The sequence below is a fragment of the Pseudonaja textilis genome, chromosome 1 (assembly GCF_049901715.1).
Source record: "Pseudonaja textilis isolate UNSWEBS1 chromosome 1, rPseTex1.2, whole genome shotgun sequence".
Lineage (NCBI taxonomy): Eukaryota > Metazoa > Chordata > Lepidosauria > Squamata > Elapidae > Pseudonaja > Pseudonaja textilis.
The window spans coordinates 190,748,605-191,036,962 of NC_141990.1; the positions used below are offsets into that span (position 1 = coordinate 190,748,605).

At 38.1% G+C, this 288,358-nt stretch overlaps 4 protein-coding genes across 13 annotated transcripts; 3 read left to right on the plus strand and 1 right to left on the minus strand.

The window, feature by feature from the left end:
- The first annotated feature begins 24,899 nt into the window (after positions 1 to 24,899).
- On the plus strand, positions 24,900 to 122,768 carry LOC113434109 (sodium channel protein type 1 subunit alpha). Of its 5 annotated transcripts, XM_026697114.2 has the most exons (27): positions 24,900 to 25,407; positions 57,163 to 57,478; positions 63,738 to 63,856; positions 67,564 to 67,653; positions 68,399 to 68,527; positions 69,831 to 69,922; positions 70,940 to 71,200; positions 72,871 to 72,934; positions 74,143 to 74,284; positions 74,428 to 74,634; positions 77,366 to 77,665; positions 78,852 to 79,232; positions 80,603 to 80,735; positions 82,074 to 82,312; positions 85,974 to 86,147; positions 86,918 to 87,274; positions 88,289 to 88,771; positions 92,290 to 92,407; positions 92,940 to 93,094; positions 93,535 to 93,708; positions 94,848 to 94,970; positions 106,908 to 107,189; positions 109,146 to 109,199; positions 109,449 to 109,586; positions 115,942 to 116,046; positions 116,661 to 116,931; positions 119,532 to 122,768. In XM_026697114.2, exons 2-27 carry the CDS (start codon positions 57,215 to 57,217, stop codon positions 120,704 to 120,706), a joined length of 6,030 nt encoding a protein of 2,009 aa, XP_026552899.2. In that variant the 5' UTR covers positions 24,900 to 25,407; positions 57,163 to 57,214; the 3' UTR covers positions 120,707 to 122,768. The 5 variants fall into 5 exon arrangements, with proteins under 5 accessions (XP_026552899.2, XP_087776146.1, XP_087776149.1 ...); XM_087920020.1 differs by lacking the exons at positions 24,900 to 25,407; positions 57,163 to 57,478; positions 63,738 to 63,856; positions 69,831 to 69,922 and adding an exon at positions 69,640 to 69,731 and having other exon boundaries at positions 67,569 to 67,653; XM_087920023.1 differs by lacking the exons at positions 24,900 to 25,407; positions 57,163 to 57,478; positions 63,738 to 63,856; positions 69,831 to 69,922 and adding an exon at positions 69,640 to 69,731 and having other exon boundaries at positions 67,569 to 67,653; positions 78,852 to 79,199.
- Positions 122,769 to 129,138: 6,370 nt separating this feature from the next.
- TTC21B (tetratricopeptide repeat domain 21B) lies at positions 129,139 to 170,455 on the plus strand. Of its 3 annotated transcripts, XM_026697116.2 has the most exons (29): positions 129,150 to 129,308; positions 131,386 to 131,515; positions 133,343 to 133,453; positions 134,996 to 135,162; positions 136,962 to 137,084; positions 138,829 to 138,986; positions 140,385 to 140,469; positions 144,022 to 144,120; positions 145,893 to 146,085; positions 146,657 to 146,754; positions 147,594 to 147,794; positions 148,936 to 149,065; positions 149,686 to 149,843; positions 150,730 to 150,948; positions 151,419 to 151,657; positions 152,910 to 152,982; positions 154,286 to 154,396; positions 155,221 to 155,359; positions 156,085 to 156,191; positions 157,273 to 157,461; positions 157,563 to 157,673; positions 160,543 to 160,624; positions 162,387 to 162,537; positions 163,863 to 164,024; positions 164,774 to 164,969; positions 166,017 to 166,241; positions 166,935 to 167,055; positions 169,695 to 169,762; positions 169,936 to 170,455. In XM_026697116.2, exons 1-29 carry the CDS (start codon positions 129,288 to 129,290, stop codon positions 170,011 to 170,013), a joined length of 3,945 nt encoding a protein of 1,314 aa, XP_026552901.2. In that variant the 5' UTR covers positions 129,150 to 129,287; the 3' UTR covers positions 170,014 to 170,455. The 3 variants fall into 3 exon arrangements, 2 of the variants coding, with proteins under 2 accessions (XP_087776150.1, XP_026552901.2); XM_087920024.1 differs by lacking the exon at positions 169,695 to 169,762 and having other exon boundaries at positions 129,145 to 129,308; XR_015740760.1 differs by lacking the exons at positions 166,017 to 166,241; positions 166,935 to 167,055 and having other exon boundaries at positions 129,139 to 129,308.
- A 7,513-nt stretch (positions 170,456 to 177,968) lies between these two features.
- Positions 177,969 to 212,044, plus strand: GALNT3 (polypeptide N-acetylgalactosaminyltransferase 3). 3 transcript variants are annotated; one of them, XM_026697120.2, is made up of 12 exons: positions 177,969 to 178,189; positions 179,011 to 179,179; positions 186,853 to 187,440; positions 188,356 to 188,528; positions 189,836 to 189,985; positions 192,449 to 192,683; positions 193,687 to 193,804; positions 194,165 to 194,365; positions 204,053 to 204,184; positions 205,467 to 205,568; positions 208,265 to 208,417; positions 210,063 to 212,044. In XM_026697120.2, exons 3-12 carry the CDS (start codon positions 186,926 to 186,928, stop codon positions 210,183 to 210,185), a joined length of 1,902 nt encoding a protein of 633 aa, XP_026552905.1. In that variant the 5' UTR covers positions 177,969 to 178,189; positions 179,011 to 179,179; positions 186,853 to 186,925; the 3' UTR covers positions 210,186 to 212,044. The 3 variants fall into 3 exon arrangements, with proteins under 3 accessions (XP_026552905.1, XP_087776151.1, XP_087776152.1); XM_087920025.1 differs by lacking the exon at positions 179,011 to 179,179 and having other exon boundaries at positions 178,069 to 178,172; XM_087920026.1 differs by lacking the exon at positions 179,011 to 179,179 and having other exon boundaries at positions 178,155 to 178,189.
- Positions 212,045 to 217,070: 5,026 nt separating this feature from the next.
- Positions 217,071 to 269,557, minus strand: CSRNP3 (cysteine and serine rich nuclear protein 3). Of its 2 annotated transcripts, none has more exons than XM_087920027.1 (6): positions 269,334 to 269,557; positions 251,338 to 251,508; positions 233,768 to 234,027; positions 231,507 to 231,803; positions 228,260 to 229,452; positions 217,071 to 219,456 (listed from the first exon to the last, which is right to left on the minus strand). In XM_087920027.1, exons 2-5 carry the CDS (start codon positions 251,483 to 251,485, stop codon positions 228,364 to 228,366), a joined length of 1,794 nt encoding a protein of 597 aa, XP_087776153.1. In that variant the 5' UTR covers positions 251,486 to 251,508; positions 269,334 to 269,557; the 3' UTR covers positions 217,071 to 219,456; positions 228,260 to 228,363. The 2 variants fall into 2 exon arrangements, with proteins under 2 accessions (XP_087776153.1, XP_087776155.1); XM_087920029.1 differs by lacking the exon at positions 269,334 to 269,557 and adding an exon at positions 267,548 to 267,648.
- Between the last annotated feature and the right edge of the window lie 18,801 nt (positions 269,558 to 288,358).

The window sequence follows — 288,358 nt, forward strand, 5'->3', positions numbered from 1 at the left end:
GAGATGATCTATGGGGTCAACAGTACCAGTTTGAAGATAAATAGTATAAGAGCAATGCTGAACTATTGCTCTTATATGAATTCAACTGTGTTTCATGGTTTACTAGGCAATTGTGATAATTTTCATCCTGCTAGTATAAACCTTTTCACTTGTAGTTGTATTAGCATGGAAGAAATAATTACAACTTCTCAAAATATTACCTAGAAACCATCTTAATCCAGAGATTAAGCCAAATTTTAAAGTCAAGGTAACATCAAGTCAAGATAATGTAACTCCAGATCTATTATTCTTTCACTAAGGAGGACCAACCGGCCCCCTCGGTGCTTCATTTCTCATAAGCAATAAATACATCCTTATTTTCTTCCCTTGGAAAGTTTAATTTAGCACTTTCCTAATCTTTTGGTGTTTATTTTTCATACCTTTATATGCTGTATTTGCAATCTTGTAACACCAAGGTGGTCTTTATAAATTATCTAGTATTCCCAGGAAAAATCATCTCTCATCTTTCTCCATTAGTACAGAAGTATGTTTTTTCTGAATTCAGCTATTGTCCTACAGTATTTGTCCTGATATTATTGAATATTTTAACACTGATTTATTATATGAGGTTTTTATCTAGATCTTTTAGAGAGTTACAATCTCATGTATCATCTCTGGAATCTCTGTGCACAATTAATGTTCTTAATTATTGATTTCAAACCCTTCACATTAATTTGCCAGCAAATAATTCATTTAATTTATTTAATTTGCCTGCTTTTCCCTGGATTTGCTAGATAAATCATATTGCGCTATTCCCAATTATGGTCCCATCCTCACTAGCTAATTATGTCTGCTCCACTCATTCTGTGGCAGTCTGCTAATTCATTATCCATGCTCTTGGCTAAGGAAATAAACTTCAATCTATGAGACAGAAGCAAAATAAACTTATATGCAGTGTTTTGGGATAAAATTATGAAGCTTGGCATATTTGGGCACTAAACAATTATAATGGCTCTCAATAACTAAAATGTATTTCAGAAGACAGGAAGTGACAAATGTATCCTACTTTTTAATCCAGTCAAGGAGAATATTCTGGTGAATGTCACAAATAATGGTGAATGTGATTTTCAGCAAGGTCTTTATTCCAAGATGTAAAATAGAATGCAGCCTTACAGCAATCACACAAGTTAACTGTGACTCATGAAAGGTAATTGATTTGATAGCTATACTGCCAGCTCATCAAGCTGAAGATCACTTAAAGAATTTTTATTTAAGGACAACATTTGGAATCCTTTCTCCTTCCTTATATCGCTTGCTTTTTTCTTAATACTCCCCCCTCATCGAGAACATCATTTCATTTTTTAATTGTATTTTTTCCTTTTCATCTTGAAATATGGCACTGTTTCATGTAGATCAACATGTATTCCTGCCCTTCCAAGGCACATCTAAAGGATATGGTCTTTTTTGTCAGCAATCCTCCAAATGGACAGCTGTAGCCATAAAGTTTGTGAGGTGATCAACAGCTATAGCCCTCTTCCAACCTACTTTGTTCCCACATCATAGCCTTTCTTTCAAGTATTCCCTGACTGTAGTTGTGCTTGGCAACCGCATGGGCTCAATCTTTCACTGTAGATTAGATGTCCATTTCCAGATATTTGAAAGGGCCAACTTATTTCAGTCATGTTATGGTACCTGAATGCTTTTCCAGGTAAGCAACTTTTTACTACTCAGTCACAATGTTCACAAGAAATAGTTACTTATCTGTAGCTGCTGTTCTTTGAGTTGTCATCTGTGAATTCACACAATCTGCCCTCCTATCTTGCTTGAAGTCATTTGTTCCTTCAGATCCTTTCTGTCAGGAACTGGAGTTTCTCAATCATCCAATTACAGGGTATATGGAAGAGATGGTGTTTCTGTCAAGTAATTCTTGACTCCTGAGGAAAGTATCATTTCTTTTATGTACCCTGAGAGCATTTGCACCAAGATAAATTCCTTGTATGTCCAATCACACTTGGCCAATAAAGAATTCTATTCTATTCTGTTCTGTTTTGTTCTAAAAAATTGCAAATGAGTCTCTGCCCCTACGTGTGCTTTCAAAGATGATCCCTTCAAGAATTAGTTACAGATAATTATTTTTTTTTAAAAAATGTTAAACAAGCTATAGTCACCTGGTTTATGCAATAAAATTTCATTTTAATGTATGCCAATTCATGTACATTCAAAGTGACAATAAAGTTATTCTATGTTCTATGTTTATGTCCATCTATGTCCATCATTAAATCATAATGGGTTCACAATTTCACTAAATAAACTACATTAAAAATCATCCATCCATAGTTTAAACCCAATTTTTCCATTGCATACCCAATATGCACCTTATGATAATTTTTATACTATTCATATCATGAATCCTATGCACAAAGAATCCTCTAGGAATGCCATGCTGCATCTGCAAAATATTCCAAATCCATATACCATGAACTTCAAATCCCAATATCTGGTTTCATGTAATAAACCCAAACAACTTGCATCATGACTTAGCCTAATGTGGAAAGCCAATCAAAATGATCAGTATAGCATGTTCTCAAACATCATGAAACCACAACACATGAAACCATTCACAGCAAATGAGCATACACTAACAGACTTCAGATATAATCAAAATTTTGCAGGCAGACAGGAGATATTTATTTGTCAATCGCTTACAAGATAATAGGTATAAGTATAAACATAGTTATGAATACATAAAATGGATACATATAAGAAAAAAAGAAACAATAGGACAGGGACGGTAGGCATGTTGGTGCACTTATGCACGCCTCAGCTATATACAGTATATCTCAACCATCACGATAGCAAACAAGTGGGAAGGAATTTGATAAAAGCATGAACATGTTGTATTTGTACTACAATACTATCCTTGACTCTATTGACCTATTGATCCCTTATAAACAAAAAAAATGCCTCTTCTCTTTCATAGAACGAATTTAAGTGTAATAATAAGGATCCTATTGAGACTTCTCTAACAAACAGGTACATGACCATGTTTATATCCCATTAATTTATGTCCCACACAACATTGCACTCGATCAATTCTAATGCTGGTTTTGTACCTTTTATCATTTGTCTCTGTACTTAAATTAGTCCTGTTTATTCACTGTGCTCCTTTCATTAGTAAAATTTTCAGATGATTTGCATTTCAGCTATCAAGAGTATCATCAAGGTAATGCAGGTTACAGATGTTCCTTCTTCCAGCTTTCAAACCATACTTACCTTCTTCTAATCCCATTTCAGTCACCACTGATTCAATAAATAAAAGGAAAGAAAGCCTTCTTATTCCTTTGCCAATATGAAGCCACATTGTTTTGCCGTATTTCTCCTGGTCTGTGCCCTATGTTTCACATAAGAACAATAAGCTATTCTGGGATTCCCAGATATTCCTAAAGGTATTTCATAGCATTACATAGTCAACACAACCAAAAGTAAATCTGATTTCTATGTACTCCATCTGGTCATGTCTATATGGATAACATCACTGTGCTTGTTTCAAGGCAAATAATGGAGAGGCAGAAACTGATAAGCCATTCTTATTTAATTATTTTTATTTATTTATTTTTGTCAATTGCTTACAAGATAATAGGTATAGGTAAAAACAGTTATGAATACATATAAGAAAAATAAAAGAAACAATAGGACAGGGACGGTAAGCATGTTGGTGCACTTATGCATGCCCCCTACAGTCCTCTTAGGAAAGGGGTGAGGTCAATACTAGACAGTCTAAGGTTAAAGTTTTTGGGGGTTTAGGGAAGAAACCAGAGTCTGGTAGAGTATTCCAGACATTGACCACTCTGTTGCTGAAGTCGTATTTCCTGCAATCAAGTTTGGTGTGGTTAACCTTGAGTTTGTATCTATTGTTTGCTCGTGTTGTTATGGTTGAAGCTGAAGCATTCATTGACTGGTAGGACATTGCAATGTATGATTTCATATACTATACTAGATTGGACCTAAGGCGGCATAGTTCTAGGTTTTCTAGGTCTAGAATTTCAAGTGGTATAAGGTATTCTGCAACGAGTAGAGGAGTGGAGAACTCTTCTTGTGAAATATTTCTGGACTTTCTCAACTGTGTTAATATCAGATGCGTAATGTGGGTTCCAGACTGATGAGCTGCATTCAAGTATTGGTCTAGCAAATGTTGTATGCTCTAGTTATTAGTGTAATATTACCAGAGAAAAAGCTACGTAAGATTAGGTTAACAACTCTTAATGCCTTTTTGGCTATGTAGTTACAGTGGGCTCTAGCACTCAGATCATTAGAGATGAGTACTCCAAGATCCTTGACAGAGTTTAGATCATCAACAAGGTCTTGACTATTCAGCCTGTATTTTATTTTCTGATTTTTTTTTGCCAATATGTAGGACAGAACATTCTTCTTCTGCTTCATTGCTGTTTCTTAGGCCATACAGTCCAACTGCATTTCCCACTTTGGCTTTCCATTTTCCATCATAGTCAGCACATCTTGCTTGCCTGTTGTGTTGATTTCAGACTGAAATTGAACATAGTATTTGTTAACCTTTTTCTTCTTCTGCACCAAGGGCTAAAGTGTAAACTTGGATGAGTGTCATATTAAATGGTTGTCCATGAAAACTGGTATTGTTTGTTGATAGACTGCATGGTACCAGGTTCTGTCTCAGCTGTATCTTTCCGACAAAGGCAACATTAGTCCTTCTTTGTTTTTATCCTGGGTAGTAAGCAATACAATCTTTTGAATGAAAGTATCCAATTCTAATCCATTTCAGTTCATTGTTCCCTAAGATGTCAAATTACATCCGATTGTCTTTCAAGGTGTCAATCTTTCCCATACTCATGCTTTTTATGTTTATGTTCTCACTATAATTATGTCAAAGCTTTGGATTCTTCTGTATGGCAACATCAGCAACTGGATGTCCCAAAGATTTCGGCTAGCTGCATCATAAACAGAAATAGTATTTTGAACTACTTTGTTCTTTCTCAGTAGCATGTTGAATGCCTTCCAACTTGAGGGGCCATCGTCCTGCACTATGTAATCAATCACTTTATTTTGTCCAGCCACGATTTTCTGGTAAAATATTGAATTGATTTCTCCTGAGCAGTATGAATTGATGCCTTTGCCATTGTCCCTAAAGTGATCTTCCTCCAGCATCTTCCTGTATTACTCCTGCTCAATATAAATAATTGCTTTAACTGGGCACCTGGGATGACCTTCACAGCTTGTGTGAGCCTGCTGGTACTCTTACGTACTCTTGACATATTCTCCCAGCTTTTGTCACTCATCCCATCCAGCATAATCTCAGCATAGCAGAGATTGAGAGGAGGGGAATGAATCACGTATATGCATATGTGTGATATCAAATATACACACATGCACACGCACAGCTTGTTTTGTTATAAAGGTGTACCAAACTTCAAAGGCGTGTGTAACTCCTATGACTTTTTGAAGCAGCCACGATTTTTGTTGGAGGTCTGCAGAGATGTGTGTGTGTGTGAGTGTATTAGAGACAAAGCGAGATGGTGGGGGGGAAGAAGAAGGAAGGAAGGAAGGAAGGAAGGAAGAGGAAAGGCAGAAAGAGAAGGGAAGGAGAGGAAAAGGAGAAAGAAAAGAAAAAGACTAAATTTGGACTCACAATCAATATTGGAAACATTATTACTGTTCGGACATTAATTTATGCTGTTTATAAAATCTTTTAAAAAGTAAACCTAATTGATTTCAAACATTAGGAGAATTCAATGAACGTTAAATGTTCCCTATTATTCTGTGTACTTAGGAAGTTTCGTATTTTTAGCCCAGGGGCATGATTTGTTCACCAATCTGAACCCTACAACTCTAATAAAATCAGTGTCAACCTTCATTAATCTCTTTTAATGATTCAAATATATTACTTATCCCAGGACGTATAACTATCATTAACTGCACTCTACCAGGGGCAAAACTTGCTGACTGTCTCTTGCTCAACATCCAAATCAGATTTTTTTTCTTCAAACTGCACGTGGTCTTGAAGGAAATCTGCATACAGCATAAGGCGGGGACGAGAGGAATGGCTTGATTTTTTTCAGAGATTCTTGCAAAATTCCTCTTTGGGGGTTTAATTCGAGATTCTTGAACAATTCCTCTTTTTTTTTTTTAAGGGAGCGGGGGTTTCATTCATTTATGCGACTCGCTTCTTTATGTCAGGAAGCGGGTCGCGTAAAGAGCTCTGCGTTTTATTCGCTGGCGTGGAAAGCAACGCGTTGTTGTTTTTTCCCCTCATGCATTCGATGCAAGACCCAACCGCAATGTGCTAAAATGGCAGCGGAAGGGGTGGGGGTGGGGAAGCTTAATATTGCCAGGAGAGGGAAGATAGGCCAGATTAAAAATAGCCGAATACCTCTCTAAAAGCCAACCACCAAGCACCTTAGGCTTGCTTTGTTGGCGGGGCGGGGTGTGTTCTTACAGGATGACTCATTTGCTTTCCCTGGAGAATGAATCCAAAAACGAAGTACCTCAGGAACTCGGGATGGGGAGGGGGCGCGGGAGAAAAAAGAAAGAAAGAAAGAAAATCTCCCCGCAGGAAAGGCTGCCGGGAAGGAAGGCGAGCATGGCTGGAGACTTAGTGCATTACGAGCCACCCTTTTTCCTCAGCGACGCTCTGCTTTCGCCTCGCTCCCGCCTCTTTTCTCCCAGCGCTTCTGAGGAGACGCGGCGCATTGTCTCCCTCCGTCCCACCCGCCCCCGGAGAGCTTGAAGGGAGGGCGGGGGGGTCGATGGAAATAGAGACTGCAGTGCCGCCGAAGCCGAGCCATTTGCGGCACTCTGCCGTCCGGGCGGGGCAGCGCGGGGGTGGGTGGACAAGGTGGCGTGCTACTTCTCGCGTAGTTCCTGCTGCGGGAGCACGAATTGATTCAAGGAGCGGAAAGACGGCCCGTCTGACACGCAATCGGAGCCGCAGAAAGACCGGCTCCTTCCCCACCCCCACCCCCTAAACTCGGTCCTTCACAGTGGGTGGCTGCGAGCTTGATCTGCAGAAATCGAGGAGCGGGTAGTAGAAGAACGCTAGTCTTTTCATTTCCCCTTATGCGGTATATTTGTAGGTCCGGGTCCCGTTTTCCATTTTAATAGCCACACCCTGACTTAAAATAGCCACACCCTGACTTGACGAATATATCTTTTCTTTTATGTCCACTGAGAGCATTTGCGCCAAGACAAATTCCTTGTGTGTCCAACCACACTTGGCCAATAAAGAATTCTATCTATCTTGTAAAAGATAAGCAGTTATTTGGTAGTATTCTGCTATCTGATAGTCCTCAACAGTGTACAGGTAGTCCTCGACTTAGAGCAGTTCGCTTAGTGACGGTCACAAGGGGACTGAAAAGAAAGTGACTATTTTTCACACTCGTGACCCCGTTGTTGCAGCATTCCCAGGATCAAATGTGACTTACATTTGAATGCTTGGCTATTGGTTCATGTTTAGGACCGTTGCAGTGTCCCCGGGGGTCATGCAACCCACATTTGCGACCTGACAAGCCAAGCCCATGGGGATGCCGAATTCGCTTAACAACCATGATACTAACCTGCCAACTGCACTGATGACAAGAAAAATCGTAAAAAGGGGGCAAAACTTGCTTTTAACCAAATGTTTCACTTTGCAACATAAATTTTGGGTTAAATTGTGGGTGTACGTTAAGGATTAACTGTAACAGTCTAAAATGGTTTGGTGTAAATCTTAGAAAAATACGTCTTTTAATTTGAGTATGGGTAAGCTATGTGTGGAAAGTTTTAAGCAGCAACCATAGATATTCCAAATCTGCAAACTCAAATCCTGTCTCAATATTTTGCTTGTATTGATGGCTTTCTGAATGTGCCACAATTATTCCCCCTCAAAGGTAGGCTACAGCAATAAATATTTAACAAGCGCAGAGGTGTTCTGGTTGATCTGCAGCTATTTTGGGATTTTTTTCCAGCCAAGGATTTACCTGGCTCTACATTTCTTAATATATGCTGATGAAGGATCAAGCACCACTGAACACAACTGAATTTGATTCCAAGGGTTTTTATTTATTTAAAATAATTCTGCCTCACCTCCAGGTAAAATTTGAGGCAGATGAGAAGAGGCAATAAAGTCCAATTTTATATATAGAATTAGCTTCTGAAAATAGCAAAACGTCCATATGGGTTTTTTAACTCTGTTTTATTTTAAATGCTTTTTTTTCTTTTGGAGGGATGGAATATGAACATACTAATATCGAAGTATGATGAGAAATTCAAATGTAAGAGATAGGATTAGTTTTTATGTCTCTATCTCTCTGTTTATGTGTTCCTATTCCTAACATTCTCCTTTTGACTCCTGTACCTGGAGTCAAACAATGCAGTTTCCTTGGCAAGGTTTTTCAGAAGTGCTTCTTAGACTGAGAGAGAGGGACTGGCCAAGATCACCTAGGTGGCTTTGTGCCTTAGGTGGGATTAGAACTCATAGTCCCCTGATTTCTAGCATATTATACTAAATCATGGCTCATTTTGACTACGATTTGTTGAATAAATTGCAATGGCTATGCTCACACAGGTTTGAAGTGTATTTCCTTAACTTAATACTTTTTTAATCAATACATCAAACTGGAGTTGGAGTTGAGATTCTAATACCAATGTGTAAAGTTTGTGCAAGCCATGGTTAAGAGGCAATGGTAAACTACAGCTGGCTGTCAGACAGGAATTTATTAGTTCTGACTGGGGAATAGAAATTGCAATGGTGTGGGGTATATTATACCTAAACTGACCCACTGAAACATATGCAAAAGAATAACCACAAATATCGTATTTCTCCAACAATATGGCCTCCCCCAATAGGAAGTCCCAGCATACTTTATAGACATAAAATCAAATTAAGCCCCTCCCCCCAAATTAAGGCCTATATTAAACATGTGAAATGGGGAGGGGAATGGCGGGAGGGCTGGCCGTTAGGAAGTACTTTTGTTGCATACCCGGATATGGTGCTCCTGCATTGATCTCGGTGTTGGTGGGGCACTTCGTATCGGGAGACCTTCCGCCACCATTACTTTCCCTTCTCCCTGTGCTGCCGCAGCATTTAAAGCAATACCGCAGCATTTTGGGCAGCCACACACGGCCAGCCAGGGCTCCTCCCTGCAACCGGAGCCCGGCGGAGACACTCGGCTTCAGGTGCTCCTGTCACTGCCTTCCCTTCGCCTTCGAAGGCAAAGCCAATTCTTTTAAAAACGATGCCCTACTACAGGTATGACAAAGACTCCCCTGCCGGAGACGGCAGCCCAACCCCACGTGGGGAGGCGAATCTCCCGGGGCCACAGCGCAGGATCGGCCCACCCCGGGGGAAGTGCCCAACCGCCATCCCTGCCTGGCACCAGGCAGAGCATGAAGAGCTTTGCCTGGGGCACCCAGCGCAGCTGACAGGCGGGCCCTCCTGCCCAGTGGCGGAGCTCTTGCTAAGGCAGCGAGCGCCTCCCCGCTGGACCCTCTGCTCATCCCGCCAAGGCCGCGCCAGAACAGTGTGGGTTGGGCAGAGCCAGGAAAGCGAGCTGCCGGTGCGCACCCGCCTGCCAACCAAAAGAGCTGTGCTGACCTGAGCTTGGCTTCCTTCCCAAATCCCTCAAAGCCCGAACCCGAAGGGGCCACTGGGAGAGGCTGCCTGAGGCAGTGATAGCGCCCACCCGTCCGCGGACAGGGAGGCAAGGCGACAGCAGTGCTGCTTCCCTGGCTGGCGGGTCCGGCGGAGAGAGCCCAAAGCCACCCGTCCTTTCCACCCCTCGCCCAGCCTGTCCCCATCCCCACACATCTCCAAACGCACTGGCAGCTCCAAACGCTGCAGCGGCATGGGCATCGGGCAGAGGCACTCACTTGTGGGGCTCAGCTCGGAGGAGGACACGGTGCAGGCCGTTGCCTTGCCTCCCTGTCCAAGGATGGGTGGGCAGTATCACTGCCTGTGCTTTGTAAACCACAATTCATGTCTTTGCGTGTGTTTTGAACACAACCATTTGAGCTTTATCCACTTAACCATGCCTAAGCACACTGTGGGCAGCCCGCCGAAGAGCCAGCCATTCCAGCTTTTGTATATCACTTTTGAAGAAAAAAAATCCTCCTAAAAAGTTGATAGGGGTTGCAATATCAGTAAATCAAGAAGAGACGGGCAGTAATAATGCACTGGGAGAAGATTGCTGGGATCCTGAAGAAAGGAACACTGCATCTATCCAGGATTTTGAAGGTAAAAAGATAAGCATGGTAGCTAAGTTGCTGGATTTCTGAAAGCAGATGCGATATATTTGTGTTTGATTATGTACCAAGTTAACCAAAAGCGCAGAAGGCCTCATGTTAAAATTCATATTGATACCTCCAGTTTAAGGACCCAATTATGTGTAATGTTTTAACATACCTTAGAAAACTGGGTATTGTCTTTATCTAAGGGAAAATAAAGGAGCCATCATTTGGGTATGGAAAAAGGAGGCTGACTGTCCTGCCCTACCCTACCCAACCCTATGAAAATCAGTCCTCCCAGGCAGCCTTTTGCTTAGACGAAAATTTCCCTTTACCATCAAAAACTGTTTCTTATGTCAGAAATCTAATTAAGAGACTTTACAATAAACTTGTGCCTGGACAACAACCTGCCTATGATTTAATATATAAAATACATCATAGAATGTTTGGCTCAAAAGGAGGTTGCCTACCAATGATATAATGTGGGGGCTTTCACCAGGAATGGATGAAATCAATGCTTCTGATAGCAAAGATGTTACCTTATTAATCCATTAAGTGTTTACTTCCAGTTTGAGAATTAAAACAATCACTGGCTACTTGCTAAAGTAGGCAAAGAGGTTCTCCATTATCAATTGGATCTTTGCCCTGCTTCCCATAAATGCCAAATAAATTGGAGTGCTTATTGTCACCTCCCTTTCCAATAAATGATGGCAAAATTAAAACAACAATTTGGGGAGATACCAAAACAGGGAAGCTGATGCAGTATAGAAATTCCTGTTGGTCTACTTGCTTTTAAGATAAAGCAAAAGAGAGACTGCCCAACACAATAGTAGAACAAGCTCAAAGGAGCAAATAATTAAATTCATTTCAATATTTGTAATCCTGGGCTCAACTAAATCAAAATCAACTGGAGAGAGTGTAGGTTTTTCTCTCTCTTTTTTTTGGAACATTCTCTTTCAAAGTCATGAAACTCGCTATCTTGCATTTGCTAATAAAGATCTGATTAAATTCTGTAAATTTCAGATGCAAAATACTACATATTACAGGTCAGGTATTGGATAAAATCACCCCTCTGATCTGGCTCAAATTAATTCTTAAAACTTACCAAGTAAGCCACAATTGGTTCAACTCATATTACAATAAATCAACAATAAATAGAAATGGTTTCTATTTATGCTAAACTATATGCCAAGCCATCATCATATACGATGACATAATAGGCAAATTAGTGCAATTTATTCAATGAACCAAAGTTTAAACCAAATATGGCTGTTGCACGTGGTTAAGATCTTACATAATACGAAGCTATAAACATTTAGTGTTCTATATACCATGGACTGAGCTGAAATTAAACACATTTTGACAAAGGAGCTTTAAATTTGCAAAATTCTGTTAATGCGACTTTACAATAAAGCTAGCGCTAGTACTCCTGGGTGTACTTTTTGTCTGGACTTCTTCAGAAGTTTGATATCAATCTTGCAAGTCTGAAAGTACATCTTATCCCCCTCACCTTCACAGTCCCAAAACTAGGAAGAGTCCTCCCTACCTACTGGGAATTCAGCTACCTATCATTTGACTGCCGCTTTGTCTTGTCTGTGGCTCTTCCCCCTATCTCTCATAGTCATTACCACATACCATGACATCTCCACTTACAATACATCTCTTCGATCCAATTTCCCAACCAACAAAAAGTACTGCAACTCTCATCACCATTTATACCACTGCGCCATTGCCATTCCTCTCTCCCAATGGTCCTTGGAGGCTGGAGAGCGGGGTGGAAACCTCAAAAGCAGAAAGGTTGCATCTCTTAAAGGAGAATCCGTGTCTCCTATTGGCATGTAAATCTCAGGACACCTGATCTCCTGAACCAAGCCAGGACTTTAACCAGATTCTGATAACCTTTCCCTCTATGCAAAATCACTCGGGTGCAGAAGATTGACACACAGTACAGGATATTTTGAATGAAAGAGTTATGGTCTCTCACCAATTTGGGCCAATGATTCTGGTGGAGGTACAGCTTTTCAAAGTGGAGTCAAGAGTTGTTCTTTATCTGTGATGATTTGAGATTATTCAGCATCATCATTAAATATACATGAAGCTAAGTGCTAGGAAGTTGCAAATTACAGCATGACACAATGGCTGAAACATTTCCAGGGACACCTCACATTAAAAAAAAAAAATCAAAGCACCAGTAGACTGAACTTCTCTGCATATTTTGATTTTCTGTTTTGCTGACTTTAAATGAAAAAGGCTTAGACTTCGGCCTGTTTTTCAGAATTTCCCACAAATGAATGCTTCCACGTCCTCTGTTACTTTGCATCCAATAAAAGATATTGTTGTGCTGAAGTCTCCCGGTATCTGTAGGATTTGGTATATAGGATATTTCTAAGCCCATGTTTAGCACAGGAAACTGACCACCGCACAAGCCAAGTTCAGAAGTCCTTTTGCACAAAAATTGCCCCCCTGATTCCTCCCAGTTTTCTTTTAGCAGCAACACAGTTTGTGAGAAAGCTTTTGAATTGTTGCCATTCCTAAAAATGTTTATCAAAAGGTGCATCTTATTTTATATTATTTTATACTACCCTTTTCATGGCAAAATTTCAGAATCTTGACTGTGACTGCTCCTTCCTAGGGATGAGAAACAGTGACAGCCCAAGCCCACTCAGCTGACTTTGTGCCCAAGGCAAGACTAGAACTCAAGGTCTCCTGGTTTCTAACCTGATATCTTAAACTCCTAAACCAAACTGGTTCTTTGCATCCTAATTTACTTTCTGCCTATTCCAACTCCACATTGTTACCTCTAGAAAAGAGGAAATTAACTACTTGTTCATTTGCTTGCGTAGCCTTCCTGTTTCTCTTACTGCAAAGGGAGGGAAAATCATTCTGATATTTAGCTTCTTTCCATGTTGCTTCTAAGGAAAAGAGAGAACAGGAAATGCATTTGATCAATAACAGTGTTGTCAGGATGAAAGGAATTTCTTGTTGGATCTGCAACAAGGTGAACAGATGAGCAAGGAAATACTTGACCCTGGCTTCCCCAGCTATCTACCTCTTCTCTGCCCAGTCTGCCTTGATTATGTTTTAATAATGATCTTGTTTAAAATAGAATCAATTGCAAGGCAAGGGGTTTTGTAAAGGACTGGTATAAGAGGTTGATATTTCAGTCTAAAAGAGATGCATAGAAATAATCGGGGAATTAAAGAAGGTGGGGAGGGAAACGGGGCAGCATGCAATCATCAAAAATATATACGATATTTCAATTGTACAATTGTATCTACAGTTACAGTATAGGCCGATGCCCTTGGATTTAAGGAGCGCAAGCATCTTCAAGATCCAAACAAAGCAAATTATCTATTACCAGGCGAACTTGACATTTTCTGATGCAATTAAAATCTTTGAATTAGTTAAATTAAACCAAAACGTTTATTGTAATTTCCAGTGTTTACCACAAGATATTAAGTATATATCATAACACTTGTGGAGATGTGATAATAATAATAATAATAATAATAATAATAATAATAATAATAATAATAATAATAATAATAATAATAAGAGCTGTCCTATAGAAGAAGAGAAGTCAGAGTTGTTCCAGAAGGCAGGCAAGAAACAAGAATTCAGAGTAAAATTTTCACTGGATATCAGGAAAGAATTCCTGTTGGTCAGAGTTGTTCAGCAAAGGCACAGACTGCCTTGGGAGGGGGTGGACTTTCCTTCTCTGGTAGTCAGAAACAAAGGCTGGATGGGGATGTTGTAGTGATGGTTACGTAAACTGGGGAAGAGGCTATATCTAGTGTTCTGTGATTTAGATCAGGTGATTTTTCAAGTTCCCTGTCAATCCCAGCATCCTAGGATGGTATGATTCAATTAACACAAATCTTATCCAACTGACAATATCCCAGATATTGTCAGGGTTCTAAGTAACAGCCCATAGGAAATCAAAACTCCAAGGCAGGGTTCCTTAGAGTATAGATTTAGTAAGCATGTCACATTGGCACAGCTGGTGAAAAGCCGAATGTGAAGCCTCCAGGGTTTTCCCCACCCAGTTCAAATCCAAAGTTCTTCCCCACATTACACACAACCATCACATGCCCTAATCAGGACTCACTCCCCCTCCTGGATGCCTCCCATCCATGCCCCTCCAGGTGCTGGTGAGAGTGTGTCCTTGGCTCACAGAAGAAAGATTGTTATTTTGGCTACATATTTCCCTCAACTATCTCTACTCCCTCTTCCCTTTCCCACAGCTCTAGCCAGCCTCGCTGTGGCAACCCTGAAGATGCTCAAAGATGGCTCCAGGGTTGATAGATATCCTGAGACTTAGCTCCTTAAACCCATGTTCTTTCTACTGAGGCCTTGCCTCAGTTGAGCTACGGATTGGGCTTGGTTCACTTTCTAAGCATAAACAAGTCTAAAGGGACCAAACGTCTGCAAATGAACGCCAGATTTGTCCTAGGCCACTCGTTGGTTTGCTTCCTCTTGTCCTTTGATCTAAAGGTTGGTAAAGACATTCCTGACCTCTGCTAGGCCTCAAAACACAGGATAAAATATTGGCAGCAGCATCCATTATTTAAAAGGTAAAAGGTGCCAACAACAACAAAAGGACTGGAGCATGTATTGCATTTTCCCTACTTTTTCCATTGCCTCAGCATCTTCGGCCTTTCTATATTTTTATTCCTACCCCATAAGGAGAACCCTGGATTGAAACCTTCCTGATTCAATGAGTGTGCCCAGAAGATTATACCTAATGTAATACAATCAGAGATGATGGTGTAAAAGAGCATACACTACTCGTGTTAAAAATCTGGTGATCTTTCTTCTTTTGTCTCAAAAGCTTTGCAGAAAAACAGAACTACCAGCCTATCTATTTGCCAAAATTAGCATCTCTACAAAAACTAGTTTATAGGCCAATGGGTGGAAAAGAGGATGTATAGAGACCATGGGGCCTTTGGAGATGCTTGAAAATCATTGTCTCACGTGGGCTGACACTGCCACGGGAGGAAAAGCCAGAGGTCTGCAGAAGGTCTCTGAAATAGATAGTTGCCTTCAGAAAGGCAGGTAGACTGCAGATTAGCTTCCCTGCCAAGCGTTTGCCAACTGAAGGGAGTGGAGTTCCCATTCTTCTTCTTGTCTTTTTCATCATAACTTGTACTGGGCCTGACAGCTGTTTAGTGCAATCAGAGCCAAGGGCAGCATCTCAAAAGAAAAAATCTAATTGAAGTTAAATTATACAATATTAAATTGAAAGGAAAAGAGGAGGCGTAAAACTTTTAGGTTAGTTTTCGATATGGAATGCAGTCCTGCCTGATTAACTAAGAAGTACAGTTACTGAAATAATTGAAAAGTGAGACAAGAAATCTCTCTCTCTCTCTCTCTCTCTTTTTTTTTTTTTGCAATTTAGTCTTGACCATGAGACAATAAAGTAAACCAAGCGGTCTAAATAGTAACTTCTGTCATAAGCCGTGGTACACGGCTGCTTGACATCATGATAACTTAGGGTGCTCTTACTATTTCCTTCCCCTTGTTTTTCAATCCAGAGTAACATCCACAAATTCCACTAAGCCCCCCTTGGGGTTTGTCTGATTGTGATTTACTGCATTGTGGGAATCCAGCCGCTATAAGTTGCAAACCATGTTTCTCTTCTAAAAGCAATGCACAGATACATCCTCTTAAATTTAAGTGAGTAAACTTTAAATATGTAGTGCAAGGTATGAAAAAGGCAGCCATCTACTCCTTGCCTTACATTTGCAATGGTCTTAAGGGTGAAAAACGGTCATAAGACACTTTTTCCAGGGCCGTTGAATAAATGGTTGTAAGCAGGGGTGGGATTCAAATTTTTTAACAACCGGTTCTGTGCGCGTGGCTTAGTTGGTGGGCATGGCTTGGTGGTCATGTTATTGGCTGGGCGTGGCCAACTCAATATCACTCACATCGAGGAACGCATCTCCTCGCCTGGCCTCTCATGACTGTGGGGATGCTGCAACAGTCATAAGTGTGAAAAACAGTCATAAGTCACTTTTTCCAGTGCCATTGTAACTTTGAATGGTCACTCCACACAAGCAAAGGACCAGCAAAGGAGGGGGAAAAAACTCCAGAGACGTTCCAGAGACAGGAAGTCTAGTCCTGCCAAGAATGTAATAAGGGTTAATGGAGAGGCAGTTTCTGTAAGCAGCACCAGAGTGTTTCCTTCCTGCCTTCCTTACAGGATTAGGCCAGTAATTTCTTCTAACAACCGGTTCTCCAAACTGCTTAGAATGTTAATAACCAATTCTAGCGAATAGTGCGAACTGGTACAATCTCACCCCTGGTTGTAAGTCGAGGATAACCTGTATAAGAAGTCAGGATGGGGATGAGGCAAGGGAGGAAAGCCGAGTCCCTTCCCACACCTACTATTGAACGCTTTCTAAATAGACTCCTGGCAGTTACTATCTGAGCCTCCTCCTGGTGGTGCATATTTTTGGCTTTCAAATTTAGAAGCATTTATGTAGGAAAAGAAAGAATGATCACTTCGCAAAGCCTGCAAGGAAAAGATACTGCACTGATTTTTGGCTGCTACAGCATGTACCTTTTAAAGGTGGCATGGGATCAATAAGTCTAGGAACAATCTTTTAAAGTAATCTTTCTCTCTCTCTCTCTCCCCCTCCCTCTCTCCCTCCCTGTATGTGTGTAAACAATTACTTTAGATCTTGCCAGATAGCCAGGTACCTGGTGATTCCCAAATATGTTTTTATTATATATAATGACAAAATGGTGCTGTTTTTTCTTTACACCAGAACCAGAGAAATTAACAAAATGGATCTTAAGAGACTTTCCACTCGCAGAATGGAAACTAATGCTTTTATCTGTGGGGTACTGGTTCTTGTGTTTTGTTTTATTTTAATGATTGACTTTGGTTCTGTTATCATTATTCCAGTGAGTACTATTAATAGAAATAGCAGTTAGACTTCTATATCTCTCTAAACTGTTTACAGAGTCAGCATATTGCCTCCAACAATCTGGGTCCTCAGAACGATGGAAGGCTGAGCCAATCTTGAGCCTAGTGAGATTTGATCTGCCAAATTGCAGGCAGCCAGCAGGCAGCAGAAGGAGCCTGCAATACTGCACTCTACCCACCGTGCCACTGTGGCTCATTAAGAACTCATCAAAGTAGGGATCGTTCCTCCCTAATTTGGAGGCATCATAAATGCTTACTGATATTTTTTTTTCCTTAAAAAAATAAGTATAATGAAAAAGGATAAAAACCATTTATTTTGTTAAGAGCTGCATAGAGTTTCAAAACACAAAACAGAACGTTGTTGCAGATATTCTTGGATTGAGTTACAGCCATTAACATGAACATTTCAGCAACTTGTTCATATGTTCTTCTATGTGAACAAGTTGCCCTTGCTTTTCAAGTTTTGTCATTCAGTCCCTCTGGTAAAGCAGAAATGGCAATACAGAAACAGTTTGGAAAGGAACCCTGCCTTTACAGCTAAAATTGCACTACAAGCTGGCGGGGGAGTTACTCCAAGCTGGCTGGGGAATTCTGGGAGTTGAAGTCCACATGTCTTAAAGTTGCTAAGTTTATCCTAATCCTAAATTTGCAGAACTGATTCCAGAACCAGCTTCCTTACATTTCATGGCTGAACCCTGGACCAAAACCCATGGAGATCATATGCTTAGTAATACTATCTATTATAGACCATTGCTTAAAGTGAGCGCTAATCTCACTGCGTGCCTGCCCCGCATTTCTTCCAATATTTACTGCCCAGCTGCCCATCCCGTATAACTCATACATTTCAGTCATACAATCCATTCATACATATAGTACATATACCCCAGTATACTCATTTTGTCATGTAACACAAGAAAACAGTTTTAGTTCCTCTGGGTTTTCAGCAAGGGGACGTTGCACCAAGGATTGGTTGACATTCACAAGTAGAAATGCAGCCATGAAATCTGGCATGCGTTCATGTTTTCTAAGTGTACAAGGAGTTTCATATAAATTCTCTTGGCTATTTTTTAGTAATAAACCTAGAAAATAGGCCATTAGTATTCTGCTCTTGTAGCGAATGCAAAATTGAGGCCAAAAACAAATGGATTGACCAACTGGCCAATTAATTCACAGCCCAAGTGACATTTGAAGCAAGTTTTGCTAGTTTCTTTATTAGCTTTAGTCTTTACAATAGTACCCCAAAAATGATCAGATAAATGGTGATGACTTGGAACCAATGTATCTGGCCATTTTTCTTGATTTTACCATTTTTCTCATAATATCTAGAAACAGACCAATATTTATTTTAAATATATAAATGGCACATCAGTGAAAACCCTATCCTCTTCATAAATGAACTACTTTCTATAAAAACTTAAAATCTCTTCCTAATGAAAAATATTTATTTCCAAGGAATGAAACTGAAGAGATTTAATTATCAAGAGGAGTTGTTATTTTACAGGTCTTAAAGAAATCCTCAGGCTTTATAACTGAACAGGTTTCAGCTACCGAGAGTCACTCTATAAACCTGGTTGCTAGAAACTATGATATTCAGATCGGTTTCATTTTAATGGCACTACCAAAGATATACTAGGTGTTTTACAAAGCTGTTTAGTTAATTTAAATTTAATTTACAAGTGGGCCATATAATGGCAACCAGGGCTTTTAATTTATTATTTGAGCCTTCAATTAATTGTAATAATTTTTTTTAAGTTTCAAGAACATACTTAGTTTTTTTTAGCTCCTCGTGTTACATATTCCCACTTGGATTATTTTTTAAATATCTCAATCCATACTTGGTAGAGAATTGCTTTATGGGATGTATTATAGCATCTGTGATATTATTAATGTTTCTAGGAAGAAGCATCAAGTTGTGGTTTAATGATATTTTAATTATTAGCTATTAATTAACACAGTACAAAGTTGAGAGCTGGTTTGGTGTCGTGGTGAAAGCCCCAGACTAGAAACCTAGACACTGTGAGTTCTAGTTCTATTTAGGCTTGAGTGACCTTGAGCCAATCACTCTTTCTCAGCCCAAGGCAAAGACAAACCACTTCCAAAATCTTGCCAAGAAAACCACAGTGACCTTTCCAGGCAATCATCAGGAGTCAACAAGAATTATATTATAGCAATATACCTTATTAGAAATATGATTTCTGTTTTTAAAAATGAGATTTCTTCCCTTGCCCATCTGTGAGGCATATATCAAAGTTCACAAATGAAGTGCCTCATACCATTAAATGCTGATGAAGCATTTTGACTTCAACACGCTATGTGTGTTTTGGAAAGTCTTACCAGTAACACATTTGAAACATTAAAGGAGATCTTTAGAAATGGGGTTAGAAATTAGTAACCACAAAATCTGCTTCTATGGCTGGATAGACTATATTTAAATGAAGTTAATGTGAAATGAAGTCTATTTGTGAAATAAATCTTGTCTGACGCCAAAGTAATGAAATTGGAAATATTGAATCTTTTAAAAATCATGGATTGCAATACAGAGAAGGTTTTTAAAATGGCAACACAAGTGGCAGTCTAAGAGAATGACTAAAAATAAATGACTGTTTACTGGATATACAAAAGAAGCTAGATGAGTTTTTTTAAAGTAAATGATAAACCAAGATTGGACAATGTTTTTAACAGATTTTTAAAAAGAAATTTCTTAAAGCCTTGAAGAAGCCTATGTGATGGCCCAAAGAAGAATTGAAGAGAAATTAAATCATACATTAACATTTGAATGAAAACATTAAAATTCTTAGACATAAAATGCAGGGGTATAAATTTGGTTTATTTGACCAAGGTTAAAATAAGACATGTTTATATGAAATTCAGACAATTCTTATGGATTTTTTTGCTGATACCAGGTTTGATCATTAAAAGTTGATGCCTTAAGAATTCGCTTATAGGATAAGGAAGGGATTATGAGAAGAAGAGATATCTGTAATCTTAAAAAAGGTGAAGAGTTACCAAACTTGTTTATACTTGTGACAAAGATTGGAAGTCACTTCTTTATACATATATTTTCTTTTTCCTTTTCTTTATTTGCCCTTCTCTCTCTCTCTCTCTCTGTGTCCCTCCCTCCCTCTCTCTCTCTCTCTCTCTCTCTCTCTCTCCATTTTTGTAGTTGATTTCCAGGGCTGTGCATGTACTCTAAAGGGACAGTTCAGTGGTTTAAGGACTGCCACTAAAGCTTTGTTCTCTTTTTATAAATGATGTAGCAAGGAAGCATGATTTGAAAAAGACAGCAGTACTGTGACTCCATCCTCATCCCCTTTGATCAAATAACACTTTGTTCTCTGGAACACAAGTCGATAAATCTGTCATTAATAAACCAGTAATATTCTGACTACCCCTTCCCAAATGGACTAGGACAGGAGCATCCTTAATACAAGAAGGGTTCGATTCAGGGACACATTGGTCCCCACGGCCACCAGGACTAACCAGTGCTCAAATAGACCGGCATAGAAGCAATATATCAAGGACAAAGATTCCAAGAAGAGCCTGGATATTTATGATCCTGTCTAGTTTGCCTGAAAGTAGTTCTTCTGAAGAAACGATTTGCCTGGAAGACACCAAGATATCTATCATACAAAGCACATGCTATATAACGCAGCTGCTTCTCAGAATATACAAAACTGCTATTGATTTGCCCATCTAAATTAACAATACCTACTTGGGTGGAAAAGTATAGTTCTCATCATTTGCAGCCTGGATCACTTTTAATTTGGAATAGCAGTAACTAGACTTGGCACATGCAAAGGGAAGGAGGAATTCCATTTTAAAAACTTAACTTGAACAATCCACCCTGCTCATAAATCAAAATCTTATTCAGGAAGATCCTCTTATTCAGCATGCATTCATTGACGTGCAGCTGTACTATATGTTTTCCCATACCTGGAATAACAATAATAGGGTGACTTTCCCAATGGAGCTTCTTCCCCTTTCCATTTTATTAATAATGTTAAATGAGGTGCAGATTCTTAGCTAAAATATCGGTGAGCTAAACTGAACCCCATTTCATTATGGGTATGCTATTCTTGGGATAACCCACTTGTGTGTGAGCATGAATGGATACTTATTGTATTAGAACATTAAAGAACGTTCTGTAGAGTATATTTAAGAAATGGAACGACCCAGGGTCATCATTTTTGCTGTTGTTCCAGGAGAACTTCGTAACTATAAAACCTGCTTAACAGTAAAGGTAGAAGCTCATGAAATAGTATTGGGTGCATGTAAGTAAGTTAAATAAATAGAAGAGAGGGGAAAAAATATATCCCATAGTTTCATCCCCATACTAATTCCCGCAGTAAGTTTGGCATTCCCTCTCTTGGCCTCTGAAACAGAAGTGCTATTGGAAAAAGGAATAGGCTGTCTTTACAAACAAAGAAGCTGGCTTTTCCCCAACTCTTCATTTTTTCCCCTCCCTCTCTTTCCATTCTAAACCCCCATTATGATCTGCACAGCCTAGGGAAGGGAAAAAAAACAAACCTCTCTCACTTGAACATTCATAGTTGCTTGGTTGTCTGGAGGAAAAGCAAATCACAGGTTAAGAATAGTAAGCTACAGGAACCAAAAGCAAATGTTTAGGCAGTCATTGGCAAATCACTCGTTGAAAGCAATTGAAGGTTCAGTCATACAATGTTCTGAGCAGGCATTTTGTCTTCAGCAGAAGTAGAGTTACTTTAGAAGGAGCAGCAATGGGCAAAGAAATCTGGTCTCCGAGATTCCGACATACTTTAAAGTTCTTCACTCATTTAGTAGCAAATTCCTAAAAAGGAATCAAGGAGTATTTAACTAAACGGGCTTACAATGGTCAAAACTGGGGCTTCGAAATGTAGGTGCTTCATAACATGTTCAGCTTTCTATGCCTATAAAAGTTTCTCACGGTTTTTCACTGAACGTGCAAACCTCTCTAAGACTCTTGACAATATTTGAAACGGGATTCATTTTTCACACTTATGTTCCCTTCCTGGTTCAGATCAACTGATATTACAGATAGTCCTCAATTTACAGCCTTGATTGAGTCCAAAATTTCTTTTGCTAAGTGAACACCAAGCAAGACAGTTGTTAAGTGAGCTTTGCCCTATTTCACGACCTGTCTTGCCACAGTTGTTAAGTAAATCCCTGCAGTTGTTAATTAGTAACATGGTGGTTAAGCGAAGCTGCTTTCCCCGCATTGACTTTGTTTGTCAGAAGGTCACAAAAGGTGATCACAGGACCCCGGGACACTGCAACTGTCATAAATACGAATCAGTTACCAACTGCTTCTGAATTTTACTCACAGGGCCATTGGAAATTACGTAATGGTCGTGTGAAAAACAGCCGTAAGTCACATTTTTCAGTGCTAAACGAATGCAAGTCGAGGACTACCTGAATAGGAGTGGCGTTCTCCATTTCACAAAGCTTCAGCAAAGTCCTCAGCTCACCTCCTCAGCTATCCTCCTGTTTCTACACCTGGAAGTTCACCTGTGGAAAGTGGAAGGACTAAAAGAGGTCAGCAGTTTCTATTGTCCTGCTTTTGTACTCTCTGGTCCTTCTCCTGAAACAACAGAAATTACCATGAGTGTTTGCCCCACCAAAAACAATGTGTAGAGGAGAAGCTCAGTTTTTACCAAGAGAGGGGCTTTTGGGCTCGCTTGTGGTCATAAGTCAAGAACAGGTAGGTCTTGACTTACGACCACAATTGAGCCAACTTTTCAATTGCTAAGACCTTTGTTAAGTGAATATTGTCCCATTTTTACGACATTCATTAAGTTAATCATGGCAGTTGTTAATTTGTAACACGGTTGTTAAATGAATCTGGCTTCCCCGTTGGCTTTGCTTGTCAGAAAGTCACAAAAGGTGCTCACATGACCCCGGGACACTGCAAGCCTCATAAATATGAGCCAGTTGCCAAGAGTCCACATTTTGATCACATGACCATGGGGAGGCTGAAATGGTCTTAAGCGTGAAAAACGGTCATTGGTCACTTTTTTCAGTGCCATTGTACCTTTGAAGGATTACTGTTGTATGTCGAAGACTACCTGTATAGGCTATGTAGTCACACACAAAGATAGACTTGTATGGGATTTCGCCACTGATATACTTCCATTTTCACCTCTTGAGCTAGTCCTATGTTATTTACTCTTTAGAAATGCTTCTAAGCAATTGTGTTAAAGAGAGCGACAGAATATCTGGAGGCAGACAGAGAAATCTACACATAATGCAATACAGTTACAGCAACTGAAGCTTCCTTGCATCAGGGCAAAAGAACTTTGCCAAAGTTTTTTCAGAAAAACACACCCCTTAAGGAGGGTTTTGAAGGAATTGAGGTATCTTATTAGATGTGAATATGAAAACAATGAATATGCAGGTGAGGCCTAATTGGCATAATTACACAGAACTTAAGACCATAATAGGAATACAGCTTTACTTGAAATCATCTCTGTGGTAGGCTGCAACAGGCAAAGGGGGAAATTAGCATTTGAAAAAAAACACATTAGCAATAGGATAGGAAGGATACTACACCACCTCCCGCTGCCAAATCATGTAGTCATATAATATTTACGTGGTGCAAGCAGAATTAGAATATCATATAATTCTGATTTCTCCATATCAAAATGAATACCCTTAATTTTGTAAAGCATATGTAAATCATATGTGTGTGTGTGTGTGTGTGTGTGTGTGTGTGAAAGAACTGAAAAAAAAAGAACTGAAAAAAGTTTAGGAGAGGGATGGATAAATGGATTAAGCAGAGAATATTTTTTTGAAGAGAGTGTGAATGGATATACATTGTTCTTTCCATTAATTTTACAAAGTACTATCACAGATCAAACTATCAAAAAGATCAAGTTCTGTTTACCAAAATAAAGTGTTTTTGTCTTCACTCCTATTATTCCTATTTTACAGATAATTGTGGTAGTTAATAGAAAATATATGGTCTGAATGGATTAAATTCTTGATAGAAAGTTCCATTCATTACTGACACTCATTATATTAATTACCACCATGGTTAACTGATTGAGCCTCCTTAAGAAGAAACTTACCTATAGTGATAAAACACAACAACAAGAAGAGGGGAAGATCTGTTTTGAAGTTCCCAGGATAATTCATCTGAATTGTAGATGACTGATTACCTGCCTTATTGTTTGATAGTATTATCAACATCATTTCATATACTGTACAGTCATAATCTATGCAATATTTCAGTGAAGAATTTTAAAATATATTCACCTCATTTGAGAGTTATTTTTTATTCCCCATCATTTTCTAGAAAATAAAAAAGGACTTTGAGGGAGGAGAAAGAAATGGAACAATTATACAGTAATTCACAAAAGATTTAAGATTACCCACTAACAGAATTCTGCACAAGTCTCAATTCAAAACATCCAAACCAAGCATTGGTTGCATGTTTACTTGCATTTCATACCTTTTGTCAGTCAAATAACCATCTAAGGAATTCTGAGATTAAAATCTATAGAAAACAATGAATGAAAATTCTCACTAGGAAAAATGAAAAGAAACTCTAGTCAAGAGTCCAGTTTGCGCATATAAATCGACATTGATCTCCAGACGTAGCAAATACCTTTCGTTGAAAATGGGACACAGTCTTTGAACACCAGAAGCTGACCCAAAGGTTTTTTTTTTTCCTCTAAGCAGCCACACGTTTACCTATGTTCACTGAGTCATTTGCTGACTTAAACATCCTTTTAGGAAATTCATTTTAGAGAATCTGACCTTCAGTTCCTCTTCCTCTGCCTTCCACTCGCCAGCACGAGACAGTGACAGCCAGGCAAAGCATGCCTCTTTCCTCGCTGTTGCTCACACTGGCTGCTGCTATGCAGTCCTGTATAGCACGATAGTAGGAATTGTGTTAGGGTAGCTTTTGCTGACTGCCACGCTTCTCTAATGCTCATCTCTAGGCTGGCTATTCCTGCCAGAGGAAGAAGGACATCGGCTTTTCAGAGCTAGGCTTGCTTTTCCCAGAGCAGTCCAGGACGAAAAGAAAGGGAGAGACTTGGGCATCTTTCTACAAACCAACCCACCTGCTTTGCCTGTGTTTGCTCTTCCTGCCAGGGATGACATTCCAGATTCAGTTCTGACTCCTCATTATGTAAGGCGGTCTAGGTCAAGTGTAGGAGAGAGAGAGAGAGAGAGAGACTCTACCGACCTGAACAAGCTCCGGCTTCAGCCGAATGCTTCATGGGAGCATGGAAGTTGGATTATGACCTTTTGCTGCATCTACTTAGGTAATATTTTTAATTGCATGTTTAATAGTATGCAGAGAGATTTATTTTCTTCCCCCTCCCTACAGTCATGCGGTACAATGAAGAGAGGTGTGTGGGGGGGAATTATTTGGAGAGAAAAATATGTTCTGCTTTCTTGCTTGGATAGCATATTTTTACTAGGTTTTGGCTTTGAAACAGTCTGCAAATGAATCAATAATATATTTGCTTAGCAAACATCTTCTCTGCCTGTGGGGAGAATTGGTGTTGATTAGATGGATTAAGCAATTAAACAAATCCATTTCCTTTATGGTGTGCTGTGAGTGTGGAGAGATATTCATGGAAAGGGCTATTCACTGTGACTTTTTGCATTGCTTGGGATATATACATATGTATATATGTATGTATGTATGTATGTATGTATGTATGTATGTATGTAGAAGCAATTTTTCTTTCACAAGAGACTTGTTATTTGTGCTTCTGTGTTTACTTTTAAAATCCATTGAAGATCTTTGCATATATATATATATATATATATATATATATATATATGAATGATACTGCGGACAAAATTCTAGAGTGACTGCTCTGCAGAGTCTAGACAAAGCACCTTTGGTGATGGTTGCGGTAGATGATTTGTGCAGGTACAGCGGTTTAAGAAATATGCTGAACTCTGTTCAAGCAGCCTGTGGAGGGGAAAATACTGATTCCCTAAGAGGCTCCTATTGTTTCAGTTTACTGCAACATTGAGAGGAAGAGAGGGGTTGAGAACTCTCCGATATGGGCTGCATCAGAATAGGCCTCCAGCAGTCGGCAGAAGAGTTGTGATGCAGCAGCTTGTGAATGGAATTTTCAAGAGCCCAAGAGCTGGGTTTGCACGAGAACTGGTGCTTAATGAGGCGGCATGATTGCTTTGAATGTGCCCTAAAGCTGGGGGGGAATTCTGCAGGACCTTGGACAGCGGCGCGGGACTAGCCTTGAGAGCAACAAAAAGCACAGTTAAGGTTGCTGTTTTAAAAGCTTGCATATACAGATGTGTTTTGAGTGAGAGGGCTTGTGGGTTTGTGCGTGAGAGAGAGAGGGAGAGAGAGAGGGGGGAGAAGGAGAGAGAGAGAATTTAAATTAAAAGCTAGCAGGGTGGGGGTGGGTGGGCAATGTATTCATTCAGTCAGCACACTAGATCATTAAATTGCCAGCTGGTTGTCTGCATTCTGGAACGCAGTATTCACACATGCTGCTTTTTTCTTCTTCTTTCTTTAAGCATCTCTGGCATATAAGAGATAGGAAGGGCTGTCCTTATTTAGCTGCAGGATGTTTCTTGTGCCTTTCATTTCTCTCACTTTGGTCCAAACAAGCAGTGAATATTTTCAGCTCTATTATTCATTGTCATCTAAGGGTAAGTAGCCTGTTTCTCATTGCCTAATTATTATTGGGGTGAACATTATTGGGGACTTTAACAGATGCTGTTAAGTGAGGGGTGGTGAGACATGATAGCTTTTTAATTGCTGCTATTTATATACAGGTTTAATGCACAGGAGGTAGGCTGAACAATGAATTCTAGCCTTAGAGTCTTCTCATTTTTGTTTTAAAGACTTGTGCAAGATGTGATGTTTAAAAGAAATCTATCAGAAAGACCACTGAAAAGTTTTTCTTTAAAAACTTCCATATCTGAAGAGTCTATAAATTTTTGGATAAAAGAGAAGATATTTTGTACTATTATGCAGCTATGTTTTAATCCTCAGGGCAACACATTTTACCATTTAAAGCCTACGTGCAGGTTTATTTAATAGAAATAGATCCCATTTGTTTCAGTGAACTTTGTTTCTGAATATATGATTGTAACCTTAAGGTTTAGATCTACAGCTTTTTTCCCACATTGGGGAGGGGGGTATATATTCTTCTGCAATGGTAACTGAAAAGAACATGTGCATATTACAGAAAATTGTGGGTATTGATTCAATTCCATTAGCCAGTCAAATTGACATATTTCTATTCATTATGAGGCGAATTCACAGATCTGCCTAGAATGTTCTCCTAAATGAGTAAGGATAGGATAGTAGGTGTAAGACAGAATGACAGTGCAATTCTATATTTGTGTAGTTGGAAGCAGGTCTCATAGAGTTTAGCAGGATAAGTGAGTTAAAACTGCCTTCGTTTCTGGACAACTTGGAGAAGGGAATGATGGGTGTTATAGTACAGAAACCTCTAGAGGGCACTAGGCTCAGACAAGTAATACAATCCCCTTTGAACCTTTTTATTAACACTCCACAACTATCATTAATTCAATGTGATTGTGAAGCAGGATTACTGGTTGAGTTCACTTATCATGCTAAGCCAGAATGTCATTTAATTGGCTTTGACTTAAAAGGTTGAACTAATTAATCATAGTTTATGGCTTAAATATCTAAACCAGCCATTCCATATTAGTAAGACATGATTAAAATAAACCATAACTGAGATATATATTAAGCCATGCTATATCACAGTGAAACTTGAATGATTATAAAGAAGTGCTTGGAAAATTTGTGAGACTCGTTGCAAAGTTTAAACAAGGAATGAAAGCAGTTTTGGGAGCACTATCCATAATTTTATTTGGTTGTATTAACATACCACATCATGTTTGAAACATGCTTTTTATTTAGTGCATAATGTGACCTAGCTATTATGGCTTGTGAATAGTATGTTTGATGATTGAGCAGGTTCTTTACTCCCAGATAATTGTTGTTTACAGAGTATGGCTTAGTTTGTCTGAATTAGACTGCTTTTCTTATAGAATTGGGTTAAGTTGCTTTCTTGCCGGTTGCCACTGCATGTTTTTCAGTCCTGACCTTTGTAGCCTCCTAAGCAAACCAAGTTGTAGAATATAATGTTGGTCATGTAAAAGGTTTGCAAATGAAGTAGGAGGGCAGATGCTTACAAAATGCCCCACAGGAAGTTATAAAAAAAACTCAGTATTGCTAAGGCCTGGGAATAGCCTGCATGGATGAGTTTTGTGAAAAGTCTCTGCAGTTCTGGACAAACAACTCAACAGAATTGTGTATATGTGTATTGTTATAATATCTAGAAACATAACATCTCACAGTGAGAAAGCAATACAACAGATAAACTTCACTGTGTTCTCAGCAACCATCTCTCTGTTCCTCCTTTTTATTCCCAGTTCACATTCCCATTATTCTTAAATTTGTTTTCTCTTGCAAATCACTTTCTGACTAAATTAGATACCATCAGAATAAATTGAACCTAAAGAAGTCCTAGCTAACTTTTCCATATTGAATTTACAAAAGACAGCTAACCTGAGATTCACATCTTAACAGCTTTATAAACTCTAAATCCCTGCTCCCCCCACCTCGCCATTTAAAAGTTCAATAACAGAGTTACGCTAGTGAAATTCTGATATTGTTACCAGGATATATAGGTGCAATCGCATTAACCAGTATGTCTCCAAAACCACGGCATTATTTCTATTTTCTTTTAAATCTTAGATCATTGTTATTTTATGATGGATTAAAGACCAGAGATTGTTGGTTGGTTGAATTAGACTAAAGAGATGCATTCTCACTGCTGTTAAATGGACTGCTGGGCTGGGGCAGCCTGCACTTGCTTGGGCTGAGCAGCCTAGCATCATCTTGGTCACTCTCACTTTGTGCTAAATACGAAGGACTTTCTGTGTTACCATACTGCAAAAACTTTACTTGCATAGGATGCCAAATGTGGAAGTTGGAATCCATTATTTGGGGAAAGTTGCACTTGACAGTGAAGCTCTCTTTCTTCCCTCTACCAAATGACATACCTAGGAGGATAATATCAGTCTATCACTATTTGACAACATTACTAAAAGAAAGTGAAATTTAGTTGATTAACCAAGTATTTTGTGAGCAGCCCTCAGTTTGCTGTCTTTATTCTGTACTTTATGAAGATACATATAACCTTTCTCTAGATTCCAAGCTATTTCTACTTGGAAAGGAGCTTGGACATGATCTCATGGGCATATGAGCATATTTGCTGTTACCGAAGACAAACTTCCACAACTGTGTATGATTTGCCATGTTTTCTACATGCTAATTCCTACATGCTAGTAATCAATACAATTCTGGTTATCAGAATCCCCAGAACTGGCTAAAATTTGGTTGTGTAAAAAGCAAGTTGTTGTAATAATATTTTAATTCTGAATGACTCTTACCTCCTCCCAAAGTATTTTATCATAAAATGGACCTCTTATATAGTGCTCCATAGTATTCAGAGTCTGTCGGAGCCTGCTTAAATTTACACTTGAACTTTCACAGCAATACTAGAAGCTAGCCACGGGTCTTTGCGATTTGAGCATTTAAGGGCAGTGATCTTAGAATAATCATTGAGTTATTGCAAGATTGAGCCTGGACATTATGCTGTGCCATAAATGGTTAGTTTATTGTTTTATTTGGGGCTTAGCATGAATGCGGCTATTATGATTTCTAAGCCATAGTTTGTGACTTATTATATTTCTATCCTGCCGATGTAAAAGAATTGCTCTTCTAACTTTTCAGAGTACTTAAATCCCCTTATACAAATGGATGGGGGCATTTTCCCCCTTTCAGAAATGTTTTGGAGTAGCAATAACTTGGATGTGTGAGGTAACAGTGAGTTAAAAGTAGTTAAGCAAAAGTATTTTCCTTCCTGGGGACAATGATCAAGGGCAATTTGGTACCTGTGAAGGGCAATTTTGTCCTACTTTCATTTTTTCCATGGTCACTTGCCTTTTCTGTTATTCAGGAGAGGAGCAGCTCTCTTTTTCAGTACTGTGGGGCAGATCACCCAGGCAAGCAAACTGGCAGAGTAAAAGTACCGGAAGGAGATTCTCACCAGTTACCTCCCTCCAGGCTAACTTCTTCACATAGTACCAAACCAGTCTATGGAATTCAATTCAAACAGCCATAATTGGAAAAAGCATCCTTATCAAAACAGTTGTTCTGATGTAGCCAATTCAGAGGGAAAATGTCCCCTCTCCACCTCCAGCTTTGACAATTGGAGTGTCCTAAAGACACTAAACTGTAAACCAAGAGTCTTTGAGTTTTAGCTTCACTATAGGCATGAAGGTAATTTGGGGCCTCTATTGTATGAGGAGGCCGTGCTTGTCTCCACTGGCATCTTTTGGTAGCATCTTTTCATTTATTATGAAATTTATCTTTTCTGACTAACACATTTTTATTAAAAAAAACATAAGCTCCCTTCATCAGATGCAAGAATGGCTTGAATTGGTGTAGAATTTAAATTAATGTGGGTGGAGAAACTGTTAGGAAAGGAGAGGAAGACCGGGTGATTATTCAGTTACAGATTTCAGGTTACAGTGCGTTATCAACTAACAAATGAAATGTGTTGTAAGAAAAACGCTTGTATTTGTTGAGTTCTTCTGAGATTGCCTGACACTTTTCATATACATAAGTTACAGTTCATAAAACCTTAGGCCTTGCAATAAAGTTTGGTAATTGGAAATGATGCTATCAGGCTCCTTCTCATTTATGGGGCCTCAAGTCACCCTCTGTTCTGAGGAGAAGAGAACTGCAAATCACGTTTGAAAATGTTGCCAAGAAAGTTCAGAGACTAGTCCAAGCAATTGTCATGAGTCAAAACTAACTGGAACACCCATACGTGTGTGTGTGTGTGTGTGTGTGTGTGTGTGTGTGTGTGTGTGTAGAGAGAGAGAGAGAGAGAAAATGAGGGGGGAGAGAATGAGAGAGAGAATGAGAATAGAATAGATAGAATTCTTTATTGGCCAAGTGTGATTGGACACACAAGGAATTTGTCTTCGTGCAAATGCTCTCAGTGCACATAAAAGGAAAGATACATTCATCAAGAGTCAAGAATCATAAGGTTCAACACTTAATAATACTCATAGGGTACAATAAGCAATCAACCATACTAGGAAACAGTCAACATAAATCGTAAGGATACAAATGACAAAGTTACAGTCATACAGTCACAAGTGGGAAGGGATGGGCGATAAGGAGTATTGAGAAGATTAATAGTAATAGTAGTGCAGAGTTCGTAAATAGTTGGACAGTGTTGAGGGAATTATTTGTTTAGCAGAGTGATGGCATTCGGGGGAAAACTGTCCTTGTTTCTAATTGTTCTGGTGTACAGTGCTCACCAGAAAGAGAATGAGAAAGAGAATGAGAATATCCAGGCAAGTATTTTTATTGTACAAACTGTTAACGAGTATGGAAGGATAAACTATCTTGAAATAGAAAATGCAACTTGCCAAGATCATATTTTTTTCTCTCTACAATGATCTGGCAAGTCATCTACCCAGCATGTAAAATTTTGTTGCAAAAACTGTTAACAAGATGACAGTCACAGGAAATGCTCGGCTTTGACTAGATATAACAAGTCCAGTGCCACCTAGTGACAAAATGATGAAATAACACTATCCAAATAAGGGGGTTGATGGGGAGCCTACAGATGCATTGCGGGGGTGGGGGGGGGACTCAGAAAAGATCCTCCCTAACTTCCCAAGCTTTAAAAGAGACAGATTTATGTTATCAGACTTGCAAGACTCTCTCAATACAGCCTCATGAAAAAGTAGAATCTGGTCAGGTTTCCTCTGGTCTACTTGGGAAGGCTGACATATATACAAAGAATATGTAAGTGACTTTTGATCTTTTCAACAGATAATCACAATCTTACTCTTCTTTCTTCTGCTTAGATGTCATACAAGTCTCTTTCAGCAAATATATATATATATATATAGGTTCTATATATATATATATATATATATATATCTTCAGGTTAGCTCTTGCTTCTCATCCATATATATATATATATATATATATATAGTTTCCAATCTCTTCAAAAACATTGTTTTTTCTATGACCAAACATTATGATTTTGCCATTCCTACAAATTCTGACATTTTCACAATCCATTTCTCCATTGTGGGGATTTTATTATTCTTCCATCTTTGTGCATAAAATAATCTTGGTACAATATTCAAAAACAATCTACCATGTGTCTTTTCTCATTCGTTGTCCATAAATCCCAATAAAGCAGTTTGGTTTCTTTGCAGTACTAATATTTTGCATCACAGTGTGAATTTGTGATGCGATGCCAAATTTCTTAGTTTTCCCACAAATCAGCCATGCACGATTAAAAAGATCCCTCATGTTTTCATAGTTCCAACACTGGTTTGAAATATATTTATGCATATTTTGATAATTTCTCTGGTGTAATGTACCAACAATACATCATTTAAGGGGGAAAAATCTCTTAAATTATGACACAATGTAAATTTAATACCAGGTACTCCCATTATATTCCAAGTTTCCATTTATAGGTTATGCCAAAATTAATAGCTCATTTTGTTGGTGCAGCCTTTAATTTGTTCTTCTATTTCAAATCTTAACAAAAATGTATACATTTTTGTTATTAGATATTCATCATGCACACATAATTCAGTTTCAAATTCCTTTTATGTTATTCAGTTACAATTGTCTTTTCAGGTCCAATCCTGTAGTTGATGTCATGCTACTTCCCAAAACTGCTTTGGTTCTCTTCCATTAACTGCACCATCAACTTCATTTCACTGAGATCTTTTATGTCATGAATTTGAAATAATTTTCTGAGGTAGATAAGCAGCTCAATCATTGTGCTGAATCCTGTAGGTAAATAAATAAGGTTTTTTTTTGCACACTTAGTGAATATTTCTTTTCCCTTGCTTACTCAGCATGATCACCCAAAATTGTTGCAAAAATGATCCACCCCTTTGTGGGATATTCTCCCACAAAAAGGGCTAGATTGCATTCAGGGTGCACTTATCTCTTAACAAGCCCAGATAAACACAATTAAACAAGTAAAGCATGTATAGAATTGTTCCTTAACTTCTTTAACTATAGTGGGCTTTCTAAGTGCCTACCTTCCTTGGTCTTTCAAAAAACATTGTTAGAATTATGAAGATATCAATGAATAGTTTATTATGGCCAAAGGCCCAAACCCAAAAATACTACTAAAGTCAGTAAAAGAATATACATATACATATACATATACATATACATACACACCACACACACACACACACACACACACACACACACACACACACATATATATATATATAAGTTTATATATATATATATACATGTATGGTATTCACCTTTGTTCAGGTATTTTGTTCCCACGTCATTATAGTTGTGCTTTTAAAGTTGTAGCAACGTTTCGGCAGAATCTCATCTGCCATCATCAGGTTTCTGTGTTGTGTTCGTCTGTATTGTGTTCGCCCAGATGAACACAATACAGAAGCCTGATGATGGCAGATGAGATTCTGCCGAAACATTGCTACAACTTTAAAAGCACAACTATAATGAACCAAAACTAAGTAATATCATCAGTGTTCTTTCCAAGCTCAGGGAGCACTAAGCTCAGGAATCCTCATTTCAACCCTGAAGCTACAAATATTCCCCTTTATTGGTGCATATGTATTTATTTTACCAGTAGGTGGAGCTGTCCTGTAAAGATAATGGATTCTTTGTTGCTTCCTTTTTAAACTCCCCCGCCCCCTTTTTTTCCCTTCCCTCCTAAGCTACCACAGAACAGGAAACTGAAGCAGAAAAGATACTGCAGAGGTCCCTTCTTCTCTCCCTTTCTCCCCACTCTTCAAATGAAAATGCAGCACTTTTACACACTTGAAAATCTTTTTTTGCAGTGGAGAATCAGAAGAATTAGGTTAGGATAATTGCATGACAACTCTCATTCCTAGATCCCCTTTCCTCTTCTCTTTTTATAGAATACAATATAAAAATGTTGGTTAGTGACAACATTTTGGCACTAACCGGGTGGCAGCCACATCATGTTTTCTCTTTTCCTGTTAAATGTAATCTTGGATTCATGCCCTGGACATAGCCAAAAATGGAATGCATTTGAGAGCTTGTTATCTGATAGAGATGGAAATGAAGTAATTCTTGCATGTTGTTGCAAGCAGAGTTTGCCTTCATTTGGGTACATTTGGGTACCTTCTGCTCTTCACTTGCCTATAGTTGTTGCTCTTGTTTATTTGCTTAACAGACACCAGACTCCAAAGGACTTTGGGTTGTCACAGTCTGCATACTTCTAGCTGTCATATAAGCCCTAAGCTGAGATTGAGTATCAAGGCAATGCAGGGATGAACAACTTTTCCCATCCTACACTAAATAAGGCTATGTTTATGAACCTAAAAGTTTTTTTTTATTTTGAGGACTGTTTAGTATTGCCCCTGTCTCTATTTTCTAGTGGGAATAACTAAAGCATAATGCACAATTGAAGATCCTTTGATAATATAAAGAGTGGAGCACTGTTGGGTCTAAATATTGTACACACCAAGATGCCAAACTTCAGTATCTGATTTTTTTTCTGCATGAGGTCAAGTGACCCTTTCAATATTTTTGCTTCAATGGATTTACTCCATTGCTTCCTGCTAGAGGTCGGTGCATACAACTCAACCCTTTCATTTGTTCTCCCTCTTCCCCCAAGACTTCCATCTTGGCAAGAGGTTTTTGCTTTCCATTGTTAACCTAGAGCAGTGGTCACCAACCAGTGGGCCGGGGACTACTGGTGGTCCGTGAGAAAATTTTGGTAGTTCGCAGAGAAATGTCACCCCCAAAGCACCTACCCCAAAACAATCAATCCAGGCTGCAAGGGAACATAAGGCTGCGCTGCCCACATGGCCCATGGGAACACAAGGCTTGTGTCAGTTGCATTGCAAACAACGCATAGTGAGGGGAGGGGAGAAAGGGCGGAGGGGGGGAACTTGCCCCACATGCCCCACATGCCTGGCCTGGCCACCAGGCTGCTTCTTTCCACTTCTTTCTTCTGCTTTTGGCTGCACTCAAGGAAAGCAGCAAAAGTCTTTCTTTCTCTTCCCCAAACTCCTTCAGAAATGAGACTTTGGGACCCTGCAAGGCATTCTGCTACAAGAGGCTGCACCAGCAAAGACTCCTTTCTGGCGGAGTTTGGGGGAGAGAAAGAAAGGCTTCTGCTGCTTCTGCTTTTTTCCTTGCATGAAGCCAAAAGTCTCTCTCTCTCTCTCTCTCTCTCTCTCTCTCTCCTCCTGAGAATGGAGCTGGAGACAGTATCCTGCGATCCCAAATAAAGAATGATAGATCAGTAGGAAAACAGGGTGGGGAATTTTCCTGAAGACTTTTGGGGGGATTTTCTCAGGGCCTCTGGTCCCTGGGATTTAAAATTATGAGTTTGGTGGTCCCTGAGGTCCAAAGGGTTGGCGACCCCTGACCTAGAACACATCTTAATCTCTTACTTCTACATGATACGACTTTTATCTGGAAATCTCAAGTTCCAGATATGCCTACTGTTACCTCATCTAGAAAACATATGCAGAATATTTGTGAAGATTAGGGTTATTTTTCTCAGATCTTGCCGTCCCTTAGGAAGAAAAATGAAAGGCTTAAAACAAAGCCCTAGCACAAGCTACATTTGTGTCTTTTTACCTGGATTAAGCACTGTAGTTACCTTTTTTGCTCTCTAACATGTCCAGCCATTGTGTTGCCTATAGAATTGTTTATGATTCCCAATAAAGAGAAGGATACATGATACTCATGGCAACAGACATCCATGTGCTGGAACTTCTTTTCCCACTTTTCCATCTTGCTTGCCTTGTGAATATGCTGGCTCCAAGGTGAATTCACCACATCATGCTAAATGCTCATAGGAACATTAACGACAAAGAAACACATTGAACATTATGACATAGTACGTTTCCACTGCCAAATCCCTGGAAAATATTTGAAATCCATTGTGCAGGGGCTTCAGTTTTGTAAAGACCGGTCTTTGAAATATTGAGAATAAGCAAGAACTACTGTGAGCTCAATAGGAAACATTAAAAACAATCATTCAGTCAAGGCCCTGTCCTTTAAGGTTAGAGTAGATTATCTTTGAGACCCAGTTTGCTGTAATGGTTAATGGGGTATTGGCAGCTGAGATACATTTTGCAACTCTCCTGATGGTGTTAGCATTCTGGCCTGATAGCAAGAGACAATTAAGATTGTCCTCAAGGTAGAAGGGACTTCTTTCGCAGATAAAAGTATAAGACTAGATCATAAGTTACCGTAAAAGGGACATTGAAGTAGTGAACTTGTCCTTGTGCTCTAGAAGAATCTGAGACCTTGGCCATGGGCTCCTTCCATGCCTCTTAAAATACAGTAGTTTTTGGCATAATAGAAATACATTTAGAAATATATGCAAATAATACAGTAAGATTTGGATTTGAGATTAAGTCAATTTTAGCTAAGAGAAAAGCAACTTGGCTGGTCAAGGAGGACAGTAATGTGAGAACAAAGCAATGTTGCCTCATGGTGAATAAGCATCTACACCACAGGAAAAGGCCACTTTCTCTAACGCTGAAGTCCAGCTTTGTGGCTCACACTAGGATATCTGACCCTGAAGTATGACTTGATATGTCATATCTGACTTTGTTATAAGTTCCCATGTGGAAGTTTTTTGCCATGGGGTTAGGATCATTGGGAGAGAAAATGCAATATTCTAAATCAGAAAACTCAACCCTTGATCCATGAGTGGTATATCCTTTCCTTATTTAAGTTTTAAGCTAGAGAGGTAGAGCTGTTATCTTCTGTCATACTGGAAGTTCTGTAATTTTACCATTCTGTGGAGGGAACGGGGCAATTTCAGCATATTTTCTGATTTTGTACATTACTAACCACCAGAAAGTAGTATATCATCAGTTTCATCCTTATTGGCTGTCTGAACCTGATGAATCCCAATAAGAACAAAGCATATTGTGTAGTGCCTTTTAATGTTCAGTAATGTGTAAAATTTTTCAATCTAGTCTTCATAAATGATGTCATAAACATGTACCTTTACTTTCTGAGTTACTTCTCACATAAAAATTGTTCTGTCTTTTAAAAAATCATTTCAAAATAGACTTAGAAAAATATAAGCTGTCCATTCTACACTTTAACCAATCTCAACATGCATTTTGTGGGAGAAAGAGCTTCTTCAATCCTGTGGACATTCAAGTACTTTTTCTATAGTTCGATTTTTGAAGAATTCTAGAATCCATAGCTACAATTCTGGTTGATAATAATCTGGTTATTGACCAGCTGGACTTCATCCCATTCTTCCTTTTCAGAAAAGTCCTATCTCTACAAGGTGTCTCTAGACATTTCATTAAGTAATTGTACTGAATCATCACAAGATTTTTTTTCCCTCTTGGTCTTGAAAGTTTGTGTGGTTATCAATTTCCTTACCTCTTGTTTCAAAACCACCATAAAGTTAACCAAAGCAAATACTGAGTTTTGCCTCCAAATCTCTACTAATGTGAGGATTTTTCTTTCCGAGGATTTTTCTCTCTTATCTTCCTACCATCTCTGAATGCACCTTGGGGAAGCAAAGCATTCAAGCAATGAGCTTCTAAGCAAACATGAAGTTCTTCTTGGAATACTCATGTAGAGTGAAAGAATGGCACTGCAATTTTATTCAAGATCATTCCCAACTCTGGAAGACATAGGATTGTGTCGAAATATTTGCAGCTTTATTGAACCTTTCTCTTTTGTTTCAGGGGTCAATTAATGTATTGAAATACTGTCTTTACTTTCATATGGAAAAGTAGTTTAGGTAGTCCTCAACGTACAATCACAATTGAACCCAACATTTATGGTGTTAAGTGGGACATTTGTTAAATGAGTTTTGCCCCATTTTACAACCTTTCTTACAAGAGTTGTTAAGTGAATCATTGCAATTGTTAAGGAACATCCAGTGAAGCTGGCTTACCCATTGACTTTGCTTAACAGAAAGTTGTCAGAAAGTCATAGAAGATGATTTCATGATCTCAGGACATTGCAACTGTCATAAATATGAGTCAGTTCCCAAGCATCTGAATTTTGATCACGTGATGATGGCATGCTGCAATGGTCATGTGAAAAATGGTCATAAGTCACTTTTTTCAGTTATGTTATAACTTTGAAGAGTCCTTAAATGAACTGTTGTAAGTCAAGGACTAGCTGTATAAGTCAAGTTTTATTTTAAACACTGCCTTGATGCATGACAACAGGGGTCTTCAAATTTGACAGCTTTAAGACTTGTGGACTTCAACTCCCAGAATTGCTCCTCCAGTCATGTTAGCTCTGGAATTCTGGGAGTTGAAGTCCACAAGTCTTAAACTTACCAAGTTTGAAGACCCTTGCATTACAACAAAGCATTGCTTCTCCTGTTTCTTCTCCTGCATAATAATTCAGCCTTTTCTTTAGAGTATTTTGGCTTTTATCCATTTTCAACCACTTCAGACTATTTCTTGGCAACACAGATTTGTGTGAACTGAATTGTATCAAATGTTAATTAACTTATCCTAGCTTTTTGTGTCTCACAAGGTTAAAAACCAAGAAAATGATTGTCATCTGGTTAATGTAAAACTGCCTGTAGTTATTCTTTGGCCATTAATTTTAATGAATGGAAAAAGTTATGTTTATGAAAAACTCAGCTAAGCCCTGTGTTTCCAAAAATTCAACATCCACGGATTTGCCCAAAATGCCTTCTCCAGATTTCTTCAATGGCTTTTCATTAATGGAAGCTAGAAGGGGGGGGGGGGTGTTATCAAAATACAGTTTCTTTTTCTATATGTAGTAATTAATAAGACACCTATCTTGGATTAGTCTTCTAAGTAAATAGTTTCAAAACATACTCTTGTTGTTCCATTTTCCAGGATTAAAGATGCTATAGGTCCTAGTACTGCTTATTTTAGCAAAACAAGCATGTGTTTGATCTGAATTGATTTACATCCACATAAATGGTTTTTGGATTGCAACCTCACCCCTGATTTACACTTATCTGGAAATTAACACCACTAAACACTGTAAGGTTTCTGAACATTTATGGTTGAAAGACAAGTCGGTGTAATGGTTAAGGCACCAGGCTAGGAACTGGGAGACTGATGAGTTCTATCTTAGGCACAAGACCAGGTGGGTGACCTTGAACCATTAACCTTCTCCCAGCCCTAAGAAGGAGGCAATGGCAAGCCATTTCCAAAAAAATTGCTTTAAAAACCTGCAAGGCATAGTCCAGGCAGTCACTAAGAGTCAAAATTGATTCAAAGGCACAAAACAAGTATTTCTAAACTCTAAGATTTCCAATCAAATATACATTAAATTTGTAAAAGCAAATCTAATAATTCTAGTGCTACCAAACCAGAAAGGGTAATTCTCCATTTCCCTTAAGCTCCTTGTGCACTTTTTTCTAAATCTGCAGAGGGACAAACAAGAGGAGAAAAATAAAGAATATCTTAACATGAGCAGGCTTCCATTCATGTAATATTCCATCAGACCTCCCACCCTAATACATATAAACACACAAACCTTTTCCACATCATTTGCAGCAGTAAGAATTCCCTTAGTAATCAAGGAAGAAAGGGAAAAGGCATTGGCACATTCAGATTGCAAATGGTAACTCAAGAGTTTCACATAAATAATGCAGTAGGTGAATTTGTTCTAGCATCTCCTTGAATGTATTTAAAAATGCATGGTAGCAGTGAATTCCAAGTCCTCCATCTGCATTCTTGTATATTTTTAACACTTGATAATAGTCAGCCTACTGTTTAATGGCATTTGCCTCTTGGAATTTTTATTTACTTTATCCACAGTCCAGCTTCATAAACCTATATGTGCACATTTTATTTTGAAAGCAGTACTGAAACAACCATACAAAGGAAGATGCTGTGAGTATCTTCCTCTTTCTCTACTGAACTTATGACAGCAAATTATGATGATGATATCTATGCAGTCAAGTCCGAATTGCCAAGATGATATCCATGCAGTCAAGTCCAATCTATCCACATCTTTCAATCTTGCACTATTTGAATTTTTCTATGCTCTGGGTGGAGTCAGCTTTGATGGTGTCCATCTACTGTATTCTTCGAATAGGTTTCATTTACTGCTAACTCTTCCAAGCATAATTGCTTTCTCCAGTGAATCCTCCTGCACAACATGGCCAAAGTGAGGGCAGCAAATAGATGTTAATAAATGATACCAATGTCATGGATCCATAGGGCCTCCGTTTAATAAATGGGGGAAAAAAGCTACAGTCTAGGCTAACATTTATATAAGATCACTCATAATTGTCACTGAAATCATATTAGTAAATTTATCTAATGTTCAGAATTTTGCTTTTCCTTTTAGCACTCAGCTATTTACTGTTTTATTTCATTTTATTTACTATTACTTATTATTACTATTTACATTTTATAATCTATTTCCACTTATCTCACAATCCAAGGTGACTCTGAGGGGCTTATTATTCTATTCCTATTCTCTTTTGGAAGTTTAAATAAAAATAACATAGAAAGTGGCAAACTGACAGTATAAGAAATGAAATAGTAGTTAGCAAAACACAACCCTTGTACTGGTAGTTCTTGAGATACAACCATAATGGAGCCTGTCTATTATGGCCCACTTGTTGCATGTTAGGTGAAATATGTCACCTAATAGCCTCTCCCATCTCTGCCCTCCCCAATGAAATGTTAAACTTACATGCCTGGCATCACCAAACAAGTGTGTGGTGCCTTCTAGATGAGGGAGGCCATGGAAGGCCTAGCCCAGGACCAGGCCTGCCTGCCCTGGCCCTCTCAAGGCCTCCCTCACTCTTGAAATTCCCCATGTTCCACTTCCCGCACCTTGGGTCCCAACAGGCCTTTCCCTGCTCCCACCAGGTCCTCCCAACCCTTGGGACTGATTACAACAGGCCAAACACCCTTCTCCTCACTTAGCTTTTGAAGAACTACAAGGCCTCCTTTGTACGATCGCATGATATGGTTCTGAAAGCAGCACCGTTTTACCTCAGCCGGGGCAAAATCTCAATTGTGGCCACATTTGGGTCACCACTGCATGTCCCAGGGACCAACTACTTTGTTCTGCTCCCTTAACAAACTCTGCACAGAAGTTTTCTGCGGCACCGAGAAACTTCTGCAACACAGGGCATAACTTGGCAGCAAAACTAAGCAGTTTGTCTGGTGGTCGCCATTTTGCCCCCATCCACAAATGGGTGGGACAAAATGGCGGCCTCAGTTTGGGTTGTTGCCACATGGCCCAGGGATAAACGGCTTCATTTTGCTGCCTTATCAAACTCTGCAAAAGTTTTCTGCAGCATTCAGAAACTTCTGCAGCACTGTGCCGACCTTTCTAAGGCAGCAAAATAAAACAATTTTTCTGGCAGCTGCCATTTTGTCTTGCCCACAAACGGGTGAGACAAAATGGTGTCCACATTTTATTTACTGCCACTTGGCATGGGGACACATGGCCTACCCTCCTTCAACAACATGAGATCTGGAGAACTTCTGAAGGTAAGTGTGGGGTGTGATGGCTGTGTGGCGAAGAGGTCCAAGGGTTTTGGTGGTGTGGGAGGGGGGAAAGAGGAGGGGAGCCGTGTAGCGACCCTGTGGTGGGTCATAAGGACGAGCGACTGCAGGCCCACTGCATCTGTTATCTTTTTTAATGGGATCATATATAGCTTTTGGAGGTCAGTCGTAGTGTCAAATGTTTGTTAAATGGCCTGTCGTATCTTTAGGGTTTACCTGTATGTCAAACTGGACATGAATAATTTACTGGTTAATCTCATATTCATTTCAGCAGTTTAAAAGCCACTCAATTCCAAAAAGATTCTAAGCGGTGTACAGATAATACCAAAGTAAAACAGAAAGAATAAAATAAAAACATTACGAAAGCATGATCTCTTAATCCAGTAGTATAATTAATTTTGAAATGTGTTAGGATATTTTCTTACAGTTTACGTCTTGCATCTCACTAGGACCATACACAGTATTTGTCAGTGTAACAATAGAATTTTTTTTCCCTCATATGCAGGATATGATAGTTTGTCTCTGAATAGGTCAAGACAAAAAATTTGAATTCGAACACCGGAATTCTGAGATAATGAGTTTAATCATATATAGTACTTTTGCAGTGAGTAGTTTTTTAAAATGTTGTTGCCCTAATGAAATTATTGAATTTGGATTTTGAAAAGTAATTAGTATGTTCCCAATCTTTTCTGGGATAACAAAAAAGAGACTTTTCCTCCCTCCCAGGTTCTCTTGCGATAGTGCGCTTTAATCTTCTTTGAGTTTCAAAAATAGTTTAGAACTGAGTGCACTAGTGGCTACAAGTCCATCTTCTTCTTACATTTTCCATCTTCTTCTTACATTTTACATGGTCCATCTTCTTCTTACATTTTAATAAACACACAAGCAAATTCACTTTGCAATGGTAGCTCAGACTGTAGAGCAGAAATTATAGAAACTGCTAGATATGGGACTGACACAGATACATACTGCTAACTTGACTTTGTACCCTTTTGCTTCTTAGGCGTGGTTAACCCCAGGGCCAGGCAAATGGTAGTATAAAAGCCTTAAATGTAAGACATTTCACTTTGGTTGAAATTAAAGTGTGCTGTACTTTAATATATATTTATTTTTACTTGTAAGTATGTCAACAAGGATTGAAAATATTTGAGGTAGGCCTCTGGTAGTCTTGCTAGTATTTGCTAGTATAAGGTTGACTCAGCCTTCCACCTTTCCGAGATGGCTAAAATGAGGACCCAGATTGTTGGGGGCAATATGTTGACTCTGTAAACTGCTTAGAGAGAGCTATAAAGCACAGTGAAGCTGTATAAGTCTAAGGGCTATTGCTATAAATATTCAATATAAAAGCATGTAATTCATGATCTGTATGTATAGAACTTACACACATAATTAGCTGTTACAAAGCTACATTTTCAAATTTGACAGGTTGATTGTGAAACTGTGCAGGGTTACGGTATAATTATTTTAAGTTCCTTCAATCATAATGGGCTTATATGCTCAGTTAGACTCTGCCCTTTCTCCTTCATCCTGACAAAAGTCTAGCCCCTTACTTGCTATATCTCTGAAGTTTCTAAGCCTTTTAGTGTTATTAGAGGCCAATTTAGTTTAAGAACTTACTCTTTGACCCATTTCAGGCTTTTGCTTAACTACTAATCCACCTTTACACTATTTTGCTTTTTAAAGTAAGTGTTTTCACACAGAGGAAAAACACTACTAAAGGACTACACTACTGTTAACACCAGTAGTGACTATTTTCTGCTATATTAGGAACCTACTTCAGAGTAAGCTTCCTTTTTTCCCCTAGGGAAGCAGACTCTCCAATTTGGTCCTTTTATCTTATTTGCCTAGCAGATGCAGGGCACATTTTTAATTCAATTCTTTTAACTGATTGGCTCATTGGAAAATTGAAGACGTCCAAATATTCAGAGCATTTCAATGTAAAACTGCTTCTGCAGTTCTGTCTGAAGCAACACCAGCTTTGCTTGGCAGCCAAGAGCTAATTTTATTGCTACTGCAGAAACAAGGAATATGCTGGTTTTCATCTATTAACAAAAATGCATGAAAGGTGTATCACCTGTTCACTGCTTGGATTGAATTGTGTTGATAATCACAATCAAGTATGTTGATTATTCATTAAAAAAGGTGACTTCAACAAGCATCAAAATCCCACTGTCTGTTCACTGTTGGCAACAGTGAATGAAAGAGGGAAGCGCTTTGGGTTAGAATGATTGAAGTGCATGTTTTTCTTGCTGCCCATCTTTTTCAGGGGTGGGATTCTACAAGTTCACACCTATTCGCTAGAACCGGTTTGGAGAACCAGTTGTTAGAAGAAATTACTGGCCTAATCCTGTAAGGAAGGCAGGAAGGAAACATTCTGGTGTTGCTTACAGAAACTGCCTCTCCATTAATCCTTATTACATTCTTGGCAGGACTAGACTTCCTGCCAGGCGAGGAGATGTGTGCCTCAATGTGAGTGATGTTGAGTTGGCTACACCCAGCCAGTCACGAGACATGCCCACCAACTAAGTCACACCCACAGAACCGGTTGTTAAAAAATTTGAACCCACCCCTGATCTTTTTGCTCCTTTGTCTTATTTTATTAGTTTTTCTTTGTTTTTACTTCGTAAACACCCAAATTCTCTGTGAGTTGGGCAGTATACAAATTTAATAAGATTTAAAAGTTGGACTTTCAAATAACTACTATATACTATAGGATAGAAAGCTTTACTTTACATAGCATTGCACAGAAATTATTATATTACAGACTTTGATTTGGGGGACTTATAAACTCTCTCCCCTTTTTATTTTAAATTCACCTTTCCTAAAAATGCATTCTGCTCAATTAGTTAAAAAAATAACTATAGCTATATCCAACAATCTTTATTAGAGTCCTAAGGCCAGAAGTGAAATATAAAGTGAGTATCTGCTGTTTCTACTGTTGCTATTGAGTACAGGTAGTTCTCAACTTATGACAATTGAGCCCAAAATTTATGTTAAGTGAAACATTTATTAAGAGTTTTGCCCCATTATATGACATTTCTTGCTACCGTCGTTAAGTGAATCATGGCAGTTGATAAATTAGTAACAGGGTTGTTAAGTGAATTTGGCTTCCCCATTGACTTTGCTTGTCAGAAGGTTGCAAAAAGTAATCATATCACCTTGGGACACGGTGACTGTCATAAATGAACCAGTTGCCAAGCATCTGAATTTTAATCACATGAGCACGAGGATGCTGCAAAGGTCATAACTCTGAAAAACGGTCATAAGTCTAAATGAACTGTTGTAAGTTGAGGACTACCTGTATTTGGTTCCCAAGATCTAAGTGAGGTCAGCAAGAAGTCCACATGCACTTTGTGACTTAGAATGTTCTCAAAATTTACATTCTATAATACAATGTCATTATTACATTTTCATTTAAATTTTCAGCTTCTAAGTAAGTTCCTAACCTCTATCCACATAGTCTTGTTTTTTGGATTGGTCCTTAAAAAGTGTGACAGATGAAATAATATAAGTGGTTTATCAGTATCTGATTTCATTGTTTTCCTTTTCCCTTCTTATTCTGCTTTCCTTCTTCAACTATCTATGAAGATGATTTCAAGAAAAATCTGTTGGTCTCAAAATTGACCCTTCTGGGGTCTGGGCATCTATGAGGTGGATCAATAACATCAAATAGTTAAGTCTTACCCCTTTTTAAGTATGTTAAAGTCCTTTTTAACATTAGTATCTTCAATTGCTCCTACCATTGCATTGTGCCTGCCAGTTTGGCATAGCTGAGCTACCCACCCATCCTCCTGGAGACCCTGTGTTTGTACTGTATGTCAAATAGGCTCTTTCTTTGCCTTTTGCCGTATTGTGACTTAACTATTGGTTGCAAGCACAAACTGGATAATAACTTTTGGACCAGAAAGTGCACAAATTTACATGTGCATGGTTTGCATTTTCATACTACTTATCATCCTGATTGTTTTCAGGGAAGAAACTTTACACAACCTGGGTTTAGGCCAAGGTTTAGTATTAGCTATCTCTATTTTCAGAAGGAAGTCCCAAGTGGGCAAAGCAAGTTCTAGCAGAAGATTTGAGCCCTCTGGAAAGCTCTCCTGAAAGACTAGCAGTAGCTTTTCTAGGAAGCCTGGATCAGCAAGGGAATCCCCAGGTTAAGGAGTGACCCTGGAGAGTCAAATGGGAAAGCCTTGGTGCAGATCTGCTGCCTTGCTCTATCTGTAATCATGAAGATAAGTCCAGAGATTCTACAAGGAAAATCTGCGTTTGTTATCAATATATGTTGCAACACAATCCATGAGCATGCAGTAAGAAGAAATTAACTATTTCCCAAAAGAATTCTTCACTCATTTATTAAAGACTAGATGGGCTGATACTGATGGGTTTTGTTATGTAGGTCCAGAGGCAAACAATATAATTCAGAGAAGGGTCAATTTTCAAACCTGTCAATCATTGGAACCCAAGGGGAGAAGATGAAGCCCTAAGGGTAGTAAAATATTCATCTGAAGCATCAGAGGCAGGAGATATAACTTCATGAAGATGGAGAACTAGGCTTTTAGAAGGCAAGGCATGGCAAAGCGAAGGTCTTTAGCAAACTTACTTGAGAAGTTGCCCAGACTAGGGAGGAAGTCTTGAGGCATATAAGACATAAATATAAGCAATCCCCAAGGTTTGACCTGACTGATTTGAGGAGCTGCAATTTGTCTATCTTTCTCAGCCAAAGCAATTTCTTTTGCTCAAGAAATAACCTAGTCAGCCTTGAATTTAGGCTAGACTGTTAGAATCCCTTAATATTCATATAGTGTACAGTTTTGGACTTTTTATTGTATGCAGATTTGAATGGAATCAAACAAGTAGGACCAGGACTTCCATGTGTACTGATAGAAGAGAATATTTGTAGCTCAGGGTTGAAATGTGAGGTCCTTGGTTTTTTGTGAGTTTGGATGTTTTCTTAGTTTGGATGTTCTTGCAGACATTTCATTACCAAACTGGATACAGTGCTAGCAAGGAAATAGGGTTTGCTCTCATTTTATAAAGTGGTAGCTCCATATGTGTACATTAGCTAAATGGAAAAGTAGCTAATTGGAAAAGTAGAAATAATATCTAGCTAAGTGGAAAAGTAGAAATAATATCTTAAAAATAGTGATGTGCAGAGATTTATCTTAGCTACATGTTAAAAGCATTGATAAAGTGGTAGCTCCATATGTGTACATTAGCTAAATGGAAAAGTAGCTAATTGGAAAAGTATAAATAATATCTAGCTAAGTGGAAAAGTAGAAATAATATCTTAAAAATAGTGATGTGCAGAGATTTATCTTAGCTACATGTTAAAAACATTGATATGATGGAATTCTTCCTAATGTGGGAGATTTCATAACTATGTCCCTAATTTGAACATGAACATCTATATTCTATTGAACTTGTACTTCCTTACCCAAGTCCCCAGATACAAAAATAGCATTGATGATGGAGTAAGGCTGATTTTCTGTTAATATGATCTAATATTGTAACACTAATTGGCAATTGCTCTTCAGAGGCAGAAGGATATTTCTTGATTTGTTTGGACTGAAGTTGCATTCCAAAAAACTTGTTTTGCATCTTCTCTTTTGTTTAAGATTTAGCATCAAGATTAACATTTAAGATCTTTCCCTGAACCTAGGATATGATGGAAGTCCTTCCTTAAACTAAGCTATTTTTCTGGAATTCTTTGCCACAAGTAACTATGATCTCTTTTAAATGATTGATAAATCTTTGATTGGGAGCTACCTTGCCAGAATTGGTTGATAGATGGGTGGCTACTTAAATATTTTAAATAAATAAAATAAAATAAATGAATACTAGATTTGAATTAGAGTTTGGCAGTTAGAAAGCAGCAAGAATTAAAGCAAAGCCTGTCAAAACAAATGCCGTACCTAGGCTTCTCTTTTAGAAATATGCACTGTCATTGTTACATTCAAAGTACTGGTTCATCCAATATTCTTAATTCATTCTTAGGTCCTAATCCTATCTTTTCCTTTCTTTTCTTTTTCTTTTCTTTTTCTTTTCCTTTTCTTTTCTTTCTTTCTTTCTTTCTTTCTTTCTTTCTTTCTTTCTTTCTTTCTTTCTTTCTTTCTTTCTTTCTTTCTTTCTCTCTCTCTCTCTCTCTCTCTCTCTCTCTCTCTCTCTCTCTCTCTCTTTCTATGCATAGACAGACATATTAGTAAGTGCTGGGTAAAAATGGAGAAATATCCTCTCCCAACATACAACAAGGGTTAGTAAAAGTCTTGTACACAAGGGCCTGACATAAAGCAATCTCTCTGTTTCCCTCCCCCACCCACCCTCTCTCTCTCTCTCTCTCTCCCCTTCCCTTTTCTCTTTTCTCCTTTCCCCCTTTTATCTCTCTCAGTTTAATGGAAGGTGAATTGTACCTACCATTCTGATAGATCCAAAGTAAATGAAGTTCCTGTTTTGCTTTGTGAATGTACAAAAAAAGCAGTGTTGCTACCTTACTTTTTTTTTTCAAGCACAGCCACTTTTCACTGCAGTCATTTAGTGCAGGAGGAGTACTGCAGAAAAATACAGCAGCAGCCATCAGACCTACCCTGGTAAATTCAACAATATTATTGGCATTATATGAACATATGCACTGATCATATAATATTAAAAACACCTAGAAATGATAATATAGTGTATTTCATTGTGTTTGTCTATTTCTATTTTCTAAATTACTGTTTATTACAAAATGTATGACTGCAACAAATGTTGGTTGGGGCAACATCTAGCTGTAGATTTTGAACTAAGAATATTTAGCAACAAAATGATAATAAATCTTGTGCATAAAGTTCATTCTCCTGCTATGTGTTGTCTCCAGCACAAGTGCTTTAATATATATAAAAATATAAAGACTAAGACTCCATCAAGCAAACATTGTGCTATTTTAGAAAATGAAGTATATTTTGAACTTAAATAGTAAATATAGTCTTGGCTTTGAAAACCGTGCTAGTGCACATCAGGCAGAATATAACTGCTAAATTTACTTGGAATAAGAATTACGTACTACAAATCTATCCATATATTCAATCTTTGCCTATAAATTGAATTTGACTGAGATGGGAAAGGCCAATTTAACTTAATCTCATCCAGCAATATATTATTGGAAAGATATTTCTTCCGGTAATAAGATGCAGTTATTTTTGTGCCTTCTTTCCAATATAGTTGGAAAATCAATTGGAAGTCCTGTATGGTTTATTTGTACATTAAACCATCAGTTATTTAGTCTGTTAGAGAACTGACAGTGCAATTTTCTGTCTCAGGTGACTGGGAAAGCACTGAAAGAGTGCCAACTCTGGATTTTTAAAAATCTTACAGTAAAAAGTAGGAAACTCAGAGAAGTAATTACATACTATAATTAAAAAAAAATCTCCAGAATTTTGAACTAGCGAACTACTATCCACAGACCAAGAATTACAGCTATTGTGCTATGAAAGATTTATGAAAAAGAAAAATTTAAAGCAGTGTCCCTCGATCTTAATGGCACCAGGGACCACTTTTGGAAGAAAAAATGTCTTCCATGGACTGGGAGGAGGGGATGGTTTTGTGTGCAACCTAGATTCTGTGCATGTACAGATGAAATTTCACTCATTTTCCCGCCATTTGTACAACCCAGTTCCTAATAGGCCACAGACCTGTATTCTAACATTAGAAGAAACAAGTCAGTAAGAAAGGATTTTTTTTCTTAAAGCTGCTTGTTCCTCTGTGTATGTTTATGCTCTGCCTCGGTGTCTATAAATTAAATTTATCACATAATACTGTGTTGGTGAAGGTTATTCTCCCATACACTTAAAAACTGCATTTATAAACTAATTTATAAGGTACTCTTCAAATATATGTCAACTACTTAAAGTGCCCTTTTAAGAAAATATTCACAGCAAACTGAATTAATCTTGAGCGGCAAGGGGGGAGGAATCAGATGGGACCAGTGGCCCAGTAAGTCAAATAAGTAATATTCATTGCTCATATCTCAAATGATAGTTTACCCAGCATGCTGACTTGGTAGTTGTATTCTACTAATACAGTACTAGTAGTTGTATTCTACTAATACAATAATAAGGACACCCTGATGAGTTTATTAAAAACTTTCCAAAGTCATGTTGTAATATACATTGTGTCTGCCTTACGGAGATGTACATACACATATAAAATGTTTTTGATTACCCAACTTCAGGATGGAAAGCAATTGGCCATTGGTTTCCTGGAACAAAAATGTGGGAGGGTCCAAGAATGGAGAACTGATCAATGCCTGGACAAGACAGTCAATCCAGGCTGAATCCCTTGCAATACGTGGCCAAAGTTGTCTTCATTCAGACAGTGTTTTTACACTGGTATGGAGTCAAGTTGGTGAGACCATACTATGAGTGCAGTCACATGCCTTAGAATCTCCTTCAGGTATCCATACAAAAGAGACACTCTGCTGGAGCAGGGGTCGCCAACCTTTCGGACCTCAGGGACCACTAAATTCATAATTTTAAATCCTGTGGGCCACTAATATGAATTTTTTAAAAAGATAAATACTAGTGCAATATAAAAAATGCAAATAATTTTTTTACAGACCACCAAAATTATCTCGCGGACCACCAGTGGTCCGTGGACCATCAGTTGGCAACCGCTGTGCTGGAGGGACCAAACAATGATCAGAAAATATGGGTATAAGAGAGAGGAAAATGAATCTGAAGACTATCTTGGTAGAGCTTGTAATTTAGTTTCTAATTATTTCTAATTAATGAATAGAAATGCTTATCCCTGTCTAACCGAACTGTTTGGAAAGGCCTTAAAGCTGCATAATAAAGTCATCTGGGAGGTAGAACTAAGCAAATAATTGTCTGTTCCATTTTAAAATCAATCCTTTTTTGGTTACTTCTTCCCACTAAACTCAGGATCAAAAGGCAGGCTTCTAATATTTCTCAATCTTGGCAACTTTAAAATGTGTGGCTATGTGCCTGGTGAATTCTGGGAGTTGAAGTCTACATATCTTCAATTTTCAAAATTGAGAAACACCAATCTAGTTTTGCTAAAAACTGCAAAATGCAGTTTTGAATAGCGTTTCTATTCTAGCTACCTTCTTTCCATCACCTTTTATTTCCCCTTGAATTTGGGGAAACATGAAAGCCTGTGGCTGTTTTGTAAATGTGGCCCTTTTTTCTCTCAGAAAAATATTCATCTTACAGAGTATTGCACCATTTCAAACAATAAAAAGAAGTGTTTCCTTTTGGTCCAGGTGTGTGAGAGGGAGAGAGCGGGGGTGGGGAGAAAGAGGTGGCGAGAGGGAGACTAGCAGAGTTAACTTGGACTTTTTCTCAATTTCTGACATTGAGCCCGAAAGTTTGCCGTCACTGAGTAGATTGATATATAGGTCAGTTATGCTCTTGTAATCTACCACTTAAGTAAATATTAGTATTATTATATTTTATTTAATCTTTTAAAAATACAACTACAGTAACCATACATCCTTTATTATAAATTACAGTTCTTTGTTTCAGAAAGCTGTCATTTAGTTTTATTTATTTTTCTAAAACGGACTTTTACTTCTAAAACTCACTTCACCTTTGAATTACAATTCTTTCCAAATGGTATCTTTCCCTGACATTGAGGGCCTCATGCAAGAGAAGAACAGTGTCCTGAAAATAGTCTTTATTTTTCTGGACATTTCTCCTGCATGGAGGACTGGCTGTGCATTTGTTTTAATATTTTGGGTGGGGGGGGTTTATTTTCAGGGAGGGGGACTTATTGTAGCGCATGCGTTCAAAAACCCGATTGGGCTTATTATCCGGAGAGGTCTTAGTTTGAAGGAAACATGGTAGGTTACAAGGAAAATGCCCTTTGAGAGACCATTGACTTCCATTCAATAAAATTCTTGCTATTGGCCAAATGAGCATCAACATCATTTTTTACAATTAAAGCTAAGCAGCATATGACAAAACAAAAATTCAAAAAGTGAACAAAAGTTATAAAGTCATTTTTAAAATACAAAAGGGAATACAAAGTTATCATGCTAAAAATGCAGCGTGGGGGAACATAAATTTTAAAAGAGAAATTAGCCCCAAATGTATCTATCTCTATCTGCCTGCCTGCCTGATCTATTTGTTTGTCTGTCCGTCCATCCATCCATCATCTGTCTATTTATCTATCTTAGTGTGGCCAACCTACCTAATATTCTTATCATTTTTCCTCAACAAGCAATCAAACATTGAAAAACAATTTAAGAGCCCTTTTCCTGTCTCGCTGTAAGCTTTCTTTGCAGTTAGAGAAGCCCCCTTATTTGCCTAAGTAGACACTATCTTCAGGGGCTTATAGTGCCAATATTTTTTTCCTTTTAGTGAAGCAGCATCAGACTGAAGTCACAACAGCTAGTCCAGTGTGATGCCTATGCACAATACTGTGGCTGTAGTCATCCCCTTAGATGTCTCCTTGGTTCCCTCCCCCATTTCATATTTTTTAAATTTTAAACCAAGAGGGAAAGAGAGTGACAGATTGCTCCTTTTTTATAGCATGCCAATTTCCCATTTAATGGTTTTCTTTTTTAAAAAAATGCATTGCTATAAAGAGGAAGCCTTCAGTCTCATCCTTATTTCCAGGAATATCTCAGATCCACATATAGGACTCAGAAGCTTTATCAAAAAGTAAAAATAATAAATGGCACCAGTCCATTGCTCTGCTTGGAAGTTTTTACTATTTTATTTAAACTTACCTAATTACATAGAGAAAAGAAATAGGTCTCTACTACTGAGGAGTACTTTTTCAAACTTTAAAAATAATCTAAATAACAAATGTAGGAAACCCAAATTAGACTGGAATACAATACTGCTTAGTGTAAGATACCTTTTTCTATTTTTTCTTCTATGAAGAAAAAACACTAAAAGTGCTATTTACCTCTGAAGGACGTTTCTATTTGTTCCAAAGTTTTCCTCCTTGAGTTAAAAGCAATTTTGAGAAAGCCAAGACTTTCATTCAAATGTGGCATTGCAGTGACAAATTGAAAATAAAATAAAATCCTGCATCATGTTTGAAATACCTGCCCCTCAGTTTTTTTCTGAAGAAGTAAAAATTAGACTTAATAAAATATCATCAGAAACTGAACTTTAACAATTATTTGTTGTAAGTAAAGGGGGAAAATAGAGGGAAAAGCCTTGGGGACAGATTTTGAGCCCCATTACTGTGAGTATTATTATATCTATCAGCGCAGCCTAACTCATAAGGTTGTTCTTAAGAGAAAAATAAGATGGGACCACTGTATATGCCATCTAGAATTCCTGTTAGGAAAGATGGATAAATAAATGAACAACATAAATTTGTATACTTATCCTTCATAAAACAAAAGCAAGTTTACTACATTCATCCTAGGATCATTGAAAGGAAAATATAAATATGTATAAATAAACACATAAGAATGAAGGACATCTGGGAATCTTTTTTTTCTCCTTCATGTTCAATTTCCCAGTTATTCATAAGGCTAAATTATGTGCTCTATCCTTACCTATTTCTTCCATGGTTGCTCTCCAGCTTTTCTGTACTTTGTTACAATGAGAGGCAATGCAAAATTGATGGAACTGTTAAAGGATTTGAATAATAAATAGCACCTGTTAACTTTGGGTATTTAAGAAGATGGACAAAAAAATTCAATCACCTTGTGTTTTGGTGAAAGACTTTGGGAATTCTTGCATCCCTGGCCAGAGTTAAGAATTGGTGGGAATTGAAGTCCAACAAATTGGAGAGAACCATAATACAAGTGGCTGGTTTACAGAAGGGTTTACAGCCCTTCTTTTGGTTCCCTCAACATCTAGGGGTTTGGAGGGTGGTAAACTCTGTGTTGGTTTCACTCTTATCCCAGAATTTGATAAGATTACTGTTCTAAGATTTTCAATATTACCATTTCAATTAGAGCCCATTTCCGCCTTGATACTAGGTTGTGTGGACATTAGGACAGGAAAAGAAGAAATAACAGATGAGTTGTAGAGAGCTTGTTTGCAAGAGATAGTTTAGCCCCAATGGGAGAAATCTAGAATAAAGCATTTCAAATTCCAATAAATTTCACAAACTTAATTAACTCATTAAAAATGAGGCTGGGAATTCCTGTCGCAATTTCCAATATTTGATGCTGACCTCAAACAAACAATCAAGAAATCTTCCAGAAGTTTTAGTCTTGCACAGCTGTATGGGGCTGGGCATTTCTACAAGCCTTTCTTTAGTGCCAAGTTAAAAGGACTAATTCTTATTCCAGCAGAAAATTACACTGGCACAAAATTTGCTTTTCCATTGCCAGTCTGTATCCTGCCAGTATTGTCTATCATTTGTTCTGCTACTCAGTGTTTTGATACTCAGTGGTGACATCTTGTTTTTGATTCATGCAGTACATATTCAACAAAGCAAAAGATAAAACCCTCTGGGTACTGCTTTCTTGTTCTCTATCAACGGGCAGGAAATTGTCTGGAAATCAGTGCAATGAGCCTGGAATGGAGCTTGGTGTGTATGTGTGTGTGTGTGTGTGTGAGAGAGAGAGAGAGAGAGAAAGAGAGAGAACAAAGTCTTAACAGGTGACTGGACTACCTCTCTTACTTTACTGCATGAGTCAAAGTGGATCAAACCTGGAATATGTAATTTAAATGACAAAGATGTCAAACTGGCGGCCCGCAGGCCGGATGCCTCACGCGCAGGCCACACCCACCTCAGCTCTATGAATGGGGAAAATGTCACGAAACGTCATGTGACAACGGGATGGCGCGAGTTTGACACCCGTGACTTAAACTGTCTCTCTCAAAAGTATCATCGGGATGCTAAAAAACAAACAAACACGAGATGGCCAAGGTGTGTTCATACTATGATTAAAGGCCCTGATTAATTCCTTTGGAGAATGTGGTCAGGATTAACAGCTGCACAATATTGCTTTATAGTAGCTGACTGTCTGCGACAAACTGCATAGTACTTGGAACAAATAATTCATTTGTCCAGTAAAACCTCCAAATGAGCCTTTCATAAAATAGCAAGAATTAAGAGTTAGGATTTTTCATTAGCTGATAATGAACTGGATTCTGAAATTATTCATAATAATAATAATGATATTAATAATCACAAAATAGTATATTTTAATAATTGAATGTACATTAAGAAATCTAGGGCAACCATTTTATTCTTATCACCAGGGAATGCTTGCAAAATTACAGAATTCTTCTATGGCTGTGATAGCGAACCTATGGCACACGAGCTGTCGCCCCAGCTTAGTTCCACTGTGCATGCACGTGTGCCTCCCACCAGCCAGCTGATTTTGGGGTATTTGCCATGCATGCGTAGGGGTGGGGTGAATGCGGGAGACACATGCGCAGGGTGGCAAGGGGAGCGCAGGGTGGTTGCACGTGCATTGCATTATGGGTTCAGGCACGCATGTGTGCTCTTGCACTCACACACATGCACTTTTAGCACACAACGACAAAAAGGTTAATATCACTGTTCTATGGAATGCCTCTGCTTAGTTGGTTTGATTTGCAAAACAATATTGTGGTTAATTCCAATCTTTGCTGCATTCATAATAGTTATGTCTGCAAATGAAGGCTCTATGTCTGAAGGCTGAAAATGACATTAATTAATAAATGTACAGGTCAGTGCAAAACATCGCCAGTTACACAGCGCTGTCAACCATTAAGGTTCTGTGAGAAAATATAGATGACATTCCAGACCATTGTGATCATATTTAATTCTTAATTGATTCTACCTGGTTCATAGTCATAATATCTGAAAAAATTGAAATTGTGTCTTAAGTGAGATATTCCTTATACTCCTTTAAATGTTGAACTAGAGCTATATTGAAATGCATCCATTTAATAGATGCGGTTAAGGGAGACCTTTGAAACCCAGGCCTTATTTATTTTGCAAGTGCATTAAGGATCCATTAGCTGTTTTTGCAGCATAGGGCTTTTCCCGCTTCCATTAAGTTTTTTTCCCCCCTCTGCCTCCAAACACTGGCAACTGAAAGAGAGATCAGATCAATAAAAGTATTCCTCTTACATAATTGTGAAAGGGGTTTTTTTTACTTTGTTTTCCTTTTCCTCCTCCTCCTCCATCCCCTTCTTCCTTTTCTTGTAATTCTGCTTTGCCTTCTGTTTTGCTTTTTTTAATTTAATTTATTTATTTCTGGGGCTCATGTCCCTCTTTCAGTATCTTTTTTGAACTGGTCTTCCTTCTGACCAGGTTTAATTTTGTGCTTCTCTGCTATTCCTCATCTTTTCCTTTTTCTGGATAAGTGCTCTGGCGCTAATAATCACAGGCCTACTTCAAGGCAGACTGCCAATGATGAGACAGCAGTCACAGAATTTTAATCTCTAGAGATGAGATTTTTTGCTTTCTAGCCACTAGGCCTCTAAAATCTGCAAAACTACAGAAACCGTTCACCAGCATAAAAGATACAGAGCAAACTAGTCCTTCCTATCAGTTATCAGCTTCCCCACATGCCTCATGGCTTTACTGACCTTTGGCCACATGCTCTATTTCTGATAATATGTTATAGTCTTCTTAGGCACATTTCCAAAATATTATGTTAGATCCATTAAAAGAAATAAAACCATCTGCTCGCAGGCTGCTCTTTCCCATATATCAACTTGATCTCTGTGTGTGTGTGTGTGTGTGTGTGTGCTTGTTTTGTTGTTGTTATGGCTGCTGTTGAATATAACATCCGATGGATTTTGTCTCCCCACCCCCAACCCCCACCTCCTTTCTGACCTGATTCTGAAAATCTGAGATGAATCCTGCTCAAAATAAATGCACAGGAAAAATTGCTGAATGAAACCTTTTTGTAATTAACAATTGTGGTTTAATTAACTAGTCCTTTCCTTTGGGCTTCTACATTAGAACAACTTTCTCGTGTTTTATAATTAATAAAATACTATTTGCAGTGAAAGCATTTTTGAATATCTTTAGATAGTACAATCCTTCACGTTGCTTGCACTTCGAAAAATGTTCAGCTTGTAAACTGCCCCATCGATCAAGGCATAGTCAGGAAGCAACTAGGCTCATATCTACTATTCGCTACTATTGGAAAATGACCCCCTTCCTTCCCCTCTGCTGCCTTCTAAAAAGTTTCATGGTCGAGTCCTAGTATTGTTTCCTAGCTCCATGTCAAGCAGATTCAGCAAATAATGTCTTCTTATCCCTGAACCTTCATGCCAACAAAAATGTTTTCTTATCAATTTTGATTGATTAGGTCACCATTAAAACTACAAAAAATTGCCAATAAGGGGCTGCGGGGTTGGGATTTAAAATAGCTAGTAACCTCATCAGCCCATAATAATGTTCCTCAAAAGTAAATAGTTAAATATTGAAAGCCTTCATTTTGTTGCTCTAAAGATGTAATTATTTTCTTGAATATTATGTTAGCTTAATGAAGAAGTGATGGGAATTTTTGTTGTTGATTCACTCCTTGTTTTTTCTCTTTTCTTCAGTACTTCCTTATGCAAGAGAATAACTAGTAATTAAAATGTGCAGGATGACAAGATGGAGCAGCCAGTGCTTGTACCACCAGGTCCGGACAGCTTTCACTACTTCACTAGAGAGTCTCTTGCAGCTATCGAACAACGCATTGCTGCAGAAAAAGCCAAGCAGTCCAAACAAGACCATAAAGACAATGACGAAAATGGGCCAAAACCAAGTAGTGACTTGGAGGCTGGCAAATCACTGCCATTTATTTATGGTGACATCCCTGCTGGAATGGTCGCTACTCCCTTGGAAGACCTGGATCCATTTTACGTTAATACAAAAGTGAGTGTTTCACATTATTGTTGGTATTGCCTCTTTCTCCCCTATTGGGTATTGTCACCCTTTCAGGTTTTCTGACGTCAATATACAATCTACAGTTAATAGAATAGAATAGAATAGAATAGAATAGAATAGAATAGAATAGAATAGAATAGAATTCTTTATTGGCCAAATGTGATTGGACACACAAGGAATTTGTCTTGGTGCAAATGGTTTCAGTGTAGATAAAAGAAAAGATACATTCATCAAGAGTCAAGAATCATCAGGTACCATACTTAATAATAGTCATAGGGTACAATAAGCAATCATATCATACTAGGAAACAGTCAATATAAATCATAAGGATACAAATGACAAAGTACAGTCATACAGTCACAAGTGGGTGGGGATGGGTGATAAGGAGTGATGAGAAGATTAATAGTAATAGTAATGCAGACTTTGTAAATAGTTGGACAATGTTGAGGGAATTATTTGTTTGGCAGAGTGATGGCATTTGGGAAAAAACTCCTTGTGTCTAGCTGTTCTGGTGTTTTGCACAAGGTTCCCTTTGAGAGCTCTACAACTGGTAAAATACATCTGTATTTTTGGACATGAAGAATTGTTATGCTGCATAGCTCTTATTTATTTTATAGAGGAAAGTGTTCCTAACAAATCACAGAAAATGTATATTTCAAAGATGACTAAGAAAGTTCCCCAGCAAAACTAAAAGAAAGATCATAATGTGTGAGAATGCTAGAAGATGAGTCTAAAAAGTATAATCTGTTTTACAGTAAATCATTTATAAGTGAAGTTGGTCCTTTCTGCAAGATGACTATTGTGCTGTTCTGAGATTGGCACAGAAAGTTGCTAGAGTAACAACCTCGCATTTAATAGCAGTCTGTAATAAGGCCTTTTCCACCTGTGATCCACCTAGATGGGAGAGCTAACTAGGTGTGTCTGGGAACTGGCTGTGCATCTGGGGCAGATCCCCTCTCTGAAATGTACTCTACCCTTAGGACAGTGGTAGTAGATAAGCTGTGGTCATTTGGGGAATTCCAAGAGGTGCTGCTCTACAGATAAATAGATAAAAAAATTCTGTTGTTAATTTGGACTGCAGGCAAGAGTGGTGGTACAGCGGTTAGCATGCAGTACTGCTCCCTCCAGGAGTTCGATTCTGAGCAGCTCAGGGTTGACTCAGCTTTCCATCCTTCAGAGGTTGGTAAAATGAGGACCCATTGCTTAGAGGGGGCTGTAAAGTACTGTGATGCAATGTATAAGTCTAAGTGCAATTTCTATTGCTATTAGATGGGATTATTGTTCTTGTACCAGCCTCCCTGATGTGTTGCAGCCTCCCTCCCCTGGCTCATTGACTGGACTGATGGTGCAATTCCCCAGGCTTGTAGTCTAGAGAACTTCAACTTGCTTTCCCTGAGGTTGGAGTCTGAGGTAGCTTGGGAATTCATGTCACTATGATAGCCATACAACTGACCTAGGTCATCCAAAGCCTAAAATATACTGATGATTATTTCCAGATCTGGTTTGTGTGTGCGTGTGTGTGTGTGTGTCACAGCAATGGTGGTGTGATATTGGAGGAGATCACCTTCACACACACACACCCCATCAGAGCATTCTGATTGATTCCTCTATTTGATTGGTTATCCTAGGCAACTAATAGACCTACTGGATTTCAGAGGAGCTTGGGTTCGAAGTCTGGTGCACAGTCCAACTGAAGCCTTAGTTGCTGCTTGGAATGAAAGGGTCTGCTGGGGCTTTGGATCAGAGCTCTCTCCTCTCAAGGATCCCAGAGCCCCCTGGGATGAAGTGTGAGAATATATGCCTAGAGCACCAGAAAACTATTCATTATTCACCACACCTACCTTACGATACTTAGGGCAGCAAAACATCAACATTTCCCCACCCTTATTGAATTTGCAGGTAGCTGTTCATCATTCCTATATAGAGTAATTGAAGTTTTTCTTCAGACCACGATGAGGATATATGAAGCTTCTGTCAAATAAGGTCAGATTTACTCCAGGTTGGACTTCTGCCTTGAGGCAAGTCCTGTAGAGCTAACTAAGATAACTTACCAGTTATCCGGGATGAATTTGAGCCTGTTAGTCCCGATGGTCAAGGTCAAGGTATACTTGGAATTGTTATTAGGGCCACTTATGCACTGAATCCAGGTTCCTCCTGATTAGCTAAAGCTTCCACTTAGACAGTATGCAGTTGCATACCAATGCAACTGATTTCATCCTTGAGAGTGGGTGTGGTCCTGCTGTTACTTAAAGAGGGCAACATCTTATCCTCTTCTAGAGATGCCACTGCTAGATCCAACCCTTTTCAATAACTTTTGATCTGTCTGGATTATCTGAACCCTTTTTCAGTCAGGTTTCAGATCTGGAAATGGGTCTGAAATGGCATCATTCGCTTGGAATGATCTTTTGCGGGAGTAGGATGGGGAGAAGTGTATCCATCCTTACTCTTCTCTCTCAGCAGAGTTTAATATCATTGATCATGGTATCTGTCTGGACTGACTTCAGGGGTTAAGAATGAGTGACACAGTTATACGCTGGTTGTTCTCTGTCATTCATGATTAGTTCAATTGATACTTACAGAGGATGAGAGACCTATTCTCCAGCCTCTTCTCTGTTGGGTAACGTAGGATTTGATGTGCTTCTCTCTCCTGTTTAAGCTCTACATGAAACTACAGCACCTACATCTCTGCCCCAGGCCAACCAAGTGATACAGTGTAGAAGGTTCTCTCTCAGTGTCTGGAGGATGTGTAGGATCTGTCTCAGTGTCTGGAGCTGTGGTGGTGCTGTGGTTAGAATGCAGTGCAGGTTGTCCTCAGCTTACAATAGTTCATGTAGTGACCATTCAAAGTTATGACTCTGAAAAAAGTAACCTATGACCACTTTTCAGACTTATGACCATTGCAGCATCCCCATGGTCGTGTAATCAAAATTCAGATGCTGGACAATTGGTCTCATACTTATGACTGTCCCAGAGTCATGTGATCACCTTTTGCAAACTTCTGACAAGCCAAGTCAATGGAGAAGCTGGATTCACTTAACTTTAACAACTTCAGTGATTCATTTAACAATTGTTTACTCTGGCACACCCTATGACTAGAGGTGAGATTGGCCCCAACTCTGCAGGTCTTTCACAAAGTGTTGGATATCTGTACATGCTCCAGAGCACAGGGGTTGAAAGGGTAGATGGCCTGCTGCAAGATGTGTTTGTTGATTGCTTATTGACTTTGTTTTTAGTTATCATTGTAGGTTTTATCCTCTTGCTATTTTTTTTTCTTATTGTTTTTAATATGTTATTAGCTGCCCAGAGTTGCATTTTCAAGATTGAAAGTCATGTAAATCGATTAAGTAAATAAATAAAGTCATCTTAATTGTTCACACCACCAAGTGGCTTTTGAGAAGCTGAACCACTTGCATATTCCTCCGTAGCCTATTAAAGAGAAAGCTGCAGAAACAGTTTTATAACACCTTGCTTAAAGCCACTGATGGGATTGCCTGCCCCCAGGGATTTCTATCCTAACCAAACCCTCCTGCCACACTTTGAAGCCATCCCATTTCACCCTCCCAGGTCTTCATAACGACAGTGAGAATCAGCATTGCCACTACCTCCATATAGTGGCTGATCAGGAAGGGTAAAACCTTGGACAGGAAGAAAAAGGAAGTAGGAATTGGTTGGTTGATTGTTTGGGGGCTCAAAAGGAGAGCTCATTGGCTCACAGAGAGGAAAAAGAGGATATTTGGTTAAGTAAATAAATACTTGTGAGCAACACAAAAATAGTTGTGGGGATAGTCAAGGGCCATCAGGAAAGGGATATACTTTCACTGGAAGCTCATCTGATCTAGATTTTTCTAATAGAATAGAATAGAATAGAATAGAATAGAATAGAATAGAATAGAATAGAATACTTTATTGGCCAAGTGTGATTGGACACACAAGGAATTTGTCTTGGTGTAAATACTCTCAGTATACATAAAGAAAAGATACATTCGTCAGGAGTTGAGAATCATAAGGTACAACACTTAATATAAATATTAATACTTAATATTAATATTAACTCTACCCATGGTGGCATTTATACAAGTGCCAATTATTTGGAGCTGAATTTGGATTAAAAATGGACTGTTGAGCTAGGTTTATGTAACTGTTTCATTTTAGATGCAATGTGCAGCAGTATCACATACAGCACACTGGATCATATCTTAACTTTCCTCATATTCTTAAAGTATATGTGAGTGGAGGCCATCTCTTGACCCACCTGCCCCCATTTAATTCTATATATTGCTCCTAATGCAGATCATATCACACTTTCAAAATGTCCAATATTTTTATGATTCTTTTGGCCACTTAGCTAAAATATTTACTGATAATAGCTCTTCGCTATAAAGAACATGTCTTTCATAAGTTTTGGTTCTCAGTTTTGGAAGTTCTCCTTGAGCTTATTGTTTAGACACAAATTTTTAGCACCCAGAGATCCAGGGCTTAGTTTACAGAAAACAGACTACCACTGTTCTCTCTCACATTCTGGCAAAAGAGAAGTTCCCTGAGAGCAGACTTCAGCACACGTCTGAAAGCTCAGAAGATTAAACCTCTGGTCCTGGTGACTGATCCAAATTGGCTGTGCCTCATGGATTTTTGATTCTGCGCTATTTTAATGTCATTCCTCATACGATAACTCATGTTTACTACACTAGAGGCAGCTGTTTTTTTACATTTTGAATAATGTAGCCAGGCAAATCTTTAAAAAGTAAAATCTTCACATTAAATCAATTCCTAAAATGGTGAAGCTATTTATATAAAGGTGGAGTTTATATAGTTGTTTACATTTATACCCGTCTAAGAGTCTAATAGCTGTTAAACATAAATTTAAAATATACAAAAATACTTTATCCAGATACAACTTACTTTCCACAAAGACCAAATAAAAGCAAGAGACTGCTAAAATTAAACAAAGAACAAACTGATAATCAATGCAAGAAGCTTAAATGTCTGTCTAAAGAAAGTAGGTTTTGCCTGCTAACTGAAGGCCATCAAAGAAGGAACTAGAGAAGCTGACCCAAAAGTAAATTTGGAACTTTGTGTGGGAATCAATAAAAAAACAAAAATAAAATAAAATACAATCTTGTTAATTTAATGCCTGCATTGAGCAAAATAATAAATTGACATGCAGCCATTCAGAAACAAATGCTACGATTACTAAGAGCCAGTATGGGTTTATCTAGAGTTGTAAGGTCAGTAACTCTACTCCAGTGGAATGACTACTTTGGTAAATAAAAGGAATACTGCATTTTAATTGAAGTGAGTTGGTAGTCATGATATTGTTGTGGATAAAATAAATAAATGTAAGCAAGAGGTTATTGCTATCCAGTGAATTTGCAACTAGTTGAACAACCATTTAAAGGGTTCTTGTAAAAATTCTGCATTGACCTGAAAAGAAAGATTAAGTAGACCTCCATTTTGGCTTTGTACTATTCAATATTTTTGAAATGATTCTGAGGATGAGATGGAAGAGAATGCTGATTTGCAAATCTAGAGGGAATACTAAACATTAAGAAGAGAACTTCATAATTCAAAGTAAACTTTGCAAGCTTAAACAAGATTAGATCAAACTGAATGATATGGGGAGACTTTGTTTTGTGGTAGTACACAGAAAGAGGATTTTAGAATGCTAGTGAACCACTATAGAGTGTGAATATGGGCTAAAATGCTAATGGGTTGGGCTGACGGAAGCATTAAATCCAAATCATGGCAGGTCAGAGTTAGAGAAGCCAAAGAAAGTTCAAGAAAACTTCCAAGATAAGAAAGAATGTGAACATTAAAACTTGAGAAAAGGTTAAAAGTTGTAGTAGAAGACTTTGTGGGAGAAAGGACAGCATTAGGGGGCAATAGCCTATTCTTTGTTGAAAATTAAGCCAGGACAATGGATTGGAATTAAATGAGTGAAGATTGAGTCAGAATATTTCTGCCAGTAGCTGTTTTTAAGCAATGGTTTTCCTAGAATTTTTCAAATGGGAGCAGCAGGTTTGGACTAGATGACTGATAAGATTCCCTTCTAACTCATATATCCTTTGACATTATGTTTCCATGCCATGGCAAATGCTATATTGTTTATACAGTAAATAATAAATCTTTTTACTACAAAAGTTGGTTCAGGGTTGTCTAGATTTTCCTTCTTGGAAAAAACAAACACAGAAAATTTAATTTAACATTGCATATGTTTAAATTGCTTTCACTGTTTCTTTTTTTCTTCCAGACTTTTATAGTATTGAATAGAGGGAAGGCAATTTTCCGTTTCAGTGCCACCCCTGCCCTATACATTTTAACTCCTTTCAACCCTGTTAGAAAAATAGCTATTAAGATTTTGGTACATTCATATCCTTTTCAAGTGGTTGTTAACAAATAGTTTCCTCAAGATAGCAATTTATAACTATAACTTGTTATTTCATTCCTTATTTCTATATTGTTTGTTATGTTGAAAAGAAAATTGTTCCAAACTATTTAACTATAAAATAAAAATATAAAATTCACGGAAATGCTCAGCCAAATCTCCACAGAATACTCAAATAAGCAAATGGCCTCAAGAGCCAGGTGCATTCTGGGAATGAGCACTGGTGGTCCCACCATGGAAAGATATACCTGCTGTCACTTGTCTTTATGCAGTTCCCTGCTATGATGTATTGGCCTGCAGTGTGAAACGTTTTCAAAATTGGGTGTTTTCTTATGCCAGGATCCTTCAAGAATGCTCATCTTGGTATTCTGTTAAGCTCCCCATTCTTTGACGGGCTTCAGGCACAGTCAAGAGTGTTTGAAAAGTTTTCAGTGTTTTATGTTACTACACTCCTTTAAAAGTCCTTGTACAAGTTTACTCTGTAGTAAGTTTAATGGATTCCAAAGATTCCTAGGTAAGTGATTACAGAATCACAGTCTACATTATCTAAATATATTAAGCTCTTAGATCTTAAAAATTGTCCACTATAACTTATCAATGGTAAACTGGAATAGATTGCATCAAACCATTATCATATATACAAGTAGTCCTCAACTTATAACAGTTTGTTTAGTGACTGTTCAAAGTTACAACAGCACTGAAAAAAGTGACTTATGACCATTGCAGACTCCCCAGGGTCTCATGATCAGAATTCAGATGTTTGGCAACTAGTTCATATTTATGACCAATCACAGTGTCCCGGGATCATGTGATCACCTTTTACAACCTTCTGACAAGCAAAGTCAACGGGAAAGCCGGATTCACTTAACAACCTAGTTACTTATTTAACAACTGCAGTGCTTAACTGCAGCAAGAATAGTTGTAAAATGGAGCAAAATTCACTTAATAAATGCCTCATTTAGCAACAGAAATCTTGGGCTCTGTGGTTATAAGTTGATGACTACCTAGATATGCTGTTGTATTTTTTCACTAAATATAAATTGTATTATAAAGTCAGATAATAAATCATTATTTCTGGGGATTCTTGTCTAGAAACTGGATGTTAGACATCTTTACAGGATGGATGTTTGGAAAAAAGCTAATAAAGAAATTATTGAGCTTGATACTTAAATATTCTAGTTCTTTGCATGTGATATAAGTAAGAAATTCCAAAATTGTTCTGTATAATACATTGCAATGTATGTTTTCAATGTCTGAATGGTATGAATGATACTAGCCAGAAACAGATAGTTTGCAGGTTTATTGGACAGATTTGTCATACACAGAGCCTAGTGTTAACATTTATCATCTAGTTGATAAAAATAATAGAATATCATTAGGCAAAACATATTGCATAGAACTGAGTGCAAATAATATTTTTTGCATTATAAAATACACTAAATCCTCACCTACCTGTCCTGCTTACTCCAGGGCAAAAACATCCTGCAACTATTTATTGAAGATCTGTGAAACCAACCTTGCCCAATACAAGGGCAACCTCTGCCCATCTTTGAAATTTTCCACCTTCTGCTGGCATGCACAGTGGTATGACATGTCTCTCTGGCACTTGATTTCATTTCATTGTAGCTGATGAAACTAGGATACATGGGCATTCAGAATTCTGGTAGACTTGTTTTTAGAAATAGCTTAGTTGTAGATTACCCATGCAGGGCATCATTGCATTTCCAACTTGTTACTCAGTCAGTTTGGAAGTTGGTTAAATTCTTTATCCCAGACCCCTAACACACACCATCACTTTTGTACATACCCAAGCCTGTCCCAACAAGGACGTCTTCTAGTGTCAATAACTGGCATCACAGGTAACGTTCTATATTTTCTATATTGCTTCTTATGTGAACAGAATCCGATTGTGTTTTGTTGCTAGGGCAAAACAGAGGTTGGAAAGGCAATTAAGTCTTCTTTAGTTAGTTTACTTCATTGTCATTGCACCTCATACAACAAAATTAAATGCCATCTTCAGTGTACATTATACATAAAAAAATATACTGGATATTAGCATTTAGTGCAAAAACAAAGTTTTTGGTGCTACTATTTAACCAGGATAGTACAGTATAATAAGTAAATGCTTATGATTTAATATTAATTTTATTAGTAATTACATTTTGACATAAACCAGAAATATCTAAATATCAGGACCTTTTTTTTTCTTTTCTGGAGGGCATATTCATTCCTCCTTAGTTGTAAATGTAAGTATTCAGATGCTAAGGCTGTGAATAATGCATAAGAGTAAGTCTGTATGTGTCATAGCTCTTCCTTCAAAATGCATTGCTATTAAAATCATTTGCTGAAAATTAATTGATTATGTGCCATCAGCGTGATGTCGACTCTTGCAGCTGTATATAGTAGATAGAACTTCTCTGGGATGATCTGTCCTCAATTTGGTCATCCAGAGTTCCTAGTGATGCACCAGCTATTGATGTAATTAAATCCATCTCTACCTTGTTGATGGTCATCCTCTTCCTTTCTTCTAATTTTTACAGTATTATGGGCTTCTTAAAGGAGCTGGGTCTTTCCATAATATGTCCAAAGAATGGTTGTAAATTGAGCTTGATCATGTGTGCCTGGAGTGAGAACTCTGAATGATTTGTTCTAGGATCCATTTGTTTGTTTTCTTGGCTATTCTCAGGAATCTTCTCCAGCATCAAACTGCAAAAGCTTCAATACACTTTTTATCTTACTTTTTCAAAGTCCAACCTTTGCTTCAGTAAAGTGTCACAGGGGATAATACCCATCTGCACAATTCTGATTCTCGTATAGACATGACACAATATAAAATATTTTTTCCAAGACCTTCATTGTGTTTCTACACAAACTGTAGCATATTTCTTGAACGTTGGTTCTTTTGTGGTTGATAGATGAGATCTTGTGGGATTCTCATTTTCCTAAGCATATTCCACAACTTGACACAATCAACACAATTGAAGGTCTTTTTTCAATCAGTGAAGCATATACTGGCTTCTTTCTGATATTCTTTGACTTTCTCAATTATCCATTAGGTGTGAGCAATAATTTGTCTTGTTCCTTGGCCTTTTCTAAAATCAGCGTGGACATTTGGCATCCCCCTTTCCATACAGGACTCTATTCTGCATTTGGAAGATATTATTTTCTTAGAAATTTGAAGTAACAGATATCGTACAAATGTTTGCCCTGTTTCTTTGGTATTCATATCCTGTATGGAATGACATTGACCTCTTCCATCTGTTGGCTCTTGTGGCGTCCTCTAGATCTGCTGGTAAAACTCTGTAGAATTTTACGTTCTGTTCATTTTGGAAAGCATTATTACATACCTTTTATATATTGTGATGCTTTTTTGTATCCAGTTACTGGATTCTTTATTCCACCTGCAAGAGTTTATTAATTATATCTTTTGCCCATTTCTGAACATAAAAATCAAAAGGAAATATTCAGAGGTTTGTTGTGGAATAAAATGGAACTTTCTTTCATCTCAATTACTTTTATTTTACTTATATATGATATAGTCCTAGCCCTTTAGAAATTTATATACATTATCCCTTAATTGTAACTATATTATCAGACATATATATTTAATTAAAACAGAACAATCTATTAAGATGTATTTATTTATCATTGTAAAAAAAATTACTATACGTTCCTTAATAATATAACTCACATTATTCAGCATGCTCATTATGTGCACTATTTTGACCAACTGCGTATTTATGACCTTAAGTAACCCCCCTGATTGGACAAAGAATGTAGAGTAAGTGCAATATTATTCTTAACTGCATGTTTGAATGTGTTTTCGTGGGATGCAGAAGACCTAATAGAATAAACTCATATGCATGCTCATATATAACACACCGTACAATAGTGTAGCTGTGATCTAGTGAACTTTAAGAAAGCGAAAATCTGCATGCCTCCAACTGACTGATCATTTTCCATTCCAAAAACCTTCCTGTTAACACTTCACAAACTCTTCCCGCAATGTATTCTTTAGCTTCACAAGATGACGTAGAGTAAGGAGTTCAAGAAATAGCTAGGCTGATTGTTGGAGGACTGGCAATATTTTCATGTTCAAATACAGTACCTTTGTGAGTGTCAGTGAAAAAAAAGGCTACCACCTTTGTACCAGATAGCTTCTCATGTAAAGTTTGAGTAGCCAAGCCTCTTCTTATACTGTAAGCCTCTGCATGCAGGAAAATACAGCAAGTCTTCTTGTGTTCTTGCAGTTGCATGAAATGCACAGGATCATCTCCAGATAGCATGTAATTTGGTTTCTTCCCACATATGCGTTACCTTAATGTCTGGGAAGTAGAGAGTAAAGCATGGCCTTTTTTTTTCCTATGGGTGCTTTTGATTTCTTCAATAATATGGGAAGAGTCCCCATATTACCCACAAAGGGGCGGGGGGGGGGGCTTGCAAGGTCTAGGGTGGCAATTCTGATTTATCTGAGTTTTAAAAAAACATTTGCATTAAGAATGAATACGTTGTTTTGTTTTTACCAGATATACATTCACAGGAATATACACCTTTGAATCCCTTATAAAAATAATTGCAAGAGGCTTTTGTATAGATGATTTCACCTTCCTCCGAGATCCCTGGAACTGGCTTGATTTCACTGTCATTACATTTGCGTAAGTTTTCCATTCCTTTTTCTCCCACCCTCTTTTTATTGACATATATTGATGCATATCAGTGAATGTACTCCAACATGATATATAGGAGCATAAAGACTATTGTAATTAAAATGTGCTTTAATCAATCAAGGATCAAGACCAATACATTTTCAATACTATTAGTAAATCCAATTCTTGAACTAATTTATTTTTGCTGGAGAAAATAAAACAGAGCAGACAATATATTCTTTTGTCATCATTGTTATTTGTAATTACAGTATATACACAATAAATTAAGATAGCCTCATTTGCTATTTTTTTCTTGCTCGGTTGATTTGAGGACAATAATAGTATTCTTCTTTTGTTTGTGAAACCATATAAGTGCATTCATACAGTAAAGCAACTGGTACAGCAGCTAGTAACATAGAACACATACGTACATTAATAGAGTAGTTATCCAAGAAAATCTTTCAGAAACTGTGTATTTCATCTTTCTAACAGAAAAGTAGCATTTTACAAGCACCCAAGATTATGAATTAAGTTTCTTGATGTAAAAATTGTTGATTCCCCCGCTTCTCTGCCAAGGGACACAATCCCTTGCTTTTTCTTAAAATGTTCAAACCTGACATGGATTGAACATAATTGTGATACATTGATTCAGCCTTCCTTCCTTCCGAGGTGGGTAAAATGAGGACACAAATTGTTGGGAGCAATATGCTGACTCTGTAAGCCACTTAGAGAGGGCTGTAAAGTACAGTGATATAAGTGCTACTGCTATTGTTATCATCCTTTCTCATTCATTTTTTAAATATCTGACATAATAAACAATTTTGGAGACTATGATAGCTTGTTCATTTGTTGTGTCCTTTGGGTTGATCAAAATAAAGCCATTTGTTTTTCTAATGGACCAATATAGTTTCTGTTGCTTTTTATGAATGCCATAGATGTTTAAACTGAGGTCTCTGGGTACCTGTTGTCCTGCTGTATAAACTGATCGTTGTTAAAAGCTCTTAATGGAAGATGTTGATATTTACTTTTCCCCTAAAGTTACCAAGGGGTCTTGATGAAGTCCCCAAGTAAGTACCCTGAAGTCTACCTCAATTCTGAATAACTGTGGTTTAATTCTACAGGTATATAACAGAATTTGTAAACCTAGGCAATGTTTCAGCTCTTCGAACTTTCAGAGTATTGAGAGCTTTGAAAACTATTTCTGTAATCCCAGGTAAGATGTAAGTGGTATAAGGTGTTAGGTCCCTTGTACCTGTCCAACTGTTCCTTTTTATCCTGTCATTGTGTTTGTGTGTGAACTCCCCTATTACAGATATGTGACAGAGTTTGTGGACCTGGGTAATGTCTCAGCGTTGAGAACATTCAGAGTTCTCCGGGCATTGAAAACAATATCAGTCATCCCAGGTGAGAGCTAGGTTAAACCCAGAGGCTGACTTTTTGAAACTCCATGGGAATTGAAAATACTTTTTTTTTTCACCATAAGCCTCGTTGCTTGCTCATTCATTTAAAAGAACAAAGAGAAAAAAGCAGGAATCATGTGTTGAAAGAAATTAATCTTGTGATCTTTGCTTTTTGCCATTTGCTTGTTCATTTTTTAAATCAGCCTTTGCGTTTAACACATTGTTGCATGACATGCTGCAGAACACGGCCTGTGTGATTTGCATCACAGAATGTCAAGCTTTGAGGTCAAGCTGTGACAAAAGCATAACCATATAATCTTGGTTTAGCCATCTGTTTTTTTACCTGCAAAATGGAAAACGATGTTTGTCCTTAGTACTTTAACAGAACTCACATCTGAATCATTATTTGGCATCATGAAATATTTGAAATTAGTCAAATATAACAGAGTAAGTTATGTAAGAGAGGAGAGAAACAGAGGGTGTGTATAAGAGACTATTATTTTTCCAATTTCATTTTCTTCAAACCTTAATTTGATTCAAGGGAAGAATAAGGTGTTATAAACCATCAGTTTGGGGCAAGAGAAGTTGGCAGTTAAAAAAAAGCCATTAATCCATTCCAATCCATATGCCTAAACGTGTTTATGCTGGAGCAAGCTGCATTGATAGCCATATTCCTTATTTTGGTGAAACGTGCTTAGGCTTAGTGTGATTGGAAAAATTTCCTCTGTGAGGGAAAAAGCATGATAGCACACGCACTTGTTTTATCATTAAAACAAGTTATTCTTCGTTTAAAAAAGCACAATACATTTTCACCCACAATTTCAAGGAACATAAACTTCTGGGCCTCATCCTCACAAAATACATTGTCACAAGTAACAGAACCATTTAAAATGTTAAGTTCACAAACCAACAGGGGCCATTGATTTGAGCTTCTGCATGAGGGTTTCTTTAACATTACTGGGGGGTCACCTTTTTTCCCATCTGTCTTTTCAGTTGTTCTCAAGATGTTTTCTGCTTCCAGGTCTGAAGACAATTGTGGGAGCTCTCATTCAGTCTGTGAAGAAACTATCCGATGTGATGATTCTGACGGTGTTTTGTCTGAGTGTCTTTGCTCTCATAGGACTCCAGCTGTTCATGGGCAACTTGAGGCACAAATGTTTGTTTTGGAATCCACCAAATTCTACAGATTCTAATGATACTGATATATTTAATGCTACATTTGGAGAAAACAGTACATTGAACATTACCCAATTTGATTGGAATGCATACATACAAGATGAAAGTAAGAATATACTTTTTCTGGGTTTTTTCTTTTCTTCTAATGGCATCCTTGATGGCACAATGGCATAATGATGATTCAGATTTACTGACAGTGTTAAGACACAATGAGATGGAAGCTGCTATACTCTATCAAATTATAGAATGTTGTCCATGACCATCCTCCCAGTCCCAGGCTACTTGGCTTGATTTAGCCAAGCTATGTCCTGTATTGTCTTAAATTTGCCATTTTGAGAATCAGCAAGTGATGTCTCTTTGAACATTATATATTTTAATTTTGAAAGACTTGTCAGTTCTCCTGTCATAAACATTTATGCTAGGGTAGTTTGCCATGCCACTTAAAATCAGAATGAATATATATATATATATGAAATAAAATAATTTAAATAGTGAACTCTCAAAATGAAAGACCACTGCCTCCGTCTCCCTGGGTTTGATTTGGATGATTCATCCAGCTGTTCAGGAAAATAACTTACTTTCCAGGTCTTGGTTAGTTGTAATTCCCTTTTCCCCCATAGGTATACTCTATTTCTAGGAGGGAATCAATATTTTTTAGGCACTTCTTTGATTATGTGCTATCACACGTGTTATTAACTCTTATAGACTAAATAAATAAACATATTTTCTCTCTGACAATCTATTTCTACCTTGGTCTTTCAGTTCTTCCCACAGTGCACCTATTGCCATTGTAAATGAGTTTACCTACCTTCTTTCTGGTTGCCCTCTTTTATTTTATTCTGCCTTCCCCAGCATCACAGCCTTCTCCAGAGAGCTAGGTCTTCAGAAGTAGGTTGACTTGAGCCATTTGTACCTTGATTAAGGCCTCTGGATTGATTTATTCAATAATCCCTTTGGTTTTTTAGGTCTGCATGCTAGCTGCTACCTGCATAAATGGGTTAGGGAAAAAAGTTATTTAAAAAATATTCATTCTTTGGTTCTTGGGACTTTTCATCTGGGTTTTTTTTTTTTTTTTTGCCTCTATATACTACAGTAGGATGAAAAATATCTAACGAAGTTGAAAATAAAATTTCATAAAATAAAAATTAAAAATGGTGGGAGGAGATTGGCCTAGTTCTTTATATTCTCACAACTTGGAGTTAAGTATTTGGGGGATCCTACTACGATTGAGAAGTTAGTAAAAGTATTTTTTTCAGTCAAAAATCAAACTTATTTGCAACTCAAGAACAGTTACATCTTCCAAATGGGTTTACAACAGTTAAGAGGACCAGATCTGCGACATCTGAGAAGTTTTCTTTTGCCTCTTAAGTATCACTGCATTTAAATCAATTTGTCTAGTCTCTGAGTGCTTTGCTTTTCTGTTGGAGAACAAAGTGCAGGTATCCTTGGCTTCTTGCTACTATGAAATTAAGCTTGCAAGACCTCTCTTGAATGGAACATATGCAGGTAGAACCACTTGTAGGCCATAACAACTGTAATGGTCCCCGTGAGTTAGTTTTATATCATGTCCTCATTTAAATCATTCAACCTTATCTAATTTTTGAATTCCTTGTTCAGTCCTTCTGCACAGGCAACTGTTACAATTAGGCATTGTTACTTAACTACTGTTTGCATAGGAACTGCTGGTAGGAATTGCAGGAATGAAGGGTCATTGGGCAAAGTAGATATAGATTAGGTTAGGATTGCTAACTTTTTCATTTTTTTTTATTCACACAGATAATTTTTATTTTTTGGAAGGACAAAATGATGCTTTGCTTTGTGGGAACAGTACTGATGCAGGGTAAGACCTATTATCAAACTTTTAAAACAGCTACAACAGGTTTACAACAGGCCTGTGCATTATAATTGATTTAACATATGTTCTGCCTTATACATTGGGGCTAATTTGCTCAGATACAAGTTTAATGTTTACTAAGGTAAGCTCTATTGTTATTTAATTATGTAGAATTGGAAATAAATAGTTGATTGATTGGTTATGTGCCATCCAGTCATTTTCAATTCCTAGCAACCACATAGATTTTCTCCATGAGTAAATAAATAATAAAGAGACGGGGAAAAAAAGGTAATCGTGTCATGAAAAATCCGGAGTTCCAGTCTGTTCCTGAAGGAGCTATTTCCCATGCAAAATTGCCTCAATAATAAGAAAGAACAAGAAGCGTGTATAGGGAGAAAGATGCTTATTAAATATTTGAATATGAATTTATCTAATTTTATATTTTTAAGTAATTTATGAAATGAAAGTCAGTCACTTTTCTCTGAATTAGGAATGTAGATGGCCAGAAAAATAATTTTTATTGACCAAAACATTGCACAAATAATCAATTTGTGAAAACAATACAGTGCATTATCTGAATTATTTGCAAAAAATATGTGTGTTAAATTTGTAAACCAATATGAATAAATTTGAAAAATAAATATTAAGGCAAACTTTAAAAAAATCTGTCAGACTAATATAGGAATGGGATTAAGTTGAATTTAGGAATGAAAACATAAGAAATTGAAGGAAATTGAAATAGATACATTAACTGATGCAGCAGAGAAAATCAGAGTGGTGCGGTGGCTTAGAGTTGCAGCTCTCACCTCAGAATCAGAAGGCTGTGAGTTCGATCCTAGGCGGAGGCAGATATTTCTCTGGGCACAATGAGATTAAATCTACTGAACAAAACTCCGCATTGGCAACAGGAAGGGCATCCAGCCAGTAAACACTCAGCTCCATTCAGTTGCCCAGACTCCACCAAGGGATTATGGGGTCATTAAAAGAAGATGATAATAACAGATGCATCAGAGAAACATAGAATTAAAGGTTCCAGCTTGTTATGAAAAGGGGCAGAAAGTGAACAGAAAGACGGAATTCTGCCAGCCCTCTGGGAACGAAAAGTGTGTCTAGCTCTTCCCCTTATACTCAGCTGTAGGCAAGCTTGAATTATATGCATGATAGGTATTTCACTAGCATTAATGAATGCACTTGTATTTATTTGTTTATTTCAGTCAATGTCCAGAGGGCTATTTTTGCATAAAAGCTGGAAGGAATCCAAACTACGGTTATACAAGTTTTGATACATTCAGCTGGGCCTTCTTGTCTCTCTTTCGACTGATGACTCAGGATTTCTGGGAAAATCTTTATCAGCTGGTGAGAGAGAATTATTTAGGTAGCAATATGCATACCAGTTTCAAAAGAATGTCAAATGAGTGATTCAAGCGTAAGTTGGCATGTTGCTTGAGAATCGCATTTATATATTTGTTTTAAAGTGTCGACTGTTATTTTTTTCCCAGACTCTACGTGCTGCTGGCAAAACATACATGATCTTTTTTGTCCTGGTGATTTTCTTGGGTTCTTTCTACCTGATCAACTTGATCCTGGCTGTTGTGGCCATGGCCTATGAAGAGCAGAATCAGGCCACCATGGAAGAAGCTGAGCAGAAAGAGGCAGAGTTCCAGCAGATGCTGGAACAGCTGAAAAAACAGCAAGAAGCAGCTCAGGTGTGTGTGTGTCTGTGTGTGTGTGTGTGTGTGTGTGTGTGTGTGTGTGTGTGTGTATGCTACTCTTTAAAACATGGATGAGAAACATGCTTTTCCAGATATTGTTGATCTTCAACTACATTCCTCAGCCCAGCCAGCATGACCAGTGCTGAGAGTCTATGGCAATTACATCCCAACATCTGGAAAGTCATGCAGCCAAATTGTACAGTTCTCATATTTGCCTATAGGGTTAGAGTTATCCAACAATACTTAATGTTATAACTCCAGTTTACTCACAGAGAAAAAGCCCCCAAATAATAATTCAGAAGCTAGAATTAAAAGGTTAAATTGGCCAGAATTAACTCATTTACTGCCTGGAGTCTTCATTAAAAGAAATAAATAGGAGATTTCAACTGAGTTCCAAGTTAATGTTATAACTCACAAAAGAGCTAAAAGAAAGTAATTCTCCTATGTACAACTTGGTGTGCTCATATAAGACTGAAGGTGGCCCTCATTTAGCAAATACAATTACTTCTAGCAAAATGGTCGCTAAGCAAACCACATGACAGAGAGAGAGAGAGATTGCAAAGATTGCTGATTGTTAGTGTCTCATTTAGATAAAGTCTTCTTGTGCAGCAGTGCCAGGGTTATCTCACCCCAACATGTATTATTGTCAACTAAGTGTACACACTGATTAAAAATTGATTTTTAATTGCTATGTACAACCATTGTATTTATGAATAGTCCCTATTCAAGACAGTTACTAAATGAGGATTACCTGTACACATTGTTACAAAGCTTGGGCAAAGAAATAAAGAATATTTGACTTAGGGAGAATTCAGCTATGCAATGGAGGCTGTTTGGGACATTATGCATTTCACCTCTTTCCTGTCTCAGTCCAGCAATTTCTGCTTGGTTGTAAAAGGATCAACCCTTTTTCTAGCCCCAGGAAACAGAGGAGCTGGGATAAAATGAGACTGGTACATGATTCAAAACTCTCCTCTCTCCCTCTGGATTTGTGGATTGAGAGTGTTCTCAGCCTGCTTAAGATGAGATATGTATTCTCTCTCTGTTTGCAGTTTGTGCAAGTTGCAGATACAGCAGTATTTTCCCCTGGAAGCAAATCACCGTTGTTTTAATGAAACTTTTGTTACCTAAGTGTCCATTGGGATTGTAATAGTGCAGCTGGTTTGCATAGCTTTATACGTATATATGCAAAATGATACACTTTATGTACATATACTCAAACCTAAATATATCCTACAGGGAGTTAAAAAGTGCTTGCTTCTTAATATATATGTTTTGGGTTTCAATCCTAATAATTTACTAAGTGCCATTTTTACACAGGCCTATTCATGGGCAACTATTCATCGTTGTTACCAGTGCCAGTTAGCTGGAAGTGGGGAGTAAGTTATCATTTTAAAGTCCAATTGTCCCAGCTCAGGTGTTTGTGACAGGAAGTTAAACAGGCTCTGCTGGTTGATTGGCTTTACTATTGGTTTTTTTTTTTAAATTTATTGTAACCTGGAATTGATTTTTGTGTCCTCGGCCCTTCATGATGTGGTTTGTGGTTCTAATTATTGTTGGTTTTAATTCGTGTATGCAGCCCAGAGCCATTGTTTTGGGATGGGTGGCCATATAAATTGACCAAGCAAATAAGCCTATCAATGCTGGGAGAACTTGAATGCTGTCCTACTTCCTAGGAGAAACTACATGGCTCCTTTTATTACTGAGCATCTTAAATGAGCTCAGTAGCCTGGTACAAGCAGCCACAGAAAATAGTGGTCTCTTAGCCTTGAGGAAAGCACGGCAAGCCTACTGTAGCAAGACAGGATGTTTGGATCCCAGTGCCATTAATTTATTGTTGCTTCAGAATGGCACAGTATGAGGAATGGTGGTAGGGAGTCTAAGATGAGGGTCGCCTTGATTGCTGTATGTAAGGCCATTCATCCTGTGCACCAGTGAGATGGTTCCAGGTGCTTCTTTATGTTGATGCCAGGGAGACGATAGGACACCACTACAAGTAGGACACCAAAATCACTTTGCCCAGAGCCTCCCAAATATGGAATAAACCCTACTGATACTCCATCTTGCTGGGGGTGTGAATCTAAGCAATTTAAACAGACATGCAATTAAAATTCACTGAAAACATTCAAACAGTAAATGAGGAATCTTAAATTTAAAATGTGATTAAAATAAAACCGAACCAGACGAAGAGGGAGAGAGCAAAATGTGCACAGGAAGGAGGTGGGGTGGTTCTCTAATCCATTAGCCATCTCTCTAAAGTGCCACGCCTGCATTGGGGCCCCAGGCTAGTTGACCCAGCCATGCTTTCAGTGGCTTTTGGAAGGCCCAAAGGGTGGGTGCGCATTTTAAGTGACAGAAATCTGGTTCTTCAGATGTATGGAAAGGAGATCATCTAAATATGGATCTAGGGTGGGGATACCTGGCTTAGCCAAGTAGGAACTGGAAGTCTTTGTGTCATAAATGCCTTTTTCATTTCTTGCATTTTTATCATTTTTATTTTTAAAAAAGACCACATAGCATCCATTCCTTAAATTAGACAAATGAATGAAATATGGCAATATTTTAAGTGTAAGTGCAAGACAATAAATATTCTTTTTGTTTTTATCTAAATATTATATTATGCAATGTTTTTTTTTCCTTGCGGATTGTTCATGTTAAAATGAAGAAAGCTGCTCTTTTCATAAGACCAATAAAATATACCAAAGCTACTAATCCTTCCTGGCAGGCAGTGGCGATTGCTGCAGCAACTGCATCCGCAGAATCTAAAGATCCCAGCGCAGGAGGTGGAACAGGGGAACATTCAGAAAGCTCATCTGAAACATCAAAATTGAGTTCCAAGAGCGCCAAAGAGAGAAGAAATCGAAGGAAGAAGAGAAAACAAAAAGAACAATCTGGTGGAGAGGAAAAAGATGAAGATGAATTTCACAGATCTGAATCTGAAGACAGTATCAGGAGAAAAGGTTGCCGATTCTCTATTGAAGGGAATAGGTTAACATTAGAACGGAAGCATTCTTCTCCCCATCAGGTAAACTGTGACAACTATAGAGGTTGAGCATTATTGTCTCTGGAAAAAGTACAGTCTTATTGTTCTATTCTGGAAGGGACTGATCTTTTACAAAACAACACTTTTGTTCATTCATGTTTCCTACTGGGAGGTTGAAAGCTTTTATTCTTAAGTCTAGGGTAAGTGTTTGAGAGCAGTAGTCCCCAACCTTTCTGGCTTGGTGGCCAGGCATGGGGAGGGAAGAGCAGATGGCTTTGTGTGAGTGACAGGAAGTGGAGTTTTACGTGCAACCACAAGCTCCCGTTGCTTGTGTGAGTGGAGCTTCGTGAGCATGTGCATGCTCGCTGCTTGTATGGACTGGTTCCAAATGGGCCGTGACTTGGAAGTGGGCCACAGCCTGGGGGTTGGAGACCCTTGTTTTAGAGAGTTAATTTTTCATGAAATGAAAAGTTTACAGAGTAGTTGAAAACATTATTTGAAATACCGTACTAAGGGTTTACACTAACTCCTAATAATTTTGTCATGTTTCTTATGGTCCAATCATGAAGTCATGAAACTTACAAAGTCTACTTTGGTGATAAATTCAGTGGCAACTGATTATAATCCTTAACATTAGTATCAAAGAGATACATTGTATTACAGGCAAATAATTTTAAATATTGAGAATCAAGATAAGCCAAGGCATTCATAGAGATAGTGGAAGGCAATATTTTAATTTATATCAATGAGCTGGAAACTTCCTCTTCAAAAAGCTTATTTACATTTTTTAAAATCCAACAAGTCTGTAGTACCCTGACTGTTTTCTATTTTTGCAAAAGAGATATTCAGCTCGATATTTAGTTAGAAGAATAATTAAATCACCTTTAATTAAATGGCCTTATTCCCAAGTAAGCATGGATAAAATTTGAGGCCCTAGCACAGATAGTTAACTAATTTTAATCTCAGGTATTTGGGAAGCAGAGTTTTAATACTGAATTGTTGGATATTTGAAGGTTTTTGTCTCAAGTTTCTCTCTTTCAGTAATAGCAACTCAGTGAAATGCAAAGATAGGAACTCTTAGAGCAAAATCTATCGTAAAAAAAAACTGTCTGAGATTATATTTGCATTCTGTATGTACACATGGAGAAGAGAATCCTTTCTTTTTATTGGTGAAGGTCAGGACTTAGATGGTTTTGCTAACTTTCTATCCATTTGTCTTTTCTTACAGTCTTTGTTGAGCATGCGTGGCTCGCTATTTTCCCCAAGGCGCAACAGCAGAACAAGCCTTTTCAGCTTCAGAGGTAGAGCAAAGGATATAGGATCAGAGAATGACTTTGCTGATGATGAACACAGCACTTTTGAAGATAATGATAGCAGAAGAGATTCTCTTTTTGTGCCGCGCAGACATGGGGAACGGCGCAACAGTAACATTAGTCAGGCCAGTAGGTCATCCAGGCTGCTGGCAGTGTTTCCAGTGAATGGGAAGATGCACAGCACTGTGGATTGCAATGGGGTGGTTTCCTTGGTTGGTGGACCATCTGTTCCTACATCGCCTGTTGGACAGCTTCTGCCAGAGGTGATAATAGATAAACCAGCTACTGATGACAATGTAAGGAAGTTTTAAATAGTTCAGGCATGGTGGCCTTGTCTTAATGCACCAGCCAGTGTTTCTACAGAATGGAATCCCTGGGAATGATCCTTGGTTGGTCAAGCTGTGAATGCTCCTGCATCTTGTAATATTTTTTTATCTACTAATAAAATCAGTCTTAAACAATTAATATTTGCAGTACAGTGAAAGAGCAGATGGTTTTGTGTGTTTTATATTCAGAAAAACCTTGCCATATCTTATTTATCTGGCTCTGAATTAATTGTGTCTGGCCAGGAACATCTTTCTCCGTAACCAAAAGGAAGTTAAATCTTTTGATGCCATATGGATTCTGCCTTGTGAACATTTGATTACATTCTGTCTCATGAACGTCATTACAACATACAAACAATATGGCTAAAAGTTCTGGTTCCCCAAACATTGATAAAATCACTCCAAAATTTCACTTTATATATTGAGCATTTTCATGCGTCTTTTAATCTGATGTTTAATCTTTGGCTGATGAAACAAATATATCTAATTGAAATACCATACATACGTACATACATTTCAAGTTACAGTGTGCCAAACATGAGTTTTCCTAGACACACATTTTATCTTTCTATATACAAGAAATCAGATCTTTTATGCCAATTTGGAGAAGCATGACAATGCTGGATATTATTTTTCATTTCCTTTGATTAAGCTTGAATGAAAAGCTTGCTGTCCATCTTAAATACAAAAAATAAGCAAGTGACATGTCATTATTTTCCCACATCATCTAATGTTTATTGATAACCTGGAATTTATGCCATAATCCTTCATATGGGAAATGTTCACAAGTAAATAATTTATAGCTGATGACTGATCAATTGCAATTTATTTCTTCTCCCACAAAGTGTCATGTTTTTTTTTAAAAAAAGGTATGAGGATGTTTACAGAAGATAGCATAAATCTCAACTGTAGTTATATATAGGTGTAAATTTGGCAAGTTTAATATGTTTTCCAAAGCTACAGTCCTACGCAGTGGATGCAAATCTCAATGAAATTCAGGTTGAAATGGATAGGTAAGTGGGATTTTGCAAAACTACCAAGGATAAACAAGACAGGTTGAGAAATAAATTTGAAACAATCATAGAAAGTTTCTTGAGGATCATTTGGGAAGGATAACAATGAAGTTGTCAAAATGAAAACACGTTTCTTACAACTGTCTAAAAATGTACTGAATACCAGGTTAATAATTCAATAAGTAGCAAATGTTTGGCATGAAAAACTAAACATAATTCAAAAGCATGGTGCATGTGGGTCTTCAAAATAAGAGATTCTTTGTATGACTTGTTATCTTGAAGTGCCATTTTCAGGGTGATCTTATATTGTACCCTCTGGTTTTTCAGGCTACAACAACAGAAACAGAATTGAAAAAAAGAAGGTCGAGTTCTTTCCATATTTCTATGGACTTTTTGGAAGACCCCACACTAAGAGAAAGAGCCATGAGTGTGGCTAGTATACTCACAAACACCATGGAAGGTATAGATGTAGTGATGGCAAGAGATTCAGCTAACAAGGGGTTCACTTTTTTTAATCTGGGGTCGGGATCAGGGGTGGGATTAAAATTTTGTAACAACCGGTTCTCTGGGTGTGGCTGGGTGGGCATGCTGGGTGGCTTTTTGCAGCAACCCCCTGGCCCTTTTTGGGGGGCAGCCTCCTGGGGGGTTGTTTTTGCTCCCAGAAGGCTTCCCTGGGGCCCAGGAAGGGAGGGGGTGTCATGCAGCGATTTGCTGGTCTCCAAAATGCATAGAATCATAACAACCGGTTCTATAAAGAACCGGTCTGAACCGTTAGAATTCCACCCGTGGTCGGGATGATCAAACAAATAAGATGCAAAACTGAACACATAGGCCAAAATATAAGGAATAACCATTATTTTTTACAAGTGATTTTATTGGGGAACGGGAATCCTACATTCTGTAATAACAATAGCGAGGTTCAATAATATAAGAACAATTCATGTTTCTGGTTCCAAGCAGTACCAATCTTTAAACAGACCTCCATAGTGATTAACATAGGAGTTGCCTCATCATATATGAATTTCTATAGTATGTGAATGATTTCATTGGAAGACCTCTTCTGGACTATACCAAATTCCAGTATTCTGTGTTTTATAATGATCATCAGTTGTCTTTGGGAAGCGCACAACCAAGTTTTGATTGTAATAGTTCTCCCCATTAATGTTCCCTGGCAGGCCAATGTCATGGTTCTCATGTAAATAGTCATTATGGCTAATACACATAAAGGAGTTTATTTTCCACAAATTTAATTCCTTTTTAAAGCCATCAGAGCTAGAGACCATGTTGATAGCACCAAATTCTGTAGTTGCCTATCCTGAATTTTCTTCTAATCAGTTTTCTCTGGTGATCCTGGGTTTTAATATTGAAGAGAATAATACAATAATAATGTTTACTTGTACTTTTGCATCTATTTTCCTCATAACTTTTTTAAAACTAATCCCGTCCAAAATTGTAGTGTTTCTTAACAAAGAAGTTATCTTGATATTTACATAATTGTTTGATCTTTATTATCTGCTTTCTAATTTTAGAGATTCCTTTTTTTAAATACGGTGATCTGAATTGAAGACATGGCAAATGAGACTCTAGGCCTGCATCTTGAGAATTAACTTTCTTTTAAGTAGAAATAGAGTAGTAAAACTGTTTATATTATATTTCTTACATGTGCAAAACTCACTTCCAATAGAACTGAATCTTCATCTTTTTTCTTTATTTATACTTAAAAGTTGAAAAAATAAAACCAGTAAAAGATAACTTTTTGCTTTGTGTTACAATAACTTTTCATTTTGTTTTTAAACAGAACTTGAAGAGTCACGACAGAAGTGTCCACCTTGCTGGTACAAATTTTCAAACATTTTCTTAATCTGGGACTGCTGCCCGTGTTGGCTGAAAATAAAGCATGTTGTTAACATCATAGTGATGGATCCATTTGTTGACCTTGCTATTACAATTTGCATTGTTTTAAATACGTTGTTCATGGCAATGGAACATTACCCAATGACAGAAAGATTTGCGGAAGTCCTTAATGTTGGAAACTTGGTGAGCTTGAATATTGTACCTTTAATTAATGTTTCTTCTAATGATGTTGCTAATAACAGCACTAGGTGAAGAGTTAAAATCTCTTTTAAAAAAGAAATGAGTGGTCTTAATTCAGTGGTGGGATTCAAATAATTTAACAACTGGTTCTCTGCCCTAATGACCATCTGGGTAGGGATGGCTGGGTGGACACGACCAACTCAGCATCACTCCGGTCGAGGGGCACCTTGCCTCACCAGGTGTCTCCTTGCCACGCCTGGCCATGCCTCACTCTTCCCCTCCCAGCCAGTCCTTGTCACACCCGGCCTTGCCTTTCCTTGACTTACAACTACAATTGAGCCCAAAATTTATGTTGCTAAGTGAGAAATTTATTAAGTGAATGTTCTTGTCATGACTTTTCTTGTCACATTTGTTCAGCGAACCAGTGCATTTGTTAAGTTAGTAACATGGCTGGCAAATCTGGCCTCCCCATTGACTTTGCTTGTCAGAAGGTTGAAAAAGGGGACCACATGGTCCTGGGAGACTACAACCACCATAAATGTGAGACAGTTATCAGCCATCTGAATTTTTATCACGTGGGAATGCTGCAATGGTTGTAAGTGTGAAAAATAGTCATAAGTCACTTTTTAAAGTGCCATTGTCACTAAATGAACTGTTATAAGTCAAGGATTACCTATATAAAAATACAAAAAGCTTCTTTGCTTGCAAAAAGATGCCCTAAATACCAAACATTAGATTAAAAATGGGGGAATATACAGTGAAGATCAATGAGTCACAGCCATCATGGAAACCTAAACCATTCTGTCTGAATACTTTTCTTTTCATTAGCAATACCTGCAACCTGGAGTTACAAATCAGGCTGGTTGTCAGAGCATCTTAAGGAATTAAAGTAGTTAACATGCAATGATAACTATGAGCAAGCCAACTCTTGCTCATAAAACGTAACTCTTTAGCAGGGGCTGCCACAAAGAAGAGGGAGTCAAGCCATTCTCCAAAGCACCTGAGGGCAGGACAAGAAGCAATGGGTGGAAACTAATCAAGGAGAGAAGCAACCCAGAACTAAGGAGGAATTTCCTAGCAGTTAGAACAATTAATCAGTGGAACAACTGGCCTCCAGAAGTTATGGGATTGCCCCCTCCTCTTATGGAAGAGGCAAGGAGTGGCTTCAGCCATATTACCACTTGGGAGGGGATTCAGCCATGTTGGAAATATACCCCAAAAAGATAGTGCCAGGAACCACTAAAGCAGTGTAAGAAGCTTTATAAAACTCCTCCACTTAAAAAAAGTCAAGTCCCTGAATAAAACGGGGAAAAAAACCTCCAGAGAATCCGCTCAGGCGACAGTCAAGTTCCATTAAGAAATGTTACAATGTAAAAGTTGTAACTGCAGAGGCAGTTTCTGAAAATATTTAAGCAATAAAGATAAGCAGGATTAGACTAGAAACAACGCACAGAGGCAGACTAGAATGTCTCCTTTTTGCCTTCCTGACAGGATTAACCGTTTAAGGTGGGAAAAACAAAAGGCTGTTGGAAGATTTCTTCCAACAGGCAGTTTTCCAAACTGCTCAGAAAATTAACAACCAGTTCTCCTGAACCTGTGAGAACCAGCTGAATCCCACCACTGTCTTAATTATGGATAGATATGGCTGGCAATATACAGGTGAAACTCAAAAAATTAGAATATCATGCAAAAGTTCATTTATTTCAGTAATGCAACTTAAAAGGTGAAACTAATATATGAGATAGACTCATTACATGCAAAGCAACATAGTTCTAGCCGTGATGTGTCATAATTGAGATGAGTATGGCTTATAGCTCATGAAAACCCCAAATCCACAGTCTCAGAAAATTAGAATATTGTGAAAAGGTTCAATATTCTAGGCTCAAAGTGTCCCACTCTATTCAGCTAATTAAACCATAACACCTGCAAAGGGTTCCTGAGCCTTTAAATGGTCTCTCAGTCTGGTTCAGTAGGAAGCACAATCATGGGAAAGACTGCTGACCTGACAGTTGTGCAGAAAACCATCATTGACATCCTCCACAAGGAGGGAAAGCCTCAAAAGGTAATTGTAAAAGAAATTGGATGTTCCCAAAGTGCTGTATCAAAGCTCATTAATAGAAAGTTATGTGGAAGGGAAAAATGTGGAAAAAAAAGATGCCCAAGCAGCAGGGATGACCGCAGCCTGGAGAGGATTGTCAGGAAAAGGCCATTCAAAAGTGTTGGGGACTTTCACAAGGAGTGGGCTGAGGCTGGAGTCAGTGCATCAAGAGCCACCACACACAGACGGGTCCTGGACATGGGCTTCAAATGTCGTATTCCTCTTGTTAAGCCACTCCTGGACAACAAACAACATCAGAAGCGTCTTACCTGGGCTACAGAAAAACAGAACTGGTCTGTTGCTCAGTGGTCCAAAGTCCTCTTTTCTGATGAGAGCAACTTTTGCATCTCATTTGGAAACCAAGGACCCAGAGTCTGGAGAAAGAATGGAGAGGCACACACTGCAAGATGCTTGAAGTCCAGTGAAGTTTCCACAGTCTGTGTTGATTTGGGGAGCCATGTCATCTGCTGGTATTGGTCCATTGTGCTTCATTAAGTCCAGGGTCAACGAAGCCATCTATCAGGAGATTTTGGAGCACTTCATGCTTCCTTCTGCAGACAAGCTTTATGGAGATGCTGACTTCATTTTCCAGCAGGACTGGGCACTTGCCCACACTGCCAAATCACCAAAACCTGGTTCAATGACCATGGGATTACTGTGCTTGATTGGCCAGCAAACTCACCTGACCTGAATCCCATAGAGAATCTATGGGGCATTGCCAAGAGAAAGATGAGAGACATGAGACCGAACAATGCAGAAGAGCTGAAGGCCACTATTGAAGTATCCAGGTCTTCCATAACACCACAGCAGTGCCACAGGCTGATAGTTTCCATGCCACGCCGCATTGAGGCAGTAATTGCTGCAGAAGGGGCCCAAACCAAGTACTGAGTACATATGCATGCTTATACTTTTCAGAGGTCCGATATTGTTCTATGTACAATCCTTGTTTTATTGATTGCATGTAATATTCTAATTTTCTGAGATTGTGAATTTGGGGTTTTCATGAGCTGTAAGCCTTCATCATCACAATTATGACAAATCATGGCTTGAACTATCTTGCTTTGCATGTAATGAGTCTATCTCATATATTAGTTTCACCTTTTAAGTTGCATTACTGAAATAAATGAACTTTTGCACGATATTCTAATTTTTCGAGTTTCACCTGTACATTGAGTACTGTTTAAAAAAAACAGTATACAGTAATTTTGTGTCCATATATATCAAAATAAGATAATTTATTTTGTGGTTTGATTTCAGTGTCATAACAAAGGAAGTGAAATAATGTTTTTAAAGAATTTTTAAAATGTAAAATATCATAATTATGAAAAGTTGTTTTGGATAGTTAGATAAATCATTGTTCTCTTGTTCAAAACCTCAACAAATTAGTAGCAGAAAAAACCTCATGCAAGTTTCCCGTATCATTCCTTCAATTCCTGGGTTCTGTTTTAAAATGAGATTAAAGAACATAACATGCTTGAAGAAATAATGAATAAGAAAATCAGAATAAATGTATCAAATACATTTGTAAGCTTTTGGAAATTGATAAATCTGCCTGTCACATTTTAGGTTTTCACTGGAATCTTCACAGGAGAAATGGTTCTTAAACTGGTAGCCAAGGATCCATATTATTATTTCCAAGAAGGTTGGAATATTTTTGATGGTTTTATTGTCACCCTTAGTTTGGTCGAACTTGGCCTAGCAAATGTGGAAGGACTCTCAGTTCTCCGATCATTCAGACTGGTAAATTGTTTCATTTAACAAATACAAGTACATGTACATCATCTTTACCCATTCAGGATGCTAAAATTAATTGATTTTGATATTGAACCACAGTTTCGAAACCAAATAGTCTTCTTAATGCTCAACATTCTGAGGCTTGTATCTGATGGCAATCTTTTGTAGAGTCAAATGTCTGGAAGATAGCCATTGCAAATCCTTCAGATCTGCTCCAGAAGGATTGGGACAGTAGTATGGAAAAAAAGGAAATGATATAAAAAATTGTTGAAGAATGGGAAGGTAGCTTGAATTAGTCCAAATATTTTCCATTAATGTAAATCTTTGCTAGAAAAAAGATCATTTAGCAAAAATCTTGATTTTCATCTTCTGATTTTCTGTTGTTTCTCTCAATGGTGGGACTCACTGGATACATATAAAACTAAGATTCTTAGCTTTTTTATTGAAATACATTGAATGACATATATGAGCTATGTAGTTCAGTAAAAGTTGGTTCACTTTGAAACTAATTATTTGACTTGTATCAGTAAAATCTGTTCATAAAGTTAGTCTTAAATATAAATGGGATTTCAGCTTTAAACTCTTAAATTGTAATGGGGTCTCACTGGAAGAAAATGTATTAAATAGTCTTCATTTTTAAATAATGACGGTTGTATTTCAGTGTTGTAATATGTAAATACCAATTTATTTCAGTGTAACTTGGCTCCATCTGGTTATTTTTAACTAATTTGTCATGCTACTTACTAAACTTTTTTGGCCACTTATTTGTTTTTCAGTTGCGAGTTTTCAAATTGGCTAAATCTTGGCCAACACTAAATATGCTGATCAAAATTATTGGCAATTCTGTTGGTGCTTTGGGAAATCTGACTTTGGTCCTGGCCATCATTGTCTTCATTTTTGCTGTGGTTGGTATGCAGCTCTTTGGTAAAAGCTACAAGGAATGTGTGTGCAAGATCGCAAGCGATTGTGAACTCCCTCGCTGGCACATGAATGACTTTTTCCACTCATTCTTGATTGTGTTCCGAGTTCTTTGTGGAGAATGGATAGAAACCATGTGGGACTGTATGGAGGTTGCAGGTCAAGCCATGTGCCTTACAGTCTTCATGATGGTTATGGTGATTGGAAATTTAGTGGTATGTAATTTTTTTAAAATAAATATTTATTCTAGACCATATTAAGAAGTATTGTCTCTTTAAATCTCTGAAGACACCCTCTTTTCAAATGGAATGACTTTTCATGCAATTGTTAAACATTCATTGAACACTACTAGTGTTTGGTAAACAAAAATATATTTGCCAACCTATGAAAATACAGTGATGCTTAAAAGCTTGTGAATCTTTTTGATTTTTCAAACTTTTCCTTAATAAATAAAAGAAGTAGTACAATTATTTGAAAACATCTGTTTAATTGAGTTCTCTTTTAGGTTTAGAAGTTTACAAATTTTTCAAGTTTTAAATTTGTATGGAGAACAGATCACATTTTAGGTTCTATCTGTGCATAAAAGTTTAATATTCAGTACATTTACAAACTTTTAAACACCACTGTAGTTCCCCTCTTGTACAACTTGACTGTTGTTTCTACACGCCTTCAAACTAGGTACTTATTCTGATTAAGATAAATAGGCTATCAATTACTACAATCAAGTTTCAAAGCTGAACAAACACACGAGCATAGAACATTTTTGTTCATGAAGTCAATCTTTCCTTCAAGTTTCACAAATTAGGAGGAAACCTTCAGCAAATGCAATGAGACTCCTTAAGCAGTGATCTTCCAAGGCAGTATTACAGAACTTCCATTATCTCAAAGACAGCTCTGAGTTTTCTGTGATTTAGTCAAAATCAGGTGCCATTTTGGGAGGAGGGTTTCATAAGTGAAATGGATTCCATAGATATCTGTACCTGCTCTACCCTAAGTAAAACTTTGATGTGTGAACCCAGATTGCCTGGATATGTGTATGCATGTGCCCTATTGGTCTTTATCTTGATTAGCACAGCCTTAAATGTACACATTCTCTCTCTATTTTTATAGTGCATGATTAATGAACTAGGTTGTAAGTCTGTAAACCAAGGATGAATTTCAAATAGAACATTTCAGTGTATAGCATCTGCTAATCAAAACCAAGGATGAATTTTCCTTCTTTTCTTTAGGTGCTGAATCTCTTTTTGGCCTTGCTCTTGAGCTCATTTAGTGCAGATAACCTTGCTGCTACAGATGATGATAATGAAATGAACAATCTCCAGATTGCAATGGCGAGGATTGACAAAGGAATAGATTTCATGAAAAGAAAAATCCATGAGTTCATCCAGAAATCCTTTGTCAAAAAGCAAAAAGCTCTAGATGAAATCAAACCTCTCGAGGAGCTCCACAATAAGAACAGCTGCATCTCTAACCACACCATAGAAATTGGCAAAGGGATTGATTATTTTAGAGATGGAAATGGAACCACAACCAGTGGCATAGGCACTGGCAGCAGCGTGGAAAGATATGTGGTAGATGAAAGTGATTACATGTCATTCATTAACAATCCAAGCCTGACAGTGACTGTACCAATCGCTGTTGGAGAATCTGATTTTGAAAATTTAAATACCGAGGAATTCAGTAGTGAGTCTGACTTGGAAGAAAGCAAAGAAGTAAGTAAGAAGTACATGATTAAGGGAATAAGAAATATTTCTGAGATGGGGGAGAATATTTCAAAGATTAGACGGTATGAAATACTGTCATGCAAATAAAGTCTGCCTCCAAGGAATATTTCCCATTTAACAGCTGCCTCATTTGAAGCAACTGTTGCTAAAAACTAATTTTAAAAAAAGAAGTCATTTTATGACTAATGCATGCATTTTTGACCAAATTTCTGCAGCTGTGATTTCAAGCCATCTCTCACACTTGTCCTCTCTCGCTCTTGTTTTTTCTCTCCCTCTCCCCCCCCTCCCTGCCTCCCATTCATTTAGCAATCATTTCACTTCCAATTTAAGGGACAGATTGTGGTTGCTAAACAATAAATGTATAGTAAGTAAGAATAATAAGTAAACAAAAGAGACACTTAAAAGGGAGTCTACCATCTATTCATTAGTGTTGCTTCTATAAATCCTATTCTTGCTGATACCATAATCCAAATTAATGGGAAAATAAAATCTTTGAAATAATAGCACAGAGATTTGGGTAGCCTTCAGCCTATAGTTATGCCAGCCACATGACCAGAGAAGCATCTTCGGACAATGCTGGCTCTTTGGCTGGGAATCAGAGATGAGTCAGGCATGACCAGCAGGGCAAATCTTTACCTATTTGGGAGGGGGGATTTCAGAAAAGAGTACCACAATATTTTGATAATATCAAGTTAATTTCAGTACCTTAGTTACAATCAAGTGACAAAGACTGTTGAAAACAATAGTTGCTTGAAACGAACCTGGTTTTCCAGGAAATATGGTGAGAACCCACTATCAGCTAATCCATTTTACCAGGAGGAAAGCACACATACAAAAAAATCATTTCCGTCTCCTTGCTGTTGTTGGGCTATGGAAACAAAAATCCTCTCTCCTTCATGCTAAATCTTTAATTCTTCCATCTCATTCCTATGATAGGAAGCTATGTGAGGGATAGTAATTAAAAGGAAGGAAGGAAGGAAGGAAGGAAGGAAGTGTCCAAGCTACCTTGTCACCATCACCACTTGCATATAAATGCATTCCAATATATAATTATACAATATTAGAACTTTATATGTATTTATAACTATGGTGTACTGTTATAGTGGCTAGAGTAGTAAATCCTCAGTGAATTCTCAGTGAAATAAATAGATTTCAGAAATCTATTTAATCCACTGGTGGGCCGTGAGAAAATTTTGGTGGGCCACAGAGAAATCTCACCTCTAGAGCACCCCCCCCCCAAAGCAATAAATCCAGGCTGCGCAGAAACACAAGGCTGCTCAGCTCACATGACCCGCGGGAACTCTCCCCGCCCACTCACTCCTTACCTGGCAAACTTGGCTGCTAAGTTGCTATTTTTCGTTTTTCCGACCATTAGCTATTCTGCTGTGCCGGGAGATTTAGATTAGCTAGGAAGCAGGAAATGGTTGGATTTCTTGCTTTCTAGCTAAGCAACCTCCGTTAGGACTGAAGGTTTGCTTGCAAGCAAATTCAGTGCAGACTCACGGCAAGCAAATTTGAGAGACTGAGCTAGCTGATGGCAGATAGATAGATCACTGAATGATTCTGTGAGCATCTCAATCTGCCTGCTTTGCCTGATTTTGGGTAAAAGTTGCTCTTTTTTTAAATAAAAAATTCAATATTTACATACATGGTGTGTTGTGAGTTAATTTTGTGAGTTTGCTAGCAAATTTTATGAATTTGCTTGCAAATAAATTTTATGTGTCAGACTGAGCTAGCCAATGGCAAATAGATAGATTTCTGAACAAATCTGTGATTCTGTGAGCAACTCAATCTGCCTGCCTGCTTTGCCTGATTTTGGGTAAAAGTTGCTCATTTTTTATAAGAAAAACAATATTTATATAAATATTTATAATATTTACATACAAGCCATGCCCAGCCAGTCACATGACCATCAAGCCACACCCACAAATTAGGCCACTCCCACAGAATCAGTTAGTGGTCCCTGCGATCTAAAATTATGAGTTTGGTGGTCCCTGAGGTCCAAAAGGTTGGCGACCCCTGATCTAGATAGTTTTAATTGTTTTCAGGTTCTTGTCACCCTTTCCAGCTAAAATCAGACAAAGCAAGGGCTATTAGGGGAGGGGATATTAAAATTGATCACAGTTGTCCTGTTTTCCTCTGTTTTTTGGCATGAATCTAGAAATACACAATATACTAGGGGTATTTTTTAAATAAAGCAACTATCTTGAATCAGAATAGCTTGTTTAAGTCCAGGAGCTTGGAAGTAAGAACAAAGATACATGTTTCCACCAAAGGGAGAACAGACAGTCCACAAATTCCCGTATGACAAATTAGCTGGGCTCCCATTTCAGGCAGACCAAAAAGGCAGGCTCCATTCTTGAAATCATCTGCTTTGAACAGCTCTAGAGCCAATTTTGTACTGGCATCAATTTGTGGGAGTGATCCCCTGAGTTCTATAGTGCAACCTATTAAAATCTGTGGCAAAGTATTCCCAGATTTGTAATGATGATAGAAATCCATAATAACATGACTACTTAAAAAAAAAACCATTGGAATGTGAGAGTATTATTATTTTTAAGTGTGGCATGCTTCCCAGTAAAAACCGAAAACAACCAACAGTCTTTTACCACTTTATAGGGCTTCATAAAACACTGCATGCTTAGATATTGATTATTTTAAGGATCAGGTTGCAGTTGCATTTTCCATCTTCTCCTTCCTTTTGAATTGGATTCTTCTTTGGTATTTGATTCCTCACCTTTATAAGAAAGCAACAAGAAAGAAAGAAAAACTAGATGTCTGAACAGAGATAGAAAGTGGTTATCTGATCAGCAATTCTTTCTTTTCATTTTCTCTTCCTTCTCACAGCCGTTTCTCTTTATTATTTTGGAATTACCATGATCATTTTTACCAGTAATCTTCCTCTCTGCTTTTATTTGAACTCCTACATTTTTGATTCCCTCTCATAATCCGTCTTTTACTTCTTTAGTCCTTAGTTCTTTCAATATAATTAATGCAGTCCATCTCCAGGAGATTTCCAGCTTAATAAGTTTCCTTCTTTCAAATATTCTTCCTTCAAATATTCTATATGATATTCAACCATCATTGTATTCAAAACACGGTTAGCCACATTGTTCTCTGGTTACTCATTCTTTACCAACTATTGTGTAAAATGCTGTTATTTTCCTCAAGGCACAATGCTATTGTTGTGTAATTATAACTTAGCATTAGGCTTTAATTAACTTTGCCTCAGAAATGGGATTTACCAGATACCATTAAGAAATCACTAAACATTCACAGACCTGTTTACTGAATGCAAACCTACATGTTATTGAGCAGTAAATCCTTCTTTGTCCATCCATGTGCTAAATTGGCATCTATTTCAGAATAATGTTCCTATTTCTGATTAACGTTTATCATTTTTCCAAAGAGACCATATAACATCTTAAAAGGATATCTGATGTTGGCTGGGCTATTTTTAGTCAGTTATTTTAGACTGTATTAACTACTTTTTTTTCCTTTGACAGAAACTAAATTCTTCTAGCTCATCAGAAGGGAGCACAGTTGATATTGGACAACCTGCTGAAGAACAACCAGTGGTAGAACCTGAGGAAGCTCTTGAACCTGAAGCTTGTTTTACAGAAGGTGAGGGAAGATTAAGTATCCAACATTTTTGTCAATTTATTCCTAGAAGACATACACATTTGAAAAGAATGCAAAGCATGTTTTGGGTGAATACAGTTTGGTGGTTACAGATGGAGCTGGGATACTAGGTTTTATTCTGCCTAGCTACAGATGCTTAACTAGATGACTCTAGGCCAGCCACTCTTTCTCCGCCCAGCCTATATTATGCATGTATAGTAAATGAAAGTTGAAGAACAAAGCACTACATCAGGGGTGTCAAACTCGTGATGACATGGCATCACATGACAAATTGTGACTTTTCCCCCCTTCACTAAACTGAGAGGGTGGCCATGTGCTGCATCTGGCCCACAGGCCACAAGTTTGACACCCCTACACTACATAGACCTCCTTATTGATAGGATATATATCTAGTTAAAAACATAGGAAAATCATCATGAAGAGGTTACACTTCATTATCAGACAGCCTTAGATCAAGAAATGTAAAACTTTTGTTTGTTTCTCTATCGCCTTTTTAACATTTAATACATTTTAGGTTGTGTACAAAGATTCAAGTGTTGTCAAGTTAGTGTAGAAGATGGAAGAGGAAAGCAATGGTGGAATCTCAGAAAAACCTGTTTCCGAATAGTTGAACACAATTGGTTTGAAACCTTCATTGTCTTTATGATTCTGCTTAGTAGTGGTGCTTTGGTAAGAGAAAATAATAATTTTAAAACATTTAAATGAAGGGGGAGGGTTACATTATAATTATAAAACTATTGGCAATGTCTGCAATAAAATAAAATGAAATATTTTTTGAAACTGGAGAAGCCGTTGAATGGATTACACCCTCTATACCTGGAGGAGGGGAGGTACAATTTTGTGGATAGATTTAAAGAAATGTTTTTGCCATTGAGAACTACACTAATGGGTAGTGCCATGGAAGGGCATTTCAGCATTTTTAATACAACTTGATCACATTTCAGTCATTACATGGGGGTATCAATATCCTATTTGAAATCAGTTACCATTATTTGACAATTTCCCACCAAATTCAGCCATGGATAATGTAATCTGGGAGTATTCTGAGGGCCACAAAACAGATCATTCAGTTATAATATAGATTAAATCTTGTGGGTTACTATTTGCAGGCCTTTGAAGACATATACATAGAACAGAGGAAAACCATCAAGACCATATTGGAATATGCTGACAAAGTCTTCACTTACATCTTCATTCTTGAAATGCTTCTGAAATGGGTAGCATATGGATATCAAACATACTTTACTAATGCCTGGTGCTGGCTAGATTTCTTGATTGTTGATGTAGGTATCCCATATTATTTATGTCTCCAAGTAGCATTTGTAGTAAAAATTTACAGTATAAAGCAAGCAGGTCCAGCCCAAAGCCCAAAGACTGCCGGAGATGCCAGACAGTTAGTAATGCACCCTCACAAGTTCATAAATGTTTAACATTATTATGTGATTTATATACATTAACTGTAGCATATTTTATATGTGGCTCAAAACAATCCTTTTCACTCAATGCAGCTGAGACAAGCCCCAAAGTTGGACAATCGTGGTATAAAGTAGTCTTGTTTAGGATTTCAGCCAGCTAGCCAGCTTTGCTTCCATGCCCCGGTAGTCTGTTAGTCTGTTAAAGTTTTTTTTTTTCATTTCATTCACTTTCCCAATTTTCTATCTTCTCTTTTTGACCTTCTCTTTGTATTAATTATGGTTTCCATTTAGTCCTGTTATTTGGGATAGTCTTGTTTGGGCTACATAATAATCCATTGTCTGAATCAATTTTCTTGCTATGTAGGGTATTTTTTTTTATTAAACTCTATAAAAATTGCCACAACTTATTCTCTTTTAAGCAAAAAATTTTAAGCAAAATTGCTCATTTTGATCAATATGCCAAAACTTGATTTCCATATAATGTTTGACACTTTAAAGAGACCAGAGTCTATTATTTAAAAAATGGGAGTCAGATCATAGACTTCTCTCCAAACAACTTATAAGAATAGTGTATGTAACATTTTCTTAGAGGCCACACTCTAGCTCTCGAATCCAAGTCTTGTTAAAAAAAAAAAACCTAGGATGACTTGGCTGATATTACCAGGACGAAAGCCAGATTAGTCATATTAGCACCCCAGTGTATATAATGCCAAAATTGGCATACTGAAAGGCTAAAATAACTTGTATAAACCCTGTCATGGCTCATTTAATAAATCTTAATTTAAACAAAATACAGTTTAGCAAATTGTGTTAGCAACCAATCCTTCCCACCCTACATACCCTAGCACAAACCTGATGTTGAAGGATTTCAAGTTCACGGAAGAACCTGCTTATCTTTGGGATGTCTCCTGCTCTATAGTTCCTTCAGAATGCTAAAAATGCTACAGCTTTAAACACAAATGGATGCAAAGGATAATTTTATTTATCTTCTTTTTTTCACCCCATAGGTATCTTTGATAAGTTTAACAGCAAATGCGCTGGGTTATTCAGAACTTGGTGCCATTAAATCCCTTAGGACACTGAGAGCATTGAGACCTTTAAGAGCCTTATCAAGATTTGAAGGGATGAGGGTAAGAAAAAAATGAGAAGAAATTTGATGATAAATAAAATGCATGCCTAAATCTAATGAATGTTCCATGCATGTCCTGTGGAGAATGATCAATCCATGCAAAAATGCTTTCCTTTCATACAATTGCATATTTATCAGTAGTAGATAAGCAAAATATTTCATTAGCTAAATATAAGCCTTTTTTAATGCTACATATTAGCAGAGTGATTTATATTACTTTACTTTCTAGCCAATTTGAGGAGTTTTTTCTTAAATAAAGCACATTTGCATTAGCAAACTTCAAAAGTTAGTCAATTTGGTTTGATTTCTTCTGAATATTTTTTATTTCATGAACAAAGTTTATGTTATGCAGCTGTTTAAAACAGCATGCTCTGCTCAAAAAAATCTGACCTAAGTATTGAAATTAATAGGGGAAAAAATAGTTCTTGTCAAAATGAATGGAATATACACAATCTACATTTAGGCTTTCATTCAGCTGGTCATATTTGACTAGCATCAGTTTTCTAAATAAGATCAGGTCTCAGTTATTTTATAATGAGCCATTTAAATATTAGTAGCATTCAAAAGTAATTATTAATTGAGCTGTACAGATATATTTTTATAATCTTTAAATGTAATATGATCTCCTTAATTGGACTAAACCTGTTAAGTGGCTAATTAACCAAACAATTCAATTGATTCTTTTTTTCCCCACACTAGCTAATAATTCTCAATAGAGTTAAAATAATTCCAGCATTATCTACACAAATCATGCATTATTATTCGGTTGCTTTCTGGGTAAGTCAGGATCCTGTCTTAATTCCTATCTCAGAAAAGATTCTTATGTCTTATCCCTGTTTTCTTGTCTTTCTTAAAGTTAGTATTGAATTTGTGACTGTACTGAAATCAGTAGTGAAACTCAACATATTTCTGTGAAAATATGAATTTAACTCTGCGTACAACCTAATTCAAACTGCATGTTGTTCAAACGTTATTTTTAGAGTATGTTTTTTGCCACTTCATGGAAACATAAGAGGAAACAGCTTTTGAATAATGATAAAAGAACCTGTCTAGTGAGATGAACAGCTAATAATAACATGCTGTTTATGTAGCATTTAGATTAAAAAACAAATACAAAAAAAATCACAATACATGAAATGAGATTCAGATTGGAGCTCAGTTCCTCAAATTGTATCCATCAGGTTGCATATCTTTTCTTCAAAATTTCTCAAAAGAAATATTGTAAATTGAAACTGACTCGATACATGAATTTCAGGTGCATCTAACCACCCCTTAATTTCAACAAATTCCTTTAAACAAGAAATTCATGAATTGAGAAGTCAGCAGTGGAATAGGGTAAGAGCTGGTCAATTCCTGTAGTGTTCACGAACATTCATTCAGTTTTCAACTGACTGTTTGGTTTATCCATGTTCATACTTCTTTTTCTTTACTATTCATGAACATTCTTGCAAATATGTTTTTGTTGACACAATTGTTTGGGAAACTGTTGTGCTTTGTACTCCTTCCTAATTTAATCTTCAGAAATGGCAATAATGCTTAATGTTCATGTAATATGTGCACAAGAATAGGGCAATATGAAAAATAATACATATCTGCTTCATAAAACAAGACATAAGAATGCATTTGGTTTCATTTTTACATTCAGAAACAATTTCGTTAGTTAAAGCTTTCTAGGTGGAAAGGAGGTGTCACGTGTGCACACTGGTATCAGTTATTCACCATTTTCTAGGGGTCTTCCCCCTTTAAAAAACTCCTCTCATTGAATCAAGGAGCAAAGGAAATCAGATTTGATTCTAATGGTAGAATTGTTGCAGCCAGAACTAAAGAGATATAATAATCAAGGATAAAGTTGGCAAAGAATTTACCAAGTCCATAGCACTTGGCCAAAATTTAAAAAGCATAATACACACATTCAAAAAAATCAGTATATCTGCTAATGAATGATTCGTGAACAGGAAATGAATTCACATAAACTACTGAAATACTTAACTGACCAGCTCTGTGGAGTCACTAACAGCTTCCACACACCTTTCCCCAATAGTTTTATTCTGAAGAGAACAAGGGAAGAATGGGCTGATGGCGAAGAAGTATCTCCTGCAAATCATTAATGCCTCTTTGCTCTCTTCAAGGGGAGCAGTGGTTCAATGCTATACAGCAGAGAATTGGGGTTCGACTATTATCTGTGCGGCAACAGATTGTGGAGTAAGACCATCTTTAGATATTAGGTACTAGCAGTTTTCTATTTGGGGGAAAATAAGGATTCACAAATTCTGTTGGTCTTTTGGGCCCTTTATTTCTATTATGCCTCAACATATAATATTTTTCTGCAATGCAGCCTACAGCCTGATGCTGAGTATGGGCTTGGGGAACTCCAATGCCATGATCATTCACGAGCCACATAAATCTGGAAGCCTTCAGACTTGAGTTGCATTTATATACTAAGCAAATTTATAGTTTCAAATTCAGGAGATGTCTTATTATGTGGAAGACAAAAGAGCATATAAAAATTGTTAAGAAACTAATGAGATTTCCAGTGAGCCCTCACAGAAAAAACTATAAAGAAAATACTTGTACATAGATTTTTACAGTAGATAAGCAGCATTTAAATGAAAGTAAGATCTAGTTTCAATATTATTCTATAAATTACATTCTTACAAGTATTTCATTTAATTAATTGACAGAATGGGTAATAAAGAACTTTAAATAGTTTTTCCATTCAAATTTTATTTTGAGTTGTTCCCAAAAATCAGGTACTAGTTTTTACATATTTGCATACTTACATTTAAATGTGGGACTTTAAAATTAACATTATATGATTTTTCTGTTCAAAAACTGGTAAAAATTATTCCTACGCAGAAGACTATCTCAAGGCCTAAGGACAATGTAAGTCTGTGACATATGACAAACTTCTTTTAATATTTATAAAATACCTATTCATAAGCAAAAGAAAAATTAACCAATTATAATCTTTTTTAAAAATCATATCTGTATTCTTATAGTTATTCAAATATATTTAATACTAAATTTAAAACACTTTAACTCCACATAGGTGCTGGAAGGCAAAGTAAATAACTTCTTTTATATTTGCTATAGATTGAGAGTATTCTAATCTCACTGCAAAATGAGATTTGGATATGCATTTTGCTTTCTATTTATCATTCTTAATATTTACTGTAATATAAAGTTCTTGTTATAGTTCAAATATGCTATTGTTAATATAGAAAAATCAATATCAATATCCATTGCTTTGCTAAATTTATAGATTGCTTTTTATAGCAATAAAGCATGTGTTTATGTGTAAACTCACTGAAAGAGAGCATGTTACGCCGTGCTTGGTACCTTTCTCTTAGATCAGTAAAGCAGAAAAGGTTTTTAAAAAATTAATCCACCTTGCAGTTTTAGTTTTGCATGTCTTACGCACATTTCTGGCTGATTGCTTTAAAGTTAATCATATTTCAAATTTCCAGTCCAGTTTTTGACATAGTAATATTAAAAAGAAAATTTTACTCTGAATATCATCTATACAGTTTTATGTAATTCAGTAGATATATGAAAATACACTTTACATTGATAAAGTAATGACTAATGGGCATTAACAATATCACAAATGTTTGATGTTTACAAACCTAATTATTAAGTATTTATTTTTTTAGGAATGAGGCATACTATTTTTCCCAAAGTATTTTTCCATTATTGCTTCACATTATAAAGAAAGAGGAGAAACACAATTAGAACATTAAAATCTATGAAAGCCTGAGGTACCTTTCCACATATAAAAGATATCTGCTCTGGTAGGGTGTGTCATACCTGACGTTAAGAATGTTGGTTAAGAAAAGCAAAAACATATCTGGTTCACATATTAGATTGAATTGATGTCTGATTGTTTGGTTTCAGCTTTATGTCATGTGAACTCAGCCACTGTGGCTTTAAAGTCGTGGCTAATGCTTTAGCATATTTGGTGAATCCAATTAGTTGTGCCTTATAAAGTAAAACACGATATATTATTTATTATTACTCATTGAAATGTATTGGCTGCCCAACTCCAAATGGGCAGCATACAAAACTAAAACTAAACTAAAAAAACATTAAAAAAGCAAGAAATATTAAATCAATCAACAGGCTATAGTTTTGTTTGTGTGATCCTGTTTACCATGGTAATATATTAACAGAAATGTACAAATATATACAGACATAAATCCTTCTGTATTTACTGGACATAGCAGATGCAGACTTAATTGCAGCTCAGTCCACTCTACTATTTCCATTGTGTAAAGCTTAGCCCAAAAAAGAAGGATGGGAAATGCTGTGTCAAAAAACATCATCAAAAAGCAGTAACAGATTGTTAAAAGGAATTTTTTTCAGCTTAGTAAATCTGATAACCAAATAAGGTGTTTAAGAAGTGAAAGAGGAAATGCTGCATATTCTAGACTCCCTTTAACATTAATTTAATTTACTGATAGTACAAAACACTTTTGCTCTATAGTCCTTCTACTTAACAACTGTATTCTGGAAAATCTTTATAACTTTTGTATCTATTTTATCTATCTATCTATCTATCTATCTATCTATCTATCTATCTATCTATCTATCTATCTATCTGATTTTCCAGAGACAATTTCTTTTAAGCGTCTTATACAAATAAAACATATTTGTAAATTATGAATATCTTAACATTGTAATTGCAAGTGAATTATAATTACAGTAGTATAACCAATGGGATGTAAATATTAATTCATAAACCCCATATTAAATAATGAGAAATTACAGGTTGACCTCAACTGGTCACTTAGTGACTATTTGAAATTATGACAGAGCCTCCCCCTCCTGCCCAAAATATGAGCCAATTCCAAAGTTCTGATAGCACCCCTCAATCATGGCAACCAGCCCGTTTTTATGACTATTTGCAGCATCTTGTAATCCCATGACCACAATTTATAATGCTTGTGCCAAGAACCAGTTACTTCCAGATTTTGGCAAAAACAACCCATAATGAACAATAGGTTTTCTTTACGACCACTACATTTGCTTAACAACCTCTGCATTCGCTTAACAACCACCACCAAAAAACGTTATAAAATTAGATTGGTAACATGATGATATGCTTTCTGACTTTCATGACTTATGATTGTAATTAGCAGGCTCCATTATGGACATAAGTCAAGGACTATCTGTAATATCAGTGGATCTTAAATCATTACTAAATCAAGTCCCATAACTTCCAATGATCTAAGTTGAGATTCAGACATTGCACTCTTTCAGGTGATAAGGTTGCAGTCTTAAACACAACTTACTAGGAGAAAACTTCGTTGAATTCAACAATACTTACTTACAATTACAAAACATATTTACACTATCCACTTCATTACCTTCTATATGAATATAATATAATACAGTATAAAAACATCAACAACTATTTTTTCTCTTTTTAGTCATGTTTTGTTAATCACTTATGAAACTATGAGCACTTAAAGAAATGTCAGATGCAAAGTTTAAGATTTAACCAATTCTATTACAATACCATTTTGAAAATATTGGCTCCTTGTGAGGAAAAAGTCCAGTCACAGGGTGTCAAAATTCTTGATTACCAAAACCGTTTGTTAAAGTTAATTAATTCCCTTAATGTTTCAATGCAATTTACTCAAACCATTGGTTCCATCTTTTTGGAGGGGTCCAATTGTCATGCCATCAACATGCCCTATCAAATTTCTGCAATTGTGAAACTACCAATAATAGTGATTTGATCTTAGTTCTTCTTAAGTTAGTTTGCTTGCTTGATTACTAAACTTACAGTACATTGCTACATTCTAACAACTCTCATCAGCCTACAGAGTAGAGCAGTGGTAGTCAACCTGGTCCCTACTGCCCATTAATGGGCGTTCCAGCTTTCATGGTGGGCAGTAGGGGTTTTGTCCCCTACTTTATAAATCACCATTACTGTGGAACTGGTGGGCAGTTAGAAAATGTTACTACTAACAGAGATACAAAAGTGGGCAGTAGGTATAAAAAGGTTGACTACCCCTGGAGTAGAGTGTACAACATAACAACCATTAAAATACTACATAAAAACAAATGATTACACAACAATAGTTCCAATGAAAAAAGAAAACCAAGCGCCAAAAGGAAAATTTAATAAGTGAAGAGGATGCTCTTCAGAATCATTCCATGTTTGGTAGTTTCCTGAAAGCCACCATGTCTGATCTCCATAGAGAAGTCATTCCAGAGCATTGTTGTCAATAAAGAAAAGCAGCCTGGGCTCCCTCATTCCCCCCTTCAAATATGGAACTGCAAGAAATTAACAAAACCCATTACTATTCTTAACAGATGGATCTTCCTCTCACCCCTAGCCCTGATGGTGAGGTTGCTGAAAGACCCTTCTCTGACAAGAGAACATTATCCCCTTCACTCAGCCAGGTTTTGATAACATGTGTGGGGTCTATAATTATAACTGTGATTTGTGTAAATTAGTTTTAGATAATTTCTGTCCCTAACCTTTGGAATTAATGGGCATGAAATGGAAGTTCTCCCACAATGGCAATCACAGTGGGCCTATTGCACCAGATATTTCCTTTTACCAGATAGCAACCTGGTGAGGTTGCTTTTTCCCTATCTCTGCTACCTAGGATGCTCTCTACCACCTTAGCTTATCACAACTTGGGATGATGCTAATGAATATTATACATAAGAGCACCCTTATATTTTGTTGTTTTCTGTTTGACAGTCATAACTTTTCCTCAGGTGAAATTCTTCAGCTGTGAGGATTGTCCTAATATCAGAAACTATAGAAACTATATCTCAACCCACCAAAAACATAACTGTAAAAGACAGACCAGAAATAAAAGTTAAAATAAGCAAAAAAAATAGTAAGAGAACACCTGTCTGATCTTGATAAAAACAAATCACCAGGGCCTGAGGGATTACATCCCATAGTTTTAAAGGAGCTGGCAGAGGTCATCTCCAAACCACTGCACCATATCTTTCAAAAATCCTGGAGCACTGGGGAACTACCAGAGGACTGGAAAAGAGCTGATGTGGTTCCCATCTTCAAAAGAGGAAAAAAAACAGACCCAGGAAACTATACACCTTTTAGCCTAACATCAATAACCGGGAAGATACTGGAAAAGATAATAAAAAAACAGATCTGCCAACATCTAGAAACAAGTAAAGTAAGAACTAGCAGTCAGCACGGGTTTGTTAAGAACAGATCATGCCAAACCAATCTCATTTCATTCTTCAACACAGTGACTAAATTAGTAGACCAGCAAAATACTGTGGACATAATATATTTAGATTTCAGCAAGGCATTCGACAAAGTAGACCAAACCTACTTCTTAGTAAGCTAGAAAAAAGTGGGATAGCACCACCACTAGATGGACTCGCAACTGGCTGGCAAACCATACTCAACAAGTAGTCCTTAATGGGTCTAAGTTTACATGGAGGGAAGTAAGCAGTGGGGTGCCACAAGGTTCCATCTTAGGCCCAGTACTCTTCAATATCTTCATTAACAACTTAGATGAGGGAACAGAAGGGGAACTTACCAAATTTGCAGATGATACTAAGCTGGCAGGAATAGCTAACACCCAAGAAGATAGGCTTAAGATCCAGATAGATCTTGACAGACTAGAACACTGGGCCATACCTAATAAAATGAAATTCAATGTCGAGAAAAGTAAAGTCCTACACTTAGGCAAGAAAAACCAAAAGTACACATATAGACTGGGTGAAACCAGGCTCAATAGCAGTAACTGTGAGAGGGATCTTGGAGTCTTAGTGGACAACCAACTAAATATGAGCCAGCAGTGTGCAGCAGCCGCCCAAAAAGCCAATGCAATCCTAAGTTGTATCAACAGAGGGATACAGTCAAGATCAAGGGAAGTACTAAAACCACTCTATAAAGACCACACCTAGAGTACTGCATCCAGTTTTGTTCACCACATTATAAAAAAGATGTTGAGACTCTAGAAAAAGTACAGAGAAGAGCAACCAGGATGATTAGGGGACTGGAGGCTAAAACGTACGAAGAACTGTTGCGGGAACTGGGCTTGGCTAGTCTAGTAAAGAGAAGGACCAGGGGAGACATGATAGCAGTCTTCCTATATTTGAGGGGCTGCCACAGAGAGGAGGGGGGTCAAGCTATTTTCTAAAGTGCCTGTAGGCCAGACAAGGAATAATGGATGGAAACTGAACAAGGAGAGATTTAACCTGGAAATAAGGAGAAACTTTCTGACAGTGAGAACAATCAACCAATGGAACAGATTGCCCTCGGAAGTTGTGGGACCGTCATCACTTGAGACTTTCAAGGAGAGGTTGGACTGCCATTTGTCAGAAATGGTGTAGGGTCTCCCACTTGGGTGGGGGGTTGGACTAGATGACCTATAAGGTCCCTTCCAACTCTGATTATCTGTTATCTGTTATCAATGTTAAAGTGTCAGAAGGCTTTTGCATTATAGAATGCCTAAGAAATTTTGCTAACATGTAAATTTCCAGCCAACTATGAAAGCCACTGACATGCTAGAGATGAAAATTACTTGTCTAAAGGCTGAGTTTCATTACAGAGTTGAACATGAACCTTTCTTTTCCTCTCAAGGTAAACGGGCCAGCCTTGAAAACTAAAAATAGAGACTCTTTCTGTATTTGTATTAGTAGGATCCTGGTATCCTTATGTAATACAGTCCAGATGACAATCATTGCTGCTATCTTCAGTGACTTTTAAGATCTGCAAATAGTATTCGTAGACAGAACAGGTTACCTTTTCTATTTTTCAGGACAGAAAAATACAGATACAGGTTAGCTGAGAAGGGCTTGGAGTAAGGAAGGCCTGTGTGTATTTTTGACTATGTAGAGAAGAATTAGGAAATACTTCCACAGCTCCTCCACTACATGCTTAGAAGTCTAATCTAATCTTTCACATTCACAATCTGTAATAATAAACTGGATGAGATGGAGGGACTGCAGTGATTTCAAACATGCTGCATCCAATATGATTGTGGTTAAAGAAGACCCACCTGAAGCATTTTGCTTGCTTCAGTCCAGTTCCATACTTGAAGCTGAATTTTGTTTTAACATTGGGAATAAGGAAGCATTCTTCAACTGCAGCTGAAGGACACCGGGAAGCTTCAGTGTTGCAAAGCATTGGCAAATACGGTTTTATCTATTCTTCATCTCTCGACATCTGCTGACTGAGGTCACCAGCAAATTAGTGCTGATAGACCATTTTACTCAAACCAGTTCCTCCAAAATTTCTTGCTTTGTGAAATACTCTCTTATTATAATTTTTAAGATAGACTCTTCACAAATCATGAAAAGAACCAATTCTAATGCCTAAAAAAGTTATGTATGAGTTTATTGCCTTTCAAAAACAGAATATGCTTCATAGAGGTCTGCAGTTTTACTGATGTTCTAGTTGGCTAATAAGAACAATTTTTAAAAACAGGTTAATTCTCTTTTGGGAGGCATTTTAGTTGTAATAATCTTTATTATGGTCTACTAGAATTCCTCTAATTAATAATATAATGTACATAATAAAACAAATTTGGTTTCAAATACAATAAAATATTATAAACTTATCAATAGGTACTATAGCTAAGGTGATCAGGACATGCCTAGTTTTATAGATGGTATATAACAAAATTTTGGCATATTCAAAGTAATGAAATCATATTAGTTTAAAGTTACATATTGAACATACATACATACATCAAAATTGTCGAGTTATTTCATCCAACAGGAGTTATAAAGATTTAATGGATTTTTCTGAACAAGGTCACAATCTTAGCTTGTAAGAAATTTTTTATATTTGCCCTCAGGAACTACCCTTGAGAGGACATTGAAATGTCTTAAAGTTAGTGCCCTTCTGAGTTTAGGCATAATTATTTGGTATAAGAATCTTGCCAAAACCTGCCTGAAACAGAGATTTACCTATTTAGGACCATGCTCCTGTGTAGAGTAGATTGATTCATTTGAACCCCAAACTGCTAGCATTTGAACCCCAAACTGCTGTTTAGATTCAGTAAGTGCTTGATCATAGTTCCTCATCAGAATAGCGTCTCTTGAAAATTCATAGTGGTGTAGGTTTTTTCAGGGCAGGGATGATCTTTCCATGTTATTTCATAATTATCAACAATGAGCAAATCGGTGGACAATAATGCAACCTCATGCACCAATTTTTACTTTAGTCAGACCCATTTCCCCCTTGATTTCCACACCAAGTATTTCATTTTGGTTGTTTTCAACATAGCAAAAAAGGTAGTGAAGGATAAGGTATGATTCCCATTAGTTGATTTCTTTCATTCTAACCTGGGTTTCTCAATCTTGATGACTTCCAAATGTGTGAGCTTCAACTCCCAGAATTCCCCAGCCAGCATTGCAAACTATTGAGAATTCTGAGTGTTGACATCCGCACATCTGGAAGTCATCAAGCATATCATACAGTTGATATATACCAAATGGGTATTACGTGAAAGATATACCAAATCAAAGATAGAAAAATATAACATTTTAAAAACATGCTTAATTATATAAAGCCATGGTGGCACTCTATATGATAGTATAGTATTGTAGGGTAATTCTGCTGACTGCCGACTGCCACCAGTTTGGTAGTTGTATTCTCACTGGCTCAAGGTTAACTCAACCTTCCATCCTTCCAAGGTTGGTAAAATGAGGATCCAAATTGTTGAGGGCAATATACTGACTCTGTAAACCACTTAGAGAGGGTTGTAAAGCACTATGAAGCGGTATATAAGTCTAAGTGTTCTTGCTCTTGCTATAGAAAACTCTATTTTGCTGATCCCCCTGCTAGCTTTGCATGTTAGACCTCATACTAGATATAAGTCACACTTGGGTCTTGCATACATGGTTCTGTTTCTTAGCTGAAACATTTGAATTGTTCAGAGAGAAACCTTTTTAATTAAAACTAAAAATAAATTCCTATTAGTGTAATAAATCGTAAACATAGTGATTCAGACTCTTCTCCCTTCTCTTCCCAAAGAGTAAAATTTAGTTTTATGGACAGGAATTCCATAAAGATTGTAAAACAATCTTTGCATAGGATGTTTAACATACTTTTTAATAGAAAAAACAATCTATTGCAGGCTTTACTATTATAAATTTCCCTTCCCCACTCCTCTACAACCCTGCAGCAACTGTGGTTAGGGCACAATTAACAACCCATATTTCTACTATGATTCTGTTAATAGGGTCTTAATATTCATCACCTTGTGTTTCTTGATAGCTTTCACCCCTAATATAATTAAGGAATTAGATAATATGTTATACTGTACTTCAGTGTTTCTGGATTCTTTAATCACACCCCTATATTGATTTATGAATTTCTTACCCCTTTATTTTTTCACAAAATGTTTAATTAAAATAGTTTTATTTGCTTAATAAAGACTGGAGCTTGAAATAAACTATGTGATTACTTAGATAAGCACATGTTGCAAATGTGTCTGGCTTACTTATGCAAAGAAATCGATCTTTGTAATAAAACTGCATGGTTAAGTTCACTCCTGGAAATATATGCTGATTTTCATTTGATTTATTTAAATATTCTTGATATTTCTGTTTTTAATTTTGGAGAAAGAATACATTCATTTTTGTTTATAATGGCTAAATTATTTTCTTATAGTTTAGTTTTTCATATTATTTTCTATGAAATTTTAATACCTATTTCTTTTGAGTAGATAACAATCTTCATATTATTGTTAGCACTATTTGCATTTTTGTTTTAATCTAGATAATTTGATTTTCTCATTTTTTGTCTTGCTGAATATTCAAAAATATTTTAAAATGTTGTTCTGACAAACTCAAAATAATACTCAGCTTTTTAGAATTTGCTTTAATTTAAAAGTAGTAAATTGTGCATTCATGCAACAGAATAATTGTATCAATTTTGCACCTATTCTTACACTGTTTTCTTTTCCTCCCGTATTTGTGTACTTAGGTGGTTGTGAATGCCCTTCTTGGAGCAATTCCATCCATCATGAACGTGCTTCTTGTTTGTCTTATATTCTGGCTGATTTTCAGCATCATGGGAGTAAACTTGTTTGCTGGCAAATTCTACCACTGTGTTAATACCACAACTGGCGACATGTTTGAAATTGATGAAGTTGCCAATAAATCTGAGTGTGAGAATCTTATACATGCAAATAAAACTGCCAGATGGAAAAATGTGAAAGTCAACTTTGATAACGTAGGATTTGGGTATCTTTCTTTACTGCAAGTAGTAAGTGAAAATTCTTTAAGTCTTCTTGCTTATTCAGTGCATAATAAAAAGTTCATTTGATCAAATAAGGTGCCTGAGGTTTGATCAGACATAATGGTTCCTGGAATATAATTTCCCCTTTGATATCAATAGTTTGATAGACTTCTGCCTCCACTCTTAAGACTGTCATGAATTTTCCATCTCTGCTTCAAAACATGGTAAGCGAGCGCAGCTAAATTTGGAAAGAACTTCATACTCATTCATCAGGGTTGACCCTGCACTTTTGTCTACAAGATTAGTCCTTCCAATACAGCTGACTGGTATAATTTAGCAAGTTATGGTCAATATACCAGATTATATCTACCTACTAGAGAAGTTGAAAAAATATTTATGTTCTGCAGTTTTATATCTTCTTTTCAGTGTGAGCAACCTCAGGATTTTAATAAGGGTTCTATGCTGTGAGTATGAAATTAGCAGAAACAATGGTAAGGGGATATATTAGTGCAACATAGCATTTTATTAATGCAATGTAGCATTTTATGATGATCTGGGGAAAAAGTCATATAAATTTTGATTGATAATAGCTAAAATTTCCCAATTTCACTTTTTTTATTCAAATGCTTTTCTCAAGCAATTACATATCATGCCAATACTAGATAATTTAGAACACCATCAGTCTATCTGTGTACACAAGAACTTCCCTATTTTATCCTTCTGACACCACACTGTGGGAGGGGGGAAAAAGAATAGAGTTTGCACCCATTCTTACACTGGCATCCCTCTCATCTTCCTTGTGGACATCTCATTGAATTTCAGAGCCTGTTGAGACAGCTTGTAACTTACTTAGTTTCAAGTGTTTTATCTGCAAGGGCAGTCCAATCCAAATGTAGGTCACAATATATGGGATTCTTCAATAATTGGCATTGGATCAGAGAGATTTTTCCAATGTGCAAAAATTGAAATGTAGCAATTACAGGCTTGCTTTTCTTTTGACTTGTTCATACTTCAAGAGGCTTAAAATGCCCTTGCCTAATAAAATGAGGTTCTCTCCTGCTAACGTCTTGATATTTTTTTCAGTATCAAGGGAAGACCTATTTGCTCATCCAGAATTTCTGAAGTCCAAATCTCTTCGTTTAAAAACATTTCTCTCTAATGAGGGGGAATTCTGTTGCTATTTTATGTTGTGTTTTTAATCCTTATGGATTAAGAATTTGCTCAGATAACTTTATCTTAGGGGGTTGCATACAAATGTCAGTTAACCAACAGATAAATAAGGAGGTAGTAAGCTACTTTATTGCCCCATTTTCAAATGTACCATATTTTGTACCTAAGCTTTGTATAATTAGTATACCAAGCATTGGATTTTAAATGTATTTAATCCTTACTTATCTAAAAGATATAAATCTCTTATAAGGTGAACTGAAGACAATGCAATCATTCTTTTAGATTTGTACTTGGAACCAAATTCAGGAAATGAAATGCAATATAATAAGCCTAGTTGTAAGCCAGGGAACCCCAACAATATCCCTGACCTATGGGGGTTGCCTTGAAAACTGCAGAGAGCAGGGCAGAAATGAAGTCATCTTCCTTCGCTCATTTAAGAGTTTAAAAGAAAAAGAAGTTTTCTTTGGTTTCTCTGAATTTCTTCATAGGTTTAGAATATGGTTGGGGACTGGGGAATAAGTATTAGATAGGTCCTCTTTGGGGCTTTGTGTGGTTTAAATTCCTAGAGCATAGGCTGAAAGTAACGAATATTGCACAATTCTTGAGTCCTATACATACTTAACCTTACTGAACACAGTGAAATTTCTATGCCAGTACACACCTGTATCCAAATCATAGAAAGCAAAATTTTAAACTCATCCCATTTGCTAGTATATATAAAATATTTCTATTGCAATATCCTGTTGCTGAAACAGATTAAGATAGATACCATTGATTGCCATCATTTATATGTTTAAATATTTTTGGATGCAGGCCACATTTAAAGGATGGATGGATATTATGTATGCGGCAGTTGATTCAAGAAAAGTAAGCACTTTGGATTTCTTGTAAAATAAGCTAGATTTTTCTTAGCAAATATGTGAACAGAAAATCTAGTAATATTAACTAATACGCGCATGTATAAAAATAGTGCCCTGATGTTATAATATAGGAATTCCATGACAATCATTGTAAAGATACAGTGGTTGTGAATGTATTTTAAAATAATACTAATTTGCATGTTTTAAGCAAATAATTTTTTTTTCTGATTTTGCTCTCCTGTTACTTATTTTGTAGGTGCTTGAACAGCCTAAGTATGAAGATAACCTTTATATGTATATTTACTTTGTTATCTTTATCATATTCGGATCCTTTTTTACCCTGAATCTATTTATTGGTGTCATCATAGATAACTTCAATCAACAAAAAAAGAAGATAAGTATTTATATACATATATTCTTTTTTCTTTTTTAAGGTGGAATCATAGCTTATGTGAATTGATAAATCAGATTTATAAATAAGTGGAGAAACCTAAATATTCACAACCATTTGAGAGAACGCATGCTTTGCAAAATCTTCAATGGTATGAATAGTAGTATCTGAATTCAGCTTTTGAATATTCAGTTTTATCTCCTCCCTTTCTCTCACACTGCAGCTTTAATGCTATAAATAGTGTTTATCAATATTATTCATTCTCAAACCTTATTCACATATTTCCCTTCCACCCCATCCCATTTTTAAATCATGGGATTAATTTACATGAAATATGAATTTATTAAATTAAAAATAATACAACCATTTTCTTTGAGTCTAATTTTATCTGTGTTAAGATGAGATGGAAGTACAGTATATGCCTGGTCTCAAATTTGACATGGGGAGCTGATATCTGAATATCTCCTCTTCTCTTCCTTGACTTGGATTAGTTAAAGCAAAAAGTATCAGTTGCAAACACACCAGCACATCCTTCACTTCCAAAGCCATTCTTGCAATCTCTTCGCATTAAATTAAGATAATTTTAAATTGTTTGAAAATCATTTACATTTATGCAGAATGCAGAATTCTTATATGATGTTATTCGAGTATGTAAAATGTTCTCCAAGAATCCGTGTGAGGTTGACAATTCTTTTGCAAAAATATGGAACAATGGTTGGTCTATTGTGAATGATGCAAAAGGTCTGAAATGGTTGTTGGTCATGAGCTTAGGAACCCATAATAAAATTAGTTATCTTGATTGCCGTCATTGTACATAAGAATCATGTGCTGATGAGATCTGTTGGAATGTATGAGAGGAAATTCACGTATTGGCAAAGTGAGTTCTTCAACCTAATCAACTAAATTGTAACATTTCATCATTCTGTTCTGATTGTAGAAGTAATTGCTTTTATTTTGGACTCAAATTTGCACTGCTTCTAACTTAACTGTATTGCTGATAACTTAAGTATTTAGGAAGATAAATTCTTCAGCTGCTCAAATGTTTGAATAAGAGTTTTGTTTGCTTTAGAAATCTTGAGGAAACACAGCAATCAGGATCTCATTGGTGCAGATGTATGGTCCTGGATATTTTTGGGAGCCCTGTATTTTTTTTTAATGCTAACCTCAGAATACATTTTGTTAGAATTTAGAGTGGCACAAGATCAGTTCTGAAAATTGTGGCTTGAGAGAGACAGATGTGGTTCATTTCTCCTAAGGCTGTTGGAAAGCAGCCTTAGAAGGAAAAATCATTTGATACAGCAGCGAAACACAAGTCTTCGGAGAGTGAAAATAGCAATAGCAATAGCATTCAGACTTATATACCTTGCCATAGTGTTTTACAGCAGTCTCTGAGCAGTTGTCAGAGTAGCATACTTCTCTCAACAATCTGGGTCCTCAATTTACCAACCTAAGAAGGATGGAAGGCTCAGTCAACCTTTAGCTGGTCAGCATCGAACTCTAGGCTGTAGGCAGAGTTAGCCTGCAATATTGCATTTAACCACTACGCCACCAGGGCTCTGGGAAAAAAGTGCTAATAATTTATATAATAAATAACAGAGCTGAATTTTACTCCATCCTGGTGGGCACTTTACTTTCTCTATCATGTGATAAAAAAGAGAGACTATGCTCTGAGCCCAGAGGAATCTGTGAAAGCTAGAGGGTTAACACGAGGCACGTCTTCACTTCAGTATATTTCATGTGGTAACAGACCACAATTAAACACATCAGGAAGAAAAGGGTAATTAAAAGCAAAACAGGAAAAGGCATCCAACCATTCTTATCTCAGAGCTATTACCTTAGCATAGCTTTAAATCTGGGTATAGAACCAGCTAATCTCTCAAGCTGTACAGTTCTGAACAACAACTTAAAGCTCTTTCCTCCTAAATGGCTTCACTGATCTGTTCAACATTTGTAATGTTTTCTTTCTCTGTGTGAAAACTATTTTGAGGATTGTCGGAATTATCAAGGCCTGGGAGTTTTTCAAAAAATGTTTATAAATGTTGTATAATTCCCTATCTAGGAGCTCTAACAAACTTTTGGGGACCTTCCATAATGCCACTCCTATTCTCCAGGCCTAGCTTTCCACATGAAACCCAATTCTAGCCATCTCTGGTCCCCAATATGCCATATTTGGAATTCTCATATTCATCCTTCTTGTCTTCCTAGATATTCATACCATTGCTTTGGTTTTTCTAGAATTAATCTGAACTTTTCTACTTGTTTTCTAAATAATCTACCTCTAAATCACCCTGTCAGCTTCTGTTTCTTGCCTAAACAACTTGATTTGAGCAGCTTACCTGAGTCTACAGATTATCCAAACCTTGTCCAATCTATTCTTATTTAGATTCATCCATACTGTAAAATTCATTGGACATTGATTGCACTCCAAGAACAACAATAGCAATATTTGATCCCCTTTAATAAATAATCTCAGATGGCACTTAATACTCCTGCATCCTATTTTCCCATAACAATTCTGTGAAATAATTTGGGCTGAGAGAGAGTGACTGGCCCAAAGTCACTCAGCCAACTTTCAAGCTGAAGGAGAGCCCTGGTTCCTGATCTCCTGGTTTTTAGGCCACTACCTTAACCACTACACCAAAATGAGACTCAATTCAATCATGTTGAATTATATTCATTGTTTCAGTAAAAAAAAGTTTAATGGTGTTGCATTGCCAGCTCGATGCCCAATGTTCCTCTTTTCTCATCCAGACTTAATACTTGTAAAACTTATGCTTATATGTAATTTAATATGGAACAATGTTCAATGCTTTGCCTTATCTTTTCTGCTTCAAAGAGAGGCATTGCATGTGATATTAGATTAGATTAGATTCAACTTTATTGTCATTGACATGGATACAGGCAACGAAATGCAGTTAGCATCCAACCAGAAGTGCAAAACAACAATAAAATATAAATATATGTATGCAAATATGCAAGGCATCTATGAATATGTCAGTGGAAAACACAACAAAATGTATGTACATCAGCACACAAAGATAAGTGAGACTGCACATATATGAACATATATAACTGTACAAAATGTTTACGGACACGTTGAATATAAATACAAATGCACAGAGAATTATACAAAATACATCATATATTATCAAGGGAAGCATCAGCATATGTGTGGGGACAAATGAACTGAGGAGTTCAGCAAGGAAACCTCTGTATGATAAAAGCTGTTCCCTAGCCTGCTGGTCTTAGACTGCAGGCACCTGAACCTCCTTCCAGATGGAAGAAGAGTAAATAGTTTGTGGGCTGGATGGAAGGGGTCCTTAACGATGCTGTGGGCTTTACGCAGACATCGTTTCCTCTGAATGTCCACAATGGCAGGAAGTGGAATCCCTATAATGTGTTGGGCGGTTTTCACCACCCTCTGTAATGCCTTTTTTCTTTTATAGTGCAATTTCCATACCAAGCTGAGATACAGCTAGTTAAGATGCTCTTGACTGTGCCGTGGTAGAAATTAGTCAGAATAGCTGAGGAGAGATGATTCTTCCTCAGTAATCTCAGGAAGAAGAGGCGCTGGTGAGCTTTCTTAATCAGTCTAGTGGTGTTAATCTGCCAGGACAAGTCCTCAGAGAGGTAGATCCCCAGGAACTTGAAGCTGGTGACACGTTCTACCATTCTCCCGTTGATGTATATAGGAGAGTGTGTGTGACCATTCTTTTTCCTGAAGTCCACAATGAGCTCTTTCATCTCGTTCCTATTAAGTAATAAGTTATTGTCAGTGCACTACATAGCTAGGCACTGCACCTCCTTCCTGTATTCTGAATCGTCGTCATCATTGATGAGTCCGATCACCGTAGTATCGTCTACAAACTTGATAATGGTGTTAGAGCCATACACAGGCCTGCAGTCATAGGTGAAGAGAGAGAACTGGAAGGGGTTCAGCACACAGCCTTGGGGTATGCCAGTACTCAGTGTGATAGTAGATGAAGTGGAGTTATTCAACTTGACATGTTGTGGTCTGTTTGTTCAAAAATCCAGTATATAGCAGAGGCATAAAAAATTGGCATAACAATATGCATTAAGGATGTACTATTATAAGGCATTTCATAGCTTCTTTCATCTACCTGGCCAGTTGTAATAAGAACTCCTATCAGAATACTCCTAAGGTTCTGTTACAGTAACAGCCCCAGTTTGCCTCTAAGCAAACTGTGGTCCAGCAATTGATGCTGAATTGTTCAGTGGTGATGTTAGATGTTCAACAGTCTAAGGTCATGTGTTCAACCATCAATGCCAGAAGTAAAGGAGATCTGCTGCATAAAGACTCCTGTTGATGGGCATTTGTCCATAACTGCTTAGGCCTGTTCAGAATAACAGAGTTGGAAATAACCTTGGAGGTCTTCTACTCCAACCTCCTGTGTAGGCAGGAAACCCTATACCATTTCAGACAAATGGTTGTCCACTCTCCTCTTAAAAACTCCCAGTGTTGGAGCATCCACAACTTCTGGAGATAAGTCGTTCAAGCTAAGGTACTTTTGTCCCATCCTTGAGGCACAGGAAAGTATCCTGACACAAATTACTGACCTCATGCCCAGGGATGGGATCCGACTGGTATAACTACCAGTTCTGTTGCTCTGCGTCGCACACGCATGCACAATTTACGACCTGCTAAGCTGCCCAGACAGCTGAGCAGCACTGCATGCAGGTGCGCAGTAGTTGGAAAAGCCCTTTTTTCCTGCTTTTTCAACCGCAGCTGTGCCGCGCAAAGCAGCTGAGGTTGAAAAAGCAGGAAATAAAGGTCAGGTAAGAGCCCGGGCGGGCGGGCGGCCCAAAACAGCAGCAGACACAGAACTGGTTCCTGTGTCTGCTGCTCTTCAGAGCTACCGGTTCTCTAGAGCTGAACAGAACAAGTAGAATCCCACCCCTGCTCATACCCTACCTTTACTGTGCCATGGTAATAGGGTTTGTCAGTGTCGTTGTTCCTACACACTATAATGTGGGAAGTTTTAGAGCAACAACTGGTTGCTCTAAACTGAATCCCCACTATCTTTCTCTTTTCCACTCAATGTCATCTTAGCAACAAGAACAGTAATAACAGTATATGAATGATAGGAACCCATGTATACAATTCCTCACTGGACTGATAATTTTTTTTTAAATGCTTTTATTCAGGGGTGGGGTTCAATTTTTTTAACAACTGGTTCTGTGGATGTGGCTTAGTTGGTGGGCATGGCTTGGTGGTCATGTTATTGGCTGGGCGTGGCAAACTCAACATCACTCACATCGAGGCATGCATCTTCTCACCTGGCCTCTTAAGACTGTGGGGATGCTGCAACAGTCATAAGTGTGAAAAATGGTCATGTCACTCTTTTCAGTGCCATTGTAACTTTGAATGGTCACTCCACACAAGCAAAGTACCAGCAAAAGAGGGGAAAAGAACTCCAGAGACGTTTCTGAGACAGGAAATCTAGTCCAGCCAAGAATGTAATAAGGGTTAACAGAAAGGCAGTTTCTGTAAGCAACACCAGAATGTTTCCTTCCTGCCTTCCTTACAGGATTAGGCCAGTAATTTCTTCTAAGAACCGGTTCTCCAAACTGCTTAGAATGTTAACAACCGGTTCTAGTGAATAGGTGTGAACTGGTAGAATCCCACCCCTGCTTTTATTCTGTTTAATAATGGGAATGTCAATTTCCTAGAACACCTGCATTTGGATTCACATGAGGCTAGCGTTCCTGGCCATTTACCTCTGTATCCCCCAAAAGAAAAAAAAAATACTGTGCAAGAAAGGTAAACCAAAGCACAAGTAGCCACGGAAGCCCAGAGCTGCAGAGAGGATGACCCGCACCAGACCTACTGAGCCAATGATCACTATCTTCTGAAAATTCATATCCCATGAACTATAGAAAGGCCTCATGGGTTGTTTTATGTTGTGGTGGTTTTATGTTGTTGTACTGTCTTGAGCTGCTTCTGGACGCAAGATAAAAGTTGTCTTTAAACATAAAAGAAAATACTGCCATAGGTTGGTGGGGGGAGGTTTCTCCTCTTTCCCTATGAACTCTTTTATTCTCCTTTCCCCTAAATATTTTCCCACAGCAGTCTCTAAATAAAATCTTTAATAATAACCATTGAAACATGCTGTTTAGTACATTTATTATTCAACAAATTGTAAGAAAAATAAATCAACTGCAGTTTGAACATGTGTCACTTTTTTTTAAACCTGGTTAAAATTATGTAGCATTTTCACTATAAAAATAAATTAGGCCCAATGTTTATTTTTAGCTTGTAATATGTTGTAAATGCATTTATATTTAAGACCTATACACAAGAACATGATTATAACCAATTTTCATTTCGTGCCATTACTTTGGAGGCCAAGACATCTTTATGACAGAAGAACAGAAAAAGTACTACAATGCAATGAAAAAATTGGGGTCTAAAAAGCCTCAGAAACCTATACCAAGGCCAGGGGTAAGTAATATGATCCAATAAATCTAAATTACCAAAAAGTAATTTTAAATTAAGTTAATGGATAGAGAAAAAAGTGGGGGGACAGCTATTTAGTTTGTTTGCTTTGTAATTCTCATACTGTTGTACAGGTAGTCCTTGAGTTATGGCAATTATGCCCAAATTTCTATTATTAAGTGAAATATTTGTTAAGTGAAATATTTGTTAAATAAGCCCCATTTTGTGACCTTTCTTGGCACAGTTGTTAATTGAATCATTGAAATTGTTAAGTTAGTAACATGGCCGTTAAGTGAATCTGGTTTCCTCATTGACTTTGCTTGTGAGAAGGTCACAAAAGATGATCACATGACCCCAGGACACTGCAACCATCATAAATATGAATCAGTTACCAAGCATCCGATTTTTGAGCATGTGACCATGGGAATGCTGCAACGATTATAAGTGTGAAAAATAGTCATAAGTCACTTTTTCAGTGCCGTTGTAACCTCAAACGGCCACTAAACAAACTGTTATAAATCAAAGACTACCTGTATTATAGCTCCTTATTTCAATTAAATTCTACTTAAATGTGCCCACTATAGTCTCCATTAAATATTATTTCTTCTTCTATACTTCAGAACAAATATCAAGGCATGGTGTTTGATTTTGTGACTCAACAAGTATTTGACATCAGTATTATGATTCTTATCTGCCTTAACATGATCACCATGATGGTAGAAACAGATGATCAAAGTAAAAAAACAGAAGATATTCTCTACCGCATTAATTTTATATTTATTGTCCTTTTCACTGGAGAATGTGTCCTCAAACTAATTTCCCTACGCTATTATTATTTCACAATTGGATGGAACATTTTTGACTTTGTGGTTGTCATCCTTTCCATTGTAGGTAAGAACTATTATAACAATTTGAATCTTCTCACATTTAGCTTTTATTATTATTCAATTTCTGATAAATGAATTCCCTACATAAATTATTCTTGTGGAACATAGATATACCTGTTATTTGGGTACTGGTGTTTTTTTTGTATATTTGTAGTAAAAATCATAATCATGATACCTTTGGCAATGTAATCTTAATCCAGGATGCAGATTCCAAACAGGTTATTAGATCTCAAATTATCAGATATCCATCACTCTTTTTCCTCAATATGCTTTATCAATTAGCTGCCAACCTACCTAAATCTGGCATCACATTAACGGGGTCAAAAGTTGTAATCTGAGAGTACAAATTCCCCAACCGCTTTCTTCAAGAAGTGTTTGTTTATCCAACCATTAATCAAACTCAAAAGGTAAAATGCAAAGACTCAGGAACACAGCACTGGCATAAGATCATTTTTATGGATAATAGAAGGAGACATAATAGAACTAAAAAACCAGGAACTGCTGACTGTATCCCAGGTTCAAATCTTACATCTTTTTCCCTCCTATGTGTCCGAATGGACTGAAAGGAGTTCATTTCTCAGTGAGAGAAGTGGTTGACAGATCTGCATAATTTCTGTAATGGATCTATTGGCCTCAGGCTCTTTCCGTCTAACCTTTGTCCTTTTAGCTCTTATATATTCCATTTTATATTCCATGAGGCCTTCCAAGCCAATTCAGAGTGCTGTGAGGCCTAAACTTTACCTCAAAAATTATGACTCAAGCATGGTAGGAAGACCCTTCACATTGGCAAAATACCAGTATTTTGTTCCCACTACACATAAAGAGTTTTGACATTAACTAACCCGATAGTCTTAACCTTCGGGTCTTTTGAAAGAGAGATTCAGTGGTACATCTGTATAAGTTCAACTGCCTTGGAGGAAATTAAATCACCAAAAGCTTTGGTTGCCCCTTTTATTTAAATTGGTACAAAGACTTAATTGTGTAACAAGGAAACAGATGCCTGCCTCATTCTTTTTCACTTTCAAGACAGGGTTGTCATCTGGCCGTTTTTCTGGCCAAATTCGAGAAATCTGGCCCTATAGAAATCTGTTTGGCCGTGAAAAAAATATATTTGGCCGGAAATTGGCCGTATGAAAGTTGCTTGGCCATGAAATTGAAATTTTGGCCGAATACCGGTTTTCAATACAATATATTCACATGAAAATGACTGTTAGATCATTTTTGTGTTGTTTTATTTGTTTAGTTATTATATTTTTTCAATGCGGGGGAATTCCCCTAAAAACCCTCATGCCCTAGCTCCCCCCTCCTCAGGTTCACTGCATTTGGCTCTGAGCTTTCCAAACGGTAGTAGAGGTTATTTGAAGTGAGCTGCCTAGCCTGGATGTGAGTAGAGAAATGCAGAAATTCCCATGACGTCACGTCACGTTGTTGAATAAAGACTATTTTTTATGATTTGATTATTTAAAAACAGTTAAAAAAACAAAAATCAATATATCCTCATGTTATATTGCATTAAAAAATTTGGCTGTGAGAGAAAATAATTTGGCTGAATTTGGCCGTATTTTGACTTGAGTTTGGCCGCAGAGCCAAGCTGTGATCTGGCAACCCTGTTTCAAGACACTTCATAGATAATAGTCAGAAGAATAGCCAAATTCTGTTCAATCATCATTGCTGTTTATTATGAGATAGTCAATTTTTCCTGCTTACAGTCTCATGCTCCATGAGGGCTGAATTTTAAAATTATCATTATGTTAGTATCTTTAACACAAGCATTTTGTACACTTTTTGAGAGAGATTACAGGTCTTAAATTAAAATGCATAAAGATCTTCTAGATGATTAATAGTGGTTAATAAAATAGTTTAGACCAGTTTATATGAACAATATAAAAACAAAACAAAAATATTAACAAATCTAAGTACGTAAAGCTAATTAACTAAGTTATGAAATGCCTTTTCATAACTTAGAATGTTAATTTATTAAACTATTGAGTGAATACATTTAGATGTAGATGAATCACACTTTTTCCCAGTTTTTAAATACATATGAACATGTAGTATTTTCATATACATGTTAAATAATGTAGCATAAAAGACAAGATAGAGCTTGGTAATAGCCCACAGGCCAAATACTTTCAGGAGAGCAGAAGTCTACCATTACTTTTGATACTGGATTTAGGCTGTCCTAAGTCACAGCCTTCTAAACTCCAGCGTCAAGCAGCATAATCTAGATCAGGGCTGTCAAACTTGCGGCCCACAGGCCTGATGCGTCACATGCTGCTTACGCCCGGTTTAGCAAAGGGGAAAAAAAGTCCTAACACATAACGCCACTGTGGCGATGCGAGTTTGACATCCTTGATCTAGAAGACTGCTATCATCAATAGTCTTAAATATCCCTGAGATTATCCAAGACTAAGGGGCACAACTACTTGTCTATTCTTCACCAGGGAAGTTATCAAGGCTTGCTTCTATCCCCAAACCAAACTGGGAACCAATTGTTTGTAAATTTAATTTAAGGTAGCTTCTGCAATGACTTTCCAATAAGAGAAGATAAGGTTTGGTGATGATAAACAATGTCTCTGATTCTTTTGTTTAATGTTTTAACAGGTATGTTTTTGGCAGAGATCATTGAAAAATACTTTGTGTCCCCCACCTTGTTCCGAGTAATTCGACTTGCCAGGATAGGTCGAATCCTGCGTCTGATCAAGGGGGCAAAGGGAATCCGCACTCTGCTTTTTGCCTTGATGATGTCTCTCCCTGCCTTGTTTAACATCGGTCTCCTCCTTTTCCTGGTCATGTTCATCTATGCCATATTTGGAATGTCCAACTTTGCCTACGTGAAGAGAGAAGTTGGCATTGATGACATGTTCAACTTTGAAACTTTTGGCAACAGCATGATCTGCCTCTTTATGATCACCACCTCTGCTGGCTGGGATGGCTTGCTTGCGCCCATCCTGAACAGTAGTCCTCCAGACTGCGACCCTAAAAAAGACCACCCAGGAAGTCCCGTCAAAGGAGACTGTGGCAATCCTTCGGTTGGGATTTTCTTCTTTGTCAGCTACATAATCATCTCATTTTTAGTTGTAGTCAACATGTATATTGCTGTCATTTTGGAGAACTTTGGTGTGGCAACTGAAGAAAGTGCTGAGCCTTTGAGCGAGGATGATTTTGAGATGTTTTATGAGGTCTGGGAAAAGTTTGACCCGGACGCTACACAGTTTATGGAATTTGAAAAACTTTCAGAGTTTGCAGCTGCTCTGGAGCCTCCTCTTCACTTACCTAAACCAAACAAGGTTCAGCTTATTGCAATGGACCTCCCCATGGTAAGTGGTGACAGAATTCACTGCCTCGATATATTGTTTGCTTTCACCAAACGTGTTCTGGGGGAAAGCGGAGAGATGGATGCTCTCCGCATTCAGATGGAAGACCGCTTTATGCAGTCAAACCCATCCAAAGCCTCCTATGAGCCCATTACAACAACCTTAAAAAGGAAACAAGAGGAGCTATCAGCTGTCATTATCCAACGGGCTTACAGGCGTTATCGTCTGGCACAAACAATAAAACAAGCTTCATTTTTAAATAACAAAAACAAAATCGAAGGAGGGGCTAGCCAACGTATTAAAGACGAATTCCTCGTTGACAAGATGAATGAAAACTCTTACACCGAAAAGACAGACATGACCATGTCAACAGCTATCTGTCCACCATCCTATGACCGTGTAACCAAGCCAGTTGAAGAAAAACATGAAAAGGAAGGCAAAGATGTACAAAAGAAAAAATAAAAATCTATGTGATTGGGTGACCAATTGTTTACAGCCTGTGTTGAGTAATGTAGTTGTGTCAACAGAACTCCTCCAGGTGGTCTCTGCCAAACAGACAGTTTTTACAAATGTACTGTATTCCTAAGGTCAGTGCCTCTAACAAGACAGCAACCCCTTATCAAAACACAACTGTAAAATGTAGAAAGAATGACAGGAGGTTACTGTTTTCATTACCAGCTGACACTGCTGAAGAGGAGAAAAAAAATGGCTAATTAGACCGTAGGGACCAGTAAAAGGAGTCGAGGGGGAAAAAGTTATCTTTTCTTTGGTGGGTGTGCGCGTGTGTGAATGTGAGTGTGTGCGTGTGCGTGTGTGTGTGTGTTAAGCATACAACTCTTAGTACAGTTAGTGTATCTACTGTTTGCATTTCAACTGCCATATTTGTCATCTTTTTACAAAATCTGGGTTGGTGGATTCACCCTTTTCTTTGTTTCTATTCACACATTGTGACTATTTTTGTAAATGGGGTTTATGTTGGGAAAGGGGGTAAGTAGTAAATTACCAGTATGAGGCCCAGGTGTTCTATGTTATGACTCTCTTATATGCACACCAAAATGATTTGCATGGAGGCATGCTGCATTTCTCAATCACGCATGGGGGTGGGGGGAAAGCCTTTGGTTAGAAAGAGCAACCGGTTTTCAACAACTCTGCTAACCCTGAAGGAATGCTCCATGTTGAGGTGCTTAACCAACAATAAACCAAATGGATTGTTTTTGCACAGACAATTAAATCTCACAAGAACTGGAGTCGGAAATGACTGGTTTATGTCCTGGTTGTTTATCTTATCTTGTGTGGTGTCACTTACATCAGTGTGACCTCCAACGATCCTCTCTTCCCCACCAGTCCTGAACAGGCCCCCAACTCCATTATAATATATTTAATTATTTTTTTTCTCCTGCAATATTGTTTAGCCATCTTCAGCTCTCAGCGGGGTTGCCAACATGTGTGTCTAATGAAGAGCCCTCTGTTGTGTAAATAGTCCTTTATTTGTGGTGCACGTTTGAGCAAATGAATAACGATCCGAGCACATTATGTATGTACCACAATAAGTTTAGTGTGCAAGCTTTCAGCAGGTAAAACGATGTATTCTGTACCATTATAGGTAGTTTGGATTCAATCAATGCATGTTTATATTGCCTACGCTTCTCTTCTTTAGACTGGCCAGAATCTTAAATACAGGGAGCCGAATGTCAGAGGTAAAGCGGGAAAATAAAAAAAGAGTTCAACAAGACCTCATCCCCTTCTATCATTAAGCAATATTGGAGAAATCTTTTTCTTTGGTTTGACATTTTAACATTTTAAGTAAACAAATCCAATGTATAGCCAAACTGTACAGAGTATACTGCAAATGCCTAAACCTGTTGAAAATAATGTGGGTAGAATTTTATAAGGAAATATAAATATTGTAAAGATCAAGTTGTGTTATTTTTGAGCATTATGTACATAAAATAAGAAAGAATTTTATCTTCAGGTTGATGTTGCAGCCTTTTAAGTTAGATTCTTTCCATAGCACTTTTTCATGAAAGAATATCAGAAAACAAGAAATGAAGAAGAGACGGGTAATTGTAGCTTTCTGCTTTTTAAACTGTACTTGCTAATATTTTCAAAATGCAATAATTCAATGATTTGTGAAAGAAATATCCCAATTTTGCTAGCTTCGAAACAGCTATTCTTTGCTGTAAGAAAAGGATATAAGATTTGGTTTAATATTTTTAGCTGTGCCTGCATCAGAAAATGTAGCAATTTTATTTTTTCAGAAACACAATGTTTTTCCTGGAATTATTTAACGCTAACTGTGTATATTTATTTGATTCCATGCTTTAGAAACATTGCTAATACATCGGTATTTTTTCACAGAAAAGAATAGCAAAATTATATAACCAAATACATCCAGAAATTTTATGTTTCTTATATATGTTAAATATAGATGCTTTCTTTTAATAAACTATCAACTTATTGTATTGTTGAATTGCATGCAGGAAATGCTACTAATATTCTCAATAATGTTATACATAATTACCAATGTGCAAAAATAATAAAGATTACTTTTTTATTGTAATTCCCTTGGTTATTTTTCATCTCTAAAATACAAATGAAATTCAATCTGTCATAAATAAGAATGTAACTAAAATGTTAATAAATATGCTTACACGGAACAAAGTTCCACTGATATTAGAAAAGTTTGCTACAAAAGAGAACACAGAAATGGCATGGCAGCGTTTGGTGTCATGTATGTGGTTCCCTGAATCCAACGCTAGAGATGCTGTATTCAATTTTCACAGATCATGATCATCATTTCAAGCATGAAACAGTCCCAGGCCACCACTTACTTGCTCCAAGATGGAAAACTGTATCATCATCACTGACCATCTCTGTGGTCCTTCATTTGTGCCTGTGGATACCAGCCTATCCAAGAGACTTCTTGGTATCCCACAAACTCTTTGCCCCACCCAACCTTCAAGTTTTAAAAGTTCTTTTAAATGAAAAGCTGATAGCAAAAATCATCTTTGAAAATAAAAATGGAAGGTGCTTGCATTTGTGCCCAATTTAGAAGTAATCCTACTTTCTTCCCCAGAAACAAGTAAATCCAGACAAGAATTAAAGCATATGGTGTGTATTGAGAAGGGTCACTACATTATCCTCTGAAAATGTGTATCTGTCAACATCATGAGCAGTGATTTTGGGCCATCAATCCCAAAAATAGAAAGATCATATCAACTTGAGTATGGATCCTGCACTTTTGGGACTTGGGGCTTAATGTGTCAAAACGTATTACAACAAGGGTATCAGTGCCTTATATCTGAGACTAATTAAGTGGGGGGGGGGGGTTTTGCCAAGGTCTATCAGGGCAACCTGGTCTACCCAATTATGGGATGGAGCATTATTGGTAAACATAAATTCAACTTATGAGACTAATGTATGAGATTAATTAAATGCCTTTCTTGTCATCATGTATTTTCTACCTGTTCCACTGAATTATCTTAGTTTTTCTGCTTGGCCACATTTAGTGAAATACGTAACCGAAATGTATAATTCATGTACAGTATAGGAAAGTGATTTTTAGAAAAATGGTTATTGCGGTTTGAAAACCAAGGGCTTTTCTTCCTAGCCATAGACTGCTGGAAATTCTGTGTATGTGTTGGAAGCTAGTTCACTTTATTTGCCAAGATATCAACAGCTAATTTAATGGTTGCCTGAAAGTAGTGACTCCATATATTGCTATTATTCAGCATACAGGTATTCCTTGACTTATATAACCATTCAGTGACAATTACAGCAGGACTGGAAAATGAAACTTATGACTGGTTTTCAAACAACTGTTGCAGTAACCCCATAGTCATGTGATCAAAATTAAAGGACTCAGCAACTGGCATGCATGTATGATAGCTGCAATGTTCTGGGATCATGTGATCATCATTTGCTACTTTGCCTGCTTTGGATAAGCAGTCAATGGGGGAAGCCAGATTTTCCTAACAACCATATGATTCACTTAACAACTGTAGTGATTTGCTTAACAACTATGGCAGAAAAAAAAGTAAAATGGGGCAAAACTGGCTTAACTGCTTTGCTTAACATTAACAGTGGAAGTTTTGGGCTCAATTGTGGTCATAGGTCAAGGACTACCTGTACTAGAACTGTGGAAATAACAATTATTAAGTTAAAAAATGCTCTAAGGAATGGGCAACACTTTCCAAATTAAATATAAGGTAATTTTTGTTTGGCTAGATACGTCTGAGAAATTGTCCCATTTTTAAAGTTTTTTTTTTTTTAATAGAATAGAATTCCATTTAATAGAATTCCATGAATACAATGAAATTTGAAAGCTACTTCAGCACAGTGCCCCAAACACCACATCACAATCACACTACAGAGTATTTAAAAATTAAAATAATTATCATAATAGGACTAAAACACAAATGCACTGTTTGATTCAAGACAATTACTGCCTCGGAAAAGAAACTGTTTCTCAAGTATTAGTCCTCATTTTAAGACACCTATAACACCTCCCTGATGGTAACAGTTTGAAATATGAATGTCCAGGATTAGAACGGTCTGTGGAGATTTTTAGTGTTCTAGAGAGGAGTCTGGACTTCGCAATCTCTTCCAAAGAAAGAGCAACCGATGATTTTTTTGTGCTGCGTTCATAACTCTCTGGAGCATCTTCTTATTCACTGCAGAGCATCCTGCATACCACCCCGTTACACAGTATGCCAAAATGCTCTCGACGGTAGAACGGTAAAAAGTAACCAGCAACTTCTCACCTAGACCACTCTTTTTCAGCAACGTCAGAAAGTGCAGGTGCTGTTGGGCCTTCTTTGCAATGGCCATAGTGTGGTAATATTACAAAGACAAACGTATTTCCATAATGATTGGGGGGTGGGTGGGATTTTGCACTAAGTATGAATTAAAACAGTTTCATTCCTTGATGAGGGTTTCTTTTCAGGATGGAAAATCTGGTTGTAGACCACATGCAGCAGGAGTTCTGCTCTGCCCAAGAAATAATACAAACTTCCCTCAATTGAAAATTTATGTGGGGAGGAAGATTATTTTGATTTTCTATGTCCAGGGTTCTTGTTGTTTTTCTTTGCTAAGGAATACATTGCCATGAGCCAGAATTATGTCCGTCAGTGGAATTAAACAAGGTAATTTCCTCTCCCCATTATTACTATTTTTATTTTAATCAAATTACAATGAGCATCCATCATCCCTGTAAGGCAAATTTGAAGACTATGTTATGTGCTTTGGTGGGGGAGGAGAGAAGGAATACAATTGCTCCAGTGCAAGAGATGTCTGCACCCTTCCTGGTTTACATCAGCCTTCTCCACTTTGATGCCATCTGGTGTCCGTATTACTGTATTTCCAGCCACTGTAGTTGGGTGATAATCTTTATTGAATTGATCAGTGAATTAAACAGTCTACATCAGGGGTGTCAAACTTGATTTCATTGAGGGCCACGTAAGGGCTATGTTTGACCTTGGTGTGTGTGTGTGTGTGTGTGTGTGTGTGTGTGGTGGGTGTGGCCAGGGTGGGCGTGGTCAGCTCTATGTCACTCGTGTCGGGAGCGCCTGTGGTGGCCCAAGCACTCTGTCAGCGAAAACGGGCTCCTGCGCTCCATTTCTGGCTGCGATGGCCTCCTGCAACCCTCTTCAGAGGCACCACAGGCCAGTTCTTTGCTCTTTCCTGAGCAGCACTGTGGGCCAGATGTAAGCAGACCCTGGGGCCAGATCCAGCCCCCCGGGCCTTGAGTTTGACACCCCTGGTCTACATAATAATTTTTTTAAAAAGGAACATGTGGGAAGCCCTAACCTAGGAAAGAAAGCATAGACCTACTGTAGAAAAGGCAATAAATTGCCTTTAAATCTAACATATTTCTAAGACATCGACAGATGTTCATATATTTATTACAATACAGCCAATGTGGACATCTGGACATTAAAAGTATCACCTAAATGCTAAGAAGTTTCCCACCTTGTGGCCATCAACTTCCATAAACCTTTTTCCTTTCCCACTGTTTAGGGCTCAGCTACTTTATTTCTCCTCAGTGTCCTCTGCTGTTCTGAATTTTCCATGACAAATACCTCTAACTTTTATGTGTGCAATTATTGTAGGACATTAGTGTTATTTTAATAGAGTTATTACCTTTCTCTCTCTAAGGAAGCTCATGTTGGGCTTTGAAGAGCAAGGTAGTTTATGAACCTTGGTGCTGGAAAACCACTGTGGAAAGCCAAGGACAAACCAATGGGTTATTGAACAAGTCAACGCAAGTTCTCACTTGAGACACAAATAACCAGGCCTGAATTATCCTACTTTGGACACATTGTGTGAAGACCTAGTTCTTTGGAAAAGGTCTCATGCTGGGAAGGAGACAGAAGAAGGCAACAACCAACAGCAAGGTGGATGGACTCAGTTACTAAGTGGTAACGAATGCTCTTCTGGAAGATCTGAAAGGCCTGGATCTTGCCTGATGATCTACCTCCCTTTTAACAGGCACATCACCAGAAGAAAAAACTTCACCCATTATCCATTTGCTTTTGCTTATCTATTATTAGCTCTCCTGAATGCTTTCCATAGCCTTTAGCCTTTTAAAACCAGAAACCTTTCTCTCACTTTAAAGCTTTATTCCCTTCCTCCCTTAATCTTAAATGGTCAGGGATGCTGTTTGAGATCTGGTCCTCAGTATTTGCTTCTATACCAAGTTATTGGATCTGGGTGACCCTGGGCTATGGCTATTTCTTCTGAATGCCAAATGGAGTTGTAATCAATCTGACCTCATTCATAATCTGATTGTGGACAAAGTGACCAACTTGAGATGCGTAACTGAGAACTGGGTGGACCCCTTTCAGAAATATGCTCACATGGGTTTAGGACCAGGGGAAGCTGTGGGGAAGAGGGCGGAGAAAGGCATTGAGAGCTGTCACAGGCTTTGCTTTGCAGATAGTAAATAGATGTAACACTGGTTGGGTTGGGCCTTAGAGACAATAGGGATTGCTGCTGTTGCGCTGTCCTTCCAGCTGCAAAAAATAATCCCTCCTTGAACCGTTTGTGGTTTCAATTCCGAAAAGCAATATAGCCCCTCTTTGGCCTTGGGGATTTAATTTACCAAAACGGATATTGAATCTGGGCAGCGCAAACATTCATGGCGTCCTTGTTAACCATGGACCTGTTCAGGGTCATTCATAACTCAAGGCATACGTTTGGTCAAATCTTGTTTGGGAGAAGCAGAGTCGCTAAGTCTGCATATATGTTTCTGCATTCACATCTTTCCATATGTTTTCCAAACTCTTAGTTTTTTGTCTTCTTCTCCATTCTGTAGGTGGCTTTCCCCTTTCATCAGAAGGTCCCAATAAATATTTCCTTGACATCTCCCCATGATCTGGGAAGACCCTCTTTCTTTCATCCCATGAACCTCTATTTCTCCTTCTTTACTGCATAACTATCCCTCTGTTCTTTCTACAGTTGGGCCCCTAAATTCTAAGCATTTAAGCGATTTCCTTGCCCCTTATGACAAATTCCCTACCAGTGGCATCAGCTCACTTTCCCCCCAACTTTAAAATACCCAGATCAACTCCCGCCCAATAAACAAATAAATGTATGTATGGCAAAGTGCATTAATTGATTAGATGTAGAGGCTGCCCAATTCCATGCCACTCCGTTCAGCTTACAAAAAAAGTAATATAATAAAAAAGTTAAAAGCACAAACAGTGTGCATCCCCAAAAGACCATTCACCAGGCATAAAATCCTAAATGAAATTAATAGCCATTCTTACATAAAACCCAGGGAAAAAAATAGGTTTTCAAAGATTTTCTGAACAACAGCGGAGTAGGAGCCATCCAAATCTCTGGAGGATGCTAAAATAACAAATAGGGAAGTTGCAATTCATAACTAAGAAGTGGTTATATTTTGCAATTAATCAGAATAAAATATTTTATCAGCATCAGATTAGGCAAAGATCGAAATAAGGGTGTGCCAAGGGAGAGGTAGATGGCACATATTAGATGCTCAGACATTGTGTTTGGGACTCCAGCTTCAATCAGTTGGCTGAGTTAGAACAATTACTTTTGAGTAAGGGAGCTTACAGCGCATGTAAAATGATCAGACTCAAATTATCCTACTTCGGACAATTTTGAGAATCTCTGGAAAAGGCTGCATTGCTGGGAAAGGCGGAATGAAAGAGATGTAACTTCAATGGGGCCCCATGGAAGAGTTGAAAGGACCAGACCAGGGAATAATAGATTGTCAGGGAGAAAATCTGTGTAGCTGGTTAAGAATCGACAACTTGAGGGAACACAATCAATCCGCTTGGATGCAGCGCCCCCTCTTAGGCGAGAAAAAGATAGGGCATTCCGTAATGCTTACATAGTTTGTATTTAAAAACAATACTTTTAAAATGCCCATGAAATCAAGATCACCTAGGTTAGTGCAATAATAATAATAATAATAATAATAATAATAATAATAATAATAATAATAATAATAATAATAATAGTAATGTGTCGTCGTCTTTGTGTGCACACGCACCCAACTGAATAAACTCCATCAGGCAATGGATCCTGACAGCAACCCATCGGACGCACCCTTCCAGGGTTAGGATCCCGCGCAGAGTTCGAGAAACCTGGGAAGAGCTGGGAGAAAGACTCCACTTCGTTCTGTTATCGGAGGGGGTGGGGGGGGGCATGGTGGCGGGATTGAGAGGATCCGGTCCACACAGAATGGACTCGAGGGCGGGGGGGCTTTTCGCGGCTCCGAGGCAGCCGAGCTCGGGTGCAGGCCCACTCAACGACTCCGTGGAGGGGAGCTCGGCCTCGCGTCCTTTGGCTGCGGGCTGCAAAGAAACCGCGGGAGGCGCCGAATCCCAGCCCGCCGAAAGGCACTGCGGAATTTCCAGGGAAGGGGAGGGGAGGAGCTGACGCCACCCGCCTCTCCGGCCTTTCAAAGGCGAAGCGTCGCTCCTGGCTTAAAGCTCCACCTTTTGCTGACGTTTGGGGGCCATCCTGTTGCACTGGCAACGAGTGTTGCTACCGCTTCGATTCTTCAGCGGCCATGGATTCTTCCTTCCTGCAGGTTGGTTGGGAATTCTGCTCCTTCCTTCCTCCTTCCCTCCTTTCCTTCCTTTTCCTTTCTTCCTTTCCCTCCCTCCCTCCTTTTTCCTTCCTTCTTTTTCCTTCCTTTTCTCCCTTCCTTCTTTTTCCTTTCTTCCTTCCTTCCCATTTCTCCCTCCCTTCTTCCTTCCACCGCGCGGCTATTCCCCCACTTCCTCGCCGCCGTGCATCGCCTCGCGTCTCCCTTCCTCCCTTCTGGAAACGGCATCCCCGTTTTCCGCCGCTTCTCCTTCCCAGCGTTGTGTTCCTCCTTCCTATGGGAAGGGCTCTAAGCTCCGGGGAAAACAACGCCGGCAGCAGCTGGGCGAGGAAGACCTGGCAGGCTCCCCCTTCCCCGATGGTTCTGCAAAGCCCTTGAGGTTTTGCGTGGAGGAGCGGGTCCTCTTCCCGCGGGGTTTGGCCTCGGCCCCTGCATCGGACGGCAAAAAGAAAAAGAAAGAAGCAAGGAAAAGGAAGGAAGGAAGGAAGGAAGGAAGGAAGGAAGGAAGAAAGAAAGAAAGAAAGAAAGAAAGAAAGAAAGAAAGAAAGAAAGAAAGAAAGAAAGAAAGAAAGAGAAAATAGCTTTGCTCTTTTTCTCCAGGGCCTTTGAAATTGCCCTCCTCCTCCCCACCCCACTTTCGCTTTTCTGCCTTAAAATCCAGCGCTGACACGTTTTCCTCCTGACCAGCTGAAGAGATCTATGATTTCTGAAAGAAGCTGTGAGTGAATGTCCCACGAACCCAGGACATCATGAAACGCTAGAGCAGGGGGTCTCTAACCTTGGCCCCTTTAAGGCTTGTGGACTTCAACTCCCAGAATTCCTCAGCCAGCTTTTGCTGGCTGAGGAATTTTGGGAGTTGAAGTCCACAAGCCTTAAAGGGGCCAAGGTTGGAGACCCACACACACACACACACACACACACACACTCACTCACTCACTCACTCTTTCCTCTCTGCTACCTTGGAACTAGAACTCCCAGAATTCCTGGCTAAAATTCTGAAAGTTGTCATGCCACTTGTATGTACTGTACATCCGAAGAGCGCGTCAGTGAGGAAATCTGCTGGGCTCCAGAAGCAGCAATTGTGGGAGGGTGTGTGTGAATTTGGAGGCCGCTGAGCATGAAACACGCCCCCCCGCCATTGCTTCTGTTTGTGTCTGAACTGTTTTTGAAAGCTGACGCTGACATACTTATTGGTTGCTGTGGGAAAAGAGAAGTGTTTGAATGCTTTGCTTTTGGGGAGAATGCATGTGCAAAACATAAACTGTGATGGGGTCAATATTTGTAATGCAGAGATAATGGCAAGTGCCAGAGAAACAGATGACAATCAGTCAAGACTGGCTTCTTCCTTACAGCATCCTTTTGTAAGCTGTCCTTCAAATGTGCTGAGATCACAACTCCCAACTTCCAGGGTTTAGAGTTATTGGACTGGGGCTGAAGAGATTTAATTTAATTTTAATTTTATTTTAATTTTATTTTATTTGTCAATTGTTTACAAGATAATAAGTATAAGTGTATACATAGTTATGAATACATGAAATGGATACATATAAGAAAAATAAAAGAAAAATAAAAGAAACAATAGGACAGGGACGGTAGGCACGTTGGTGCGCTTATGCATGCCCCCTACACACCTCTTAGGAAAGGGGTGAGGTCAATAGTAGACAGTCTAAGGTTAAAGTTTTTGGGGTTTGGGGAAGAAACCTGCAATTTAAATCCCTACTCAAGTTCAGTGGGAATAATTATACTTTGGGCTAGTTACTTTTTTCTCAGCCTTTGGAAAATACATGATACGCTAAATCAACAAGCCACTCAGAGAAATTTTACAATACTTGAATTCTGAGGAGACCAGAAGACTAGGCACTACATGCATCAATTCTTTCTTTGCATGAGGATTCTGCAGTTGTAGCATCTTGGGGAAGTGCACCAGCTTGGAGGGAACTACCAAAAAGCTATGCAAAAGAGATTGTTGTCAGATTTTGGAAGTCCTAAATCTTTTCTGTTTTAGGAGTGTGATTCTCCTGCTTGCTTTGTATAAATCCAAGTCTTAATTTCCTTTCAGGCTTTAATTAATTACTACTGTCAGGAAGGCTATTTTCGCCATGTTCAGACTATTGCCAATGAAGCCTTGAAGACATTTGGCAATGACCCAGTGTTTCTTTTCTACCATTCTTATGGCATTTTGATGGAAGGTAATTCTTTACTTTATATACTTTCATATTTGCTGGTGTTATTTATTCACCTGATAATGTCTAGAAGTAAATTTCATTGCATTTCATGGGCCTTCCTTTCAGGAAGAGGCACATAGAATTGCCATCATAAATAATCTCACTTAAAAGTTTCTGTGAGTAAATCTTTTAGTCCTAAAGTCAAACATGCATGCCACTTTCTCTGCCTGGTAAACAATTTAGGGTACTGAGCAGTGGTGGTATTCTACCGGTTCTGCCTGGTTCTGCTGAGCCAGTAGCGCTGATGAGCAGCAGGGACCAAACTGGTTGTCTCCGACACTCTGCTGTTGGGCCCACATACTAACCTTTATGTCCTGCTTTTGAAGCGCAGCTGCTTTGTGCGGCAAGCAGATTGCCGTGCAGCAGCTGCTGAACCGACAGGGAGAGTGCAGGCTTGGAGGAGATGACTCAGAAACCCCCTGCGCCTATGCAAAGTGCACATTAGGTGCATGCGTGCAAGCAAAGTGTGTGTGTGCATGCAAAGCGCGCCCACCAAGCCATGCCCACCAAACCAGTGGTAAAAATATTGGAAAGCACCACTAGTATTGAGTCCTGGATGCTGCAAAACCTCAGCTCTTGGTAGTGATGGATGGGTAAATGTAGTGCTAGCAGATCTGGGCAGAAAAATTTGGGAAGACTAATGGTGTCAAAGAACCACAGAAAAATCCCCCTAGCTGTAACCTTTTGTGGATATTTAATTTTTGCAACTCAAATCTGGTATCCTAGTTGGAATTTAATATCTGAAGCCCCATGTGGTCCGTCTCTGCAATTTCTGTTGCAAAGGAAAAAAATTATTGATTTATTACCCTTGTAATTTGTTTCTTCTAATAAACTCTTTTAGGATCATTTGGACAATTCATGGTTTTCTAGTCAACCAAGAGACTTGCCTTAGGTGTTTGAAAGGTTGAATGTGAGGGTTTTGTTTTAAATCTCCAAATGCAGTATTGGCTGCAATTAATGAATTGTGTGTGTGTGTGTGTGTGTAAAAATAGTAGTGTTTCATAAATTCATGAATGGATGCCAATTGCAAATGCAGTATTACATAATGTTAATGTTATTCAAGAAATTATCTGAAGTTATTTGTAGGATGACAAATAGGTGGTCAGATATTTTTTCTGCAATCTCCTCTTCACAGAATTGTCTTGTATATATGGAAAGCACTGCATATCTTTTGGTGACTGTACCGGTAATCCTCATTTAACAACCAGAGTTGGCACTGAAATTGTGGTCATAAGTTTGTTGTGGTCATCAAAGAGTTCACTGTGTGACTTGACTCACTTTTATGACTCTTTTTTATTTCATAATGTGAGTCACCACAGTCATGAAGTGAATCACATGGTCATTAAATGAATCCATTCTCCTGAATGAGTGTTTTAGAAATTATGTTACAACTTGTCACAGATAGAGCCAATTACCAAGCACCAAACATGTGATTATGTGTCTGCTGTCACTGTGTCTGTGTATGACAGTCAGAACTTTGAGGATGGATTGTAAATAACTTTTCTTGAGCTTGTCGTAACTTTGAACAGTCATTAAGCATCCAGTCATTAAGCGAGGACTACCCGTATTGTCTTTTTTTATCTCCTGATTTTTGCATTTTCGATGTTAAGTGATCATTTTTGTAAATACATAAATCGTTCACATAATCAGTAATGTAAGTTTTAAACGATACTTTGTGCACCCACGCTAACATGTTCATTACAGCATTACATTGAAGAAGGCATAGTGGGGAAGGCAAAGGGCTGCTTCACAAATGAATGCAACTTACCCTGACTGTTTTTGTTCTCATAGGGCGCATCCAAGAAGCTCTTCTCAGTCTTGAATCCATTAAAAACAAACAAGAAGTGTCCCTGTGCACAATGATGGCAATGATCTATGCCCATAAAAAAAGACCAAATCCAGGTAGTGTCTCATTTATCTTTACTCAGAAAAGTTTTATACTTGTGCATGGTGAATTGTAATAATGCTATTTCTCCATTTGGATACGAAGGTACAGGTGGAACTCTGCTACAAAAGAGATGTTCACAACTGACCATCCCAATGAGATTGTGATAGCCACCAACCATGTATTCTTCTAACAAAGCTCTTTTTCCCTGGCCTCTCTCCCATGCCATTATTTTATCTTTTTCAGTTATCACAAAGTTCCTTGAGTGCTGATTAGTTACATCGCCGCGTTCTCCATTCTTTTATGAACTCTTGTAAACATTATTTTCCAATCAACATAGCAAATGTCTTTGCAACACTGCATCTAGGAACGGGGTGTCTCTGGCAACGGACCTCTAATAGCTTCCAGTTACCTTTGCAAGCTTGAAAAAAAAAAAGATCTTTATAAAGCCCAGATTCACACAGTATAGGAGCAAAGCTTATGTTTCTAGCATGAGTATATATGAAATAAGTTTCCTATAATTGACTAATTAGGAATTAGATTTCTGTAAATTATCAGTTATTAGTAGGAACAAGGTTCCAAATCCTGGAAGATGCTTCATTTCAGTTGGTCCTAACATGGATGTTTTGGGTAAAGATGACTAGTCCATCTCATAATTTTCAATTTATAAACTACTCATTGGCCACTTTTAGGGTGTATTTAACTAAATTAGCTACCTGATTTGGATTCAGATGATGCCCTCTATGTTTTATCCCTCATAATTTCCAGGAAATAAAATTTACATCCATTGATTCAAAGCATGGAAGTTGTCGTTTGAGATGTCTGCAGTACACTAGATAGGTAAAGGCTCAAGTTTAATTTCTGTCATGCTTTTCCAAATCTCCTTGTGGACAATGGCAGGTCAAAAGTCTTCTTTAGTCTGCAGAGACCCAGTTTTCTCCTAATCCTCTGAGTTTCTAAATACAGTGTGACAGCCAAACCAGTTACTGGAAGTATAAGCTTGATTAATAGATCTAGCATCGTAGCAAAACGAAATTGTGTCTTTATCAGACATCTTGGAGACTACTGTGTTCCATATTGGATGACACCATTCAAGAATACTGCAATGGAAAAGGTCCAAAGAAGAACAAGAAAGATGGGATGGGTTCTGGAGACTATGATTATATGGAAAGAATATATGAATATGAAAATATGGAAAGAATATATGAATATGAAAATATGAAAAGAATAAATGAAAAGCCATCTTCAAAAATGGCTAAAATATGTCTCTCAGCTGTTCAACAGCAGATGATGGTGAAAAATTGATGGGCTTTTCAGACGTTTGTCTGTTAGGGCACTTAGGACACCAGGCTGGTGAATTTCCTGCATTGGTTGGACCAGATACCATTTGCTGTTCTTCTGCTCTATGTCTCTATAGAACACGTTTACTTTGTTGTTTTGAATAGAGTTTGGTTGCTGTTATATAATATCTTGCAATAAGCCTCTAATCTGCCGAAATCATCATTCAGTGATGGTCCTTCAAACTAAACGATTATTGTTTCCTTCTCCCCTGTTTTTAGATCGGGGAGTTATCATGGATCTTGATGCCAAGTTGAAGGAGCATCGTAAGACAGTAGGACAGGAGGCGTTATATTTTGCAGGACTGTTCTTGTGGCATATTGGCCGCTATGAGAAAGCCCGTGAATACATCGACAGAATGATCAAGATCTCAAATGGCAGTAAAGAGGTAACCCATTCCCTGTAGTTGTGTGCTGTACTTGCTATAAACAAGGTTTGATCACTCCCACGTTTGCCTTGTGATGCTCTCTCTCGGTCATCTTTCATATCAGAGTGGATTATCATTAACTTCCTTAACACTTGAGAAGTACAAAAAAAAATGACAAGAAAACGGATAATATTGGTACTGTTCAGTGGTGGGACTCAAAGTTTTACCACCAGTTTGGTGGGCATGGCTTGGTGGGCGCACTTTGCATGCGCACACGCACCAAATGTGCCCTTTGCACAGGCTCAGAAGCATCCTGGTCGCTTCAGCAGCTGCCACGCAGCACTCTGCTGTGCCGCGCTAAGCAGCTGCGCTTCAAGAGCAGAGGATAAAGGTGAGTGGCAGAGAGAACTGGTTCAATCACCACTGCTCATCACCGCTACCAGCTCAGCAGAACTGGGCAGAACCAGTAGAATACCACCACTGGTACTGTTACAAAATAGCCTGATAGTTTTCCTTTCATTTAATGTTTGGGAGGCCTGTTTCCTTAAGTGGAATGTAACATTAGCCAATGATACACAATATGTTTATATTCTGCTACTACTTATTTCATACTTGGCTTACAAGTGCTATGTTCCCTGCAAATCTAGTGGCATATATAAGGGGTGGTGGGGTGGGGGTAACTAGTGGTAGTTTTGTCTTCTATTCACACAACTTGGAGGACCCTATGTATTTGCTGATTTTCCCAAGTTGCTTTGTCTCGCTGTATCGTACCATATTCCATTTTTTAGGAGTAGCAAAACACTCAGGAATAGATATCTTGGATCACTTGGGGGCTATAAAGGGTTATTTTTTAAAAAAACATCCAGCCATTTTAAATGGAAGAATCCTGAAATCCTAAATGCTTTCTTTACCAACTAATTTCCTTTATTATTCACTTCTGTTATGCTAATATTCCATAAGCTTTTAAAAAGATGCCTGGCTTCATCTGGATTATGACTTGGAATCCAAGGGTGAGATTCAAGGATTCAACTGTTTGATAACCTAGTTTTATTATAGATACTAGGAAGGCCGTAATTGGAACAGAAAGTTTGCCAGTGCTGACCATAAAACTTCAAGACGTAAATTTATGTATGTCCATCTTGAGGTTCAAACCTGACATCTCCTCTTCCTGCCTGACTACCTGGATGGGCTAAAGGTGGATTGCTTCTGAGTGGAAGAAGCGGTTAACATCTATGGATTTCACTGTAACGTCTCTGTGGTCTCATGATTTTGGTCCTTCTAGCTTTCACATTAGGTTTTAGAGCAGTTCATCAGTGTGCCAGTGTTATAGAGTGCTAAGAGTTGCCTTTCTGCCTATCTGGAGTGGGCCTCTTAGTAGGGATGGATAAATAGGGAACATCATAATGCTTTCAGTACTAAATCCATGTCATTCCATGAGCCATGGTGGCACAGTAGTTAGAATGCAGAATTGCGGGCAAACTCACTGCCTACAGCCAGGAGTTCGATCCTGAGTGGCTCATGGTTGACTCAGCCTTCCATCCTTCCAAGGCTGGTAAAATGAGGACCCAGATTGTTAGGGGCAACAGGCTGACTCTGTAAATCGCTTAGAGAGGGCTGTAAAGCACTGTGAAGCAGTATATAGTGTTATTGCTATAACAGCAGGTATGAACACCATGGAACTTATATCAGCCTTCTGCATAGTATAAATTAGTATAAATTATTGCATTTGTGTTAAATAGAACTTTATTTTTTTAAAAAATCTGTATCCAGTAAAAGCAGCAGAGTGCTGCATCATTTAGTGTTTTGCTTTGTTCTTACAGGGATGGATTCTAAAAGGATGGCTTGATGTGACTAGTGGGAAAGAAGCAAGCATTAAAAAAGCCGGAAAATGTTTTGATGAAGGGCTCCAAAATGGGAATGATATTTTTGCCTTGATGGGTAAAGTAAGTGCATAAAAAGCTTTTAAATGCCCCTCATTAGTAACAAACATTGCAGCTGATGCAGACTGATCTTGCCCAGATTAATGCAATTGCCATCCAGGTTGAAGGAGCAGATCAAAGCAACCTTATTTGTATTCAGAATGCTATTTATTCTCTCTCTCTCCTCTTAATTTCTTATTTCGTGTGATATGAATATGGGTTCTAAGAATCTGAGTTCAATCAAAATTCGTTCTTTGATTCACCGGAGTAAGTCTTTTAGCCATCATATCATCAATTATTTGTATTTGCTTTGACATATGCTTTTCTTTAATGAAAAGCAAAAAAGATGTCTTTGGAGTCAATTCTACACTTAAGAATTGAAGAATTGAAGCGCAATCTACATAAAGTCTGGGAATCAAATATATGCTGTAAAGGGTTTTACCATTTGCAACTGTAGAGAAGAAATAGTTCTTTTTGTTTCTTCTTAAAAAGAAACTTTGTAGGTCTTTCTTAAATATTACGTTTGGCCAAATGCATTCTGTTTTTAAAATCTTACTACGAATTGCATTTTAAATGAAATAGGTTTACAATCACTTTGCTGCATTTTAAAAAAAAATTCCACTGAGAAACTTGCAGTTTGCATATTCACTGCTTTGAATGGTTTTGCTTTCCAGGTCATTATAATCCTGGTTATAAGTTCATTGGTTCAGGCACTATATACTAAGCATGTGTTGTTTAAACATAGTTATTGAATAAACAGCAATTGGCTAGATTCACATAACGCACTAAATGGAGACCAAAGAAACCATGTTGCACATAATAGGATATTGTAGGAATATTGCAATTTTGTCACAAAGCTTTATTTTATACAAAAGCATTAAAACAGATGACCTTCAGTGGAAGATATCTTTAAGTACATACAAATAGTCCTCGACTTGTGTGACCATAATGGAGCCTGCCTATCATGGTCATAAGTTGCGATAATTGTAAGAAAGGCCAACCACCTAACAGGCCTGACTTTATGAACGTTTTTGTGGCGGTTGTTGAGCAAACAATGTGGTTCCCTCCCCCTATCCTGTTTACGTTGAAGGCACTGTTTAAGGCACTTCTGGGTCGAAAAGATTAGCAAGTGACATCACTGTTGCCGAGGGGACACCCCTGGTGGCTCTTTTTATGTCACCATCAAGGAGCTGGAGCAAGTGACAGGAGCTCACCCCACCATGCAGTGCCATTAGGATTTCGAACATGGACGTGCTAACCCCAACCCTGTGTCCTAACCATATGAGCCATCACACTCCATTAACGCTGTGGTCATTAAGTAAACCAATTAAGTTCACTATGGGTCAGTATTTACTTCTGGTTTTCAGCAAAACTGTCATAAAATGCAATCACATGGCCATGGGATGTGGCAAAGAGCTGTAAATGCAATTGCTGAGTGCCTGACAAGCAGTCATGTGGCGGTCAGAGGGGTGGCCTGTTATAACTTTGGAACCAGTGTGATAAATACCACTGGGGAGGTCTGACATAACTTCAAATAGTCATTAAGCAGCCAGTCGTAAATCAAAGACTACCTAATATGCCTTCCAAAATCTTTATATTTGGGGAAACAGGTTCTAGATAAGCAGTTATAACAGACTACTTTTCCACCAGTGTCTACCAGCCTGGGAATTATCTAAGAAAAACTTTTTTTTTTCTAGTTGGAAAGTCTTTTTTTTTTTTTTTTTAAGCAAGACAAAAGTGTCCAGGTGATCATTTTCTTGCCCACTAGGCCCAATATTTTGAAGCGCGTCAGAATTATTCAGGAGCCTTGGAAACTGTGAATCAAATAATTGCGAATTTCCCACGCTTCCTTCCGGCATTTATAAAAAAGATGAAGCTACAGCTGGCTTTGCAGGATTGGGAGCAGTCAGTTGAGACTGCCCAGAGGTGAGTCAACTTAATTGCTCTTGTCTGGATCCATTAAAAATGCTGTATCATCTCAGCTGCGTTGCTTTTGCACAATGATCAAAGGTGATTTCTCCCCCTGGTGACTTAGATCATCTTGTAGAGTCGTCCAACCTTGTAGTGCCAAAATGATGGTAAGGAAGATAAATTTTTATATCTCATTAACAATGGCTGAGAGATGCTGTGACAGCAGCCAAAGATATTAGTGGGGAAAGGTCTTTAAAAAAAAAAAAGAGTAATACAGTTTTTCACTTATTTATTTCCCAGTCTTGATCTAGCTAGTCAGTAGCTATGAAACTCATTTTTTCAGTCATTGCTTCAGTATTATTGGATTGTACATGATTGATGGTGGGTAACCAAATATGTGAAGGCTTAAAACATTTTCTATTCTGGCTGAAGCATTTTCTGTGCACACGCACGCACACATATAATACACCCAGTGGAAGTAAATGGTGCCTGCATCAGCTGTTTCCACTGATTTCTTGTGTGTGTGAAATTTTGTATAATGAGGGTAGAGAATGATATGAGAACTAAAGGATGGGCAGTTTACTGTTCTAGTGAAGTAATGTAACTTCGTATGCCCAACTTTGTGCAGGGACCATACAAATCTTTTTTTGTTTTGTTTTGTTCCAGTTTTAATAAATGTGCTGCCAAAGTGAACAGTGTAGCCTTGTTTCCATTCCTCTAAGTTGCCTTGAAAGCTGGAGATGAGGGGGACATAAAGATGCCAAGCAATGCAATACATTTTCAAGAAGATGTCCTAAGCACGTAAAATTCCCAAATTAATTTGTCCACAGAAGCAATTAATTGTCAGTGGTGTCCCAGAGACTAACTCCCCTAAAGTTTTTCCTAAAATAGAAGCAGGAAAGCTCTCCAAATGGAGCTCAGCTATTAGCCTGTCAATCCTGAAGTGAACCTGACTGAGGCCATCTTGGAGGCTTCAAGATGGCAATAGAGGTTGAGGGGAAAGTTAGATGGGGTTATGTAGCCAAAACAATAACTTTTTCTTGTGGGAACCAAGGACATTCTCACAGGTGGTTGGTCAGAGGAGGAGTGAAGTAACCAAGCAACTGGCCAGCACCTGGACTGGACACATGACCAGTGACTTGGGAAGAAAGGGGAAATGTTTACTTTTTAATTAGGTGAAAGCTGTGGGAACGTTTAGAGTCGGCTTTCACCAGTTATGACAATACAATATATTCAATAAATTGTTCTTTGAAGAACTTGCCGGCCTCAGAGTTCTGCTTTCTATGAGTGCATTACTTGGAACGCTGGACATAGCCATTCTGTTTGTAGCTTCTGTGTCTTGTAGTTCAGCCATTTTCCTTGAAAACACCTAAAAATATAATGTTTTGCTGGGAATTTTTAATTTTCCTTTAGGTTGTTGCAGAAAGATGCTCTCAACCTAGATGCCTTAAAAATGGAGGCTGTTCACTATTTGTGCAGGGAAGGAAACATACCTGAGGTGAGTCTTCAGTTTTTAATTCCACATTGTTGGATGCATTTTATATAGAGACATAGGAAACAATTACTCAGAACGTTCCTCCGTGTAAAATAATTGCTCCATGTAAACTAATTACTAGGGATGATAAGGATGACACTGGTTTTAATAATGCAATCCTGTTCATCTATATATAGAACTAAGTTCCATTTAATTTAACTCTAAGGTCAACAGATGGAAAATTTCAGATGGAAAATGTCTTTTGAGAATTACAGCCCTGACACAGGAAATACCTGACACAGGTATTTTAGAATTACATGCAGTAAAATGATGGATCTAATTTAAACTACTAGTATCATATTATCAAACAGCTCTTAGTGGAACAAGATATCACCTTTCCAATGCATACTGCCAGGATGGAGCAGATCCAGGCATCGCACAAGAAGCTGCAAAAAGAATTTGAACTGTTTTGCTGGTGGGAGGTAGCAATTGGACGCAATGCAACAGACTCCTTAGTCTGTGATTGATACCATAACAAACAATCTCCAAAGTCTGTTCTAGATTGGTCCAAAGGGACATTGGTTTTACACAGTGCAGAAAGTGTTTAATGAAGGCTATCAGTGAAACTGTTGAATGTGCAGTGGTCTAGGTAGAGGCAGATATTTCTCTCTCTGGCACAATGAGAATATGTCTGCTGCGAACTCTGCATTGGCAACAGGAAGGGCATCCGGCCAGTAAACACTCAGCTCCATTCAGTTGCCCTGACTCCACCCCAATGCAAGGGATTATGGGGTCCTTAAAAGACAACAAAAAAATCAGTGAAACTGTTGGCTGGATTTGCACACCTACGTCTGCAACCATGGTTTAAAAACCATGTGTTTTTAACACAACCAGATGTGTTGGATTCATTCAAGAAGTTAAATCAAGTTAAAAGTTTTACTTATATCAATCTTAAATAAGTATCTAAGTGAATCAACTTTGTTTTTGATATGAAACATAAGCAATTTATGCATGTTACAAAATATTTTCTTAATTTCCATTCAGATTTAAACCAAAATATGGTTGCTAGGAATGGGGGAGCTGTAATATTGAGAATGGGATTCTTAGTTATAACTCTAATATTTTTCAAGGAGTTTTTTAATTGCATTATAAAAATGTAGGGTAGAGTTAACTACTGTTCAGCATAAACCTGGTTTCTTTTATTGTGTGAACTAGTTAAGCACCATTTCTGTCTGCTGCTCTTTTTACTTTTGCTGCTGTTGTTTGTCTAGAAAACGTAACTCTATAGCTTACAATCTGCATTTAGCTTGTTGTAGATACATAGGGATTAAAGTGCGTTTCCCAGGAAACTATTTTCATGATAGAAAATTCCTCCAGGTGCAGAATTTTTTTAACCTTTCTTAGTTGACTTCGTTTCTGGCTGCCAGAAGAGAGCAATGATAGATGGTGTTCCCTGCAAGCTACTCCATTACCTTTCCCAAAGTGGAGGAACACCTGGCATGCAGAAACAGTTGGCGGGAGCCTTACATGCTTAAGTTGATGTTGAAAACCGATGACCTTTCTGTTAAGAATACCGTGTCCCCAAGACTTTACGTGAAGAGCTACATGTAAACATCTCTGTTCTGTAATTCATGGACATTGGGTTGGAGAAAAGAGGACTTGAACACCGTCTGCTCATGGCCACTTTCAAGGACTTTGATAGAATTATGGTTGAGAGATCTCAAAACGATCTCACGTAGAAATCCATGCTTTCAACGCATAGCCATTCATTGTTTAGCCTGCACTCAAAAGGCTGTAGATGAATGGTTGCGGGGCATTTTATTTAAAATATATATAAATGTTCTTGCACTGCTCCATCCAAAACATTTTATAAGGAGATACTTAAACTGTCTTTCATTAATAAAACCATTTCAGACTAGGTTCATAGAAATAATGACCAGGGGTAGGCTTCAAAAATTTTAGCGACGGGTTTCTCAGCCCAGTTGCTGGGTGGGTGTGGCCAGGGTGGGGGTGACCTAATCGGCCTCTGGCAACATGGGTGGGGGGACGGTTTTGCTTTCCTCAAGCCTCCAGGAGGGCGAAAATGGCCTCCACAGGCACTAGAGGCTCTCTGGAAGCTGAAAACTGGCCCATTTCCGGCCTTCCCAAACTTCCGGGAGGCCCATTTTTCGCCCTCCCCAAGCCTCCACATGCGCACTGCACTTACTTGCATCCAAAAGGGGCCATGTGGGGACTCCTGGGAGGGAAGGGGCAGAGTAGGCGGGGCCAGCCAGGAGTGGGATTGGGTGGTTCTCCAAACTGCAGAGAATCTTAGCTGGGGGCTCTCCCGAACCCCTGCGAACCTCCAGCAGCCCATCCCTGATGCTGACTGCTGGCACAGGTTTTGCATCCCAGATGCCTCTGTATTCAGCTTTCCTGAATGCTGGTGTTTGCTCTCTCCTCCTTACTCCCCAATAATAAGACCAATATACAGGTACTCCTCAACTTACAACAGTTTGTTTAGTTTGCTCTGTCCAGGAATACATTTTCTCAAGAGTAATTTGTTGGGGGCTGCTTGCCAGCAAAGAACATGGCCTAAATAATCAGGCCAGAACCCTTTTCTCCTTCTGTTCTGGCCTTTACAACCACTAGCTGATTTTAAGGCAGACAGATTAAACTCCACAAAGGCATCCATACAAAGTCTCTTTATTGGTTCATCAGGCATCCTCAAATATAACTCACGGTTACGTTGAGATTCATCTCAATGTCCAATTCTCTGCATAGCTGACTTTATGGTGTAAAAGGATGGTTCTCTTTTCATTCCAATAATGATGGAGCAATGGGGTGAGTGAAGAAACCTCCCCCAACCCACCAAGGGTCAGTTCAGTGACCAGTCAGGATTACAGATGTGACCACATGACATGGACTACATTTCCCAGGATACCTTAACTACATTTACCATGATGCATTCCCTTAAGGGGACAGCTCTCAATTCCTAACTAACTATCCCAAATCCCGTTAACTCTAAACTGTCTGGACAGCACACCTTCTGAAATGTTACTCTCTGAATAGGGGGTTAGTAAAAGGGTTTAGTAAAATTGTGGATAGCTCTCTTGCAGAGAGTTTCTTCAACCAGGCCATAGATACATGCGATGATGGATGCAATTAAATTATAATACTATTGTTTGATGTAAAGGTGGTCATTTTTAATTAAGTGAATGTTCAAAGTTACAATAGCATTGAAAAAAAGTGAGCTATGGCCATTTTTCACACTTGCCACCTTTGTAGCCTCCCCAGGATAATGTGATCAAAATTCAGACGCTTGGCAACTGGTTCTTACTTATGACCATTGCTGTGTCCCAAGGTCATGTGATTTCATTTTGCGACCTTCTGACAAGCGAAGTCAAAGGGGAAGCCAGATTCACTTAATGACCGGCTTACTAACTTATCAACTGCAGTGATTCACTTAAGAACTGTAGCAAGAAAATTCGTAAGATGGGGCAAAAGTCAACTGAACAAATGATTCACTTAACAACAGAAACGTTGGGCTCAACAGTGGTGGTAAGTCGAGGACTACCTGTATTTTGTTTCTCCTAGGCTGCCTCCAGGCTGAAAGATCTGATTAGTGCTTTAGATCAGTTGGAACCACAGAATCCTCCGCTTTTCTGTAAGATCGCTTTGGTTTTTAGCAGAACGGTAAGTAGAAAAGATATATTTTTTTCATTGCCAGTAATGACTGATTCAATGACTCTCATCTAAAAGCAGGTAAGCTCTCTATCAGAGGTGGTATTCAGCAGGTTCTGACCAGTTCTGGAGAAGCAGTAGCGGAAATTTTGAGTAGTTCAGAGAACCGGCAAATACCACCTCTGACTGGCCCTGCCCCCATCTATTCTCCACCTCCCGAGTCCCAGCTGATCGGCTGGCTCTTCTTTTATTGCCTTGCACGGGAGAACAGAGCTGGAAAGCAGGTTAGTGGGGTGGGGAGGGAATGGGGATTTTGCAGTATCCTTCCCCTGCCACGCCCACCAAGCCATGCCACACCCACAGAACCAGTAGTAAACAATTTTTGAATCCCACCTATGTACAAAATGCTAACTTTTTTATTTTTTAATAACAAACATAAACACAAAACATAAAACCCTTTTTCCATTGGACAGTGTGTCGGGCGGTACATATCTTCTCATGCACAATATCAGCAGTCCTTCCCTTCTAAATACATTAAAATTCATATTACATAAATATTCATATTGTATTGTTATAAACTCCTTATTAGACTTTAATTATAGATTACATCATCCTTTTTGAGCAAATCTCAGTTTTTAGCCTATCTCGATTCATAATATCATTCATTTCATTATAATCAATTGTAATGTATTACATTGTCTTATCTTTACTATGCTAACTTTGTCTTTCATAAGAAGCACTGGTTTATGTCCTGGTCATACCTTCTGAGGATAAGGGAAAGGCTAATTGTTATTATAGATAATCCTTAACTTACAACCATTTGTTTAGTAACCACTTCAAGCAACCAGTTGTAGGTCGAGGACTACTGAAGTTAAAGCCCAAGTATGCTTCAAGAAATGCTGAATTACTGTAATTGGAAAAGCATTATTCGGATGCAGAATTAAGGGATAGCTATAACGTTTGTTTGGCATTTCTATCATTATTGCAACCCTGAAGAACAGTGAACAGTTTTCTTCCTCTAGCGGCTTTCTATAGTCCCTTCCCTTCCTCTCTTTATTTGTGTTGGTTAGCTCTCTGTGGCAAGAGACTTGCTCATGACTGATTCTGAGCAAAATGTGAGGCATGCAGTGGTGTAAAAAATGGAGAACATTTGCCCAAAGCAGTCAGCAGTCAAAGATGGAGGTGCTTGGGGCAGAGCAATTCATGAACTTGAGGGATGCCTTTACTGGCCTTGATTCTGGATTTTGGCTGCCCCGAATTGGAAAATACGATTTTCAGTCACCTTGACTAATGCAAGGAATATTTTCCAGATGACTTTATACCAGAGGTCCCCAAACTTGGCAACTTTAAGACTATGCTGGCTGGAGAATTCTGGGAGTTGAAGTCCACAAGTCTTAAAGTTGCCAAGTTTGGGGACCCCTGCTCTATACATTAGTCAGTCTTGTTCTGTCAAGGAATACATTTTTTTAGGAGTAATTTGTTGGGGGCTGCTTGCTAGCAAAGGGCATGGGCTAAATAAGCAGGCCAGAATCATTTTCTCATTCTGAAATGTTACTCTCTCAGAATAGGGAGGTTAGTAAAAGGATTTAGTAAAATTGTGGACAGCTTTCTTGCAGAGAGTTTCTTCGACCAGGCCATAGATGCATGCGATGATGGATGCAATTAAATTATTTGATGTAAAGGTGGTCATTTTTAATTAATATTATATTTATGTCTGATAGGTTTTCAGAACTAAAAATAACTCAGAATACATTTTTTGGGGGGGATGTTTGTTTTAACTGTAGTGTGGCCGCAATCCAGACATCCTGCAGCTGACCCAGATGTTGGTGGACAGAGCTTTCAGCTTAGCTCCTCAGAATGCAGACATTGCTACAGAGCTGGGCTATCAGATGCTTTTTCAAGGAAAAATAAAGGAAGCTATGAAATGCTACAAAACTGCTATGGCTCTTGATGAGACAAGTGTTCCTGCACTAACAGGTTTGGGTTTTTTTTTTTAATGAATAATTGATATAGGGAAGAGAGGGAGAGAGGGAGTGGAAGAAGGAGAGGGAGGGTGGGAGGGAAGGAAGGGAGAGAGGAGGGAGAGGGAGAGAGAGGAAGGGAGGGGAAGGGAGAGAGAGGAAGGAAGGGAACAAGTGGGAGGGAGAGGAGGGAAGGGAGAGGGAAGGAGCGGGAGAGAGAGGAAGGGACGGGGAGAGAGAAAGGAAGGGAGGGAGAGAGAGAGAAAGAGAATGAAGCTGTTCTTTCCCAGTTTGTTTTTGAGTCACTATTACATTTTCATTGCTTCAGGTTACCTTTGGCTGAATTGGCCTACTGCAGATTCAGATTTAGTGCTTTGCCAGGAACGGCCATTTCTCCCTCAGAGCCCAATGTGGTTGGCAATAGAGGTGACGCCCTTTTTATTGCTGACTTCAGATCTAGGTTCTGCTTAGCCTGCAGTTCTTGATAGAAAAGACTCATTGATGCCTTCTGTGATCTGTGAAACTTGATCTGTGCCCTGAAGACACTTCAGAGAATAAAGCTGAAGAGAAACATCTTTGCATTACAGGAATAATCCGAAGCCAGTTAATGGAAGGGAAGCTAGATGATGTAGAGCAGCAGTTGGAGTTCCTGAAAGAAGTTCAGCAGTCTATTGGAATATCAGCAGTAAGTAACTTTTTTTCCAAAAATTATTTGATACTAATCTCATGTTCTTAATGAGGATATGAGGCCCTTCGTGCCACAGTTCTGTCTTCATGTTCTTACAATGTCCAGCTCTTGGATTTCATGAGAGACGATCGTGTGATCAAAATTTGGGTGCTTGGCAATTAGCAAATATTTATTATGGTTGCAGCCTGGCTGAAGGTTGGTTTCCAATAAGCTAAGTCAATGGGGGAAGCCAGATTCGCTTAATGACTGTTATGATTCACTTAACCACTGGAGTTTGTTAACACTTAACCATGGCATTTTTTTTTTCTATTTACAACCTTGTAATCTCTTGCTTCCATGTGGGGTCAGGTTAACTAAATGGAAATAAGCATTTACTGGCCAGATGCCCTTCCTATATAGAGTTCGCAGCAGATATTTTCTCCTTGTGCCCTGATACAGAAACATTTCCTGCTGCCTAGGACTGGACTCTCAATCTCCTAAGGGTGAGGTGAGCGTCTGCATCTCTAGGCCACCATGCCACTTCACTTAACCCAGGCAATAAAGCTTGTAAAATTGGACACAACTAACTTAACAGCCACCTTGCTTAGCAACATAAATTCTAGTCTCAATGGTGGTACTAAGTCAAGGACTACCTATGTGACATAATCGGAATGGAACTCTCAAAGTTTTTATCTGCTTAATTTAAGACTTAGATATGAATGAATGTGCTACAAATTTGACTTAAGTGATTAGATCCCTACTAGGGATTTTTTAACCACAACAGTCAGTATCAGTGCCTAACAACTGATGGAATAGAAAATACATTTTCATGTATTTTTAAAAACCATGTTTTGTAGGAGCTGTCTTATCTACGTGCGGTATTGGCTATGAAGAAAAATAAAAGACAAGAAGAAGTTATTACTTTGTTGAATGATGTACTCGATGCCCATTTTTCTTCTCTCCAAGGTTTACCTCTTGGTATAGAATATTTTGAAAAATTAAACCCAGATTTTTTGATAGAAATTATTAAGGAGTACCTTAATTTTTGTCCAAGTCAGGTAAGATACTAAAATTCTCATCTTTTTTTCAAGTAATCCAAATATAGAATGTTTTTGTTTTTCACTTGCTCTTTAAAAAGTTCCATACTGATGGAAAGAACAATTCTTAAAATGTTTAGCCTGCCATGCTTAGAAAGTAAACACTGATTTATAGTGGACTAACCACTGAAAGGACAAAAAGATAGTACTTTTATGTTATCACGAAAATAACAAGATATAGGTTCATTTGTGAGAAAACTTTTACATTTTTAACTATTGAAACCATTTCCACCCTTTTCATTGAAAATATAAATGAGGAAATTGCTATGAACCAAATTAGTGCGATGGATACATACAGTGGAAAGCAGATTTATTCTGCTTGGGACCAAAACAGGAAAGTAAGAAAGGTCTCTCATTTTCTGTTTTGTGCAACTCCCTTTCTGATATTCTTTTCCTCTATAGTTCTTACCAGAAATTTACATCAGTTATTTACAAAATTACTGCCTAGTAACTGTGGAGCTATAATCCCAACATATTTAGAGGTGAGAGGAAGCAGGTGTAGCCTAAATGATGCCAATTAAATAAGGTAAAACAAGAAAAGAATTTGGCAAGAAACCTAATCCCAACCTAATTCGTGAAGATTTATTTACCAAAGCTGCTTTTGGGATAGACTGTCTTTGGAAGATTCTATCTTTGGAGTGCTTTCTTTGGAGGCAAGCAAGATGACGAAGCTGATCTGTTCATTTCTCACCCTCTTGTCTTAATAGCCTTAGTACTTAGTACCCTTAGCTGGATGTCAACAACAGATGGATTCAGAAATGCCAACTAATAAAGGGGAATATTTGTAGTTCAGGGTTGAAATAAGGAGTCCTTGCTGCTCTCTGAGCTTGGTTGTTTTCTTGCAGATGTTTCATTATCCAAACTAAGTAACATGATGAGCACTGATGATGTTACCTAGTTTGGTAATAAAATGTCTGCAAGAAAACATCCAAGTGCAGAGAGCAGCAAAGACCCTCAACAATGCCAAGTTTACGCATGGAGAGAACAAGACAGATTAGATTTTACTTCTCACTCGAATGAATGTGTTCATCATGCTGAACTGCCTCCATTGTATAGTTGGAATACACTAATGTTTAATTATGAAGTCTGTATTAACTTTTAGCCTGCAGGTGTAGGGCAGCCTCCTTCACCTCTTCTGAGGCCTTGTGCGTCCGTCCTTGAAACGGTGATGAAAACAGTCCCTGGTCTTTTACAAGCTGCCTATTTGGTTGCAAAAGTGAAATATTTATCAGGTAATAATTTCTTTAAGGACACATTTTTGTTCTTTCCAATTATACACTCAGTTTCAGAAAGCAGCTTCAGAGAAGTTAGGTAAAGTGAAGGCTACATTGCCTCACAGACAAACTTTCTGAGGAATATATTGCTAAACTTTAGTATAAATGAGAAATGGTCATTTTAGGTTGAAAATAGACTAAAAACGGCTTTGGCCTTGCTGTAGACCTGGAGTATTGAATCACCTGGAGAAGAAACAAGGTAAGGAAAGGATGAAGAACATGATTTCTGAGATTCTCTCCACCCCTGTTACCAGAAATGGCCATAGGAGTGGTTGGAGTTTTCTTGTGCAACAAAATAACGTTTGCATTTGTGCGTGTACTGCCTGCATTATCTTCTCATAAATTATTTAGGATGTGTGCATACATGTTCGTTCTGAGAGTGTGTGAATTTCTAATCAGGCTATCCAGACTAAAATAAATAGAATCATTCCTTTATGATTGGTTAGTATGGGATGAGTGTGACAAGGAAACATTTTGTATACAGTCGGGGGAAAATTATTTTATAGATGCTTCCCTAAAACAATTTGGAGGGGTTTTATTTTCCTACCTACTGTGTTTCATTTGTTCAATCTGCTCAGGCAACTATGAAGCCTCTGAGAGGATCTTACAACATTGTCTGGAGCAGAATCCTTCCTACGCTGAGGCTCATCTCCTTATGGCTCAAGTCCATTTGCTACAAAACAACTTCCAATCCTGTGCTCAGTCCCTGGAGCTCTGTCTAAGTTACAACTTTCAGGCAAGTTGGATGAGTTTGTACTGAAACTCTACCTCCTGACTGTCATCTAAAATTGGTTCTCTGAATTTTTAATATCAATGTTTATTATTTGGGAGTGCTGAGGTGATTGCAGATTGTCACAGAATTGTTAATTAGCCCTTTAATGCCCTAAAGTGGTTCCTTCCTTGCCTTGCCTGCAAGGTTGGTAGACTGTAGCTTCTAAGATCTAATTCAGTTCTCTTCTCCTTGCTGATGTAAAACTATCCAATAGTGTCAAATAGGTGAACAATTCCTAATTAAATATCACTTCAGATCAGAATTTAACCAAACTTTACTCTGGCCACAAGACAAGATTGTAGGTATAGCAAAGCACCAGATACATAGGGAGGAGCTCAAAGGATAGATCTAACAAGTTTGGATCAGAAAACTTCAGGCGATTTTAAGTTTTGATAAATATAGGCCTGCAATGGCGATTACAGGAGGATCAGCAAAATTGTATTGGTCGTTGCCTTACAGAGGATTGGAATGTAATTCCTAGATATTTGAAGGCCATAGTTTGTTCAATAGATGTTTATTTTCCAGCAGTGGGTATAACAGTTGGCCTGCCATTTAGAAGTCACCCTGATTTTTGTTTTACAGTATTTAATAGTATTTTTCCTTTTCAATGTATTCTGTACTCTTGATTTTCAAAATAATCAAATGTTACCCTCCTTGTATGATTTGAAGGCAGAACTCCTGGGAATTGTTTATAAAGCTTGGCAATTATATGAGTACGATAATTGCTCGAAGAGTATTCTTAAAATATCTGAGTAATACATAGTTGATTTTCAATGTTTTTAAAACATTTTTTGTAGAAGACAGTCAAAAATGCAGATATCAATTATTTGTTCAAATTACTTTTCATCAGATTAGGGAACATCCTGTGTACCACTTAGTAAAAGCTCAAGCCCAGATAAAGATGGGTGAGATAGCAGAAGCCATTAAAACCTTGCAGATGGCAATGAATTTGCCAGGGATGAGAACAAGTACACCGTCCTCTAAATCGAAAACAATTGAAATTGATGGGCGTGATCGTCTGTCTCTCTACCTGGAACTGGTAGAGGCTCATCGTTTGAACGGTGAACAGGTATTTATTTATTTTTTATTTGTATATCAAATAATATGGCAGTGTTATGAATTATAATTAAATGTATGGATGACCTTGAAGGACGAGGAAAAGGAATGCAATCGGGAAACAAATCAGACAATGGGGAAGAGCCCCTAAGAATTTAACAGTCAGAGAAAGAAATTTAATAAGGATAAATTACCTTTTGACTAATTTGGTGCACGAACCAATTATCATCCTTAAAAATGCTCCCATAATATTCTGTTCAAGATTCACACACAAACCTTTATAAGCTGCCGAGAATCCCATGTGTGAAATGGACACCTATATCAAATGAAGGAAGGAATGAAGGATTGAACCAATGAACTAAATAACTTAATAGCTAGCAATTAACTAAATTGGCAGACAATCTGAAAGAATTTAATCTGAGAGCTGAAGTTTTGCATGAACGTGATGGCTGGCATTTTGACAAAATGTTTGTTTGTTTGTAGCATGAAGCTATTAAAATCCTCCAAGATGCTATCAATGAATTTTCTGGTACGTCTGAAGAACTGAGGGTCATGATTACTAATGCAGACTTAGTTCTTATGCAAGGAGATGTTGAAGCAGCTTTAACCATGTTCAGAAATATAACACCAGAGCAGACTTATTTTGTTCAAGCCAAAGAAAAGATGGCAGGAATCTATCTGAAGTACAGGAGAGACAAGAAGCTGTATGCAAGCTGTTATAGGTAAGACCTTATATTGCCCACATCTTTTTTCCCCCAAAAGAAATTGCATTGTCAATTTATATCCAAGAAACCACTTTGATATATCAGTTCTCTGCTCTTTATTGATACCATAATCATAGTGATGGGCATTGTTTTACGCTCCTATCTGAGTGGACAGTTCCAAGCAGAAGTCATAGAATATGAAGGTTTGAGCCCCTGGCATTTATCTTATCAAAAATCCATACAAAACGATCACTAGTGAGATATTATCAATCTGCTGTTGACATCCAATTCTATGGTATACCAACGGCCTTGGCTGTGAAAGTCTTGAACTCCTGTTTTGAGGCTGTTAGGGACTACATTTAGAAAACAAGCTTAGACTAAATCCTCCCAAAATGGTGCAAAAACATCTGGCCTATCTGGAAATATCAGTTATGGTGGTTGCTTCAGATTCGCTTTGAAGAAGATGGTCCATTACTCATCTTGGAGTTATGGTACCTGCTGAAATGGCAAGTGGAAGCCACGATCAGGATTTGCCTAGCTAGGATTTGCCTCCAGGAATCTTTTGTAAGAGCAAGTTATGCCTTGGTCACCATGCAATTGAACGACTGCAGTGTACTCTACCCAGAGTTGCCTTTAAAAGCAACTGAGAAACTCCTGTTGTTTCAGATTTCAGAGGCCAAATTATTAGCTGGGGAAGCCTCCACAGCTAGTCGTGTTATGAAAATTATGCTTTTGTGATCCCATCCACTACCTTCCTCTGCGTATTTCGGTTTAGATTAGTTGCACTTTATCATAAACGAATTGTATGGTTTGTGAAAAGGGACCGACTTCATACATGAGTCCAAAACTTGGCTTGATTTAGTTTAATTCAGTTCAGAATGGTTAGCATAGTTAATCAAAACTGGAGATGAACTCTTCCAAACTGCTCTTCATCTTCCCCGACTGAATTATGTTTTTTAGGGTTCTTTTCATCCCATTTCAATATGTTCCACTGAATTACTGTCATTTCAGAAAAATACTTCCCCACAGATCCATGCATGTTAATTAAAGCTAAGGTCTCCAGGATATCATTTGATTCCAGTTTTCTTTCTGTAGAAGACAAGTATTCTTTATTCCTACAAAACTGAAGTTTCCGAGGAAGAACCAACTATTTACTGGTTAACTCTTAAAGATCAACCCCTGATTGTAGATAACTTATTTTATTGAACGCCTTGTAAAAGTTGCTGTTTCTGGTTATGTTTGCCATAATGTTTCATATTGTTCTTTGTAGAGACCTGGTGGAAAAAATGCCAAGTTCCCACACCTTTCTTCTCCTTGGTGATGCATACATGAATATCCAGGAGGTAAGTTTCTCTAATTTTAGGCTAAGAGTACTAGAATGAAGCTAGATAGTAGGAATTTATAAAAAAAGAAGGCGAGGATAAAGTTGTAACCTGAAAGTGAAGAGATTATCTACTCTGTCACAATACTACAGCACTAAATATCTGCATGAAAGTGAAGAGATGCTTGTTCTCCCCATTGGCATGGACAGATGAGTTGATTTTAGTTCCTCAACTATTGCCACTCAGACTTCCTGTTCCCAAGCAAAGTCACTCCCTTTGGGAGGTAAAGTGAATAATATAGGTGACACATATATGTCTTTTGAACCCTGTGGAGGAACAATACTAAGGGCGCCTCTTTGGACACAGATGCTTTAAGCCCCGGATTGGATAGTTTCATGCTATTTTTTTGCAAGTGACACAAGTATAGAGTTCATAATGGCTAGCAAGGAAAGTGGCTTAGATGGGTTCTTGTGTCTCTTCATATGCAGATTCTGCAAAATCTGTGCATGCACTAAAAAGGGCTTATGCTCTAAAGAAAGGGGTATCAAACTCAATTTTATTGAGGGTCACATCAGGGCTATGGTTGACCTCGGGGGGGCAGTTGGGTGTGGCCAAATGGGTGGGTGGGGCCATCTTGATGCCACTCACTGGGCCAACTTGACGCCATTCCCCAAACTGCTGGCATGTTTCCTCTTCGCGTTGGGTAGACTGGGCCAAAGTGATGTGGGCTGGCCTCTAACATTTTCCAGGACGGCCCCATGGGCCGGATCTGACCACATCACAGGCCGTTTATCCAGCCCACGGGCTTTGAGTTTGACACCCTGCTCTAAAGTCTGAGCTGTCTGTTTTTTAATCCAAATAATGCAGGAATTTTTAGGTATGAAGTGGAGTTGTTTTGTCATACCTGGCTTTCTGAGCTGCATTGTTCCTGAAAAACATTATCAAAGGATCTGTGTGCATTTGCCCTCCTTTTTGCCAGAATGTCAGTGTGGACTTTGGGGGCTTTTTTGTTTACTTGTCTTAAAAGTTTTTCAAGCATGCGGAAGGCAAACCTATAACTGTCCTGATGTTGTTTCAGCCCCCAGCAACCCAGCCAGCAAAGCCAAAAGTGAAAGATGCTCAAGAGTGAAGTTTATCAATATTTGGAGAGTCACACATGCCCTATGTTAATGAATCATTTAATTATGTGTTAATTGTGAGCTTTTGATTCTCTTGAAAAATTATTTCAGGGATGAGTGGACTAATGAGTTTGATAGCAATTTTATGAAATTGTGTTATGTTGTGTTGTGTTGTAAGTCCAATCATACATAATTTTCAATTCTAGCCTGAAGAAGCCATAGAAGCTTATGAACAGTCTTTAAAGAAAAATCCTAGAGATGGAGCCTTGGCTCGTAAAATTGGGAATGCCCTAGTCAAGACACACAATTATTCAAAGGTATAGTATGAAGAACATGAACGTGGTAGCCTAGAGGTGAAGATGCTTGCCTCTCACTCAGAAGGTTCAATCCTAGGCAGCAACAGAGCTTTCTCTATCAGGGCACAAAGAGAAGATATCTGCTGCAAACTTCGCGTAGGCGTCAGGAAGGGCATCCGGCCAATAAATGCTCAGCTCCACTCAGCTGCCCCAACTCTACCCCAAAGCAAGGGATTACGGGTCATAAAAAGAAAAAAATAATAATATAAAGAACATACAGAAAGAATAACTTGTACATTTTTCACAAGGACCCAGGGCTTTTAAAGTTTCAAAATAAGTAGCACATACCCTTTTCATTGTTTAAGATTGGCGAACAGTGCACTAAAATCTTAAATCCTTAGTTGGGGAGTTTAAGATTGTAATCATGGTGAAGTTCATAATGCTTTCCTCATCCATAGGAACTGAAACTCCCAGTAACTCAGCCAGCCAGCTACTCAGCCAGGGATAACGAATGCCGTAGTTGTATTGTAGTTGTACTTTTGCAATACTGAGAGGGCTTTATGTTTCTTAGCTCTGATCTAAGTCACACGTAAGCATTTGTATCTTGTTGCAGGCCCTCACTTTCTGCATATGCATATTGTTTTTTCACAATTATTGTATGCATATTGCCTTGAATTATAATTGGAACAAAATAAGACTACATTGAAAAGTAGAATATATCTGGGTCATTGGATAATGTTATTCTTTAAGTATCAAAGAGATTTTGAAAAGGCATTGGCGCTCATCTGTAAAAATGCATTGGAAATTTCATTTACATTCTTTCAGAGGAAACCTTTGGTTTTTAGGCAATCAGTTACTATGAAGCTGCTCTGAAAACTGGACAGCAGAATATCCTCTGTCATGACTTGGCTGAGCTACTGCTAAAATTGAGCCAGTATGACAAAGCAGAAAAAGTTCTTCGGCAAGCCTTAGATCACGAACCCGGTAAGGCCTTTTCCTGTTTGCTTCAGATTTGTATACATGGCAAAAATTTCCAGAACTTGTTTAAGCATTTTAAATGTGACTAGTCAGCTTGCTTCAACTGCATATTTTATGTAAGCGCTTTATGGTTACCAGCTAAGTAGATTTAAAAAAAAAACTTTCAGCAGGTGTTGGAGAGAAAAGAGAAGCATTGTGGTCTGATGTATAGCTAGATTTTCTTCTCCAACCTGGGAAGCCTTCAGAATAGCGGTGGTATGCTACCGGTTTGGACCGGTTCAACTGAACCGGTAATAAAAAAAAATTCCTCCATCAGCTGAGAGGAAAAAGAAGAGAAAAGCACCCACCCCTGCGCTTTTCTCTTCTTTGTCCTCTCAGCTGATTGGCGCTGCAGGTCTCAGCTGGTATGGGAAAAGCTGTGCGCCAGTGTTAGGAAAAACACGCCCACCAAACCGGGGATAAACAATTTGAATCCCACCACTGCTCCAGAAGGACCATTCATGGAACGGATCCTTCTGTTTTGCAGAAATAATAACTGAGGGGATTTTGACAATTTCCTCTGCCGTTCCACTTCAGTTACCCCATTTTCAATCAAATCAAATTAAATGAGCTATTTAGGGCTCCAATTTTTTCCCAACTCTTGCTTAAATTTCCTTAGTACCCTTATTTTCATTTAAGCCACACTCTGTAGTGTACATGTATCCCAATTTCATCTCCTTGTATTCCAACAGTCAATGATTTGTCTTCTCTGATGGAAGATATTCGTTATCTGGTTCTTCTTGCCAAGGTTTACAGCAAAATGGAGAGAACCGAGGATGCTGTTTTTTCATTGCAGCAAGTAAATAAAACCCTTAATCAGTTAAAGTATATAATTGAAATGACCTTGGCTTTTTTTTTCTAATGATGATCTGAGTTTTTGTTTTTCTTTCTTTCTGTTCCAAATTATTGGAATCTATTGTATATATGCTTTGTACTTTATGCTTTGAGGATGGCCATAATGATGTTCCTAGAGAGGATAAATTTTCAATCTATTTCCTCTGCCTCTTTTATGGAGCAGTCTTAAGGAGGATTTTTACTTTTGTAAATACAGTATATAAAAATAGCCTTTTATAAAGGTGTGGAAACTCTCAGGGTTTTACTGTAGTTGTTTAATACTCCACCAAAATTGGATGAAAAATTGGACTATTCATTTTTCAATATATCACAATTCCAGTTAAGTCACAATTTGGGAAGAATCTTGAGGTGATTAGAAGGATGAGTTGCTGATGTAAATGAAGATTATACATAAAAGGTGTCAAGTCAATACAATATTGTTTCTTTAGGTGTTTGGGGTGGGGAATGGGAGTCAGAAGGGAGGTGTTTGGCAGACTTGGCTGAGTTGGGTCTCCCAAGAGCCATTTCAGTGTTGACCCATTACAGAAACCTCGTGGACTGTTCTACTGCATGTCACTTTGCCCTCGTGTGAGAGCTAAGACTCAGCATCAGGTGCCCTTTGCATGCCTGAGGTTCAAAAATCCATCCCTGGCATCCGGAGGAGAAGCTTAGAACAGTCCCTTCTTGGAACCTTTGAGACCCACTTTTGCAGGCAGTACAAAGTCACAGACAGCACTAATCTAACGTAACACAAGTGCTGGTGTCAAATGTATCAAAACCAGGGGTGTCAAACTCGTGTTGTCACTGCGGCATCACGTGACATATCAGGACTTTTTTCTCCTTTGCTAAACCGGGTGGGGGCGGGGCCAACATGTGACACATCCTGCCGGCAGGCCGCAAGTTTGACACCCATGTTCAAAACGCAAATGAGTACAATCTTAAGTTACAGAAACCCTCAGAGCTGTTCAGAATTCTCTCCCAACGTCCTTATTTATCATCTCCTACTGAAAAGCTCATGTTTGTTTGTTGTTTGGCTTTTTCCTCAGGCTCGAGAGATGCAAGCCAAGGTCCTGAAGCGGATTCAGATTGAGCAGCCGGATGCCGTTCCTTTGCAGAAGCAACTGGCAGCCGAAATTTGTGCTGAGATAGCAAAGCATTCGGCAACCCAGCGGAACTACGAGAAAGCCATTACATTTTACAAAGAAGCGCTTGCGCATTGTGAGACCGACAACAAGGTCAGTTGAGCTCCAAGCTGAACCACTTTTTCCTCAGGTTTGGTTGAAAAGGCTGGTGGTCATATTTGGACAAAAAGTAAGGATCTGTCTTTGGTCCTCAGGTGATGCTGGAACTTGCCCGTCTATATCTTGCATTGGATGAAGTGGATGCGTGCCAGTACCAGTGTGCTGCCTTACTAAAAAACGATCAAGACAATGCGGCAGCCACTACAGTGAGTTAGAATGACTTCTTGTGGGTTTTTTTTTTAAATGAACATGTAAACCTTTGTTCCATTGTTACCAACACAGCGGATATTCTGCATTCAGACATATTCAAAGTGGCAAACCACCAATACAAATAGTCATAGTGGAATCCTAGGAGCTTTAAAATCATTTAAAAATGTAATGCTACTGTTTTTTCCAGCCTCATCCCACAAAATTCTGTAGCCATAAAGTGAAAAATAAATTGTAGGTGGACTTTTAGTGGTATTAATAAACTTATGTGTATCCACAATCTACTTCTAATCTCTTTTACAATTATACATCAAGAATAAAGCCACTGATCACAAGTTAGTCCTTTATGCTGTATGGAAAAGAGGCTACCATAGGCCTGTTCTGACCAAAAGTAGTCCCACAACAACCTTACCATAAACCACATCAATTAGTAAATTATCTTCTGGGCTGGAAAGCCATGTAATTGTTTGGGACAAGGATGGATCTGTCCATGGCCCCAGTTTCACTTCATTTAGCATTGCAAGTGTCCAGGAGCATGACATTTTGAATTTACCAGCATTTCTAGCCAAGAGAAAGTTGGAATTTGTCTTTTGGTCAATGGAAATGAAACCCGGATCATGAGGTATGCAGAAGAATATGTGAGAGTATTTTGGAAAGAAAAAGGGGTTAAAGTAGTGAGAGCATTTTGGAAAGAAAAGGGGTTAAAGCAGTGAGAAGCTGGGATGTGTAACTGGAAGGGGAGAGCTGGCAATTCAAAGCTGGTGCTGATATTAGATTAGATATATGAAGACTTAATATACAATTAGCTAGCAGATCGTCTTCTTAGTAACTAACCACTAGGCTTATTAACACCACTTCTTCCATCAAGTGATTTCCAAGCATTGTAGACATATCCTTTCTACCTGTCCAAGAATCAAGTAATTGGAGGTTTGCAGGAACACGAGGGGAAAGTTTTGTTGGTGTACAATGCATCTATAATATGTAGCAGTAGCACTTAGACTTATATACCGCTTCTTAGTGCTTTACAGCTCTCTCTAAACAATTTACACAGTCAGCATATTGCCCCCAGCAATCTGGGTCCTAATTTTACCCACCTCGGAAGGATGGAAGGCTGAATCTGCTGTCAGGATCGAATTCTTGGCAGTAGGTAGTCACCCTACAATACTGTATTCTAATTAGCATTGCAGGCTGACTCTGCCTATTTATAATGCCTCTTAGAATGTATTATTCCTATTCCATAGTATTAACTACAGTAGACAGAAAATTGTCTCTATTCTGTATAATAGCTGTTAGAAACCTGTGGCCTCTAGAGATTTTCAGTCTCTAAGAAGGAGCAGATTCCCTCCCCCAATCCTGAAACCCTAAAAAGGGGGCCTTCAGTTGGAAACAATTCCTTCTCCACAAGGCATTAAAATAAATTTCTATGTTGATTCTCAGTCATCCAGGTCTTGGTTATCCTAAAAGTGCTTTTTCAAAAGGCAACTGATCTTTGTTTTTCCTTGAAAATGTTTCGCTTCTCATCCTAAAATAAATTGCATTTTGAGAAGTGGAAGTTATTTAAAAGCTTGGTTTCTGTTTGGGAGGCAAGAGTAATGTTTTTTTCTGCACTGCTTTTCAAAAAGGGCCCGAGTGGCGCCTCCATGCCCATGGTTCCCAGAAGGGCTGGTATACCGGACTGAGAGAATAAACAGGCCTAAGAGACATCTAAAGGGCTGTTCGTGAAAGAAAGGGAGACAGACCTAGTGCATAATTTAGGAGTTCTCCTGTACTCGTGGCATCTGTGACTTCAGAGGCCTTTGCACACCTCCAGTTTATGCATCAGTTGTGCCCATACCTGGATCCAGAAGTTTTCCTCAGTCACTCATGCCCTCATAACCTCCTGCCTGGATTATTGTAATGTGCTCTACATGGGGCTGACCTTGAAAAGAACCTTCAGAAGAACCTTCAGAACCTTCAACTGGTGCAAAATGTGGCTGCACAGTCGTGAATGGCACCATATATTTGACACATGCAATACAACTACTTCATGAGCTGCATTGGTTGCCAGTGCATTTCCAGGTGCAATTCAAAATGCTAGTTGTCACCTTTAAAACCTTTCATGGCTTGGGACTGAGTTATCTGAGGAATTCTCTTCTCTCAGTTGTTCTGTCCATGCAATTCAGTCCAGCAGGTTGGACAACGGACATGTTACAGGTCCCATCAACCAAAATATGTCAGCTGGCAGGGACTGGGAGACAGGTTTTCTCTTTCATAGCCCCTGCCTTCTGGAATATTCTCCTTTCAGAGATCAGGATGGCCCTGACCCTGCTTGTCTTTTGTAAGGCCACGAAGACCTGGTTAGGTGCTTGGGTCTGGGCCCCCTGGTGTGTTAAGGGCCCCATTTTTTTGGCTATGTGGCAGTATTACTTAGCAACCATACATATTTATTCTGTATTGTTTTAATCATTTTTTATGATGTAGGCCTCCCAGGGTCATTTATTGAGGTGGACAGTTATAATTAAATAAATAAAATAAATGAAGGACGAAACTTCCCTCCATTGCTATGAGATTTTCAAATAGATTCCATTTATATCATTGCTGGGGGGGTCATTTTTAATGGGATTTATTGATGGGAAAGGGATGCTAACTTTCTTTCCTCTGGCGTGTGGTAAAATGCAGCATTGGCCTCATTTAAATTCGACCCTCCGTCAAAGTGAGTAATTTACTTTCCCTTAAATATTTATGGTACGCCGCTAGCATTTGCTGGGTGAAATGTCTGGCCCAATTGAACTTTTACTCATTGTTGTGAAAGGCTGGTGTTTAGTTCAATGCAGAGCAGGCCGTGTGCCCCTTTCTAATCGGCGAACCTGGCTGCTTTAATCCTTGTAGATGATGGCTGACCTGATGTTCAAGAAACAGGACTACGAGCAGGCTGTGTTTCATTTCCAGCAGCTTTTGGATCGCCATCCTGGTGAGCATTGAAGCCTTTTGTTGTTCTTTTCTTACAAGCCTTGTTCAAAATCAAACAACTCTTGAGAAAGGGCTGAAGGAATCGATTCTTTTCCACAAATGATTAGAAATGAAATATTCCATAGATAGGACAATATACCATATTTAAGATCAAATGAGAAAAAGTTTTCTAATCCATAAAGGACTTTTATTTTTTTAAGGTAGATGAATGGAGGATATATTTACATAATTTGCAGAGCTAAATTCTGTTTTTTTCTTGCCTCGGTGGCCTTTATTGTTTAAACTTTAAAGCACCTGTATTTGCTTTACTGCAGGAAAACAGAATAGGAAGTGTTACAATGTATTACTCAAATGTTAGGGTCAATTTAACAAAGAACATTCAGACACTTTGCAAGCTGCCACAATTATTGTAGCAATAACTTTCACAGTCTGCATGAGAAGTGTCAGGTATTTGGCTGAATCAAGGGGTGCTCCCAGCAAGAGTTCCCAAGGGTAGGGGACAAGAAGATGGGAGAAAAGAGAATATATTTTGCGACTTTTTAAGTAAATAAATATCTTTTTGCATTGGTAGCAGACAGTCTGGACTGCCATGAATTCTTTTTTAAAAAATATTGTTTATTGTTTTATATCATACATTTCCTTTCTATGTTGAGTAGTGTGCTCTCTAGGTCAGTGGTCCACCAACTGGTAGGCCGGGGACCACTGGTGGTCCGCGAGAAAATTTTGGTGGTCCACAGAGAAATGTCCCCACCAAAGCATCCCCCCAAAGCAATTAATCCAGGATGCGCGGGAACACAAGGCTGCGCTGCCCACATGGCCCACCCATCCGCTGGCCCCCACCCTTCGGCTAAGCACAACCCTTACCGTGAGTAGAGCCACGCAAGCTGGAACTGGAAAGTAAGACCCAGTGCAGGAGGAAAATCTGCCCCGGGGTGGCTTGCTGATGATGGTGGGAAAGTCGGTCCCATATTCCAGAGCCGCAGTAGTCACAAGACTGGCCCTTTGGTCATCCTGAAGCAGCTTCTCCAGTCCATGACAGGCCGGTGCATCCAGATAGAGGAGCAGCTGGATTTAAAATTATGAGTTTGGTGGTCCCTGAGGTCCAAAAGGTTGGGGACCCTTGCTCTAGGTGTCCAAAGTGTTAGCATACAAAGATCATTATTGTCATTATGATCCTATATTCTTGAAGTCATTAAGGTGATTGGGATAGGAAGCTAAAAGGTGTGTTCTGATAAATATTATTTTTTAAAAGTAAGAATGTTTATATTCTTTTTTAAAAAAAGAGAGATACAGTGAATATTTGTACATTAGAAATGATGATGTGGGTATTGTTCGATACATTAAGAGCATTCTGCAAACGTTCTGAGCCTTCTTCAGGTGGTCCCTTGCAGTATAAAGGAACAGAGTGCAGATGAATAACTTGGTGCCTATAATTCTGTTGCTTTCAGCTATCAGAGCTCTTAGATGCACAGGCCAGGCTGAGCTATTGTCTCATCTTCTCCTCCTACCTGCCCTTGCCCTGCAGCAAAATTAAAGAAGTGTGAGTGTGATGGAGGAGGCAAGGACTATGATTGTAGGCTTGTCTCTTTTTTTTTACAGAGTAAAGAATGCATAACTTGAATGTTGGCTTTCTTATTAATTTTCTTTGGTATTGTGGTTTGTTCTGTGTGTTTGTATACATATGTCTTTAAAAAAAAGACAATTGCCTTGTGTAATCTGAACATATATTAATAAACAATTACTCTTCATTATCATGTGCTTAGACAATTATACTACACTCTCTCGTTTAATTGATCTGTTGAGAAGAGCTGGAAAATTAGAGGAAGTTCCAAGGTTCCTTGCAATGGCTGAGAAACATTCTCCAAGGACAAAACTTGATTCCGGTTTTCATTATTGCAAAGGATTGTATTTGTGGTAGGTATGGCTAGAAAAGTTCTAAAAATAAAAGAAATCTGGAAAAATACGTCTTTTTTATTTGCCTTTATGAACTATTAGCCAAGCAAGTTCATTTAGTGTACCTGTGTCATATATGCACCATGATTGATTCTTGATGTCTAGCAAAGTATGCTATTTTTACATTTTCTTTTACTCTATCTCCAATATCCTTGAGCTACAAGCTGCTATTCCTCCATAGTCTCTTGTCTCTTAGGTGTTTTTATGGCTCTTTAAGTTTGTTTAATGTGTTGGATAAACTCAGCCACTCTTGAATTTATACATACAGTAGCAGAATGTGTCCCTTTATAGTATATTAATATATAAGAGTTATATATTAATATAATATAGAGGTACACATCGTGCTACTCTTATTAGACTAGTAAAAAGGTTGAAAATATTGCCATGGTTCTGCAGATCAAGGTAAAGATAAACAATGATGTGCTGTAATCGAATGCTAATTGGATATATACTTTAATAGAAGATAAGTGTGTAAATGTATGTGAGTGGTTGACCCATATGTTTAAATTTTTATTTGATGATGATTCTTGGTGGTAATGACATGATGTAGAAGAGATTATGTTTCTTCTATAAAGGATTACCTGTCAATCTTAGAATTAGCACTTTTATTCTATTTTCATATTTGAAAGGGAGATTGGATGTCACATGCTTTACATAGATAAGCTAATTAATTTGCTAAATGTGATTTAAAAAATGAATCTGATGTAAAGCCGACTCACGTCTGTGTATAAAGATAGTTCCCTTAGCAGCAAGTGTAATCTTACTGCATTATGCTTTGTTAGTCTCATGCCCTAGACTATTTTTCATTTATCTACAAATATATTTTTGTCTTCTCCTATGTTTGAACATGCTACTTTTTAATTTCTGGGAACTAAATGAGGCATTAACCAAAATGACATTTAATTTTCTTTAGTAGCTGTACTAGTATTTACCATTATCCTAGGCCTATTTTCCCTCTATGAAATCATAATAAAATATGAACTTCGTATTTTCTAAAGATATAAACACAGAAACTACAATAATCTATTTTGTCTGTAGAAATTCTCAGTCATCCAGGTCATGGTTGTCCCAAAAGGTGCTTTTTCAGGAGGCAAATGGAGGCAAATCCTTCCATTCCCCACTATCCTGTCAGAGCTGAAGAAGCTTCTTGGATGAGAGGTGAAACATCTTCAAAGAAAAAACAGGAAAGTCCAGTTGCCTCCTGAAAAAGCAGCTTTGGAATAATATTTTATCTTTTCTTTTAAATTCTTTCCACGCAAGGTATTAAGTTTAATTCTTTTTGCTAGGTACATTGGTGAACCAAATGATGCCCTTCGACATTTTAACAAAGCAAGAAAGGATAATGATTGGGGACAAAATGCAGTATATAATATGATTGAAATTTGCTTAAACCCTGACAATGAAACGATTGGAGGTGAGGTATTTGAACATCTGGATGGTGACATAGAGTAAGTGATGGTGACTCCTACTACTTTAAGATGGTATCCTGTTCAAAGAATTCAATCAGTCATATTTGAAAGAATCCCTCCAGTTTGTGTTTGGGTGCAAACAGTATAGGATGTAGTAGTACATTTTCTGACAAGTTATCCTGTGGATTGTTAGATAACAGTGTTAATAAAAAGCATTTGATGCTGAAAGTTTGCTGGTTTATATTTTCACATGGTAATTTTGTACTTCAGTCCGATCTTACACTGAAGACGTCTAAAAGGCTTCAAAGCTTATCTAGCTACTTCAATAAAACGGGAAAATTGTACAATTGTTGACTTTGTTGGTCAAGTTTTTTTTTTTTTTGCTTTTTCCACATTTAACAAGAAAGACTGAAATCCATCTTTCCAGACATTCAAAGAACAAAAAGAAAAAAAATATTATGGAACTAGAGATGCCTGTTGTAGATTTGTCTTATGGGTGGAATTGTATCGGATGGAGCATCCCTAAAACAAATTCTACTTCCGAGACCAATTTTCACCCAACCCTCAAAAGAGGGCTTAAGAGCCAAGGGACTGGTACAATATGAGCATTCTGGTACATTCTTGCAAAAAGAGGCACCCCTTTTCTCTATGCATTAAACTAAAAAGTGATTTTTTTATTTATTTTTTGCATTTACATCTCAAATACATGCAAGAATGTCTCTTTTTCTGCCTACTGCTAATGCATTCTGAAAAATAAGCTTGAATTTTTTTTTTTTTTTTGTATCTAGTGGTTCTACAGAAAAGCAAGAATCAGTCCAGCTGGCTGTGAGAACAGCAGAAAAACTCCTAAAAGAATTGAAGCCCCAGACTGCTCAAGGTCATGTTCAGCTTGGCATCATGGAAAATTACTGTTTAATGGCAACTAAACAAAAATCAAACGTTGAGCGAGCACTGCAGGCCTTTACAGAAATTGTTACGAATGAGGTAAGTTGTTGAAAGCATTGGTTCCGTTGAACATCTAGAGTTGAATATATAGAAAAGGGCGCTTTGTGATGGGATGTGGCTAGAGGGAATCTTAATGAAATAGGATACAAATCATCTTTCAGGCATGTGGCTGCAAGCGTTAGATTCTGTCTTCTGGAGAAACACAGTTATAGATAACCATGTTCCTGTCTTTTGCTCATAAGTAACTTATGACCGTTTTTCACATAGTTGCAGCATCAGGTGATCAAAATTCAAATGCTTGGCAACTGGCTCATACGTAGAACGGTTGCAATGTCCCGGGGTCATGGGATCCCCTTTTGAAAACTTCTGACAAGCACAGTCAATGGGGAAGCCTGATTCATTTTACAACCATGTTACTAACTTAACCCTTGCAGATTAACAAGAAGAGTCATAAAATGGAGCAAAACTCACTTAACAAATATCTCACTTAACAACAGAAATGTTGGGCTCAATTGTGGTCATAAGTGGAGGACTACTTGTATAGCAGTGTTTCTCGACTTTGGCAACTTTTAAGCTGTGTGGACTGCAACTCCCAGAGTTCCCCAGCCAGCATAGGATTCTGGGAGTTGAAGTTCATACATCTTAAAGTTGCCAGAGTTGAGAAACACCGTACTATAGGAATCTGGTTTCCTGCACCTGTTTTACAGAAAAATGTTTAGGGTTCTTGAGAACACTGCCCATTAATAGCAATAGCACTTCGACTTATATACCACTTCACAGTACTTTACAGTCCTCTCGAAGCGGTTTACACAGTCAACATATTGCCACCCACCACCTGGGCCCTCATTTTACCTACCTCAGAAGGACAGAAAGCTGAGTCAACCTTGAGCCTGGGGAGACTCGAACTGCTGAACTGCTGGCAGCCAGCAGTCAGCAGAAGTAGCCTGCAGTGCTGCATTCTAACCACTGTGCCACCACAGCTCTTTAGACCGCGACTGAATGTGCATCACAATCTACACTGTTGGCAAAAGTTTATTTTTCTGTAGCATTCTCAGTTTATCTTCTCTGTTCCATCTATTGTTGCAGAAGGATCATGTCCCAGCACTTTTGGGAATGGCTACAGCATACATGATTTTAAAGCAAACCCCAAGAGCCAGAAACCAGTTGAAGCGAATTTCCAAAATGAACTGGAATCCCATTGATGCCGAAGAGTTTGAAAAGAGTTGGCTTTCGCTTGCAGATATTTACATCCAGTCTTCAAAATATGACATGGCGAGTGAATTACTAAAGCGATGCCTTCGTCACAATAGGGTAATTAGCAAACCGGAAACCATTTTAAAACTATGAATTGGTTAATCTATCTCTTGAGATTTGAAAGGAGCATTTAAGAGGAAGAGGCTTATGGCTACAACTATAGGTCATAATAGGTCTCCTTACAGTCCTTGGCTGTTCAAGCAATTCTTCTAAGTTATTTCCTTTTCCTTTCCTTGACTTACAATAGTTCATTTAGTGACCTTTCAAAGTTAACGTCATTGAACAAGTGAATAATGACCATTTGTCACATTTACAACTGTTGCAGCATCCCAGAGGTGATGTGATCCAAATTCAGATGCTTGGCAACTGACTCATACTTATGATGGTTGGAATGTCCTGGGGTCATGTTATCACCTTTTGTGACCTTCAGACAAGCAAAATCAATGAGGAAGCCAGATTCACTTAACAAACACATTACTAACTTAACAACTGCAGTGATTCACTTAACAACTGCAGCAAAATAGGTTGTAAAATGGAGCAATACTCAGTTAAATGTCTCAGCAACAGAAATTTTGGGCTCAATTCAGGTCGTAAGTTGGGGACTACCTGTATTAGTAAACAAAGGGAAAGTTCTGGTTAAGTCTAACATCCACACAATACTTTATAGGAAAAGCCACAGAACTAGCTTATTATTTTAATAATGGGATTCTAACTTTAGGAATAACATCCTTGTTTCGTTTTATTTTTTAGTCCTGTTGCAAAGCTTATGAATATATGGGATACATTATGGAAAAAGAGCAAGCTTACAGAGATGCAGCTCTAAACTATGAGATGGCCTGGAAATATGGGAACCAAACTAATCCAGCCATTGGTAGGTCTATTTTTGGCCTCTGCTTTTTGTGGTCTTTCAATAATTATTACCAGCCATGGCCAGTCATTTATTAATCTTACAGAGTTTGGAAATGGGAAACATTCACCTACTATCAGGTCAGATTATATATTCTCCTATTCTTCACCAGATCATTTTTCACCTGCTATGACCTAGCATTAGAATATTAGGGAATTGGTATTAGAACGCCTATTGTAAATTTAATTGGAAAATACATTCCTTCAAATAGTAGAAATCTAGTTGAATGTATCTAAAATTAGTCAAATGTATTAACAACCCCATTAGAGGACGACAATGCTGTCATCCAAGTAGATGCTACATATGTTTGCTTGGAAATCTACTCTTGAGCAGGTATATATGGCACTCTGCTGCAGGCTAACAAATTGTGTTTGATTTTATCAAGAGGCAGCCTGTGGTTAAATTAGCAAAACAGAACATAAAACAGTAATTCAGAAAACAAAAATGCCATCCCTCCTTTTTATAAGTATGATGCATGTATTTATTGCAGTGTAATATCAGATGGAAAGAACATTCTGTATGTAATAGCATCCCCCCCCCAAAAAAAAAATTGGTACCTGTCTCTTTTAAAAATATTTGGAATGTCAGTAATGTAATTAAAGGAGACTACATGTTTTCATCCTGGAACACTATACTTTTCAGAAGAGCTTTTTGAGCCATGGTGGCGCAGTGATTAGAATGCAGTATAGTAGGCTAATTCTGCTGACTGCCAATTGCCAGCAGGTCGAATCTCACTGGCTCAGCCTTCAATCCTTCTGAGGTCGGTAAAATGAAGACTCATATTGTTGGGGGTAATATGCTGATTCTGTAAACCGCTTAGAAGTCTGTAGAGCACTATGAAGCGGTATATAAATCTATTGCTTTTGCTATTCTTGTGCATGTGTACACTCTGTCTCACACACTCACACACACACCTTATAGTAGGCATTCATAGACAGGCATCATGTATCCAAATGGAAAAGTACATACCTTGATACATCACTTCTTGGATTTCTAGAGAAGACCCCTACATTTTTCAAATTGATGAGGTTAAATGTTATGTATGGTAACTGATTTTATGCTATTGGAGATTGTTGGCAGCAGAGAGCAGTGTGGTTCCAAGAACTCTCAGGTTGACTAAGGTAGAATTTAGTTGAAGGGAAGCTACTTAATTTCCTTGTGGATAGAAACAAACATGCTTTCAAGGACAGCAAGCTCTCCCCTCATTTATCCCTTCAAAAGTTCTTAAACTGCAAGAGGAGAAAAATGACACTTGCTTCAACATTTGTAGAAGTTCAGCTCTTTCTCTTGTTTATTCTAGTCCCCTGTGATACCTGTAAGGCCTTAGAAGGAGCAAATTCACCTGAATTTGGGAGATGAGTGTAGCTTTCTGTATTCAACTCTTAAATCCACAAGCCCTTTTCCTCTGCCTGGCCTTCAAGCTCAAATCCGTGTTGTTACAACATTCTTCATTCCATGAAGCCACTGAGGAATGCTGCATACCTACTACTGAAATGTAATCAACTCCAGAATGAACTCCATAAAAATAATGTGTACTGAGTCTGTCCAAGTCCAAGCTCCATAGAGCCAGCTTGTTATCATTTACAATATAGCTCAGCACTTTCTAACCTGAGCAAAGTTAATATAAATATACCTAATTTTGCTATATCCAAAGGTTTCCTCAGTTCCGTATGACCTGTTGAGGATTATTTCATGCACAGAGAACGTAGGTGAAAGTTTCTATCTCTCTAGAACCACAGGGCCAATGTCTCTGTGAATAAGGTGCCCCTTCTATGGTGCCGCAAGACATGCTTTGATTTCACCAATAATTTCTAACTACAAGGGCCAATCTGATAAATGTTATGTTCATTATCTTTTAACTAACCCTATGCTTACACATCAGGTGGCCATTCTTTTTAACCAAGTTACACAACTGTGCAAAATGTATAGTTAGACATGCTGTTTTATTGTCCCATTTTTCCCTTCCCTAATTGTTGTATTAAACTGTTCCTTCTTTTGCTGTAATTTTATTATTATTAAATTGTAAAAAGCTGGTTAAAGACAGTGATACAGATATTTGATTTGATATTTCATGCAGATGAGCCTGGGAAATGGATTGGGATGTTCTTTTCAAATCATGTGCTTGTGAGCTGAAGTGAAAGTGTTGTAGTAAGCAACTTTTTAAAGTCAGAAAATGTGAATGAAGGAGATGGGTGGTGGGAAATTAAAAGAAAAATGTCCCTATGGTTTGCCCCAGGGGTGTCAAAATGGCAGCCCACAGGCTGGATATGTCATGCGCAGGCCATGCCCACTCCAGCTCTTTGAATGGGAAAACTGTTGTGAAACATCATGTGATAGCAACATGATGCAGCGAGTTTGATACCTGTGGTTTGTCCCTTCTTTTCCTGTTTGGTGTTGTTAAGGATTTTGGACTTGAGGGATAACAGTAACTTCTGACTGAGATGGAGATCACGTATAACAGACCTGTAGGTTACCTTCTCATTTTAAAATCTTCTATTTGTACCATCATTTAAACTGGAGAAAGAAACATGCACATATCACCCTAGTTCTTTATTTCTTTAAAAATATTCCTTTGCAAAATCTGTACCATTCTGCTTTTACAGGTTTCAAGCTAGCTTTTAATTATCTGAAAGCCAAGAGACATATTGATGCTATCACTATTTGTCATAAGGTAAACTACACTGACTATCTACTAATGGGGGTGTTGCATGTTAAGAATCAGAATAAAGCAAACATAAAAACTTATGGTGGAGCAAGTCTAGACAATATAGTTACATCTGTTTTAAAGTTAACTTGTAGCTTGAAAAGCAGTCTCAATGCAAGTTTTGTTTTTTTATTCAACAGGTTTTAGAAGCACATCCAAATTATCCGAAGATAAAAAAAGAAATACTTGATAAAGCACGTGCCTCTTTAAGGACTTGAACATTGATGAATGCATTTGTGTTAATTTGGAATATAAAAGGAGCTTTAAGGTCATCTGTAAAATTGAAGATGCTGCACACCCAACTAGTTCCCAGAGAAAACCAGCAGAGACTACTTGTAGGTTTATTTTAAAAACAGGCTGCTTTAGTATTTAGGGTTCAGTAAAAACAAAAGATCGTTGGTGTCTCACTTTCCTCCTGTAGATACTGGCTGCAATCCAGATAAACTGAGTAAAAGAAACAACATGCACAGCTGGAACTTTCTTTGAAGATCGCTCTGTGGCAGAGAAATCTGTAGAGAGAACTTCCAGCTGTGTCTATTGCTCTTTCTACATTGTCGAGGTGATTTATTTGGAGTGTAATCAATGTTTTGAAACAGGGCCTACTCTGAATCCCCAGGAATAACAAGAAAGGGGAAAATAAAGTACTATACTACAATGTTATATTTGTATCTCTCTCACCTCGTTTTAACTTTTGTTTTTCTAAGCTATCCTTTTCTGGAAACCTTAAGCAATGACCTAATTCTTATTTAAATTTATTTTACTATAGCAATAAGACTTCAGTTTTTCAAGTTTGTGTGCAATATTGCATATAAATATGCAACAGTATGAAGAATATGATATAAAATAAAAGATCTCTATGCCAGGCTTTTCCTGATGTTTCCCCATGTTAACAGCTGTATTGTTTTCTGTTGTCCTTCCACAATGTTCAATCTCTCCATCTTTTGCAAAGTGGATTAAACTAAGAAATGAGGCCTTTTCTAAAATTACCACGGAGTTCTTAAACTTAAGGAGATATTTGAACTTCAATTGCCTACATTAAAGCCCAACATTTAAATCAAAAACAAGGATTAACATCCAAATGGTTATGTATATCTCTGAGTCAATATAGTGCTGTCTTTTTATTATCACTTCTGGTAAAGATACAATAGGCTCTTATACTTGCTATTAATTGATTCTTTGGGCTATTGTGACAAATAACTATCAAGTGATTTCTTGCCTGCCTAGATTTAGAATTTCCAAACAAGACTATTTCTGAGAAACTTTGGTTTTACTGATCCAATGAATGCCTATGCTATTTTGAATATATTATAGTTTAAACGGATATATGCACCACCCAACCATTTTTGTTGTTTTTGTCTCAAAAACATGTTCACATAATCTGCTTCCTTCTAACCACTTGCTAAATCAGTTGAAGGTAAATACAGTAATTTTTAAAGGGAAAGAATAGCTCCTTGATCATGCATTTTTCCAGTGTTTTTATTACATTTTTTGTGGAAAATCTGGGTTGGGTAAGATTGCTTTTTTAAAAAAACATAGTACACATTGCAATGTTTCCTTTTGCCACATTTGGATTTTTTTAAGGCTTACATATTAAAATCAAACAGTTTTTATAGCTAGCATTGTTTATTGTAACATTTTGGGGAAATGCACCAAACAGGACTGATGGTCTGTACCTTTCCACATGTGACATATCTATGAAAACCTTTAGCTATACTGTTTTCCTGTTGCCCCAATACAGAAAGGAACCAGCTGAGTGCATCTATTAGCTTTACTAGGTTCAACAATTTGAATCTTGGGTATGGTAGCTGGAAGTTTAAATGTTCTTTCAGGGGAGGTGGGCATTAGCCTTGACATAGTTATTACTTGCCAATTCTGCTTGTGGTTCTATAAAACAGACCTGTCAAACTGGCACCCACCCCGGCTCTACAAAGACAAAAAAACCCTGTCACAATACATCACGTGACACGATCAAGTATGACGCTCCTCTTATAAAAGGAGGTATGTAGGTGAGTCTACCTGAAGTAGGGAGGGGGAATGCAAAGCAGAAAATTCCACTGTTACTTCCTTTATGGTCTTGGCTTAAACCAATCTTGTATGGTATTAATACAAGAGAAATAGCAGAATTAAAACTATACCATGTAAAACTCTTACCTATATTTGCATCGTCCAACTCTCAGGATCCGTATAAAATATTTAAATAATTTTCTCATTGGTATCTTATGAAGTTTGAAAACTATCAATCAGTGTTACAAGTTGTTGTTTTGGAAAAGTAAGTGAATATTTACTTTATATGATTATATAGAAATAGATTCTCAAATCTATTTTTAGTTATTGCAGAAGTATGGGTTCTGTGATTAGGTCCTGCAACTTCCTGTCTTAAATCCAATTTCAATTTTCAAAGAGTGATGTTAAGGATTCATCCTTGTGGTTGAGTGTTGGTTCCTTTTTGTGTGTCATATCCACATCCTGTTGCTGTACCAGTTGTTGCTATACAGTACACCAACAGTCTTTATTTAGTTCTGCTGGTTTTGCTTTTTTAAAAACTCTTCCTTTTATGCAAACTATACCTAAACAAGGATTTTAACAGCAAAGGAAGTAACTTTTTACTTCAACTTTACATTCTCCCTCCATTTTTTACACTGTTACCTGTAATCATTATAGGACAAGAATTACATTCATCTATACATGTTTATTTTAGGCACTTAATTTTGCTTCACTTGCCACTGAACTGAAGCCTAGTTATATGTGGGAAGACCAGTTATGTACAATATTTTGCTTATTACTGTTACAATAGGCATTTTTAATTCTTTTATGGATTAAAACTTGTAATTCCCAGAAACTTCCTATTGAAGGGCTTAAGGGGATATCGCACAATAAAGCTACTAAAGAATAACTTGCCGGATGAAAATAGTCTAAACTTATTCTAGTTATTAGGTGGGATCCTTCTTATTCCCATAGCAAATAATCCAACTACCACTAAAATGGGGTGGACTGTTTTTAGAAAGAAAAGGAAGGACAATATTCCAGACCCATACAATGATATTGCTAATAAAACTCTGGTCTTCTGATATTGCACTGGATAAGAGTAACACTGCTTTATAATTCATAAAAGTAGATAGAAGGGCTAGATTTCAACGAGAACACCAACATCTCCTGCATCATTCACATTGATCTAAATTGCAGCATGACTGACTTCTTGTTCCTCTATAGTTCAGCTCCTGCCCTTTTCTTCAGCCACCCTAAATGTAAACAGGAAGGAAGAACAGTTTAACAGCTAATAAAGCCAAGGTTTATTCCATTCATCGGTGTGTTAATTTGCATGAAAAATTTATGGAGGATACTGTGCCACTAATTCTGATTCCAATAGAGCTTTTAATATCCTGCCTTTCAGCCACATTTCCACCTGGTTGGATTCAGATAAGCCATTTGAAGCCATTCTGTCTCCATGAGGGAACAGTGGATCTCTTTCTTCCTTCCTTGATTTTACTCTCTGCCCAGTGAAGTAGAAAAACTCGATTAGAGCTTTTATCAATATTTTAATAGTATTTCATATCCTAAGCCTTATTTCTAATACATGGCCTTTGAATTAACTCCCGTGAGGGAGGCAGAGAGGTAAGTGTAGTTATCTTCATGAAAAAGGCCAGTGTTCCATATGAGGTTGCCTAGCAACTCACCTTCTACTCTGTTTTTGGAGTAGGGAGCGGAGTCAGTTTTCCATTTCCTATTGCTTCACTCAGTTTTCATAGAATATTTAAGTTCTTCATACCTCTAGTCGCATAAAACAAGGGATCCCCTTTCCATTTTTAACACTTTGGATGCTGGCAATGTTTTTTTTGGAAAGCCTTGGTGCTCTCACTGTATTTCCAAGAAATATTTTTTTTTGAAAAGTGTCCATTTTTATCTTCAAAAAAGAAAACCTAATCAGACTGTTAGCAGCTAATCAACTGCCACAATATGGATACCTTCTGAATATTACTTTATTCAAATTAGAAACTGGATTTCAAAACATTTCACTAATAAGTTGTGATCTGGATGCAAATGAGTCGAAATTAAAAGACAGGAGATAACAAAAGGGAAAGGAAACAAGGAAAATAATCCATATCAGCACAATTCACTGTCTCCACTTTTCTGTTCTTGCAAACATTCTAATATTCATAACTTGCTTTATGGTTGTTTTTTTTTTTTTTTAAACTTGTCACTTCTCTCATTTTGAGAATTTCATCAATTCTATCAAGGAAATTTTCTTGGGTTTTTCCCTTCACATTCCAACATATTACAGATAATCCCCCACTTACAATCTTTCATTTAGTGATTGTTCGAAGTTGAGAAAAAGGGACTTATGATTATATTTCACACTTACAACCGTTGTCACATTCCCATGGTCATGTGATCAAAATTTGGACACTGGCTCACATTTATGATGGTTGCAATACCCCTGGGTCATGTGATCACCTTTTGCAAGCTTCTGACAAGCAAAATCAATGGAGAAGCCAGATTCACTTTACTACCGTGTCTAACAAGTGTGGCAAGAAAAGATTGTAAAATGGGGCAAAACTCACTTATCTCCCTTACCAACAGAAATTTTGGACTGAATTGTGGTCGTAAATCAAGCACTACCTGTACCTCTTTATTGATTGCCTATTTTTGTATTCAGTAAACATTCCGTTCTTATGTGTTCTCATATCTATCTCTTGTATTACCACATGCATTTAATTATCCCATTCCATTGCATTCAATGTTCAACATTTCACCTAACATGCTTCCATATAACAACAATTTTGGGCAGAAACATGCTCTTATGCACAGCCATTTGGTTTCTTCCAGCAGCATTCCTTGCAAAAGACTATATAGTGCCTATTAAGTTTCTATCAGGATTTTCACATATTAAAATTTCATTTTTCAATTTGTAATAAAACTTGAATTAAAGTACACAAGTTCAACTACAAAGTACACAGGTTTTTGTGTGTTTTTTCAATTGCATACAAATAATTAACAGTCATTGCAAATCATTTGGTTTTTATTCAGCAAAACGTCACTATCTATGTACAGCACAAACATATACTCACATTCTAAACCAATTCATCTCTAATGTAATTACAAATTTCCCTTACAAAAATACACTTAATCCTTTTTATTTTTAATAATACTCTGGTGGAAGGTCCTTGTTCAGCTGTCTTTACCTACTTCCAAAACAGATTTTTATTTTTATCAATATCACTCTACATTTTCCTTGCTGTGTCCAATCTTAAATCCCTTATTCTCTTTGACATTCTTTGCAATTATCTTTTTTCTCTATATCCCCATAATAAAATAGTTTTGTCTCATTGTTTGCAGCAATCACTCTCTTGCATAACTTTTTCACTTCTGAGTCTTTCACTTCAGCATTCCAAGAACTTTTTCATAATTAGTGTGACTCCATCCATGTCTGTCATTTTTCTTTTCATCAAGCAGCTTCCATAGCCTCTGGGAAATTAATCCAAGCAAGTAGAAACTAAAGAGCTCTGAATAATATTACTAATTTAAAAGAAATTTAAGCTTATAAGAATTCCAGCAACTATTTTACTTTCAAATGATAAAGCAATATATAGGCAATCTAAAGTTGTAAAACCTTTACATTTTGATATACTTGAACATACTGGCTTGTGGGCTTTTATTTTGGTGAAAGCTGGACAATCTCATCTATTCATTGTTCTGATAACAGTATTACTTTTATCAGTATGAGAAATAATGCTCACATTTCCAATTAATGCCATCCCAATTAAACTGTTGAATGTAATTACTGTATGGAAATCAAGTGAATGGATTTCAGAGTTCTTAAGAAACAAAGATATTTTAGAATTACAAATCTGTATACAGATACTTGTATACTAAAGAAAGATTCCCAGTGCCTTATTAAGCAAGGAACTGACACTGTGCAATAAAATAATTTATTCAAGAAACCAGGGAATGGGAGATTAATACCATGGAAATATATACTGATAAAGCAGAATATTTGTAGTTCTGCGTTGAAATGAGGATCCTTGGTGCTCTCTGGGCTTGGTAGTCTGGCACCAATGATGTTACCTAGTTTGGGTAATGAAATATCTGCAAGAAAACAAGCAAGCTTAGAGTGCCCCATGGATCCCTCAAGTTTATATTGATATTATTGTTATTTTTTAGTGTTCTTGATTTTCAGTATTCATAATACAGTAAGGAAATCACAGATACTATAGTTACAATCCAGCTAGTAATGGCTAAGGTTTCAAACATGTTCACATCATTAAAAGTATTTAACATGAAACTAGTAAGAATTTATTCTGGGCAAATATGTGTTTTACATTCTTTTGAATGTAAATTAAGATTCTAATAACCCATTGAACTGTCAATTTCAGCAGAAAAATAACTAAACAAATTATAAGGTTTATAAAAAAATACCATACAATTGGGACTAATAAAAAAAATCATGTTATAAGTTTTTATTAAACACGGTATTTGGTGTATTGGAAATAATCAGGATACAAAACGGAGAACAGGAAAATCTTGTCCAATCCATTCAAATGAAAAACATTAAGAGTAAGAACTCCAGCAAGTTCAAATCTTCATTAAGCAAATCCAAGAAATGATTGGAAAAGTAAATTAATTTTAATGCGTCTCTTATATCAATAGAATACCTGAAAGAAGAATGCCAGCCAGTGATCCTTAGGATTATTAGTATATATTAAATTTATATGTCGCCATACTCCCAGAGACTCTGGGGACTGTGTCAGTGTAAATATCTGTAAATCAGGTAAATTAAAGAACTCAGGCACGTGTCTACAACAGGTATATCCGGAGTCAAATCCACAAATTTTATATATAGACAAACCCTGACCTGTTGGATCATACTTTCAATGGTATTTCCTTATTTAAATGGAGAAACAAAATGATCATGGATGAGCAAAAAGCAGTAGGAACGGGAGTGACTTTCAAGCTGGCAGGAAGCATTGGAAATTACTCTTCCTTTTCTTTGGCTGGCCCACAGAACTGTTTGCCACTTTTTTGAAGGAAGGAAAAACAAAGAAATTGTGGACTGCAAAGAAAATTGCACCTCTCTTCCCCAATCTGGCATGTCCACAAAGTAATGCAGGACCATTTTTATCAGGTAATAAAAGGACAAGAAAATTAAGCCCAAACCAAGCTGCACGTGGACAGCAAGTATCTAGTGGCTTTAGAAGGTAAGACAGAGATCAGCAGCATGTTTGCTCGCTTTCTTATGAGACTTTTCCAATACTCATGATAAGGCATGCAGTTATACCTATTTTCTATCCGGCAATAAGGATCAGGACACCTAGGGCCAATTTGTCAATTACAATTTGTGTCAAATGTCAACATGTTTAAAGGTGTTTAATTTTTTTTATTATGTACCATTAAGTCATTTTCAATTCCACAACTGGAGACCAAAATTGGAGTTGACTAAACAGTTTGTAGACATAAGCCTGAGTTCTTTAGTTTACCTGATTTATACATCTTTATACTGACACAGCCCCTAAAGTCACCAGGAGTAGGGTGGCATATCAATTTAGCGTTTAACAACCACTTTTTCCTTTTTTTAATTTCCTTTTTTATTGAAGAATTTGATGACATCCCGATATTTTATACCTGGACTTTTTCCAAGCACCCGATCCTTTTTTGAAAGCACCTTTAGCGATAGGTTTTACTTTTCAGTTGGAGGGACATTCACCTGGATGGAAATAGAGCAAAGTAACCCAAAGGGGCTATTGGATTAACTTCCAAGATAAAACCTGCAGGGGGATCCAGGGGCTCAGTTGGGGCGAATGATTGGATCAAACTAGCAATACACCCCCACCCTTTTCTTTTCTTTTTTTTTTGCCCAGGGAGAGTTTGCAATATTTCGGGACAAGTTCAACAGGCTGGAGGAGGGGGCGTGGAACTGAAATAAAGGGTGCCTTTGCAATTGGGAAGTATTAAAAACACGATACAACAACCAGCCTAGTCTACGGTAGTTAATTGACTGGTTTCTACAGGGAGTCAGAAACGGAACGTCGCCAAGGCGGCAATTATCGCGCGCGCGCACCGACTTTCTCTCAAATTCGTCGCTCTCTTGCACCTCAACCGCCCCCCACCCCCCCCGCCGCCACTCCAGCGGCACGTGGCCTCCTTGCCTTCCGTTAAAAGAACGGAAGGAGGAGCTCTCGCCTCACCTGAGCACTTCCAAGAGCGTAGTCGCGTTCGGGTTGGGCTCTCACCTGGGCGCCGCGGGCGGCGGATTATCAGCCAATCGCCGTTTCCCTTGACCGCCGATCTTGCGCGGGAGGGGGGGAAGGGAAGGAAGAAACCACCCAGCAGCGAGCGCCTGAGGTTGCTTTCCCCACCCGCTGGTGGCTGGTCGAGGCCACAGGTAGGCGAGGAAGGGAGGTAAGGGCTCTGCGGCGTCTGTCTTCGGAAGAACGGCGTCTTTTCTTTTATGGTTTTCTTCCTCTCTCGCCCGCTTTCCCGCACTCAACTCTCTCGAAGACTTTAAAGGGCTGCTGCGAAACCTTTCCCAGTTCGCGTCGGCGGTGCCTCTGTTGAGAACCGGAGGGGAGAGCAAACGGCGCCCCGTCCTCGCAAGACTCCCCCCACCCACCCACGCACCCTCTCGCTTTTACCTCGAGAGACCGGGCAGTATATTTAGGCATTCATATTTGGTAGCGTGGTTTATGCAAAGGCTTTGAGGGACGGGAATTGGAATGGGGGGCATCGCGCATTGGCGCTTGTCTATCCCGTCGGAATGATTCCTTCATGCCGCCCCAAACTCTTAAAAAGTGCAGAAGCCTCTCGTAATTCGGGTTACTTCTAACAGCACTTGGTTGTGAGGTAAAATTTTGGCGTCCAGATGTTCCCTTAATGGAACAATTCAGGCACTGCCTTGTCAAAACCCATCGTGTTTAGTTGTATAGGTTTTAGAATGGTAAAAGAAACGGGGGAGGGACACACACACACACACACACACACACACACACACACACACACACACACACACACACACACACACACACACACACACACACACACACACACACACACACACACACACACACACACACACACACACACACACACACACACACCTACCTTAGCATGAAATACTACACCAAATGTTGCACCCTACGGTCTGCAGCAACCTCTGGGTTTTGAGTGAAGGCGACTTTAAAAGTTGCAAAGAGGGCAGATCTAATCTGCATTTTTCTTTCCAGGAACTGCTTCCGGGAGTGATGTGGAAGGTTGAATTAAAGAGAGGAATAGCAAAGTGCAATGGTATTCGGGATTACTGTGTTTTAGTAGGACCCTGAAGTCTGAGGTGCAATTGCTCGGTTTACAAGAACATTTTGGAATATGTGGGATGTAATCTGAAGCAGGCTTGAGGTATGATGGGCATTGAGATGTGGTTTTAAAAAAAAAAACATTTGATGCTAAACTACTATAAATATTTCCTTTTGTTGCCTAACTGAAACTTGTCTGACTGACATAATGGCAATGCTTACGCAGAAGAAACTTTTTGATTTCATAAATCTCCCTTGTATGTAATTAGTAAATATATTGAAGACTTAAATCTTAAGAATGTTTTTTCCCCTATGGTTATAATGGGTCACAACATAGAAAACGATTTTCTGTTCAAATATGTTTAGAAAATGATTTGGAGTTATCAGATATAGAGGGGAATATTTCTATGCTTCATCCTATATTTCTATTCTGTCAGAAATCAGGAAGTCTTGCATAATAAGTCACACAATTTTCTGTATTATGGCATAGTCTTTAAAGGCATTTTTGCTCTTAAAGAAACATTCTGATATGCACTGTTACAGATCTAGTAGCATTGGAAAACCATTTCTAGTGGACTTGTCAGGCCATAATTCGCCTGAATGGATCCAGATCCAAAACCATATAATTTGAAATATTTTGTCATGCATATGGATCCTAATCTGACAATTTAAAATAACATATCAATAGTTATTAAAAGCATTCTAATTGGGTTATTAATGCTTTCATTCAATTAGATGTCAAAGAACTGGATCACTTCCATCCCTGTCTGGTCCACTATGGGGTGATGATGGAGTGGGCCAGCATCCCTCCACTATCCCAGTTTCTCATATGAATCCTGGGGGAAATTAATTGTCTACCTCTGTGTTAGGGCAATACTCAGTATTCTGTTCATAACTCTGGTCACCAAGAGTTAAATGATGAGATGTAATAATTATCAGTATTCTATAACCTATATTATACCATGTAGATAGATTTGATGTTCTACTGTGCTTCCCTTTCTTTTTTTTTCTTTTTGTGCTAACCGGAGAATGACATACCAGGCTTAACAAGATAACTCATTCATTCTCTACCCATCTGTTGAACTCAAACAATAAATGGTGTGTTTGTTTCCCAATGTAAATGAAGGCTTTTCTTGGAAAAGCAGTTATAAACTACATTTTATGTAATTCTTATAGCTGAAAACACTCATTCCTCTTCCCCAAATTTAACCAGAAGTATAATTGAAGCAATTTTTCTCTAAATTTTTAGAGTACTTATGGCATAATACAAATTATGCCAGTAGGAAGCAATACAACAGCTTTGGATTTAGGGAACTATGAACGTTTCACAGCCAACATATAGGATCTCTGCATGTATACTTTTATTGTGTTTGTCAATGCTGCTTGTTCAACCATTCATATGGGCTTGCCACCTGCATTGACAACTATATTTACTATTTATACAAATGGGATTGAGATTAGAATTCATAGTAATTTGTCCCCCATTTTTGGTTTATTTACAATAAGCTATCTGTATCCCACATTGAAATAAACAATTTTAAAATGCTTTCTTCCAAAACATCCAGAGTTTGAAGCAATTTGGTATTTCTGCTCATTGCCTTAAGAATGTTTATTAATATGTATCTTGAGAATCGGTAATGCAATACTATACCTGCAGGCTATAGCATCTGTCATGCCACTAGATGGCATCCATTTACATCAAATTATTTTTTTAAAAAATGAAATGTAGCTACTCTTGAAAGATTTCTATTTTCACATGAGGTCTTGGACATTTTTAACGTAAAGTTTTTAAAAATTGTTCTTCTAATTGTAAATAAAATGATGTTAGCATGGGATATCATAAGAATTCATGCAGGAGACCAGTCATCACTATACAACTGTTAGGCTCTCATTAAAATATGCAAATAGTGTACATCTTCATTCATACAGAACAGATCCTTTCTGTTTCCTAAAAACTGAAGCTTTCAATTATTGCAGTTTTCTGTCCATAGCTCCAATCACTTTTATCCACAGCGCGATTACATTCCTCCTCCTATCTGACTTTCGCTCTAGAAGTCTTTCAACATTTTGTTTTTATTAAGTTTTGTTTTTAAGAATTTTTATAATTTGAGCTTTCTTTAAGACTCTTATGTCCTCTTGAGTGTGCATAGTAAGGTGCTGTTTGACTAAAAGAAAGCCAATAGTTTAAGAAATGTGGTTATTAATATGGTAATATAAAAGTAGAACCTGCAACAAAACATCTGCAAAATTGAGTGCTATGCTCAAAATTATAGCTAATCCATGCTTTGTCCAGACACCCCCCCACCCTTTTAATATCCAGTATTCTGGGATCACAGCATGAGCAGTTAAGTTCTTATATAACAGATCAAGTTACTACTGCATTTATCCCATTTTCTTGGTTCACACAATACATTGAATCACATTGAAGCAATTGCACTAATGTCTGCATAAAACAGTAGGCTATTAAAAAGCTATAATTGAAATTAACAAAGCTTAGTATAATGTACTATAATCACAAGGATTTGTTTAACTGAATTGGTTAGCTTTATAAAGTTCATGACTTAAGGTCTTTGAGAGGTGTTGCTCTCTCTACTCAGCCACTGTGAAAGTACTTCTGGCAGAATTATGAGAATGACCTTCTTGGTATCTGCTCTAAGTTTTGGAAGACCCTGTGAGGAAGATCACACTAGTTTAATATATGTTCTCTTTTTGCTAGAAGCTAATGTATTTAATTAGATGAGCCTTGAAATTTAAACTGACTTGAAGCAGATTTTAATGATATGTAATTATTTAGTCTTAAGCACATATTTTAAGCAGAAAAACAAGAGACCACTGCATGTCACTATATGCATGTCAGAGTAACATCTCTATTAAGTAAAATAGCAACCATACATTTTTCCAACTTTAAATTTTGCTTAGAAATTAATGGCTTAAAAAGCAGTGCAAAGTATTTATATGCAGTTATGCAATATGTATTTGTATATACATATTTGAAATATTTTAATTTTATTAATGAGAGGCATGAATTACAATTTTAAAAATCTTACTTTATTCATGTAAATTATGACTTACATGAACAAAGTAAGAGAAACTATGTGAAAATCATTGGTGGCTGGCTCCCCAGCTCTTTATGTACTGGGAAATGACATCTTCCATGAATGGGAGGCATGAGTTTTTCAGGAATTTGTGGCATACATGGCAACCATGGTGGATAAAAATCTATGGTTGTTTTTTTTAAAAATAATTTTAAAAAATCAGATTTTTTAAAATTTAAATTGGATTTTTTTATTTTTATCAAATTTGTTTTAATAAAATGCTTTTGGACTGAAATCTATCTAAAGATAGTTTTCTATTTAAAAATACATTAATTTAGTTTATTCGGCATGAAATGAAGCTGAGTTATATAGCATGAGCTGTATATTCTGCAATGTTGGGATTGTTGGTGAGTCAATAGCAGGTCAGAGGAGGAGCTGCTACGGGACAGAGATGACAGTTGCTCTTTAAAAATTATATTTAAATCGACTTGATTTAAATCAAGCCTTCAAGCCAATTTAAATCAACTTGTTTTAAATCAGATCAACCCTGATGGCAACCAAGGCCTTGTCCCGAGTTACCATGACACAAACTATTGTGGTACGCCCATGATACTGGTATTCACCTTGGAAGAATTCAGGATCAGAGGGTCAAGGACATCAATATCAGTTAGTTGTCATGGTCAGCAGCTGGAATTCACAATCAGCACCAATCTCCATAGGGGGATTGATCTGATCCAAGCACCTTCTGGACCCACTTTATTTTCACTGGGCACTTAGGGGATTTCCCAGCCATCATGCAGATAACTCTTGGATAGATTGGCTGAACTATGGAGGATCAAGATAGGCAAGAGTTTTGATGGGGCTGCTCTGAAGTGACCTGACACTCTTGCTGATTCAAGACGGTCTTTGGTTTACTGGGGAGAACACAGGAAGAGAAGATGAGTAAAATATGATCAGACACAGGCATGAGTCCACACTTGCACCTGTTCTGTGGCACTAAGAGCAGTGAAGTATGGGTACTTTTCCATGGTTGGTTACTGCATTCTCAGAGCGCCATCTAGCAGTATTAATTACATGACTGGGCCCTTAGAGGCTCTAGGAACCTCTGAGTAATTTCTAAGCATATTGAGGATACTTTCTCTCTCTTGGAAGTAAACTAAGCTGGGACCACCCAATAAATATTAGAATTCTTTTGGTACTGAATTGTGAAAGCTTGATGGCTTTCCTCTCTCCGTTTTATAGTAAGGATCAGTCTGGATTTCTTCCTTACCCTTTCCTATCTTACTTGGCTAAGCTGGTGTTTATATAATTCAATAGGTGTTGCATATTTTCTTCAAGACCATCTCCACCCTTCTCTATACTCTTATACTGGATCTCAGTTGGATGGTAGATGGGCAGCCACTGATGAGATGACAGAAATAATGTCTTGCCAGGCAATTTGACAGTGGGATTTTTCAAGCCTATGATATCTGAGGAAGTTGACAGTGTCCTCTAGCATGAGCTCAGCCATCTGCAAGTTAGATCCTTGCTCTTCTTGGATAATACAAGCAGCCATAGAGGACACAAAAGGGCAAAGATCAAGAAGAATTACCTTGAAGGAAGCAGTTAAATGTCCCTTCTTAAGAAGTTATTTGGACCCAGCCATCTTGGGGAACTGTTACCCCATTTCCAACCTGCTGTTTTTGAACAAGTTGTGGAGATAATGGTTGGATTCCAGCTATAGAGTGCTCTAGATGGGATGGATTATTTCAGTCTCTGTTAGTCAGGATTGCAGTGGTAACATTATACAGATAAAACTAATACAAACTATAAAAAAACAAGAAAAGATAAAAGTGCAACAAAAGAAAGAAAAAAGAGGAAGAAAAAATAACATCCTCCTTTATAAATTCTAAAGAACTTTAACAACTTATACCATCTCTTAAAATATAGCAATCTCTTCATCTCGCATCTCATCACATTCTCTATAAATCTTTAAAGTGTCATCCATCCTAATTAGCAAAAGTCCAGTAATGGTTACTAGAAATAACATTTTTAACTGGATCTAATAAACTGATTAAATTCCTTCCTTTTATGTTCATATCTCATTTTCTATCTTTAAGTTCCCCAAACTTCATCATTCCAATCTAGTCAATAATCAATTTATTGTAGTCATAGACCAGTATGCATAATAAACAAAATAACATTTAAGACATTCAACATTTAATATACTGAGACCTGTGGATTCTGAGATGTAACCCTTGGATTTTTTACAATCTCTCAGCATTGCATCATCTGATCTTAGAGTGAATTTGCTGAGACATCCAGTCCTGGGAAGATTGGCAACTGTCCTGAATGTTTTCCACTTGTGAATAAATCTTCCTCACTGTGGAATGGTGGATTTTAAATTGTTTGGAAATATCTTTATAATCTTCCCCAGACTGATGGGCAGGAACGATTGCTTCTTTAAGATCATTGGTGATATCTTTTCTCTTTGGTATTGTATCAACACATACCTCAATGCTGGAAACCAGTAAACTCTTAAAACTTCAGCTTTTATAGAGGTAATCCCACTTGCTGTTGATCAGTTGAGAAAGCTTTCCTGATGGAAGAGAACCCTAGATTTCAAAGATTATATTGAACAGCCTCGATCCAAATGGACTGAAAATTGTCCTTGAGAATTAATGGTGCTAAGCCTTGAGGATAGAAATTGAATTTCAACCAAAGGCTTACAAAAGCTAGACACACAGTTGACTAAGGTTTTATCATATGTGTCCCCATTTGTAGATGTGCATTTGAGATACAGCATGGTATCTGGAGAGCTGCTCTGATTTTAGATTGTACCCTTTTCAGGGTACATCCTACGAAATGAAGTGCAACCAGAGTCCCATAAAGAAGCTGAGCTAGCATTTCAGCCTGAAAGAGCTTAACTGTGGCTGGAACAATGTTTTCCCTTGGATTGGAAAAAAATTAAGGGTAGTGTTAACAGATCTTTGTCCAGGAGCAGTAGCATATTCACAGTGATCTTTAATTGAGCTAGTGGTTTAGGGAGTCTAGAAAATCTGGACCCTTGTTCATCTTGCTGAGTCTTTATCTAAATCTAAATCTAAATCTGAGTAACGAATATAAAATACTTTGCTGGAATGGCTCACTCCGGACTACTTATGAACTAGAATTTTCCTACATGTTCATAATTTTTAAAATGATTTAATATGGAACATAATACTGAAGGGTGATACAGATTTTGTACATACAGCTATTGGGCAACTCTTCAAATAATTTGATTATAGTAAAAAATATATACAGTTTGGATGGATTTTTTGGCTGTATAAAAATATGTGAAACAGATTTAAGACAGCAGATTGCCAGGCTTGCGTAAGGCCATATGGCTGAAGGGCTAGCACACATCTGTTGTAGAGCAATATTCTTTCCAGTGCTACATAAAATATCATCTCTAATATTTGATTGGGCAAGATGCTTATCAAATAATAAATAGTATATATTATTCTGATTTAGACATAGTTCTTGTTCTCCAAAGCAAAGTGCCTAGCAGGTATCAACACATTCAGAAGTAATGTGAGATTTAAATATAATAGTGGCATATTAAGAAATTAAAAAGGGGATAAACAGTGGAAAATTATAATTTAATATAAATTTGTGAATTGTTATTAGAACTATATAATCTGGTAAACACTGCAAATATGATTATATAATTGGAAGTAAAAGGAGTGAGATTAAGAATATAGAGATTGACACAAAAATAACATTGTAATATTGAACAATCAAGATTGATAATTTAATAAAATATATGTATTAATACCACATTTTAAAAGATTGTCAACTATATTAAATGAGGAATATTGTCATATTTGTATCAAAATGTAAGACTATGGAACCACACTATTCACACATGGATATTTTTGTTGTAACAGAAAAAAATTATTGCAAAAAAAAAAGTTATGTGAGTGACATACTGGTAAGTATCCATCCATCTGGAAAATTAGAATTGCTACCATGTCAAATAAATGCATAACATTGCAATGCAGCTTAACCTCTCTGCCCTCTCAAATGACATAGAACTGGATATAAATAATCTGCTGGTTAATACTGCAACTAGAGGTCTTTCTTCTACTGCCTGGCAATCAAAAATACAACCAGAAAAGTCGCATTTGAAAAAGAAAAATATCTGAAAATACATATAGGATACTGAAAGGGAAAATGGAAATTTAATTTGGGATGTGCAAAACATTTTGTCTTTTCAGTCCCCAAAATGGGCCACTAGAATGTTCTAAAAGTGATCAACTGAGAAACAGGCATTAACTGAAAAAGACTACTTTAAAGTTGGTTCATAGCCAAAGCACTCAAAATAGAAGTACCTTTACAAAGCTGGAACACTTCCAAAACACAATGACTCATTTTAAAGTTTGAGGGACATGTAACAGAATATTGTGAACTCCCTTGAGATTCATAACCCCAAGTGGTTGTTTATGGCTAATAATTAAAATGTTTAGAGGATCTGATCTAAAAGATATTAAAGAATGCACCTCGAGGAATAAGAATAAATTGGCAGGTGGGTTCTTACATAAGGGTTAGATATGGGTTCTTACGGGATTCAAATATTCTAAGTTTAGAAAATGAACATTATTTCAGTAACCCTGAAACGTAGTGTCTTTGTGACACTTGTGATTTATTAATTTAAATTGTTGCAATTATTTTTATGAATAAACATATATTAGTATGATTAACATTTTAAAAAATCTTGCAGGTTTTCCCATTTTGTGAACTTTTCTGTATCAAAGAAAAACTTTTTCTGAAGCACTTCTATATGTCGACTCTCCATGATGACTTATATGAGAATGCTACGGCGCTTCATAATGAAACAGTTTTCCCAGAAGAAACTTTGGAAGTTTACCTTCGTTATTTTTGTCTTCTTAATATTTTTGGTTTTGTTACAACGAGAAGTAGGTGTTCAAGAATTTAATGAGGAACCAGGAATGCCGTCTCATGATGAAAAGAAAACTGTATTAGATCTAGTGTTAAATGCCGTGAACAACATTAAAGCTGCAAAACCAAAAATGCAAATTAAAGCTCCTGTTAGGCAGACTCATAATGCTGAACAGAAGCATTGTTTACCAGGATATTACACAGCTGCTGAACTGACTCCTTACCTTGAGCGTCCCCCTCAGGATCCTAATACTCCAGGGGCTTCTGGTAAAGCATTTAAAATGATCAGTTTAAGCTCAGACGAACAGAAAGAGAAAGAGCATGGCGAAGAAAAGCATTGTTTTAATGCATTTGCAAGTGATAGGATTTCTCTACATCGAGATCTAGGACCAGACACACGACCTCCTGAGTACGTTGAAATGTATTTGAATTTAAAAGCAAATATTCTAGTTTTTGGTTAAAAATATGTAAAAGATTGAAAAAGATTGCCTTGAGCTTCCATTTCTGTATGAAGATGTGAACTGTGACTATTGTTATTATAGTTTCCCCCCCTCCCCCAATGTCGCATCATCCCTGTGGAAATAAGATTGGCCCTCACCTTGACTCTCCTTCAGTCTTTCTGAAGACATGATTTTGCAAGTGGGCCTGCGGACCCCAAAGTGATAGGGGACCCATGATTGGTTTGATTGTTGTCACAAGGGTTTATTAGGTTTTGTATTGGGATTTTATTTTTGTGAGTTGCCTAGTGTCACTGTGAAGAGGATGGCTATATTTTTTTTAATATATAAAAATAAATAAATAGAATAATTGCTGATTCTTACATCTGTAGGTATAGCATACAGATATATACCTACATCTGAAGTAGTTGATCGTAGCAAATCATGCATCTAAAAATATTAGGAAATCTTGAAACATTTATGTGGGATTGGAGCACTTCCAATACATTGATTAAGCTGCTATTAACACAATTTTTCAGCAGAGGTCTGTTTAAACTATTTTAAACTTGAATAATTTGTTAATTATGATGCAGCTTTGTGTGCAATTATTCTAAATCTTTATATCTGAACATTCCCTAGAAAGCATTTTTGGGCTCAGTCTCTCAAGGTTATTTCCATATACCTTTACACACAATATACATAGATTATCATTTTATTGTTAGAATGAGATTCTTAGAAACCTGTGCCATGTTACTTTCATTACATTTTTTTAAAATAATGATGAAACAGTTCTACTGTACATGCAAAGCTCATTATCTGTACCATAAGAATTAAGATTTAACATGTCTTATTCATTTTTTCCCATAAACTATGGTTTTATCCCCCAGATGTATTGAACAGAAATTTAAGCGCTGTCCTCCACTGCCTACTACAAGCGTTATCATAGTGTTTCACAATGAAGCATGGTCAACTCTTCTGAGAACAGTTTATAGTGTGATGCATACTTCCCCTGCAATATTATTAAAGGAAATAATTTTGGTAGATGATGCCAGTGTAGATGGTAAGACGCTATCTATAAATTCTAGATACTTTCATACTTGGTTTTTTTCTAATTAATATAACCTGGAAATATACACATTTTTCTTCAACAAAGAAGAAACAGCCCTTTCAACAAACGAAATATCCACCTTCCGTATACTGTACCTACATTCACATACAGATAATCCTTGACTTGGGACCATTCGTTTAGCAACTGTGTGAAATTACAACAATGATGGAAGAAGTGACTTCACACAACCATTACAGCATTCCCACGGTCAAGTGGTCAAAATTGGAGCTTTTAGCAACCCATTACTGGCTATTTTACAGCTTAACATATTGTTGAAATACAGGATGCACATTCTTTCTATCGTCACCTAACTAGTAACTGAAGCCATTAAAGCAATTGTAGGGAGGCTCAGTACTGCAAACAAGGGAAGAATGGGGATATGTGGCCAATAAGTTATTTATCTTGGTTCTGAGCTAATCAACAATATCTTTGTTTTTGCTATCAAAGGGGAAAACTAGCTGATATTACATGTTTAATCATATACATAGTAGAATTTGGCATAGGATATGCCTCTTTGTCTTATTAATCAGTAAGTATTTTCCTAGTATATCAGTTGTCCATGTCCAGTTTTTTCTTCTGTCTTCTAAAAGCATCATTCTGATTAAAACATCATCTTTCTTGCTGATTGTTCCTATTGCAGGACCCTGCCGCAACCATTCATGCAGTTGAATAATATTCTAAAAGTGCCTGTCTATAGTCCATTGTGAACTAAGATCATCATTTTGGATTGCGTGTATATATAGGACTTGGTGGAATCCTATTGCCTTGAAATAATTCATATTGAGAACATATTTCTTAAACAATATTCTCCATCAACAATTTTTTATCTTTAAAGCATTGGCCATTGTCTCTTTAAGTCAGGATGAGCTAATCTTTAATTTTTCTTTTAAAATGTTAACACCTCTCTGTAACAATATTCAGTTATAAAGTGATTGATTGTAAAGCCAAATTTCTTTAAATGATATAAAATGATGTTCATTTGATTCCAACTAAATTTTTCCAAAAGCACAAAAATTTGCCAAAGCTTAACTTTACTAGAAAGTGTTAACAATTACAGTTTTGCTGAATTAAGGTGGTACCTGTTTTGTGGTTTGTTCATTTTTTAGTAATCAGATGGTAAGGAAGCTTTTAGAACTATAACCATGGTCATTGAAAAATTATATCATTTTCAATTTTCTTCACTGAAGAACTAATCCTAACAAGTAAACTTTAACATTGTTTTTCTTGAAGTTATAGAAAATGACTTGTTCTCTTTTCAGACTACTTGAAAGATAAACTAGATGATTATGTGAAACAATTCCAAATAGTTAAAGTTGTCCGACAAAAGGAAAGAAAGGGCCTTATCACTGCTCGGCTGTTAGGTGCTTCAGTAGCTACTGGAGAAACCCTGACTTTTTTGGATGCACACTGTAAGTATGTCTAGATAGCTCACTGAACACTAGAGAAGCACTAAGTAATTTGATATCATATTATCCTTATTCTGTCATTGAATTTCTATCTAATCTAAAACTAGAATGCATTGACTTAGGAGAGTTGCTATAGCTCTTTTCAGGGTCAAGTTACTTCTGGTGAGCTCTTTTCCAGATTGGCATGAAGTCAAGGTGTTTTAACCGCAAAACCTGCTACATGTCTCTAAAGGAATAATAATATGAAATGTATGCTGAAATGCAATACAATAAATATATAGTAAATGTATGCTTTTCTTTTGAATTATTTTTAATGTAATAGAAGCATTGGAGGTGACATCTTTCATCTTGTTGGGATGGGAAATAGTTTTTTGTTTCTTAAAAGTCAAAGATAGATTCTCAAGTAGGTATTTAAATAAATGGGGTTACATCACAAAATCTGGCATACAAAATGTATAAAATGGGATTTTTATAGTGTTACAGAAGAACTGAGAAAATAGACAAGATTTAGAATTCCATACCCCCATTGCATCATTTAACGTGCTACTTCTTAAACTTGAGAACATTGAGATGCTGTCGTCATAACTTCTTATGAGCAATTTAGAACTTAAAAGGTACACTTCTGAACATTAATAGAGTTGAAGGCAAATCTCAGAAGGGGTAATTATTAATAATTGAGTAATTCCAAATAAGTAAGTGAATTCTTGGCAGAGAATTGTTAGACAGAAATAGTGATTTGATAAAAAATATTTATCAGCACATGTATATTTTTCCTTCCCCTTGTTTTTATCCATTAGAATAAAACTAAAACCAGTGCTCAGTGAATGGTACTGTGGATCTCCATGATTAGAAAACACAAGTGTTCTTTGCCCTTTTCAGAACCATTCATGACTTTCCAATAACACCTAAATATGTTAAGTGCTGCTGACTGCTCACTTGTTAGAAGTGATTGCTCTATCAGGTCTTCTAAAACTTATAAACTCTGACCAGGAGTACATTTCCAGTCTCAGGATCTTGAAATATGGAAAGAAAAACATCTCTGAACTTGCGTGGAATACTTTTCTTTCCTTGAATAACAGCAGGCTCCCAATTCCTTGCACATTTAAAATTCAAAAACAGTTTGCTTCCAAGCACCAAAAAAGGTTAAATCAATATAATTTTATAGTATCAAAAACAAGTAAATATTGCCAGAATTTAACAAAAACAACCAGTGAATATTGCCAGAATTTGTTAAAGAACAAGTTGAAGTATACTGAGTATTCTGAGATTTAAGTTGATTTTTTTAAAAAGTGGGAAAGAATAGGATATCTTGGTTAGACTGAATACCAATTCCTAATTAGCCCAAGTAACAAAAAAAGGAATCCAGTCTTTTTTAAAAAAATTCTTCTTTCCTAGGTATGGTCACTAAATTTTAAACAACATTATATTTGAAAGGGCAATTTTAATTTGAATTAATGTTCCTCATAGGTAATTCAAAATTCCTTCCAGTAAACAGGAGAAATAAAAAAAAATCTAACCTGTATTAGAACTATTCTTTTGAGTACTTAGACTTTTGACAAGAGAGTTAAGTGTGAGGAAACAGAATTAGTAATTTAATATTACTACTTTGCTTTCTTACCTTTATGTACAGTAGTAGGCAAAGGTGTTGTATTTCCATTTCTCAGGACTTAGACTTATCTACTTGTAAAATGTATAAGGAAAAAAAGATGAAAAGAATATGCAGCTACTGCTATAGAATTATTTTGTGAAATTTCCCTGGAACAACTTTTTAAATTTTGAAAATATTTCTGCAGTGGATGGATATGCTGTTGAAAGAACTGCAGCTGCAACAGTTCTTAAAAATGAGAAATTAGACTTTGCAGTTTTCAGAGAGGTATCCAAGTTTATTCACAGATTTAATTCTGCATTTTCTTACATAAACTAAAAACAATGTAGAAGAATCTAGAATTTGTCTATATCTGTGTAAATCTTTGTTCTTGCCCTTCTTTGTGCCTTTGTTAATATGTTGGCTGTTATTTACCAAAATAACAGTATTAAGTTTGAAAACTGAGGAATAAATTTAATATAAATATAATAAAACAATATTTGGCTTATTCACGGGGTTAATTAAAATTTCAAGATTTTTTTTTTTAACCATATTCTATATATGGCTTCAGACACATTTAACTTTTTTTTCCTTTCAAATAACTTTCAGGCTAGGAGAAATATTTAAAATTAATTATATTTTCTGTTGCCAGTACATATATAGTGTTATTTATTGATAATTGTCAATAAATAACAACAGTTTATAAACAATTATCATTAAATAAAACTAAATTTATCAATTTATGAAATTGATAAAAAAAATATCCTGGAGAACAGTTCTTAAAAATAATTTCTAGGGACTAAAATTGTATTTATAATTGAAGTATATTTGAAATGTTCTTGTGGAGGTGATAAAACTGTTTGCTCGTTTCTGTCTTTTAGGCGAATGCTTTTATGGATGGCTAGAACCTTTACTAGCCAGAATAGCTGAAAATTATACTTGTGTTGTAAGCCCTGATATTTCATCTATTGACCTCAATACTTTTGAGTTTAATAAACCTTCTCCTTATGGTCAAAACCACAACAGGGGAAATTTTGACTGGAGTTTATCCTTTGGCTGGGAATCTCTCCCAGAACATGAAAACAAAAAAAGGAAAGATGAAACCTATCCTATTAAGTAAGTAATGAAACATGAGTTATTTGCTTTTGTCGATAGTTTCGTTATATTTGTAAAATATAAATAAAATACAAATGAATAAAAAGTTCTATGTTTTTATATTATGTATCCGCCTATCCAATTTTCATCTCTTAAATATATTTATTTGCACCTAAAGAGAGCTTGGTCCACTTAATGTGTGCAAAAATTAAAACAAAAAATAAGTTCTATCCACTCAATGTAAAAATTGAGTTGCTTCGAAATGAAAAATGGGTGGCAAATAAATTTAATTAATAAAGACGGTATATAACTGAATAACTGCAATGCAATCTTTGAAAGAATTCCATGCCTCTGACCCAGATTGGATCCTAGATATAATTCACTTGAAATTTACATTTTATTTTACTTCTTTGTAATGACTGATTTTTGAAAAGTTATGGAACATGTTGACTTTTCAGTGATTTAATTTTACTGTAGCAATATTACAGTGTTAGGCTGGAAGAATGTCAAATCAGCTAAGATTATTTATCCTCAGAAGTCCTGATTTTTAACCCCAGAAAAACTCTTGTCTGTTTCTGATTTTGAAATAGATTACAGTATAAGTTCATACAGCAGTCAGTCATTTTCATAAATGTATGCTCCACTGCTGTTGATGGGTTGCTGTTGCTGACTTTGATATATAATAATATTTAATGATGTCATTTCACTGACATACTGTTTTCTTAGAATAAAATAAATTCCACTGCTCTCTCATAACACTCCAAATTTTCTTCAAGAAGCTGGGATATGACTGAAAAAGAACATAATTAGTAAGATATTTCATTGTATGGGGGGTTTTACACTTGTGTAACATTGGATGTATTTGCTTGGGGTTAGTTCAATTGATTAGATTTAATTGAAGACAGATAAGGTTAAGGTTGTGTGTGTGTGTGTGTGTGTGTGTGTGTGTGTATTTATTCAATCAGATGGACAAGTTCCTGGCTTCATAAAGCTTTCTCTCTCTTTCTCTCCCACCCTCTGGCAGGACACCAACTTTTGCAGGAGGTCTCTTTTCAATATCAAAGGACTATTTTTATAGAATTGGAAGCTATGATGAAGAAATGGAAATATGGGGAGGAGAAAATCTAGAAATGTCTTTCCGAGTAAGTTAATAGAGTATTCACATGTCCTTTACTGGCAATGTGACTGTGTGCATTAGGCTAAAACTTCTTAAAACGTTTATCTCCACTCTATAGACAGAGCAGATAAATTAACCTAACCATGTGATAACGATAGCCTAGAAAAATAAAATGATGTGTAGATTCTAGGAGTGGTATCCGTGGCTTGGTCAACACATTATTAATTAATGCTTAGTTCATATTAAAAAAAGACTACTTTGTTTTAGTATTCTCTGTGTCGCAACGCCACACTTTAAATCTTTTTAGTACATACGTGTTCCTGCAGCACCTTTACCTGATAGCAGCTACTGAAAGTTTTATTGAGTACAGCTCTGTATTTTTCAGGTGTGGCAGTGTGGGGGGCAGTTGGAAATTATACCTTGCTCAGTTGTGGGTCATGTGTTTCGCAGCAAGAGCCCCCATACCTTTCCAAAAGGGACTCAAGTGATTACCAGGAATCAAGTTCGCCTTGCAGAAGTATGGATGGACGAATATAAATATATATTTTATCGGAGAAACACAGAAGCAACAAAAATTGTTAAACAAGTAGGTGGCGATGGTGGTGGTATTAGAAATCAGTTGCTTCATTGAAATTCTTGGTGAGCAAAAATTATTACTTATTTAGGCACTATGTATGTGTATTATTTGCTTTGCTTGGCAAAATATTGAATAGAATAATAGCCAGTTATAGTTTACTTAAAATTTTATAATCTCAGAACTTGAGTGATTGAGTCAGGCCCATCTGTCTATCCATCCAACTAGAATTGGAGGAATCTTTTGGAAGAATTTCATTATATCAAAATGAAAGAGCTGAGAAAACTTGAATATGCTTTAAATAAATTAGAGCTAATCAATTGAATGAATATTACAAAGCTAGTTCTAGATCTGTGCTTTTTTTCCCCTAGCATTCTTCTTCTGGGTTCTGCTTTTCTTGGATCAACTGAGTATTGATTCATTGGTTGTGACAAGAATTGACTAACTTTATTGCCCAAGTCTGATATAATGGGTTGAGAGTGATTGACTGACACAAATTCACTCAGCTGACTTTCATGCCTAAGGTGAGACTAGAACTCATAGTCTCCTGGTTTCTAGCTCGGTGCCTTTAAATTTACATTATGTGTGCATCTGTGTCTATGTGTGTGTGCTTATGTATATGGTTTATAAATATTTTGGATAAATACAATATTCAGTTCTGCAATATAAGTACAATATTCAGTTAAATTCAATGGTGAAAAAAGATTCTACATTGAGGAAAGAGAAACAAAATGCACAGGTACAGTATATGTGGTACCTTGCTCAATCGTAGTAACTCTGAGAGGGATCTTGGAGTCCTAGGAGACAATCATTTAAATATGAGCCAGCAGTGTGCTGCAGCTGTCAAAAAAACCCAACACAGTTCTAGGCTGAATAAACAGGGAAAGAATCAAGATCATGTGAAGTGTTGATACCACTTTATAATGCCTTAGTAAGGCCACACTTGGAATACTGCACCCAGTTTTGGTCACCACGTTGAGACTCTAGAAAGAGTGCAGAGAAGAGCAACAAAGATAATTAGGGGACTGGAGGCTAAAACATAAAGAACGGTTGCTGGAATTGGTTATGTCTAGTGTAATGAAAAGAAGGACTAGGGGTGACATGATAGCAGTGTACCAATATCGGGTAAAAATTAAGCTAGGGTGGGGATGGGGGTGTGGAGCTGCCCTACTGCTTACCTTCAGACAGTTGCAGCCAGGCCTCTCACACCCTGACACCTGCTTTTCTGGATGCCTTACAGTGGATCCATTTCTTCTGCAGCTGGCAAGACTTTCCTGGAGGCCTCTGCAGCCAATAACAGAGCTCCAGATCGATCGATTGGCTGCAGAGGCCTTCAGGAAAGCCTTGCCAGCTTTGTTGGCTGCAGAAGAAGTTATTGAAGGCCTCGGACGGTGAAAAGGAGGCCAGGGGCGACGGGCGCAAGTGAGGTGAATCAGTGGATGACATTTCCCCCCTCCTGAAAATAGGGCCTGATGCTATTTTTGGTAGCAAAAAATATAAGACAGGGTCTTATTTTTGGCAAACACACGGTAGTTAGAACAATTAATCAGTGGAACAACTTGCCTCCAAAAGTTGTGAATGCTCCAATACTGGAAGAAGAGATTGGATAACCATTGAAATGGTATTGGGTTTCCTGCCTAAGCAGGGGGTTGGTCTAGAAGACCTTGAGGTCCCTTCCAACTCTGTTTATTCTATTCTGTTGTGTTCTAGTCTAATAAAGAATGTTGGATTATTTGATAAGGTTAAACATGCTTGAATTTTTTGAGAGAACTATATAGAAGGGGAAGTATCACTGCTAATTTGGGTTATTGGAAGCTTATGTGACAACAGTGAGTCAAGTAGAAAGGGATAGATCCAGTTTTTAAGGCAAAAAACAGGAGAAGATGCCTTGCTATTCCTCTCCCAATGAAATCAAGCTTCTGAATTTTGTATAAGACCTTTGTACAAACTCAAAATGTATTATCAAGATGTGATGAATTGTGCACTGACAATTCATCACATCTTTTAAACAAATGAAGTTGGGGTGGCAATCATTTATTACTGCCACGGAAGGAGTTTATTATGGGCCTTTAATAGTTGACCTACATTGTTTAGCAACCATTCAGAGTTACAAAGTCTTTGCACTTGCAACCAGTCTTCACACTTGCCACTGTCACAACAATCCCCACGATCACGTGATCAAAATTCAGACACTTGACAACCAGCCTATATTTGCAATAGTCTCAGGATCCTGGGGTCATGTGATCACCATTAGCGACCTTCCCAGCTGACTTCAGACCATCAAATTCAATGGGAGAAGCCAGTTCTTCTTAAAGACAGCATACTTCGCTTAACAACTGTAGTTATTGGCTTAACAACTGTGACAGACAAGATGGAAAAATCAGGAGTGACTCATTTAACAACCGTTTTGCTTAGTAATGCTGATTCTGGTCCCAATGGTGGTTGTAAGCCAAACCTATAAACTTATTTAGTTTTTTTTAATTATTGTTTGAGTACTTTTTTTTTACAAAAGCTGTGTCTTAAGCAACTTAGGAAATTTTTAAAGATTATAAACTGAATTATTTAAACTTAAAAGTTTTATGTATTCCAAGCTCCTATCAGCCAGGAAAAGCTGTATATTTCTAATTTCTGAGAACCTGGAATGAAACCTAGAGTGGAGATCACTTATAGTACATGCTAGAGTCTCTTCCTCCTGTGAGAGAACATGGTGTTGCAAGCAACATGCCCCCCAGACATGACCTAAATCAATGCTGCTTAGCTGTAAGAGGGACAGATACATTACATTTACTTTACATCTTCAAACTAAGCTCCACAAAACCCCTGCTGTCTAGTTTTCTGCTGCAAACCAATGTCATAGCAGAAACTGGCTTCAGAGAAACAGGCAGGGAAAGAAGGCAGGGAAAGGTTGCAATGGGAAGTAGTGATATAAGAATGGCAAAAAGCAACTCGGCACTAATATAAACCATGTGGGAAGATGATAGGCAAATAAATGGTAGATACAGTAGTCGGTGTTTTCCTCAGGGTGAAGTTTTGCTGAGGCTGCACTGTGCTTTCAGGAATCACTGAAAGCACTTTGCTTAGTATATTAAAAATTCATTCACTACTTCATGATTCTCATGGAGGCACCGTGTTCGGTGGCTCTTCAGTTTGCAAGGTGGAAGCCTCATCCACCATTTGAGTCAGATCTCATAATGCTGGTCAGCAGCCTGTTCGTAATTAGGAATTGTTCATAAGCCAGAGGTTCATAACCTGGAGACTTCCTGTAATACACATACCAAGTGTACTGAGGTCACCCATTAACCTTTCTCCACTGAACTTTAAATATCAAAGACTTGCTCAAAGGTGAAATGAGGGAAGCTACAAAGATGGCTTAGCCAGAGCTGATTACTACAACTGAAAATCTGAAAATTCAGCACTTTTTTGTAGTGTTGTTGTATCTCACTTCAAAAATTATCTCAATTTGACTCCCTTATCTTGCAGCAAAATGAGAGGAATGCTATTAGACACTATACAAAAAGGGCAAAGAAGCCATTTATAAACAAGGACATACACAGACCAGTAGTCATCAGTAATCTGTATGGAAATGTGCTGGTAAAGCAGCTAAAGCGTGGTAAAACCACCAGGTACAGTCACATACAGTTGTGCTCATAAGTTTACATACCCTGGCAGAATTTATGATTTCTTGGCCATTTTTCAGAGAATATGAATGATAACACAAAAACTTTTATTTCACTCATGGTTAGTGGTTGGCTGAAGCCATTTATTATCAACCAACTGTGTTTATTCTTTTTAAATCATAATGACAACAGAAAGTACCCAAATGACCCTGATCAAAAGTTTACATACCCTGGTGATTTTGGCCTGATAACATGCACACGGGTTAGCCCAAAAGGGTTTGAATGGCTCTTACAGGTAGTCATCTTCACCTGTGGTCTGTTTGCTTGTAATTGTGTGTATAAAAGGTCAATGAATTCCTGGACTCCTGACAGACCCTTGCATCTTTCATCCAGTGCTACACTGATGTTTCTGGCTTCTGAGTCATGGGGAAAGCAAAAGAATTGTCAAAGGATCTGCAGGAAAAGGTAGTTGAACAGGAAAAAAAACAGGAAAGGGATATAAAAAGATATCCAAGGAATGGAGAATGCCAACACTAATCAAGAAGTGGAAAATGAGGGATTATGTTGAAACCAAACCACAGTCAGGTAGATCAACTAAAATTTCAGCCACAACTGCCAGGAAAATTGTTCAGGATGCAACGAAAAACCCACAAATAACTTCAGGTGAAATAAAGGACTCTCTGAAAACATGCGGTGTGGCTGTTTCAAGATGCACAATAAGGAGGCACTGGAAGAAAGATGGGCTGCATGGTCGAGTCTTCAGAAGAAAGCCATTACTACTCAAATGCCACAAAGTATCCTGCCTACAATATGCCAAACAGCACAGAGACAAGCCTCAAACCTTCTAGCACGAAGTCATTTGGAGTGATGAGACCAAAATTGAACTTTTTGGCCACAACCATAAATGCTACATTTGGAGAGGAGTCAACAAGGCCTATGATGAAAAGTACACCATTCCTACTGTGAAACACGGAGGTGGATCGCTGATGTTTTGGGGATGGGTGAGCTACAAAGGCACAGGAAATTTGGTCAGAACTGATGGCAAGATGAATGCCCGGAAGCTGTGCATGGGACGTACTTGGACATTCCAACATGACAATGATCCTAAACACAAGGCCAAGTCGACCTGTCATTGACTACAGCAGAATAAAGTGAAGGTTCTGGAGTGACCATCTCAGTCTCCTGACCTCATGCAAGACAGCCCAAGAATTTACAGGAACCTAGAGCCTTTTTGCCAGGAAGAATGGGCAGCTTTACCATCTGAGAAGATAAAGAGCCTCATCCACACATACCACAAAAGACTTCAAGCTGTCATTGATGTTAAAGGGAGCAATATGAACTATTAAGAACTGGGGTATGTAAACTTTTGATCAGGGTCATTTGGGTAGTTTCTGTTGTCATTATGATTTAAAAAGAATAAACACAGTTGATTGATAATAAATGGCTTCAGCCAACCACTAACCATGAGTGAAATAAAAGTTTTTGTGTTATCATTCATATTCTCTGAAAAATGACCAAGAAATTATAAATTCTTCCAGGGTGTGTAAACTTATGAGCAAAACTGTAGTAACAAAAGCAATCAAGAGCAACAGGGAATGGTGGGCCTCAATTCTAACTCCTTTTTGCTCTTATTAACCACACTGCACGTGTCCTCAAAGATTGGGAAGTGGCAGTATTAATCCCTACATTTTATAAGGTTGAGGAAAAGTTGCTTCCAAATTGTAGTCCTATCAGCCTGCTGAGCATAGTCCGCAGGTTGCATGCCAGACATCTCTATGGTTGATTAGTGGTTTGGATAGAGTCTGAAAATATCCTGGCAAAGCAACAATTTGGCTTTCGTCCTGGCTTTCTGTTTTACACCCAGCCTTTATATCAAACCATCTGGCCGAGAAATAAACCAAATTTATCTCTATATGCAACATCAGTTGATTTTAAGTCTGCATTTAACCTGATCTCAAGCTACAAATTGTTTTCAGTGACAATCCATCACTGCCTATTTCTCCTGATGTTGACACTATGTAAAAGTTCATATGTAAGGATCTTTTGAAACACCCATTGCTAAGGAAATTTCTATTTTCAGAGATATTAAACAGGGCTGCATTCTGGTTCCACTGTTTTTAATTTATATATTCATTGCTAACCTAGATATTTAGACTTGTCCACCAAAATTTACAAACAAACATTTTGGAATCTCTCTCTATATAAAAGTGAAATACCTCCCACGCATCATCACAAAATCTCCAGAACTGTAAAGCCTACAAACTTGAAATTTGGCACATATGTTGTTCTTAGCTTCTAGGTGCTCACTAAGAAAGGATTTTTCAAAATGACTATCAGAGCATTAGTATTTTGTATATTATTATGAACAGCTCTGATGCTAAGGAGTTCTACTCCCCCTCTCCACCTGAAAAGAAATCTGTTCCAAATGCAAAACACAAAGCAGAGGAGAGGAGTTTCAGTTTTAGTTTCACAGCACCAAGCAGCTTTAGTACAGAACAGTTGAGCTAAGCCACGTCCTGGCTCCTTGCTGTCTCCCTCTTGTTCACACAGCAAATACTGTTCCAATGAGCCCTCAACACTCTCACACACTGACAGGATGCTAGCCAGATGAATACCAATGGATGCTGGTATGCAGAGGCACAATTTTACCCCTTATTTTCCTCCCCCAAAACTAAACCCAATCACATAGTTTGTTAACGAAGCACAGGTATCAGGTAGTACTACTATAAAAGAGCATTATGTGCTTTTTTTTCTGTTGTAACAAACAATGTTTAGAGATCAGCAGTGATAAAGTCAAAATAAATAAAAAAACCTAGATTAGGGCTGTCAAACTCCCAGCCTGTGGGCCGGATATGTCATGTGCTGGCCACATCCATACCTGGTTTAGTGAAGGGGAAAAAAAGACCTGATACATCATGTAAAACTGCCATGACGCGAGTTTGACACCTCTGGACTAGATTGTGGAAATTTGGTTGAAAGAGTCACAGAATTGAAATGTGTTCTTGCTATACCATATGAGAAAGTAAGGAAAAAAGTAATCTGTTTCGTTGTATTTTTCTTTCCTTTTATCAATGTGCCATTCATTACTCAGCTACTTTCAGTTGTATAGTTATTTTTAGATGCTATAATTTTCTCAGATTCTATTTCCCTCCATATTTCTCTTCTGTCCCAGGGTACAGGTAAGGATTTTCTAAAATAAGACAATGGGTAAATTTGTGGTTTTTAATCAAAGTGTGATTAGGCAACAGTTTGCTTCAAACAAAAGATAGTTGTAAACATTGGAATAGCTATTCTTAGTATTCATTATAAATCCAAAACTTCTCCAAATAATGAAATAAATTATTGTAAAGAATTTATTTCATTATTTGGAGAAGTTTTATACATTAGTAACAGTAGCAGTGACAGGTAATAGCAATACCACAAACAAAAGATATCAGCAAAACTGGGAACCAGAAAAACTGCTTTAGTACTGTATTCCGCGTAAATCAAGAATGCCTTTCTGCAAATAAGGAAATGAGTGTTTCTGAAATCTTAACTCTAAGCCATTAATATTTTGTAATTCCTAGAACTTTTAAATATAATATGGATTAGATAAATTTTTATCAGTTTATAAACTTATAAAGATGTATATACCAAGAAGTTCTGCGTACCAGTTGTGAATGAGCTGTTATTTTTCAAATGGAAAGCCCCGTTTCCTGCCCCCCCCCCCCGGGGTCTGTAATAAAGGGGCCTTTAATTCGACTAACCACGTTTGCTCATGGAGAACATAATATGGAACTTCCAAATTACAAAGAAGTAGTAAGATATAACTTAACTTGTAGGACATTTCTCTGGAGGAATGCTCCAATAAAAAACAATTGAAAAATGTTTTAACTATACTTGCTATAAAACGTGTTTAAAATATCTGAAAATAAGTTGATGGAAACTTCATAACTCCACTGCTACGCGAGCTGCATTAGTTGCCAGTTTGCTTCTGAGTGCAATTCACAGCTCATTACTTTTAAAGCCCTTTAGAATAGAATAGAACAGAACAGAACAGAATTCTTTATTGGCCAAGCGTGATTAGACACACAAGGAATTTGTCTTGGTGCAAATATTCTCAGTGTACATAAAAGGAAAGATACATTCATCAAGAGTCAGGAATCATAAGGTACAACACTTAATAATATTCATAGGGTAGAATAAGCAATCAAATTATACTAGGAAACAGTCAGTGTAAATCGTAAGGATACAAGCGACAAAGTTACGGTCATAACAGTCACAAGTGGGAGGAGATGGGTGATAGGAGTGATGAGAAGATTAACAGTAATAGTAGTGCAGACTTTGTAAATAGTTTGACAATATTGAGGGAATTGTTTGTTTAGCAGAGTGATGGCTATCGGGGAAAAACTGTCCTTGTGTCCAGTTGTTCTGGTGGTGCAATGCTCTATAGCGTCGTTTTGAGGGAAGGAGTTGAAACAGTTTATGTCCGGGATGTGAGGGATCTGTAATAAAGGAGCCTTTATGGCATAGGTTCAGGATATGAGGATGGAATGGGACAATTGGCCACAGCTTCCTCATTTTGGTCCGCTGCCCCAGCTGACCCACCACGGCCCCACTCCCCAGTTTGCCCCCACAGGCAATTCACTGCAGCACAACTCGTCCCAGCAGATTCACCAAGTGGGACAATTAATCGCTCAGGATAATTTGCTAAATGCCAGAGGTGAGGGAGGATCTCTTTCTCCTCTCTTCCTTGTCTTTCTCCGTGTCTCTCGCTTCCTCTCTCCTTCCGTCCTTGATCCAGCTTGCCTTCCCCACCAATACCCCTTGAGCTCTCTGCACCCCCTCATTGCAGTGCGACCCAGGAATTTGAATTGAAGGCCCTTTGGGGACACTCAAGGCTTCAAAGTGGCAACCTTAAAATGAATGATGCCACATTGCCCCATTCCAAAAAGTTTTATCTCTGGCCCTTTCTCATTAGCAGTGAGAAAAGAGATGGTGTATGTGTGTGGTCTGTATTGTTTTCTATCGTTTCTTGCCCAGATGTATACAGAAACAACCTTCTTTTCTAAGGGGAAGGGGGAGTCTTTGCCCTTTTCCCTCTCCCCTTTCCTCCCTGTTTTTGCTGGATGTCTTCCCCAGTTTTAAACTTCGCTAGCTCTTCCCAAAAATTTATCTCTGGCCCTTTTTAATTTTCAATTTTTATATATTTGCAACAATTTTTCTTCCAACAGTCTTGTAGCTGCTGGGCCTGGTTGCTCAGCCAAAGTCCTGAGCCCTATAGCCCATTTGTTACCAGATGTCTGAGATCTCAAACCCATAGTGGAGTCTTAGTTGACCGAGGTATAGATTTCTGCAAGTCACACATCATCCTATTGTTTATGGGAGAGACACGCTTCATCTAGTTCCTCTGATGAGACCTGTCTAGTATGGTTGAATTATTATTGTGAACATGTTAATATCAGCTAAACTATGTGATTTTAAATCTCATTTGTTCTTTGGTTAAGGCACCAGGCTAGAAATAAGGAGACAGTGAGTTCTAGTTCTGTCTTAGGCATGAAAGACAACTGGGTAACTTTGCAACAATCATTTCCTTTCAGCCCAACTAACCTCATACGGTTGTTGTTGTCAGGAAAATAGGAGGAAGAAGGAGTATTAGGTATGTTCACCGACCTGAATTATTTATAAAAATAATAAAGGTAGGAAATAAATAAAATAAATAAATAAATAAATAAAATTCTTTTAAGAAAAACAAACTGTAAGAGTATGGCCCATGAAGGTAAGAAGCCTGTTTTAGAAATGACTGCTTCCCAGCCTTGCAACCCCTGGATCTGTGGACTAAAGTTTCCAGGATTACATAGTTGGCATGGCCAATTGTAAAGACTTCAGAGAGTTCACATTGGCCATGACTTCTTTCTTAAAATGTGGTAATTAACTATTCTTCATTTATATCATTTTCTCTCTTTTTGGTTTTAGAAAGTATTTTTACATTTGTTTAACCAATTTAATTTACAGATCTCTTTTTTATAAAGGAGAAAGTACTTCTAATAAAATTTATTATCATTTTTTTCTGTATACTAATTATTTAGCATTGTTTCAACAGAAAACATTTGGCAATCTCTCAAAAAGATACGAGTTAAGACAACAATTACAATGTAAAAATTTTACCTGGTACCTAAGCAATGTTTTCCCTGAAGCCTATGTACCAGATTTGAATCCTGTGTTACATGGATTTGTGAGTATTTATTTATGCATTTATTTTGTTGTTTCGTACATAAAAGGTACAGAATGATGTCTCTCTCCCTCTGTGTGGGCGGGGTGGGGGGGGGAGAGAGAGAGAGAGAGAGAGAAAACACTGGAGTTTTTGATGCTCTCTAAGCTTGTTTGCTTGCAGACATGTCATTCCCCAACTAACAAACATCAGTGTGAATTTACAGTAACATCAACACTCACTTGCATTGATGATAGCTAATGAAATGTCTGCAAGCAAACAACTCAGAGAGCACAAAGAATCTGACAGTTCAATCCTCTTCTATTGGACAGAGAGAGAGAGAGAGAGAGACACACACACAGACATTCATACACACACACACATACATATACATACATACCAATATATATATATATATATATATGTATGTATGTATGTATGTATATGTGTGTATATGTATGTGTGTGTGTGTGTGTGTGTGTAATTGTTTAAGTTGAATAAGTTTGCATGATGTACTACATTTGCTTCTCCCTGGCTTGTCACCACAAGTGTCACTGGATAAGCTTAGTCATGTAGCTTCTTCACAGCAGCTGGTCACCTTCAAAGTGATTCACTCTGGGAATGGAAGAATTCACCCAGAGAACTCATGCTCATGGATGCTTCACTTCTCACAATTTTTTTCATGATCTTCATTTGATTATTATGCCACTGGATGCTAGAATTGTGCACAAACTGATCATATAACTGGGAACAGCAAGTAATCTGCAGATAATACTAATGTCTAGCAGCATTATCAAGAAGATTCTCCATCAAGATTGTGGAACAGCTGTATGGCTCAAACTCCATCCAGTGGCTGCATGGTGCAGAGCTAGATATGTGTGGGCTATAGGCAGCCCTAGTGCCTAGCAGCACAATCAAGAGGCCTCTTCACTGAGTATATAAAAGAGTAACACAGAATAAATAAGCTGATATGAACCATGTGCAAATGAGAAGACTCTCTTAGTCACCAGTTAAACAAAGTGTTCTATAAGTGCATCATTTGCTGTGCAGAAATCTTGTAGAGCCCTATGACTAAGCTGAGACACTAGGAGAAGAAAAAGCAAACACAGGTATATTATGCAAATACTTTCTATGGGAGGAAGAGGAAGAAAGTTTTCATGGGGAGAAAAGGATGATTATAAATTCTGAAATCCAATTTCCATTCATTCAAACTTTTGTTACTCTGAAACACATCACCCACAGATGAAACCATCTGTGTATTGTAGTTAACCCTAGTGATATGATTCCATTTCAACTTTCTATTTAGCTAAAAAATGTTGGAAGAAGAGCATGTTTGGATGTTGGAGAAAATAATTCAGGCGGCAAGCCACTAATAATGTATACCTGTCATGGGCTTGGAGGAAACCAGGTAAAATTACTTTATGTGTGTGTGTGTGTGTCTACATAGGTAGTCCATACAACTTTATACTCTTTCTGTACTTTTCTAAACTTGTCACTGTCTGGTTACCACAAGATCTATAGAAACAAGTATTTTCCAGTACTGTAGACACAATCGTATCGGCCTTCAGTTCTCTTTTAGGTCAAACCAGTGACTATTCTGTCCAGAAAATCTTTCAAGCTATCTGTTAAGACAACAACCTTAGAATATTTTGGAACACAGTAGCAAAGTTGGTGTAGAAAGGATTCCCAAGGAATAGGGAATTATTGTCAAATTACTTCGTATGCTTAATTGGTATGCAATTACATTTTTACCTATACAATAGCATCTTTGCATCCCTTACCAACTCACCATCTACATCTTAGTCTGATGTATTGCATTAACTCCAGGTGGCAAGGGTAGTTCCTGATTCAGTGTGAACCAGAAAATTGGGTTAGTTGAACTACAGAATTTAACCATGGGTAAACCATTGTTTAGATATTGTAATTAACACAATGCTTTTAAAATGTTTAAATAATAGCAAACATGTCAAGATTCTGTTGTGGATTTTTTAATGATAGTCATTTAATGAAGGCTTTGCTAAAGGATTTTTTAATGGCTTTTGCTGAACACTTTGCTGAAATGTATGGGGAGCCCCCATTTCTTTCTTGACTAGCAAAGAAGTCAAGAGAGTTTATCACCTGAGGAGTTCTGGACACCCTGAGCTTCCCACAGAATGCTTTTATGAACTAACAATGCACCATTTCTTAATAATAATATGTCATGCCAGAAAAAAAATCAAAATGATAGGTGGCAATCTTTTGTTAACTAGGAGATTGTGTATTGCACCTGTCCAAAAATGGTAGCAAAGCATACACATATACACACACACACCCATACACCTGAAGTATTTATTTATTCAGTTTCCATAGTGGACATGTCAAACCATTTGACTCTCGGCGGCAAACAATATCACGATAATTAAAACACAAAAACAGTTACAAATTATACATATGGGCAGCTGAAAGTTCTCTTCATAATTATGAAACAATTAACACTGCAACCAGGTAACAAGACCACTAACACTTTCAGGACCCCAGTTTCAGGCACATAGCCAGATCTTTAAAGCTTTACAAAAAACTAAAAAGCCGGAGGTCATCCTGAGCTCCAAAGGAAGAATGTTCCAAAGGGCAGAGGTTTGTTCTGAGAAGGCGTGCCTCCTGGTCCCCACCAGCTGACATTCCTTGGCTGATGGAACCCACGGCATTCCCAGTCTACTAGACCAAATTGGACAGGGAGAAAGTATTGGGAGAAGCCAGTCTTTAAGGTACCTTGGTCTAGTATAGTATACTACTCCCCTTAGCTGCCTAAGTCAGGGCAGTTCCAGAGCAAATACATATCTTCTAATAACTGCCCTAATAGCTTTGATTCTGATTTCTTTAAATTTCTTTTTGACCATGTTACCACTAGTTCCTTTTGTGCTTCTGTCTCTACTTCAGCACTCTGGCCTTTTTTCTATTCTGTCTTTCCTGTCTTCTAAACTTGATAACCTTGACTCTTCCTTCTCTGCTTTTTTTCCTTTCCTCTAGAAGTTTTTGCTGTCAAGGAGAGAGCCACTATGTGATTGAACAACCAGGCCCGAGTCATCTGTCCTGTCATATTTAAAACCTCATGCTGAGAGGTCAGAGCTCTTCCTTGTAGTAAAAACCACTTCCTATTTTGAGTTTTGGGTGAATATCTAATGAGCATTCCTGGACACACAGCCAACTTTTGTTAAAAGCTGAAGAGCAGTATAATTATATAATATATTAAAATGAATGTGTCAATATGCTGCACTAATGAAACCTGATGAGAATGTTCCTTATTATTCTATTAAAGCATTTACTAAATATCAAAGCCAAAAAAAAAACCCCAACTCTTCTGGTTTGCTATTGTATTATAAAAGGCTTTCATTCTGGTTTCGGCAAAACTCAGTCCTTTTTTCAGAATTCAATAGCAATAAGTAAATCTTAAATTTCCTTCTGAAATTGCTGAAGTTTATATTTTAAAGGTGGTTAATTATAGAATCATTAGATATTCCACTGACTTTCAGGCTAACTCTGTTCTCTACAAATAAATTTCTTGGGAATAATGCCATTGATATATATATACTTCTCCATAATTCTCTGCTTTGCGTATCTTGAAAGAAATTATATTTTAGCGTTAACAGAATCTTTTTAATAGAGGATGTCAGCCTTTCTCAACTGGGGTTCCTCAAGTTTGAAAAATATTACACGATATATTTTTAAACACCACACCACTCAGTTCTAGTGCTTACACTGGTGAGAATTTTTACAGGCAACAGCTCAGCTGCCAATCTGCCACTTTTTTGTTATAAATATTGTGAAGCATGAATTATATGTTAGAACTGGATTGTATTTTGAAGTTTTCTTATTTTGGCAATCTTTAAACAGAGGTTCCCTGAAACCTGAAAATTATTTCAAGGGCTCCACCAGTGTAAAACAGTTGAGAAAGGCTGGATTATGTTACAGGCAGTTAACCCTTTCTATTTATCATGACTCTTTGGTGACATAAATACACAACATACAAAATGCAGTTTTGGAGTTTGATTAACATTTCTTTGGAAATTAGAGCAATGAATTTGTATCATTATTCTTTTGAGTGATGGCTGACATTTGTTTATACAGTATTTTGAGTACACTGCACACCATGAAATTAGACACAATATTCAGAAGGAGCTATGCCTACATAGTTCTCAAGGAGTAGCACAACTTCATGAATGCGGTTTCAAAGGAAAGAATAGCAGGACTCCTGAAGAAGAGAAATGGGAGCTTCGAAAGGTATTTTTTTTCCTACAAAATAATATGTTTATTTAGTGCAAAACTTTCCTTATGAAAACATTCTCGAGATGGCTGTCCCAAAATTGTAGAGATGCTTTATGTAAGAATTAAATAACCCCCACCATCAGACACAATAGACGACAGAGTTGGGCATCCCTCAAGGTTCACATCCACAACTTTCTCATCCTTGTAAGCAAAAACCGCACATAACTGCAATGCATCTCTTCTTACTCATGTACTCATCCTTTCCCCTCTAACCTTGTCCAAGCCAAGAGTTCTACTGGTTGGTCTACTCTTCAGCTGTTTCCAAAAAAGCTAGGCAGTGATCCAGTGAAAGGTTGTTCACAGATTGCATGGAAGCTGCTGGGGCTGTATGCAACTGTAGTTTGCCCAAATCTCCTTTGGCACTCAAACAAGCACTAAGCCTACAAAATCTTGAGCAGAGGGAATCTAGGAAGCACATTACAGGTAGTGCTCAACTTATGATCCTGTTGGGAATGAATTTCCATTGCTGAGCAATATGGTAGTAACCCTGACATCATGTGACTGAATTGCACCACATAAGAACATTGATCCCGGTTGCTGTCAGAACTCCAAATCTCCAGATCATTAAGCGAGAAGCGGGGGGATTCCCAGAAGTGGAAGCTCTGGGGGGGATGGGGTAGGAGGTGCCCTGGGGAGCCTCGTGTGCAGGCTGCACATGAGTCAGGTGTTGCTGCAGTGTGATGCTTGTTGAAGGAAGCCAGGGAAAGAGAATGCATGTGTGCTAGCCTATGTAGGATATGGAAAGAATACAGCTCACGGGCTCTTTGGTCTGCTGTGGATCTGGGTCTGCAAGAAGCCCCTTAGCCACAGCACTAAGCCACAGCCCAGCAGTGCAGTGAAAGGAGCTTCTCGGTCTGCCACAGCTCTGGGGCTACAAGAAGCCCCTTGAACCACAGCACAAAGCCCAGCCTCAGTCTGGATCAGCAGCTCAGCACAAAAGGGGCTACTAGTCATCCCAGGAAGCTGCAGCTGCCCAGTCCAGCCATGGTCCCCCTTACCACCTTGTACTTTGAGGCCTTTGCCATCCCGTGCTGTACTACCCCAGCTAATATTCACTGTCTTCTTGCTCCGCCCGATGTCTGGCTGATCCTTCACGAGGCAGCTGCTGGGCACGTGGGGCCATCTTCCTCAGGTCACATGAAGAAATTGCCGTCCGGAACCTGGGTAAGCATGCAGTCAGCAGTGGTAGCATGCTTGGTCAGCAGCCAGAGCAAGAAGTTAGCGAATGTCAGCTGGGGGAGGGGCAGGGACTACAGAGGGGCCAAAAGAGCATAGATAGGGGAATTGAAGCCCCCCTGCACTTGTAAGAGTAGGTGAGCTACCAAGGGCCTGAATTTTGACCACATGACCAGAGGATAGTGCAATGGGTATAACTTTGGGGACCAGTTATAAGTCCCTTAGTTCAGTATCACTGTGATTTCAGTCAGTTGCTGAACTAATGGTCATAAGCCAAGGACTACCCATGCAGGTATGATAGTAAAGTTCAAATTTCCCCAAATACATACTTGATATAAAAGTGAATTGTGGTGATAAACCATACATGTTTCTTTAATCTCTTTAGGGAAAATAGACTAAAATTGATATTTTTTTTATATTCTAGGATCAGTTGTTGTATAATGTAGCATCCAATATGTGCCTTACGGGAAACAGAGAACATCCAAGTATGGTATCATGTAATCCCTCAGACTTATTTCAGAAATGGATTTTTGGCCATGAAAATTAGGTACTGCTAATGATAATGAAACCAAAAAATTAGAATTACAATAGTTCTTCCAAGATTTAACTGATTTAACTTACGTTGAATCAGTTGAATTATAAAACATTTCTAAGGAGTTTACCCCCCGGCATAAATCTGAAGAACACATTAGTTTCTTAACTTTTTAATATGTTTACAGAATACTGGAAATTACATTTTCAGTATACATTTTAATGAAATATCTATCTTCAGGATGTAATTTCTTATGTTTTGACGATCAATGTGTCTGTCATATATTTTACATGGCAAAAGCCACACACACATTATTTTTGTTAGTAACTAAATAAAATTGTCAATGAAGGTTTAAATATTTTTTATGTAGTAGTAGACAAAGAGTGCCTAATAGAAGTTGTTTATAATTTTAAACTGTGGTTATTTCCTTTTCCTGTTCTTTGCTTTAACTATTTAGCATGTCTATAATCTAAGGTATATTTGTTTAAAGCATCACTTCTGAAAAGATTAAGTTATTTTTTGGAGCTTGAGAATGAAACAAGCTCTGAAATTCTCTATTGCCATTTCTCTGTGTCTTTGTTCACTATGTTTGAAAGGGTAGCATTCATTTCTTTAAGATTTTAAAACCGATTATAAAAGGCTTGCATTGCTGAAGAAAAAGTGTCCGGCACTTCTTTTGAAATGATACCTTACCAGTTTGATAATTATATAGAAAGACATTATTTTTGTATTATGTACAAATTAGGTTTCTGTGTTTTCAGTTTCAATTCCTACCTCTTTAATTCTCTTGTTGTATACTCAATCAAATATGAACTTTATATGATAAAGGGCTAATATAAGAACATTGCAAGTTCAAATAATTTCTTCCCTCAAAAGGATGGAGCACTTTTTATTTTAATTGAGCCACACAATACAGTTATTTCAACATGCAAAAAATTATAGCTAAATTTTGCAGGTTGTAACATATGCAGCTGGCTCAATTGTTCTGCTATATTGTGAGGGGCAAATTGCTGAGAAAAGGTATCATTAAAATGAGTTATACCAAAATTAAAAACAAACTTGTTTGTGCATGGTATCAAAAGTGTATTGCAAAAACAAGGATAAACTTTAAGTTTGCCCCATCCCAATTATGCTCCTAAAGGAATGCTTTTCCTGAGAACTGCAGCTTTATGTCTGCCACTCTCATTGTCCTAGTGGTTGTCTAGGATGAGTCACTATGGATATGAAATTAGCTGTAACCAGATTCATAGTTGGTCATTGACAACTTGTGTTTGTGTGAAAGCCGATAATGTGCTTATATTTCAGCCAAAATACCATTATATTTGCAGTTTCAGAAGATAAAAAGATTTTTAACTATATTTTTTAAATAGATACATGCGTATTTCAACAAAAAAAGTATCTATTGCAGCTCTGCAAGTACAGTAAAGACGTTTACTGTTCAGATGAAGTTTGCAGAAATATATTTTGAGGTTTGCCAGATGTGTAAATGAGAGCACTGTTCTTATTTACAAGTGTGTTTTATGGTTTTCTATTTATATAACTTTCCTTCTTGTTTGTTGCAGTGTTTAAGTTAGAAAGTTAAGTACTATTTTCTCTTCTTCCACATTTGAAGTTCCAGAATTTTTCAGCCAAAACCATAAACTGAGGCTAACATTAGCCTTCATAGTATTTCATTGTGGCATTTTTATCACAAGAACCAGAATAGGCTTGTTCTTCCGCTACTGCCTTCTCAGTGGTTTTGTATCTGTCTAAATGTGAATTTAGGATAGAGTGTTAATTCTTTTTTTGTACTCCTAACAGTTTTTACTTCTGTGTAATATATTGTGCTTCTTTAATTCTGTTTTGTAACAATAATAAAAACAATTTTAACGTCAGCTAACTTTGGAATCGTAGTTTCTTGTATTTGTGTCTTTAATCTGAGCATCCCCAAATATTGAAAACAACATAGTGCTCAAGGCACTTGAAAAGAGCATAATAAAAACTAATGGCAAAACATTAACAATCTGTGGCATCTAGTGCTGAGACCAATTCTAAGCTGATGTTCTGCAAGGTAAATTCAGATGTAGTTGAATATTTTCACTGCATATTAAGTCAGAGAACAGGCATAAGGAGTCTCCTGAAAGCTGTGAATAGAATAGGAATTAAAACACAATACTAAATATATTAATATAATCTAATAAATCAGATTTTCCAATTCTATACCAAAGCTAAGTCAAGGATTACCTGTATATCATTTAATAGATAATCAGAGTTGGAAGGGACCTTGTAGGTCATCTAGTCCAACCCCCGCCCAAGTGGGAGACCCTACACCATTTCTGACAAATGGCAGTCCAACCTCTCCTTGAAAGTCTCAAGTGATGACGGTCCCACAACTTCCGAGGGCAAGGTGTTCCATTGGTGGATTGTTCTCACTGTCAGAAAGTTTCTCCTTATTTCCAGGTTAAATCTCTCCTTGTTCAGTTTACATCCATTATTCCTTGTCTGGCCTACAGGCACTTTAGAAAATAGCTTGACCCCCTCCTCCCTGTGGCAGCCCCTCAAATATAGGAAGACTGCTATCATGTCTCCCCTGGTCCTTCTCTTTACTAGACTAGCCAAGCCCAGTTCCTGCAACAGTTCTTCGTATGTTTTAGCCTCCAGTCCCCTCTTCATCCTGGTTGCTCTCCTCTGTACTTTTTCTAGGGTCTCAACATCTTTTTTATAATGTGGTGAAAAAAACTGGATGCAGTACTCTAGGTGTGGTCTCTATAGAGTGGTTTTAGTACTTCCCTTGATCTTGACTGTATCCCTGTTAATACAACTTAGGATTGCATTAGCTTTTTTGGCAGCGGCTGCATACTGCTGGCTCATATTTAGCTGGTTGTCCACTAAGACTCCAAGATCCCTCTCACAGTTACTGCTATTGAGCCTAGTTTCACCCAGTGTATATGTGTACTTTTGGTTTTTCTTGCCTAAGTGTAGGACTTTACTTTTCTCTACATTGAATTTCATTTTGTTAGATACGGCCCAGTGTTCTAGTCTGTCAAGATCCATCTGGATCTTGAGCCTATCTTCTTGGGTGTTAGCTATTCCTGCCAGCTTAGTATCATCTCCAAATTTGGTAAGTTCCCCTTTTATTCCCTCATCTAAGTCGTTAATGAAGATATTGAAGAGTACTGGGCCTAAGATGGAACCTTGTGGCACCTCACTGCTTACTTCCCTCCATGTAGACTTAGACCCATTAAGGACTACTCGTTGAGTACGGTTTGCCAGCCAGTAGCGAGTCCATCTAGTGGTGGTGCTATCTATTCCACTTTTTTCTAGCTTACTAAGAAGTAGGTTGTGGTCTACTTTGTCGAATGCCTTGCTGAAATCTAAATACATTATGTCCACAGTATTTTGCTAGTCTACTAATTTAGTCACTTGCGTTGAAGAATGAAATGAGTTTGATTTGGCATGATCTGTTCTTAACAAACCCGTGCTGACTGCTAGTTCTTACTTTACTTGTTTCTAGATGTTGGCAGATCTGTTTTTTTATCATCTTTTCCAGTATCTTCCCGGGTATTGATGTTAGTCTGATTGGTCTATAGTTTTCCCCTACCTGTTGAAATTTAGATGGGTTGGGACTACAGTTCCCTTGATTTTCCGAGTATAATGGTTCACTGATGAATGGGGAGACTTTTTTTTTAAGCAGAGGCCCCCAACCTTTCTGGCTCCATGGATTGACAGCAGTGGCAACAGTTGGAGGTGGGGAGATGATTTCATGCACAAAACCTTGATCTCACACGTGTACAAGCTTTGCCCACTTGCTCAGTGTTTATGTAGTCCAGTTCCCAAGCCATGGACTGTTATCGCGCCACGACCTAGGAGTTGGGCGGCCCTGATGTTAAAATTATCCTGAACATGACACAGATATTTTGTAGCATTCAGAAACAGAAATGGGCTGACTTTCCACGTGGTCCAAACTAATGGAAAGTTATTCTGTATTCAATAAAGGCATTTCCTTTAATTCAAATAGAACAGTATGTCTAATTCACTAAAGTGAAACGTAGAACTCTTTTAGCAATTGTATGTTCTTTTCCTTTGCATAATTTTGAGAAAAGCATATTAGAAATGTAGGGCTTATTAAATGTTAAATATACATTTTGTTCACTGTAGTTTCTCATCCACAAACTTTTATTTTAGGACTATTTCAGATTCAATCAACTTGTAAGAAAAACAATGATTACAGGATAATTTATAAACTAATTATTGGAAAAGAGCATCAAAGTTTTCAACTTATTCAATATTAAGCAGCTGCTCAGAAATATTACTGCTTTCTTTAAAAAAGAAGAGTTATTCTAAATGTTTACTCAATTAATTAGCCAGTGGAGGACACTGTTGCAGAATTATTTCCAGCAATCCATGGCTTCTAATCTATGCATGTTGCATAATAAAATTCTGATTAGGATCTGATGTTTATAATATATTGATGCAAAAACAGTTTTCTCCCTTTGATGAAATGAGCCCTAGTTATCTTTCTTGATGGAAATGGGGAACCACAGTTTGAACAAGACAAAGTGGAAAATAAATGGCCAAAGATATATTGCCACTGAGGCTTAGCCCTATGAGCAAACATGGAGTATAGTATAAGTACTGCAGTTTCTAGCCTCAAATTTCCAAAGCATATTTCTGGGATGCCTGAATGAAAGCACTCAGGCTTCCTGTTTCTAGCATGGCTTCATAATAAAGCTCCCTCTGAGTCCTAAAATTGCAGGTGTAGAAAAGGCATTAAAAAATCAATAAAATAAATATAACTTGTTCTATAAAATAAAAGGCCATGCAAGGATAAAGTATCAGTCCTTTATTCCATTTCAGTGATCTCCTTCCAGCTTCTCCCAAAACAATTTTGTGAAAGAAGAGAAGCAAGGAACCTTTTTTTAGTTTCTCTCAGACTATGCTGGAATTATCTGTCAGTTTAAGCAACGCCAGTCACTGGCCAAGTACCATTTTTTGTATCATCTTCAACTGAGTAATGGGGAGTCTTTTGGAGCATGATGGTAGAAAATGAAGAAGAGGGTAATGTGGAGTGGGAAGAAAGAGGGGGATGAGATGAGGGAAGAAGCAACTGCTGGTGTGTGAAACTTCAAAGGGATTGAACAGAGTATTGATTGCATCACGTCCATCAAAGAGTCACAAATCAAAGCAAGAAGCTGCTTCAAAACCATGAAATTAGAAGTTCTGCAACACCGGGGCAATTTCCAAAGCACTTCAGAGATATAGATAGGTCAAGATAGACATTTTCTGTCAGTAGAAAGAAAATATAGTGTGATAATGCCTGCAGACTCAGGTGGTTTAGAAGGAATTTCCTTATTTTGATTTGTCTCCTGTTCCAACCCATTAGTAATTGGATACTTATTGAGGCAAAAATAATCATGGACTGTTGAACTTATCTATTAGTCCTTTAATTTCATCTTATTTCCCATCATCCATCAGGTGGTCTTCAACCATCACCTTGGATATTTTTTCTCACTTTGGGGAGTGGATTTTAGAAATAGTACATTTTAGGTCATGTAGTTTAATGTTTTCTTATTATAATCATGTGCTCTTTAAAAATAACTCTTAAGTCACTCTCTTCCTATATGACAGGGAAATTGCTCCCTGATTATTCCAGCAGTTAACAATGAACAGTAGGTTTTAATACAACAGAAAAAAAAAATTAGCCGTATTTAGTTAATTTTTAAAGAAGGGATTCACGCCATCCCACACTAAGGATAAGCTGGAGTCCCAAAATCAGAGTTGGAAAGGAGCATTTGGACCGCTGAGTCTAAATTCCTGTTCACTACAAGAATCCATATTAAAGGATCCTAGACAGATGGCTCTCTAGCCTCGGCTTAAACTTTTCAGCAATCGTTAATTGCTTCCACTGTTTCCAGGATCAGGGAGGAATAAGGTGGCATAGTATGGAAACCGATCATCATTAGAACTAAGTTATTTTTCCATTTCAATTGCTTCCTGGAATCCAAATCTATTATTCCATATCCTATTCCCTGGAGCAAGAAAGACCTGGTGTTTGAGATTGCCATCCAATCTTTCCTTGCTCCAGCAGCATCCACAGCAAACCACAAGGGTGCGAAAGGGACACATGCGTGATGATGGAATTACATCATCTTGTATGTGTCATTTGCCCGTCTTCCATTCCCTGCAGATGTCAGGTTTCACGTGACCTTTTCTTTGAAGGCAAACTATGCCAGGTTTGTTCCATTTCTCTTCATAAGAGTTCAGAGTTGTTCCAGGAGGGCATGACATTATACACAATTAAATTTCAAGAAAATTGATTTCAGGTGGACTTCAGGAAACATTTCTGAATGGTTAAGAGCTATTCAACAATGGATCAGAATGGCTGATTGTGAACTCTTTATTGGAGATGCTCATTTTTCAGGGAAGCGATAGTAGCAGATGTCTGCATTGGGCCTGTGGGGATGGGGGCGATGTGCTCTAAGGTTGCTTCCCATTCTTATCTTCTATGATTCCATGATAGTTGCGACTTTCTTGCTAGCAGTATGGCCTACTTGACCACCGATTTGTCCAATGGCGGACATCTTGTGTAGATGATATTTAAGAGTAGGATATTTATCAGCACCACATACAACTTGTGGTTATTGTGTATGTGTAACAAATTTAAAACTAATTGGTAGACTGTATGCAGTCTAATAAAACAAAAATACAACATCCCACAATGCCCAACTACGTTTTTCCTTTCATGGTTTTACAGCTTTGCAAAGGAGACTACTCTAGTCAGGATAAAAACATTTTCTAGATTTCAAGGCTCTATTATCTAGATGACCACGAATTAGCTTTCCACCTTCTCAAACACATATTAATAATTTAAATTCAGATAAAGCTTACAACACCCTTCTAGTACAAAAGAGACATAGCTGATATAACGTAGAAACCTGATTTACTTTTTGCAAACAAATGGACAATAAATATATATATTGTACAATATATAATAAAAATACAGCATAGTACGAATGCCACTAAGAAAAAAAATAACCTAATTTTAATACTTATAAATGCTTATTTTTAATATATACATTGCAGAATAAGCCACATTAAATACATCAAATTACAGATCATTCATCATAAATACAGAAAATATAAATACAGAAGGAATACAGCATAAAATAAAGTTTGTAGCATAAGGTATAGTTTAGTGTTTTTGCCACCTACACTAACCCTTTTGTATGTGAAGTTGCAAATGATAATGCAAATTAAATCAGCCTGTGGAAGTTGCACTATAATGTCAATTGTAACTTGTATGTATGTTCTGGGTTTGTTCATGTTCTAGTGTCATGCTATAAATGTCTTTGGGAGGGGGAGGAATTTTGGACAGTATAACTCCGTTAGAACCTTTGGCAGGAGACAAAGCTCTGAAAAGGTGACGTAGGAAAACTACAATCATTCTGACCTGCTGTGAAATTCATTAACTGAAAACTACTAACTTTTTATTTTTAATTTTCAAGTAAATTGCACTGCTGTCTTAAAACTTCAATACTTTGTCTTTTCTGGGGGGAAAAAGGTTCTACAGGTAGTCCTCATTTAGCAACTACAATTGGGACCCACAACTTGGTTATTAAACAAAGCAGTCACTCAACAGAAACTGCAACCGGCTTATGATCTTACTTCAGCTTTCCTTTGCTTTACAGACTTAAATATGAGGCCTGGTCATAAAAACACTTTTTTTTAATCACCAGCAATTGCTAAACAAGACACTCACTAAACAAGGACTGCCTCTGTTAGATCCACAGTATCATTGGACCTGCTACTGACTTCCTTTATATTGAAAGCATTTCAAAAGAGATGCATTTTATGTATGTGCCATGCCTCTGAATTAAAAAGAACCTAAAGCAAATAATCCACCTCATAGGTTGCCAATAATAGACCCGAGTTATTTTTATTGTCAGAATGAATTAGATGAACATTTTCCTTAGCTAATGTATATAAGGCTAGTCCCTGACTTACAACCATTCATTTAGTGATTGATGTTACAATGGCACTGTAACAACAATTTTTCTACACATAAAACTGTTGCAGCATCTTGTGTCACATGATCAGAATTCGGGTGCTTGGAGTTGGTTCATATTTACGATGGTTGCTGTTTCCCAGGATCATGTGATCATTGCAACCTTTGATAAGCAAAGTCAAGGGGGAAAAAGCCAGAGTCACTTAACAATTGTGTTACTACCTTAACAATTGCACTGATTCACTTAACTGTGGCAAGAAAAGTCACAAAGCTCACTTTAATTGTCTCGGCCACAGAAATTTTAGGCTCAATTGTGGTCACCAGTCAAGCACTACTTGTAGAGTGATTCAGCATCAACTGTCATTCTTGCAAAGTGCCTAGGTACATATGTTAGTAGCGTCCATTCTCCTAAGAATGCCGTCATTTTTTTTAACAGCCATCAATGCCAAAAAAAAATAAAAATTGTAACGGAGGAGCAAGTTGACTTCACACTAGTGAATTCTGGCTCTTGAACAAAACTTTTTTTAAAAAATGACAGCCATTAATTATTTTATTTTTATTTTTTTTGCAAAGAATGTAAAACGCTTCACTTGCATTTTTTCAAGCCGCATAGCAGATATGTGGCTGTAGAGGCATGTGTGACTTAAGCGACTGAATTAAGATGTAGCTGAAATTGCTCTGCACAGGTAAATTAATGTGGCAGTCCTGGGAAATAGAGAGTCTGAAATAATACAAGATTTAAATTGAAGTTCTTACGTTGCTGTGACTTGTGGCTTTGAACAAGTAAAAATTGTGTTGCCTAGGAACTTGCCTTTAGAGAAAAAGCTGAAAACACTTGATTAAACCTACAGGCAGAAAATACTTGATTTGCAGGGAGGAAAAAGATTTTTTTTTTTTAGAAAGAACTGCAAAAAACCAAACAAATAGAATGTTCAGTTCTAACCTCTTAAATTAAATCCGCTGACCTTTTCCAATCCTATGGTTTTCTTTGCCTTGCTCAGAGCCAGGGAAATAGCTTTCACTGTAGGAGATGAAACTTGGAAGGATTCGACTGGACGTGTTCCATTAGAGCTATGCAGGATCTACCTGCATGTCCCCATTTGAGATCCAAGGTTTGTTGATGATAATAGCAGCTTACAAGAAATGAGGCTGAAATTGTATTCTTCTGGCAAGGTTAACACAGGATTTTAAAAGCTATATAGTGCCAAAATAATCTCCAGGAGGTACGTGAAGATATATTCTTGTCAAGGAAACTTACGGAGAAGCATGGTGAACTAGTCATCCCTGAGAGACTAGAAGCAACTGTGGAAAAAGACAAAAAAAACCTGATGAGTACACTGGTTCTCTAGAACTTCTCCAGAAAAGGAGAGGAGGGGAGATTACCCACATATGCTCCGGATGACTGTTCCTCATGAGGAGATCACAGGCCATTTGTCTTCTATGGGTTTGAGTGCCAGGAAATGACGGGAACAACCATCAATCTCAACCGTGGAGCCTTTTAAAAGATACTGGGTTCACTAAACTTTTGGAAATGGCCTTATTACCGTAAGGCTATCAGAGCTTCAGAACAACCACCTTGAAAAGCCGCCTGGTGAGTTTATCTTCATTCCTGAACTAAAGGAAAATTAACTACTTAGCTTAAGAATTTGAAGAGCTAGAAATATAAATGGCAAAAAGCTAAACAGGATTTTGACCCAAGAAAGTTATGAATGAGTTAAGGATCCAGATGAATTTAGAATATTAAAACTTTTACTAAAAGTTTTGGAAATAATTATATAAACAGACTTTCATGGGAAGAAAGTGTTTTAGCTATCCTAAGTCCTATGAAATTTTGAGATGATTTTATGACGACACAAATAGGACACATGGGGGGACTACATATCCCAGGCAGAAAAGCAAAAAAGAGGGAAAGGCAACCTTCTGTTTTTGGTTAGCAAGGGGATTTACAAAATGACATAAAACACTGACCTTGGTTAACCCTCCATGAGACTTTTGAACAATGGGGTCAGAAATAAGCAGCTACAATATCAGTAGTGATATCTGATTCTATGACTATACTATGTCCAAAAGATATTAATGAAGAAATGATGGATTGGAACAAATATTCTCTGATGTAGAAATATCAGAAACACAAATATTAGATAATTTCAGAAATGTGGATTGTAAGACAGAAAAGGTAGCTAAAGTAGAAACACAAAAGATGAAAGTGGTCAAGAAAGTGATCCAGATAAGGAGCTCTTACTGGATATACAAAAGAACCATATTAAAGTTTTGAAAATTAAAATAGAAATAAAGTTAAGAAAGCAAGAGAACAATCTTGATAATGATTTTTATTGAATTTACAAAATGTTTGTTAAAGTGTTCAAGAAATCTTTTGGATGGAGAAAAATAGAATGAAATCAAATCCTATGTCAACATCTGAATAAATTAAAAATCAAGGTTGTTAGAAGCAAAAGGAAGGAATATAAAGTTGATTTGTTTGACCAAGGTTAAAATGAGACATTTTTATAAAGCTCTGCTAACCTTTTACAGACTTTTTGCTGACATTAAGACTGAAAAAATGATGATTTATGATTTGCATATGGAAGCATTATGGAAAGAAGAGAATTTGTAATTTTATAGGAGTGAAGATTGTTTATGCTTGTGATGAGATCGGCAGTCATTTCTTTAATTTCCTTTTTCATTATCTTACTTCTTTTTCTTTTTTTGCACTTTTTATTCTATCTCTGTGAATTTAATTTCTATTTGTTTTCACTATTGTAATTAAAAATTTCCATACATTTTATTTTATTCAATTTTATTTTATCAATTACTATCTGATACCAGCCTTGTGTATATAAAGCCTTATGAATATATAAAAACAAAAAACTGTCTCCCTTGTCCTGCTTGATTCTTGGTAATTACATGGGTACCTCCAGCAATTTACTTGACAACAAATTGAAAATCTTTTTCCGCTTTCTTCCACAGATGGAAATGTAACTTTGTGACTGCTTAGAAAGATCTTTGAAAAATGTAAATTTTTGCTCAAAGATGACTGCAGAAACAAAGGCTTTTCTCAAAAGCCCCTTGTGGACACATCTGTATTTGACACCTTGCACCTTTTTGCTTGATATTTATTTATATTTTAACCCTGGTAGCGCAGTGGTTAGACTGCAGTACTGCAGGCTAACTCTGCTCTCTTCCAGGAGTTCAATCCTGATCAGCTCAAGGTTGACTCAGCCTTCCATCCTTTCAAAGTTGGTAAAATGAAGACACACATTGTTGGGGGAAATATGCTTCTGTAAAGCACTCAGAGAGTGCTGTAAAGCACTATGGGATGGTACATAAGTCTAAGTGCTATTGCTATATTCATCTTTATCATTTTTACGAATAATTTGTAAACATATCCAATGCACCTTCTTCTTGTTTTCCCAACAACACTTCCAGGTAGGTTGGGCTGAGAGAAAGTGACTAGGTTAAAGTCACCCATTTGGCTTTCATGCCTAAGGCAGAACTTGAACTCATAGTCTCCCGCTTTCTAGCCGGGGCCTTAACCACTAGACCAAACGGGCTCTATATTACATTATAACCTCAAGGGCAACCTTCCTCAATCTAGTACTCTCTAGACCAGGGGTGTCAACCTGGCAGCCTGCAGACCGGATGCATCACGTGTAGGTTGTGCCCAACCCAGCTCCGTGAAGTGGAAAAACACGTTATGTCATGATCATGGTTAATGGTGTGAGTTCGACACCCGTGCTCTACATTGAGTAGATCATTTATTTTTCCCCCCACACAGTGCAATACAATCTGAAAAATGGGAACTTTTTTAGGCTGAAAGTTTAAGAGTATATAGCAAGCAACTCATAAAAGTAACTGCCATGAGCGGGCCTGTCTAGACACATGAAACCTATTTATCAAAAAGCAAACTTTTTCAGAGAACTCTTACATCATCCAGTTGGGACATCCATTAAACACAAAGATATTTTTGAAAAAAAAAAATGAGGTCAGGCCCCGGTGCTTTACTTTCTACTATACAATCTGGGTATCTATGTATTTATTAATTATGTCATTATAAGGAAAATAAGAGACAGTTCAGTAGCCTCAAAGTTACCAAGGAAAGTATTTGGGGGTACAGTGTATTTGTGTGTATTAGGTTGCCTGACTCTGGTTTAATTCTTCATACAGGTAATGGGCATGTACTTTGTGAAGCTACATTGTTTAGCTTCATGATATATGGATGTTGGCAGTAATCATGCGAGAAACCACTAGCAAAGTTTATGTACCATCAGACTTTGCCTTAGCACTGTTCAGATTACAAATAAGGTTGTAGTTTCTAGCCACATTATTTATATTCTTTACATCACAACAAGCATCTAAAGTTTCCTTCGTAAATTAACAGTGGATAAAGTCACAGTGATGAAATACAGCCAAAAATGTGTTTATCCCCGTACTAAAAACAGTGGGACTTTCCAAACATGCAGTTTGCTTGTGTGAGTCCAGATGAACTGAGTCGGTCTCAGCCACAAAGAACAATTTGTATACAGTTCATTTTCATTTTGAGGCCTGCTGGCAGATGGATGAATGTGAGGAAAATCAAATCCATCTCCAGTTTTCACACTTACACTTCACCCATTTGTAAATGGGCCTGCTGTGGAAGGGTCCTACTGGATCAGAGTTTAGAAAATATTGATCATTTATTTTGGTAGTAAAGTCATTTGTATTATACGCCTAGGTACTAAAAACAAAGCCACAAAAATAGTATTTATAACTACTGGAACCAACCTCTAATGTTTTATAAATCTTATGCTTGGGGGGGTAAGCAAAGTTTGTCCCAAACTAATCATTTATCCAAGCCACTCTCTTGTACCCCAATGACTGACAAATCTACGCACTTTCTCATTTAAACAAATATAAACAATTGGCAGATGATATGGGGCATGAGAGCTCTGAACTGACCCAACCTTGACTCTCGTCCTGTTGAATCGACATGACAAGACATTATCGAATGAAGGCGAATATACATGTCCCAGGATAATGTGGCAGGATCCAATCAGGGCCGGTCACTGGGACCAGAATTTTTTTCTTCTGAACTGTTAGGCTTGTTCTAACAGTCTGAATAGAATAATAGAATAGACTGAAGTTTCTTGAAGGTGGCCACCCGTACGAGACTGAAAGCTGAGAAGACAAAACCTCTGGTCTCGATGACTGGTCCAGATTGGATGCTGCAACAAGACAGTATCCTTCCTGGTTTTCCACTACAGTGAGGCTTCTTAGAATGGGGGTCATGACCTACCGAGTGGCCATAAGCAAATCACCGATTTGGCAGACTTAAAACATAAAGAGGAGAGAGTCACTATTAAAACTTGGGTCCACTCCAACGGGCCTTGCCCCGACGATGTGGGAGCGTATCTGATAGGATTCTGGCACAATTTTTGTAGGGATCTTACCCTGGAGATCCATCTGATGCAAAACACAACACAACACAACAACATGAAGCTACTGTATCACTAGTGTGGTGGGAGAAGGCCTGAAGTGTGGTCTTGCAGCGCTCCCAGACTGTCTTGCAGTGATCCAGCATTAAGTGTGTGACAAAAGCCTGCTTTTTGCTGGAATATTACCAGCTTTTGAGTGGTGGTAGTGGCAGTAGGCCTGAATTGGGAGAATTGATTAGAAAATATTATTTCTGAATCACAATCATCCGGTTTGGGTCCCATCATGGTATCTAGGTGAGATTTAACTCATTAGGACAGGGCTTCCAATTGCCATCCTTCTGACTTGCAAGCCTTATTCCAGGAAGTAATTTACAATGACATGGAATTAGCTGAATTCAAAGAATGTTTCCAGCAGCAATGATGTGTTCTAGCTAGCCTACGATGAGCATCAAGTATCTTATGCAAATTCTTCCGAATTATTGTCAGTATCGAGGCAACCTAGAGAGAGAGCCACCGCAAAAATTAAAGCACAATGTGCCAAACTAGTACCGGTAGCTTATTTCGCCTTCCTTGTTCTATATGGCCAAAGAGGAAGAATACAAAAGTAAGAATCAAATAAGAAAGGATTTATGAATAAGAAGTCAGCAAAACCTGTCCTTTTGGACATCCAAGTGTCATCTGTTTGTTGCTATGCAGCCAGTGTTGACCAGGTGGCTGGAATGTTTAAAAATAATGAGAAAGGATATGATCAATAAAGAAGATAGGAATCAACATTCAAGCCCAAAGATCACCTTCAGTGAGCACATGCCAAGAATATGGAATAAAGCCTCGTTTTTGTAGTAAGTGAGGAAATAGAAGAGTTAAGGACCACCAAGGATTAACACCCCCTCCCAATTCAAAGTAATTTGGATGTAGCACGCTTGCTACAAGGAAAATAAAGTGTCAGCTGGCAAGTGGTGGCTGCTGCTGCCAGGAACATTCCTAGAAGTGGGAAACTTCTAGAAATAAAGCTGTGGAGGCTTCTGCAGTGAGTCTGACTGAAGACTGCAGTGAGATAAAAATGTATTTTGATATGGTTGGAATCTTCTTGAGCTAAGCATGCAAAGGCGCTTCCTCCACAGTAATTTTTTTGAACAAAATTATCCAAAGAAGAGATGGGGTGCTGTACTTGAAACCACCATTTTCAGAGGACAATCCTACATTTAAAACTTCATACATTGCCACTTTAAAGAATGGACATGTGCCAGAATAACTGGTACGTGAATAACTTGAAGGTAGACATTCATAAATATTGTTGTTGAAATCTAGAAAAGAGTCACAAGTGGATATTTATCATTTGGATCTATTTAGGACAACCAGTTCAGAGAATATCTAACAAAATGAAATTCAATGTAGAGAAAAATAAAGTCTTACACCTAGGCAAGAAAAAACAAAAGTACACATATAGACTTAGTGAAACCAGGCTCAATAGCAGTAACTGTGAGAGGGATCTTGGAGTCTTAGTGAACAACCAATTAAATGTGAGCCAACAGTGTGCGGCATCAGCCAAAAAACCCAATGCAGTCCTAAATTGCATTAACAGAGGAATACAATCAAGATCAAGTGAGGTACTAATGCCACTCTATAAAGCCTTAGTAAGACTGCACCTAGAGTACTACATCCAGTTTTGGTCACCACACTATAAAAAATGCTGAGACTCTAGAAAGAGTGCAGAGAAGAGCAACCAGGATGATTAGGGGACTGGGGGCTAAAACATGATGAACGGTTGCAAGAACTGGGCACGGCTAGTCTAGTGAAGAGAAGAACCAGGGGATACATGATAACAATCTTCCAATATTTGAGGGGCTGCCACAGGGAGGAAGGGGTCAAACTATTTTCCAAAGCATCCGAAGGCCAGACAAGGAATAATGGATAGAAACTGGTCAAGGAGAGATTCAACCTAGAAATAAGGAGAAACTTTCTGACAGTGAGAGCAATCAACCAATGGAACAGCTTGCCTTCAGAAGTTGTGGGAGTTTCATCACTGGAAGCTTTCAAGAAGAGACTGGACTGCCATTTGTCAGAAATGGTGTAGGGTCTCCTGCTTGGGTAGGGGGTTAGACTAGATGACCTACAAGGTCCCTTCCAACTCTGTTAATCTGTAAATATTAATGAACTGTAATAGCTCCACAGAGTTCCCATGCTGACAATGTTCCTTAATTCCCTACAATGAAGAAACACTTGTGAATTGCATACACTAATGATAGAAAAGCTCTGAAGGAATACACACTCAAAACTCAAGTCTTTTTCTAAAACAAGAGAGAATAATGGCTGAAATATGCCTACTGATTCCAGTTCACCCTAAACCCTTTCCTATTTGGAGATTATTGAGAATCAAATCACACTCAAATGAGAAACTCCATCCCTACCGATTCTGGGTGTCTCCTCTCTTTTTCAGAACTCACGAAATTTCTCCACACACCCGTGTAATGCCATTCTTTTCCTAATTAATTTATTTGGCTAAAGAAATGCAGAGTAAAATTCTTTCTGAGAATTGCTGAAAATTCTTGCATGGTTTATCCATGGATATATTTTTTTTAAAAAAAGTAATAGATGCAACGTTTAAGAAACAACAGTCTTTTAAGATTACTCACAGCTGCTACACCAAACTGTGTTAGATTAAGAACAACAAAAAGAGATACTTACACAAAAGCTGCCCTGGGATGAGAGCACAAAGCACACAGCCCATTAAAAGTTAATTGCAAGGAAGTGCCACCAAATGCAGTGGAATGTGACATTCCACTGAAGGAATTCCCTTTTGATATCTCTGGATCGTTTCCATTAGCACTGTGCTTCCATGTTCCCATGTGACTCTGCACACACTATTATTGCATGCAGGGGAAATGGTTACAGGGCTAGCGGAGAGACAGAAGGCCAGTGAGATCTAGAGCTTGAAGGAGTTGAGAAGACACACCCCAAGAAGAACCCATATTGAATCCCTTATTGGTCACAGAGTTCCGAGACAGAGATAACCTTGGTTCAGTCATTCACTCTGGATTAGTTCTTAAGCGACTGTGAAGATCACTCGAGCACTTTATACATCGGGATAATAATTTTAATACATAAAAATATAACATTCCGGCTTTACATAAAGATAAAACCATGGAAAGACTTCAGCACTGCTCTTTTTTAATAGAGGGGCCAAGCCATCCTATAGAACAGGGGTGTCAAACTCGCAGCCCGTGGCCTGGATATGTCACATGCTGGCCATGCCCACCCCTGGTTTAGTGAAGGGGGGGAAAGTTGCGATACATCACGTGATGACGTGTCGTCATGAGTTTGACACGCCTGCTGTAGAGCCGCCATTTTCTGACAAGCAAAGTTCTTCACCAATGTGAGGGGTTGCCATTAAGGAAAAGTATGTTGGTTGAAGAAAAAATGGCCAGTGGGGAGAAATGACGGCAAGATCTGAAGAAGTCTGGCTGGATATTGTTCCTATTTAATATTCTGCATTTATCCAGAACAGTTTATGGGTTGAAAAGAATGGAGAAAGACAATTGAATAACAAAACACAACCCAATTTCCTTATAATGCTAACGCTGCTTCTCTCGACCCCTGAAAATCTAAGGATTGTCCTACGTTTCACATTTTTAGAAATGTAGCCGCCACTAGCTGCAATTTAAAAAAATCTTATATATTGTCCTCTCCTTGAGATGGGGACAGGGCAGCAATCGCAACACAAACACCACATCAGTGTCACCAAAATGACTAAGTGGTATGTCCTCTCTACATTCCTAAATTACAAATACAAATAGTCCCTAGTGCAGATCAGAGAACAGGGCTCGTGATCGAATGTACTACCCTCACAAAGGCAATTTGCCTAATGAAATCTCATTGTGCTGTTCTGCTCCAAAGAGCAAGAGGTTCATTTTTATCAAGTTATGAGTACTAAGCTACAATAAATAAACAAATACATTACTGAATAATTCAGGTTCTTTTTTGTTTGCAGTCACATTTATATTTAAAAAGTCATCACCCTCGAATAGGAGCGATATTTTAATACCCTAAATATAAAGAATCCAAAGTAAAGTTTTTATTATCTTGCACAAGCCCGACAATAAAAGAAGTTGTAAGTTAGAGAGCCCAGCATAAATCAACACATGGGCCATTTTTGTACTATATGCATGTGGGTGTGGGTGTGAATATATATATATATATTTCTTAAGTTTTCACGGGTACTTATACGTATGGTATTCAGCTTCGTTTGGGTATTTTCCCACGTCATTATAGTTGTGCTTTTAAAGTTGTAGTGACATTCGGCAGAATCTCATCTGCCATCATCAGGCTTCTGTATTGTGTTCGTCTGTGAGTCAGACTTTCGAAACTTTCGATGGCAGATGAGATTCTGCCGAAATGTTGCTACAACTTTAAAAGCACAACTACAATGACGTGGGAAAATACCCGAACAAAGCTGAATGCCATACATGTAAGTACCCGCGAAAACTTAAGAAAACAAATATAAATATATATATATATCTGTGTGGATTATTTTAAAATCTGGGTATTTTCTATCAAAGGACCATTCTATTTTTTTTTATAAAAGTTTACTTTTTTACACAAACTGTTTTTGTGCAATGGCCACAGCCAAGAGAGCTTTACTAATAAACGACAATGAAAAAGAAAATCAAAACATTAACCACAGTCTTCCCCCTTACCTCCACTGCTGAGAGAAAAAATAATAATAAGAACGCTTCCAGGAAAATCCAATTAAAATAGAATGCATTTTGAAATCTAGAGCGATTCGGTCCCTAAAATAAATTTAAACAGGTACTGTTTCCATGACGGGAGATTTGATACACTCTTCATGTAGTCTGCTCTTTTCTGAAAGGCCGAGTGAATTCTCGGTGGGACGCTCCGGGAGGTGAGTGCCACCATTCAAAGTAGATACAAATCCATCTTGCGAAGGGCTTTTCAAGTATGAAGGAAAATCCACTTGGGAATGCCTTGGCCGATGTTCAGCATATAAACTGCTACATGGAACAACGTTATCGCTTTCTGACGAAGAGCAGCAAACAATGACAGACGGGTTTGAAGTGGGAAACAGGGAGCTGCCATAATTTTCCTCTGAGGGCCGCGCGTAGTCCACAAACTGTTCCGAAGTTGGGTTATAAGGCACCAGAGAAAGATTCCCGTTCTTAACAGTCTCTCTTTCAGAGTAAGTTTCCCGAATCTGGTTAGGAGTGCCAGGGCTGTGATTCTCTATTTGGTAATACAAGGATGTGGAACTCGGGTAGTAGGAAAGTGCCTTTGGCTGGTTTTCATGCATGACAGTGCTGTCTGAATAGCAAAGGACAGAAGGGAGAGCTTGGCCTGCATCAGCATGAACACCCAAGCCTTCCAGACATTCATCTAGTTTTTCTTCTTCTTCCTCTTCCTCGTCTTCCTCCTCCTCGTCTTCCTCCTCCTCCTCTTCCTCCTCATCTTCATCTGTTTCACTAGGCGCTAAACTCTGAGTGCTGGAATCTGTAACTCCACTACAAAAACTACTTGCGTCTTCCTCCTCTTCCTCCTCCTCCTCCTCCTCCTCTTCCTCTCCAGCGCAATCCAAGTCATCTGCCGACTGCAAATGCATCACCGCAGCCCTGGGTTCAGCCTCTAATTCAAAGTTCTCCAGGACTGAGAATTCCAGGGGGTGGGAGGTGGGGCCCATTGCACTGCTGTGAGCGTTGAGCTCAGCGTGGCAGCCGTTCAGCGCAGGAACTTGCTGCTCTCTGTTTTTCTCCAATTCAAGTTTCATTATAGTATGCAAAAAGTGAGTCCGAACCCTGATGGGATTAAATTCAATTCTGCCGGCTGTATTGCTGCATCCTTCTTTAGTGCAACCACACGGGAAAGACATACGGTCCACCTTAGGAAAGAAAAAACAAAAAAAAGATGGATTAGCTATTTGGTTAGCACTATCAATGCTGACAAGCTAGAAACTCTTAGCCAAACAAGAAACTTCATCAAAGAAAATTGCCCCGGAGGCCTTGTGGAAGGATTGATATATATGAGATAAATTAATTACCTGCTTTTACAACATCGGTTTCTGGCAGGGAAAAAAAAAATCCAGATAAAGAGATGTTGGAAAGAGAGACCTGTCTGGCTTTGCAAACTGCACTAAGCCCTGGTTTGTTTGTTTTCTTAAATGGAGCTATATTTCATACTTCATTAGAAATTATGATTTATAAATGAGAATGGCTTGCACAGATCACACCGAGCCAAAAACACACATACCACATTATGGCTCCCTGCGGACAGTGAATCCAGTTCCTGAAGACAAGGTGGCTGTGAGACAAATGACAGCGTGACCTGGTTAAGGAATGACAAATGGGCCATTGAGACCCCCTGTCCCTTTGTTCTGCTCTAGCATCACCGTCCCCTCCGTATTCTGCTGGTCGAATGACTTCTAATGCTTATGCCAACATTTAGGATTAATCCAGGTGACTGCTAAATTGCAGAAGTAGGTTCTTTTTTCAGATATTCAAGCTGGTAGGTCTTTTCAGTTAACTGTAAACAAATTATACATTCATAGGTAGGATGAAGTTATTCTCCGGAAGTTAAGGAAGTGGGAATCTCATTTGCTGATCAACCTCCACTTTTCTCACAGTTGATTAGTGTGGGTGAATTTGGATATTTCATTCCAAATAGATCTAGAAGCAGTATAAACAACAGCCTCATATGAAATCTCTTTATGAGTAGTTCTCTTTTTTAGCCCTCATGCAAAGGCAGGGAAGAAGCTGGTTTTATTTCCATTATGATGTTTATAAGATGGACAAAGTCTCTTTTTTAAAACCTGGAAACAGAATGGAACTCTTCTCCAGAAAGCTTCTATTCCATCAGCACTTCCTGGATTGCCCATGTGATCACAGCACTTCCTAGCCATGCTGGTAATCCAGGAAGCTGCATTGCTGAAATGTATCTCAGGAGAACCCTAACTGTAAGGCTAACAGAAAAGGGGCTCTAAACCTTTAAGTCAGGGGTGTCAAACTCAAGGTCTGGGGGCCACATCTGGCCCACGGGGTGCTTAGATCCAGTCTGTGGAACCGCCCTGGAAAGTGAAGGACCGGCCTGTGGTGCCTCTGCCAATGAAAACAGAGGTCGGGGGGTCGTGCGTGGCCCCCTGAGCTCCATTTTTGGTCGCAACGGCCTCCTGTAGCCCTCTGCCAGTGAAAACGGAGGTCAGGGGGCCTCACGTGCAACCCCCCCCAGCTCTGTTTTCATTGTCAGAGGCACCACAGTCCAGTTCTTTATGTGTGACCTCCTCCCCGTGAGCTCAGTTTTTGCTGGCCAAAGGCTGCAGGAGGCTGTCAGGACACGAGTAATGTCGAGCTGGCCACATGCCCCCCCCGGACCCTTGAGGTCAAACACAACCCTGATGCAGCCCTCAATGAAATCGAGTTTGACACCCCTGCTTTAAGTTTAACCTTTTCCAACCTGCTGCCTTAAGTTGTGGTGGAACAATGCTATGCTTAAGGGAATTCTGAGAGCTTTAGACCCAATATATCAGAAGGCCACCGAGTTGAAGAAAACAGCTCTTAGGGAGGCTAATCCAAATCCAAAACCTGGGCTATCTGTTTTATGGCTATGCTATATCTTCTTTATTGTATTTTCCCATGTATAGCTGCACACAGAGTCCATGTTTCTCCAGATTATGCTGAATTACTCTTTGGATCCCTCAATGGTGGATATGCTTTCAACTGTTGGGATCTGTTTCAGCAATACCTGGAGGGACAAATGACTCACCGGTCTCCTTAGGTTTCAACTCTAATTGAAACTTCCTGTCGCTGGGACAATAGAGCAGTGCCTCTCTTTAGAACACCTCAGTGAGTGTGAATGGGCAGGATAGCCTTCCTTTTTTTTGAAAATAAGACATTTGGAGCTGCCCTTTGGTGAAGGATCCCATAAGTGAAGCCCTCTCACCTGGCATTTTATGCCCGCAAGGCAGCAAGTACACGTTTCCGGGTCACAGAAGATTCGACAATCGCAACCACAGTCCTCTCTTGAAAGACGGATGGCTCGCAGCTCGTGTTTTTCTTCCACATCAATCTTCTTGACTCCGGAGGCTCGCAGGAGTGCCCTTCGTTTCTTTGTTGGCAGAGGTTGTAGAAAGAAGTATTCGTCTACTTCAGTGTTGTCCAGATCTATATCATCATCAGAAATGTCCTCCAGCGTTAAAGTGTTCGCTTCCTCGGATTCCACCGTGCCATTATTAGTCATCTGTAGTAACATTAAAAGATGTGTCACAGCTCCACTGAACAGAATGTTCAAAGAAAACCATTTATGTAGCATAAGCTTTTGGTATGCAAGAGTGTGGAGTTGATTTATGAGGACCACACCATCTTTAAATCTCTCTGCTTTGTTTTCATGGCTCTTACTGTTAAGTGAAACAACCAAAGATGCTTTGAAGCATTTATAAACAGCTTATACCGTAGACCAAGCTTGGATAACCAAAATAAATCCTCAGTGTAACAATTCTGTTTAGCAGATCCCAGATGCAATGAATAACGTCTCTGTGTTGACTGTATGCTCCTGTGCTTGTGCAAAATACTATTTGCCAAATTGTACATACGTACAATACGTATGTGTAACATCCTGTTCCTATGTTACATATGCATAGGGTGTATAAAATGCTGTGTGCATGCATAGATAATCCCATTTGGATTGAAGGAGTACTCTGTTTTTAAAGCATGTACTTTTCTCCCAGTGGTCTTTTGAATCAAGGGTTTAGGACAAAATTTCTCAAATTTGGCAACTTTCAAAGTATGTGGAATTCAATTCAGACCAGTATTTTGGCTGGGGATACTGGGGATTGAAGTCTACTTATCTTAAAGTTGCCAAGTTTGAGAAGCACTGGTTTAGGATAACACGGTAATCACCTTTATTTTTATGGTGCTCTTCATACTACCGTTTCCCATCAACCTTACTCTGGGGAATGCCACTATGTTTTCTCCTGCACCTTTTGAAGGTATATGTATGTACAAATGGTCTGGGGCTTACATTGTGGAGCATTGATGATTTTGACCATTCTTTGCAGGTGCTACTGGAATATCCTCTAGGACTGGAAAAATGTTCAGACAGATGCTCTGCAAAACCCCTTAGCACAGGGGTGTCAAACTCATGTAATCATGGTGGCATCATGTGACGTATTGGGACTTTCCCCTCCTTTGCTAAACCGGGCATGGCCAGCACATGATGTATCTGGCCATGGGCCGGGAGTTTGACAGCCCTGCCTTAGCATAAGCAAAGCACATCTTTTTGCAGTTGGCTGTTTTTTGGAAAGCTTGCATAGCCGCTTTGAAATATGTCCCTTTTCCCAGCTGTTTCCCTTTGTTGATAGTCCAAGAGAAATTAGTTTTGTTCATACCTTACTAAGGACAGTTTGGAAGCAGCTGTACTGGCATTGTAAAAGAAACACTACTCTCATGCTTTGAAGAGAAAAGTTTTGTGTCAGGGTTCCAGCGATTGTTTGTGTTAATGAACTTTACAAAACACCCATTTCAAATATTTTATGCAGCCCTAGTTGCTATTTGCATAGGATATCCTTTTCTAAAAAGGGGAGGGAGGAATGTATCAAGTAGCTTGCATACAGCAATACATATCCAGGTAAACAATATCAGATCTATTCCTGGCAGATGTGTTCACTATAGAGACTCACTTTCTAGAGAATCAAAATAAGCTCCTGTATAAATTGAAAGATGTGGATTTCAGTGTTTTGTGCAACTGGATATCACACAGAGTAAGCACAGTTGGCTGTTGCAATTTTCCCAGCAGCCCATCATATGATTCAAAGATGAAGTGGGGGGGGGGGGTGAAACCTGACTGAATATCAGTTCAAAATCTCTTTTGTGCAGAACAATCCACACCTAGCAGCTGGCTTAACTATATTTGCATCCCGATCAAAGCTGGAACTTTGATGGGGTGGAACAAATTGTCACCATATATCTGCATAGCAGGAAGAAAACGATCATCTTAAAGAGCCCAGGTGGAAGCCTATTAAAAATCTGATGAGTTAATACGAGAGACAGGGTCAATGCCAGCTTGTTGGAAGCGATTGAACTGCAGCCATTTTAGAAGTGAAACTGCAACCTTGCCAGGGATATTAAGCACCAAGCCCACTGTTAATGTTTTGGGTCCATATGTTGGAGGCTGGGAAAAAGGATCCCCTCCTCCCCCTTTTTTACCTTGAGTTTTAAGGAGTTCAGCTTTTCCTCCCTGAGATGGTCTCTTAACATCTCTCGATGAAGCCGTTCTTGCTCCATGGCAAACTCCCCAAGAGTATATTGGCGTACACTGTTGTGACGAGTGGACATGCCCAAAGTGCTGCCTCCTTGGCTAGGAACGCTTGTGAAACCTTGCCTCCTGGTGAAGTAGTATACTGTAACACAATTAAAATGAACATTTTTTGTCCTCTTCCTTTTCTCACTCTTCAGAATGGAGGATGCTGGAATGGAAACAAAGGACAAGTTTAAATCAAGCCCTGCTTATCCGTGCCTTCAACCCTTAACGCTGCAGTCCACTAGGCTAACATGTAACAGAGGGGTTGATTCTGCCACGCGAACTCTTGCCCCTTTTGTACTCGTGACACAAAGGTGCATGTTAAGCACCCAAGTGGTAGAACTTGTGTTGTAAGTAACATCACAACACAGAAACTGTGGCTTGCTCCAGATGCCTCTGGAAGCCTGTCTAAACGGTACAGGGAAAATGCCAGACAAAATAATGAAGCTCTCTGCTTGGTTACCTTCTTTAACCACTTGTCCAGAGATGCAGCTGTCTTACTGTGCCTCCTAAAAGCAGCATATAAGCTTAATTTGGCATTTCATGTTCATTTTTATGAGTCAAAGTATGTCAGTCTTTGTGCTGTCCAGACAGTATATAGTTAATTGGGAAATGGGATAGTTAGTTAGGAATTGAGAGCTGTCCCCTTAAGGGAATGCCTCATGGGAAATGTACTTAATGCATCATGGGAAATGGAGTTCATGTCATGAAGGCACATCTATAATCCTGATTGGTCACTGAACTGACCCTTGGCTGGGTTGGGGGAGTTTCCTTTACTCTTGCTTGGACCCCAGCACCGTGTTGGTGTCTCACCCTTTGCTTCACCATTATGGGATGAAGATCACTGTAATTTCACACTATGAAGTCAGCTGTGCAAAGAATTGGACATTAGATGAATCTCGTCATAACCGCGAATTATACTTCGAGGATGCCTTGTGACCCAATCAAGAAACTTTGTATGGAAGCCTTTGTAGAGTTTGCCTGCTGTCTTTATATTCAGTCAGCAATTAAAAGACAGAACAGTCTTCCTAGGTAGATCAGACAGGAAACATAACCAGATGGTCTATTTTCTACCCTATTGTAAAGCTACACAAACAGAATCTGTCAAGCCTCAAAGCACTCATCTCCCACCGTCTCCTGTACAACTCAAGAAACAAAGGAGGGTCTCTTCAGAGCCTCTTGTCCTGCCTGCAGTCCAGCTGGGGGGGATACACTCTGTGTTATCTGACCATCCTGGCCCATCCTCCAAGATCTTTCCCACCTACCATTACTGATGGCGTCAAGTCAAGTCAATTAGCTAGTTAGGTTAGCTGATTAAAACAGTGGGTGAAGTATTTTCTAATTAACATTAACCAAGTGAATCAAGGGAAACAGAGACATGTGGTGGGAGGGGCGCGAGGTGCAGTTTTCCTCACGGTCCACAGCTCCTTTTGTCCCCCTTCCCCTCAGAAAAGTGGAAGGCAAATTTGCAGGCCAGCTGAGGAGAAGGAGCGCTATCCAAGCTCTCTGCCAGCTTCCCACAAGCCTTGTCCACGGGAAAGCTTGCAGGAAGTTGGAACTGGTCCCTGCTCTCATTGATTCTTTTGTCCGCCTGCGGTCATTCTGCTTCTCCGTTTAGATAAGCAAGTATCTCTGAAAGAATGGCCCAGCGGGTCACAGTTGCCTAGTGTCTTAGTAAAATTTTCACATGTTCAATGTTCCATATAAACTTACAATAACTAGAGAGATGAATAATTTTTTTTTGTCTATCTTCAAATCCAGCTCTTTTGTGCTTATTCTTGGAAATAAGTAAGTTTCTGATTTGGCAACATTTTCCAAGTAGGGCTGCATAAATCATTAATATCCTCTTCATCATCATTAGAAATCTCAGAACTTCTTTAATCTTGTAAGATTTTGCCAATTTAATCTCTGCATCTTTTTAGGTCTTATATGAGAAAGAGTAAACCATCTTTTCAGATCTTCTACTGCATCAGATGTTGGCATTCTCATACAAGTTCTCATTAGAGTGCAAAGGGAAGTTATTCCGTGCAATTATTATATCAGAAGAAATAAATGAATGAATTAGGGCTACAATATTTCCAGACTTCTCTTACAAATGAGTATTCCTTCCTTTCCTTACAAAATTAACAAGCAGTCTAAGTCATGTGCATAAATTTTGAAATAGTGCCCTCTACTTTTTTAAAATCTCAATTTAAACTTTGTTTACACCACTGTCTAGCAATGCCTCTTATAAATCCATACAGAAACATAAGCATTTAGCCTGTAATGAAAAATATGGAGTGCATTTGCAAAAGCTGCTTGACTCTTCTGCCTGATTGGGGCGGGGGTGGGGGGTTGTTGGCAAAACAACATTGGGGGATGTGAGATGATAAATCACATTTATGTAATTCAGGTATGACAGTTGCACAGGTATGATGGGAGAAATGTAATAGTAAAGAGGGTGGAACTAAAAGGATCATAAAACACGCTAACAGCCTGTGTAATGTGAAGCTATATATTTTAACAACCTTAGCCAGAAGCACAAAGCTAGTTAAAACAGCTTCAGCAAATTAAGTCCTTTGGCTTTGAGATCTGTTCTTCCATTAATCAGGAATGCTACAGGACTTTTAAACTTAAGTTTCAGATGCTTATTATATCTTTATTGTCAAGTGAGGAAGAATTTCATAACCAGAATGAAATTAATTTTTTTTAAAAGAGAGAGAGAGAACAATGCATCAACAGTGCTTTTCAGAAGGTTTCAGTCTCCAAGAAGCATTCATAATTTCTGCTATCCAGCTGACTAATAATCTATTTCTGAGACCCAATGGTGTAGTTCTTAAGCACCAAGCTAGAAATCAGGAAACTATGAGTTCTAGTTCTGCCTTAAGCATAAAATATAGCTGGTTGACCATTCTTTCTGAAACTTAGGAAGAAGGTGGAAGCAAACCATTTCTAAAAACTGTGCCAAAGAAACTACAGGGACTAATCCAGGCAACACCAGGGATTCAGATTGAGACAAAATCATACCTACAAAATATGTAACATTTTTTACAAATCAGAAAACATAAAAAGCTAGTTTCTCTTCTTCAATCCATTTGATCACAGCTTCATGCTAATCGGGTTAAAATTAAGTTATAGTTTAGATTTCAAAGTGAAGTAGTTTCAAGTGATTTGATCAGTTAAATTGATCAAAGAAAGATGCTGACAGTATCAAGAAGAGTACTACTTCTCTAGAAAATTAATATCAAAAAGGAGAGGTTGTCCTGTTACTTTTAACCTTTCAGTGTAGCTAAAGCTCTGAAATTTTCTAAAGAAACGCAAAATACTTTGCCAAGACATCGTCCTAATGTAATATAATATTTTCCTGCTACAGGAAAAATCATGAAGAAAAAGGAGCTCTCATATTACTTTTTAATCTTATTGAAGCTAAAGCTCTGGTCTTTTGTGAACTAAAATACTTTCCTAAACCATGCACTTCTTACAATACAATCTTTTCCTACTCCAGGAAATAGATTTTTGTTTGCAATATATAGGCTTCTTTTATATCCCCAAATAGCATATCCCATTAGCTTCATAAATAATTTAGTCCAATGTTACAGAAGTTCTATATTATTTTACAACTATTGTTGCAATGCTTCTGCTCTGAATTGTAACCTTGAACATTGTTTAATGCATTCTCACCCCAACTCAGGAAGGTCAGGCATGGAGTAAAGGTGGATTCCTGTGTATATACAATGTCAATCTGCATTGCTTGAAACATGAGAATATGAAAAAAAAAAGTTTTTTGCAAGCCCCGACTATTCTCTTATAATATAAAAGCTTTGTATATACTAAAACAGCAGCCCCCGACCTTTTGGGCACCAGGGACCGGTTTCATGGAGAGAGGTTTTTCTGTGGGCCAGAGCGGGTGTGATTTCTTTTCCCGCAGATGGGGCTTCACTTGTTTGCATGGCCCAATTTCTGGCATGCCACGGACCAGAGGCTGGGACCACTCTACTAAAACACATTCAGCTTGAAATTCTTGCAAATTACAAAACCTGGTGGAAGGGCAGGATTCACCCATTCATGTAGTGACATACAGCATAAGCCAGACCATAATAATGTCCCCAATCTTAGGTGGCTAGATGCAAAAGCTAATGGGATTCCTGGAGCATTATAACACTTGTGCCTCAGCAGGAAATGTAACAGGTATCCCCAGTCATAGAAGCAACATCAGCTGTAACCTCTTTCACACAGCTATCAAAATCCCAGAAGTTCTGTCTTGTTTTCCAACACTCTTTGCAAACTTAGTCCTAAAAGCACAATATTGAAAAGAAGCATTCTCTGTCTTGGCAAAATTGGACAATGGAACCCAAATCCATCACTGAGCACACTGGCCAAAATATACCCCTCCAGAAAGGTTTGCCAATTTTCAATTTTTCTGAAACACTTCATTAAGATAAGGAGCCAGAGGAGGCACACATAAATTTTACGAGTCGGTCTGAAAATGGAGACTGCAAATACAGGCCTATTAATGTTTATTGTAAAAATATTGGGACAAAATAGAGATGAAGATCTTTACAAAATTTCCTTCCCAAGTCATTGCATACTTTACATTTGTCACAGATGAGCCAACAACCTTGCTTTGCAGCAAGAACAAAATCTTGAACTTAATTTTTTTTCCCCTTTTGGCTGGCAGGCTAGTGAAAAGTGCCTTTTGCAAGTGTGAAATTACACTTCTATCTCATCCACTGAAAACAAGGTGCCTCTGCATATCATCATCTCTGTAACAAGATGCCCACTGACTTTCAATGTTTTTAAACAAAAAGGAAAAAAAAAAACCCTTGATTTTGATCACCCGATGCTGCAATGATCGTAAGTGTGAAAAACGATCATGTCATTTTATTCAGTGTCGTTGTAACTTTGAACGATCACTAAATGAACTGTTGCAAGTTGAAGACCACTTGTATAATACAGCCAGCCCCCAGATTTACCATTACCAGGGGTTGCCCAGGCTTGCTGGGGAGAAAAAAACACAAATTATTTTAAGGGCTTTTCAGAAAGTCACCAAGGGTAGTTCTGGAGAAGACTGTCTATCTTTCATTTCAAGAATCAACCAAACTTTCAGCTGCTCTTAGGTAAAGAAGTTCCTTTTGCATCTTTGGCAGGTAAAATCTATCAAGATTTCCCAAAATAGCCCAGGGAATTCCAGAGTCAGGAGAGGATGCTGGAAAGGGGGTGCGGACGTAGGAGAAATGGGTGTGGGGAGTGTGTGTGTAAGGTAGTTAAAAATAAACCCGTGGTAGGAAGAGAAAGCCTGTATTGTCTCATTTGCACAAATCTTAGTGGGAATGACTGTCAAACCTTTTGAACTTTTTCAAGCGCCTTTTTTTAATCTGCAAAAAGAAGTTACTCGGTTACTACGCAGAAATAAATTGAGGTTTGCCTGGCTGAGATCCAAAGTGTGAACATTTCCCTCCTCAATTCCAGCTGTTTCCTTTATGTCAAAAGCATGTTATAATAAATGTAAACCACAGGGCTCCTCGATAGAGTATGGCAGGTTTTCAACCTGAGGGTGAAGTAACTCATTTACTGCCCTCACAAAAACAAATTAAAGAAGAAATATAATCTTGAGGCTAAAAAGACAAAAAACATAGCATACAGGTAGTCCTGGATGTACAACCGCAATTAAGCCCAAAATTTACGTTGCTAAGTGAGACAGTTAAGTGAGTTTTCCCCCATTTTACAAACTTTCTTAATGCAGATGATAGCTGAATCACTGCAGTTGTTAAATTAGTAATACGGTTGTTAAGTGAATCTGCCTTCCAAATTGACATTGCTTGTCAGAAGGTCACAAAAGGGGGTCGTATGTTCCCAGGACAGTGCAACGGTCATAAATATGAGCCAGTTGTCAAGCATCTCAATTTTGATCACAGACCATGGGATGCTGCAACAGTTGTAAGTGTGAAAAACGGCCATAAGTCATTTTTTCAAGTGCCCCTTGTAACTTGGAACAGTCACTGAACAAACGGTTGTAAGTCAAATACTACAAATGTGAAGGGAAAAACCAAGAAAGTTGAGTTTAGATGGATCGTGGATGGAATTCTCAAAATGAAGGAAGCAACAAATTTAAAGGAAAATAATCAACCATGAAGTTATGAATGTGGTAGAAGAAAGAATATTTGCAAGAACAGAAAGGTATGAAGATATGTGTTGTGGTTCACCGGCATCCAGTGCAGATGGCAATGGAGTCGGACAGTAAGGAAGAAAGGGGACCAGTCGGGGAGTCTGCAGAGGACTTGGATGAGGGTTTTGCGTCCGATGCAGGGAAGGAGCCAGGATCATCTGGGAGTGGGGTGCTGCCTTTGGAGCCTTTGGAGTCTGGCAGCAGCAAAGCAGAGGACCCAGGGGAGCCTGTTCCCAGTGTGCGTGTGTGCAGAGCTGCTAGAAGGCGAGAGCAGCTGAAACAGAAGGGGCGATTCGGGAGTAAAGCTGGGAGGTGATTGCCCCTCCCATGAGGGATAAAAGTCAGACCTCAATGATGAAAACTTTGCAGGAAGCAAAGTCGTTTGACAGATTCCAAGTCCTCCTTGAAGCTCTGTTTATTCTGGTTAGTTTTTTCTGGTGCTTTGGTTGGTTTCTGTTATACTTAATTGGATACTTCTGTTTTTGGCAACATTCCACAGTACTGAAAGGAGTGTGTTTATCTTGGGGAACTGTTTATAATTAGTTCTGGCTGGGAATGAAAGTAATTCCCAGCATTGCAATAAAATAGGTTTTGCTTTTACAACAAGTTTGATATTAATTCTGTTTGATGAAGCCTGGGTCAGAACAATATGAAGTGTGAAAAGCAGTCATAAGTCACTTTTTTCAGAGCTGCTCTGATTTAAAAACAGTCACTAAATGGGGCTGTTGTAAGTCAAGGACTACCTGTATTTTATAACCTGTATCTATTTAAAATAGGTTGTTTTACAAAGCGCAAACCCACAGAAGGTAATTCACAGATAAAATAATAAAAACAGTTCTAAAAAGAAGTAGAAAAAATAAAATAAAATTAACAAAAGCCAGTAAGAAGAATAAAACTGACATTTCATTCAGTTCAAGTCAGAAAAAAAGGTGCAGTTGCATAAAATACAACTCAAACCATGGTTACGGGGAAAGGAGAGGTTTTGGGAGCTTTCTCACAGATTCATATTTTCCCCACAATAACAACCCCGTGAGGTGAGTTGGGCTGAGATGACTTTGGATCAGTCAGCCTCTCCCAGCCCAACCAACCTCATAGGGTTGTTGCTGTGGGGAAAATAGAAAGAGGAAGGAGTATTAGGTATGTTTGTTGCCTTGAGTTACTTATAAAGTGAAAAAGGTGGTATGAAAATCTAATAACTAACGAATAAACAAACTGCGCAACTTCCATGAAGAAAGCGTACTGAGGCCACTTAAGAGAAGTTCCTCTTTAATTCCCCTCATTAATTTGTCTGCCCTATAAGGCAAGAAAGGAGGAAGCATATCCATTGAAGATTTTAAGGGCCACACAGGCTGAATCTCATTTTTCACATAACTTAGCTCAAAAAGGCATAAGCTTTTAAAGATTAAAACTGAGGTTTTAAATTTGGTTGCAAACGATCCAGCAAACAGCACAGCTGGCACAATAAAAGTATCACAGCCGCTTTAATGAGATGGAACTTTCCATTCGGAATCTCACCTTTTCAAAAGACCCTTCAGGATAATAATCCCAGAACATTTACCCGGATAAAAGGTTACTATCATTTTAAACACATATAGTTAAAAAAAAAAAACACCAAATCCATCAATGGCACGTGGGCTTAAATCTTATTCCAAATATAGTTTTCTCTCTTTTTTTTAAATGTAAGACATGCCTTAATAAAGTTGGACAGCTATGATTGATGGGAAGTCTGTAAGAGCTCAGGAAATGAATCTATCGGACCCCTCAAGACCACTAATTCAAAATCACAAGGAGCTGAATGTGTGTTTTTATATTTGCACAACAAAGGCAATATTACTGAACTGAATGTGGACAGCAGACCTTCTATGCTGGTATCTGCAAACTCAAATCCAAATGGATTTTAAATACTCTTTTAACTACAACATTACCTTTTTGCAAAGATATGTTCGAGTATTCCATGAATATTAACTCTTTTGACTCTATGTCATGCTTGTGGTGGAGGGAGAGGAGGAACAGCCAAAAGGGAGTGGAAGTGTGGCTCCGGAGGTTGTGGAGGAAGCTGGGGAAGGGCAGAGGCTGGCTGGGCAGTCAGAGGAGGACCCAGGGCCACCCCCTCTTCATCCTAGGGCACGCAGAGAGGAGAGGATAAGGGAGAGATGTGGTCTACTGGGGAGGAGAGGGCCTTGATCCTCTTCATGGGCTGAAGCTGTGACAATTGGATAAGAGGACAGACATGTGAATGGGTAAGTGCTGGAAACAAAGCGTGGAAATATCTCTGGTTCCTCTCTGAGTTTGGCATCCTCCCTAGTGTGTGTTCTGATATCTGTGGATGTCTTCAAAACCTTATCTTGCCTGGTTTGTGTTGTTTTTTAGTCTTTATAATTTAAACGGCATTTCCTCCTTCTTGTAACTATTTGTGTAGGAGTTTTTTTGTCTCCAGTCAAGGATATTTGGAGCTTGGAAGCAAGGTGAAGGAATAAAAGGGGCTTCACCTGTTTTTTTGTGACTGTGTTTATTTTGTATCACACCCTGGGTCATCACACTCCATCTCATGAAAGAGATTCCCAGGGTCCTTGGATAGTAGATATGTGACTCTGTTCAGTCAAGCCTTCCTCAACTTGCTACACTCTACCATAAAGGGCCTTCCCCATCATTGTTTTGTATGTGCCAATTCTGGAACAGGAAGCTTTGCTTTCTATCACACATGCTCTGCTCTTATTGCCCTTGGATAGACTACTATAACTCTACATGGGCCAGTCTTCATCTGGCTTAGCATTTAATTATTAATTAATTAAATTTAATTATGATTGCCTATATCACACCACTAATGCAGATGCTGCATTGGCTATCGATCAGCTTCCAGTGCAATTCAAGGTGCTGATTATGCTTTAAAGCCGCATACAGGTAAATATAGTCTTACAACTACATTTGGGATCAGAATTTCCATTACTAAGCAAAACGGTTGTTAAATGAATTTTTATGACCCCTTTGCCACTGTTCTAAAGCAAACCACTGTAGTTGTTAGGTGAATCTTGAGGTCATTAACTGACTCCAGCATCCTCCATTGACTTTGCTTCTCAGAAGCCAGCTGGGAAGGTTTCGAGTGTTGGTCACATGACCCTGGGATGCTGCAACTGCCATAAACACATGTTGGTTGCAAGCAACTGAATTTTGATTACATGATCATTGGGATGCTATGCAAAAGTGCAGAGAAGAGCAACCAGGATGATTAGGGGACTGGAGACTAAAATGTATGAAGAACAGTTACAGGAACTGGACATGGCTAGTCTAGGGAAGAGAAAGACCAGAAGAGACACGAGAGCAGTCTTCCAATATTTGAGGGCCTGCCATAGAGAGGAAGGGATCAAGCTATCTTCCAAGGCACCTGAAGGCCAGACAAGGAATAATGGATGGAAACTGACAGGGGTGGGATTCAACCAGTGTTACTATTGGTTCGGTGATTGCGTTTTGCCAGTTCGATGTCTGCTGCTCTTCAGAGCTACCAGTTCTATAGAGCCAGGCAAGGACCGGTAGCATCCCTGGAAACCCTGGAAACTAACAAGATGAGATTTAACCTGGAAATAAGGAGAAACTTTCTGACAGTGAGAACAATCAACCAATGCAACAGCTTGCCTTCGGATGTTGAAGAAGCGCCATCACTTGAGACTTTCTTCGACTCCCATCTGTCAGAAATGGTGCTTGGGCCGGGTGTTGGACTAGATGATCTACAAGGTACCTTCCAACTCTGATTATCTGTTATAAGTCACTTTTTTCAATGCTGTTGTAATTTCAAATGGTAAATGAATGGTTGTAAGTTGAAGACGATCTTCATGCCTTAAGACTTAGATATCTCTAAGGCTCCTTTCTCCAAGTTGAATCTGCCCATCCAGAGAGATCAGTAGAGTGTCAACCCTGAAGCTGACCTGACCAGAGCCATAGTGGACAAGGAGGGACAAGGACGGAGGATTAGAGGTAGAGGGGTTTGTGTAGCCAAAATAAAATACTTTCTCTTGAGAACCAAGGACATTCTCACACCTGTGATGACCTGGGGCATCACACAAAAATAACCAAGACACAAAAATAGAATAAAGTCCCTTTAATGCCTCCAACTTGGCCCCAAATTCCAATTGTCCTCGGCTGGATATCAAACTCTTCAAGAAAACAGTTTACGGAGGGAGTAAATGCAGTCCGCACCCAAAGTAAAGTTAATTTGAAATAAAAAAGGTAACACCAACCACATTGAAGGAATTACTATGGCAGGCAAGGATGATTAATTGCAGACTTCTATCAGAAATGCAGCAACCACAGCTGGGAGGAAGCCAAAACATAGATAAGCTCCAGCAAGAATAAAGCACGCTTTGCTTCCAGCAACTTTACCATGCGCAGTTTGTCCTTTTAAACAGTCCTCCCAACTGCAGCCCATGAAGGTGATCAGGGCCCCTTCCTCCCCCATAGACCACGCCACTCATGTTTCTCCCTTATCCACTCCTCCCTGTGTGCCCTAGGATGAAGAGGGATGGGCTTGGATCTTCCTCTGAATGCCCATCCAGCCTGTACCCTTCCCCAGTTTCCTCCACAACTACCAGAGTCACACTCCCACTCTCTGTTGGCTGTTCCATCTCTCCCTCGGAGTCAGGCTCCAACTGAGGTATGACACACCTAGACTGTGGAAGAAGGAGGGAGTCTCCAGATGACCAGACAGCGTCTTGATTGAACCATGTGACTAATTGTTTGGGGTTTGGGAAAAACTATTTTTTAACTAGGTGAAAACTGCAGAAACTTTACAATCTGTTTTCACCAGATATATGCCAATATGATTCTTCCAATAAAGCTATCTTTTGCCTCATAGTTTTGCCTGCTATGGATCTATTACTTGGAACCCTCACATAGGGAAGCCTTGCCAAGAACTCCAAATCTGAATGAATGTCATGTACAGGGATCTTGTGATTGAATGTTCTCAGTTATGACACCCCCACTTCAGCAAACATATTTGAAACATCCCATGTTGTGTTTGCAAAATGTTGTAAAAAAATGGTTTTCTGGAGAGGCACTTGGGAACAAAATCTATGCCTGAATAGTGACCCATCTGTTGTTGTTTATGTTATTAATTTTTCACATTTTAATTTATACAGCTTTGTAGTTTGCAAGCCACTCAAAAAGTGGTCTAGGGAAAAATGTTAAACATGCACACAAATAAATAATATTTGACAGACTAGCAAAGGATTTTGGAGTCATAATCTAAACATATCTGCAGGTGAGAAGGGCAAAACAGATTGGATTAAGAAAAGCAAAAGCAAACATAACAAAAGTATTTGTTGCCACCTAGATCCTCCCAATTTTTGTAGCCCAGATATGGTAGCCTTAATTAAATATTTTTATCATTAGATACAGTGGTACCTTGGTACTCAACTGCTTTGAAACTCATCAAATTTGGTACTCCACATATTTTATCACAAAAATTTTGTCCAGGTACTCATCATTTGTTTGGTACTCAACACACAAAGTACAACTTGTCAGCGTCGGCTGCCTTGTGACTTACTACATTATTCCTTATGTGAAACATCATTTACTCAATGTTTTTGGTACTCGTTGCACTCCCAGAACCCATTACCGATGAGTACCGAGGTAGTACTATAAATATATTCCTGATATTTACAGTAGTACCTTGATACTCATCATTAATTCTAATTGTTTCACAATTGAAGCTATTTATCTCTGCTTCTGAGGATGCCCAAGCATTAATATTTTATTTGGAAACTTTACTAGCATCCTAGAGGCTTATTCCCAAAAGTAATCCTAGCTGGATTGATTTTAATTCTGTAGGCATGATTTCCTCCACAGCGAGCTTTATAATCTGTATCTCAATTGATTTCATATTCCCTTACCCTAAATGTGTTCATTTCATGTACTAGAGAGGGTCATTTCTTCAGACAAAGCACGTTTTGGATTCAGTTAACATGCAAGACTCATAAACAACATCAGATTTAAATAAGATTGATATTGTGAAAGTCTTATGTAAATAAATACTGTGTGCAATGCAAATCAAGGAGAAGCAGAGGAGTGGAGACAGCTTTCTGATTCACTGAATGGCATCGAATATCACTGATTACAGGATTCTGCTGGTTTGTCTATCCAGACAAGGGATATACGGCCATTTTTGGCAATAGTGACATTCTTGCTTAGTTGACAGATTCCAGCTGATGGCGAGGGAATGTATTCAAACAGGAAGGCATTTGTACCTTATCTTATTATATACTTGCATGGAATTATTAGCTGCCATTCAGAATGCCAAAATATAGAATCCCCATGACACAGCCAGCTCTTTTTCTCTGCGACAGCAACTGGGCAGCCTTAAAATCAAATAAATAAATCCTGAACTGATGCTTGGAATTACCAATAAGCTTGAGGCAAATGAAATGAAAGGAGAAAGGACAATTTTTAGTAGTTAGCAATTCAGCGTTTGGGGATACCTAGAGATGACTTGGTTTCCTCTTGAACAAACATGATAGATTGTGCATGCCATTACACCAAACTCTTATTTTAGATGCTCAAATGGTAAACATGGCAGCCAATCAGTCTAGGTTGGTAAAGAAGCTGTAGCAATTCACGCTCGTATAAAATCAAGATTAAATTAGAGAACAGTAGTTTGAAATTTATAGCAATGGATTACGTTTTAATTAGCAGTGTTCTAATATTTGAGGGGCTGCCATAGAGAGGAAGGCGCCAAACTATTTTCCAAGGCACCTGAAGGCCAGACAAGGGATAATGGATGGAAACTGATCAAGGAGTGATTCAACCTAGAAATAAGGAGAAACTTTCTGATGGTGAGAACAATCAACCAATGGAACAGCTTGCCCTCGGAAGTTGTGGCAGCTTCATTACTGGAAGCTTTCAAGAAGAGACTGGACTGCCATTTGTCAGAAATAGTGCAGGGTCTCCTTCTTGGGTGGGGGGTGGACTAAATCAGTGATCTCCAACCAGTGGGCTGGGAACCACTGGTGGTCCACGAGAAAACTTTGGTGGTCCACAGAGAAATGTCACCCCCAAAGCACTCCCCAAAGCAATTGATGCAGGCTGCGTGAGAACACAAGGCTGCACTACCCACATGGCCCGCAAGAACACAAGGCTTGCGTCGCTTGCATTGTGAACAATACAAGGGGAGGGGGGAAAGGGCAGGGGCGGAACTTGCCCCACTCTTCCCATGTGCCTCGCCTGGCCACTGGGCTGCTTCTTTCCACTTCTTTCTTCTTCTGCTTTTGGCTACACGCAAGGAAAGCAGCAAAAGTCTTTCTCTCCCCCAAACTCCGCCAGAAATGAGTCTTTGGGGCCCTGCAAGGCATCCTGCTCCAAGAGGCTGTGACAACATGACAAGTCTCACAAAGACTCATTTCTGGTGGAGTTTGGGGGAGAGAAAGAAAGTCTTCTGCTGTTTCTGCAGTTTTCCTTGCATGAAGCCAAAAGTCTCTCTCTCTCTCTCTCTCTCCCCGAGAATGGAGCTGGAGACGGTATCCTATGATCCCAAATAAAGAGTGATCAATCAGTAGGAAAATGGGATGGGGAATTTTCCTGCAGACTTTTTGGGGGATTTTCCCAGGGTCTCTAGCCCATGGGATTTAAAATTATGAGTCTGGTAGTCCCTGAGGTCCAAAAGGTTGGTGACCCCTGGACTAGATGACCTACAAGGTCCCTTCCAACTCTGTTAATCTGTAATCTATAATTAGTTGGGTCTCAGGGTCACATGAGATCAGGGATAGAGGTTTTTTTCAGCGATCAAATTTGGAAGGAAAATTTAAAACTTAAAACCAGTGACATTCAGAGGTTCAAATAGTCATTTCGCTCTATTTCTCTCCCTTTCCCTCTCCCTCTTTCTCTCTTTCTTGCATTCAGAGGTTTTTAAGTGGTGAAATGAGATGTAAGAGAATCTCAGCAAGAGGCAATTTATGCAGGCACAGAGAACTATAGGTTTGTGCATAAGATGCTATGGCTCCTAGACAATTCCTTCAAATATCCAGATTGGAACCCAACCTAAACAAATTTTCTTGCTTTTGTTTTTAAACAGCATAATCATGACAAATGATTGCCTCCCCACTCAGAAGCAACCATAGGAAATCATGATAATGTCTAAATGCTGACATCTTTGCACAAATGACATGTTTATCACATCCAGTGTAAGCAGATAAGCTGCATCAAACATGTCATGACATGTTGATGCACATATCATTGCTGGGCCCTCTCCTCTGAATCCCCATGTATGTATGCAGAGTTGTGTTTCTACAATGAGAACCAAGGTACCACTGTAAATATCAGGAATTACAGTGATACCTCAGTCCTCATCGTTTGATATTTAGAAAGGTTTGGAAAAGCAGTCACAGTTAGTTACACATAATAGCAAGCAGAAATGTCTGTATTTGACTTTCTTCCTTTTGAACTTATCTTTTAGAGCTGCAACTATATGTCCACATAACTGTCACACTCGAGAAGGAGGGGTTACTTATGAAGGACTTTACTTCTGAAGGGCATCGGTGACCTTATTTATTTAGCTGTTCGCCAGACAAAAACAATAATGATAAAGGAAAAAAATATATAATGAGATGTTAACTGTAAATAAGGACATGCAGGGACTAGAAGGAACTTTATTAGTTAACTTCTGAAAATGATGCAGAGTCTGGGATAGAGAGATTACTTCCACTTGGAAAAATGACTCTTTTTTTGGTTAATTAACAGCTACCTGATTTGTTAGGGACTAACTTACGGTAGTAACTTTCACACAGTGGTCTCTTAATGAGATGCCTGTGACACGAGGAGAGGGAAGAACATTGTATAATGTTTGTTTTTAAAATATGTCTGGGTGCATGTGTTGTGTGAGAAAGAAAGGCAGGGAAATGCCCATTTATGTATGAGTCAAAACAATTAGGTTCAATGCATGTAACTGTAAAACGTAAAACAAACTTTTCAGCCAATTAAATTAATCACTTTAAAGTTGGCCTTCATGCTACTGGAAAACTACTTCATACAGCCATAATTTATTAGCATCATCATAACAGAATTATTCCTGTCTCAAGGAGGTAAGATGTCAAGCAACTGTCAATGTACACCAGGGGCAGCACCATTTATAATATACTGTAATTTCAAAACTAATCTCAATGGAAGCTTATGTGACAAACAGTGCTATCTACTGTAGTTGCCAATTAAGATTCTTCTGCAACTCAACTCAACTCGACAACTTAATTCAGCTGCAGCCCCGTTTGAAGTGACATTATCTATAGCTGAACATAGCTAAATATGTTTATAAATTCTGTTCCTCCTTTTATAGCTCATCACATTGTGTTTTTCCTTCTTACTGTCCAGTGATTTTGCCAGTAAATTGTACTGTACAGCTTCTTACCAAAGGTATCCCACTTATCCCTACTCTCATTTGGATGGTTATCATCTTGCCATTCTTTTCTATCCCCAATCAGAAGAACAGAATAAATAATCATATAATAAATCAGACCATTGGTTCTTCTTCTTCAATGCTGCTTAGGCAGAGTAGTCACACTGTATCTCAAACATAACCACCTTATTCAAAATAGTAGATAGCCAAGGACAACAAAATGTAAATTATAATGATATCTTGGAGGCCAGAAAGAATCAACCTTCCTGGTAGTGTCTCTCTAGGATTTCAGACAGGGCTCTATTCCTGCTTTGCCAGGAAGAAGATGTTCCACACAAAATAACTGCTATAGCATTGTCTCCCTCTCCTCCTTTTCTCATTTATACACACTAGAATATTTCATCATTTTCTTTTCTTGCCAGGAAGCCATCAGAATTAATGTTTGGTCTTCCATACTTTCATACTTAAGTGTATCCCTGATTCAACTGATTATTAGATTAGTCTCATAAGCAGAAACCATAAACATGATTTACAGAGATGAGACCGCATGAGTAAGATTCAGATGACTGGACTAAGTTGGCTTTCTTAGATTTTGCAAAGCCAAGTTCATTTGTATGAATTTTGTGCTTAGCATTTGATTACTCACAATTTATAATACAAAGACTATAAAAGGACAGACCTCTTGCTCTCCCTCAACGTATTAAATTGCCATACAATAATATAAATTTGGATTATAAAAGATATTATTTAAATTATAAACACTGATGAAAATAGTGAATAAGCAAATTAAACATTTTACCATAAACTAATATAGATAAATTATTGCTAGGTTGCTGTACTTTGGTCCAAGGTCTTCTACTAATCCTATTTAATTATTTAAAGTTCCATGAATTCTGCCCATTTTTCTAATCAGAAAAGTATATAGTATTCACATCAGCCAGTGAGAATAAAATACAAATGACTTAAACTAATAATATCCATGAGATTAAAGTATACATAAAACTTTAAGAAGAGCATCCCACAACATTCTTTGCAGATCATGTTTTCTGTGGATCAGACAACCGAATGATAAATGAAACAGCTGAATAATCATCTGAAAGGCAAGCTTTGACACAACTTGACAACATAATCTTGGAGACTGTTCTTGTTTCACCAGTTTTGATGTCTGTGGACATCAATGTGCCTGCCATCATCTAACTTAGTGTCTACTAAACTCCCTGACCAAGTTTTTTTTTAAAAAAAAAACTCTTTTAAAGAAGGTGGAAATAAACGTGTTGCAAATGAAAGCAACAGCCTTAGTACCTGAACTGTATTTCCAACAATGACTCCTGATGCTACACAGATCTTAGAAGAATTGTTCATAAATAAAAATGGTAGCTGGATGGAGGCTACTGTCTTATTTGAAGGTGTGCCCCCCACCCCCCCAAAAAGGAAAAGTCAGTTGAAGTCTTGGGAACATGCTAGGATGTTAGGTGAATTTTGTGGAATACTCTTACCAATTTGTCTTAAGGGAATGGGTGTTTGGAGACTGGCTATGTCCGCCATGGCAAACATTTAAAGAGTGCCCATTACATAGTTTCAAAATTCCAAATCTATGCATTAGTCTAAATATTATAAAGCAACCTGTTGCTCATGTCTGACTGTCACAAATTTGATAACATATCATTCCTCCTTGATGGTCTGATGGCTTCACTTCTTCACATGTATGTCTCTCAGTCTTGCAATCTAAACATTCCAATCTAAAACCCAGTTCACACAAGCAATCTGCTCCATATGATGGAAAGCAGACAGAGGACACCCCCCCCCCCGCCCAAATGCTCCAGTTGTGAGATGCCAGCTCTGGTATTCCATCTATTTCCAGTAGAGTAGAAAACTGGGTGAATACAGAGGAAACCATAGGCACTGACTTTCATTTGTTTATAATGAGGAAAGGGCCCTTGCCCTGTAACAGTAGTACTTACGTGTAAAATGATTTGAAGTGGAAGGGTTGACACTATCCCCACTCTCAGCACTTTCGCTGCTAGAGATGTCATCATCTGATTCCCGCACCGAAGAACAGGGTGAGGAGCCATCAACTTCTTCAAACTTCCTCTTTAAAATTCCACTCATAGCTGCACTATTGTCACATGTACCTGCAATGGGAACAGATGCAGTGAAAGCCAAGGCTGACTGCAGACTAAGCAATTAAGATCTTGAGATCTATCCTCAATGAATTGTCAGTAGCATGAAGGTGTGTGGTGGACCAAGGAAACTTACTGTGCTTCCCTCCTCTCTCCTTTTAATTTTTTTTTAATGTAAGCTTCAAGTGGTAATATTTGAACCAAGGAAGTTTAGTGGTTTCCCCTCAATTTAATTTAAAAAAAATGAAACTGACCGCTGAAATAATTGCTGTGAAAGCTATATTTGAAACATATATCTAAATTAAAATACCCAGTGCCATTCACATGGTGGTTCACTAAAGTTAGCTTCATGCAAAACTAATCCTTGAATCAATGTTGATGTTTGTGTGTATGTCCCAATAGTTTAAATTTGAAACGCTTTGGTTTGAGCTCAGATCTTTTTTTTTTCATGTACAAAACAGGCTTTGTAGATTATTTCAAAGAGTTCAAAGGTTCTGAAATGAAATACTTCTGAATGATCAAAACAGCCTGTTGCAATGTAGAAAAGAAAGAGCTGCATTCTTCTTGTTCGGTTAGTCCTCATTTAGTGACTGTTAAAAGTTGCAATGGCACTGAAAAAAAGTGACTTATGACCATTTTTCACACTGGCCATTGCAGCATCCCCGTGGTCAAGTAATCTATACTAGGATAATCTGACAATTGGTTCCTATTCTGACGGTTGCAATGTCTCAAGGTCATGTGATACCCTTTTGTGACCTTCTGACAAGCAAAGTCAATGGGAAATCAGATTCACTTAACAACCGTGTTAGTAATTAACAACTGCAATGATTAATTTAACACTGTGGCCAGAAAGATCATAAAATGGGAGAAAACTCACTTAAATGTTTCACTTAGCAACATAAATTCTGGGCTCAGTTGTGGTTGGAGGTGGAGGAGTACCTCTACTCTGTTTTTTTGCATAAAAGAAAGAACACATTCTGTCACAATGGGAGGTAATTAATTTAATTCTGTTTAATAGTTAACCTAAACATTCCCCTTTTTGTCACAAATATTGAATATTCAGAGATTCTCAATATTGGAAAGAGCCAGTTTTGGGAACTGAAACACAACTAGATAGTAAACACTCATGTCAGCTTTCTCACTAAGTTCCAGCCTGTCTTTCAGACTTCAGAGGAGCAAAGTATCATCCTCCCCAGACTGATTCAGATCCATGCAACTGACTCTCTCATGGGGTTAAAATATATATAAAACCAAAGCTGCAATATGAACATTATTTTTTAAACGCTTTAACTTAAAATCTTGACAACGCTTTAGCAAACATTCCTAATATTGTCATTTGAATATTTTAAATTCTCTAAGAGAAATTAAAGACCACTTAGATAAGCATCTGTTTTGACTTTGTTTTCATTTGTCTTTCATTTTTGGAAGAGACTTGTATTATCAGAAAGGGCAGGAAATGTTTTAATGATTCTTCCTTGCCACTCCTTCTGCACTGTGGCCTCCTCTCCCGTTTCTCTCTCTCTCTCTCTCTCTGCAGAAATTGATGGCAGTAAATTTGTTCTCCTGCTCTACGTTTCCCAGCCCACATTTCTGTGTATTTACACATTACTGTGTTTATTGTGGGAAGCTGACCTTCTACTTGTGATGAATTAAACTTCAGTTCTTGTGGTCTGGAGGTTGTTGGGTTGTACCTCTATGTTTAGAAGTAAAACAGTTATAAATATTCATGAAATTGTCCGCCCCGTCCCCGTCCCCATTTCCCCCCTCCCCCGCAATCCAGTGAGAAACAATGAAATCAATCTGTTCGTGCTGTAGGCACCAACATGTCTCAAAAGGCAACTGCAGGGTTTTTCCCAAGGTCAAATCAAATCCGTGACAGAACAGGAATTTGAATTCAATAATTGCTGAGGGAGTAAGGAACAATAAAAAAAAATGCTGAACAGGGCAGGAGCTAGTGCATATTATCTTTGTTGTTGTTGTTTGATACAGATAATCAAATAGCCTCTTGCGGGGGGGGGGGGAACCTTGTGAGTAACAGAGAATACTACATTACAAAGGCAAGCCATTGAAAAAACACACATTCAGATAGGGTTAAATGAATATTTTCAGTCTGCCTCTTATTTATTTTCATTGCTATGAATCCCTTTTTATTCCTTCCAGCAGGCAGCTTTGGGAATCCCTTGCTCCATTCTCTTACCTTGCTTGTCCCAACTATAGCCTTACCCATGATGCTGCTGCATAAGTATGCTCAATACTGTACTGCACACAGGCAAAGTTTGTAGTCAGAAGTAAAAAAGTGAGCCCCATCAATGCAGGCAACATTATGATGTCACAAGAAGATGGCTCAGGTCATAATTGGGTGGGCATATTTATTCTCAAACAGGAGTTTTTCCATTCTGACATCCATTTCTACTAAATCATTTATAAACAATATGAGTATGAAAGCAAAGCAATCATACTTTTTTTTTCCCGAGAGAAAAATCCTTGGCCACTATCTCATTTGAACTTGGAAGCTAAGCTGCCTGTTTCCTGGGTTAAGTTTATTCAGTGGCAATTTGACTTCACCTAAAATGGCTTGAATGTTGCATAAGAATGCAGAGATGTGCCAGATGAAAATACATTGTCACCTAGATTTTATTTTACTTGTCTCTCTATATAATTTTTCCTGAAAAAAAGTCTCTGCTATATGGTGAAGACTGCAATTTTGAACAAATAATAATGTCCAATAAAGCTAAGATATTTCTTAATTTACTCACATAGAAAGTTGATGTCAGCCTGCCCCCAAGTGCCAAGGAAAGACACGAGGAGTTACTTCTGAGTAATTTCTCTTATTGTTCCTTACCTGTAGACAGAATCTTGACAAACGAAAGCAACTATTTGCACAACTATACATATGCTCTGAGAATTGTTAGAGATAATGTTTTAATTCTTCTTCTTCTTATTATTATTATTATTTTTGCAGCCAATGTATCTAAACATTGCTGCCTCTTTGCAGTCTGGAATGCAGCTCCTCCTTCTTGGGAATAAAGACTACATTCCGTCACAATTGATGAGTGCTTAAACCCTATAGTATATTCCATACGTATTTGAAAGGTATCAAACCACAGAAAATACAGTAACGAAACGGAGCACAGGGAGAATTTCTGCACATCGATCATCCATAATCAAAATGTTCTGGGCAAAGTACAAACTAGAAGTAAATTAGGGATGATGCCCCCAAAGCGTATACACAACATGCAGCCTACGTAACATCTAAATTCCTTAGTTGTTTGAGAATGAAATAAAAAAGATAGTGCCTTAAAACAGGCATGCATGGAGATGGTCATGTCTTCAAACGTGAGAACTGCAAATAGTAGCACCTTCTCTGATTTTCAGAGCTGGATACAGGAATTGCAATATTTTTGTTGTGGGTAACGGGAGAAATGGACTTTAAAAAAATTCCATGTTATGTCCAAGTGAGTTTCCCCTAGATCCCTCCCCTCTTTATACTTAGGAGAGAACTAGTTAGTGAACTAGCTAGCCAGCTCGCTGTCAGGCCAGCTGCTTGCTAACAGTTTGATTTAATGATACCCATAGAGAGCCTGTGCTGTATGTGGAGGATCTTGGAAGTTGTAAAAGGACTAGTGAGTTCCCAGCAGAATATCCATAGAAGCCAGCCATCTGTGCCATCATCTTGTCAGGCAGTCTACTGTACAGATATCCTTCACTTTATATTCAGCGAGTCCATCCACAAGCCCAGAAAAAAGGATTAAATTGGCAGATTAATGATTATAAGCAAGCACAGTCTTTTCTTCCAAAACAGCCAAAACAACAACAATCAACTACAGACAACAGGTGAAATATCTTGAAAACGAAAGGATCCCAGCCCTCAAATCTCCATAAAGAAACAAACTTGATGAATGCACTCAGAGTTCCAAATTCTGGGACTGCACATTATGCTCTTCTTTTCATTGCCTTCAGTTCAAAATACTACTGGATCAGGCCTAAGGTCTCCCACTGACCATATGTACAAGCAGGATAGGTTGTCTTTTATATGATCCAGATGTTCTATGAAAATAATTTTACCCAGAATACAATAAAGCCATAGATCATAATGTCCTTAAATTGCATATTTGACCATGACTAGGTCACCTTCTTCAAAAAAAGATAAGGAAATTAGTATTCACTTCCATAGAGGTAAAACATAACCAGGTGGATTGCTGGCAAGATAAAAACTGTTTGGGCATGATATGATAAGAGCCATGGTTGTGCAGTGCTTAGAATGCAGTATGGCAGGCTAATTCTGCCAACTGCCAGCAGTTCAATTCTCACCAGCTCAAAGTTGACTCACCTTTTCCATCCTTCTGAGGTCGGTAAAATAAGGATTCTGTAAACCACTTAGAGAGAGCTGTAAAGCACTATGGGGAGGTATATAAGTCTAAGTGCTGTTGCTACATCTGAAAATTCTTGTCTTTCTCTTATCTTCAAGTATAATTGCATCATATGATGTAATCAAATACATGGAAGAAGGCAAAATTCCATGCTATCGCCAAAAGAACTGCGTGGATATATCTGTACCATCATAGAAATATTAACATATACGTCAATAAATGTGAATATAATTGATATATTATAACATTCAATCCAAGTTATTATTGTCTGGAACACGGTTGGAACGGCCATGTTTCCACATTAATAAAAGCTACTGTACTTGATAAGGAATGTCAGGCTTGTAATTTAAAGAAAGCAATGCAATATGGTAAATTACAGCTCTTTTAATACATTGTGTGCAAATCATGAGTGGCCAATTCTTTACCAATATGAATGCACAATCTATGTGGATAACAACATTTCACTGCATATCCACTAGGTGGCATTGGACTTTGTTGTGACTGAGTAAAATAAGTTCTCTCTCTCTCTCCCTCTCCTTCTCTCCCTCCCTCTCTCTCTCTCTCTCTCTCTCTCTCATATCTTAAGTTCATGACTGAATTTGAACTCTTCTATATTTGAATTCTAATAATACTGGTTTTTTTCAGGTGTGGAAAATCAAGTCATACACGAACATCCAATTACACTTATTTATTGCTACTCAGCTATGCAAAGGGAATATTCTCAACTAACAGTTAGCACCTGTTAGGTGTTAGATATGGATCAATAGAATTCAAGAAGGAATAGGCTTAGTTTGCTTGTGGCTACGTACAGATTCTAGGCTGATCCCTCTTTTAATTTCATCCCCAGGTTCTGCTACTCCTTCCTCTATAGTTGCCTCATAAATATACAACAACTATAACCAACCCAAACCTTGTATAATGCATTTACTTAAAGGTAATATTTTCTCTGTATTTCTGATGATGAACATTCTGCAATAACTAATTTGGAATAATCTAATCCTTTCTAGTCAAATATTGAGAGGAAATCTTCATGTAGTAAATTATAAACAGAAGGATGAGAGACGAGAGGACATTTTAAAGTCATTAGCTGCTTTATATCTGGATTTCAGAGTATTAAAAGAATTCTTCATTATCCTATTACTGCATATTCAGTATTACTATTAGCATTATTAGCCGCTGAAATTCTACAGGAAAAAAGCGAAAGGTTATTTTGTTAGTTCATCTTTTGTTCTGGTATTTTGCAGAAGATATAAAATATACTGTAAGCTGAGGATGCTCCATGATAAACACAGATGAGCACTGTCATTTAAAAATCCATTTCACATTTAAAGATAAGAGCTCAAAAATCTATGCATCCATGTAATTGTCAGCACCATCCAGGAAAACCCAGTTAGCTCTGAATCAAAACATGGCATGGAAGTATTAAATATATGATTCTGTATCTATGGCTAAAATTATTTGTAAGAGGAAAAGCAATGTTTTAAACTGTATTTTTTTTCTGACATTATAGTTTTATTCATTTGTAAATTTTATTTGCCGCCCCTCTTACCACAGGGTAACTCTGGGTGGCTTCCAATCTTAAAAAGATAAAAACTATACAAAACCTAAGAGACATAAATAAAATATTGTAAAAATCCAAATGAGTCCCAATTAAATGATGGTACGGGAGGGAGGAGGATGGGGGGTGGATAATGGGATCTGTTAAACAATCAACACATAAATACTATTTGGATTATTACATATTGATAATATCTAAAACCATTATTTTTATTATCAGCAATGATTACTTTGAAAAACAGCAACAACTGTAAGGTTTATTTAAATTAAAATCTCTTGCTGGCTTCATCTTTTCCAGCACCTGTTTCCTTTCACAGCATTTGCTATTTACTGTTCCAAATTCTGCACTCAGCAATCCACTGGATGTCACGGTGGCCAGGATTTCATCCAAATGATGAAATGCCTATTGTGGCATCATGACACAAGCTCCATCCCATATGTGCATGCAATATAAGCACAAAACAGCACAGAATTGCATTGCAATGTGATTGCACATTTTATCACTGGTCTTTCCCACCCTCCCATCACCATTGTCTGCAGATCATTATGGCAAGGCAATGTTTCCCTGTAGAGGCATAACACTCAAGATTCTTTGTGCATAAGTCAAGATGGCCTTCCAAATCGACACCCACAAACCTCCATCTATGGTCAAGCATAAACACTATTTTTACCATGAACCCTAGTATTCTTTCCGATTTCCTCTAACTATAAAACTATATCCTCCTGATAGAATGGAGAGGTAGTAAGAGATACTGTGGGACAGGTAGTACATGAGGAGAAAGAGATTGTGTGTGAGAGAAGAAATATTTCACTGTGATTCATAAAGGTAAAGGATAAAGTTTTTCCCTGTCCAGTTGTTTCCAACTCTAGGGGGTGGTGTTCATCTTCGTTTCTTAGTGGAGGGAACCAGTCTTGTCCAAAGACGTTTTCCATGGTGCATTATACACCAAGGAGCATGGAACGCTGTTACCTTCCTACCAAAGTAGTACCTATTTATCTACTTGTATTTGCATGCTTTTGAACTGCTAGGTTGGCAGGAGCTGGGGCAAGTAACAGGAGCTCAACCCATCACACAGTGCTTAGGTTTCGAACCCAGGAAAGCTGATGCCTTTAAACACTGAGCCATTGCGCACCCCTGTGATTCATAGCACCGTGGGGGAGAGACAAAAAGATTTCACAAGTCAAGATTGAACCTAAATGATTTAAATTTCCAGATTTTGTTAGCTTTTCTAAGCTCAACACTTTTTAAAGAACTGCTTTCCCCTTTGCTTTTCCAAGACCCTGCCAATCAATCATTATCACTATTAATAAATCACCTACATTAACATTTATTAGTTTAAGGAAGCATGCCGATATGAGAGTCCCCTGGGATGGTAAAGTTAATTATGTAAAATTATTCAACAAAGGATAACAGTGAGGGATGACAGGGTCAGAAATCCTCCGCTCAGACTATTGGAAGGAGACATAGACTGCTCTTCAGGTTACACTCAGGAGGGAGAACTGCTTAAATACAAACTTCTTTCTATTTTGCGCACATACTATTATGCAACTTCAGCTTGGTTCGCATTAAACACTTATAATGGCAACCACAGGAGCTGAACACCATTCCAAAATTTACAGCTTCCTTATTTGCAAGGCTGCCTCTAAACACTTCACTGCTTTTAAAGGTAAAGCAAAATGTAGTCTCTCCTCAGAACGTGACGAGACTGCCAACGGATCCTACTTAACATTTGGTAGTGGCTCCCATTATTCCTGAAAGCCATCCATTCATTTAAGAGATACAAGACAGACACACGTCGTTCATCTTTCAACGGAAGCAATGCTAGGACGGACAATTGAGAGCTAAGGTTCTGGCCATCGTTCTTTGTTGTCTGAGGGGCTACCTTAGTTCAACCAACTACAGGACTGGTTCTACTCTGTTGTATACCCCGGGTGGACCAGCAACCTTCTGGTATGTTTTCTAAGTACCAGAATAATGCTCATTAACAAAACAACATTACAAGCACCTTCTATTCAACTATATATTTTAAGAAATATTGTTTGATTTCTAACACATATAGTTCATTTACAGTTCATTTATAATTTTATACCAATATTTTTAGCTTACTTGCAATTATATATATTTAACTTTGTTGAAACAAAACCTCTCTAATAACCTAACAGCTTCTCAGATAAAGATGCATTTAATAGGCATTATACCTGGGCAACGTATAGCCATAATTGGAAGTTATTTGACCAATGGAAAAATTAAAACAGAGCCAGAAATAAAGCAAAAACCTAAGATGTAAAGAGGAACAACCTGAATTAGGTGAGCTAAAGGACTGAGAAGTCCCCAAGACATATTTCCACAAATTTGAACTGAATAGTATTTCAAAGTTGAAGATGGGAGGAGAATATGGGTAGGAACAAGAGAGAAAACCAAATGAGAAGATTAGAGGAAGGAGGGCAAGGGTAAAGTATAAATTAATATTGTCTCTGGTAAAAGTCTATTAATGCTGGAGAATTTGCCCTTCACAGACTGTCTGTTTTCCTTCCAATTTATCTGAAGTTTCCCATTATGCTCAACTCTGTCTTTCTCTAAATCTTTACCCAGTAGAAAAATTAATTGCAACGAGCAAAACATTTTATACAATAACTATATGTTGCAATTCCTGGTAGAACACAAAATTTTATGTACAATTCCTCAAGCTCCCACCAACCTCGCCTTGACACTTCATTATAACAGGATAAATCTGTAATAGTGCTGGAAGACAACCTGGCCTTGAGATTGAATTAACTGCATATACTCCAAAATCTCAAGGCAGCACCACGGATGGTAGCAGGGGTCATCTTCAATGTTCCTTCATAATTGGAAATGCCTTTGAGGCTGAAGATATGTCAAATTCTCCAGAGGAGTATCTGAAACAGGATGTGTTTTTTCAATGGCCAATTGATATAGCAATTCTACGGGATGTATTTATACCTGGATCCAAGGAAGAACTATCATGGAATACAATTGGTGTATTTAATCTCCTCCTCATGACTGACAACTAATTCTTCAATTTGATTATATTAGAGCTCCACTTTCTCTGAATCTGAGCCCCCATGTTCATTTGAAAATTTGATCTCTTTTAATTCCCAGTGGTTCAGATCCTTATCCAGATTCATGGATTATGATAATTATACTGATAGCTCTGAAAACTTAGGGGCTTTTCCTAATATTAATTACTTGGTAAAGCAGGTGTCTCAGATGGCTAAAGAGCACATATAATAAATAGCCATTGCCCTGCCCCTAAACTGGCTCTTTACTGGATAATAAAGCAAAGGCTATGTCATAATATAACCTGAACCACCAAAATTAACTTTCCAATCAGACAATTTTTGTCACATAGGGGACAAGGCAGTAAACTGTATAATGTATTTTTTTTTCTTTTGAATCATGTCTGATTTTCAGAAAGTACCTGGACAAGTCCATAGAGTTTTCTTGGGTTTTTCATTGTCTCTTTCCCAGGGCTGAGAAAAAGGAATTGGCACAAAGTCACCCAGCTGGTTTTGTGCCCTAGATGGGACTAGAACTCACTAGCCTGATGCCTTAACCAATATACCAAACTGGCTCTTGTGTCTTTCCTACTAAGAAGGGAAATTATTATGATTTTTGTTCTATTTTACTGTTTGTAAAAACAAAAACAAAAAAACAAAATACTTAAGAATATAAAAATATATTCCATGGAACATACATAGGAAGCCAAAAATAAAAAAATTTGATTTAAAAAAAAATAACATTAAAAATATCAACATATAATAGACTGCAGCTATATTCACTTAGGTCACAAAACAAATGTCAGAATATTATAATCAGATTAAATTGCAAAGACAGTATATGGTGGCTAACAAAAAAGAAAATAATTATTTTGTTGATAAATAATGGTTCTATGGCTTAGAATCAATCATGGTTCCCAGATATCTTTAAAAAAATTAAGTCACCTATATGGGAAATGCTAAACAACCTACATGAAATGAATGTATTTTCTCACCCTGCTTTAGTCATCCTTATAATGTAATTTGTCTCTGTTCTATAATTGGGTTTGAGCAAAGACAAAGACTGACAGCCGACAAACAGCAAACAAATCTCTTTTTCCAGAGATCTGTCCTGATCTCCAAACAGATTACACCGGTCTCATGAACTACATGCAGCCATCTGTTCCTTCCTTAAGAGAAGCTTTCAAAAGAGCTGGCTCCTCTAAGTATCTATTGAGAGCAGAGTGTTGTTATTGTCAGCAAATAGATGTGTCCCTGAATCAGAATAAATCTTTTTATTTTACCCAAATAGCCTATGAGGCACAATTCATTTTGCAACTAGATGAACATAAAAAGGAAAGGCAGAATTAATATTGCAATCTGTTTTGCATTAGCCATTTCCCCCCATTTTGCCAAATATCTTTCAACTTCTCACTTACGATTCTACAAGAAATCTGTGGATAAATAAGCTGCATATCTAAGAGTCATTTTTCTACCGCAGCCTATCATTCTCTCCCACAAACCTTATGCTTTTGAGTCTGACTCTTAATATGATACACTGATAGCAACAACATCTAGCTCTTGTAGTGTAATTGCTCCTCTTCTAACTGTAGGACCACTGAAGTATGTTTTTATTATGAGAATTTAACAAGCTTATTTATATTTTAGGCTGAAATTTACAATCTTTCTTTTACAAAAAAAATGCTAATTAAATAAGTACTACCAGTAGCTATGCAGAGGCTTGCCTCTTGTGATTTTAGTTCTGTGAAAAAGATTTTTTGAAGGCAGTGCAGTTAGTTCTAATTGTAATAAGGGATTGTAGTCCCACTGCACCCCTTTTTAAAATTGTTTTCATATCACCTAGGTCAGAAGATTCAAAACTGGTGCTGTCACAATTTTATGAATCCACGACCTTGTAAATATTTCACACATCTCTTCCTCATTTTATATGGATGTTTACAGAAAACACACAGCTACTATTTCTGGATACTAAAGTTGATTCTAACAATAGATCACAGAAAACTTGTTTGAACTGCTAGGACAATAGCCATTAAAGACTTTCAATCAAGATCTAGTATGATGATTAAATTATTGAATCAGGCCGGGGAATACTCAAATTCAAGTCCATTCTGAGCCTCAAAAAGTTACTGAGTGACTCAGGCCAACCCATCACACACTATTGTTAAGGTAAAATGAAAAGGGACTTCGTGATAATCACTCTGAGTACCTGGACAACAGAGAGAATATAATTCTACTCAACAACAGTCAGGAAATTGAGGTAACACCCCATTCTACCCAGGTCAAACGTGAAATAAATTTCACAATTTGCTGGCTTACAAATTACTGCAAAAATCACATCTACTCTTTCTAGGTTACATAACTCCATATACCCACTAGATGGCAGCAAACCTGGGCAACCTTTGATATTTGTATTATCTACTGGTGCTCCAGATTTTTCATTACAGATATAGGGTAAGTTTAACAAAATGTAAAATGTACATGAGAAATTATAGCTCAACAGCAAAATCCATACACTGAATTATTTAATATATAGATCTTTTACTTCTGTTTTAAGTGCAAGTGATTTAATCAATTATTAGATCCTGTATTCCAAACATGTAAAAGTTTGTGGGTTTCTTGGAAAATTACAAAATACATAATTTTAGAACCAGCTTTGGTACACAATGCCAATGTTCCAGATATCAGGTGTAACAGCTTTTAAAGGACCCAATGCAGGTTAATGAGATTGTACTATATGTGTCATCACTGTACAAACCCGAATATCCTAGTAGCTAATTTCAGAGTCAAGGAAAATTCCAGATTGGGAAGAGGAAGAGAAACCAGGCTGTGGGCTTAGAGAAAGCTTCTAGCATGAATGGCCCGACCTCTTTCTTGATTCCAAAAGCATCTTGCAAATCAAACCTACATTTTACAGCTGGTTCTCCTGCATACAAAAATAGCAGCACTGATGCCTCTCAGAGCTTCGCTATAGAGATTAGAGCCAGTTAAACACAAGGAGGTGAAGTACAGAGAAAATGTTTGTGAAGAATAGACTGGATGAAATATGGGTTTCTACCAGCTCCCTAGACTCACATAAACGGAAGTTTCCCTAGTTGAAAATGTTAAGAACCGCAATCATCATCAGAATGGGTATGATTATCTTTCTTTTATCCCTCTAGGCATGAGTGCTGTCTGAATTACTCAGATAAAACCAGACTATATCTTCTATAGTAGCGTACTCAGAATTCAAACTGAGAAGCAATTTATTGCACTAGATAAAATTATGTATTTGTAAGGAACATATAGAATAGAAATGGTAACAAGAAAAATAAATTCTTTCATCTAATTAACAAGTATCTTTTTTGTTTTTGCCCCGTGATTGTGCAAAGATGGACCTATCGACTTTATTGATCCATCTGCTCAAATTTCTCGTTCTGATCATTTCAATTTCCAAGATGGCTTATGGTTCAAGATCAACAACAATTTGGAGTTAATCCAAAATGGCATTTTTTAAAAAAAACCAAAAGAGTAAAGATATATTGGAAACATCCTCCAATCCTCTTTCCTTGTTTTCAAAAATTCAACCTCTAGAATTGAGTAACATGTACAGGTGGTCTTCGACTTATAAACACAATTTAGCCCAAAATTTCTGTTTGTTAAGTGACTTTCGCCCCATTTTAACATCTTTTCTTGCCACAGTTGTTAAGTGAATCACTCCAGTTGATAGTGACCTGGTTGTTAAGTGAATCTGGCTTCCCCATTGACTTTGCTTGTCAGAAGGTCGCAAAAGGTGAGATCACATGATCCCAGGACGTAACAAAGGTCATAACAGCGAACCAGTCGCCTAGCATCTAAGTTTTGATCACATGATCATGAGGATGCTGCAAAGGTCGTAATGGTGAAAATGGTTGTAAGCCATATGCTTCAGTGCCGCTGTAACTTTGAACGGTCACTACCCAAACTGTTGTAAGCCGAGGATTACCTCTATCTATATTCCCTCCCTCTTACAGCTTGTCTTACAAAAAGAGGATTCAAGGCAGAAGTCATGAAAAAGCCCATCAGGAAAAACGTATTCTGAGATTTACTGTTCCTAATTGCAATGAAGCTTTATTGGAATTAAACATTTGTTAATCCTTTTGTTAGGAGAGGCAGGAACTGGGAATACATCTGAAATATGGTGGATCATCTGTAATTCAAAGTCACTGAGTCTCTTGCTGAACTCCTTAATGATTTGGGGAATCAATGTGATTCGCTTGCCAGGGAAAAGACATCGGTTATTGGCTGCTAATGGGCACACAAAAATAGTATCTGCAGAGGAGTCCCTGTGAAAGAGAAGGTACCTTGCTTCCTTCTTGCCCTCAATGTCTGCAGACTGATGGTTGCCCATTCCTAATGGCTCTATGAAACCAGTCATCTATATGATCCACATCAGGCCTAGGAGGAAGGGGCGGGCTCATTGATCACAGACCCACATTATGACCAAGATCCCTGGATTCCCACCATCATTGACAACTCAACAACACAGAGCAGAATTGCTAGGGAAGAAGAATGTATAATATGTTTGGTGTCCGAATGTGTATATAGTGTATTCGCAAGGGAAGCTATGTATATGTAACACATGGGTCATCCTTGGCATGTAACCAAGCAACTAAAGAGCCCTGGATGCCAGAAAACTTTTCCGGCCCCTGCTAAAACCTTTCTAATTATTAGCTAAACGTTAACTAGACTAGATGAAAGTGTAGGAAGTCTGCTAGTTTTTGTCACTTAGATGGCAGGCAGAAAGAGAGATCCATTTAATGAATGGAAAATTAGCTTTGTTGACTTTTGAAATGTTTTTTTTTTAATGGAGGCACTAATGTACAGCTAACCAATATAAATGGGGTTCATCACATACCCTTTAGTGGCTTTTTATTATATTTGTGTGTGGGTGAATGGGTGTTCTTGAACCTACTATAATGAAAAACAGGGTGAAAATCTCAACCCAATGGCTACTAAACTTTAAAAATGGATTTGTATGTTGCTAAGTTATTAGTCTTTGTGATACCAATTTCCTTTCCCCTAGACTGGGTGTCTTTATTTATGGTCTCAGACAAGTAAACATAAGCACAAGGTTTAAAATAACAAGAATCCAATGAAGGGACAATGAATAATAATGAAAGGACATTCTCCAACAATATTCTTACCATCTTATCCACCATTCCCGTGCTTTTCATTTTTCCTTTTACATTCTCCAACAGCTTATCCATGGTTATCAAAATGGGTAATGGAATGTTATTCATTCTCTATACAGTACTTTGCAAAATAATTGTGTAATTCTCACATTTGATTAAAGATCAAAGAGAAAAATTAATTTGATTAAAGAGACATAGTCTTTGTTCACGCCTTTCTCCAGAGAAGTTTCAATGGAAATAATGTGAATAAACTTCCTAAGTAACTGGCTTGGAATATTTCAGGCAAATGTCATCCAGATTTAAAAAAATTTTTTTTGCTGAAGTTAGAACTGATATTAATATTAATACCTTCTACAGTATGGAAAGGTTCAGGGTGCAAATGTAATCACCCAGTAAGACTAGATAATCTGTAAATGAAATGTTTATTTACATCTTTATTCTTTATCTCAAAACAATTTGTCACAAAGAATATAATTAATATATTCTAATCTACAGCACATCATGGTAACTCTACAGAAGTGACAGGATAACTGCACGACAACCCCAAATCTGTTCAAAACATTTGGTAGATGACTACTGACAGCTGATCAGTTTTTAGTACAAATATTTGGATCCTATTATAAAGGGTTGCATAAACGTATTGTTACATTAATTATATTCTGGATTTCGAGTTCCAATTTCTGATCTCTGATTTTGAGGGATGAATGTAGGAGTTACTCTGTGAATCTCAGCAAAGAAGCTTTTGTGGAAGAAAATCTTTGAATAGACAAATAACTTATGCACTTCTAAATTATTCTTGTGATCCCAGTCATAGTACCTTTAAATATCTTCAGGTTCAATTGAAGACTTTAATGTTGAAATACTCTCAGTGGGATTTAATTTTTCTAGAAGGTATTGAATATTTTGAATTTTTACACTTCTATCTTTATTTTTACATCACAGAGTATTATTAAATATATCGAAGTAATATGAAAGGGTACATCAGTGCTAAAAGAACAACCTAAATGCATAATCTCAATAGTTAAAACATTTTGATATTTAAAAAAACACCTAATTAATCAGAGCAACATACAATATCACACAGAAGAGATAACAAATTTTTACTCCTAATTTGCTTATTTCAATACTTGTAGCTGTGATGTCACAAACATTATTGAATACACCTTTGAGACTGTTAGAAAGTGTCAATATCAAACAGAAATGTAACACTAGGTGACTGATTTACTCACTACTATCAATTATTACTTAAGATTGTAACCATGTAAAAAGCTAGAACAAAGCTTACAAAGTAACCCGATTCGTACTAGATGCTGCTGGGTTTTCATTTTAAAGGATAACGTGGATGATACAAGCTTACACAGTTTTAGCCTGCAAGAATGAATCTGAACGGGTTTGTATAGTTCACGTGTTCATCCCTCTACCTCTACAATAGAGGCTGACAGGGGAAACCTGCCCATGATGGAGTTTACATACTAATATTCAAACACATTTCAGTGGAGTTTACATCTCAAGCGCAATGCCACACAGGAAGGCTTGCGAGCTGCAGGCGACAATCTGTACCAAAGTCAGTGCTCGACGCACTCCCATATGTATATGTCTCATCTTTTTTTTAACAAATAATAATAATCCACCACTTCCCCACAAGCCACCCATCCCATCTCTCCAAACGCAGCGCCAACCCTTTCATCATGACACGTTTAAAACCTTTCCTGTGACATTTTGCAAAATGAAAAGGAAGCAGCCACCCACTAAGACCAACACAAGAATCAGCCTCCTCGTTGCAAAGAACTAACAGCGCGGCTGCAGTTTGCAAAAAAAAAAAAAAAAAAAAGGGAAGCCCTACGTCGAGTGGAATAAGGACACACTACACTTACACACAAACATATAAACACACAAATATGCATAGACCACCCTGCCTTTTCTTCAATGAAGCAAAGTCGGTCCCTGGCACCGTACCTATGATGAAAGTCCTGCTCCGGCTTGCTGCACTCTCTTCCCACAATAGGAAACAAAACCGCGTCGTACTCACTGCAGTAGCCTGGGTGTATTCGCCCCCCCCCTCTTCTCTCTCAACCCCCCCCCCTCCAACTCTTACAGCCTCCCACTAGCTGGGTGACCTTTGAACTGGTTTCTCCTCTCCTCGCCGTCCCTCTGCAGGCAAAGCTGCTGTGCCCGTCTTTATTTGCATAAAGCTGGCGAAGGCCTGTCAACCGAGCCGGGCTGTGGAGAGAGAAGAAGAGCCGAGGCGCGCTGCGATTTCCCTCGGAATCCGCGGATCTCCCGTGAGGCGAAGGAGCCGCAGGCCCGCAGGGGCGGGAAAGGCCCGCGGGCTCCCCGCCGTCCAGCCAGGCAGCAACCTTAACCCAACTCGGGTTTCTCGTGGGTGGTTGCCAAGGTGACCATCCAACTAGTCAAACCTTCTCTTCACATCCAGGGAAGATTTTTTGGGGGGGGGGGCAGCACCCGCCTTGACCCTCGGTCTTGGCGGGTGAAAATGCAAGCCAGCTAAGCCGGAGGAGCCTCGTTTCGTTTCAAAAACGCCTTTGCGTTTTGTAAGATCCCCCCCCCCGGTATCAGCCAGCGGGGTGAGGGAAGGAGTGAAAGAGGTCTAAACGAAAAGGAAAACGCGTGTCTGTCTCTTATTTTCACGTTCAGGGAATACAGACCGTAACAACACAGCAAAACCTATGTGAACCTGCGTGGTATGCAACAGGATGCCCGGGAGAGGAAGAAACATCAAGTGTGTTTCTGATTAATTGTGTCAAATGTTGGAACTGGGTGCTTTATTTTATTTATTTTGGGGGAGGGGAGATGGTACGGTTGTTGATTCCCTGCTTTCTCCCATTTTGCTTCCAGCAAGAAATATCAGCCCTGTTCAAAAATTCTGCTCACCTACCATAGCAGATATTACAAATTAACCATTTTACTTCCATCAAAATTGGAAAAGATATTCAGAAAAGACCAAGTAATCTGTTGAACTTTTGTTTTAAGAAGGGCTAATCTTTCAATGATATATTTAAAAATAATAATAATAATAATAGAGGGATCATTTCATTGAAAACATGTGAGGTCTCCCTTTCTCAAAGTTAAGAGGAATTTCAGTGAGTGATTAAGCAGAAGAAAAATATGAAGGAGAAAATAAATGCACGGGTTCTTTTGAAAGGCCTCTGGGATGTGTTGAATACAGTTACATTATCTTAGTGTATCTACCTTTCCATCATCCCTTGTGAAATATTTCAACAAAAGATGGTGTTTCAGAAAAAAATTCTTGGCCACCTAATTAACATTCCAGGGTATTCCATTTCTCTTGACAAACAGAAACAAACAAACAAAAAAAGGAACATCCACTCATTGAAACCACATGGCACCCACTCAAAATAATGAGGCTGACAAGACACCAGCATATTAGTTTTTTTTTTCTGTGTTAAAATAATTGGGTATTTCAGATTGGCTACTGATCATTGTTAAAAGGTTTATTATAATGAATAACTGTGGATGTGTAATTGTCCTGGCCGCAGGAGTGTTTTATGTTTTTAATATTCCCCCCATTAAGTCATTGCTACACTTACCACAATTTATTGGGCTAGCCATTCAACTCCAAAAAGCCACACCTTACTGAATTCAGAAAATGCTAACAGCTCACAATACTACAAACCCATATCTCGAATTACAGTCCAAACATTCATATCCCTGAATAACGGGGGGAAAAAAATTTTTTAAGAAAAGAGAAAGAGAGACTGACCTGTTAAAGTGGTTGCGTTTCCAATCCATGCACTTTTTGGCTAATAATTATGCACCCCAATGGGCTGTCATGTTGCAAGGGTGTGACGTGTTACCTGCTCTCCTGGTTCCAGCGGAATCTTCTTAAATTTCCCAGTCTGGCGTTTTATTGCTGGTACCATATGCTTTATTGTTCAGCGACAAGAGCTACTGCTTTGCACAAAGCCTCATTAGCTAGTGCTCGCCTCCCAGCTTCAGCCTCTCTGACGCTGCTGGTCTGATCACATGGGAGTTTTGCCTGATAAATCGGGGCATACAACTGAATCCCCTGCCTTCCCCCCCCCCCAATCAGTTAAGGTCTTCTAGGAGGAAAGAACAACAAATGATACAGCTGCTGGAAGACATTTAAAGCCTCACAAATGAGGGAAATTCTTTCCCAACCACTGTCCCTTCCCATTTCAAACCCCCTTCACAACATCCCTTACAAAGCACAGATTCATTAGAGATTTGAGAATGTGATTAATGCTTGCTTTGTCAAGGCTAATGACCGTATCACATAGTATACTATATGCTGGAGGAAATCTCCGATTGTTTTTTTGCTATTCAGGAAGAGAAAATCAGGTGCCTCACCAATGAACTTCTTACAGTTACACATTTAAGTTGCTGATATTGGAAAAAGATTCAGGATACAGCCTTTTTTTCCTGAAGTAATCAGAGGAACTTAATGCTGCATAAACATAATTAGAAAAAAAAACATTAAGGGAAACCTTATTTCCTAACTCAAAATAATCACAGTTTCCCCACTTTTTTTGTTGTTGTTATGGTAGTACTTCGGATGAACTAAATTCCAGTACTCAACTTTATAAAAAATATTAAAAGTAAAATTTGATTTGCTTATCTAGCACTCATACATATTTTCCTATTGTATATATTAATGATTGAAACTAAGGCTCTATAAGTTTTCTTTTTAAGATTCAGAAATAAAGGAGCGCCTTCTTTCGGGTTTTTAAAAATTACCTCATGATATATTTGTTACTTGTTTGGAGAACCATAACTGATAAACACTCCTTAAAAGGAAATGTGACAGAGCAACTTTAGAAATGTGACATCAATTTGAGGAAAAAAATCAAACCAAACCAAACCATGTAATCACAGAAAATCCCAAACCTCTAATTCTTTACAGTACTTAGGGGAATTATAAATATCAACATGCTGCCAACAAAATGTATTTTCCTATCTGCAAAATTGGATTGGTTTGTATTAAGTTATTTAGAACAACTGAAAATAATTATATTTTAAAAGCAGATAAAAGACCTACGCTTATGTCATTTACTTATTAACATTCTGAAAAAACTTCTTATACCTTTCAATGGTTTACCTATTAGCATAAATAATTGGTATATTATTGCTTATTATGTATATAAGCAAGCTTTTGTAAGTGTACTTGATAGAAAGGATGCTACTGACCTCAATTCATTCAAGATTGGACTTTAATAAAGGTGGCCATTAGAAATACAGTTTTGAAGTCCATCATGGCACAATTCCATCTTAGTTAACTGAATTATGTGAGCAGGCTTCCATGAGGTAAATAAACTTATACTAAGCATTATATTCATGTTTAGATTATAAAGGAAAATATTAAAAATTGTCATTAAAAACGATTCTCCCTTTTAGTAATCATATATCACAAAACATCTTACTAAATCCGATCTGAGAAAATATCTGAGTTCCCTAATTCTCTCAGTAATAGAAGTAAATCAATCTGTTGACAAATTTGCTCTTGATTCCAATTCCAATTAACATTTATTTTATACTTTTTTGTTTTAGTACTAATTGGTTTAATTTCTACCCTACTGATTAATATATACTATGACTCTCAGCAGCTGGTGAGATGGTGAGTGTCTACAAGGGCAGAGATTAATGAAGCTTTCTATATTAATGAGGAAAACTAAGATAAATTTTACTTGTTTATGAAGATCTTCTTTAGCTGCTATTAATATTTTAAAACATGGATGATGTCATTTAATATTACATACAGAAGTAACTGCAAAACAGATGTGGAACCAATGTAGAAAGATACTAAAAATGAGAATAGGAAGTGAACATGTTGTCTCAGCATCCTGGGTAAAAAGAATTGAATATTGATGGGTGGATGGATAGGTCCCACAAGTAACTTAATAAGTCTTCTATTTATAAAAGTTTAAGTTTTAAATCTAGAAAACTTAAATGACCTAGCAATGAAATATGGTCCAAGAAAATGTATGTAATGCTGTGGTACAGCTTACATAAGATCATCATTCTCTTGTCAGACAAGCCCTCCCCTAGTTCACATGAAGATAAACAGAAAGATAGGAGAAGCACATTCAGACTTCCAAGATTCTGTTTATTTACTTGTTTGATATTTTCCCCTCCACCTAACCCTTATTACTTTATAGGTAACTCCAGGGAGTGATCTTACATAATACTTGTTCCTACTCCTGTTTTCCTCACAACAACAACCACGTGAGGTGAGCTGAGAGGGACTTGCCCAAAGTCACCCAGTTGGCTTTTATGCCTAAAGCTGGATTAGAACTCCCAATCTCCTGGTTTCTAAGCCAACAGCTTAAGCACTACACTAAAGTAGCTTCCTGATATGAGTAGTATTGATATACATGACATTGGTTTCCTAGGATACTTTGATGGGCTGACACAAACGCAGTCAAGATAAACTAAACAATAATAAGATATGTAACTTGAGTCAGAAACTGGCTAAAAAGAAATAAGAGAATATGGATATTAGATTTTATAATGAGGGAAAGTAAGTGGAATTCCTCTAAAAGTTCATTTTGGGAGTAGTGTAGGCAAATTACTAAGTGATCCACAGTCAAGGATAAGCAAAAAAAAAAGGTACATTAAAACAACAACCTGCACATACAAACAAGTAGAATATGAAGAGGAATGTGAAGATATTCTAAAGCAGTGTTTCTTAACCTTGGCAAATTTAAGATGTATGGACTTCAACTCCCAGCATTCCCCAGCCAGATGTCCCAAGGTTGAGAAGCACTGTTCTAAAAGAACTAACTCCAAGTGGGCAAACAGGAAGCAAAAAGATGAATGAAAGTTAGACAAGGGGCTCCAGCATTTCCTTTTTCTAGCAGTAGCATCCCCTCAGTGCAGTTCTCCTCAGAAGGTTCCTACCAATGGAAAGGGGGCACCGTAGAGACCATTTCTGTCCATTGACCCATCTCCTAAAACCCCCTAGGACCAGCTTCCCTAGATCTGAGGATTCTTAGAGCTGATAACAAAACAACTGAGGAGGGAATTAATAGGTGTTTTCAGAATGATGAACTAGGTTGATAGAGCAGAGAGAGAGAAAAATTCTCTCTTATAAAACCTGCTTCTAGACAGAAACACTTCTTGTTACCAATCAAAAGTTCTTGTGCAGCTGTTCTGTATTTGGGAAAATGAAGGAGGAGGAAGAGGAGGAAGGGGTAAAAAAAAACAAGAGTTACAATAGAAGACAACAATAAATTCTTCCCCATAGCCAACTTAATTACAATCTACTAATCGTTTATTTGCTGTCCCTTCTTGCAATCTCTCTCCCTCCCTCTCTCCCTTCCCCCTCCTTCCCCCTCCCTCTAGTGGCAGCAGTGCCTTAGACAGAAAGTCCATACAGAGAGTGGTAAGGACAGCTGAGAAGGTGCTTAGCGCTCACATTGGTAGAGAGACCACACACCCACTTTACGATCTGTTTCTGTTGCTCCCCTTTGAGAGGAGGTTTCAAGGTATTTCTAGCAGGACTACAAGATTCTGTAACAGCTTTGTTCTTTATATCAACGGTCTTGTAAACTCTCAGAATTCTTTCCTCCCCGCCATGCATATATATATACATTCAAACTAGACTGATGTTTCTCTGTGTCATATATGTATGTGCATGTGAGTATATGCATATGGTTATCCTTTGAGAGCTGAATGCAATGAAATTTCATTTTAATGTAAGCTGATTAGTGTACATTTAAAATTACTATAAAGTTTTATTCTATTCTATTATATATATATATATATATTACACACACAAACACACACACACACACACACACATATATACACACACCCACACCTGGTGTGTGTGAATAGTTTGGTGCCTTTTATAATTTTAAAGATTTTAATAGTAATATTAATACTTGTCAGTATATAATTGTTTTTATCTTTGTTGTACACTCTCCAGAGTCACTTGTCAGTGAGATGGACAATTATATAAATATGACAAAATAAATAAATAAATGGTTTACTGGAGACATTAGATATCATATTGGTGAATCCCCTGCCCCCAATAGTTACTTTTGCCTTCCATCCAATATTACTAACCACTGGAAGAACATCCTCCAATCATACCCCTTAACTTGGAATACTGGGATTGGAGGAAAAGGCAGATTTTGAAAGATAGCTATACTAGCAGATTTATTGTAAGGATCCTACACTGGTGAATTCAAAGAGGGAGCAGTAAACTCATGACTAAAAAGAGTCTGGGAATCAGTTTTAGTTTGGCATACATGTTTAACCCACTTGTATTCAAGGGAAGTCTGACCACCTTCTATATCCAAAATGATATCAATTCTAGGAATGAAATCACATTCAAAAACTATATGCTGATACTGGTGTCTGAGCTGGAAACTGGCTTGGAGGCATAGTAGATATGGGACAGGAGCTAGTTTGGGGGGTGGGAAAGACTTTTCCAGTGTCCAAGGAAAAAAGGGGTCATGTATATCCCAGCATAAAGTGATCAATAATTGCTAGGCTGATATCACTCCCTAAGGGTCACCTGACTGTGATATCCATCAAATGAACCTTGAAACATATCAGACTGCATCCATAGAGAAAACTACCGCACATTTTTGCTAGCTTAAAGTAGAACATTGTATCTGTATTTGTACTTTAACAATGGAACCCCTAACTTTGATTTTAAGCAGATATGGATTGTGAGTTTGTGAGGAAATGTCACAAGTATATGGCAGGAAATTGGTTGCCAGGATGGGATGTTTGTGTCACGTTCAAATGCTTCATGTACAATTCTGTGAATTAGGCACATAACAACTACACAATAAAAGCGTTATTTGAAGATACCCCAATGATGGTACATAAAAAAGTGAAATCAGCATTTTTTTAAATGTATGAAATTTTCTGCTTTAAAGATGGTAGTGGATGCAAGCTATAAAGGTTGGGAGACATCAGCTGAAAGATTAAATGAGAGAAAATGAATAAATTTTCAAGCAGATTTATTAAATACCCAGCTCATTAGTTCAATTCGTCCTTGTTTGGAATGTAATTCATGAATGCATTTTCCTCCAGTAACGATTTACAGATATATGCAAAACATGTAAACCAATGTGTTGAAATATTTTTCTATCCCACTCCAAATGCCCCTGCCCCTCAGTCCATCTGCAAAAGAAATTCAATACATGAGTGATCATTGCTTAGATCTGTCCTGGAATGAATGTCTTATGAGCCTCTTTTGGCCTTCTTGAATCTATCAAAAAATGCTGTGGATGGTCAGGTTTTCTGAAGTGTCAGGCTGGGAAGGGAGCCAGTTAATGAAAAATTGCGAGTTAGTTGTCAGAAGGCCCCAGTAAGCTTACCTTGATGGCCAATTCACTCAGCTTCTTCCATCCAGCTGCCCAGCAAATCTTACGAAGTGAGGGAAAGACTCCACAGCATCCCATAGTTGTGATAGATAGGAATAGTTTCATTTCCTCCAGCCAGAAAAACTGGAAAGGGATGGACAAATTTGGAAGCCAAAGCATAACCCAGTAATAGGCTGGCCATTAAACAAGGGCATGTTTGTCCTGATGACTTCAAAAAGAAATTCACAAAGATGAATGCTAAAATGGAAATGGGGGCCCTTGTAAATCTCCAAATAATCCTGAAGTAAAATGCCCAGAACCCACTACCATTTGCCCTAATCATCTCGACTGGAGCTGCTGGGAATTGTCATTTAGTAGCTGGAGAATCGCAACTCAGGGGCCAACAGGATCCTCATCCTTTGCAAGGAAGAAAGCCCAGCTTCAATTCCTGGCAACCCTAGTGAGACTAGGAATACTCCAGTCTGATAACGAGATTGCTGTTGGGATAGCAGGATAAATGATCAGACTTAGTGTACAGCAGCTTCCTATGTCTGCATGGTCTCATAGTACTATGATGATATTCCTACAGACATCTGCCACTAGTAATCACAGTCAACGTGAATGCACTATTTGGGGGAAACATTGCAATACAAAAATTGAGCTACAAAGCATTACCCTGAAATGCAGGTAAAATTCAATTAGATTGTCATAAATACTCAGCTTTGCGCACGGCACACAGGAAAGTCGAAGAAACTCAGTGTGATGAAATCTGGAAAGACTTCTCTATATTACTATGCAAGTCTTTCTAACTTGGCCTGTTCTTTATCATTTAATTTCAGATAGATAATTTTAGATAGAAAAAAATGTGCAGCAGCCGAAGACAGGGACATTGCATAGCGGCAATAATAAATGTCGCCAGGTAGCAAGAATAGGTGCAGATATCGCTTATGAAGTCACAGCTGATTCATTGTTTTAGCTGTGTCACCACTGTGCAGAATAATTAGGGCATCATGCCCCCTTCTGCTGTTTACCATCTTTCATCCTGGCACGTTGGCACTTATATTCTTCTCTTGTATCAAATTGCTGCAAAGGATATCACTTAAGGAATTGGCTTCTCTTTGCCAGGATGCACAAGTGATAAGATAACTTCAAGAGGAGCTGTTTCATTGATAAGAAGGCAATAGCAAAAGGCTCTGACTCTCAGCATTCATCAATTTGCAGGATGTCAGCAAAGAACATACCCATTTGTAACATTCAGTGACAGAACTGCGTATTCCTTTACATATTTCACATGTTTTAATTCCTTCAGGCTATATTTTCAAGAGGGGTTGTCCTAAGGGAATGCAGTTAAGTTGCTATGGAAGAAATTAGCTTCTTACCATCTTTATGCTAGCCTTGCTTTATGTGCCTTGATTGAAAAAGAAGGCAGCGTGCCAGCCTCTCACCACTGGTACAATGCAGAAAGCAGAATGCTATTCCCTTTATTCCATTAAGCAACTGGACTTGGCAACAAAACATCTCCTTTGTTTGGATGTGTCTTGCTTCTCAGGGGCCTCCTCAAGAGGACAGCTGAATGTTTCCACCTCCCACCACACCATTAAGGATTCCTTTTGAATACTAAAGCCATCCTTGCTTTGGCTATAATATTCAAGCACTTTTTATCTTGGAGCTGTTATGCTGCAATCTCAACCTTTTTTAAACTGTGCGCATGGCACTTTGATATTATCTTTAGAATCCAGCGATGTGGTTCCCATTTGTTTCTGCCTGCCCAGAGAGGGAACACAGAACCAATCGCCGGTCAGAAGAAGGGACTTCCAATCCTGATCTGAGATCAAAATTTCTAAGCTATGTGAAAGGGAGTATTGGGAGACTGGAAGGTTCTTCTAGATACAAAGCCTGTCTGGTCGGCCAAGAATATCCACTGCTCTTTACTCCGGGTCAATCTAAAAATATTGTCTAGACTACAGTGGGGTAAAATCCTGCAAACACTTCTACTGATAGTGGGAAGGAATCTACTCAGAGGTGTCAGATTTCTCCTCTGAGGTTTGAGTTTTCCAAGGGTTATAGGGATGCAGCTTGCATTTTTAACAAATTGTCCAATTGAATAAACTTATATATTTGTCCAAGGCAGAAGGCAGGCAGGCAGGCAGGCAGGCAGGCAGTTAGTTAGTTTGCTTGGCTACCTACTTGAGAAGAAGAAGATAAAAACTGATTGGAAAAAAAACATCGTTGAAAACCAACTAAATACAATTCAGGACCTAAAAGGACAGTTAATACACATATATTTTGTAATAACAATAAAATATGTTACAAATCATTTAATAAAGTAGATTAAATCCTAATCCAGGTAGAATACCTCATCAGGGCCTTTATGCCTTTTTCATGTCTTGAATCAAAAACTGCATTGTATTGTTTCCTGTCAACATTTCACAATCCCATTTCTAATCATGGGCCCCAGGCAATGGCACCAGAGAAATAACACCTTCATAAGCTTTGACCAGGTTTATAGGTCTCTCCCCGCCCACTATAAAACTGCTTTCCCCTCAATATTAGAATTGACATTAGATTTTCTTAATGTAATTGTAAGACTCTTTCCTGCAATGAAGCCACCCAGGAATTGCAACAGATGTTTCCAGATCATGAGCAACATTCTTCAGGCAATTCCTGGATCTTTCCAACAATTGCTTAAATGTATTTTCAGAAATGTTAACAGACTTATGGGAGTTTGTTTTGCTTCTGAAAAGGATACATATAGCGTGAATGAAGTAATAATTCACTTTTGATTACATTCTGAATGTCATAATTTAAACAAGAATATAAAAAAGCTGCCTATTAATATATCTGACATTGACCTCTGTAAAACATAAATCTTTTAAAACGGCAGTTTTATTTATAATGTCTTCTTCTTGATAAGCTGTCAGGTTCATTTTACCTCAGTCTGCTAAGGAGTCCTTCACAGCTTGGTATAAAACTTCATGAAATATTGAAATGATTTCAGAAGTACTCTTGGGCAGTTTTCTTATACAGATAGTCCTCAACTTATAACAGTTCTTTTAGTTGACTGTTCAAAGTTACAACAGTGCTGAAAAAAGCGACATGACTATTTTTCACACTTACAACCATTGCAGCATCCCCATGGTCACATGGTAACAATTGGCAAACTGACTGGTATTTCTGATGGTTGCAGTGTCCCTGGATCATGTGTGATCCCCTTTTGCAAACTTCTGACGAGCAAAGTCAATGGGGAAGCCAGTTTCACTTAACAACCAGGTTACTAACTTAACAACTGCAATGATTAAACTGTGGCAAGAAAGGTTGTAAAATGAGGCAAAAGTCACTTAACAATCCACTAGTAGTCCTACTAGAAATACTCCAAAACCTCCTCCCAGAGGGGAGCAATAGAAACAGACTGTAAAATGGGTGTGTAGGGTCTCTAACCAGAGGTGGTATTCAGCAGGTTTTGACCGGTACTGGAGAACCAGTAGTGGAAATTTTGAATAGTTCGGAGAACTGGCAAATACCACCTCTGACTGGCCCCGCCCCCATCTATTCTCTGCCTCCTGAGTCCCAGCTGATTGGCTGGGTCTTCTTTTGTTTCCCTGCACCAGAGAACGGAGCTGGAAAGCAGGTTAGTGGGGTGGGGAGGGAATGGAGATTTTGCAGTATCCTTCCCCTGCCATGCCCACCAAGCCATATCACGCCCGTCAGGCTACACCCACAGAACTGGTAGTAAAAATTTTTGAATCCCACCACTGTCTCTAACAATGCTTCGAGCTCTAAGGCTAAGCACATAGTGCTTGTAAAGAGTATCCTGAATAACGGGGAGTGAGCTCCTATAATCTTCTCAGCTGTCCTTACCATTCTCTGAATGGACTTTCTGTCTGAGGCACTGCAGGCATCGAACCAAACAGTGATGCAATTTGTTAAGATGCTTTCAATCATGCCTCTGTAAAAAAGTGTCCAGGAATAAAAATATGCTTTCTTCATCTGATGCAGGAAATGCAAATGCTCATTTGCACTCTTTGCTAAAGATAACTTATGAAGTGACCAAGTCAGATTGTTACTGATCTACACCCCCAGATACTTAATACTGTTGACCACCTCCACAGCTGCAGTCTTGATACAAAGTGGAGTATGACTAAGTTGGCACTTTCTAAAATTAACAATGATCTCCTTTGTTTTATTAAAATCCAAAACCAAGTTATTTTTATTGCACTAGTCCACCAAAGCCTTCACCTCCTCCTTATATAAGAATCTTCATTGTCATCCCAGATAAGACCCACCACTGCCATGTCACCTGCATACTTCACAATATGATTCATAGCAAACTTGACACAGCAATCGTGCGTCATGAAGGTGAACACTAAATGGACTCAGGACACAGCCCTGCTGGGAACCTGTCCTCAAGGAGATGGAGTTTGGAAACTTTTCTTCTAACTTGCACCAACTGGGGCCTATCAATAAGGAAATCCAGTATCCAATTACATAAAGAAGTATTAAAACCTAATAGGCCCAGTTTGTTCACCAAATGCTGAAGAATGATTGTATTGGATGCCAAATTAAAATCAACATCAGAGTGGAATCAGGCTTGGTATGTACAGACAAATCAGGAACCTTTGCAGGACTGTGTTCTGAGATATGTTTGTTCAGGTGGAGCTGGGAAAAATGTGACTTTGCAACTTAGCTCCAATATTACAGAAAATCCTGGGCTTAGCATTTCTGTTTCTTTTTAGTAGATGTGCTTAATTGTGTTTTATGAGCAAAAAATGCTCACTAATTTTGTATCTGGATTTGCTTATTTAGTTCTCTAGGGCGATCCAGATATAAAAATTGTTGAGAATGTTATTATATAGATACTTAAATATAAGCCTGATGATGGCAGATGAGATTCTGCCGAAACGTTGCTACAACTTTAAAAGCACAACTACTATGACGTGGGAAAATACCCGAACAAAGCCGAATGCCATATATATATATATATATATATATATATATATATATATATATATATATATGTGTGTGTGTGTGTGTGTGTGTGTGTGTGTGTGTGTGTGTGTTTTTCTTAAGTTTTCGTGGCTACTTACATGTATGGCATTCAGCTTTGTTGGGTATTTTCCACGTCATTGTAGTTGTGCTTTTAAAGTTGTAGCAACGTTTCAGCAGAATCTCATCTGCCATCATCATATACAGAAGCCTGATGATGGCAGATGAGATTCTGCCGAAACGTTGCTACAACTTTAAAAGCACAACTACAATGACGTGGGAAAATACCCGAACAAAGCTGAATGCCATACATACGTACGTACATACATACATACATATATATTTGTTTTCTGAGGTTCTTGCGGGTATTTGTATGTGGATCTTTGGTTATTCGGGTTTTCTCCCGTGTAAAATTGGAAGTATCTAGGTGACGTTTCGATGAAGTCTCATTCATCATCTTCAGGTTTGTGTCTTCGGCTTTGTGCTTCTCAGAGTAAGAATATATATATCAGCTATATTTAAATAAGAGGTGTATAACTGATAGGAGGTGAGTAGGAAGGAAGATAGATAGGTACAGATAGATAGATAGATAGATAGATAGATAGATAGATAGATAGATAGATAGATAGATAGATAGATAGATAGATAGATATAGCTAGCTAGCTAAATAGCTAGTTAGCTAGTTAGCTTGAGAGATAGCTAGTTAGATAGCTAGACAGACAGACAGACAGACTGATTCTCTGTAAGGGTTTCACTGTCATCCACACTCCAGAGGAAATTAAGGTATTCCTCCTGCCATCTCCCTTTCTTTGAATAAAGCCAAACTAAAGCTAAATTTTCTAATCTTTTATTACGAAGAGATGCCATCCAGTTCAAAGGGAATTCTTTATGGACAAGGATTTTTTTTCCCCCTGTCAGTCTTATACTCCAAAACCTCTTGAGGATTTCAACATAATCTTGCTTGAATTGTATTATTTAGAATGGATTCCTAAATTTCTGATGTCAAAGTAATGAGAAAGGACAGTTGCATCTGATATTTTAGAGTTCAGGGCCTAGCCAACTTTGTGGATGCTTGACTTCTTGATGTTCCGAGTCACTGCATTTTTAAACGTTGTGGAAATAATATACCTATTTAGCATGCACTGGCATGTCTTGCATCTTAATTGCATTAATCTTCCTAATTTTGAAAGACTAATATGAGAAATTATTGCCAGAATTGGTCGTTGCCTGATTTGTATTTATTTATTTAATTCCTATAGCTGTCCATTTCAAGCCAGTGACTCTGAGCAATTCTAGAAACAATTCAAAACAATTCAAAAATAAATATATACAGCAACCAAGAAAATTATCATAATAATTGTCAGTATAACCAAGAAACAGGGTCCTTAACACATTCAGAGCCCCAAGCAGGGCACATACCCCATGTTTTAAAATTCACACAAAAGCTTTAATAAAAGACTTAAAAAAACAGAGTCAGGGCCATCTTAATCTCTGAAGGAAGGCTATTCTAAAGGGCTGGAGCTACAGCAGAGAAGACACGTCTTCTGGTCCCTGCAGGCTGACATTCCTTGGTTGATGGACTTACAGCATGCTCAACCTATCGGACCAAATTATAAATAAAATAGTTTTAACATTCCTTAACTGTCATCTGTAGGGAAGTAGGGAAGGTTCTCAAACAAACCCACAATCATAGATACCCTGCTTGACTTGTGGTTGGAGTCTATGTGTCTGTCTGATTATTCAGGTTACTCCGAGCAGGAGCTGAGTTTATAACATATAAACTGCATAAAAGTCCATGTACACCTTGTGGGCATTAATGTTCGCAAAGAGGTTTTAAAATGTTGAATTCTTTAATACTTTACTTCTATAAATTACATGAGCACATAAAATTGCAGGTAGCAGTTTGTTCCACCCCAACCTTATCTGTTACATTTCCAGTTTCATGTACACTGGCATGAGAGGTTTTTAAGAAGCAAAGGGGGCTGCAACTGTGGGATATTTGGGGTGTTCTCATTCCTTAGATACGTTGAAAGTCCTTTCCATTGCCCATTTTCATTCAAGCCCTGCCCATCCTTGGCATGGGAAGTAGCAGTGGTGGGAGTCATTTTTTTTTTACTCCCAGTTCTGTGGGCGTGGCCTGTTGGGCGTGGTGTGGCTTATTGGGCATGGCAGGGGAAGATTACTGCAAAGTTCCCATTCTCTTTCCACCCCACTAACCTGCTTTCCAGCTCCATTCTCCTGTGCAGAGGAACAAAAGAAGACCCAGCCAATCAGCTGGGACTCAGGAGGCCGAGAATAGATGGGGATAGGGCCAGTCAGAGGTGGTATTTGCCCGTTCTCCAAACCGCACAAAATTTCCGCTACCGGTTCTCCAGAACTGGTCAGAACCTGCTGAATACCACTTCCGGGAAGTAGCAAGAGCATTTAGACTTATATACATCCCCATAGTGCTTTATAGCACTCTCTGGGTGGTTTGCAATATAGAGGCATTGTTTGCATATTGCTCCAAACAATCTTGGTCCTCATTTTATTGTCCTTGGAAAGACGGGAGGCTGAGTCAACTTTGAGCCTTGTCAGGATCAAACTCCAGGCTGTGGGCAGAGTTTTGCCTGCCACACGGCACTTTAATCACTGCGCCACCAAGCCTCCTTGCGTAGCCCTGTCTGTAATGACAGACACTTCTTGTCATACACTAAACACCACCAGTGTGAGGATATTTATTTATTTATTTATTCATTTTTAGGCAGGGACCATTCTCGAGAGCAAATGCCTTTTCCCCCAAATTGGAAAGCCTTGACAGCAACACTGGACTAAAAGAGATAGTAGATAATGCTAATTACACTGAAACTTTTTTTTTTTGCATGAAACGATAGTATATGACCTTTACACTTTTGGGGAACACAGCACAACTTTTCCAAACAATTCACAGCATGCCTATTTATTGCCAAAGGGTGTTGTAAGGGCTGTTTTCTGCGGGAAAGAATAATGTTAGTTATCTATCACATCAGGCCATTATTTTATTACTCAACGAAAGACCTCTCTTATCAGCTCAGATGCCTATCAAGCTATTGCTGGTACCACTCTGCATGCTGAATACTAACCTACGAGAAAAAAAATGAATCCCCAATCCATTCTGACCTAATTTGACGGCTGATGTTGAGCTTCCCAAACTCACGGGAGCCCTTCCTGTGAAAGTCTCAAGAACGAATGCATTTGATAAATTGAAAAAAAAGCCAAGAATTTGCCAAACTGGGATGTTGAATTTCTGAGTTTTTCATCAGGCAACCCGAGAGATTATAACTCTTCCCTGTTCAAGAGTACAGAGAACTCAAGGACAAAAAAAGGCTCAAATGTTTTAATCCTGAACTGATCCATGGACATGTCTATGGAGAGCCTCAGTCATTCAAGTCATGATTGTCCCAAAGAAGCTTCTTCAGAACTGAAGAAGCTTCTTGGATGAGAAGTGAAACGTCTTCAAAGAAAAAAACAGAAAATCCAGTTGCCTGAAAAAAAAAGCACCGTTGGGGTGATCCACTGGGCATTCCACCACAATACTTGAATTGTGGGTAGCTAAATAGCAATAGCATTTAGACTTATATATTGCTTTATAGCGCTTTACAGCCCTCTCTAAGCAGTTTACAGAGTCAGCATATGGCCCCCAACGATCTGGGTCCTCATTTTATTGACCTCGGAAAGAGGGAAAGCTGAATTAACCTTGAGCCAGTCAGACTCAAACTACTGGCAGAACTGCGTATTAAAATAAGTACAAGCCAGGATGGCCTCACAATTCTTCCTGTATTCATTCCGAGGAAGGAGAACTCGCTTTCAACATTTCTTACCAAAGCAAAAAAGGATTACCGGCACAATTCTTGTGGGTGTCTGGACACATGTCGAAAAGGGGTGGGGTGTTTTTGTGTGAAAGTGCAATTCTATTGGCATCACTCTATTCCCTCCAACATACACTCTCTTGTAAATCCAAGTTCTTTCAATCTTGGATAAGTGCGGAGTAAACTCCGTACTTTCAAAACAGGGCGACATATTTTGTTTGCGACTCATCGTGTTTTTGATTCTGTACGAAAAAAAGAAAAAAAAAAGAAACCAAGGTGGTAAAAATAAGGAGTCACGTTGCTGGCCAACCCCACTTCTTTGAAAGGTGACTCTTGGATGATTCAGACGGTTTTATGCTGTCGGTTCGTTTTGTTTCTGCCACCTGTTCGGTCTCTATGATCCTGAAGCCAAAAACCACCAGCCATTTCAGCCTCTCTGGGCAGCATAAAGGTCTAGCGAAGCCCCATCCCTGCGTTTATAAAGCTATGCTTATCATTTGAGCTGTGGATCCATCCCAGAAACCTTTCGCATTGTCAAGGTGGAGTAGTGTTAGCGTTGCCAGCTGCAAGGTCAAGGAACTTAAGAAAACTCCCATTCAGCACCCGCCACCAGGGAAGCAGGATTAAATGACACGGTGGTAGAAAACAGCTGAGGCTTCTCTTCAGTCCACTGTGGGTATCCAGGCCGAAATAAGGAAGGCCTGGGTTGGCTAGGCGCACTCCAGCTGCTTGGAAGAATCAGATGGAGAGCTGGACCTTCGTCCCCTCTGCCCTTCTATCTCCCAAGCTTCTATCTCTCTTTTGAAATGCATTTGTTTTTCCGTTTTTGTTTTTTTTAAAGCTTGTCAAGCCTGAAGGAGAAATGCTTCTTTTACTCCATGACCAGAGAAGGGGAATGGGAGGGGGGGGGCGTGTGTGAGGGGAAGGAGAATTATAATCACCTAGCAATTACTCTCTTTTATGTGGAGCAGAAGCAGCACCTGTATAATTATCTGTACTGCATATCTTTCAGCAACCCGCGCTTTAGCTGCCAATCCCAGATTGTGATGCTGGAGGAAGTAAAAATAAAAAAAAAAGAGAAGGAAATCAAGGCGCGCAGGTTTCAGTTTGAGGGACTGAGTGTGTGTATCAAAAGTAATCTCGTGCATCGGAGAATAGCTCTGATTGCCCTTAACTCTCTGATTTACATACCATTAAATCAGTGATTGGTGTTGACAGTTCCGCAGAAGGCCAATCCACCAGGGAGAACAAAACAGAATCTATTGCACACCGTTATATCTGGGACAAGAGTTTGCCATGACATACGGTGAACAGGGTGCGGATGCTGAAGGTGAAGCTATCTGACAAGGAAAAGGGAACACACAACACTAGCACTGATGCTGTTACCTAGCTTGGTTAATGAAACGTCTGTGGGAAGACAACTAAGTTCAGAGAGCACCAAGGACCCCACGTTTCAGCCCAAATTTCTGCTACAAGCACAGGTAGTCCTTGACTTAGAAGAGTTTGTTGAATGACAGTTCAAAGCTACAAGGGCACTGGAAAAAAACAGACTTATGAATGTTTTTCACACTTATGGCTGTTGCAGCATCCCCAGGATCATGTGACTTACATTGGGATGCTTGACAACTGGTTCATATTTTTGACTGGTTCATATTTATGCAGTGTCCTGGGTCATGTGGTCACTTTTTGCAACCTTCCGACAAGCAAACTCAATGGGGAAGCCAGATTCACTTAACAACTATGTTACTAATTTAACAACTGCAGTGATTTACTTAGCAACAGTGGCAAGAAAGTTCATAAAATGGGGCAAAGCTCACTTGACAATTTTCTCTCTTAGCAACATAAATTCTGAGGTCCATTGTAGTCATAAGTCAAGGACTGTCTGTATTCTCCTTTACTGGTAACACTTTAGACAATTTGTTTAGAGTCTAGACCTTCAAAGATTGCTTCTTTTTTCTTCCTTCAGCATGTCCTTCTGAGCAAAGGTTTCCTGGTGTTTCAATTCCCTCCAGTCATTCTCCTTTATCTGATGGAAAAGAAATTGCTTTTATTTTTTTTCAGGGGAAGAAAGAAAGTTCAAGGGTAAGATGTGAGATTTGTGTATCTCAGCTGTATGATGATATCAGCATCCTGACTTTCACTGGACTTTCTTCTAATCCAGGACCACCTTCCCACCTTTCAATTTGGGAAGAAATAATGAGGGACCTCCTCCTAAAAGTTGTTTGGATTTGGTTTCTAATAGATTAACAGAATTGGAAGGGACCTTGTAGGTCATCTAGTCCAACCCCGCCACCCACCCAAGCAGGAGACCCTACACCGCTTCTGACAAATGGCAGTCCAATCTCTTCTTGAAAACCTCCAGTGATGAAGCTCCCACAACTTCCAAAGGCAAGCTGTTCCATTGGTTGATTGTTCTCACTGTCAGAAAATGTCTCCTTCTTTCTAGGTTGGATCTCTCCTTGATCAGTTTCTATCCATTATTCCTTGTCTGGCCTTTGGGTGCTTTAGAAAATAGCTGGATCCCTTCCTCTCTGTGGCAGCCCCTCAAATATTGGAACACCACTGTCATGTCTCCCCTGGTCCTTCTCTTCACTAGACTAGCCATGCCCAGTTCCTGCAACCGTTCTTCATATGTTTTAGCCTCCAGTCCCCTAATCATCTTGGTTGCTTTTCTCTGCATGTTTTTTTGAGTCTCAACATGTTTTTTTATAATGTGGTGACCAAAACTGGATGCAGTATTCTAGGTGTGGTCTTACTAAGGCTTTATAGAGGGGTATTAGTGCCTCACTTTCTATTTGAATCGGGAAGTGTGGTAAGTTAAACAGATGCATAACAAGAAGAAACAAAACCCCACATTCCTTACATATTGCAACAATGAATAAGCTTAAAAACGATGAGAACAGAGGGGGTATTCAGCAGGTTCTGACCAGTTCTGGAGAACCGGTAGCGGAAATTTTGAGTAGTTCAGAGAACTGGCAAATGCCACCTCTGACTGGCTCTGCCTCCTTCTATTCTCTGCTTCCCGAGACCCAGCTGATCAGCTGGGTCTTCTTTTGTTGCCCTGCACAGGAGAATGGAGCTGGAAAGCAGGTTAGTGGGGTAGGGAGGGAATGGAGATTTTGCAGTATCCTTCTCCTGCCATGCCCACCAAGCCATATCCTCCAAACCACACCATGCCCACCAAGCCACGTCCACAGAACCGGTAGTAAAAAATTTTGAATCCCACCACTGGATGAGACACTCTTAAGCAGTTGTGTCTGAAAATATACAGGAAAACAGTAGTTTCTATAATAGAGGAGGATACAGTTGGGGGAAAAAGGACAAAGGTTGGAATTTAAGCAAACTATCTGAGCTGAAAGAATCTGGAAGCCCACTAGATGAATAACATACAATTCTATACAAATATGATAAATAAATTCAGAAAATTTCTGCTTCCTGCAGTTTAGTAGTTGGCTGAATTTTGGCAGTCCAAAAAGTTCCACAGAATTCTCACTGGTTTAGGTTTTAAAGAAGAGATTAGGCAGCCATTTGTCCAGAATCGTACAGGGTCTCCTGCTTGGACTAGAGGACTGCAAGCTCCTTTCCAACTCTGTTATTTCTTTATTCCTTTCCCAGCATTGTCCTGAAAGAAATCTTGCAAATTGCAAAAAGAAATTTTGCAGATGCGGGAAAGAGAGCAGGGGCGGGATTCAAATTTTTTTACAACTGGTTCTGTGGGCGTGGCTTAGGTGGTGGGCATGGCTTGGTGGTCATGTGACTGGGTGGACATGACTTGGTGGTCATGTTATTGGCTGGGTGTGGCCAACTCAATATCACTCACATCAAGGCATGCATCTCCTCGCCTGGCCTCTCATGACTGTGGGGATGTTGTAACAGTCGTAAGTGTGAAAAATGGTCATAAGTCACTTTTTTCAGTGCCATTGTAACTTTGAATGGTCACTCCACAGAAGCAAAGTACCAGCAAAGGAGGGGAAAAAAACCCTCCAGAGAAGTTCCTGAAATAGGAAGTCTAGTCCTGCCAAGAATGTAATAAGGGTTAACGGAGATGCAGTTTCTGTAAGCAACACCAGAATGTTTCCTTCCTGCCTTCCTTACAGGATTAGGCCAGTAATTTCTTCTAACAATTGGTTCTCCAAACTGCTTAGAATGTTAACTGGTTCTAGCGAATAGGTGTGAACTGGTAGAATCCCACCCCTGAAAGAGAGCCCTCCCAATTCCCTCATTGGAATGATTTAAACCTCCCCACCTTATTCCAATACTCCTCAAAGCCACACTGGTAGTTTATGAGAAGGCCACCCCTACTCATCAGGTTTACTGAGCAGAGTAAAACCATTTCTGAGACGACCTGGAGGGGCCGTCATAGGCTGAGTCACATTTTTTCAAAGCTGCACTGCTGAACTGCTCAACTTTTAGCAGGATAGCACGAAGATATGGTCTGGATACCATGGTTACAAGCAGCACATGACTGAGCCTTCATCTCTTCGGAGAATGCAGGCAGCATAATATGAGGGGAGTTGTGCTCTTTTTCAACACTGTGCAAACTCTTCAGATAACAAGAAAGAAAGGTGGCTGTAAAATTCAGAATAGCAGATCTGGGATGTTCAAGTGCACACACACACACACACACACATGTCACA

Excerpts from the sequence above, each read along its gene's own strand:
- LOC113434109 (XM_026697114.2), top strand. The coding sequence starts at position 57,215 with ATGGAGCAGCCAGTGCTTGTACCACCAGGTCCGGACAGCTTTCACTAC. Across the intron at positions 74,635-77,365 it reads AACAGCAAGAAGCAGCTCAG|GCAGTGGCGATTGCTGCAGC; the intron begins GTGTGTGTGTGT and ends CCTTCCTGGCAG. Across the intron at positions 80,736-82,073 it reads ACTCACAAACACCATGGAAG|AACTTGAAGAGTCACGACAG; the intron begins GTATAGATGTAG and ends GTTTTTAAACAG.
- TTC21B (XM_026697116.2), top strand. The coding sequence starts at position 129,288 with ATGGATTCTTCCTTCCTGCAG. Across the intron at positions 135,163-136,961 it reads TCTCAAATGGCAGTAAAGAG|GGATGGATTCTAAAAGGATG; the intron begins GTAACCCATTCC and ends TTGTTCTTACAG. Across the intron at positions 138,987-140,384 it reads TCAGTTGAGACTGCCCAGAG|GTTGTTGCAGAAAGATGCTC; the intron begins GTGAGTCAACTT and ends ATTTTCCTTTAG.
- GALNT3 (XM_026697120.2), top strand. The coding sequence starts at position 186,926 with ATGATGACTTATATGAGAATGCTACGGCGCTTCATAATGAAACAGTTT. Across the intron at positions 187,441-188,355 it reads CCAGACACACGACCTCCTGA|ATGTATTGAACAGAAATTTA; the intron begins GTACGTTGAAAT and ends TTTATCCCCCAG. Across the intron at positions 205,569-208,264 it reads ATGGGCTTGGAGGAAACCAG|TATTTTGAGTACACTGCACA; the intron begins GTAAAATTACTT and ends TTGTTTATACAG.
- CSRNP3 (XM_087920027.1), bottom strand. The coding sequence starts at position 251,485 with ATGAGTGGAATTTTAAAGAGGAAGTTTGAAGAAGTTGATGGCTCCTCA. Across the intron at positions 234,028-251,337 it reads CACTTCAAATCATTTTACAC|CATCCTCCATTCTGAAGAGT; the intron begins GTAAGTACTACT and ends TTTCCATTCCAG. Across the intron at positions 231,804-233,767 it reads TGAACTCCTTAAAACTCAAG|ATGACTAATAATGGCACGGT; the intron begins GTAAAAAAGGGG and ends ATGTTACTACAG.